This window comes from Monodelphis domestica, chromosome 3, assembly GCF_027887165.1.
Source record: "Monodelphis domestica isolate mMonDom1 chromosome 3, mMonDom1.pri, whole genome shotgun sequence".
In the NCBI taxonomy this organism is placed as follows: Eukaryota; Metazoa; Chordata; class Mammalia; order Didelphimorphia; family Didelphidae; genus Monodelphis; species Monodelphis domestica.
Window position 1 is genome coordinate 46,993,080 of NC_077229.1, and position 244,191 is coordinate 47,237,270.

General features: G+C 44.1%; 4 protein-coding genes and 1 pseudogene across 8 annotated transcripts; 3 read left to right on the forward strand and 2 right to left on the reverse strand.

Moving 5' to 3' along the window:
* Nucleotides 1-10,213: 10,213 nt before the first annotated feature.
* On the forward strand, nucleotides 10,214-35,675 carry DENR (density regulated re-initiation and release factor). Of its 2 annotated transcripts, none has more exons than XM_007489902.3 (8): nucleotides 10,214-10,359; nucleotides 13,233-13,347; nucleotides 29,204-29,223; nucleotides 29,821-29,905; nucleotides 31,364-31,447; nucleotides 32,645-32,761; nucleotides 33,805-33,944; nucleotides 34,386-35,675. In XM_007489902.3, exons 2-8 carry the CDS (start codon nucleotides 13,242-13,244, stop codon nucleotides 34,428-34,430), a joined length of 597 nt encoding a protein of 198 aa, XP_007489964.1. In that variant the 5' UTR covers nucleotides 10,214-10,359; nucleotides 13,233-13,241; the 3' UTR covers nucleotides 34,431-35,675. The 2 variants fall into 2 exon arrangements, with proteins under 2 accessions (XP_007489964.1, XP_001364709.1); XM_001364672.5 differs by having other exon boundaries at nucleotides 10,315-10,493.
* An 884-nt stretch (nucleotides 35,676-36,559) lies between these two features.
* CCDC62 (coiled-coil domain containing 62) lies at nucleotides 36,560-99,647 on the forward strand. 3 transcript variants are annotated; one of them, XR_465966.3, is made up of 13 exons: nucleotides 36,560-36,862; nucleotides 43,409-43,604; nucleotides 46,940-47,106; nucleotides 50,106-50,207; nucleotides 52,954-53,125; nucleotides 53,981-54,082; nucleotides 70,366-70,454; nucleotides 71,708-71,808; nucleotides 73,914-74,648; nucleotides 78,577-78,727; nucleotides 82,091-82,207; nucleotides 97,804-97,892; nucleotides 98,791-99,647. XR_465966.3 is itself a non-coding variant. In XM_007489899.3 (13 exons), exons 1-12 carry the CDS (start codon nucleotides 36,836-36,838, stop codon nucleotides 97,863-97,865), a joined length of 2,025 nt encoding a protein of 674 aa, XP_007489961.1. In that variant the 5' UTR covers nucleotides 36,560-36,835; the 3' UTR covers nucleotides 97,866-97,892; nucleotides 98,791-99,647. The 3 variants fall into 3 exon arrangements, 2 of the variants coding, with proteins under 2 accessions (XP_007489961.1, XP_007489962.1); XM_007489899.3 differs by having other exon boundaries at nucleotides 97,800-97,892; XM_007489900.3 differs by lacking the exon at nucleotides 82,091-82,207 and having other exon boundaries at nucleotides 97,800-97,892.
* Nucleotides 87,224-88,979, reverse strand: LOC100619050 (ras-related protein Rap-1A-like; annotated as a pseudogene).
* A 3,873-nt stretch (nucleotides 99,648-103,520) lies between the features above and the next one.
* Nucleotides 103,521-171,429, forward strand: HIP1R (huntingtin interacting protein 1 related). 2 transcript variants are annotated; one of them, XM_056821836.1, is made up of 32 exons: nucleotides 103,521-103,739; nucleotides 131,849-131,912; nucleotides 133,513-133,655; nucleotides 133,914-133,970; nucleotides 138,891-138,971; nucleotides 142,598-142,674; nucleotides 143,837-143,898; nucleotides 146,267-146,407; nucleotides 148,786-148,843; nucleotides 149,444-149,519; nucleotides 149,991-150,131; nucleotides 150,437-150,498; nucleotides 152,595-152,667; nucleotides 153,399-153,582; nucleotides 154,190-154,278; nucleotides 154,814-154,930; nucleotides 155,307-155,408; nucleotides 157,841-158,035; nucleotides 159,010-159,157; nucleotides 159,997-160,083; nucleotides 161,409-161,516; nucleotides 162,702-162,838; nucleotides 163,314-163,424; nucleotides 164,746-164,804; nucleotides 164,956-164,986; nucleotides 165,073-165,135; nucleotides 165,554-165,654; nucleotides 166,892-166,997; nucleotides 168,423-168,546; nucleotides 168,831-168,892; nucleotides 169,242-169,451; nucleotides 170,778-171,429. In XM_056821836.1, the coding sequence occupies exons 1-32, from the start codon at nucleotides 103,647-103,649 to the stop codon at nucleotides 170,823-170,825; spliced, it is 3,210 nt and encodes a 1,069-aa protein (XP_056677814.1). In that variant the 5' UTR covers nucleotides 103,521-103,646; the 3' UTR covers nucleotides 170,826-171,429. The 2 variants fall into 2 exon arrangements, with proteins under 2 accessions (XP_056677814.1, XP_056677815.1); XM_056821837.1 differs by lacking the exons at nucleotides 103,521-103,739; nucleotides 131,849-131,912; nucleotides 133,513-133,655; nucleotides 133,914-133,970 and adding an exon at nucleotides 137,439-137,604.
* Nucleotides 171,430-176,311: 4,882 nt separating this feature from the next.
* Nucleotides 176,312-198,478, reverse strand: VPS37B (VPS37B subunit of ESCRT-I). The gene is made up of 4 exons (XM_001374391.4): nucleotides 198,194-198,478; nucleotides 181,695-181,866; nucleotides 180,889-180,971; nucleotides 176,312-178,829 (listed from the first exon to the last, which is right to left on the reverse strand). Exons 1-4 carry the CDS (start codon nucleotides 198,338-198,340, stop codon nucleotides 178,326-178,328), a joined length of 906 nt encoding a protein of 301 aa, XP_001374428.1. The 5' UTR covers nucleotides 198,341-198,478; the 3' UTR covers nucleotides 176,312-178,325.
* Between the last annotated feature and the right edge of the window lie 45,713 nt (nucleotides 198,479-244,191).

A 244,191-nucleotide genomic window follows, 5' to 3' on the forward strand; every position in this document is an offset into this window, starting at 1 on the left:
ATTCTATAAATTGTTCTGGTTCTGCTCAATTTACTCTGTATCAGTTCACACAAGTCTTCCCAGATTTCTCTGAAACTATTACTTTCTTTTCTTCTCTCTCTCTCTCTCTCTCTCTCTCTCTCTCTCTCTCTCTCTCTCTCTCTCTCTCCTCCTCCTCCTCCTCCTCCTCACTCACTCACTTTTCTCTCCTATCTTAGAATTAATACCAAGTATTGATTCCAAGGCAGAAGAGCAGTAAGGACTAGTGTAAGATTTTAAATGGTTGAAGGCCTTAAACTGTAACAGTTAAAAGAGTGATGTTGTAAACTGTAGTGAGTTAAAATGGTGGAAGATATAAATTGTGATAGATATAAGAGAGGGTGAGTAAATTTGACCACAGAAAATATGTTTCACTACAGTGTCTTGGGTTTTAAATCAAATATAAGGTGGTCACCAGGGAAATATTCCCAATTATTCAAATACCCAAGTCAACTGGGTTTTATAGAGATTTTAATTAATACAAATGTAGAATTAAAGAAAAGAGAGAAAGAGAGAAAAAGGAAATAAGTATGAAGGGCCTTAAGCCAACATGGCCTAGACCTGAGTCTTAAGAGAGAGAGATCAGTCAGTCAGTCAGTCTTTTAACACTCACCACAAGGTCTGCCTAAGCAAGGATTCTAGTGACACCAGGCCAGCATCATCTCAGCTGTTTTCACCAGCTCCCTCCTCCATCTGAATGTTTCAGAATCAGTCCTTCCTCAATCTGAATGTTTCAGAATGAGTCCTCCTCAATCTGAATGTTTCAGAATGAACCCTCCTCAGTCTGAATGTTTCAGAATCACCTCTCTCTTCTCTGAGCTCTTATTTTTAAGGGCAAAATCTCCTATGTCACCTCCCCTAAGTTCTTCCATCTACCAATCACTGTAGATGTTTTCCAAAAGAGAGCCCATTTTGAATTCACAGCTGAGTAGATTAATCTCTTTAGTAAGTCAGAAAAAAATGCTGCTGTGTCGACTAATTTCATTAAGAGAAAACCTCTGAGTAAGTTTTCACCTTTTGGTCTAAGTAGTTTACAAGTTGCCCCACCTTTATAAGCACCTAGCATCCCATTGTATCAATTCCAAAAACAGGCATGGCTCAAAAAACTCCTTTCCTTTATAAGTATGGTTTTCAAGTACTTTCATTGTTTAGCAAGGAGTTTTCTGCCCTAAAGCAATCTTAAGTATGGGTGGAATCCAGGTCCTCCCATAGCAAGGAGTTTTCTCCCCTAAAGCAGTCTTAAGTAGGGGTGGAGTAGGGATATTCCCATAGCAAGGAGTTTTCACATTCAAGTAGAGTTCTCACTATCTGGTAGGGAATTATTTCAAGTAGGGAATTGGAGGATTCCTCAATGTGGAGTAAAATTTTTAACATTCATAAGTCTGTGAAATTTTAAGGTTTACACTAGGCAAATTGGGGGTAAGTGACCTCCCCCTGGGTGACATAGCTAGGAAGTGTCTGAAACCTGTCTTGAACTCAGCACCTCCCATCTGTAGGCCTGGCTCTACCCACTGAGAAATCTAGCTGCTCTGAAACCATCTCTTTCATAATTTTTTACTGCGCAATAATGAGCCAAGTATTAATATGTTCATATGCCATAATTTGATTGGCTATTCCCCATTTGGAGATTTTCCTCAGTTTCTAGTTTTTGCTAGTGTAAAAAGAGCTATTAGAAATATTTTGGTAATTGGAGCCTGGAGACTTTCCCCTTTTCTTTGTGAGATATAATATACCACTAGGTTAAAGGGCATATACATAGTACCTGGCCTTCTATCAGTGGGGCAGAGAACTCACTGTCCACAAACAATCCTAAAAGACATAAGAATATCAATCAGGATTACATTTTAATGGAACCCAGTGTGCTGTTGGGGAGAAGAGGATACCCCCTCTTCAGTTTCAAATACAAAATCAGAGGATGTCAGTAATGTCTGAAGGAAATACCTCTTTTTATGTTGGCTCTAGTTCTACCAAAGATGGTATAACCAACATGTCTACAGATTTAGACCTTGTGGATAAGTCAATATTGACTTGCTGGTAAAAATAGATGCACTCAGTTCTTTCATCTTGCTTCTTGTCTCATTCTACCTTAAGAATGGTGTATGTTCACCAAGAGTGTCCTCAGACTGGGAAAGAACAGTGTTTGAAAGTGATCTACATTTATTTTTCAGAAATAGGTAAAATCAATTTTTGATAGTTGTTTTCTGGCATTTTAGGATTTAGATTTTCTCCCTTTCTTCCTCCCCCTCTCCAAGGGAGGAAATAGTCTGATACAGGTTATACCTGTGCTTTCATGCAATATGTACTGACAGAAGGTATATATCACAATACAACTAAAAATTCGTGAAGGAAACAGGGTGGAAAATGGCATGGTATGATCTACACTCAGACTCCAACAGTTTCTTCTCTGGCTCCAGATAGCATTTTTCATCAGGGGTCCCGTAAGGATATCTTGAGAACTTTGCTGATAGTTTAATCCTTCACAGTTGATCATCATATATTTCTGTTACTGTAGATGTTGTTTTCCTGGTTCTGCTCCCTTCACTTTCCATCAGTTCATATAAACCTTTCCAGGATTTTCTGAACTCATTCTGTTTATCATGGAAAGAACATTTTTTAAAGGTGCCAAGAAATGGTCACATCTCTCCCAAAGTGCCAGTATTGAGTCTCTATATCCTCAATATATATAGTGAGTATCTATATCTAGTATTGAGTATCTAGATACAAAATGGTGGCTACTGCCGGAGATGAACCTACTACATTAGTTGTAATGATGGGCATCAGTCAGGGGGTTCATGGGATGAGGCTTCCAGCATCAGCCAATCTGGATCAATTGTCTCCCTGTTCTGTAATTCAGATAATGTAATTCAGAATTAAATTCAGAATTAATATGTCCCTCATCCAGAAGAACTTGCCATTTATTTAAAAGACTTCAATGAAGATCTATGAAGTCCCATCTAGGAGTAACTTCCCCACAGCTGTCAGCTCAAAACTCAATTAGATGAAAAGCAAATAATGGTTCAACTGGGGTCTCTTGGCCCTAAAAAGAGTAGAGAGGAACTTGAAACACGTGCTGGGACTGCAACCAATCTGCAAGCCCAACCTAGGTAAAGCATATTCTCTCCCTCAGTGGCTATGTTTTTATGGGGTTGGGATCCTTTACTCAATTCAAAGATTCACAATTCATTCCCATAACTAGTTTAGACTGTATCCCATTGAATAGGGCCAGGAATTTGGTTCTAGAGACAAGCTCTGTCCTTGGTATGAGGTATCCACCGAAGTCCTCCATTTAACAGGGGTATTACTTGATGGCAGGATGTTCATTTAAACAGACAGATTAAACCCTTCAAAGCACCAGGGAAAAACAAAACAATGCATGTGAGATTCAAATAGATTTAACAGTTCCAGTACTGGGACAGGACTTGAGACCTGAATTAGAAGCAGCTAGGTGGCTCAGTGAATAAAGAACTGGGCCTGGAAATTGGGGGACACTGGGTTCTAGCCTCATATAGTTCTTAGCTTTGTGACTCTGGGAAAGTCATTTAACCTCCATTGCCTAGCTCCAACCACTCTTCTGCCTTGGAACCTATTCTAAAATGGAAGGTAAGGTTGTTTGTTTTTTTTAAGACCCAATTTAGTAATCTTGCAGGGATAAGTGGGCATTCCAGGAGGATTAAAACCTTTGGTGTGAAGGTTTGCTGAGCCCTTTTCAAGGCTGCTGACCCACTGTAAAAATATAAATTTAGATTTTTATATTAAATATGAAAGTTCTAAAGTCATATTGTAGTTGACAATTTAAAGATATTATAACTTAAGTCAAAATGACTTTTAGTAATTTTATTTACAAAGAGATGGAAAGAGTGAAAATGGAAAAAGGTAGCTAAAGAGATGGGTTTTAACAAACCTACTAGCTCTTCTCTGGTGAAGTGAGGCTCAGCCCCACAGGGGCTTCCCCATGTCCAGTGGTGTCTTCAGTTAAAGTTCCATCAAAGCTTCCTCCAAAGCCAAAGCAGGAATCTCCAGAACCAGTCTCTCCAGAAACCAGGAAAGGAAGACCAGTTTCTCATTCACTCAAGATGAACTCCAAAGGAGAAGACCAAAGGCCAAGTCCCAAGGAGAAGTCCTCCAACATCAAAGTCCAAAGGAGAAGATCCAGGAGCAGTCCTCCAAGAAGCAGTTCAAGAACTAAGGTCCAAGGTCAAAGCTCCAAGCTGAAGATCCAAGCTGAAGGTACCCTGGACAGGAAGTTCAGGACTTTTTATAGTCCTTTTCCCACATCACTCCCTGTCCCTTCCTCCACTTTACAGGAACCAATTACAGTCTTTCAATTTGCCTAGAACTGTCCAAGGGGCAGGGCAGTGGCCTCTGGAGTTGTCTACCACTTTAGGAAGTGACTTGGGAACTCTTTTACTTAGTGTTAAGTAGGGGTGTTTAAGTTGTTGATTGATTAATTTAAAAATTGCTGATTGATAGACAAAGAAAGCTTTATTCACTCTTCATACCACCTTTGGTCTCTACTTGGTACTCTACTCTCACTTGTGGTTCCAAGTTATTGTATCACAATGGCCACATCCCAGTAAACTATCTCAGCACATGGACTATACCAGGTTGAAAGTAATTGATGGACTTCAAACCCACCCATAAATTAGGTGGGGGGTCAATCCAAAGCATGTGAAGACTTCCCTTGGTGGAATGGCAGATGAGGACAATTTATTCCAAAGACCAAGAAGGCCATTGGAGCAGGTGCTATCAAGTGCTTAGAACTTGGTCAGATATCAAAGATGCCAAGGTAACCCAGTGAATCTCAGGTCATCGACAGTCTGGACTTTTGTCTTGCCACTGAACTTTGATGACTTGTGTTCAATTAAGCTTCACTTAAATCCAATTCATCCTCTAGTCAAGACATCACCCCTTGGAGAAGCTAGGTGGCTCAATAGATAGATAGCCAGTGCTAGAGATGGAAGGTCCTAGGTTCAAATCTTTATTCAGACACTTCCTAGATGTGTGACCCCTTGGGCAAGTTACTTAACCCCAATTACTCAGCTCTTATCACTCTTCTACCTTGGAACCAATACTTGGTATTGATTCTAAGAAAGAAGGTAAGGATTTAAAAGAGAGAGAGAGAGAGAGAGAGAGAGAGAGAGAGAGAGAGAGAGAGAGAGAGAGAGAGAACAAGCGAGAGCTCACCCTGTAATATCATTCATTAACCCTCTTAAAAACAAGGGACAAAAAATAACAAGAAGTAATATCGGACAATAAGAACTTTACTACCCTTATCCTAGATTTACTATATGCCCTGTGGAAACAGGACTACTTTTCAAATAGCCAGAGATGGCAAAATTCAGACATGCCAGGCAATTTGTCAACAGCTGGTCCAAGGAATTGCTAGGGCCAGGTAGACTGGTAGTGTTCTTAGTGGGGGCCTTGGTAGGATGGCATCCAGCTAACCACAATGTGATAGTTAAATGAAAGAACAGTCTAAGACATGCTAGTCAGAAAAAAGAAGTTGATGGTATTGGACTCATGGAGTAGGGACAGACATCTAGGGTGAGAAACCCCTAGCAAGGCAGTATGAAGAATGAGTCCACAAGAAGGATACATTGAGGAGCAACTGTATTTCTTTATTAGCTTAATTTATGTACAATGTTCTATGATGTTTTCTTTGTGAATTATTTTGATTGAAATGCACATGTGTTTTTTACTCTTTTGAGTTTATATTGTACTTTTACTGTTTTCAGGAAGTTGATTGTTTATCAAGATCAAATTCTCTCTAATCCTGTTGAATGAAACATTAGTAGGATAAAGGAGCTGGGGACATGGTTCCAAATTTCTGGACCAATTCATAGATCCACAAGAGTGCATTAATGTGCCTGTTTTCCCACAGTCCCTCCAGCATATGACATTTTCCTTTTTTGTTAACTTTGCCAGTCTCTTGGGTGTGAAGTAGTTCCTCAGAGTTGTTTTCACTGGCATTATTCTAATTACTAGGAGCATTTTTATATGTCTTTTAATAGTTTGGATTTTTTCCTCTGAAACCTGCTTAAAGGAACAGACATTCTAATGAGGGAAGACAACATAAAAAGGGGAGTAGGAGAAAAGGTAGTGAAGAGGTAGAAGGAGAGAGAGTTTTAGGGGCAACTAAGTGGCTTAGTAAATAACTTGACAGACCTAGAGACAGGTGGTACTGAATTCCAATTTGACCTCAACTACTTCGTAGCTGCGTGATCCTGGGCAAATCACTCAATTTCAGTTGCGTATCCCTTACTGCTCTTCTATCTTGGAATGGATACCAAGAAGGTAAGGGTTATTATTATTTTTAAATGATGGTTCTAGTCCTCTTGCTCACTCAGTTCTGATTTTATGTCTGGTCTTTGTTCATGTGTAGATGGTTGGCCAGACCAAGGTCAAAGTACTTTTTCCCCCTGTCATTTCCAAAGCTTTATTAATTATTATTATTATTATCATCATTATTATTTTTAAACCCTTACTTTCCATCTTGGAATCAATACTGTGTATTGTGCATCCATGGGCTTCCTGCCCCAGAGGGAGGGCAGGCGATCTTCCTCACTGGATGCTTCAGGTAAAGGTCAGATGCCCACCCAGGCTCTGAAGTTGCTGCCAAAAGCATTACCCTCAGACTCATTGGGCTGTGCAGGGGTCTGAGAATTTCATCTGTCTACCACTGCCTTTCCTAGTTTCTGCAGGAGGAAGAGATGGTATCCACCACAATGGAGCATAAACCTCTGCTTTGTTGCCATCCCTGAATATAGCATTTAATTAAGGCAGGGGATTGAAAGGGATTAAAACCATCATTTTCTAAAACAATTCAGTAATGCTGTTCAATAAAGCCTTGGAGGGGGCAGCTGGGTAGTTCAGTGGATTAAGAGCCAGGCCTAGAGATGGGAGGTCCTGGGTTCAAATCTGACCTCACCTACTTCCCAGCTATGTGACCCTGGGCAAGTCACTTGACCCCCATTGCTTAGCACTTACCATTCTTCTGTCTTGGAGCCAATGCACAGTATTGATTCCAAAATGGAAGGTAAGGGTTTTAAAAACCAAACAAACAAGATAACATATGTAACTTTTTTTTGCAAATCTTAAAGTAATAAGTGCTAGTTATATTTTCCTATACATCTTCTCCAGTTAAAGATTGTGAGTTCTGAATTCTAGGTTTTTCCCTGTTGGTGGGGGAGAGTGTCAGGAGAAGGAAACAAGCATTTATATAGCACATGCTAAGCACTTTACAATATTATCTTATTTAATCCTCATAACAATGCAGTCTGACATGATTGCTTAGCTCTGAAGCTTTCACAAAGTTGGCCCTTAATATATTCTGTTGAATTGTATTGTAGAATCTTGAGGCCCAACTCTAGGTGAACTCCAGTTTATCAGAAGGACTGGGGGGCAGTTGGGTGGCTCAGTGGATTGAGAATCAGGCCTAGAGATAGGGGTCCTAGGTTCAAATCTGGCCTCAGACACTTCCCAGCTGTGTGACCCTGGGCAAGTCACTTAACTCCCATTGCCTAGCCCTTACCACTCTTCTGCCTTGGAGCCAATACACAGTATTAATTCCAAGATGGAAAGTAAGGGTTTAAAAAAAAAAAAAGGACTACTACCTCTCTTGAGCCATGTGACATTCTAAGTGCAGTCCAAGACTGTGTAACCTTTTGCTAATGGTCCACTGGAATCTCCAGATCATTTTCACAGTAAGCACCATTTATCTTTGCCTCCCCATTATAACTTGTGAATTTGATCTTTCTTTATTGAAATGTAGAACTTTCAATATACCACTATTAGATTTCATCTTATTAGATTCAGCCCAACATTCTGACTATAAACATCTTTTTGTTCCATATTCTCATCTGACATCTGGCTATCCTTACAGCCTAGTGTCATCTACAGATTTGATAAGGTTTTATCAAATTTACCATTTTGTTGTTCTTCAAGTCATTGATTAAAAACAATACATGAGGGATTTGTGAGAAAGACGCTATCCACATCCAGAGAAAGAACTGTGGGAGTGGAAACACAGAAGAAAAACAACTGCTTGATCACATGGGTCGATGGGGATATGATTGGGAATGTAGACTCTAAACGATCACCCTCGTGCAAATATTAATAAGGAAATGGGTCTTGATAGATGGCACATGTTAAGGCCAATAGAATTGTACATCAGATATGGGAGGGGGTTGGAAAGAGGGGAAAGAATTACAAGAATCTTGTAACCATGGGAAAATATTCTAAATTATTTAATTAAATAAAATTAAAAAAAAATACATGAAAGAGCCCAAGGTCCAGGAAAAATGCTTGGAGCATTTTACTGGGTGATATTCCATGCAAGCAGCATTTATTAAGCAACAACTATGTAGGGTAGTCTGTGGCTCAGTGGGTAGAGTATCAGCCCCAAGTCAGATAGACCTGGAGTTAAAAACCAGCCTCAGACACTTACCGTGTGATCCTGGGTGAGTCACTATACCCTGTTTGCCTCAGTTTTCTCATCTGTAAAATAAGTTGGAAAAGGCAAACTACTATCTTTGCCAAGAAAACCCCAGATGGGGTCATGAAAATTGGACATGACTAGAATGAGTGAACAGTGTGCCAGCACTGTGGTAGGTGTGGGGACTACAAAGACAAAAGGTACATAGTCCCTGACTTCATGAGGCTTCCATTATAGGAATGGGGTCCTGTTGGGACTTAATGACTATATTTTGGATCTGGGCATTTGTTCATTTCTGAAGCCATTTAACTTTTCTGTCATCTAACCCAACCCTCTCCATTTTGTTCACAAGGATAGCACATGAGACTTTACCAAATGCTTCGTTAAAATAATAGTCATACTGCAGTACCAGTCTAGGAATCTTATCAAAAAAGGAAAACACTATTAACTTCAAATAAATTATTCTTGATGAAGTCATCCTAGCTATTTGTGGTCATGGTTTTCTCCATATTTATTTACCATCCCTCTAATAATACATTCTAGACTATTTTCAGGGATAACAATAACAGCTAACATTTATGCAGAGATTCAAAGTTTGCCAAGATCTTTTCATGTATTATTTCATGTGGTTCTCACAACAAATCTGGGAGGTGAGTGCTATTGCTGTCCCCATTTTACAGATGAGAAAAATAAAGCTAAGAGACATTAGGAGATCTACCCAGGGTCACACAGTTCTTATCTGAGGTTAGGTTTGAACTTGGGTCTTCTTGGTTCCAAGTCCAGCATTCTATATACTATACCACCTAGTTACCAGCTGAGGGAGTCAATATTGTCTTTGTATCCCCCAACACAGGAACTGACACTGTATAGGGCTTTAACAAGTGCTTGTCTAATTGAATAGACCCCCCAAATCTGCATTTTTCTCCCTGTATTTTCTATTGATCAAAGTCAGGCACAAGTCATTCAGCACTTCATTATGTTGGGGCTACGAGGTGGGTCAAGAATCCCGACCAGAGACAGCAGTCCTGGATTCGATTTTATCCTCAGACACTTTCTAGCTGTGTGACCCTGGGCAAGTCACTTACTTCCAGTTGCCTAGCCCTTATGGCTCTTCTGCCTTGGAACTGATACTTAGTATCATTTCTAAGACAGATGGTAAAGGTTTTTTTTAAAAAAAAGTTTGTTTCAGGCATTATCCCAAGTACTGAGAATATGACAAAAGGCAAAAGACAGCCCTTGCCCTTAGGAGTTTACAGTCTGTTGGGGGAGAGAAGGTGCAGATAAGGATAATGTACAAACAAGTTATGGGCAGGATAAATGAGGAAATGAGAGAGGGAAAACAATAGCATTAAGGGGAATCTGGAAAGGCTTCTTGTGGAAGTGAGACTTTAGCTGTGAGTTGAATCACAGATTTATAGCTCCAAAAGCCCTTATAACTTCCAGTACAACCTTTCTCCCATCCATTTTATAGACAAGGAAGTTGAGGACCAGGAAAATCAAGAGCCTTGACCAAGATCTGAATAGGTAGTGCGTGACAGAAGCAGAATTTGAACTCAAGTCCCTTGATTCTAGAACCCTTCAGGGCTCGTCTACTGTGCTACTCGGCTTTCCAGTGCTGCTGATTCTGCGAGGACCATACAGACTCAGGCGTAGATGACTCGGCTGGACTCCGAGGTTCTATCCCTACCTCCCTCCCGCGCCCATAATCTAAAAGTTCCTCTCCTGGCTTGGAGCGAACTCCACTCTCGCCCGGCCTACAGCTGTCGTAACCGAGGATCTCCACCAGCCCCGCCCACGCTCCCGCCCCTTCCTTCACAGCGCGTGCGCACGAAGCTCTTCCCTGCTTCCGCCTTCTCGCGACAAGCCCCGGGCCGCCGGCGGCCTCGCGGGACGCACCGGCTTCTCGCGTGAGCGGGGCTGTGGGGCTGCGGGTCGGGACCACGGGGTGGACGGGACTGCGGGGCCTGGGTCGGGGCCGGGAGCGGAAGCTGCATGTGTCGCTCCAGTAGCCAGAGGCAGCGGGGGCTGTGCGAGCGCTTGGGTAACGGGGGCCCCGCGGGGCCACTGGGGCCGGGGAGAGGGCGCGGGCGGACCCCGAGAGGCCGCAGGGCTGGAGCCTGCACCCCGCTGCACGCGCGCGTACACGCACGCACTCACCCCCCCCCCCCCATCTGCTCCTGCCGCGGCTTCCGCCCTGTCCCCCTCCCCCAGCCTTTTTGCACCCCTGCCTCTGGTCCCCACCTACTCCCTTCCCTTCACACCCCCTGAGGCTCCAACACCCCACCCTCCCGCCCTCATCCTGCGATTCCTCCCATCCCCTGACTTCCCCACTAAACCCTCATCCTTCCCTTCCAGACCCTCACACCCCCTGACTTTCCATTCCCCTCCCCACCAGACCCTCATCTCTCCCTTTTCATTCCTCACATCTGGAGGAATTTTCATCCCCCCCTCCTAAATACTAACTTTTCCCTATTTCTCTTCCACACCCCCTGAGTCTCCATTCCCTTCTTAGACCCTAATCGTTTTCTTCTCTTTCATTCTACCCTCAAGTTTACATTCCTCCGCCATTCCCTTCCTAAACATTCACCATTTCCTTTCCATTCCTCACACCTTCTGATTCGCCATTCCCTTCATGGACCCTCACTCTTCCCTTTCCATACCCTTTATGTACCCTCTTACTTGCCTTCTCTCACTTCCTGATCCCCACTTCGTAGCCCCTCACCTTTCCCGCCTTCACAACCTCTGATGCTCCAGCCTGGACAACTGTTACCCTGAGTTCTCAATTGATTGCATCTCCTGACTTGCCATTCTCCTTATAGACTTTGATCCTTTTAATCTTCCAATTCTTATATAAATGTCTATCATTTTTTGTACTCTGCCTTAATTTCCCCTCAGGCTTCAACCCTTCTCTTCCCTTTCCTTAAGCTCTTGAATCCTCCTTTCTTTTGAACCTTCAGCTTTCTGCCCTTTACCTTCTTATACCCTCAGCTTCTCAGCTTCCTGGGCCTTCTCTTTCCTCATTTGTAAAATGAAGGAGTTGGTTGGATTTGAAGGCCTGTTCTTCACACCCTCTATTTACTTTATTCTCTTCTCATTTGCTATATTCTCTGATTTTCCATTCCCCTTTCTTCATAAATTTTGATCTCCCCTTCAGCTCTTGTTCATCTCTCTTCCTTCTTCAAACCTCCTGGTCTTCTTCGCCCTTTTATTCTCATTTTCAAGCCTGAAGGATGCCCTTTATACACAGCCTTCATATACTTTACTATGTAATTAATCCCCACTGATTGAATAGTTCTTTGTCCCTTTTTCATCCTTCTCATTCTTTTATTCCTTATTCTTATTACCTTTCTTTTCCCTGCATTTCTGCTCCTTCTCTCCTCCCTACACTCCCATCACCTTTGCCCCTAAGATTTCATAAATTAATTTATGCTTCTTCCTGGCTTTCCCCTTCATCCCCTCACACCAGTTCATCTTTTAACTTTAGCCTCTTATTGAATAAATTATTCAACCTCTTTAGGGTTTGGTTTCTTTTAGCTCTCAGGTGTGATAGACTTTCATGATTTCTTATACTCTTTGAGTCTTCTGTACCCCACCTACTTCTTTCCATTGCCTCCTTTTTGAGACCCTCTGTAGCTGCTCATCTTTCTCATACTCCTGGTATCAGTAAAATAGATTAGATTGGGAGTTTTTAACTAGAGTCCATGAAATGTTTATTTAGTATTTTAATTTTTTTAAATGTTTTAATATTTTAAAATATTTTGATAACTGCATTTCAACATAATTTGTTTCTTTTGTTATTCTTTGTATGTTATGCTTTTAAAAAACATAATTCTGAAAAGGGCCCCATAGGTTTCACCATACTGCCATGACCCAAGTAAGATGAATAACCCATGGAATTAAATGGCCTCTAAATTATATTCCAATTTTATTTCTAAAATCTTCTGATCTTTTCTCTCCTTTCCCTACCCCCATATAATTTCTTTCTCCCCTACTTAAAAAGCCATTAGACCATCATAGCATCCTAGATTTAGAGTTGGAAAAGATTGTCATCTGGTCTAAATCAGCATTTTACAGAGGAGGAAATTAAAGCTCAGTTGTTAAATGACTTGTCCACGGTCACATAGACCTTATAGTAACAGACTTGGGTTTGGGATCCATTCCTTTTGACTTCACTTCCTGCCTTTGCCTAGTATCCTCTGCTGTCTCGCTCCTCCTGCCTTGCTGGTCGAGTTTGTCCTTTCTATAAGAAATCTTTTTATGATCATATTCTTATCAATTCTTTCACAGACTCCCTAAACTTGAGAGGTGAAAAGGACTCAACAGACCACATAGTCCAATCTCTTCCTTTTACAAATGAGAAAACTGAAGCCTAGAAAAGGGGAGCAAGTGCTTTTTCCATATTGTCTTGCTACAGATCACATCTTTCTGTTCACCTATGAATTTTTCAACATTGCCTTTCCCTTACTTTCCTGAATTTTCTCCCTTGTCCAGCTGATGTTTTCCTTCTCTATCCCATCATCCTTTTTGTAGTGTAGTAGTTTATATGATTATAGATTCTTAAGATTGAGTGCTGGAAGTCCAGTCTTCTCATTTTACAGATGATAAAACAGGCCCAGAGTGGTTAAGTGACTAGCCCAACTTTATTACCTCCTTTGTGGCTCATTATTTCAGTTTATTGCTAGATGACCCCTTTTGAAATAGGTAGAAATATAAGAGGAAAGTGAGTTACTACTTTTTCATGTTTGGTGTTTTAAGGGAATTGATTCTTTTCCCCTTATAGGTTTGTGAGATGGCTACAGACCTTCCTGAGTCCACTGCCCCTGACTGCAAAGGAGATCTGAAGAGCAACACCAAGTCGGACACAGATTACCCACTTCGAGTTCTTTACTGTGGAGGCAAGTGTGTTATATCATTGTTACACCGGATTATTAATAACAGTTTGTTTTTTTCATTTTCATGTATCCTGAATTCCTCCAAAATTTTTTATTTTTTATTAAAATCCTCCACTAAATTTCTACATGGACCTCTTAGTTTGATGAAGAGGTGACCCTGGGTTCTTATATACTATTCTGGTAGAACGAGGCAATGGGGGTTAAGTGACATGCCCAAGATCACACAACTAGGAAGTGTCTGAGACCAGGTTTTAGGATCTCCTGTTTCTAGGTTTGGCTCTCTAACCACTGACCCACCTCGATGTCCCTACACCATCTTCTGAAGCATAAAAATAACTGGCATTTGTATAGTACTTTAAAGTCCAGAAAATACTTTACCGACTGAACTTGACAATAGCCTTTTAGAGGAGATACTTAAAATATTAGCCCCATTTTACAGATAAGGAAAGGGTTCAGGAAGGTTATTATTGCTCATGGTCACACAATTATTGAGGCATATCAAGCTTGTGATCTGTGCCCATGGAAGGAGTCCCTATACTCCCAAATCTTAGATCCCTGAAATGTATAACATTAACTTAAAATTGTTAATGGATGGAATTTTGTTTATGTGAATACAGATCTATGTATTTGTGTTTTTATTACTTCTAATGTGGAGATATTTGTGAATGAAAAATGCTTTTGAAGTGCTATGTTAGTATAAGTTAGAATTACTATTACTCTTTCTAGAACAGATAGGTAGCAAAATGGATAGAGTGCCAAGTCTGAATTCAGGAAAACTTATCTTCCTGAGTTCAAATTTGGCCTCAGACAATAACTCTGTGACCCTGGGCAAGTTATTTATCCCTTTCTACCTTAGTTTTCTCATTTGTAAAATGAGCTGAAGAAAGACATGGCAAGCCACTCTAGGATCTTTGCCAATAAAACCCCAAATGGGGCTGCAAAGAGATGGAACATAACTGAAAACTACTGAAAAACAACACCACTCTTTCTAAGGTGGACCCACATTGTGCCCTTCACTTTCTAGACCCTCACCCTTCCATTGTCCATTTCTCATACCCCTTACACTCCTCCATTTCCTTTGTAGACTTCACTACTTCCCTCCTCTTTCACCCCACCAGTCTTCCCTAGATCCTCATCTTTCTCCTTCATACCCAAATGTTTGAAGGGATTTAGGACACATGAAAATGAAAAAACCAAGGAGTTTGTCTCAAAGGGGAAGCAATGTGGGACAGGGGAAAGATCTCTAGTCAGAGTTCTAAGGTTCCCTCCTGGGTTGAACCAGCCCCAGAGAGTTGGCACTGGATGGCTCTCAAGGTTTCTTTCAGCTCCAAATATGAAAGTCTTTGTAGGGAAAGTGGTACATTATGAACAGAGGAGAGGAGAACCTGGAGGCAAGGGAATATTAGCGTAATCTAGCTTTGTGATTATGACAACTTGGATTAGAGTTTTGGCAATAGAAATGGAGGAGGCAAACCTGAGAAGCTTCAAAGATCAGACTAGATGTACTTCCAGTTTAGATATAAAAGATGAAAGAAAAAGAAATTTAAAAAGGATGCCAAGGTTTATAGGCTGGGAAAAAAATGAAACTATCGTTAAAAGAAATAAAGCATTTGGAAAGTGTAGCTTTGTTGCAGGGTAAGGCGATGAATTTGACTTTTGAGTATTTTGAGTTTCAGATATTATCTAAGGAGAGAAATCCATTGGATATTTTTAGATTTTGGTGTGGAGGAGTAGATTTGGGAGTCCTTACTAGTCTGAAGAACAGATGGGATATAGATTATGATTAGAGGAACAGAAGAAAGACTGAGCCCTAGGTGACTCCAGCATTCAGAAGGTGTTATCTTAAGTGGATTTGACTGCCTACAAGACCTCAGGAAGGGATCTCAGAAGTCATCTCCTTCTGTTCAGTACCTAAAGTATGAATTTCCTCTGTAGTATCTGATAAATGATCATATCCAGCCGTGGAGACCTGTTGTGTGAGCCACTCGATACATAGCAAGACTATTGCATTTTTATTAAACTCTAATTGTTAGCAGCTGCTAGGCAGCTAGGTGGCGCAGTGCACAGAGCACATGGCCTAGATTCAGAAAGCCCTGAACTCAAACTTGCTCTCAGACACTAGTTATGGTGCTAGGAAAGTCACTTCATCCTGTTTCCCTCAGTTTACTCATCTGTAAAATGAACTGGAGAAGGAAATGGCAAACGATTCCTTTATCTTTGGCAAGAAAATCCAAATGGGGTTGCAAAGAAACCAACATGGCTGAAACAGTTGAACAAAAACAAAATTATTAGTACATTTTTACTCATATTGAGCCAAAAGATCTTTGATTTCTACTCATCCATTGGTCCTAGTTCTGTCTACTCAGTCATAGTGAAACAAATCTAATCCCTCTTCTGTACATTCCAAACACCTAAAACAGGAAAAGAAAAGGAAAATTTGTAAAAACAATGTGGCAAGATTTTTCTTTAGATCTTTACCTGACCAAGAAATTTCCATTGGAGGACAGTGAAGTCCTACTTTTAGTTCATACCTAAATTAACAAGATGCATTGTGATCGAATGGGAACCAGAAAGACCAGGGTTCAAAGCCTGCCTCCCATATACAAGTTGTGCAACTCTGGGCAAAGACATTTGCCCTCTTAAATGAGATGTTTGTAATGTGCTTTTTATTAGCACGGTGCCTGACACATAGAATGCATTTAATAAATGCTTGTTCCCTCCCTCTTGCTCTTTTAAATTCAATTTAGAAGCAACTTTCTAAGACTAGACATTTTTAGAGAAGATGCTGATCTGTATTGATTGGTAAAGGGGAGTTTTCTCATATAGGAGTTCACTATGACAGTGAAATCATTGGTTTAGGCCTTATCTTTATCAATTTAAAAAAAAAGTAAAAGTTTATCTTCTACATTAGTATCAATTTTGAGACAGAAGAATGGCAAGGGCTAGACAGTGGAGGTGGAGTGACTTGCTCAGTCACACAGCTAGGAAGTGTCTGAGGCCAGATTTGAACCCAGGTTCTAGACTCCAGGCCTGATGCTCTATCCATTGTGTTATCTAGCTGCTGCTGTGTTGCCTCTCCTATATAAAACACTCAGAAGAAGCTTACAGAGTAAAAATATATAGTAGTGAAGAGAGGGCAGCAACCTAATGAGGGGTCTTAATATGCTTTGAATATTGTTAGGGTTAATGCTACTACTATTTGACATTTAACTGGCTTTTTGTATCTTGAAGTTCTTTAGTAGAATTTCTTTACTGATATCAAAAGATGTTCAGCTTAGTGTGAGCATAAAATTACAAAAGCAGTCATTTTAGTGAGAAGTTAGAAAGCTCAGAGGTTGTCAGCATTTTGAAATATTGTTTTGGGGGGCAGCTGGTTAGCTCAGTGGATGGAGAGCCAGGCCTAGAGACCAGGGTCCTAGGTTCATATCTGGCCTCAGACACTTCCCAGCTGTGTGACTCTGGGCAAGTCACTTAACCCCCATTGCCTAGCCCTTACCACTCTTCTGCCTTGGAACCAATACACAGTGTTTCTTCCAAGACAGAAGGTAAGGGTTTAAAAAAAAAAGAAAAGAAATATTGTTTTGCCTTTCTGGTGTTTAAAATTGGTAATTGAAAGTGTAGTGACCAGAGATAAAATGTTAATGTGATAGTTTTGAAACATATGAGGATCTTTGGGGGTCACTGTGTGTACTAGATATTTTTCAGAATCTCAGAACTTTAGGGGTAAATGGACCCCAGTGGTCCCCATATCCAAAAGGATTTCTACATGCTTAATAAGTGGTTATCAAAGCTCTCCTTTAAGACTTCCAAAGAAGGGGAACTCAGTACCTCCCAAAGTAGCCTATTTTACTTTTAGTCAGTGCTAATTGTTGGAAAGTTCTTCACACATCTCACCTAAATTTACTCCTTTGCTTCCACTCATTGCCCCTGTTTTTGCCTTCTCGGACCAGAATGTTAAGGTAAGAGTGGGGAGTTGAGCCAGAGATTTTAATGGTTTATTAATAGAAAAGATAAGATGAGAGAGAGAAGATAGATCACTCTTAAGACAGGACTAATAAATATTCTCCATTTAGCTGGCTTTTGGCCTGTACTCTTCCGTAATAGTGCCAGCAGTCCTTGATCAGTTCAAACTGCTCTGGCCTCAGTTTATCTAACTTTCTTTCTGCCCACTTGCTCTTATACTTAATGCCTTGAGAGCCAGCTTTTGCCCTTCCTACTTCCCTTACGCTACCCAGGGGATAGTGGCCCTGCCTTGTTGTCCCTGCCTCATTGTCCCCTACCTTAATGGCTGGCTTTCCCACTGGTTCCAGGGAGGTACCAGAGCACCAGAGTTTAGATTCTATCCTCGTGATTAAAGTCCCCTTAATTTCCTTCTCACGCACAAATAAATCTGATCTTTCTTCTCTGTGACAGTTCTTCAAATACTCAACAAGAGTTTCATCCCATTTAGTTTTCTCTTCAGGCTAATCACCCCTGATTCTTTCAGTTGGTTCTAATATGATATATTCCCAAGGCCCTGCACAATCCTCCTTGCCTTCTCTGTTGTATCAATAGCTTTAAAAATAATCCATATGTGAGGTGTGGTTTCATGAGGAGTATAGAGGTATTATCTTGTGTTTATTCCTGGAAGTTACATCTTTATGTCTTTCTTAATTCGACCCAAAATTTTAGCTGCCATAGTACATTAGTTACTCGTTGAGCTTGTTAGGCCACTAAGACCCTTAGATGTTTTTCAGACAAACTGCCATTTAAACAGTAGTTGTGTGAAGTTGATTTTTTTCCAGCCCATATAGAAAATTGTATTCTTATAACCATTAAATTTCATCAAATACAGCCTGTTAAGCTATTTTAAAATCCTGACTTATCCAATGTGTTGGCACTACCATTTTGATGTTGTCTGAGGATTTGATGACTATTTATACCTCTATTCAAGTCATCTATTAATTGTCGAGCACTCTATTGGAGACTTCCTCTATAGTTGACATTGGTTCCTTAAAATAATTTCCTTTTCTTTTAAATTTATTTAAATCTACTTTTTTTCAATTAATGAAAAATACACCTTTCCCTACCCCATGGGAAAGAAAAACAAAACACTTGTAATGGTTACACATAGTCAAGCAAAACAAATTCCCACATTGCCATGTGCCAAAAATGTGTCACCTATCTGCCAGGAAAAGCGGCTATATGAGTCCTCTGGAATCACAGTCAGTCATTTCCTTGAAGGTTGTGTTTCCAGTGTTGTTAACATTCTATGAATTGTTCTGGTTCTACTTGCTTTGCATCAGTTCTTACAAATCTTCCTCTTCTAGATGTTTACCAACTGTTTCATTAGTGAACCATTTAAAAAATTTTGTTGGAATTGAAGTCCAATTCACCAGGCTGAAATGTACAAACAGTTCTCTTCCCCTTTTGGAAATAAGGACACATTACCCTCTTAATTACTTTGGTCTTTTGTGTTCTATTAAGGGTGATATTTAGGGTTGAGACTGAATATATTTTTTTATTTGGTCGCCAGGGATTTAAATTCTAAATCCCAATTAAATACTCAAGTCAGAATGGAATTTTATGGTGGTTTATTCACAATAGAAGGAAGAAATTAAGAATGAGAGAGAAAGGGAAGAAAATCTGCTCCGGCCTGGTCTGAGCCAGGGGGAGTTCAGAGGCCTCAGCCAAAGGGTCTTCCCAGAGACTGTTGCTAATCATCAACCCAAATCTTTTTGACTTGGCTTGATTCTCTTCACTATACTATCTTTACTAAAGATGGAGATGGACATGGAGAGGATTATATGGCAATATCTCTTCTGTTGGATCTGTATGAACTTAGGAGATAACTAAGAGAGAATGTGGAGAGAAAATAGGAGAAGGCCTAGGACAGAACTTTGGGGACTTTTAAGTGACTTGGTGAGAGAGAAGTATGATGATCTAGCAAAGGAGTTTGAATGGAAGCAGTCTAGGAGGAGAACCAAGAAGAGCCATGGCATGGAAATCAAGGACAGAGAGAGGATTTAGGAGGAGGCAGTTGACAATGTCAGAAATTGCAGGGAAGTCGAGAAGAATGAAACCTGGGAAAAGACCTTGAAATTTGGCCCTTAAAGATTGGTAGTGATCTTGAAGAAAGCATTTTCAGTAGAGTGGTTGGAAATCAAACTGCAAAGGGTTGAGAAGTGAGGAGATGGAGAAAGGACAACTCCCTCTGGCGTTTTGACTGAAAGAGAGAAGAAGTCAAAAGACACTGGTTTGAGGGGGTGACAAGGCAAAGATTATGGTGTGTTTTGTTTTGTTTTTTAAAGGATTTAGGAAGAAGTGGTCACATTGTAGGATTGCATAGATAAGGAGAGAGTTGAGTATGAGAAAAAACAGCCATAATCAGGGCAAACTACTGGAAGAGATGGGGTCAAGATGCCAAGTTGACCTTGGCAGTGGAAAGCATTAGAGGACAAGAGAATTGTGAGGTTTTCCTTAATGGACTTCCCTGACCAGCAGGGTCCCACAAGGGAAGGGGCTCACCTTTGTGATGGGACCAGAGGAGAGGTAGGAACCGAGAACCACGGACAAGTCAGTGGTTGGATAGGGCAGGCAATCCCTTTGATAGGAGAGTATGAGTACAAAGGAGGTGGATGAGGAGATTAAGATAGGAAATGCAGGCCGACATGGTTACAGCCTCGGGGAAGGAGAAGGTCAAGAGGAGAGAGACATAGTCATTGAGGAGCCCAGTGGAGCTCCATGGAAGGGAGAAAGGCCAAGAGGCAAGAGGAAGTTAATGGGATTGCCTCTGAATTTAATCCTGTCCTGCTTGGGCGGTACTCCCAAGGACGTAGTACCCACATCACAAAATATAGACAATTAAGATTGGGTGGCAAGGTAGAGGGAACACCTTTGGGCGTGTAGATTGCAAACCAGGCTTTCTCGGGGAATTGAGTCCAAGCATGTTAATGAGTTTGTCTTAGCCAAGGGCCGCATGGCCAGTTCAAGGTTACATTCACAAACCTCATTGGTATAACCTTATGCTTGGAGACACAGTAATCATACAGTCATTTATATTTCATAGATGTGAATATGCTTGGGATGCTACAGAGAATGATGCAGGGGAAGTGATTGAGCTATGGCATAAGTGAGAAGAGCTAGTGAGTGATGTCCTTGATTTTCTCAGTGAAGATAGGGGTGTGGGGAGAACTATAGATGGCTAGATGGGAATAGTTGTTGTTCAGAACACAATGGAGGGTCAACCAGATAAGAATAAAAGGATAGTTTTGAAGCCATGAAGGCCAGGTTGAAATTAAACAACGTAAATTTGGAGTGGACTCTTGGGTTACTGTCAGTGATTTCTAGCAGAGTTCAATATAGTGTTAGCAGAAACTGAGAAGGTAGATGGTGGGGATAAGCCAGCTTTGTGTTGGCAAGGCTTGAATTATAATAGGATAAGTAAATCATGCAAAGGTATATGATCAAGATTACAAAGGGAAGAAAGGAAAGCCAGAGCAGACCTTATAGATTGGGAGACCTGGGAGCTTTGAAGTGACAGAGGCATAGCAGGTGTAAAATAGATTTAGGAGTAATGAGCCAGAGGAAGAAATGTAAAGAGAGAAGACTGGTCAAAGAAAGGGCTACAATAGTTAAGGATTCAATGCTATCTTTGTGTCTCAGGTGGAATGAAGATGCAGATAATGATATCTGAGGGTATAAAAAATGGGGAAGTTGTAGTGTTGAGGGAGATGTGAAAGCATGCGATCAGGTCTCCACATATGAGGACAGGGATAGAGAGGAGGGATAGAGTGAGCCAAGTGTACTCATTTCCTTGAGAAACCTGGAGAGATGGCCCACAGGCTTGTAGTTGGCTATAACAGATCTGAAGAGTGTTTTAGACAGCTGGAATAAACCTCAAAGTAGGAGAAATTGTGTGGTGATGGTGACAGAGAAGGGGGACTCTTGAGAAACATTCTCTATGTTTCTGACAGTAGCAGGCTATCTATTGGACCTTAGACAAGTCACTCAACTGAGTCACAGGCTCCTCACCTCTGAAATGTGGGGAAGTTGGACAAGATGGCTCCTGAGGTCCCCTCCAACTTTAGATCTGGGATCCTCTTTATTCTCTCTCTTGCTCAACTCCTCCCAGAAGAGAGAAATACAATGTGAACTTGGTTAGGGCTAGTTTGTGGGACTTGTGACCTTTCAAATTAAGCCAATTGGCAAAATTATGCTGTCTTGTTTTTAGTTAAGAGGAAAATGAGCAAAAAATTTTTTGTCCTTTTTCTGAATCCATTTTTTCACCTATTTTGTCTTCTTACTGCTTTATACTTCTTAGGCTCATGCTCCTTTCTGGCAAGTTGAAGTCTCTCATCTCACTTAGATTTACTTTACCTTTTCAATTCAAATAAAAATTCCAAGAGTTATGTACCAAAATAATTTGTACCAAGGTATGAATAAGGCTTAATTTCACATAGGGCATTCACATATTGAAAGAGGAATTTGTTTGTCATGAGGAATCCTTTGACAATGAACTTTTAAGGTGTTCCTCCCATCTCCCACAAGCACAAGAAATCAAGATAGTATCGGCCTACCATTTTTTCTTTGCTAAGTGTTCCTACATTCTACAGGACCCAGTAAAATAAAGTTTCATTCATTGCTTAGTGGGAGAACTTGATTTATGATAGTACTTTTCTAAAGAGAGAGATGGAGCACACATATCCTGGAGTTGTCCTTGGGGCATTCGGATGGTTCTTTGGGATCTTGACAAGTTTTGAGATCATTAGGAATATCATTTATTAGTGGACTGACTAGGAAAGGCAAAACAGGAGGATGGAAATCCATATTTAGGATAGTGTTTGTATTGTGGTAAAGGAGGACATAGAGTTCAGAAGGTGGGGGAGGAAAGAGAGACAGAAAGAGGGAAGGAAAGAGTGAGAATGGGTGTGGTGGCCAAAGATTTCTTCTGGGTGGAATGGAAAGGAATTTTATGAATTTTTTATTCAAAGAGATTAAGTGTCCTGCCATTCTAAACTACATTGCTGATTGCATCTCTCATAAATGCAAAACGTACATATATAGTTTAATTATTTAATTAATTATTGGCAAAATCTCATTGAAAGTACTAATCTGCTTTTTTCACCCTTGGGATTATTTGACTCTGTTGGTTGCATATGTTTTTCTTTTTCTTTTTTTTCACCCCCTTGGGATGATTTGAGAAGGAGCCTGAGTTGCTGCCCTCACCTATCCTACTGAGGGAGAACCCTAACCTCAGCCTACTTATTAGAGAATGAAAAAGGCTTGACCTATATTCTTTGCAGGATATAGAGCTGAGGTTATGTTTGAGAGAAAAGAGCCTATAACCTTCCAGCCAGGCTGGATATCTGAGTTCTGCCCTTTGCTATTTCTTTGTTGAAGAATCCCTTGCTGGGGGCAGCTGGGTGACTCAGTGGATTGAGAGCCAGGCCCAGAAATGGGAAGTCCTGGATTCAAATTTGGCCTCAGACATTCCTAGCTATGTAATCCTGGGCAAGTCACTTAACCCCTGTTGCCTAATCCTTACCGCTCTTCTGCTTTAGGATTAATACACAGTATTGATTCTAAGATGGAAGGTGAGAGTTAAAAAAGAATCCTCTGTGAGTGAGCTCAGTGTAGATCTCAGAAGTGTTAGGAGTGAAGCATTGATCAGTGGGTATAATGTAGGACTAACAGAATAACTTCTACTTTAGCCTTATAAAGTAGAAATTTTCTAAGATTTTTAGAATAAATATATTAGAATAAGCATTTTAATTTATTTCCTAATACCATAGTTTTAAGGATAGCTCAGCATGTTATATTAAGCAATTTAACACTAACTGGTTACTGATCCTGCTAAACTATGCATGTGGAAGTTAAAACTCCTGCACTTTAGGACTTGTAGGCCAGAAAATTGAAGAATAATAACAGGATCCAGATGTTGGATAACTCAGTGTTATAAGAATAATGACTTGACATTTCCTGAACACCATAAGGAGAAAGACTTGAGCTGAAGAAAGACAAATGTGAAGACCATTAAGAAACTTTTAATTATAAAGAAGGTCAGAGATTGAATCTGAGATGAAAATCTGGGAATGCTTGGGGAAATGGAGAGAGAGAAAGTTTTAGGATAGAGAAGTATCTAAGAAGGGTATCATCATCATCATAACTGTGTGTGTGTGTGTGCGCACAATACAAATCATTATAATAGCTCGCATTTATGCGGTGGTCCAGTGAAGAAAGAGCCAGGCTTAGAGGTAGGTATTCTTGTGTTCAAATCTGACCTCAGACACTTCCCAACTATGTGACCCTGGGCAAGTCACTTAATTCCCATTGCCTAGCCCTTATTGCTTTTTGCCTTGGAACTGATTCTTTAGTATTAATTCTAAGATAGAAGTTTAGGGTTATTTTAATAAATTTAGATAAAGTGAGAGGTAAGAAAATAGTGGAATTTAGCTACCAAAGTATTTATAGAGTCAAAGAGGTATTTACATTTAACATTTAAAAGCAGTTTTCCATAGAAGTTTTCTAAAGTAGCTTTACAAGAAAAAGATTAGGACTAATACAAGTTGTAGTAAATATGGATAAGAGAAAGACTATTGATACATGATGATTGTATTTCTGCTCAAAATGCAGGCTTATTTCTCTCATATAAGAGAAGGTAATCAATAAACATTTATGAAGGGACTGCTGTGTCAGACCCTGTACTAAGTGCTTAAGATATAAAAAGAGGCAAATGATAATCCTTGCTCTCAAGGAATTTTATAATCTAATTGGGAAGAGAACATGCCAAAGGGTATATGCAAAGCAAGTTATAGACAGGATAAATATAAAATAATTAAAGGGGGGAAATCACCAAAATTAAGAGGGGTTTTGCGCAGGCCAGTAGTTAGAACAGAGGAGAAGGGAGCATTTCAGGGAGCCTAAGAAAATGCCTGGAGTGTCAGGTCATGTTTGAGTGTTGAAAAGAGCATTTTATTTTTGCTCCTAAAGACATCAGGGAGCTGTTGGAGTTTGTTGAATAGGAGAGTGATATGGTTGGACCTGTTCTTTAGGAAAATCACTTTAGAGACTAAAGGGATGATGAATTGGAGTGGGAAGAGACTTGAGGCTGGTAGACCCACCAGCAGAGTCTTGGCAGTAGTCTAGGTGTGAGATAATGGGGACCTGCACCAGTGTGGCAGTGTCAGGAGGGAAGGGACATATTTGAGAGATATCACAAAGGTGAAATTGATCAGCTTTGGTGGCAACAGCTTGGATATGGCAGTGGGGTTGAGAGCAAGGAATCCAGGGTGACTCCTGGGTTATGAGCCTGAGGGATTAGAGGATAGTGTTACCTTTACAGTAATAGGGAAGGCACGAGGAGGATTTGGGTTTAGGACAAAAGATAATGAACTCTGTTTTGGACATGCTGAGTTAAAAATGTCTACTGGACATCCAGCTTAAGGTGCCTGACAGGCATTTCATAAGGGAGGTATAGTAGGATTGTCTAGCAACGGTAAGAACTAAATGGAGATTATGTAATATAAATTCATAGTCTGTAAGAGGGAAATGGGGTTAATTTTAAAAGGGTTGGACTTGATTATTTAAGAGTGTAGTTGCCAGGAATTTAATTAATTCCAAAGAGATTTTATTTACAATTTGTTTACAAAATGTAGAAAGAGTGAAATAAGAAATCAGAGAGAAGATAAGGTAAAATATCTAGCCTAAACACTAAGTAATTTACTCCCAGCCCCTGGGCAGGGGAGAGTTAGTTCTTAACCAGAGGAGCCTTTGCCCTTGTAGCCAAGGCCCTGGGTAAATAGGGAATCTCTCTTAAGAGGATAGGTTCTCCTGGGGTTAGTCTCTTCTGAATATCCAGCAGTTAAGAGTCTGCTTTTCACTCACCATGTGTCAGTCTAAAGGAACAGGTTCTCGGGTCCAGTCAGCAGATCCTTCTGCCCCTCTTCAGCCTCAACTTGAAAGCATGAAGAATTGAACTCCTTTCAGGAAATTGTCACTCCCTTTTAACGACATTTTCTCTTGCCTCACTTCCTGTGCCTTCCCCTAATTCTCTGTCTACCAATTCACAGTTGACACTCTGCTCTAGGACTGCCCAGAAGGCAAATCAGTCAATTCTGATATGTCACCCACTATCGCACAAGTGGGTCACAGACCCCCCACTCAAGTGTAAATGGGGTCATTAGATCTAAAAATGGGCAGATCTCCATATTCCACTTTAAGTAAAAATAGTCTAAAATAAAATTTAAAAAAATAGTCTAAAAAAATATTCTAAAAATAGTCAGGGGTTACAATTTAATCATCACAATCAGAGGAGAATTAATTAATTTCATTGTTATACGCAAGGGAGAGTTAAATTTAATCTTCACAAGTCACAAATATGATTTTCTCTACCTTAGTTTAGCAACATGTGTGTAGGACTAAAGGTCAATGAATGGTGGCAGTAACCCAAGGCTGAGGTGCTTATTAGCTGAGTATAATTGATGATATGATATGGGGGTTAGGGGAGTAGGGATTCAAGAGAGGAAAACAATGTAGGGTTGAATTGGTTCATCAAGATGGAAATAAGAGAAGAGAGTAACTAGTGCAGGAAAGGTGACCTTGGAGAGAATTGAGGAGCCAAGGTATTGGAGGTCACAGTGTAGGTGAAGAATAAGATTATATGAGAGAAGACAGAAACAGAAGTGGGTTTTAGTCAGAAGGAAAATTTCAAAATTCTAGAATATGGAGGAAAGGGAAGAAAAATGTCCTGAAGTAGCTATGGTGAATCATAACATAAATCAAGAAATTGGAAAATAGAAGATTGTCACACAGGAAAAGGTAAGAAAAAACATATTTTGAGCAAAAGAGAAGTATGAAGACTTTCCAAGTCTTTCTCTTGACCTCCAATTCTGCATTGCCCTCTGTTTGTTGGACATTTTAAATTGGATACCCTGTTGAGGTCTTCCATTCTACCTGTTCAAAATAGAATTCACCATCTTTCCAAATCCATCCCCCTTTCTTAACTTTCCAATTTCTGTTGGGACCACCATACCTTCCACTCTCCCCTGTTTTGATGTTATCTTTAACTCTCCTTTATCCCCTTCCATCCAATCAGAATGAATGAACGAAGAAAAAGGATTTTTTTAAGCACTCTGCCAAGCAACATGCTCTATGTTGAGGATAAAAGTCTCTGTCTTGAGTCTAATAGGGGAAGGCAACACATAAAGGAGTCATAGCTAGGGAGGATTATTTTAGTTTGGAAGATTAAAGCAATGGTGAGTACACCCATAGAAGAGAAGATTCTTTTCTTTACCCAAGAATCCTTTTCCCTTTGATCACGTTAGCATTGTTATATTATTGTTTAAGTTGAATTTTCCCCACTCTCGCTCTCTTCTCTCACGACCAGCTTGAGTTAGCTCCCTTTTTACTTTAGCTTTTGTTTTTAGTTATTTTAATAAATATTATTAAATGTAATATTTGGAGTTCTTTTATATTAATTGCAATTCTTAAAGAAGATGGGCAGGAAGTAAAGTAAAATATGGCCAGCGCTTCCTAGATATAGTGGACCTTGGAAGATTTTAAACCATCACCACAGCAGAAGCTCCAATTCTGGCAGAGCAAAGCCAAAAGGGTGTATCTGAAAGATGCATGATGGTCTGCTTGCAGAAAGATGGCCTCTTGTTGTCTGACCTTTGCTAGATGATTTGCATGTTCTCTTACCTGCAAGCCTCTCTCTCATTCATAGAGGGCTAAGTAATTGCTTCTTCCTTAGAGTATCCACCTCTGTCTTCTGAAAGAGCCTCTCATTTATTTTTAAGCTGTAATTGTGGCATTCTCCTTTTCCTTCTTCCGCTTTGGATAACACTCTTCTACTCTCCTGCATTCTGACAACAGTCGTCTCCCGTTTTTTCATTTTAGATATCCCCTCCCCACCTTCATCCCTTTTCCCCCATCAAAGCTGTGCTCCTCCTTTCCATTCTTTAGGAATGAATGTCCATTCTCCTTAGCAGCCTTGAGTGTGCAGTGTCAGTCTTTGAGTCTCTTCACCTTTTGCTCTATGAAAGAGATTAGACTACACCAGTAACCCAGATGACAGTTTTTCTGCTGTGGCAGAATCACAAACATCACTCATTTGTGCAAGCCACTGCAGTCTCCTCTTTCCATAATAGTTGAAATTTTCAATGTTTTTTTAAAACTACTTATATATATTCTCCAGTGCACTCTAAGCACCTAGTTCAAACTAGCCAATTTTTATTGCTTAATAACTTGATAGCATTACTCCTTTTCTATAACTGGTAGCCATACCCATCAACCCCTACCTTTCACTGTTTTCACATGCCCAATCATTCTCGTCTTTCAGTTTGTTTTACCTTCTAATAATTGTCTCACCCACCTTTTCTTAGCTTGCCTTGTCTTACCAACAACCTTTCCATTTTCCTTCTTGAGTCTGCCTCCTCGGGATCTGTTCTCTAATTCTTCTTGGTGTTCCTTAATCCCTTTCTAGCCTTGATCTTTTTCTTTTTTCGATCCTGAAGTAGAATCTGGGCTAGTGTGTGAGCCTAGAGATTGTCCTTCACATTTTCCTCACTTCCCTGTCACCTTCAATTCAGCCTCTGACCTTCACTTGTCAAACCTCTCTCCCCCTCTGGGTTACCTGCATAATTTCCTTTTTACTTCATTCAGGTTCTTTTCTTCCACAGAATCTGGAAATCAAATGTCCAAAGAAGAAAGGAAATGAGAGATGTTGCTAGCTCATTTGCAGTGTTTGAATGCTTACTATGTAGAACAGGGATTAGACTTTCTCTAAATATCCCTGAGAGCAGAATGGGAATACTTGATGGAACTTTCTGAGAGGCAAATTTAGTTTTGGTTATAAGGAAAATGCTTTAAATAATCTCCTGCAGAGTGGCCTGGGCTTGTTGAGAGATAGTAGGCTCTTCTTCACTAGAAGTCTTTAGGCAAAGACTACATATTATTTGTTAGATGCATCAAAGAGTGAATCTGCAGTATAAGCCTCGTAGGTGGCTCTGAGTTCCTTTCTTACCTGAAGTTCTATCTAAATTGAATTTGACTCCTATCTTTTGAAAACATGGTTGAATTGCCACATTCTCACGGTACGTGAAGCTCAGGACATTACCTGGGGAGATGGACATTACCATGGAATGGACTGGAACTAATAACCAGACCAAGAATAGAGAACCTTTGTATTATTATAGGCTTGCTTCTGCCTCCCACCTGTGTCCTTGTTGGTAACCAATGGACAAGTCACTTGATTTGAGGGGGCCTCAGTTTCACCATCTGCAAAATAAGGGATTTGATTTTATTTGCTTTCTTCATTTTATTTCAGCTCTGCAATTCTCTGATCCTAGCTACTGAATGATAATGTGAAGGATAAAAGAAAACTTATGTATATTAGAAAGTAATAAGAGTTATATTTAAGGTTGTTCTATACATTGTGACAAAGCAAGGGCTGGTTTTCAGTACAGGAAGTCTTTATTTCTGATTCATCCTAGCCATGTAATCATGGGTGGGTGTTGAAGGCCATTTGATAGGAGAGTCTGACAGAGAAGGTGCTGATCTTCACGATGGAGTCTCCCTACACCATTAAAATCACACATGCAGTACCTATGACCCTTTGTGAACAAGATATGGAGTAAATTATTGAGCAACATGAAATAACTGACAGTATTTTAATGGAGAAGCCGTATTTGGTCTATCAGTGGAACCTGACTTTTAATTGCTCATTAGACTAGACTTGAGAGAGGAGTTCTGGACACTGGGTTTCCACACTAATAGAAGATGATTTGAAAAAATATTCTATAACATTCTTAGGGGGTTGGGGGAGTGAGGAATGAAACAAACACAAAATTAATCCCAAATCTTTTTGTTCTTTCCCTAGTCTGTTCATTACCGACAGAGGTAAGTCTTCTTCATACTCTGGGATCTTCTACTAATGTATTTTGGAGCTCTCATTTCCTGAATCATCTTACAAAATTGTTAATTGGCTTGTTTTTCATTTTCTACCATTGATTGGTCACTAACATTAAACCTCTGGAGTGATTTTATGGTCTCGTGGATGTATGAAAATTTCTTTTCCCTTCATTTCTGAGTCATCCTCATTAATTTGTTCCATTTGGCTGTTCAGTTGACATTTTTGTATGAAACTTGGCAATAGCCAACTGAGAAAGACAGTAAATTGATTTTAATGCAACTCAGATTGTTGAGAAGCAGACAAATGAGAAGACATTGAAAATCAAGTAAATATCTTATTTTCATTGTATTTCCTTGTCCTGCCACCTCCTCCTTTATTCCTAGTTCTGTTCACAAAATAACTGATAGGGCATGATTATCTTAGATTTCTGATTTCCTTTAGTTCTTTTCACATTGGAATTTAGATTTCAAGTGGGGGAGGTTACTGTTTCCTCACTGGATATAATTGTGGCATGTAAATTAAAAGAGTTTAATAATGTACAGAGTTGTCTCGTGTAATAGTGAAATTTGGTCTTTTTCTTTTAGTACTGTGAATATATGCCTGATGTTGCTAAATGTAGACAGTGGTTAGAGAAGAATTTTCCAAATGAGTTTGCAAAACTCACTGTAGGTAAGAACATTTTTCTTTTCCTGTCATCAAAGCAAGCATGCGTGTGTGTGTGTGTGTGTGTGTTCTCCTATGTAAGTAAAACCCAGTAACTTTTTTTAAAAACCCTTACCTTTTGTCTTAGAATTCATACAACTTGATTCTAAAACAGTAAGGGCTAAGCAGTTATCGGGTTAAGTGATGTGCCTAGAGTTATACAGCTGGGAAGGAAGTGTTTAAGGCCAGATTTGAACCTTGGCCCTCCTGACTTCAGACCTGGTACTCTATGAACTGTAGCACCTAGCTGCCCTAAAACCTAATAACTTTTAATATCATAAAGTTTATGTTTAGTGGGATAATACCCAGCTAAAATCTAAACATACAATAAATAAAAGATTTTGTTAAAGTCAATAATATGGGCTGAGTATAATTTTTTTTAATTCTGTAAGGGGTAAATATTTTATAAGACTTTTTTAGTCAGTGTAATTCATGTTCATTTAAGAACCATTCATTACTTATTATCTCTGATCTTTTTGAAATAGGATATATCAGTCTTGTATAAGAAGAGAAGTTCATGCTTTGACAGGTTAAATGATTTAGGCAGAAATCTAAAAATCAAATTCCTGATGATTTCCATCCAAGGTTGGGAATAGCATGGATTGGTAGGTGGCTAGGGAAGAAGACTGGTTTATGGGTCCAAAGGAGCTGGTGTAAAAAATCACTTTGTATATATATGATTGGGCACCAGCTCTGGAACACAGTTGTTATAGAGTTTCCTACTTGACTCCTTTGGACCATCCTGCCAATGCCTGTGGAGCTCTTGGCTCTCTAGGTATTTGGGGGGGCTGGAGTTGCTGCCTGACCTGGGTACTTCTGAGTTTGAGTTTCTACTATGGCTTACCTTGACCTCTAGGCTCTAGATTCCCAAGTATTATGTGGGGTTTGGGGCATTAATTACCTGTTAAGCAGAGAAGTAGAACTAGAATTTAATCTTTATTACCCCAAAGTTGGTCTGTTCTGTTCAAACCTCTCAGGGAAAGTGCTATTACATTTGATCATGGCCTTGTAAGGGAGCAGTTCTCTGTCTTTACAAGAAGATAAGCATTTTCCTTCAAGTATCGCCTGTGTACAGAGCCTATAGTCTTTTTCCCTCCTTTCAGACTGTTTTTGGTGAGCTTATTCATCAAAACTGGTTCAACACACACTTACTAAATGCCTGTTCTCTAAGACTTTGCTGGTTTTATTCTTCTCCTGTGAGTTCTGTATCTATAACTTGAAGGGCTTTCAGAATTAGACCAGTTAGGAGCTTAATCATTTGGGTTGTTTATACTAGATTTTCTCCTTAATGTAGACATAAAATAAAAACCACTTTATACATGAGGTTATTTTTGCTTTTCTAGAGGTGTAAAAAGGGTTGTAGAGATTTTGTGTAAATGTGAAAGAAAGATACTAATGCTTTCATGGTTGCTTTTTTGGATACAGAAAATTCACCTAAACAAGAACCTGGGATTGGGGAAGGCCAAGGAACAGCAGGAGAAGAGGAAGAGAAGAAAAAGCAAAAGAGAGGCAAGGCCTGAGTAGACTCTCATTTGGGTTCATTCTATATCTGATGTCCATTCATTGGTGGAAATTAGGAGGGAGGAAAATAAGATCTCCAGTTTGCAGATCCTTCAGTGAAAGTGCTCCTTGAGTAAATCATTTCTGTTGCCAACTATTACTGTAATTCCTCATGCATGAGATTATCCAAGGATATTATGACACTACAGTTCCTAGGAAGGCATTGAATCTAGCATAATTTGGGTGTTTTTTCAATGAGCCAAATTGGACCTCAGGAAACAAGCTTCTTTTGTCCTCCCTTTGTTCGTGTCAGATGAGCAGTCAGCCTGTTTATAAACTGAAAAATTCAAGCTGCCTCAGTATTCAGATACCCATATAAATTAGAGTCAGGTCAGTGCTGCTTTTGTTTTTATTGAAATGCATTTTAATTAGAATGTGTCTGAACAAGACTGGACTTGGTCTTTTCAGCCTCTAAGTATGTAGCCAAGAGCTCTTATCTGTTGATGCTTTTGGAGAATATATGTTTCTGAAATAAGTAATCAACCGAGTATGAAAATTATTTTAATGTAGAGTCCCGTTTGTATTTAATAAAAGCTGTTTTCAATTACTTGTTTCACATAAAGCAAAGTAGTCAAGAAAGTAGGTCAAAACCCTTCTGTTAAAAAAAAAAATAGGACTGGGACTTGAGAAATGCTAATATATAGCCATTTCCCATGTCACCAAGCATAAATGCTACTTAATGGTCATCAAGAGTTAATTCTTGTGAATGGTTATTTTAGGTTTCATAGTCATTAGTCATAAAGAGACTAGAAAGGCACCTTAAAGATAATTTAGTCCATTCCCCTCATCCCCCTTCATTTAATGGCTTAAGAGGTTGCTATTCAAAGAAGGTAATTTCCTCTTAAAATACAGGAAAAATAAATGAAACCAAATAAACATTTGAAATCTGCTTAGTGTTTGTTTTATATTAAGGAGGGAAGTATGGCAAAATCTGTCCCATAAGTGATTTTTTCATAATTGCTTTAAAAATGAGAGTATTTATAATGAATATGCATGTGTACATGATCCTGTATTAGGGAAAAGAAATAGACAAATCTCACTCTTTTCAATAATTTTCTTGAAATAGCAAATTTAAAGGTTTGAATTGATACTTTAATTGTTTTTGCCAAGTAACAAGTAACATGGTGCTCTCTTATTAAAATAAAGGTGGAAGGGGTCAAATCAAACAGAAAAAGAAGACAGTACCGCAAAAGGTTACGATAGCCAAAATTCCTAGAGCAAAGAAGAAGTACGTCACAAGAGTGTGTGGCCTTGCAACTTTTGGTAAGTTCAAGTTTAAATACATGTCAGAGAACCCAGGTTTGAATGGCATTGTTATCTGTTTTGTCAGCTAGTAAGAAACCTTCACAAACCTGGTTGTTTTTTTTCCTGAGAAATTAAAAAAAAAATCAGAGTGATTTTGGAATTCTGGCTTTTAAATCAGAACTTTTTTGAGAAATTGATATCTCTTTGCATTGGAGGCCATTAGGAATCTTTTCCCTTCCTTTAGGTTCCTGTTAAGGGGAAGTCTTAGCTCAGTATGAGGAGGGCTGGCTAGGATTCCCTTTGAAGCCTACCAATGCTGCTCCTCTGTCCTCTACAGGGTTGGTGGCAAAGGGTTGCAAAGTGGCTCATCCCCTCTGTGAGTGGCATGGAGGGTGAGGGAAGGCGGGTAGCAGCAGAATGACCTGCCTTCACAACTCCTTCAGTCCCTGGAGGCCTTGAACAAGTAGTGAGACTGGGGTGAAAAATTTCACCAAGGTCTCTGTGTGACAACACGGATTGCAAAACAGTGGACTGGACCTCATTATAAATATTAAGGTCTGTTTCTCTGCTGGTGAATGTTTCCTCTTTTTTTCCTTTAAAAACAAAAAAAAAGACCAAGTAAATGATATTTATTCTGGTTTGGAGTGTGTATATAATCAATGTGTCCCTGATTTCCCCTACTATATATATTCTGTATTATGCACACGTAGAGAGAGAGAGAGAGAGAGAGAGAGAGAGAGAGAGAGAGAGAGAGAGAGAGAGAGAGAGAGAGAGAGAGAGAGAGTGTGTGTGTGATGTTGTTTTTCAAATAATGGAGTTTCATGTGACCTTAAAAATAGATCAAATCATAAAAACTGGTCACAATTGTGGTTCAGTGATCTTTTTTTTTTAAAGGATAACAGAATGCATTAAGTAATAAATACATAGTAAATTGATATATAAAAAATAAATTGATTATTTTTTAAAATTTCAAGTCAGACTAATGTCAAAATTGAAAAGATTTGTGACACCCAATTACATTCTACTCTCTTCACTCCCTCCCTCTCTTTTTTTTTTGACAGAGATTGACCTTAAAGAAGCACAAAGGTTTTTTGCTCAGAAATTCTCCTGTGGTGCCTCAGTTACAGGGGAGGATGAAATCATCATTCAGGGAGACTTTACAGATGACATTATTGATGTAATTCAAGAAAAGTGGCCAGAGGTGAGTATATGAAGTCCTGTACTCTGAAAGAGAAGCAATGTGACAAGAACATTGAATAGACATTTAGGAAATCTGAATTTTTTTCCACTGACTGGCCTTAAGGGAAATATTCCCCCTCCTGTGCCCTGTTTCCCAACAACTGCCAGCCTGCCCTCCCCCAGCCTCAGATTCTTTGATTCTAAAGTAAGAATGTTTTTCTCAATGATTGCTTCAGCTCCCAGCTGTGAAAGGACTTCGTTTTACTGGTTTGTGTGATGCTGGCTTGGATAATTTCTCCCTACTTCATACCCATTCCTAATTCAATTTTCTCACCTGTAAAATTAAAATACCAGACTAGATGACCCTTAAAGACTCCTTCCAGCTCTGAATTTTTTATCTTATCACTATAAACCAAATCCCTTCGCTTACTTGAAAACTCATGAAATAATCTGTGTTTTGCAGGTGGATGATGACAGCATTGAGGATCTTGGAGAAGTAAAGAAGTGATTTTAAAAATTTGTCTGTATTTAATGACCTGAAGTTATAGTTGATGTAGCCAAAGGGAGGGAGGCCTTTAAAAATATATATATTTATCCTACAGTAAAACTGTAGACTACCCTTATCCTTGGCATTTCACTGTTCTGTACAAGGCTGCTTGTGTTTTTTTCTTTTGTTTTATTTTTTAAATTGCCAAAGTCCAATAAACTGGGGAAATCCATCATGCTTATGCATGAAATAGAGATTTAGTTAAATAAAAAATTTTGGTCATATGGTACTGACTTTTATTTTATTTTCCCAGCACACTCTAGACTTTTTGTGGGGAGCATTTTAACTCATTTATTGCTATTTCAACTCACTACACAATTTTTTTAAAGGAATTTGGATTTCTTACTACCAAAGCCAGGCTCTTTGCTTCTCCCTTAAGTCTCCAGTGTGTTAGCCTTCTCTTGGGTGGAAGAAGGCTTGTAAATTTGTTGTGGACTTAATTTTTTGGTTACCAACAAAAATCCATTTCATACATTCATTAAAATGCTGATTTTAAGAATAGGGCCACTGTGAGAGGTTGAAAATTCTTCCCACTGTCTACAAATAAAGCAAGAATGAGATTGTCACAAAATTAATAACTGTTTATACTTATATCAAAACTATATCTGTCTAGGAAAGAGCAACTTGCAAATGTTTTTTCCCCCCCAGCAGGAAACTATTAGTGGTAAAATCAGACAAATTTATACTGTTTTTATAAAGGTCCTAAGCCAGGCATTGCACATTGGAAAAAAGAAAATGTCATATTTTAGGTTGCTATTAGAAAATCTAGTACCCAGGAAAAAAACGCTGATTGTATTTCTGTTCCATGCAAATTGAAATCCTAAATGTATTGGCCTTTTTATAAATTAAGGTCTCGGAAGCAATGTATAGTAAGGATGTAAATTAAGAAAGTAGACTTCTATCAAGTACGACTTTTACTAAACAGGTATCAGTTAACAGCTGTCTTAAGAAAACATTCATGAGACCCATTCAGCTTGTGTGGCGTTATGTATTCTATTGGTGCTGAAAGGTGGCTTTGTGTGGCTGTGTCAACTTGTGAACTTCCTGTAAAGCTACTCACTGTTCAGGGTCCATGGCAAATGCATTTTCAGTTCATATTTGGCCAGCAATGGATGTCACTGCAGGAAAATGTAGGATTAAAGTGATCCTTGCCTATAATATTTGTGTACTTTTGAGTTTGTGACATTAAAATGGAAGTTTGATTAACCTTTCATAGCTTTAATTGTGACTAAATCCAATGAATTGCTTGAAATGAGTAACAAATTTTGTTTATAAGTTAGCCCCATAATATTTTTTCCATAATTAACCTGGGAAGATGAAGCAGCCTAATGAAAGCAGCTGTTTTTCTTCTGTATGAACTGGTAGCTTCAAATACAGATTGTATAAAGTATTTGTATCTCTCCATAGTTATAGTCAGATAGCTGGGTGGTGCAGTACATAGAGCACCAAGCCTGAAGTCAGGAAGACCTGGGTTCTGGGTTCTAATCCATTCTCAGACACGAGCTATGGGACTGGGGGGTGGGGGGTAAGGCACTGAATTTTGTCTCCGTTTCCTTACCTGTAAAATGAGATGGAGAAGGAAATGGCAAACCAGTATCTGTGCCCAGAAAACCCCAGTGCACCACCAAGAACATGGTATGACTAAACAAAAGTTAGAATTGCAGAAAGACTTTGTTGTTCCTTTAGTAAAGTCGCTTAAATCGGTGATTTAGAGATTCTTGCTTTCCAAACGACGGCAGCTTAGCCACTGCCTCCATAACCCTTTCCTGGGAGCGCTCTCCATTGAGCTAGGGCTTCCATTTAACGACACTTGAAGTTGGACACGGCTCGCCCGCGCCCCTCCCAGTTTGACCCCCGAGAAGATGCTCTGGTTTTAGGGGCCCCTCGGCCATGCCCAGCCCAGATGAAGCACGACTTCCGGGACTGTGGGCCCAGGCAGATGTGGCCGTCAGAAGTCCAAGCAAGGCGGAGGCTGCCGGGGGCTCTTAAGCATCTCGGCCCACCCCAACTCAGGGTCTGGACTCCCCTGGGCCACGAGCTTCCCCGCTGCCCAGGGTCCGGGATCTCGCGGGCCGGGAGTTCTCGCGAGAGCCTGGTTCGCCCTCCGGGCCGCGTTTGAGTCAAGAAGGCGGTTTGGGAGCACAGCTTTGGGCAGGTAAAGGGCGGGGGCGCTCCGCGGGCCGGGCCGGGCCGGGCTCGCCCTCTCCCGGCTTTCCGGGGAGCGGGGACGCGGCCGCTTGAGGCCAGTCCCCGCGACCTGGCCGGCCGGTCTGGGGAAGACAAGCCCATATGGCGTTTCCAAGGTGAAGCTCCCCGTCTGCGACTTTCTCCCGAGGGGGACAGGAAACACCGAGCCGCGGCCACCTATGAACTCGATACCATTTCCCCGCAAGGTACGTGAGCCCCGCCCCACCTCGGCTCTGGCGGCCTAGTCACGCCTTGTTCCCAGCCGAGGCCCCGCCCCTGGTGTCTGGGCTGGGCCACTCCCCGTCATTCCCTGCATCCTCTCCATCCTGAATCTATTCTTTTTTCTTGCCTTCCCAACCCCTCTAACCTTGGGGCCTCCCCTCTGAGTCCACCAACAATTTGTCCTCCCCGCATCTTGTCTGTAAACAGCTGTTTGCTTGGAGCCCCCCCAACCCCATTTGACTGTAAACTCCTTAAGGACAGGACTTGCTTAGCTTAGAAGTGCCAATTGACTGACTGGCCTTCCCTTTCCATTTTTCCATCTCCCTTTGTGTCTTCTTCTCTTTCTCTCTTATTAGAATGTAAACTAATTGCCAGGAATTCTTTACATTCATTGTATTGGTATATGCAGAACTTTACTTAGCTTATTGTCAGGTGCAGAGGAGGCCCTTAACAAATGCTTATTGATTGATATATTGATTTCTTCCTTTCTTTCTTTTTTTCTTTCTTTCTATCGCCTCCCTAGCCTCTTCCTTTCTTCACAATTCCCTTCCTTCTTTATTCTTCACTCTCTTCTTTTTTTGTTCTCTTCCCATCCTGTCCTCTTTTGTCAGTTAATCAGCTAACATTTATTAACTGCCTTCTGTGTGCCAGACACTGTATTTAGTTAGATGCTGTCTTCCTCCTCTCCACATTAATCAATGCATTTTTTTAAAACCCTTACTTTTTTCCCCCTTAAATGTAAAATCCTTGCCTTCTGTCTTTGAATCAATATTGATTCGAAGGCAGAAGAGTGGTAAGGGCTAGACAATGGAGGTTAAGTGACTTACCTAGGATCACACAGCTGGAAAGTATCTGAGGTCAAATTTGAACCTAGGTCTTTCCAACTCTAGGCCTGGCTCTCAATCCACTGTAACACGCTCTCTCTCTCTCTCTTTCTCTTTGTTTTTATATACATCATTTCCAGATACCTATTGTTATCCTTCCCTTACCACCATGTGGGTCTTGCCTTTTAATAAAGAAAAATATTTAAGAAAAATCAATCAACATTTCCAGTGCTTTCTGATAGTACCAGTAACATTCTGGATCCATAGTTCCCAATCGTTCTAACAAAATAACTGGTACATTTCCTTATCTTTTTCCTGGGGTCAAGATTGGATTACAGTTAAAAAGCTTTAGGCTTAGTTTGTGAGGGAAAGTGGAGCCTGCCCTTCATTAGGACGGGGAACTCATTGCATGGAAACTCCTTCCATCAAACAAGATGTCTCTACCTCATGGTCTTAGAGAGTTGTTTGTGATCACTAAGAGGTTAAGTAACTTGCTTACTAATGTCCAAAAAAACTGAATTTATAGGTTCATACCCTTTTCTTTCTCCCTCTTCCCTACTGGCTCCCATCATTGGGTATTTTTCCCAATTTCCATTTACTTTAAAACAGATCATATAGAGGAGAAAGTGTGATATAGAAAGATGCTGGGTTCAAATCTTTCTTTTGATTCTTATTGAATATCTGTAAAATAAGAGAGTTGGACTAGATGGCTTGGGATTTCTTCCAATTCTCAGTCTCAGATCCTATTTCTTCCTAAATGTCTTCTGCCCTCCTTTCTCCATCTTTTTCCTCTCTAAATTCTCGTCTTCTCTCTGCCTGCTTTCTTTCTCTGTATCATTAACCAGGCAAATGTGATCTATGTGAAAAGGAAAAACACAGAAACATTGAGAGCTGGTCTGCATTGGGGCTAGTTGTGGCTTCCCTCTCACTGGGGAGGTTTTCAAGCAAAGGTTGGATGATCACACGTTGGTGAGATTGTAGAGCAAGATGTATTCTTGTTCAGGTTTAGGTTGAACCAGGTAGAGGGGGCAACTAGGTGGCACAATGGATAGAGTACTGGGTTTGGAATCAGGAAGACTCATCTTCATGGGTTCATTATTCTGACCTCGGACACTTAACTATTTAACTTCACCCTGTTTGCCTCAGTTTCTTCATCTTTAAAATGCTGGAGAAGAAAATGGTCAACCATTCCAGTATCTCCCAAGGAAATTCCAAATGGGGTCACTGAGAATCAGACATGACTGGAAAATAAAGCTCAAAACTCCCAAACTCAAGAGATCCTCTGGCTACAACCTTCTCCAATAACATGGATCACAGGGATGTGCCACTGTGTATCTCTCCCTCCCGCCCTCTCTTCTTCCTTCTCTTCTTAGCATCAATATACTATCTATTGGTTTCAACTCAGAGGAGCAGTAAAGGCTAGCCAGTTGGGATTAAATAACTTGCCCAGAGTCACACGGTAGGAAGAGCCTGAGATGATTTGAACCTAGGACTTCCCATGTCCAGCCTTGGCTCTCTAATCACTAAGCAATTTAAGGAAGGAAAGACCATCTGATAACTGTGGGCATTAGGATAGGCTTCCCTGAGGAGATTTGGATTCTGTGCTGGTTAGAGGGTGAAGTTCTGGCTCGAGTAGGTGCTTACGCAGAAGTGTGCTGGAGAAAAAATATGAACACTGTGCTCTGCATTTAGGATCAGAAATGTCACATTTTTATTTACGTTACTTTTTTTAACCCTTACCTTCTGTCTTAGTATCACTTAGATGTTAGGCAGTCAGGGGTAAGTGACTTGCCCAGGGCCAGATAGCTAGAAAGTGTCTGAACCCACTCCAGGCCTGATGCTCTATCCATGGTGCCACCTAGCTGCCCCCATTTGAACATAACACAAAACAAAGAAACAAACAAAAACCCCACCTTTACTTTCTGTCTTAGAATCAGTACTGTGTATTGATTCCAAGGCAGAAGAGTGGTAAGGGCTAGGCAGGGGGGTTAAGGGACTTGCCCAGGCAGCTAGGAGGTGTCTGAGGCCAGGTTTGAACCCAGTCTCTGGGCCTGGTTCTCAATCCACGGAGCCACCTAGAAGCTTCCATTTATATATTTTAAAAACATTTGGAAGGCCTTTCAGGAGGGTGGGTGTGCCTGGTGGATCTCTTGAGCCCTGGAGCTCTGAGCTAAATATAAGCTAAGCCAATTGTGTGTCTGCCCTAAATTCAGAGTTTGCACTGTGAGAGAGTGGGGGACCAGGATGCCCAAGTTGGTGCAGACTGGCCAGCTAGAATCTGAGCAGGTCAAAGGCTGTGCAAACAGAGTAGGTTCGACCCTATGAGTAGCTCCTTCATGTCCAGCCTAGTTGAAATGGAGAAACCCTGGCTTTAAGAAAATAATCATTTTACAAACCAACCAACTCTTGATATGTTCAGGGCAGTATTCTATGGCCTGGAAACACAATGGTGAAAACCCCCGGCATGGCCTCTGCCTCCTAGGAGCTTACACTCTAATGGAAGGCATGTGCCATGTACATGAATATCTGTGATGCAAGGTAGAAGAAGAAATACAGACAAAGTGCTTAAAGCACATGTGAGGTGGCAGAGGCCAGCCGTAGAAATCAGGGCACCTGACCTGAGCCTTGAACAGAGGGCAGAGAGGACTAAGTGTGGCCTGTGGGCATGCATGGAGCCTAGAAAGGGAAGGCTGAACTAAGGAACAACAAAGTGGGGCAAGTTTGGCTGAGTGTGAAGAAGAGTACTGAGAACTAAGACTGGGAAGAGGCCAGAGTTGTATGGTGGAGGGTCGTCAGAGCTGGAGAGTTTGCTCTAGGCCACTGGCTCTTCTCTTGGTCTTTGCATCCTTTTGCCCTGTTAAAATTATTAAAGACCTTCAGAGTTTTGGTTTATGTGGGTTGTAGCTATCAGTATATTAAGATGGATAAAATGTCCAAATATTTACTATTCCTTTAATATAGCAACAAACCAGGGGCAGCTTGGTAGCTCAGTAGATTGAGAGCCACATGGGAGGTCCTGGGTTCAAATCTGGCCTCAGACACATCCCAGCTATGTGACCCTGGGCAAGTCACTTGACCTCCATTGCCTAGCCCTTACCACTCTTCTACCTTGGAGCCAATACACAGTCTTGATTCCAAGAAGGAAGGTAAGGTTTAATAAATAAATAAATAAAATATCAATAAGCCCATGATACATTAACCCCAGATAACTTTTTAATGAAAAATAACTCAATTTTCCAAAAGAAAAAATGAGTGAGAAAAGCAGCATTGTCTGATATATTTTTGCAAAGTTTTTTAATGATCAGCTTAATGGAAGACGGCTAGATTCCCCTGTCGCTTCTGTGTGCAGTTTTGTTGTGATATGTTGTTTGGGCTGAAGTGTGTGAAGAAATCTGGTCTTAAAAGTTGAGTTGGAAAAGAGAAGAGTATTTTAACAGGCTAACGAGATCTGCGTATGATGATGATGACTTTCGTTTTGACCTCATACCCCCCAAGGGTCCCTGGGCCCTATTTGAAGGACAGTTGCTCTAGGCAGTAGGGTATCAGAGATCCCTTTGAGAATTGCTGCTCTAGGCAAAAGGGTCTTGGGGCCCCCCATGAGTCTGCAGACCCCACTTTAAAGACCACTGCTCCAGGCAGCAAGGAGCAACCAGAGGTTGTGGAGCAGTCAGATACATGCCTGGGGAGAGAGAATGGAAGCCAGGCAGACCAGATTACGCCTGGCAAGGCGTATGATGAGGCAGTGGAGAGTGGACCCTAGAGTGACGAGGACAGATGAGAGAAAGGGCAGAAGTACAACTGAGTAGGGCTTCCCAGCCAGTTGGATGTTGGGCCAAGGGAAAGAGGGAGGAATCGGGAGCCCAGGTGGCTGGGAAGATGGTGGTGGAACCAACAGAAATAGAAAAACTGGGAAGCATGAAAGAAAGAGCGAGGGAAGAAAGATGAGTTGGTTTTGTTGAATTTCATCAGTAGCCAACTGAGATGTCCCGCAGACAGTCAGACATTGAGGTCTGGAGCTCAGGCGGAAGTTTGATGGGGCTGGATTTTAGGGGAGGCTCCGTAAAGACAGTCACGGAAGCAGTGGGAGTGAGTGAATGAATGAGTAAAGAGGCACTTATTAAATGGTCCCAGAAGGCACTTTGCTGAGGTCTAGGGATATAAAAACAAGTATACCAGCCAGCCTCTGCCCTTAAGGAACTTTAATATTCTAACAGAGGAAGACTCACCTTAATGGAGCAAGAGTGAAAAGAAGGGAGGCTATAAGCACTGGGCATTGGCCTATTGGGGAAGTCTATAGCAGGTAGGGAGTTAGCTAAATATTGGGGTGAAAATTCACCAATCAGAGCCTAAGACCTCAGAGGTGGAAGTCCAGGGCTTAGAAGGAAAGGCCAGTACAGACAATTGGTTTAGTACCCTAGAGTGAGCAAGAAGAAAGGTGAGGGGCAGCAAGGTGGCATAGTGGATAGAGAACCATACCTGGAGATGGTATAGGTCCTGGATTCAAATGTGGCTTCAAACACTTCCCAGCTGTGTGACCCTGGGCAAGTCACTTAACTCAATTTGCTCAGCCCTTGCCCTTATATCTTAGCGTTGTTACTAAGATAGAAAGTAAGTGTTAAAAAGAAGAAGAAGAAGAAGAAGAAAGGTGAGTTCAGAGCCTTTTGAAGGGGGCTAAATGAGGCCAAATTGGCATTTCTGTAACATTTCAAAGTTTGTAAAGTGCTGAAAATCTTGATTGAACCTCACTAGCAGCCAAGTGGGATCAGTGCTCTTCCCTTTCTGCTTTTGCTCTCTATGCCCTCGCCCCCCATCAGAGCATAAAGTCCTTACAGAAAGAGATTGCCCATTCTCTGAACTTTACCCTCAGTCCCTGGAGGGGGCTTCATAAAGGCTTACTGACCAAAGGCACAGGGATCCATAACTCAGGTTCACAAATGAAGGCTCATCAGAAGTCAGAGAGCCAATAAGCAACATTTGAATCCAGGTTTTCTGGTCTCCAAATCCAGTCCTTTATCCCCTCGATCTTACTGCCTCCCAAGATGATGTCTTCTTCTGTTACAGACTTAAAACTTGTGGGCCTTCCCACTGAGCAAATGGGATCCTCTATTCTTCAATGTAACTTTAAGCCTCGTGTGAATTGGCTCAAAGAGGGATGGAATCTGTGTTTATAGCATGTTATCTCTATGTTAAACTAATGGCCTTTCAGAAAACAACAGAATTTGTAGTGGATAGGGTCAGAACATCTGAATGAAATCCCACCTCCAAACACTTATGGCTATGTGACCCTGAACAAGTGATTATATATATGACCTCTGTCTGCCTCAGTTTTCTCATCTATAAAATGGGAACAAGAAGAGCCCCTACCTCTCTGCGATGTTGTAAGGATCAAACGAGATATTGTTTGTAAAGTGCTTTGCCAATTGGTGTTGTAATGGGTAGTATAGGAGAATGTCAGGAAATGCCAAAAGAGCAGATCATACCCTACCACTTGTCTTTGGGGTCATAGCTGAATATATTTGCTATGCAATTTCTTTGTGCTCTTTGGTAAACCGTGAAGATAATTATGCTCAGTGAATTCACTCAACTCTGAATTAAATAATTCATTGCAACCAGATCAGTCCCTTATTTTGAGAAAGGTTAGCTTAGGATCTTTTTAAATTAGTTTTTTTAATTGTGGGATATTGAAACAATGTTTTCTTTGCTCAGAACATCATTTATTCAGACATTGAGGCTCACACCATTGAAAAACAACGGAAAGAATTGCAACTGTTAATTGGGGAACTAAGAGATCGGGACCGAGAGCTTAGTGAGATGGTTCTGGCGCATCAGAGACAGCTTATAGCATGGGAAGACGATCGGCAGAAGGTGCTGACTTTGGAAGAACGATGCTGCAAATTAGAGAGTAAGTAGTATTCAGAGCACACCGACCCCTTGTATTGGGGCTCTCCATCCACGCGCACAGGCCTGGGTGCACCGTCAGCTCAGCTTCATTCAGAAGTGTTGGCTAACTGCCCATGTTTGTGAGTGGCCCAGCACCTGGTACCAGTTCCATAGAAGGGCTTATTTCCTTATGAAATGGAGAAATGCGAGGCTTAGAAAAGACCCCACAGTGTTCCCTCATTGGAGCGAAGAGGCTCCTGAGGGGTGTAGCACCACTGAATGAGTAGGATGTGCATCGGAGAAGTGTGATAAAGAGCTCTGTGGGGTCCAAGGAGGAAATTAGGGCGGGCTCCTTAGAGAAGGTAACACTCACATTGGGCATGAATGAAGAAGCATCATGGCCTGGTGGTTAGAGGACTGACTACTGAGTCAAGAAGGAGCCTCCCCCCAGCACATCCTCTGTGTGACCCTGGGTCAGTCCCTGAACAGCTCAGTGCCCCAGCTGAGCTCCACTCTTCAGACACTAATTGCAGACCAGGTGCTAACCGGCATCCTCTCCTGGGAGGTCCTTCCTTCTAAAGAATAAGTAGAATTCTGCGAGTGGGAAGAAGAAGGGAGGGAGGACCAACAAGCTGGGATGGCATGGAAAGCAAAGCCTGGCACTGTCAGAGTGGAACTCACCTGGAGTGTGGAAGCCACATGTGGGCAGCAGCAGAGGAGGGGAGGTGGGGGAAGAAAGGCCCAGCTAACAAGAAGGACTGCGAGGCTCAGGGGGCATCAAAAAGGGCATAAGGCTCAGGCAACAAGCATTTGTTAAATATCTCTTATGTGCCAAGTCCAAGGGCAGCCAGATAGCACAGTGGAAAGAGAAATGGGCTTGGAGTCAGGGAGACTCTTTTCCTGAGTTCAAATCTAGCCTCAGATACTTACTAACTGTGTGACCTTGGGCAAGTCATGTAACCCCTATTTGCCCGAGTTTCCTCATTTGTAAAACAAGCTGAAGAAGGAAATGACAAACTGCTCCAGCATCTTTGCCAAGAAAACCTCAAATGAGATCATGAAGAGTCAGATGTGACAACAACAACAAAAAAAACCTTGCCAAGCCCTGTGCTAATCATTGGACGATCAATAATGTGGGAAGACTGGGCTGCTCAGCTTTATTTTTTGCTTTAGTTTTCTCTTCTAAGAAGAGTCATCTTTGGACTAATTAAGATACAACAAAAATGACTATGTAAGAGTTGATAGCAGAGAGATGGCAAGTGAACGCCTGGGTAGTCTTGGTGAGCTCAAGTCACTTGCCCCAGATGAGCTCTGTCCCCAATGTTTTGATTAAAATTCTCTGAAATCTGTATATTAATTTGTGATTATTTATTAGTAAAAGTGGGAGTAAGGGGGGGTAATAGTCACAAATTCACCTGGCTGTGCCTGACTAATCTGAGTTATCATTACAAGGGAGGGTTGGAATTATGTACAGAAAGTAATATAAGTGCTATGAATATTAGCTATAATATTAGCAAATATTTTCCTATCATGGGAAGAGTCAATTGGAATTGAAAATGTTATTTTAAAAAATTAGGAAAGAGCTGAACTGATGTGTAATGATTTTTTTTTTAAGAATAAAGGGATAATCACAACAGTAACAGAAAAGGAAGTGGTTATCACAGATAACCAGCATGGCTTTATAGAAAACAAGTCATGCCAGACTAGTTTCATTTCCTTTTTTGACAAGTTTCCAGACAAGGTAGATAAAGGAAGTACCATAACTTACCTAAACTTTTAGGAGAGCATTTACATCTTATTAAATTATGAATAGATGTAAACTAAACGGTTGGACAATTTAATGGATTCAAGACTAGTTGGATGGCTGGACCCAGTGAATAGTCCTTAATGCTTCAGTGTCTACTTGGAGGGAACTCGTGAAGTGATCCTGGGATCTGGGCTTGGCCTTATGCTAATTTACATTTTTGTCAATTACGGTAGTAACGCCAACAGTGACATACTTATTCCAGTTTGCAGATGACACAAAGCTGGAAGGGGTAGCCAATAGTGGATGGCATAATCAGGATTCAAAAAGATCCTAAAAGGTCAGGACATTGCTGAATGGAAGACGGCAGAAGTAAATCATTGTAAATATCAAGGCTTACATTTGGGTTTAAAAAAATCAACTCCACAAGAGTATGCTAAGGAAGGCTTAACTGGAAAGCATTTCGGCTGAAAACAGGTTGAGTCTTTAGCAGACCACAGTACAAACTCAGGATGAGCCAGCGATGTCATATGGTAGGCAGGAATGCTAATAAAGGCTTAATGTCCAGAACTAAATTGAGATCTCATGTAATAAAAAATTTCCCCCAAATTAAGAACTTTTCACACATACAAAAAAGAACTATTCATCAGTGGCTCTAAGAGACTTAGCAGAGTGCCTGGAGCCTAGTGGTTGCTTAATAAATGTTAATTTGATTGGCCCACCGGGCTACTTGAGATGTAATCGGGTTCACCCTAATAAAGACATCTTCAAGTCAATGCTTATTGGATATAATGAGAGTGGAGATGTCAGACTTGTGGCCCACAACACTCCTGTTGCCATCTGAACCATGTTAAAACACAATTGGGAAATGTTTAACAAAATAAATAAAAATACAGTACAACATGGATAATGTCAATTTGTGGTTTTCTAACTCAGTCTACACCTGCATGCTCACTCATAGATCCTACAAGGATCTGTTTCTGTTTGATTTGGATACTCCAAAGAGAGGAGTTCTTGTTATGGTTCCAGCTAGAGTAGATAAACTCAGAAGTCTTTTCCAACTGAGATTTTGGTATTCTGATTACAAATTTGTGCTTTACTCCATCAGTCATAGGGAGCTATTGAATGTTTCTGAGCAGAGATTCTGCATGGGATAGTGAAGGAAACATTGACTTTAGAGTTAGAAGGCCTTAAATCAAAATCTGGCTCTGATTCTTGCTTCTCTTTTTGATTTTACACATAATTTTACCTTTGAACTTCAGGTCAATGTTCCAGCCTGCCTGTGTTCATTTGACACCATATTTGTTGCTATGGCCATAAGAGAATGTGATTTAGGGAGTCACAGTTTATGATTGTGCCTTGTGTTCTTATCCCAACCTAATCAACTTTATTTATATCCAAACTAGAGGTTCTTTATTACAAATTACACCAGAAGTGTAATGTTTCTGTTTTCACAACGCTATGTCGGTGTTGATTTAGGTGTTTATTCAGTGATTAACCTACATAAATGTCTAAGTGCTCTGCATGGTGCCCAGGTACCTCAAAGAGGGGCGACATATTCCTTGTTACTCCTCAGACTTGCCCATAAAAAGTTTTTTTCTCATTTCCCTCAGCTGAACTGCATAAAAGGAGTGAAATAGTTAGAACCCTCACCAAGAGGATCAAAACCCTAGAATCTCAACAAAACGACCACCAGGAGGCTCTTCAGACAGCCCAGCTACAGCTCCAAGAAATGGTTCAAAAGGCCACCCATGCTTCTGTTGTCTGTGAGGACCTCGAGGTAAGCAGGGGGTCTCTGGCCACAGGGCCGGGCTAGCTTCTCTGGCCATGGAAAGTAAGGCCACAAGCTTCTGTTCTGTGGATGAATCCAAACTATGGAGGCTTTCCACAGTGAAGGCAGGGAGGTGGGCCAGTAGGAAGACTGTGACCTCACCCTTAGTTGAGCTTTAGTTTAGTTCTGATGCATTAGAATGACAAGACTCAAGAAAGCCCAAGATGCTTCAAACCCAGACAGCCCTTTGAGGTTTGTGGAAAGAATGTTAATGAACTACTTTGAGACAGGGGGAAGGAAGGAACAAATATTTATTAAGTGCCTATTTTGTGCTGACCACTGCTGAATGCTTTACAAATATTATCTGAGCTGAATGCAGGTTGGTCGGCAGAAATTGATGAGAGTTAAAGAGAACTTTCTTTTTTTTTTAATTGTCTTCTCTATTTTTTCCACAAACAAATACTAATTTTCTCTTCCAGCCCACTCCTTCTCCAAGGGATCCTTCTTACTATAGAGGTTTAGGAAAGGAGGAAGGGAATTCAAAGTCAGGCTTAAAGCCTTTTGAGGTCTAATTAGATGACTAAGTTTTCTGTGTTCAAAAAGAGCTTAGCCCAGAGACCCCAAAACTTCAGCTCTTTAAAAAAGCAAGGCCCTTCCATAGCCAGTAATTGGATTCCCTAAAGACCTTGCCTTTTTTAGCTGCTTTCTCTTCAGAATTAGAGATTTAACAATTCCCAGGGCTAACTTGCTTCTAGGGGCCAAGCTCTTGTTGCTCTATTTATTACTTTTCAGTAGTATGTTGTAGAAAGTGAGTCTTAAAATTATTCAGGAATTCTATGATAGGTTCTAAAGAGAAAAACAAGGACCTATAACCATATAATCAAATGATATATCTGCTTTCTAGCCTCAGCTCTAGTATTATCTCCTTTGTGAAGTCTTCCCTGATCCCCAACCTGTGTGTGCTTACTCCCACCTCAGTTTTCATTATATTTTTATTAATTGTGTATAGGTTTGATCCTCTTAGGAGAACACAAGCTTCTTGAGGGCAGGGCTTGTTTTGGTTTTGGCTGTGTGTTTGTGTCCTCTAGCCCAGGGCCTTGCATGTAGTATTTATTAGTCATTGTTTATTGAGTGGAGAGCATCATCTAGAAGCAGCACTAGAATTAGAAATTAATCTTTTGTCCTTATCAAGCCAACAAATATTTATTAAGCACTTACCATGGGTGAGGCAGCATGGGAGGTGGGTCCTGTGATCCCAAAGCGAAGGCAAACCCAGGTGTGTGAAATGTTAAATACTGTGAAGGTCAGTCTAGGTTTTTATGGGGCCTGTGCGCACACATTTGCATATTTTGTGTTTGTGTACACATATACCATATCATACTGTTATTTTGTCTTTTCTTCCCTTTTCATTGCCTATTCTGAGCAATGTCATAAATGGCTAATGCTTTAGGAACTTTTCTAGGTCTAGAATCACAGATAGTTTATCCTATAAGTGATAGAGCTTGATGGAAAACTGGCTTGCTATTTTTTAGAAAACTTTTAAAAAGGTGATTTCTTGACTATCCATCCTTAAGTTCCCCTGCTGCAGTAGCCTCAATCAAGCTAGTGTCCTTCTGGGGTGTTGAGGCAGGATAGAATTTGGAGCTGGGAAAAGCAGAATGGCCTGTGACATTGTTTTAATTATAAAGAGCTGTAACAGAAGATGATTGCTAAGTTCTTCTGATCAGCTGAATGCCACATCAAGTTCAGTGTTGGTGCTAATTAAATTTCTTATCTGGGTGTAGAGTGTAACAACCTTAGTAAACTCATTTTAATTAAAATCTTCAGAAAACAAACAAAAAAGATGATTGCTTATGTATGCACCCCCCCCTTTGTCTCTCTAACAAAAAATGACTGCTCTAACAATTGAAATTCTATTTTAAGTTAATTTATTAATTAAGCATTCAAGATATTCCCAAAATGGCCAGCTGACTCCCTCCATAATCTTAATGAATGATCAAGAGAGTGAGAGCATGGCAAAGGAACAGGGCCAAAGAGAGAAGGAACCTCTCCCACAGGCCAATAGATACTCCTTGTAACCTCATCACCCAGGCCCTCTCCTGGATATCCCAAGATATCTCTGATTGTGAAATAGCCACTGAGGAGGTGGACTTAGAGACTGTAACTCTTCCCTCATTACTTCATCACAGAAGAGGGGGGTTTTAAGAAAGCCAATCAGCTCTTTCCTCTCTGCCCATGGGACTAGGTCAGTGATGGCAAACCTATGGCACAGGTACCAAAGATGGCACTCAGAGCACTCCCAACAGGCAAACAGCTGCCCTTCCTCCCTCCACCCCTACCTCCAGAATTTGAAAAGCAGAGGGTAGAGCTGCTCCCTTCCCCCTTTCCACCAGGTCTGATGACATTTTTTCACCTCCCTCACCCTTCTGCCCAGCAGCCCAAAGGCACTACACAAGGGGTTAGGTGGGTGGCTCACAGATAGCAGAGCTAGAGGGGAGCAGAGTGCTCAGGCTCCCCCTCTCTACAGTCCCGGAGGACATTCCTTTTACTCATCCCTCTGCCTAACAGCCCAATGGGAGCACTTCCTCCCTCCACTGTGTGGGAGGGTTGGGCACTGCACTAGGCCTGGGGGTGGGGCGGTGCCACTATAGTCCAATATGGCTACTAGAGTTTGTTGACTTTTCTTCCGCTATAGAGTTCTTGTTTACAGATAAATAAAGATCAGGTCTCTACCCTGCTTCTAACAGAAGCCAGCCCAGGGAGATATCTTGAGGCCAGCCTGGAAGTAAATTACTTTAGCCATCAAAACCCAGGGTTTAAGAAAGACTTCATATAAAAATTATTACCATTCCCTATTACTTTTCCACACTGCTTATTTAACTTACTTTAACACTAAGTCAATAAAAACAAAGAAATCACCCACAAAATAAATGGGGTGAATCCAGATTCCTGGACTCCAGACAGAATGCAACAAAAATCTTTTCTGTTCTTGCATTATTCTCTTGTAGGGAAAAAACAAATGTCTCAACAACTCAGTAATGGAACTTTCTGCGCAGGTAGGACAGTTACAAGCTCGAGAACAGGCACTCACCACAATGATAAAGCTTAAGGTAACATTCTGGCTTCATATTCTGGTTTACTTGTTCCTTTCCTAGATAGCTTTCTTAGGCCATATGAGAGCCTTGGAAAAAAAAAACCAATGAAGTAATTGATGTATTTATTTAACTGCTTATTTTAAGGCTATCTTTCCCTACCAGGCTGCTGCAGGACTTCATCAGGCCCTCAGGCTGGTTTTGCTGCCCTGACCACTTACTGAACCCTGGAAAATCATGGGGGTGAGGGGCAGGGTGCTACTGTGGCTGTGGGGTTTCTAATTGAGCAAGTTTATTGATAAAGAGTAGCTGAACAGCTCTGATATGTAAGTCAGAAGGCAATTAGGATTTCCAGGAAAGTGGTAAACTCCCCCTTTCTTAGCATCATCCTAGTAGAGCAGTTTTATTTTGATCATTGTATCAGTGTGGCACAGTGCCTTGGACAAAGTAGTAGACACTCAGTATATTGCTTATTGGGTAAATGAATGGATCTCATCTCCATCTTTTTCTTGGTCTCTCTTTTCTCCTGACAGTAGCCTCCCTTTCCTTTGCTTTCCCCACAATACCTTTCCTTTTTTCTATTCTTTCCATCTCTCAGTTATTCAACCACATTTTATCATGGTCTTAATATGAACATATAGTTCAGCTGTTGAATAAAGTTTTGTGCTCCCTGTCTTCAATTTAGGGAGCAAATGAGTTGAATGCTTTCTAATTCTCCAAGAGGGATGGGTGAGAACTTTGCTTTTTTTACATATCCAACATCAATTGGTTTTATTTATCCTTTTTCTGTAAACCCTAGAGAGGAAAAAAAAAATCTAGTCCCTTACCAGACTTTAAGGAATAAATTATTCCCTTGAGAACTTGTTTTCTGAAAAATAACTCAGCTGTCCAAATAGAATAATTTTAAGATTAATCAGTAGAAACAGAACATCTTTTATTGTTGAACAAGTTTGAGTAGAGTACTAGACTTGGTGTCAAGAAGAACTTGATATAAGGCAACTTGATAGTTCAATGGATAGAGAGCCAGCCCTGGAGACAAGAGGTCTTGAGTTCAAATTTGACCTCAGACGTTCCCCAACTGTGTAACCCTGGGCAAATCACTTAACCCCAACTGCCTAGCCCTTACTGCTATTCTGCCTTCAAATACACAGTATTGATTCTAAGACAGAAGGTGAGGGTTAAAAAAAAAAAAGCTCAATTCATATCCTGTGTCTGACCCTTCTTAATGGTATAACCATGGGCAAGACATGAATACCTGGTGTATATAGCTCTTTGGGAGCTTGGATCCTTGGAAGACTTGGATAAAAGGTCTAGAGAGACCTTGGCAGACTTTAAAGGGTTATATGAATATCTCATTAGTATGAAATGAGAGAGCAGATTAGTGTACATCAAATGAATTCTTGCCTTTAGTTCTTAATTCTGAAATTCAAATGAAAACACTGAAAAAGAGAAAATCTAAATGCCAATGATCCATTTCAGTTTGGGGGAGCCTTTTTTATTCTCTCAGCCATAGAAACTCCAGCCCTATTCATGGCCTCTAACAAAATCAGTTTCCCCTGGGGCTCACCTGTTCTAATAAAAATAGGCAGCATTTCTGTTACCCTTTAAGGTCTGCAAAATGCTTGACATAGAGTAACATAGTAGATAAATAAACATAGGCTATCACTTGACTTGTGTGAATTTCATGTAAATGTTTCTGATGATGTAACATATATTCATATACATATCAGTGATGGTGAACCTAAGGCATGTGTGCCCTCTCTGTGGGCACACCTGCAGTCACCTGCCAGAGTTCATTCCTAGAAAGCTAGAACTCCAGCCAGAGCTGTTCCCCTACCCTTCTCCATGTGCCTGAGGACATTCCTCCCTTCACCCACCCCTCTGCCCAGCAGCCCAATAGGAACGCTTCCTCCCTTTCCTGCCTGGAGTAAGAAGGGGAGGGCTGGCACTCCCTAAAAGGTTCCCCATAACTGATCTATAGACACATATTTCTTTTATACTTATTGCTAGAGTATCCAAACTCTCTGAAAAAAATATCCTTAGTGATAAGTTTGTCTGTGAAAGGGTACTTAGCGTCTTAAGTACTTTAGAAATATGAGTATATTTCTGGGATAGCTAGTTCACTCAGTGGTTAGAGAACCAGGCCTGGAGATGGGAAGTCCTGGGCTCAAATTTGGCCCCACAGCTCTGGGAAGTGGGGAGGGAGACAGTATGGATCATATGACTTTGGAAAACTTATATGGAAATTTATTATTAAAATAAAACCCTCATTGCCTAACCCTAACTGCTCTTCTGCCTTGGAACCCAATATAGATTCTAAGATAGAAGATAAGGTTAAAAAAAAAGTGTACTCATTTTGACTGCTGCTATAAATACAAATAAATTTCATAGTTTTTCCAAAATTTAAAAAATGGTGACATTTAGGAAAGAATTCTACCTAAGTGCTTTAATTAAAGAAAGACTTCAATTAATGGTATTAGCCTCTTTCTGTACTTCTTGAGCAGTAGTATGATATAGTGAGGCATATGCCCCACTGGGAGTCCAAATCCAGCCTCAGATACTTATTAGCTCAATGACTGTGGAAAAATCATTTGACATTTTCATTTCCTTTTCTTCAGGTGGAAAATTGGGGGAGTGGACTCTGTAACCTGGAACATCTCTTTTACCTCTAAATTGCTGATCATGTTTTCTAGGGTATTTTTTTTTCTGAGTATGGTTAATATAAATGTCAGTAAATTGAAGTTCTCATATTTCTAATCTTCAGGACAAAGACATTGTTGAGGCAATCAATCATATTACAGACTGTTCAAGTAAATTTAAATTGCTAGAACATGCCTTACATGATGCCAAGATGGTGGAATCCTGCATTTTCAAGGAAAAGCAAGATTATAAGCAGAAAATGAAAATGCTGAAGTTTGAAGTAAATAAGCTAAAAGGTAAGGAATAGAAATGCATTTTAATATGATGCCATACTTTTGTGCTAGGGCACACTGTGTATTGAAAAAAAAAAACTCTTCCTTATGTGGTGTTTAGATTGAGAATTTCTTGGTTTTTTAAAATAACATTTAAAAAACAAAACAATATTTTATTTTCCCTTCATTACATGTAAAAATAATTTTTAACATTCATTTTTTAAAAATTGAGTTCTAAATTTTCTCCCTGAGATGGTAAGTAATCTGGTATAGATTTTACATACACATAGATTGAGAAATTCTTAAAAAACCCTCTGGCATATGTAGGCTAAGGGAAGTTTTCTTGGCAATTGTCTACCTTAATATATACTTAGTTATCATGCTTCAATAATTACAGATATTTTGTTGATTTTCTGGCCCTGTCACTGTCCCTAATTTGTAGCCCAGAATACTCCTGTTATTCATACAAAATGATGTAATACAATTCTGAGGGGCTTATGAGAAAGAACGCTATCCAGATCCAGAGAAAGAACTGTGGGAGTAGAAATGCAAAAGAAAAAAATATGATCAATGATGTCATAGTCTGTGCACTGGGGACAGATGGCTAGCTGGTCCAGGATCCCAGGTTCAGACCTTTTCTAGCCAGAAGCAGCATGGAGCATAGCAGGGGCTGGCTCCAGTTGAAATTTCCCATCAGATCATTGTCATAATTGCTACATTAAGGTAAGAAGCTGCAATTATGAGAAGGCCTAGTAGGTCATCACTCATTTCTCTCCTCTAATGATACCAAAAGATAGGAAAAGACTTTAAATAATGGCACTCTTGGTACTAGTACTTCCATATAATTCAGAGAGTAGATTTTTCCTATTTCTATTAAAGATGACCTGAATGAAAAGACAAATGAAAATAACGAGCAGCGAGAAGAGATTATTCGCCTCAAACAAGAGAAAAGTTATCTTCATGATGAGTTGCTCTTTACTGGTAAGTGGGGACAGCTCGTTCAACATTTATTTTTACTTGGTACATTTGATGTCAATAGGCATCTGAATACAGTGAACTCTTGTCATGGTTTTCCCTAGAGTTAGTTGTATTTCCATAGGATGTCAGGGGAACTACCTCTCCCCAAAACACAATTTCTAAAGCACTATAAGTCTTTTATGTAAGTCAAATATGGATTATCATCAATAGTAATGAAAATTTCTACAAAGGCATACTCTGGTGCATTATTGTGGTATGGAGGTAATCCTCAATTCCTTGTACTAAGTGAGCACAAATTTTGGGAAGGTCTACCAAGCAGGAGAGACTTCCAGAATAGGTCCAGTGATATACTCTGTGTGTGTCTTTTGTCTGAGGAAGGATTATCCCTTCTGGTTTCTGAAAAAGTATGTGTCAGAAGAGGCTAGAGACTTGAGCTGAATGAGAAAGAGGAGGAAATTGTGAAGGTGATAATGGCTTTGGACTTGAGAAGACAGCCAGAGATTAGATTTGGGGAGAAGACATGTGGGAGAACCTGAGGAAAAAAAATGGAAGGAGAGCATGCTACACTGTGGGAAGAAACAGCTAAAACGGGATCAGGCTCTTCTGATCAACTCCTTCCGAAATGGGGGAAAGATTGAGAGGAGACCCTGATGAGGAGGATTAGGACCAAAAGAGAGGAAGCCAGTGAGATATCAAGAAGGCAAGGTAAGTAAGGAAAGATAAGTCAAGCAAATTGGTAAGACAAAATAGGAGGTAAGTAAGAGAAGGGAAAGAAGTTTGGTGTTGTCCATTCAGATGTTGAGGAGTAAAAGGAAGTTGGGTGTGATATTTAGGGTATTCGGGGTCACAAATGGATGTTGCAGATCTATACTCACCCAAAAGAGGTCGAAAGACAAGATCTGAGCATCCCACAGCCATTAAGAAGGGAGAACAAGAAGTTTGCAGCAATTTGGAGGGTTTGGATTTCTACTGTATTTAAGTACAGAATGAAGGCAAAGGTGAGAAGCTTGAGAAATGCCTCCCTGCTCCAGGTTATCAGGGATGATGAATGAAGGGTTCCTAAAAATCCTAGAGCCCAGGAGCAGCAGAGGAGAGACCAAGCCTGTGCCAGAAGGATAGAGAACAGAAAGGTATCACAAGGACCAACAAATGAGCCAACTGGATCCTTTCCTTAGAGAGGAGGAAGCTGCATGCTTTGGGGAATGAGCAGCTGCTTTTCCTCCAAGGTGTAATGGTAGAGTAGCACTGGGTGAGAGGCCATCTGGGAAAGGTGAGAATGGCAGAATAGTGGTGCTTCTTGCTGAGGAATGGTTCTCTCTGATAACAGCAAATGGGAAAAGAGCTTCCATGTACATGAGACAAAGCTGAGAATATACCAAGCTTGTCCAGACAGATGACTGCTACCCATTTTGGTGATATACATGGGCATAAATGATACTACTAGAAGTAATTGAGAAAGCATTTTGCCAAAGATGATGAAATATTGGACAAGAAACTGAAGACCCCCGGGGTCTTACATCACTACTTCTCATCCAAGGCAAAGGATGCAAAAGAGAAGAGCAGATCTGGGAAATGAACAGCCAAATTGAGAAGTTGGTGCCTGAAATTGGAACTTGAATTTCTGGATCAAGGCTTCAAATATAAGGAATTTCTGGCCAAAGATGTAATATACCGAACAGATTTTGGTAAGAATGTGTTTTCCTGATGTCTCGCAAATCCAATCTCCCCTATAAAAAGGAGCAACAGTGGAGAGGAAACTTCCTATGTATATATTCCAAAGTAGACACCATTGAGAGTAACTACAGTGTGAAAAGGATAATATCTAAGACACCCAAAAGTTCATAGGAGATCAAAATCAAGGAAGGAACCAATAGTGAAACTTGAATCTCCAAATGACTATACACAAATGTACAAAGTGAGGCCAGTAGTCAAGATGTACTAGAGGATTTAATTTAAGGAGATAACTTTGCAGTGGGATCATACCAAATGACCTCATGGTTTACACGATTTGAAAGAAACAGTAGGGAAAAGAGTTTGGCAATTAGTGAGGAACATGAAGATCTACTCATATGAGGAAATCCAAGAAGCAGAGAGGGCAAGCATAAGGTGGAGTGCATTTGGCTGATAGTAGTAGAAGGAGAAAAAGAAATGGTTTTGTCGTTGGTGTCGTCTTGTAGGCAACCTGGGCAGAAAAAGGAAGTAACTGAGGCAGTTTGGGAAACAGGCAGCATGTAATGGTGGAGTTTGCACTCTTTCAAAAGCATTTCTTGCTTTATCTTAAAATAATTTTATTGTTCGATGGGTAGAGAAACCAACAAAGAAGAGGTTTATTCTCGAGCTTATTTTTTGCCACTTCTAGGGTCAAAATTGTGGAAACCTCAGGAAAAAGTGGTAATTTATGAGTTTATAATTATGAAGGAAAGGAAAGCTGAGCTTACTTTGTTGTGTAGCTTTGTGAAAACAGATGTTAGAGAGTTCAGAGGGAAGATAAGTAAGTTTCCTTAACCCCAAATTCTACATGGGGACCAACCTAGGAGGCCCGGAAGCTTTCAAGAATGAAATTCTGAAGGCACAAAGGGAAACAGTTTTGATGAGGAAGAAAACTATTAGCTGGCTGTAGACAATGGTACAGAGCCTCAGGGAGCTCACTACCTAACCGGTACTGAACTTAGTAACAGGATGAAAAGAGAAGTGTGCTGTGGTTCTGTAGATAAGAGGATGTTGGGCATTCCAATATGAGCTCGGAAGCCAGCTGAGGCCAACAAAGAGAGAACTCCCAGAGATCTGTTGGGGGGAGAGGAGGTTCAGAGAAAGAAAGCGCAGGACTGTTGGGGAGGCTGGTGCAGTGTGAAGAGATGGCTGAGAGAAGGCTGAGTCGCACAATTCTGATTTTGCTTCTGTTTTCTCTACCAAGGAGAGTGACCTTTGGATGGCCTAGGACAGAACAAAAATGGCTAATAGGGAGGTGATGCTCAAGAAAAGTAAGGAGATAAGAGAGGACCTAGCTCCCCTTGAGGAATTCAAGTCTCCCGGCCCAGACGAACTGCAGCCTTGAGTAATGAGAGAATACGCAGATGCCATTGCTGAGCCACTGCCAGTGATATTGAAGGATCATGGAGAACAGGACCCAGGAGAACCCCACAGGGCTGGAGAAGGGCCAAGGTTAGCCTAATGTCCAGAGGAAATGGGTGGTGACCAGTGAACTTGTTTTCAATTCCTGGGAAAATTCTGGAATCTGTTACTATCATTTTGTAAACCCTTCCCTTCCATTTAGAATTGATACTAAATATCCATTCCAAGGCAGATGAACAGTAAAGGCTAGGCAATAGGGTTAAGTGACTTGGCTGGGATCACACAGCTAGGGGAGTATCTGAGGTCAGATTTGAACCCAGGACCTCCCTTCTCTAGGTCTGGTGTTCTTGGAATGTATAATTAAAGTCAAGGCTAATGACCATTTAGAAAATGCAGCAGTGATCATCTGAAGCTACACTGGCTTTGTGAAGACCAGGTTGTAAACAGCTAACCTCATTTTCCTTTTGATACCTACTGTAGAGAAGAATTTATGGAGATGTTAGCAAAGCGTTTAATCAAGTATCTCATTTTATTATTGTGGAAAATATTAGGAGATTTGGTCCAGATTATATAATGGGGCTCTCTGATATCTGCTGGTTTGGAATGGTTGGGCTCAAAGAGAAGTCATTAATGGTTATCTGTCATTTTGGAAGGAAGTCACCAGTGGAGTCCTCCTGGGAATTTCTGCTTAATCAACAAGGAAGAATTTTATTCTTGAGCTTATTTTTGCCATTAGTTATGAAGTGGTTTCTGGGGCTAAATTGTGGGATTGTAATCCTGTATAGTTTCTGGGATCCTATAGAGTTTTTTTTTTAACAATACTTGGACTAAAGCGCAACTGGCATGCTTATCAAGTTTGCACATGACACAAACCTGGGAGGAAGAGCTCCCTCACTCAGTGGTAGAGTCAGGGGCCTAAAATTCTTGAAAGGCTATAACACTGTGCCAGTTGTAATAAGGAGAAATTTAATAGCAATCAATGTGAAGTCTTGCACTTGGATCCAAAAAAATCCCTGCCATAATTCCAAGGGGTGGGGCAGCAGAGTTTGGTTTGTCTGTATGGGGGTTCTAATGTCTGTATGGGGGTTCTAATGAACTCACAAGATCAGTCCAAGTCAGTAGGGCAGTATGGTGGACAAGAAAGCCAATGCAGCCTCAAGGCTACAGAAAGAGAGAATATACTGGAGAGTGTCCATAGAAGAGCAACCCAAATGGGGAAGGGCCTTGAGGTCAGAGGAGGACTGATTGAAGGAAGAGAGAATGTTTAACCTGGAGAAGAGAGGACCCTGGGGGGAAGAAGGAATGGAGAGGTAAAAGCTATTTTTTAGAGCATTGGAATAACCCTCATGTGGAAGAAAGATGAGGTTTGTCATTCTGGCCCCAAAGGGCAGAAATAACAAGGCACATCTTGGCTGGATGTCCAGAAAAGCTTCTTAACAAAGAGACCCCCTCCAACCCCCACAAGTGGAAGGGCCTGCCTCAGCCATCTCCCCCTCATTGCAAGTCTCCAAGCAGAGGCTGGCTGTCCACTTGTCAGATGTCTTGTTGCTACTGAGGTCCCTTCCAGTTGTGAAGTTCCTCAATTCTGGGACCAGCCAAACTTATTACCAGAGTATAACCTACCAAGTGATTCATTTTGGTGAGGGGACCCCAGAAGTCCATGGTGGAGGGAGGGAGTGCCATCCATGCTGGTGTACCCAGTGGAGGGAGGACCCACATGGTTGAAATCTCAAAACTTTTGAGTAAATATTGAAAGATGTATAATTAAGCAATAGTGGAATCTCCCCCATGCCACCAGCTTAGCAAATATTAAAACAATTTCGAAGTTCAAATGATTTTTAAGTAATTGAAGAATATTCCTTCCCCTGCTTGTCTTTTTAGCATTATTACAAATATTAAGGACCCCATAGTACAAACCTTTTTACTTGAGCTAAAGGTTAGAACACAGTTCACTAGAGTAACAATAATGTGCTCATCCTATTCCCCTCTTTTATCTGTTTTCTTTTTGGTCATGATGATTAAAAATGGATTCTTTAATGGGCCTGAGAGCTGCTGTCTGGGGCCTCTTTCTCACTCTCACAAAATTCTTGCTCACATCCTTCCTTCCATAAGGCCAACTTTGGTTCTCAACGCTGTCTCTTGGGGATTGTCCTCTTGGATCCCAGCGTAGCTCTACAAATGGCCTTTCCTCTCCTTCTCCCCACTGCCTCCTCCTTTCCTGACTGAGTGCAGGCCTTTACATCACTCCTCACTGATAAGGAGCTGTGGGACCGCCAGAGCTGCCACACATACACCTTGGGTCTCTCCTCTGTCTCTGGGGCCACCTACAATTTCAATTTGGATTCTTCCCAAGAATGGAGCGGTCCATAGCTTGGAGCCATTGAAGCCCTTAGAGAGAATCTCAGTGTGAAAACCATGGATGTGGGTGGCCTATAGCAGCTAGCGATGGCTGAAAGCCCTGACATTTTCTGACTTTATGGGATGAGGTTAAGGTTGGAAAATATATCGTTTTCTGCCACCAGGGGCCACTCTTATTACTGGATGGAAATGGCTTGAAAGTAAGAGACAAGGAAACTGAGCAGTTGACATCATGTGACATGCTGGAGCCAATGGCTAGTGAAAAGTAGAGGGTACCCTTGCAGGCCAGGAGAGGGCTGGGCTCCTGCCCTTGGATCTGCCTGCCTGGTTAGTTTCAGCCAGCAGCAGCCTTTGGGCTTGTGGCTGTCCCTTGATTCCCATCAGTGCTGGAACTGCTGGGGCCATTCACAGGCATTTTTCAGTTGTGCCCAGCTCCTTGTCACCCTGTTTGGGATTTTCTTTTCCCTCTTTTCTTTTTTTTACCCTTTATTCTCTGTCTTAGTAACAAGTCTAACACAGAAGGACAAAGGTCAGGCCAGTGGGGTTAAACGACTTGCCCAGGGTCACACAGCTGGGAAGTGTCTGAGGCCTGAATCCAGACCTTTATCCTTTATCCTTTATCCACTGAGCCACTTCACTGCCCTATTTGGGGTTTCCTTGACAAAGACATTGGAATGGTTGTTCATTTCTTTCTCCAGCTCATTTGACAAATGAGGAAACTGAGGCAGGTAGGGTTAAATGACTTCTCTGGGTTCTATATTGATCTTAATTCAGTTGAACCCTCTTAAAACAGCTTATTTTGTTCACTGTAGACATTTTCATTTCACTTTACTTTGTGCTATAGACATTTGCATTAGAATTCAAATGACCTTTTTTTAAAAAAGCTGATTGGATTGAATGCAAGATGCAAACAGGATGAAGTCTCTGCCAAGGAAGGATGACACACAAATAGCTCTAACCCAAATGATAATGTGCCAGTATAGGAGATGTTCAGAAAGGGATAGGTGAGGGGGCAGCTGGGTAGCTCAGTGGATTGAGAACCAGGCCTAGAGATGGGAGGTCCTAGGTTCAAATCTGGCCTCAGACACTTCCCAGCTGTGTGACCCTGGGCAAGTCACTTAACCCCCCCTTGCCTAGCCCTTTCCACTCTTCTTCCTTGGAACCAATACACAGTATTGATTCCAAGATGGAAGGTAAGGGTTTTAAAAAAAAGAAAGAAAGAAAGAAGCAAAGGAAGAAAGAAAGAGATAGGTGAAAGACTCAGAGTGGCTAAAGCTGTTGCTGAGGAATCAGGGAGAACTTCTTGGAGAAGGCGGCCTGGAAGAAAGGGAAGGTTTCAACAGGGGAGGAGGGGAACACAGGTATGGGAGACAGCACACTGAAGGAATAAAGCCCAGAAAAGGGGTCAGGTTTGGTGGGAATGTAGAATGCAAGAGGTGATTACTGCATGATAAAGCTAGAAAGGTGAGAGGCAAAGGGATGGCATAGTGGATAGCGCACCAGGCCTGGAGTCAGGAAGACCTGAGTTCAAATCCAGCCTTAGACACTTAATAGCTGTGTGACACTGAGCACGTCACTTAACCCTGTTTGCCTCTGTTTTTTCATCTGTAAAATACACTGAAGAAAGAAATAGCAACCCACTCCAGTATCTGCCAAGAAAACTCGAAGTGGGGTTATGAACCAAAGTAACTCAAACAGCAAAATTAGAGGGCTTTAAATAGCTTTAGATACAGAACAACTTTTCTTTCTTCTGAATCTCTGTTGTACTTCCTGGGGAGCCACCAAGGATTTTCAAGCAGAGAGAGTAAAATGATGACTGACTTCAGATGCCTCTTAACTATGGTATCTCTGGGAAAGTCATTTGACCACTGTCTTCCTCAGTTTCTTAATCTGTAAAATAGGGATAATAATAGCACTCACTTTCTTGGGCTGTTATTTAAAAAAAAAATTTTTTTTAATCCCTTACCTTCAGTCTTTAGTCAATACTATGTATTGGCTCCAAGGCAGAAGAGTGGTAAGGGCTAGGCAATGGGAGTTAAGTGACTTGCCCAGGGTCACACAGCTGGAAAGTGTCTGAGGTCAGATTTGAATCCAGGGCCTCCCATCTCTGGGCCTGGCTCTCAATCCACTGAGCTTCCCAGCTACCCCCTCTTGGGTTGTTATGAAGATCCAATGTGATAATGTGATGAGCACAGTATCTGGCACATAAAAAGTACTTAATAAATGCTTGTTCTAGTGGCAGCAAGGTAGCACAGGGGAGAAGTCAGATCTGGAATTGGGAGGTATTGGGTTCAAATCTGAACTAAGACAATATCTAGCTGTGTGACCCTGGGCAAGTCATTTCTCCCTGTTTGCTGAGCCCTTGCCCTTAGAATTTGTAAGTTGTTATGAGGACAGAAGGTAAGGTTTTTTTTTTGTTTTTTTTTTAATGCTTGTTCTCTTTCCCCAAATTGGTGTGGTTGCCCAGAGTATTCACCACCAATTTAGTTTTAAAAACTCTTTGCAGAAGACACAAACAAGAAAAATTAACAGAAAATGAATACAACAGTGACTTAGTATTGTCAGAGTAGCATCCAGAGGGCAAAAACTCAGAATAAGCTGAGATCTCCAAGGAAGACTTGGGACCACCCAAGGTGTTTATTAAAGCTATATTGAGAGGAAAAGGGAGTCAGAACATGGATAGGACTGCTATTCAAGGAGACTAGAATGATAATAACTGACAAAGGAGAGAAGGAAGAGCTGACCAATTTGCATTTTACTTCTATTTTCTCTGCCAAAGAATGACCAATGGATTGGCACAGACAGGGCAAAATGACAAATAGGGAGCTATTGTCCAAGAAAAGAAAAGTGATGAGGTAGCACCTATTTGCTTGTGATAAATTTAAGTCACTTGGTCTAGATGAACTACATTCTTGGGCTTGAAAAAATTCATGGATAGGGAACAGGTTAGGTGACTCAGTGGATAGAAATCCAGGCTTGGAGACAGGATGTCCTGGGTTCAAATATGACTTCAGACATTTCCTGACTGTGTGAACCTGGCAAGTTACTTAACCCCAATTGCCTAACCCTTACCACTTTTCTGTCTTAGAACTAATGCTTAGTATCTATTCTAAGACCAAAGGTAAAGGTTGTTTTTTTTTTTAATAAATAATTCCTTGAGAAGGTTGCTGAACTACTGACAGTTTATTTCAAGTATTGTAGAAAATAGGAAAGACATTACAGGGCTACCAAAGGATATGGGCCCTGATTTTCAAAAGAGGGAAAATAATAGAATATGCCAGTGTGCTTGGTTGTGATTCCTGAGATGATTCTATAACATAGCATTAAAGGTATGTTAGTGAACATTTAGAAAAGGAAGTGATAAGCACAAAGGACATCATGAAGAGCAGGTCATGCCAGACTAACCTCATTTCTTTTTTAGGACAGGGTTACTAGACTGGTAGATCAGGGAAGTTCTGCATGCAATAGGTTACCCAGATTTTTACTAAGCATTTGATTAAATAGCTCATGCCCTTTTTTGTGGAAAAAGTGGAGAGAGAGAAACATGGGCTAAACAATAATGCAGTTATATAGATTTGGAACTGGTTGGATGATTTCTTAGAAAGAATCATATTAATGGTTGGGTGTCAGGTTGGAACTAAGTCTCCAAGGAAGTGACCTAGGGATCTGTGCTTAGCCCTGGGTAGTTGAACATTTTTTTAAACCCTTACCTTCCTTCTTGGAGTCAATACTGTGTATTGGTTCCAAGGCAGAAGAGTGGTAAGGGCTAGGCAATGGGGGTGAAGTGGCTTGCCTGGGGTCACACAGCCAGGAAGTATCTGAGGCCAGATTTGAACCCAGGACCTCTTCTCTCTCGGCCTAGCATTCTGTCCACTGAACCACTTAGTTGCCCCCTTGAACATTTTTATTAATGACTTAGATAAAGGCATAGAGGGTATGTTCATTAAACTTGCTATTGTCAAAAAGTTAGGAATAGCTAACACTGTGTGACAAAAGGACAGGATCCAAACAGATCTTAATAGGCTAAAAGATCAGACTCAAACTAACAGGCTGAAATTTAGTTCATATAAATATAAAGTCTAACATTTTGTTTTAAAAATCATCTTTATAAGCACGGGATGGGAGAAGACTAGATAGTCAACATTTTGAATGAAAGTGATCTGGGGATGTTAGTAGATGGTAAGCTCAGTAGTAATCCACAATGTTGAGGCTGCTATCTGGCACAGTAGATAGAGCACTAGGCCTGGAATCAGGAAGACCTAGTTTCAAATCTGGCCTCAGACACTCCCTAGCTGTGTGCCCTGGGTAAGTCACTCAACCTTTGTTTGGCTCAGTTTCCTCAGCTATAAAATGGGGATAATTTTAGCAGCCACCTTCTCAGGGTTGTTGTGAAGATTAAATGAGATAATACTTGTTTTGTTTTTTAAATCTTGACCTTCTGCCTTAGACAATAGAGACAATGGTTTAGCAATCCAGGTTAAGTGGCTTGTCCAGAGTCACCCAGCTAAGAAGTGTCTGGAGCCAGATTTGGACACAGGTCCTCTGAACTCCAGGCCTAGTGCTCCCTAACTTCTCCATGAGATAATAATTATAAAGCATTTAACCCAATGCATGCCGCATAGTAAGCCCTATAGAAACATTAGCCATAATTTATCATTGTCATGGGGCAGCAAAGCAAGCTGATGTGACCTTGGGATTCTCCTGAAGATAAGTGTCACATTCAAGTCAGACTATCAGCTCCTGGTGCTCCAGGTCCAGAAAGAGTTGGATCAGATGGAGAGGGCCCAGAGAAGGGCAGTATTGAGTCTACCCCACACGAGGATCAGTTGAAAAAGATTTTACCTGGAGAAGAGAAAGCTCAGGCATCTGTCTTCAATTATTTGAAGCTTTCCCAAAAGAGAAAGGATAAGGCTTGTTCCCCTTGGTCCCAAAGGGCAGAATTAGTAGCAATAGATGAACGTTTTTTAAAAATGGGCAGAAGTTATCAAGAGGTAGAGCAAAGCTCGATGTTAGAAGAGAAGAAACACCGAATGTCTCAAAGAGGCATGGACTGCATGGAGAGGGGAGAACTTTAAGCAGTGGCTGTGTTACTGATTGGACCAGCTATGGGTTAGACTTGATGGCCTCTTCAATTGTTCCCAATCTAAGATGCATTGAAATCCAATCTAAGCAGGACAGTTAGGGGGCTTACTGGATAGAGATGCAAGGTCCCGAGTTCAAATCTGGCCATAGACACTTCCCATCTATATGACTCTGGGCAAGTCACTTAACTCCAGGTGCCTAGCCCATACCACTCTTCTGTCTTAGAACTGATACTCAGTATTAATTCTAATACAGAGGGTAAGCATTTTTAAAAAAATCTTATTCAAGGCATAATGTGATAAATACAGTAGTAAACACATGGTAGATATAGAGATTCATTCTATCTTGGCAGTATCAGAGAAGACCAGGAAGGAATTAACATCAAGTTGGTTCTTGAAAGGTAGATACCAAGTCAGGAGGAAATTCTCAAGAAAATACTGCAGCTTAGCTGAAGCAAAGAAAAGGAAGAAAATTGGAAAGATGAATTGGGTGTCTCATTGTGGAGAGTCTTCCATTCGGGATGAGTTTAGGTTTTTTTGTAGACAGTGGGGAGTTTTCTAGGCAGAAGAGTATTCTTGTCAGAACAGTACTTTGGTAGTGGGGTGTGAGATGAATCAGAAGGGGACAGAGTCTACAGGCACGAAGACCTATTAGGAGGCCATAGAAAGTGGATGACAACAAGGGTCTAAACTAGGCCAGTGGGAGTGAAAGTGGAAATGATTCATGTGACTCCCAAGAGAATGAAAGGAACTTTCAAACAGGAGAAAAAACATTGATTCTGGAACCATTTTATTTATTACCTGTGTTAAGTCAGACAAGTCACATCACATCTTTGGTTCTCAGCTTCTTCATCTTTAAAAGGAGATCAGACTGATTGGTCTCTGAGGTCCCTCCGTGCTCTAGAGTTATGGTTCTATGAGATGAATTTGATCGTCTCCTTTACGACTGGGAACATATTTTTGCTGCTCGACTGGCCATGTAGATACAGGGTTTGTTGTTTTTGTAGAAGATAACAATACCTTTGTGACATTCCAAATAAATAATCCCCTAACCTTTTTGGGATTCTTTGTGACTCTTTCCAGATAAAAAGTGTTCATGCTTCATAAATGAGAAAGGTGATGTGTAGGGACTTAGAGGAAGACCACAGATATCGTTACCTTAGAGTCTTTCAGAAAGCCACATCATCAAAAATATTAACCTTGTGTTTTGAATCTATTTTTAAAAACACTTCAATCTAAGGATGATTTAGATGTCTGTAACATGCCTGGATTGCCTTGGGCACAATTTCAGTTTTCACTTGAATCATCTCATTCAAGTCCCCATGTCTGGGAGGTGGTTTTGCTCTCTCAGATATTTGATTTCTGGCAGGCCTTTAACCTCATCTGTTCCCCCCACAGATAGAAGTCACACTCCATCCATGGCCTCTCATACGCTTGCCCCCTAGGGCCCACCAATGTGCCAGAGGCCTTCCTTCCCCTCTCTTGGCCTTGTGAGTATAGCAGGGAAGCCCGCCCCATCCTCTGCTGTCTGACTTCCCTCCTTTGGGTCACAGGGTGAGCCCATATTTTTGTTCTTATTATCCCGCTCTTTGGTGACATTTTTGACTGGTGATTAGGTGTTGCACACTGCTCATATTTCCCATATACCTCTCCAGTGTCCTTTTGGATGAGACTCCTTTTTGTCTTTGGAGATAGACATTTCCATAACTTGCTGCTATATATCAACCCCAGGGGAATGATAATATTAAAAAGCCAGTCTTTCATGGGAAATTTGGGGTCATCAAAGGAGCTGTTGAAGGTATTCAGGTCATTCTGTTTCTTCTGTTCCACTCTGAACTGAACTTGCTTTCTCTCTGTATTGTCTGTCCCAGATATACTGAGGAGAAAGCTCTAGAAAGGTGAAGGGAAAGGGGCAAGCATTTGTTAAGCAGGCACTGTGTCAGCTGCTTTAGAGGCAGTCAATTCTCACTATAACCACGGGAAGTAGATGCTGTTATTGTCTCCATTTTATAGATGAGGACACCAAGGCAGAAAGGTAAAGTGATTTGCCGAGGGTCACACAGCTAGGAAGTATCTGAGCCTGGATTTGGACTCGGGTCCTCCTGACTCCAAGCCCAGAGTTCTGTCTTTTGCACTATCTACTGCTTCTAGAGTACAGTTTCTTCACCCAGAAGCCATAACCTTTTGATAACTGTATTCTTATCTACTTGGTTTCTTTGCAAACCTGTGTGTTTTATTTAATGCATTTAAAAGCATTATTTTGAGGAACGCATAAGCTTCACTCAACTGTGAAAGTGGTCCATGACACAAAAATAGTCCCCCCCCCCCCATTCTGTATGGGTGTCCATACAAATGCATGTTGAAATTTAGACAGTAGATATTTTTCATCTGCTTGAACTTTCTTTTGTGGATGGACAGGCCAAAGTCCTTTGAGTGATTATAGATCTCCAAAACAATGTGACTTCTTAGGGCCCAAAGTTATCCACACATAACAGTATCTGGAGGACAGTCCATGTCCTTTATTCCGAGAAGCTGGGTCTCCTCCATCTCAGCAGCAGATCCCTTTGGCAAGCATGCATCTTCTTGTCTTGGACCTTGCCTGATGGTTATGATCAGGGTCCTGAAACAGCTCTGCCTTCCATGATCTTCCTGAATGGAGGAGAGCCGTCTCGTAAATGAGCTTATAAGGCACTTTTCTCTGGACTCAAATACTTTTTCAGCATCCGCAGACAATAAGCAAGGAGGATCTTCTATTCTCTATATCTTTTAGTTAATTGTGAAATGCTAAAGATGTAATGCATTCCTGAATGTCCCTTGTTCTCTGCTAATGATCTCATCTCTTCCTGTAAGAAGGAGCTCAGGTGCCATATTCTGCCCGAGGCTTTTCCTGATCTCCCAACTGCTGCCTTCCTTCCCTAACTATCTTGTATGTGTGTATGAACTGTATATATTTCTGCATGTGTGTGTGTGTGTATTTATGCTGTATATATTTCTCTATGTATATGTTCCTTGAACTAGGGTATAAACTTATCATGTTGGGATTATTTCATTCTTTGTACTCATCCCCAACTCCTGGCACAGTGCCTGGCGCATTGTAACTGCCCAAGAAATATTTGCTGGGGAAGCCAGGAGTCTCAGTGGATAGAGCGCCAGGCCTAGAGATAGGAAGTCCTGGGTTCAAATCTGGACTCAGAAACTTCATAGCTATGTGACCCTGGGCAAGTCACTTAATCCCAGTTGCCTCCACCTATTGCTCTTCTGCTTTGGAACCAACACACAGTATTGATTCTAAGACAGAAGGTATGAGTTAAAAAAAAAAACTTGCTGGGACAGCTAGCTGGTGAGCCAAGTCTAGCAACATGAGGTCCTGGGTTCAAATGTGGCCTCAAACACTTACTAACTGTGTGACCCTGAACAAGTCTCTTAACCCCTTTTGCCTAGCCCTTACCACTCTTTTGCCTTGCAATCGATAGCATTGATTGTAAATCTGAAGTAAAGGTTTATGAAAGAAAGATTTGCTGATTGTTGATTGACTCAACGTACCTTTGATCTCTGTATATGATTCTCATTACAGCATCAGGAGAGTTGGGTTTGTAGGTGAGGGTTATTGATGTCCTTTTGTTCAACTTCTGGTTTGTTTTGTGTTAACAAGGTCTGATCTTTTCCCCATTCCTTTGTCCCTCCAGGCCTTTCCAGTTGTGTGACCTCCAGTCCAGATCTCAGAGCTCATCGACATACCCTTGTTCCAATCTAGCTATCTTTCCTTTTATTGTTGTTCTCCTCAGAGACTGTAATGTTAGGGTCCAAGTGTGGCGACGCTACTATGTTTAACGAAGAAAACAGTTTGTGAAAAGATTTTTTGGCAAATCTTTTCCATTTTTGTTTTGTTTTTAGCGCTTCACTTTCATCTCCTGGTTTTCATTTCTAACAAGAATGTCAAGACTTATTTGATTTAGCAACTCCACGTTTGTCAGTGGAGAAGGTCTCACCGTTAGGGTGTCAATGATCAAGCTGATTTTATGGATTGTCTAAAATCTGTGTGATTCTTAGCTTCCTCTGCCCCTTTTTCTGATACTTTCCCATGGTCACTGCATAAGCAGAAGGGACTTCCCAGCCCACAGGGCCATGTTTTATTTTTCTTGGTTTCATGGGTTGCATGGCCAAAAGTCATTCATCAAGAGGTGGCTAGTATCCTAGGAACAAGCCTCTCTGTGAGTAGTGAGTCAAGCTGGTCCTCAGAAAACAGACCTGGTCGGATGCCGGGGTCAGGCCAGAATCCTTTCCAGCCTAGTAGCTCACAGTTTGCTGGCCCGGCCTTCCAGAGCTCAAGGGTCACTTCCATATCAGCAGAAGGCATCAAAGTAGTATCATATGGATGGGGAAACTTATTTAACATTTTAAAAATTGGGCAATTTTTTGAAGTAGATTATTTATTAGAAAGGGATTGTTTTGGGGGGCAGCTGGGTAGCTCAGTGGATTGAGAGCCAGGCCTAGAGACAGGAGGTCCTAGGTTCAAATCTGGCCTCAGCCACTTCCTAGCTGTGTGACCCTGGGCAAGTCACTTAACTCCCATGGCCTAGCCCTTACTACTCTTCTGCCTTGGAGCCAATACATAGTGTTGACTAAAGACTGAAGGTAAGGGTTTAAAAAAAAAAAGGGATTGATTTGTCAGAATATGTTATTAAGAACTTTAAAGCCAAACATGTCAGTAATCCATTAATTTAACAATGTTGACAAATGAATAATTAGCAATTCAAGAAAAGCCACTATACTACCCAAATATGTGTTGAATTGGCATTCCCATATTTTAGGATTGTTCTCTCCTTAAGATAATTCTCGGGGGGGGGGGGGGGGGACACAGCTGGGTAGCTCGGTGAATTGAGAGCCAGCCTAGAAATGGGAGGTCCTCGGTTCAAATGTGGCCTCAGACACTTCCCAACTGTGTGACCTTGGCCAAGTCACTTAACCCCCATTGCCTAGCCCTTACCATTCTTGTGCCTTGGAACCAATGCACAGTATTGATTCCAAAATGGAAGGTAAGGGTTAAAAAAAAAAAGATAATATTGAGTTCTTGGGATGGTTTGTTAGACTCCTACTGAAAAGATTCTCATTTGCAAAATTCTGAAACATGTTGCTAATCTCTGTGACTCCCCATGGCCTGGTTTTAGAAAAGGGGCAGTTATTTACAATTTAACCCAGTGTTTGGTATAAAGGATTTACTATGAAGGAATAAAGAAGATGAAAACTGTAGCAGAATGTAACATCATGATGTGGGTCAAAAAGTTCAGGTCTTAATGACCTGCATCCATGGTGAAAGAGAAGTGTCATCCAGATATCCTGGTCTGCAGTATTCTCTTGGGCTTTTAGCAAAGACACAACAGAGGGGAAGCTGGGTGGTTTAGTGGAGTGAGAGCCAGGCCTTGAGATGGAAGGTTCTAGGTTCAAATCTGGCCTCAGACACTTCCCAGCTGTGTGACCCTGGGCAGGTTACTTAATCTCTTCTGCCTTGGAACCAATACACAGTATTTATTCCAAGACAAAAGGTAAGGGTTAAAAAAGAAAGACACAACAGACTTTTGTGTAATCCCAGCAGGACAAATAGCTCTTGTTATTTTTAAGCCATTCAAGAATAAAAAGGAACATCCCATTTGTGAAGATAGGCTGATTTTCAGAAATGAGGAGCCTTGATTGGATTTGAAAATTGAACTTCTGAACATGAGAAGATTTTGTTTTTATGGCTAGAAAAATATTTTAATACTATTTGTTTTGAAACAGTTGAGAGAGAAAAGAGGAAAGAACAATTACTAGATATCGCAAAATCAAAGCAAGAACGAACTGATACTGAACTGCATAATCTGAGACAGGTATGGATCTAATTATGATTTGTGCTTTAGTTTTGCCAAAGTCATTAGGTATATATGTCTGTATTCTCCTCAGCCATTTTTACTGGGCTGTAATATGGTCAGAGTGGAAGTTATGTGTTCCCTCCAGCCAGCCAGATCACACATAAATTCTTCATGCTGTGTAGACCTGCACGCATGCATATTCATAGATATTCCTCCACTTGCCCTTAAATATGCTCCCATCCAGACTCTGGGGCCATTATGTTCTACCCTTTTCCCACAGAGCAGCTATTTGGGGCTCAGAGCTGTGGCAGTCAGCTGTCTACATCTTCCAGGACCTGGTCATCCCAGTACCCCGCAAATGTTAATAACAATCCGTGGTGATCAATCTCGAACTCGGGACCCTCAATCTCTCAGCTCTGCATTCCACAGTCAGCATCACCTTCCTTTTCTTGCTCTTAGAACTTACTCCCCGTGTACCTACTGCAGAATGGGCTCGTAGGATCCACATTTCATGCCCTTATTCTCACTCTTTTTAAATGGTTAACCGTAAGAGTGTGCCCACACATGTCCTTCCACTTTCCCCTTCACCTGCTCCTTTCAGACCATGCCATTTGTGTTTACTCTTTCAAAAACACTTCTCTGCCTCTCCCTCATATGGCACCTGTCAAGTTGGACAGACATTCTCTAGCATTCCAGGCAGTTAATTAAGTGATGATAACAAATAACAACTATGTGAATGTTCCATCCTTCCTGCACAGCTCTCTGCCTTCTCTCAGGAGCCCAACCTTCAAGGAACCTTCTTGTCCTGTCTGATTCTTGTCCACATTCTTCCTCAAGGATCTGCCTGACCCTTCCTCCCCTCCCCCAGAACATCTCGGAGGCGCTGCGCACCCTTTCACCACAGGCCTACTCTACCTTCTTTTCTGGTCCTGCATGCCTGTTTCTTATGCACAGACCCTTAGTGGAACGTGCTGCAGCCTGCTCACTCCCACCCTCTCTTTGTGTAGGGGTGTGCGTGTGCATAAATAGATATTTTTGGAGACAAAGTCCAAGAGATCAGGAAAAATAAGCTTGGACGTGCTTTTCTTCTGATAGCACACTCTACGGATCAGACTCTCCTTGCCATGTCATGCGGAGAAGTCTTCATGGGACCTTGGAGAAGCAAGGGCTCCTGGCTTTAACTCCTTAGGAAATTGTGTTAGACCTTTCCAGTGATGCCATTGAATTCTTTAGATTAAAAACTCTGTTCATCTCTCTATGTCTGTGCATAGGTATATGTCAAGCAGCAAAGTGATCTGCAATTTCTTCATTTCACTGCAGAAAATTGTAGGGATGACTCAAGGATGGATGAATCACGGATTCATGAGACCAGGTACAGAACAGGTGCCTTCTGAGGCAAAGGAGGGGCTGCCAAGGGGCTTGCAGCCAGAATGGGACCAGGGTCATTCTCGTGGGCTTCCTCCTTCTTTGGTATTTTGAGAACGAGGCGTCTCTTACCACCAGCAGCCGATTAGTTCAGTTAGTGGATGGAAGAGTGGGATCACTATGTCCCATTTGGACAGCCCTCCTCCACTCTCTCTTGCCGTCCTCACAACAGCCCTAGGAGTTAGGCTTCTGCCTGCCAAGCCAATGATGATTACCCCTTTTTACTGAAGAGGAAATGGATGCTTCAGTGCCTTGCCCAGTGCCCCTAACGAATGATGGAGCTGGACCAAGGCCCCAGGTATACTGACCATACCAGGGAATTTTATACCAGACACCTGTTAAGTTGTTATCCTGCAACCAATAGCTTATTATTCCCATATAACACACATTGTGGATCTGTTCAGAGTTTAGGGCTCTGTGCTTTGAGGCAAATGTGACACAGGAAAGATCGAAGGCAGACGGAGGTGGAGAGGCCAAGTGGCTGGGAGGGAATGCCTGTAGAGCATTTTCCTGGGGCCATAGACTCTGACAGATGATTTGGAACAAGTGCCTTTTTTAAACAGTAGGACTTCTTATTTTGGTACAATGACGTAAGGCCTCATTAGCATTTCTTTATTTGCAAGAACTTGTACTGTTCCCTGATAGCCAGAATTCTGCTTTGAGACTGCAGCTGAATTTGGTAGTGATAGCATTGTGCATTCCCGTGAAAGGAGCAAGTGCCATGCCTGACCCCCATGGAAATACCTGGGAGCAGATCTGAAGTACACGTCCAGCTTAAGAGACCTCAGTATAGACTCCACACTAATTTTCTTTGTCTGAAATATAGGGATAATATCCATTCATTGGCTGATTATTTGTTAAGCACCTACTATGTGCCAGGCCCTATGCTAATTGCGATTGCACAGGGTTGGTAATGGATGGAAAAGGCTTCGAAAGCTTTAAAAAACCCTCCCATATGTCAGGGGTTGTTATTGATCATAACAATAATAATAATATAAGTAAAATGTATTTAAATTTGGATTTCCATGGCAGCTGTTTTGCAAGGAAGCCCCGTCAAGTGGAGGGAGATGTTCCCAGCCCCACACTCTTCTTCACAGGGCAACACCACCCTCAGGGGTAGTATTGCTCGCCGCTGGCTGCAAAGAGGATGAATGCAGTGGCTGCCTCTTGTCCTTGTGCCCCATGGCTGCTCTGCATCCAAGACCATAGATCCTGTGCTATTTCCTTCACACCCTATGAACAGGAAGGTGAAGCAGCCCTGTTTCTGATGTTTCTGATCCCCAAGCTTCTACCCTGGGAGAACTCATGGGGCAGCATTAGGCTGGTGATGAGTTTTACTGCAAATTGGAAAACTCCCTGCCCTAGTCTGGGATCAGAGCATCTAGATATGAACCCTGGCACTGCTCCTCCCCAGCTGGGGGACCCTGAGCAAGACCTTCGTCTTCTCTTAACTTCTGTTTGCTCCTCCCTAAGATGTGAGTAATGATCCTTACATCACCTACCTAAAAGAACTGTGGTCAAGAGCCAGTGAACTGGTGCCCAGGGAGCATTTGGGAACCTACAAGTTGCTCCCTTTTTGGGAGATGCCACCATTTGGGAGCTAGTTACGTTTGTCAATATATGTCAAATGTAGTCCTTGCCCAAGAGGAACTCCTGGTGGCCCTGGGAAGATCAGCCATGCCCACACAAAACAGATAGCTGGTTGTATGCACAAAGCAATCGTTAATGAGCTCCTAGATCTTCTAGTATGGGCAGTCAGAGAATAAAGAGGAAGGGAGTCATTGTGTTATCCAAGTAAACACAGTGGAAGTTGGGTGAGGCAAAGTGCAGCCTACACTGGGACTTAAGGGGGAGAAGGTGTCCCGGGAGCCTCTGGGGCTTGAACAGGGCCTTGAAAGATGCCCATCTTGTCAGCATGGGTTGGCCATGTGCCCGTCAGACCAAATTACCTGAAAGATTGGTCTGTATCAATGAGGTCTATATGAAATGAGTAGAATGTGTAATAGTGTCAAACATAGATCACAAGCTTCCTTCTTTGTAATGTCATTATAGCAGAGAAATGAGTGTAACAGATCTTGAAAGTAACAACCCCAAAGTCATCATTAAGAGAGAGGGAAATCCGAAGATGTATGTGAGGGATCACGAGTTTGAGACCTCCCAAGTTCAACATTATAGGCCAGAAAAGAGCGGTTACGATTCATGCAAAGAAGACAGGAGAGTTCATTATCCTTTGTATGGGGAAGAAAATTGCACTGGCGCTCCAGCCATTTTTCCAAAAGATTCACTAGAAAGGCAAAGGCCCCTGCTCACGAAGGAGAAAGTACAGTTTACTTCCACAAACCCAGCTGAGTCTAAAAGGAGAAATACAATATGCAGAAGCGGTATGAAAGCCAAGAGCAGCGAGAGTGAGATTCTGAGCCGAGAGCACCACCACCACTTTATGCCCGACCACAAGCATTGCGATTTGAACATCTACGTGACCCCAGGCTTGTCGAGAGCAAAGCAGGTGGACAGAGTGGAAATGGAGTGTCACGAGCAGGTGACAGAAATGACAGAAACCTCCTGTTCTCAATTCAATGAGGGCTCTTTGAGTGATTCAGACATTTGTGACTCGAAATGCTGCCACCCCAGTAACTTCGTCATTGAAACCTCGGCTCGAGGCTCTGTCTCTGACTTAGAGTGGATGAGGATTTTCAAGCCTTCTAAAGTAGAGAGAACTGTTCGACCTAAGACCGTTTGCACATGTGCAAGGAGTGTCTGTGGAATAAAGTATCACACCTTCAAAAGGTGAGTTCTATGTCCCTTGGGGAGATGCCCAACATAAACACCATTCCCCATTTGGTTATATTATTCATGCCTATGGCATAGAGAAAGCAGAATTTTAAAACTAATAACAACAACAACAAAAGACTTTTGACATAGTCTTCATTCAGAAAATATTTATTTAGTGCCTTCTGTGTGCATGCTCTGTTTAGCTCTAGGGATGCAGAGAGAAAACAATACAATTTCTGCTTTTAAGTGAGTCAGTCAATTGGCAAAGTCACTTAATCACTATCTGTATTATACAAGGCAAGGTGAAGAACAGTCCCTGCCCTCAAGTAGTTTACCTTCTAATGGAGGAGAAAGCATACAGATGACCATGTCCATACAAGATATAGACAGTATGAATGAAAGCAAGGCCCCTGAAAGGCCAGATCTAGCCCCTCACTTTACAGATCTGGATACTGAGGCACAGAAGCCACTGTCCATGGTGACATAGCTAGTGTCTGAGGTGGGATTTGAATCCAGATCCTCCTCACCTCCAGGAAGGTCTGACCTTCCTTCTGCTATAACATAGCTGCCTCCATGAGGTTGATGAGAATGGACGTTGAAGGAAGGAAATAGATTAAGAGGGCCAATGAGAATAGCTTAAAATATTTAGAATAGAATAGTTAGATTCTTTTTTAAACTCTCAAATGGGGCAAACTTGGTAAATTAAAAATAAATGTCCAGATTTAGATCTTGGAGTCCCATTCAAGATTTGAATGGGGGCAACTGGGTAACTCAGTGGATAAAGATTCAGACCTGGAGTCAGAAGGTCTTGGCTTCAAATCGAGCTTCAGATACTTCCTAGTTATATGATTCTGGGCAAGTCACAATCCCATTTGCCTAGTAGCCTTTACCACTCTTCTGCCTTGGAAATAATACTTAGTATTGATCTTAAGATGTGAGGTAAGGGTTTTTTTAACAATGTGTATGGCAGCAGAGTATTTAGTACTTGAAGGAAAGAGGACCTGGGTTTGAATTCCAGTTCTGCCACTTGATGGGATCTGAGGAAATTGCATTTTATTGGTGTGGTGGGGAGGACGGGAATGTGAAATGTACACAACTAAACAATAGTGGATAGAAAGTGACGGGTGGGGGAGAGTGAAATCCAAATAAAATGTCAGAAGAAGATTGGAAGAGGGAAAAATCATCTGGGAGATAAGTGCCGAAGAAGGTTCCATGGAGGAGGAGGCACACAGCTTAGCAGTGAAGGTAAATAAAAATTCTGAAAGGTAGAGCTAGATCAGTGATTGAAACATAATGTGTATCAAGGAGAGGGCAATCATGGGAAAGATGAAACCCAAGCTTATAAGGAGAGACAGTGGAGGAGGTACAAAGGCACGAGTGTGCTTAGAGGGGCAAATTTCCAAGTTGAGATTGGAAGTTGGGAACAGTGTAGTGTGATTGTGAAACTGAATGGTTGACTACACTGTGAATGGCTGAGTTGGAGGACATGGCCATTGAGGAGATTGAACAAAGGAAAGGACAAAGGATGGACTTTAATATTGCTGTCACACAAGATGAGGATAGGGAAGGGGTTTGCAGAAAGGCTGACTGGAAACCACATCTTGAACTTATGGAGGAAGGAGGAAGAGTGACCTGGAGGGAAATGGCAGCCCTACAGGTCTAGAAGCAGATGCAGTGAACTTCATAGAAGAGGGTCTGCCAGTGAGGAGCAAAGGGAAACACCGGAGAGGAGGACAAGGAAGGGTCTTTAGGAGAAAGTCAGATTTCAGTTACCTTAATGAAGCAATCCTGAAGTGCTTTAGAACAGTGTAGAGTGAGTCAGGAGGACATGGGTTCAAATTTGGCCTCAGATACTTTCTAGCCTTGTGACCTGTAAGGAAAATTTTTAGTTTTTTGACTTAAAATCAAAATAAGTGGTCGCCATGGGAAATTCCCAAATATGAAAAATACCCAAGTCAGCTGGGGATTTATGGAGATTTTAATTAATATAAATGAAGGAATTAAGGGAAGGGGGGAGAGAGAGAGAGAGAGAGAGAGAGAGAGAGAGAGAGAGAGAGAGAGAGAGAGAGAGAGAGAGAGAGAGAGAGAGAGAGAGAGAGAGAGAGAGAGAGAGAATATTAATTTAAATTGCTGTGGCTCAGGCTGAGCCAAGCAGTAGTTAAAGGCCTAGGCCAAAATGGCCTCCCTGAGCCTAAGGGAGAGGGAGTCAATCTTATCACTTACCACAAGACCGTCTCCAAGCAAGCTCTAGTCCTCCACTGAATCTCCTGAACTGAGTTCAGAATCTAACTCAATTCAACTCCGAACTGAATTCTGCACTCCTGACTTTTTACCCCTTCCTTTTAAAGAAATTTTCTCTTATGTCACCTCCCCTAAATTTTCACATCTACCAATCACAGTAGATGCTTTTTTCCAGGACTGCCCATTCTTAGTTCTCACCTTCTTTGGTTCTCATCTTCTCTGGTTAGATTATATCTTCTGAGTACTTCACACCTCTTTGTTAAGCTTGCCTTTTGTAAGTTACTTGACCTTTTTAGGTACTAATTTAACTTTTACAAGTACTTAACACTTGTTTGTATTAGATCTAAAAATAGACCTATCTTAAGGTTCTAGCTTTACTATAAGGTATGAGTTAGGGACTTTCATTGTTCAATCGGGAGTTTACAACTTTATCTTCCCCTTGTTAGACCAAGTATCTCCATTGTTACAATAAGGGAATAGCTAAACCAAATCTTCTAAGGTACAGTCTGAGTAGTTTTTAAGATTCACAGACCCTAGGAAAATCACTTTAACCCCATTGCCCAACTTTTGCTACTCTTCTTAGAAGTGAAACAAACAAAAAACACCATGCAGAAAACCAGGGGCTCCACTGCCTCCAAGTTTAATTCAACTTCCTACTTATTCCATGAGTGTTTCCTAGGGTGACTTGTTTTGTTTTGTTCTTTTGTTCTTGTTTTTCATTCTAAATGTTTTCTGGATACTTTTGCTTTTATTTATATTACTACCACTTCCCAGTGATTTTACTCACATCCTCTTCTCAATCTTCCTTTGGTAGTTAAGCCAAACAAGACATAACATTTTATCTGTATCTGAAAATGTATGCCTCGTTCTGCACCTGTTGTCATCATTCCCTTGGTTCTGGATACTTTGTTCAGCATTAATTCAGGTTAGAATTCTCAAGTTTTTCCTAGTTCTTCAGATTCATCATTTCTTACAGCCTCTTCCTGGGACTATCACAAATGGGTTTACAGTGTTTGCTCATTGGTGCCCTCATGGCCACTGCTTGTGTATTTGTGCAAATCACTGGGCCTTCTTGAGCCTCATCTGATTCCATGTGTCCCTGATTGTCAGCAGCAGCAGGCACTTTCCCATCAGGCAGAATGTCTCTTCGATCCCTACAGGAGATTAGAGGGCCTGTAGCTTTCCCCCCTCCCTTGGTGAAAGGATTGGGGAAATGAATCCAAAACACCAAGTGGGCATTTAAAAAAAACTTTTTAAAGCTTTGATTCTATTCTTCCCTCCCCAGACAAAACTAAAACTCCCAGCAACCCCTTCCTACCCCCTCCCCCAGCACTTCATTGCACACAGTAGGCTTCATAAAATGTTTGTGGAATTTTATGATCATATTAACTCATTTATTTCTCCTGATTTGCTCTCTTGGATGACCCTGCCTGGAATACTTAATCATGTTTTGACATTTGAAAGTCTCCTAATGGTATAAAGAGGGTGTAAATATATTTTGGGAAGGCATCTGGGTTATTTGTGAAAAGATTTCTATAATACTGATCAGTCACACTAGGTTTTCATCTGAGCTCCTTTGAAATTGGCTTGTTTATTTTTCAGCCAACCCTGGTACCCTCTCCCGGGCAGGTATTCTCACTGTAAGTCTGGTGATGATGGCAACAAGAATGTTAACATGAGGTTTTCTTTATGTTATTGACAGCCCACCAATTGCCTTCTGGCATTCGCACCGCATGGGCTCCTCCAAGTGCCCACCAAAGACCGATGAGAGGCTTGCAGATTTCTCTTCAGATAAAAGACATTCAATTGGATTTTTGTCAAGCAGCAGAGGCCCAGATGCTATCCACCACCAAGTTAGTATGTGGCTGGGGATTACATGAGGACTTAGACATGATCAGGAATTCCAGGGGGTTCTCTCAACCTTTCTGCAATGTGATGGTTTGCATTTTTAGGCTACTGAGATTAGTTTTATTTTAGGAATTTAAGACTCTTTGAAAATGGTATTTATTTTTAAACCTTTACTTTCTATCTTAGAATTAATAGTATGTATTGGTTCCAAGGCAGAAGAGCCATAAGGGCTAGGCAGTGGGGGTTAAATGATTTGCCCAGGGTCACCCAGCTAGGAAGTTTCTGAGGGAAGATTTGAACCCAGGACCTTCTTCTCTGTTCCTGACTCTTAATCCACTGAGGCACCCAGCTGCCCCCAAAAATGGTCTTTAAAAGTTAAAAAACATAACAGTGTAAACAGTTTTTCCAGATCAAATTCCCCAGAGAAAGTTCCCAGCGAACCTGTGTGTTCTCAATTGTGAGCATGCTAGTTCCAGTGGATTTTGCCTCAATCTCTAAAATTGATGGTGATGGACATTCTTTATGACTTTTTATAAAAACAAATGTCATGGGCATTCCTTATTATGCTTCTTTTTTTAGTCCTCTTATCAAGGAGAATGAAATTCATACCTGAGAGCAAACATTCCATCTCCTTACATTAGTCCCCAGCAATGTGCATTGTCTTCCATGGCTTGCACATCGATGACAAGACGGAGGACTTTGCTTTGTAGAAAAGCACAATCCAAGAACCCTGGAATTGGAGTTGCAAGACCTGGAGTCAGATGTCATTTTTGCTGCTTATTACTTGTGCGACATTGGGCACGGCACGTCCCCTTTTGGGCCTTACTGCCCTCATTTATGGTCATCGAGAGGGCACAGTAGCTGGAATGCTGGGCCTGGAGTCAGGAAGTCTCATCTTCCTGAGTTCAAATCTGATCTTCAACAGTTTCTAGCTGTGTGCCTCTGGGCAAGTCGCTTTACCCTGTTTACTTCAATTTCTTCATCTGTCAAATGAGCTGGAGAAGGAAATGGCAAACCATTCCAGTATCTTTGCCAAGAAAACCCCAAAATGGGGTCAGGAAGAGTCAGACATGACTGAAATGACTCACCAACAAACTCTCATTTATAAAATAAATAAAACTTTTTTTATAATTATGAACTAATCAAGCCCACTCAGAAGCCTAAACATTCTAATCTAGAAGGAACAAAAAGAAGACTGGACATAGGAACTGCAAATGGCAGAGATTGGGCCTGTGATTTTATTGGTAAAAGAACGCCTTCCACTAATGTCGATTGATACCTTTTCTGAAACTGATGCTCCTGGGAAATTGCCTCGAACATTTGAGAAAAGGAAGTGACTTGCTCAAGGTCATGCAGCCAAGCCATGCCCTGGCTTGAAGGCTAGTTCTCTCTCCATTAGGCCATGATGAAACTGTGACCTTCTGTTAGATACAATTTGATTTTTTAAAATCTAGATTTAACAAGAGAGCAACAGAGTTGCCTTCTTTGAGTCCTATTCTGACGGTCTACATTTTCTTGTTTATATTTTCTCTTGTATCAGAGCTCTTTCCTTTTCTCTTCTCGCACCTCTCATTTACCATCAACTCAACTTCCCCTTACCCCTAAACATCACCCTTCTTTGTAACAAATAAGAGGCTGGGGTTTCCCAGGGCTCTTCCAGCTCTAATCCCTATCACCCTGGGATATGTTTTAAGCAATAGTATATACTTTTAACGTGAAATTTAAATTAAGAACAGCAAATATAAAATTCCATTTGACAAATATGACATACTTCCCAGGGGCTAGTGAGGAAAGCACTTTACAGAGTGTAAGGGGCGTAGAGTGAGTGCTGATTACTGTGGACTACGAATAATACATGTAACAAATACTTTCCCCCACGAGCCCTTACATTCAGTATTTTAATGAGTTCAGAGAGGCAGGGAAGAATGGGGGAAAGAGATAAAAAGGAAGAGGCACACGTGCACACACATACACACACACACACACACACAACCTTCTGTGGCTTTTTCTTAGGTCCGGCCTTCCAGAATGTTTCTACGGAAGGTTTTTAACATGGCAGCTCTAGGAATTAATGAGGACGTTACCTCTCAGGATCCAACACAAAGACCAGGCATGTTTTACTAGAAAGGGCCAGTTAGTAGTAGTCAGAAGACGCCTTGTAAGCTTGCCACCTTATATGGGCACACTTTGTGTTGCCCCAAAACAATGACAATAGTAACCTCAAAGATGGATGATCACAGATTCCCATGATAGATATAATAATAATAATGAAAAGGTTTGAAATATTTGGAGAATGACCAAAATGTGACACAGAGAGGTGATATGAGCATGTGCTATTGGGAAAATGAGGACAAAAGATTTGCTTGACATTGGGTTGCCACAACCCTTGTAAACAAACAAATTACCTGCAAAGTGCAATAAAACAAAGTATACCTGTATCTCTTTCATGGATTAGGATAGAATTAAGATAGATTGACCTCATGGATGGTCAGTTGCCACATCTAAAGAGCATTTTCTCATTGGAATGATGTGGACACCATCTCCTCCCTGGAAAACAAAATGAATAAATAGCCCTGAAGAATAGCTGAACCTGGAGAGTATGGGTAGGCCATCTCAGCTATGAACCTCCCTGGGGAAAGATGGGATTCCAGTTCTCCTTTCAGTTCTCAAAGCCCTTCCTCCTTGGATTCTTCCTCCTTTTTCTCTGACCGCTGCCATGCTGGCACCTGATCCTATATGATATCACATGTATATTGATGGTCTCTGCATGTAAGAAATGAGGAAGTACTTTAAAGAAAGACTATATGTTCTAAGGAAACTTCAGAAGAGTTGAGGTGGCTTCATTTCATGGTGAAAATTCAGCCCGGGAAGGAGTGAGTTAAAGCAGACAAGCTGTCAGCTCCAGGAGAGGGGAGGGAGAGAACATGAATCGTAACCATGGAAAAATATTTTAAAATAAATAAATAAAAAATAAAAAAAAACAACAAAGTGGACAAGCTGGCATGCACAATCACATGCTTTAGAGTAGCAACACCATTTCCAGTGTTTCCTACTACTGGCACCAAAGGAAAGTAGCAGGTTAAAGTATCCTAGCATACTAATTAGGGACTGAAGAATTGACAGAAAATGCTGAGGAATTTCATGCATAGATGTTACTAATTAATTGGCACCAGTAGTGCCTTTGGTGATAGAAAACTAGTTTAGTTGGACAGGCCTTAAAGAGATCCAAGGGACTTGCTTATAACCTTTGTCGGTGTGGTGAGTAGGTCAAAGAATTGTTCATTGGTAACTACCATTTTTACCCCCAAATCACATTTTCACATGTTTTTCTTATTTCATTGGCTTGTTAAAATTATTATGTCTTCCAGGATGACTGTTCTCCTACAAGTAAGCTTCAGCGCTTGCTGGCAGAATCTCGAGAGATGGTTACTAATCTGGAACTCAACACTCTGCTCCCTGTTAGCACTAGTAATACCAACAATAGTGTATGTTCATTTTCTCTCATCTACGTTTATACCCTGTGAATGTTGTACCTCATATATGGGTAGAGAATCTCTGGGGAGCTATAAAAGGTTTCTCTGATAAGCCCATACAGATCAAGGAGTGATGTATTGGCCAAAAAGGCAAAATGGGCAAGATGGCCCTGCCTTCATATTGAATGGGATACATGGGGGGAAAGGCTTAGTAAATTAGAACTTCTTTCCCAAAATGACCCTTTAATGAAATCTCCTGAGGCAGCACATTCTAGTTTTTTAGCACCTTCACCTTTTGAGGAAGTTGCTTCTTAGATTGCCCCTGTCCATCTCCTCACACCTTCCTCCACTGCTCCTGGTTCTGCCTTCTGGGACCAAGCAGAATTAATAATGCCTTTTCCATATGACTGTCCATCAGATACCAGAAGAACAGCATCCTGGATCCCGGGGTTGCTGCTCTCCCATTCCTTCATAAATGGTGACATCTCCATCCTTTACTATCCTGCTCACTCCTCAGTTTATCGTATTCTCATCCAATACTGGGTAGAGGTGATCAAGGACCAGTGCCATCCCTTTCCAACATGCCTCTTTTGGCTGATGCATCATGCCTTTGATTCCTGCTGAGATGGAAAACCATTAACCTTATCTCTGCCCTCTGATTCTTTTTTATGCTGTTGTTTTCTACATGGCTCCTGCCATGATGTCCCCATGATGTTTATTTCTTTTTTTATTTTTTTAATAATATTTTTCCATGGTTACATGATTCATGTTGTCTCCCTCCCTTTTTCCCTCCCCACCTCCTGGAGCTGACAAGCAATTCCACTGGGTTATACAAGTTTTATTACTTAAAACCTAATTCCATATTATTCATATTTCTAATAATCGTTTAAAACCAAAACCCCCAATCATATACCCGTATAACCAAGTCATAAATCACATGTTTTTCTTCTGCCTTTTTACTCCCACAGTTCTTTCTTTATATGTGGATAGCATTCTTTCTCATAAGTCCCTTGGGATTGTCCTGTGTCATTGTGTTGCTATTAGTAGCAGAGTCTATTACATTCAGTTATCCCACAGTGTTTCAATTACTGGGTACAATGTTCTGGTTTTGCCCATTTCACTCTGCATCAGTTCATGGAAGTCTTTCCAGTTCTTTTAGAAATCAAGCAGTTCATCATTCCTTATAACATAATAGTATTAACAATATACCACAATTTGTTCAGCCATTCCCCAATTGAGGGACAACTCTTTGTTGTCCAATTTTTTGCCTCCACAAAAAGCGTCGCTATAAATATTTTTGTACAAACATTTTTCATTATCTCTTTTGAGTACAAATCCAGTAGTGGTATTGCTGGATCAAAGGGCATACGATCTTTTAAAACCCTTTGGGCATAATTTAAAATTGCCTTCCATAATGATTGGTTCAGTTCACAACTCCACCAGCAATGCAATAGTGTCCCAATTTTCCCACATCTCCAACATTTATTATTTTCCTTTACTGTTACATTCTAGGCTATGTGGTGATACCTCAGAGTTGTTTTGATTTGCATTTTTCTAATCAGGAGGGATTTAGAACACTTTTTCATGTACTTATTGATAGTTTTTATTTTATTTTTCATCTGAAAACTGCCTATTCATATCCCTTGACCATTTGTCAATTGGGATATGGCTTGATTTTTTGTAAATTTGACTTAGTTCCTTATATATTTGGGAAATTAGATCTTTCCCAGTTTGTTGATTCCCTTCTAATTTTGGTTGCATTGGCTTTGGTTGCATTGTACAAAACCTTTTTAATTTAATATAATCAAAATTATTCATTTTACATTTTATAATATTCTCGATCTCTTGCTTGGTTTTAAATTCCTTCCTTTCCTATAGATCTGACAAATATACTATTCTATGTTCACCTAATTTATGATTTCATTCTTTATATTTAAATCATTTATCCATTTTGAATTTATCTTGGTATTGGGTGTGAGATGTTGATCTAAACCTAATTTTTCCCATACTGTTTTCCAATTTTCCCAGCAGTTTTTGTCAAATAGTGGGTTTTTGTCCCCAAAGCTGGGATCTTTGAGTTTTATCGTACACTATCTTGCTGAGGTCATTTACCCCAAGTCTATTCTATTGATCCACCCTTCTGTCTCTTAGACGGTACTATACTGTTTTGATGACCACTGCTTTATAGTACAGTTTAAGATCTGGTACTACTAGGCCACTTTCCTTCACATTTTTTTTTCATTCGTTCCCTTGATATTCTTGATCTTTTGTTCTTCCAGATGAACTTTTGTTATAATTTTTTCTAATTCTTTAAAAAAGCTTTTTGGTTGTTTGATATAGGTATGGCACTGAATAAGTAAACTAATTTAGATAGGATTGTCATTCTTATTATATTAGCTCATCCTAACCATGAGCAGTTATTTTTTTCCAATTATTTAGATCTAGTTTTAATTGTGTGAAAAGTGTTTTGTAATTGTGTTCATATATTTCCTGTATTTGTCTTGGCAGATAAATTCCCAAATATTTTATATTGTCTAGAGTGATTTTATTTTATTATTATTTTTTTTAAACCCTTACCTTCCGTCTTGGAGTCAATACTGTATATTGGCTCCAAGGCAGAAGAGTGGTAAGGACTAGGCAATGGGGGTCAAGTGACTTGCCCAGACTAGAGTGATTTTAAATGGAGTTTTTCTAACTCTTGCTGCTGAGTTGTTAGAAATATATTGAAATGCTTATGATTTATGTAGGCTTATTTTGCTAAAGTTGTTAATTATTTCCTCTAGCTTTTTAGTTGATTTTCTAGGATTTTCTAAGTGTATACCATTATATCATCTGCAAAGAATGATAATTTAGTTTCCTCTTTGCCTACTTTAATCCCTTCAATTTCTTTTTCTTCTCTAATTGCTACCTCTAGCATTTCTAGTACAATATTAAATAATAGAGGTGATAATGGGCCTCCTTGCTTCACTCCTGATCTTACTGGGAAGGCTTCTAACTTATCCCCATTGCAGATGATACTTGCTGATGGTTTTAAATAAATACTGTTTATTATTTTGAGGAAAGGCCCTTCTATTCCTATACTTTCTGGTGTTTCCAGTAAGAATGGTTGTTGTATTTTGTCAAAGGTTTTTTCTGCATCTTTTGAGATGTGATTTCTATTAGTTGGGTTATTGATATGATCAATTATGTGAATGATTTTCCTGATATGAAACCAGCCTTGCATTTCTAGTATAAATCCCACCTGGTCATAGTTAATAATTTTTGTGATAAAATGTTGTAGTCTCTTTGCTAGTATTTTATTTAAGATTTTTGCATCTATGTTCATTAAGGAGATTGGGCTACAATCTGTTTTTACTCTTCCCAACTTGAGAATCAGTACTGTATTTGTTTCATAAAAAGATTTTGGCAAGACTCCTTCTTTGCTTATTTTGTCAAATAGTTTTAAAGTGTTTGGATTAGTTCACTTGTGAATCCATCAGGCCCTGGAGATTTTTCCTTAGGGAATTCCTTGATGGCTTATTGAATTTCTTTTTCTGAGATGGGATTATTTAAGTATTCTATTTCGTCTTTTATTTATTTAAGTAATTTATATTTTTGTAGATATTCACCCATTTCACCTAGATTGTCATATTTATTGCCATATAATTGGGCAAAATAGCTCTTAATAATTGCCTTATTTTGGGGGGCAGCTGGGTAGCTCAGTGGATTGAGAACCAGGCCTAGAGATGGGAGGTCCTAGGTTCAAATCTGGCCTCAGCCACTTCCTAGCTGTGGGACCCTGGGCAAGTCACTTGACCCCCATTGCCTAGCCCTTACCACTCTTCTGCCTTGGAGCCAATACACAGTATTGACTCCAAGACAGAAGGAAAGTAAGGGTTTTTTAAAAAATAAAAAAATAATAATTGCCTTGTTTTTGTCTTCATTAGAGGTGAGAGCACCCTTTTCATTTTTGATACTTTGAATTTGATTCTTTTCTTTCTTTTTTGACTACATTAATTAGTACTTTATTTGTTTTTTTCAAAGTACCAGATGCTAGTCTTATTTATTAGTTCAATAGTTCTTTTCAAATTTCTCCTTTGATTTTTAGGATTTCCAATTTAGTTTTTATCTGGGAATTTTTAATTTGTTCTCTTTCTAGTTTTTTAAGTTGTATGTCCAATTCATTGATCCTCCTCCCTCTCTTATTTTGTTGATTTAAGCACTCAGGGGATATACATTTTCCCCTGTGTGCTGCTTTGGCTGGATCCCATAGATTTTGACATGTTGTCTTCTCATCGTCATTCTCTTCAATGAAATCAGTAATCATTTCTATGATTGGTTCTTTGACCCACTAGTTTTGAAAAATTAGATTATTTAGTTTCCAATTTTTAAATTTGCTTCTCCATGAACTTTTTTTATTCATAAAATTTTTAATTTAATCTGTGACAGTAAAACACATGAAGCAATATTAGAGTTGGTTTAGTATATCATATATTTTATCTTTGAAAGTCATAGAAATCAGTTATCCCAGTTTTTTCCTATAAAAGAACCATTTTCCCAAAGCATTATGCACAATTTTAATTAGAATATAATGGCAGAATGATATTCCATAACTTTTAAATATAAAATGAAGTCAGTAACTCAAAAAAGTTATTTGCTGCAGTGAGTTTGTGGGGGGAATTTCATATTCTATATCTATATCATTATGGATATAAAGTATAATGGTTCAACTTTTTAGTGCTTGATGGAGAGGAATTATGATAAAAAGGTGAATATGAAATCGTTATTAGAGTAGCAATACCTAACATTTGAAATGCATCCATGCTCTTTTGTATAATCATATTAGAGTCAAGAATATTTATTTTTAATTTTCACATCTGCAAAAGAGAAATACTATTGTCTTATTTTTCCAAGAGATATACACAGATAAATTTTTTCTCCAGGGAATTTGTGCAAACCATTATAAGATCTAGATTTTTCACAAAAAAACAGAAGAAGCCTCTTCAGTTATGTTGTTAATTAATGTATTTTTTGGGGTCTGGAATGCTGTCACTTTCCAATTAGGCAACAGTTCTTCATTCCTGTAATCTGGCTCAGCTGCTCCATGGTGGCATCTAAAAGCAGCAGGCCTGATTTCTTTTTAGGTTTCTTCTTTTCCACTGGTGTTTTTCTATTATTTGTCTGACCAGGTCATAAAATATCTCATTAACATTGATCTTTGACTTTGCAGAAGACTTTAAAAAGGCAGTTACATCTCTGTCTTGCTAAATTCTGACCCTGTTCTTTTCCAACTACTCATTCATCTTCCAGGTCACATTTATTACCAGCCAAAATCATTGGAACATCTTCAGTATCTTTAACCCATAAAATCTGCTCCCTCGAGTCTCATAAGTCATTAAACGTGAACTGAGCTGTGATAGAATATACTAGTACTGTGACAAGGAAATCACTTTTAAAAGAATGATATATATTAATTTAAGGTCGCCGAGGAATTCAGCTATGTAATTCCTTAATGAAAACTCAAGTCAGCCGTCAACCTTTTATGGAGTTTTAATTACAAACAGGAGGAAGAAAGGAATTAGAGATAGAGAGATAGAGGGAGAGAGAAAGGGGAGAGAAGGGAATAGGGCTTAAATACCCCTTCTGTTTAGGCTGGGCCAAACGGCCCAAACCCTTAGATAGCTGGGGCAATGAAAGGAGATCAGTCCCTATTACTCACGTGACCAAAAAATAGAGAAACAGTCTCAGAGGCCCCCACCTTCAGCTTCCTTCAGAGCAAGCTTCTCAGAGCACACACCAACCACTCCAACAAACTCCTCAACCCCCCTCCCTCAGTCTTCAGATCCCTCTCTCTTTAAGGAAACCATCCAAGTTGCCTCCCCTCAGTTCTCACATCTACCAATCACTGTCCATCAATTTCCCTGTGCCAATGGAGGCTCTAGCTTAACCCAGGACCGCCCAGAGGTCTCTGGCTTTGCACATGTCTGTTGAAGGTCATATTTTCAAATAATTAAATCTTTGATCCTTTGCTACAGCCCTTCCTAAATCCTGTTAACCTGAGTAGGGTAGAGATTGGAATAATTAAATTTTGATCTAGGCTGCAGCCCTTACTCAATCCTGTTAGGACTGAATAGGGTGGAGATTGATTCCAAGTATCTCCATTGTATCAATTCTAAAATCAATCATGACTCAAAGAAATTCCTGTTCTATGCTTAAGCATAGGTCAAAGTCCTTTCCATTCATTGTTCAGCAAAAGGTTTCTGTCCTAAAGTAATCTTAAGAAGGGAGAAGGAACCTCCCATGCCAATGGGGTTCACATTCCAATAGTCAAGACCCACTATCAATAGGAAATTTTTCAAGTATGAAATTTCCCAATGGTGAAATTTCCAACATTTATAAGTCTAAGAAATTTTGAGGTTTACAGTACAAACCCTTGGCCATTCTTCATATACAGATCTCTCATTGCTGTAAATTGCAGTCCCTGCTATATTGAGGTTTTCAAGCATTCACTGTTGGCAATCAACTTCAATTTGCTTTCTGTAGAAGTCTTCTATTGTAGGATCATAATTTTCAACAAAGATTCCTTGGACAAACTGTACAATCAAAACAGACTTCCCCATGCCTTCTGAACCAAGAACCATCAGCTTGTACTCAAATATGATGCAATCTGTTCAAATGCTATATAATCCCCAGATCCAGAGCCTCCTTCTTAGCCTCCTTCTCCTCCGCCACAGGTCCTGCTCTAACTCTGTGTGGCAGCAGCAACAGCAGTAGTGGTGGTGGCGGCAGCCTTGGGAGCCTCCATGAACTATTATTGATTATTATTTTTATTACATTATGATCTGAAAAATTGCTTTTATTATTTCTGCTTTCCTACATTTGTTTGCAATGTTTTTATGTCCTAGTACATGGTCGATCTTTGTATATGCATGTGCTGCTGAAAAGAAGGTATATTCCTTTTTATCCCTATTCAGTTTTCTCCAGATGTCTATTAACTCTAATTTTTCTAACATTTCATTCACTTCCCTTACTTCTTTCTTATTTATTTTTTTGTTTTGATTTATCTAGTTTTGATAGAGGAAGGTCGAGATTCCCCACTAGTATGGTTTTATTATCTATTTCCTCCTTAAGCTCCTAGTTTCTCCTTTAAAAATCTGCATGTTATACTGTTCGGTACATATATGTTAAGTGGTGATATTTCTTCATTGTTTATACTGCATCTAATAAAGATGTTCCTTATCTCTTTTAGTTAAATTATATCTCAGTTGCAGTCCAATAGATTCTGCTCCAGCCTCCTACCTTTACCCTACCTGACTCAAGTATGTTTCTTGTAAAGAATATATGATAGGATTCTAGTTTTTAATCCAATGGGCTGACTGCTTCTATTTTATGAGTGAGTTCATCCCATTCATATTCAGTTATGATTACCATCTGTGTATTCCCCTCCATTTTGACTTCCTCCTTTAATCCTGACTTTTCTCCTTTCACTCTTTCCCTCCCCTCCATTGTTTTGCTTTTTTCCCTTCCCCCTCCTTTATGTTATCCCCCTTTCCACAACCTCCCTTCTTATTCCCTTCTTACTAGAGAGCCTTTAGATCACCCCCCAATCTCTCCCTCCCTTGTATTACTCCCCTCCCCGCCACCCCATTTCTTATTACCCTTCTACTCTATAGGGTAAGAGATAATTCCATACCCCAACTGATCTGATTGTTCTTCCCTCTCTTAGACAGTTCCAGTGAAAGTAAGTTAAATATTACTTGTTGCCAACTTCTTCCTTTCATTGTATTGATCTTCTCTGTCCCCCCACTATGCTTCTTTATGTGATATATTTTACCCCCATTTTTACCTCTTTTCCCATTTCTCTTAGGATTATCCTCTTTTTCATCCCTAGCTTTTTATATTTTTTCAATATATATCACCTTAAACAGCTTACCACCACACCTTCTTCTGGCTACAATGATAATGATAGCAATTTTTAAGAGTTACAAATAGCATCTTTCCAAATAGGAATATAAGCTATTTGACCTTATTGAAGCCCTTACATTTTTTCTCTTATTTAACTTTTTATACTACTTCTCTTGAATTTTGTATTTGAGCATCACATTTTCTGTTTTAATCTGATCTTTTCTTCAGGAATACTTGGAAATCTTCTATTTTATTAAATGACCATCCTTTCTCCTGAAAGAATACAGTCAGTTTTTCTGGGTAGTTGATTCTTGGTTGTAGACCCAGTTCCCTTGCTTTCTTGAATATCTTGAATATTCCATGCCTTCTGGTCCTTGAATGTGGAGGCTACCAGATCCTGTGTAATTCTGACTGGGGCTCCATGATATCTAAATTGTTTCTTTCTAGCAGCTTGTAGGAATTTTCTCCTTGGCCTGGGAGTTCTTGAACATGGCTATAACACTCCTGGGAGTTGTCATTTGGAGATTTAATACAGAAGGTGATCTGTGGATTAAATCTCTATTTTACCCTCTTGTTCAAGAATATCAGGGCAGTTTTCTTGGATTATTTCCTGTAGTATGGTGTTTAGGCTTTTTTTGGGGGGGGGGGTTGTGACTTTCAGGTAGTCCATAATTCTTAAATTGTCTCTCCTAGATCTATTTTCCAGGCCAGTTGGAACTTGGCTCCTGACCATTTTCAGTCATTGCCTCTAGTTGACCATGTCTTGTTAAATTTGACTGAGATGCCTCTTGCGCCTTCTTTCAAGGCATTGATAAAACAAAACAAAACAAAGCAACCTATACACAGCACAGATCTCTGGGGCATTCTACCAGAGACCTCCCTCCAACTTTCACTAAACCCATTTATGGTTTTCTTTAGAGCCATTTATTCATTCAGATCTGAATGTACATAACTACCCCATCATCTAGCTCATATCTCTTCAGCTTGACCAAAAAAGATAGCATGAGAAGCTTTGCCAGGGGCTTTGCTCCAGTTGGATAGACGGTCTAGAGCACTTCCCTCTTCTATTAGTTGAGTTACTTTTTCCTGAAAGGAAATGAGGTTAGTCAGGCATAACTCCAGATTGATAACACCATGCTGGCTCTTAGTGATCACTACTTTCCTTCTAAAGGCTCACATAGGATTCTGTTCATTCTAGAATTTTCCTATGAATAGGGATTAAACTCCCCAGCCTATAATTTGGAGATTACACTCTCTTTCCTTTTTGGGATATCAGAGTTGGGTCTTTGTTTTGTTGTTGTCATTGTTGTTCACAATCTTATGGTAGACCCCCACTCCAAGTAAGTTTTTGAGTCAGCTGTTCACCAGTCACTTTAACTATGAAATAATATAATAATAACATAACCTATTTCATATGGACCTGAGGTCTTGAACTCATTGAGGGCAGCTAGGTGCTCTATACCAGCTCCTCATTTCTCATGGCTTCCTTTTCAGTCTTCTTTGTTCTCTCTTTGCCAACTAGAAAATCATTGTCCTTGGCAGAGAAGACTGAAGCAAAAGAGTCGAGTAGTTCTGCCTTCTCCCTCTGATCCATTACTCTTAGTCCACTTCTCCCTAGTAATCCTATCCCTTCTTACTCTTCTTCTTGCCTCTAACATAGCTAAAACCAAGACTTAAATGGATTTGTGATCTCATTGGTTTAAAAGTTCCACCAGTGCTGATATCCTGACCTGCCCACCCCGAGAGGCTCTTGTTCATATTCTCCCCAAAGTTCACTGTAGGAGTCTCCTCAGTGTGCTGAAACAGAACAAAACAAATACACTCTTTTTTTGTTATTGACTTTTTATGTACAGATTTGCATCACTTCTTCCAGACACATTGAATGTGTGAGAAAATAGACATTTTTTTGAAGCCTCCATCACATCATATTAGCTCGGTGGTGTACCCATCAGAAGGGTGCATCCTGTCCTGCTTCCACTACTGGCAACTTAGGTGGTCTTAGACAAGTCACCTAACCTTTAAAAAAAAAAAAACCTTACTTCTGGTCAAGTTTTGATTCCAAGGCAAAAGAGCAGTAAGGGCTAGGCATTTGGGGTTAGATGATTTGCCCACAGCTAGGAAGTGTCTGAATCCAGATTTGAACCCAGACCACCCATCTAGGTCTGACTCTCCATCCACTGAGACACCTAGTTTCCCTGACTGAATTTCTTTTTAGTCTCATTTTCCTCATATGTAAAATGAGGGGTTGGGTTAGATAATCCCTTTTAGTTTAAAAGTTATAGTCTAAATCTTTGGGTTTGAGGTTTTGGGGTGTTTTTTTAGCCAACCTCAAACAGCTTAATATTTCCAGCTTTATGATGAAGATAATTTTTTTCCCTTTTTCATGTCCTTTTCTCAGTACTTGGATTCACTGGCTCTCTTGGCCTGGGAATGATTATAGTTTGTTAACATGTTCTTGGACAAGTGGGAATAGTAGCACTGAAAAGAGGGTAGGAGCATGGTGTGGCTCTGGCTTTAGACTCAGAAAACTTGAGTTCAACCCCAGAATGTTTGGCTGTGTACTGCTGGCTAATCTTTTCTTTTTTTAAACCCTTACCTTCTGCCGTATCAACTCTATGACAGAAGAGAGGCAAGGGCTAGGCAATTGGGGTAAGGGACTTGCCCAGAGTCACACAACTAGAAAGTGTCTGAGGCTAGATTTGAGCCCAGGTCTAACTGACCTCAGGCCTGTCTCTCTAGGTGTCCCACCCCTGGGTAATCTTGAGCAAGTCACTTAACCTCTCTTGTCCTCAGTTGCCCCATCTGTAAAATAAGAGAATTGTGCTCCATGATCTATGAGATTGTTTGTAGCTGAAAAGACCATGATCTCAGAACCAAGTCTGGCAGTCAAGTGACAGGCAATTCTGTCATGATCCATGGGCTTAATTAAGCCTTGTGCCTCCCCCCCACCCCCCAAAGACCTAAAGCACTTGGGATCTGGGTGAGGCAGCTGGATCAGATGACCTCTAAGACCCCTTTCGCCCCTAAGTCTGTGTTCCTCAGTCAGACCATTTTTATGTGTCCCACAGCCCTTAAATGCAGTGCCAGTCATGCGATGGGAATGCCACGAAGAGTGTTGACTTGAACCATCTTCTGTCTTGCTTCCACTATAATGGTTGTGTGTTTTTATTTAATTGGTGACCAGGGTCTTTATTTGAGGTCCCTAAGAATAGTATGGGGTAAGCCTGGCACCGGGCCTTTTGATGACTTCCAGAGCTTAGCTATAACATGGAGGCAAGAGAGCTGGGCACTCCAGCTGGCAACAGCAGCAAGGAGGGCATGAGAACCACCCCCTACAACAAACAACTTAAAACTCAAGGGATATTATTCCTCAGAGTGAATTGTGATGAATGAATTCTTTACCTCCTCAATATTAACCAAGAGTATTAGAAGTGGCTGGGTAGCTCAGTAGATAGAATACTGGGCCTGGAGTCAGGACACATGAGTTCAAATGTGGTTTCAGACACTTACTAGCTGTGTGACCCTGGGCAAGTTATTCCCTGTCTGCCTCAGTCTCCTCTACTGTAAAATGGGGATAATAATAATAATAACACCTACTTCCTTATTTATAAGGTGCTTGGGATAATTCATAGCACTTAATAAATGCTTATTTTCTTTCTTTCTTCCTACTATTAGGTGAGATAGTCTGAATGAAAAAGAAAACATTTTAATGTGTTTTTTACTATGTTGTTATTTAGTGGTAGAATCACAGAATCTGACCCATAGAATTGAAAAGGAGCCCTGAGGACTTCCTGTCCAACTCCCACCCCAAAGGAATCCTTTTAATAACACTTAAACAGCCATCCAGTTGCTGCTCAGAGACCTTCAAGGAGGGTGGCCCCTGCCTCTGATGACAGCTCATCCCATTTATGGATGACTAATTGTTAGGACCTTTTTCTTTCCTCAAGACCTAAATTTATTTCTTTGCAGTTTCTACCCACTGCTCTGGTTTCTGCTCTCTGGGGCTGAGCAGGCTAATCAGCTTTCATCCTCCTCCTTGAGGCTTTTTTAGGCTAGACATTTTCCAGGTCCTTCAAATAATCTTTGTGGGGCATGATCTCCCAGCTCTTCACCATCCTGGTTTTCCTTTCTATGGATGCTGTCCAGTTTATCAGTGTTGTTTCTAAACTGTGGTACCCAGAACAAGCCCAGTACTTGAGGTGTAGAATGACTAGGGTAGAGTACTGAGGGAAGAGCGCCTCCTTATTTCTGGAAGTGATGTCTCTCAGTGAAGCCCAAGATGGTGCTAGTTTTTATGGCAGCCACTGTCTGACCAGGCCTCCCTATCCTGTACCTGTAAAGGTCACTTTTTAAACCAATGTGTAAGACTCATGTTTATCCCAATTTAGTTTCATTTTATTAGATTGGGCACAATGCTGTAACCTATCAAGATCTTTGTCTACCCCACCCCTGCCATTTGCCATGTTAGTTGTCCTTCCCAACATTGTGCTATCTGCAGATTTGATGAACCTGCCAGCTAGGCCTATAGCCAAATTATCAATAACAAAGGTAAACAGCCCAGAGTCAAGCTTAGACAACCTGGGAGTCTCCATCAGAGAGCTCCCAGAGGTGGGTCTTGAACCATTCATTGCTACTTTCTCCATCCAATGTGGAATTCATCTAATTGTATCATCATCTAATCCACTCTTCTGCCTCCTTTTCACAAGAATCTGATGAGTTTCTCTGCCTGTTGCCTGTTGGTTAGCTGAAGTATAGGTGAGTTATATCAAAGGCTTTAATTTTTCAGATCTACTAATCCAATTTAGTAATCCAGTCAAAGAAGGAAATCAGATTACTCTGATGGCAGGACCTATTTTTCATTAGTTCATTTATGTATTTTATTTAGCCCCTCCTTCCCTTTCACAAACCATAGAAGGCATCATCTAGCAAAATGTAGAGATTATGTCTCTATTTCTCAGTTCATTCTCTGGAGATGAACATTCACAAGTTATTCTTCAAATATTGAATCTTTAACTGTCTACTCATTTAACTCTTCATTATCTCATGTGGTTTTCTCCAAGTTAAAAAAAAAATTAGCCTCATTGTTTCTTATGGCACAGTAGTGTTTCCTCACAATCGTATACCACAGTTTGTTTAGCCATTCCCCGACTGATGGACATCTCCTTGATTTCTAGTTCTTTGCCACCCCAAAGAGAACTGCAGTAAGTATTTTGGAATGCATAGTTCTTTTGCTTTTTCTCTGATCCCCTTGGGAAACAGACCCAGCAATAGTATTGCTGGATCTGAGGATATCTATATTTTTATACTTTTCTGTATATAATTCCAAATTTTTCTCCAAAATGCTTGGATCATTTTACAGTTCTACCAACACTGTATTAGTGTCCTTACTTTTCCACATCCCCTCCAACATTTACCATTTAACCTCTTTGTCATTTTAGCCAATCTGATGGTTGTGAGATGATATCTCAGACATATTTTCATTTGCATTTCTCTAATCAATAGTGACTTAGGGCATTTTTTCATGTGACTGTATATAGCTTTGATCTTTTTCATCCAAAAATTGTCTGTTCATATCTTTTATCCTTCCATCAATTTGGAGATAGCTCTTATTTTTATAAACTTGCCTAAGTTCTCTATATATTTTAGATATGAGATATTATTTGAGAGACTACAAAAAGTTTTCTCAATTTTCTGCTTTCCTTCTAATCTTGGCAATATTTGTTTTATTTGTACAAAAACTTTTCAATTTAATATGCTCAGAATTATCCATTTCACATCTCACAATGCTCTCCATCTCTTGTTTACCCACAAATTCTCCTTCCATCCATAAATCTGATAAGTAATATGTTCTCTGTTCTTCTAATTTGCTTATAATATTTTATTTTGTGTTTAGATCATATATCCATTTTGATATTAGTGAATAGTATAAGACAGTGATGGTGAACCTTTTAGAGACCATGTGTTGTGCCCTGCCCCTTCCCTCTCCCCACCTCTCCCCCCCAGAGACAATGGATCCTGAATGGAGGAAGGTCTACTTTTCAGGATGTTGTTGACCACCTTAGGCACCTATCTTCAGGAAAAGCCAGGCAGGAGAAATTCTTGGGCCAGCAAGTCCTGCCACCATTCAACTAGGGGGGAAGGAGAAGCAACTTAAACAGGGTTCTAGAATAAGAAGAGTTTCCCTTTCTAGTAACAAACTCTGCTGGGTTGGTGTGGGTGCCCATAGAGAGGTCTCTGCATGTCATCTTTGGCACATGTGCCATAGGTTTGCCATCACCGGTATAAGATATTGGTCTATACATAGTTTCTCCCAAACTACTTTCTATTTGTGCCAGCAATTTTTACCAAATACTGATTTCTTGACAAAACCTATTCTTTATGAAGTCAAGTAATCATTATAATCATTGCTTTGGATTCCAGATATTTATTCCTGCACTCTTTAGTGATCTGTTCTAGAACTGCCCTAAGAATCAAAGTCTGGCTTACTCCTCTTTTCTTGTTTTTAAAATCTGGAGATTTTCTGTTCTCCAGTTCTTTGGTATCTGCCAAGTGTTTTCCCCATCTTCTGGTATCACTGACAGTGGCTTAGCCATCACATTAGCCAGAGTGATTGATTATTGGTACCTAAGGATACACAAAGTTGTCTGTTATTATAGCTTTACTTATCTTGGGAATCAACCCTCCATTCACCATTTTTGTTCTCCTTAGCAGCAAAAAAACCAGAAGCCAAATGAGATTTGAACAATTCTACTTTTCTCTGTTGTCATCCCATTTTCTTCTAAGCTGCTGCTTGACCATCTGGTTCCTTCTTTGACCCTCTTCTTTCCTCTTTGTAGCTGTGAAGGCTTTTATTGTGAATCTGAGTTTCCTGCAACAGCACCAGTTCAACCTGAGGTTTAGGACTCCTGCCATTCATTGTTTTATAGCTCTGTGCCATCTGGGTCCTTCTGCTTCTATTTTCTATATGTCTCTTCTTCAAGTGAGTTTGGTGAATTCCCTTTGTGTCCACTCCAGTGTCTTTAGACAATTCTCATTCCTCTTCCTCTTTTTGGAATTATTTCCCTCTGGATTCTTAGGAGTTTCCCATCCCTCCCAGGCTGATTTCCTCCAAAGAACCTTAGTTCATTCTCTTCATTCCTGTGCTCCTTCAGAACACTACTGGGTCTGATTCTAGCAGGTGCAATCTAGCTTGTGTATCAGACTATATGCAGCTTTCCTCTTCTCCCTTCCTGTAGACTCTAGTCACTTCTATACATTTCCATCATTCAGACCCTAGCAGCCAGGCCCATCTTTGTTAGTAAGAATCTGATCCATGGTAGAATTTCCTCTTGTCAGTCCCTTTGGGAAGGCCACCAGCCTTTCTTTTTAGTAGCATGTGTGCTCCTTGAGGACAGAGGCAATCTTCCTCTGATGCCCAGCACCAGATCTGGCACACAGTAGGAGCTGAATAAGAAATAGCTGTTGTGGGAACAGCTTGGCGGTTCAGAGCACCAGGCCTGGAATTGGGAAGAGGTGGATTCAAATCTGGCCCCAGACATTTCCTAGCTGTCTGACCCTGGGCAAGTCACTTAACCCTGATGCCTAGCCTTTGCCACTCTTCTGTCTTAGAGCTGATACTACGACCGAAAGTAAGAGTTTGAAAAAGAAATCCTTGTTGATTGATTGCTATGATTGCTTTCCTGTGTCTGTGCCGATCACTGACTGGAGATTTATTTTGTAGACAGAATTCTCAGATGTAACAGCCCACAAAGTGCCACTGCCAGTGATTGAGGAAAACAACTGTTGAGTCCAGCAGTTTCCAGAGCGATCAAAGGTAAGTCACCTTTGCTTATCGTGGAACACTCACGAGCAGCTCGAGAACACTGATAATGGAAGGTCAAGGCAAGACGTTTGCTCATGCCCTTTCTCTTTCGTGTCACCTTTGCCTGCCCACAAGCCCCTTCCTCATTGCAGGGCCTCAGAGTGGCCAGGACTTGGATGGACAGAAACTGCAGATTTTCAAATACCAAACCCTCTGCCCCGAACTTCAGATAAGGAAGGCACCCTAGGGACTCCTTGGACACAGAACCCAGAGAGTTGCAGTCATTCGCCCAAGGGCGTACAGCAAGTTAGTGGCATGGCCAGGGCGAACACCAGGTCCCCAAGCCCTAACAGGGCACCGCTTCTACCATCTAACATGATGGAATAGCAGCCTCCGTCCAAATCAGACCCTCCTACTCATCACTTCTTTAGAACTCATTTTTAGAAAGATCTCGTCCACATTTAGTCATAGAATGAATGAAATGTATTTTTTAAACCTTTACTTTGTATCTTGGAATTGATACCAAGTATCCGTTCTGAGGCAGAAAGGCAGTAGGAGCTAAGCAGTTGGGGTTAAGTGACTTGGGCAAGGTCACACAGCTGAACCCAGGACCGCCCAACTCCAAGCCTGGCTCTCTATCCCCGGAGCCACTCAGCTGTCCCAGAAGATAAAGATTTAAGAAAAAGAAAAGGAGAGAGCAGTCCATTTCCTTGAGGTGGCCGGCAGAAGAGTTGCCCCGAAGCCCGCTCTTGTGCCACCAAGGGCACTGGGGAGGTCTTTGGCACTGCCTTTGGTCTCTGGAAGAATCTGGAGGCAGAGCTACATTCTGGAGATGGTGGGAAATTAGAGATCACTGTTCTCTCCTTCCTGGTCGCGTTAATTATGTGTCTTCCCTCCCCCTCTCCGCCAGAAGCAGATTGCTTGTCTATGTGGAAGGAAGGAAGCAGACGTCCTTGCATAATACTTACTTTGAAAAAAGAGGATTAGAATTCTTCATGAGCCACAAACAGTTAATACCCAAAGGCACCAGAAGCTCAAAGACCGATTCTTAACACCAGTCTTTTGGATGTAGTCAAGTGAGTCGTTTCCAAATGTCAGAAATACGTATTTACATACCTAGATGCTAGGCCTTATTGGCATATATTTGTGAAACCGAACTTGGTATTTTGCTAAGAAAAACCTGACTCGAGTGTGTAGAGATGCCCTCCTGCTAAATGTGAGAGGAGCCTTGGGAAAGCACAGCCGTCCGAGTGAGAGCCCCACCAGTTGGCGAAGAATTGCCCCAGATTCTCCATTCTTCTGGTGAATGGTCTGAACTCTGTTTGAATTCCCGTACATGCATTTTCATTTTTACTGGTCTGTGTCCAGGGTCAGCTCATAAATGCCTAAGACACGGCATTCTCTTATTATTTTGTTGTTCCGGCTCTGGACTTTGCTATGTAAATAGACATGGAATAATGTGCGAAGTGTTTTTAACTGGAAAGTACTTCCTGAGTGACTGAAAATTGACGTCTTTCAGCCCAAAGAAAACCCGAGCTGAGCAATTCCCCTCCTCGAGTCTGGGGCCCCTCGTACACCAAAGCTCGCTAGGAGATCAAGTGTTATGTGTGCTATTTTTTTTACCTCTAAGGAATGAGAACAGTTCTGTGTTTAACTTGTAAAGTCATTTTATTTTTTAAAAATATGCCATGTGTGTCTGTCTCTTCTGAGAGAAGCAACAGCTGCATTCAATGAAAATATTTTTAACAATAAAGAGAATGAACTTTCTGTAGTCTCTTCTTTGTCACTGTACAGGAGTGGAATGGGGGCGACTGGTGGAGAGACAGAGACAAGGGAGGCGAGAATAAAGTGGGGTCCCTTTCCTGCCCCTCCCCAACTCCTTCTCCAAACCAGAAGCAGCCTGTCACTTCCATTTCATTGTTAGGAAAAGGCCTGGCTGGGCAGCTTCGCTTAGGAATGTGGGGATTTATTTTTTAATGCTGTTACGGACATAAAAGAGCCAGCGTTCTATTGTGCTGACCTAAGTGTACCTTTGTTAAAAAGGTTTCCCTGTTATTTCAGTCGATTTTCACGAGTCTAGAGGACCCACCCCATTTGGCCCATCTAATTAGGGTACTGAGAACAGAAATGGGGTTCGCTTTGGCTATGCTCTTTACAGATGCACCCTTTATAATTCTGCCTTATTTGGACAGAGTAGAGCTGAAAAGATAGAGTTTGATTCTGAATTAATGTCTGCCAAGTTAGGAAACCTAACATGTCCTCGGGGAGGCTGGATTCCAGCAGGCACTCTCCTCCCCGGCTTGCCTAATGAGGAGTGAACACCGCTGATTCGTGGGGTTTTCAGCTTCCAGGGAATCAGGTTTTAATGGGACTGTCCTTATGGGGTTGGGAGACTGGAGGCAGCAGTCCTTTTCTAGATCATACGATGACAAATTCTAGACTCCAGTTCAAATCAGAGAAGCCCAAGTTTGTTCATTAATCTAGGCTAGAGCGTGGAGCATCTCTGCCCAGAGGCCTTTTTTGCAAACATTTACCATGGATGATAATCCAGCTTGAGATGACGAAATAGCCCAAGCAAAAAGTTTCGATGATGCCTTTGAATGCGAAAGATGACTGCAATTCCTTTATCCATCTCTCTAGGAATAACCTAGGAGCAGCCTCCTTCCACGTGATCATATCTTCCCTTCATTGGGGGGCGGGGGGCAGTTCCTGTTAAAAGGTTACTATCCTGGGGGGCAGCTGGATTTAGGAGGACCCTCGATTCAAATCTGACCTCAGAGGCTTCCTTAACTAGATGACCCTGGGCAAGTCACTTAACCCAATTGCCTAGTCTTTATGGTTAAATTGATACTTAGATTCTAAGAGAGTAAGGGTTTGGGGGCAGGAGTTATCCTCACATTCTTTTAAAAATGGCCCCAAAGCTGCATTTTAAAGCCATATTTTAACATCTATTTCCCTTATTGACATCCTTCAGCAGTGAGAGAGAGATACCAGTGTGGTCAGTTACTTGTCAGCCAGGAACCATCTCAGCTGCTGAATGAGATGCTTCTATAAGAGTAATTTTAGAGTGTATGGAAAGACCTTTTTTAAGAAAGCCAGAAATAAAAAGGGAAATCGACACCTTATTATTCAGAAGAGCTAAAAATAGGGGGTTTTGCCTCTAGAGTTGGAGCCTTTCTGCCCAGGGCTGGAAGGGTCTGGGGGAAGACCAAGAACATGTGAGATAGATCCTGAGCTCTTCCCAGAACACTTGCCTGGGAACTTCCATTCCCACCATTAGGGGCAGTTTTGCAATCTTCGGCTGTGCAGCCTCTTCATGTGGAACGGAGAGCCTAGTAAGAAACTGGGCACCCCAAGACAGCGGCGGAAGAGGGAAGGCTCCCTGGGCAAGTCACTTAAAGCCCGGTCGCCTGGCCCCTGCCACTTTTCTGTCTTAGAACTGATCCCAAGGCAGAAGGCGAGAGAAAAGAGGGAAGGTCCAAAGCCAAAGGAGGCTGTCCTCCCGGGATGCTCGGAGCAGTCTTGAAGAAGCTCCCGCTTTTCAGTTCTTGGCTCGGTGTACTCGCAGGACGTCTGTCCCATTCCAGCGAATACAGCGGCTGGACCAGTGATTTTATTTCATTTCATTTCAACAAATGGCCATTTATAAGACACATCGTGCTGGGAGATTACGAAGATTAAAAAAACCTTAACGGGCCCCTTTCTATTCATATAGACAGTCTATAGATAGAGGCCATCTCGTCATTTGCAGATGGGGAAACCGAGGCCCAAATAGGTTAAGGGAATAGGTGGAAGGGCCAGGATTCTGCTAGCTGTAGTTCTTGCCTGGCCCAGGGAAGAAGGAAATGATAGTATCGTGCAACAAGCATGTATTAAGCAGCCACTGTGTACAGGGCATTGTGTCTGGCGGTGGGGGGGAGGGAAGGAGACAAAATTTAAATATGACCAGGCCCTGCCCTCGAGATGGTCCCTAACGTGGTGACGGAAGGCCACTAGAGAGTTATGAGATCAATTGTGACGGTGGGGCAGGAGGGGCACCGGGAGGAAGCCACGTGGAGCTGGGCTCTCCAGGGTGGGTAGGAACTCAACAGGGACAAGGGAGGAGGGAGTTCCCTCCAGGAAAGGACAACGTTCATCCCTGGCGGAGCTGCCCCGAAATATAACGGGCAGCCTTCAGAAGGGCAGGCGCCCCAGCCCTGGAGGACTTCAAGCATGGCTGAGTGACCACTAGTCAGGAATGGGTTTGCTGGACTAGGATGAGAGATTATTGGGATTGGAGGGGGAGAATGTGAAAGTGGGAGGGCCTACGAGTCACTGAACCCAGATACCAGCTCCAGAAGGGACTGACCTTGAATGTGTTGGGAACTCCCAGGTGAGGAAATTCTCTTCTCCCATGCAACTTCTTTTTTTTTTTTAGACTCTTACTTTCTATCTTAGAATCAATGCTAAATATTGGTTCCAAGGCAGAAGAGCACTAAGGGCTAGGCCATGGGAGTTAAGTGACTTGCCCAGGGTCACACAGCTAGGAAGTGTCTGGGGTCAGATTTGAATCCAGGACCTCCATCTCTGTCCACTGAGCCCCCTAGCTGCCCCTCCCCATACAACTTCTAACCCAAGAGAGCCTCTTTTCAGCAGATTTGCCCCAAATCACAACTGTGTGGGGACTGGACCTAGAATTCGTTGGGAAGTCCCAGGTGAGGAAATTCCCTTCTACCCATGCAGCTTCTAGCCTGAGAGACTTGCCAAAGACCCCAAAGGTTAAAGGGGGGACTTGAACCTCAGTCATCCTAGCTTCAGAAACAGAACTCTAGCTCTTCCCCTATGTTTCCTCTGGTCTAAAGTCAACTTGATGGAAATAGAACATATAACTGCCGCGGGGGGTGGTGCAGGGGACAGAGCGCTGGGCATGGAGTCAGAAAGATTCATCTTCTCCATTCAAGTCTGGCCTCAGACACTTCCCAGCTGTGTGACCCTGGGCAAGTCACTTGACTGCCGTTGCCTCAGTTTCCTCATCGGTCCCATGAGCTGGAGAAGGAGATGCCCAACCAGTCCAGGACCTTTGCCAAGGAAAGCCCACATGGGGCCCAGAAGACTCCCGAGGCTTGGGGGGGAGAGGCCTCGGAAGGCGGAAGAACGCTCCACCAGGAGCCGGGCGAGGCCGTATGAGGCTCGTGCTGGGCTGGAAGGAGGAGCGGGGGAAGCAGAGGGGCCCGAAGAATGGAGGAGAGCCTTTTCTAAAAGTCCGAGGGATAGGCGAGCTCCGACCGGGCAAACAGACGAGGAGCCAATGGAAGTGGCAGATGCCGGAGAGCTGAGCCGAGGGAGGGAGCGAGCAGGTGCAGGAAGGAGTTACGGTCGGGACTGAAGTTCTTTGACCTTTGGAGAAGGAGGCGAGGAGCCGGGGCACTCCTGTTAGCCGGCCTCCATCTCCGGGAAGCAGGGATGGGCAGGAAGACGCCAGGGGCCGGGGAAGGCCTTGGAGGTTGTCGGGGGCGGGGCGGGACAGGATGGAAGGTACGGGCGGAGGGAGAGGCGGGAGTGGGAGGAGCTTCGCGTCACCAGGTGTGGGGCGGGCCAGCCTTTCCTCGCGGAGCCGGGGAAGGAGGGGCGTGATGCTGGTGGGGGAGGAGAGACGGGGGCGGAGCCTGGGGAGGCGTGGCCGGCGCGGGGGCCGTGCTCCGGGCCGTGCTGGTGACGCGCTGCTTCAGTCGCGCTGGGCTCCAGGGCCGGGGCGGACGGGCCGTTCCGGGCGGCGACGGCGGCAGGATGAACACGATCAAGAACGTGCCGGCGCGGGTCCTGAGCCGCAGGCCGGGCCACAGCTTGGAAGCGGAGCGGGAGCAGTTCGACAAAACACAGGCAAGGACAAGGGCCAGGCCGGGAGGGAGTGCTCGGAGCGCAGCCCTGCGCGCGCTCTGGCCGCGGCCGCGCATCCGGAGCGCAGTGCGCAGCGCCGGTCGGCGGGGCCGGGCCGGGCCAGGGCGGCGAGGGGAACGTGGACCGAGCCTGGGACCCCGGCGCGCTCCTACTCCTTAGGACGCATCCCTGGGGCTGGAGGCTCTCGCCGCGCCCTCTGCGTGGTGCCCGACGCGCCTGGGCTCCCCTTCCTGACTGCCCCCGATGTCTCTGTGCGCCCAGGGATCGCGGGCTTCAGAGCCGCAAGGGATCTTGGAGGGCAGCCAGGCCGGCGCTCTCCTTTTACAAAGTAGGAAACTGAGGCCCACAAAGGGGAGGGCATTTGTCCGAGGGGCTCCCAGCCTGGCACTCTGCCCGCCCCCTGTCTCCCTCACCACGCGGGGGGATCGTGCCCATGTGACTGGATGTCATTTCTGATTTCCCACGGATGTGTGCCCGACTGGACGCGTCGGGGCCGCCGGGCCCCCTGGGTTCGAGGCTGTGACTCCCCGGCTGCTTTCCTTCCCTAACATGGACAGCGGTGTGGGTAGCGGGTCCGAGCTCGGAGGTGGTTCTCCTCATGGTTGTGGCCGAGGCCATGTGGAAATGGGCAGACCTGCCCGGACAGCCGTGGAGCCGAGCTTATGAATGCTGCTCAGTGTGGGTTTCCCTTCGTAAATGTGTACCCACCCAGAGGCACGTCTGTATCTTTGTGGTACTTGGAGTGCCTGTGTGGAGACGTTCCCCTGGCCAGGCAGCTCCCTGTCCTTGTCGTTCTATATGGGGATCTCAGTAGGCGTGTTCCTATGTAAATAGTCAGCCCTGTGCAGGCGGCTGGTTGTGTCTGGGTGCCCCTTTCTGGTCAGGGGCCTGTGTGTGAGACCCAGGCTGATCTGGAGGAGGAAGAAGGGGCCTGGTAGAGTTGGGATGTCACCCTGTGGTCCCTGATAGGTCTCTGAGCCCTTACTCCTCTTCCTCTCCTAGCCCAAAGCTTATCCAGAAAAAAGAACTGTCCAAAGAAGGCTTCTTGGCTTAAGTAAACACGGAAGCCCATTTGGGGCTCTGCCATCTGATGTCAGAAGACTGAGCTCCTGGCACCCCGGGGTGGGGAAGGGGGAGGGCCTGGCCCAGGTGCTCCATCCACAGGGCTTCTGCCCTTCTGGACCACAGATTCCTCTGGCCTCTAGTAGCTGATATTTGCATAGTGCTTTCAAATTTGCAAAAGGGATTTGCTGTAGTGATTTCACTTAAGCCCCTCAAATAGTGTGCCTTTCTCCCCCAGATGGGCCAGGAAGGGCAGGAGGGGCTGTCCAGAACATCCAGGATGCTTTCCTGGCTCACCGTCCCTTGGCTACCCCCTGCCTTAGAGGATCCCAGACCTAGATCTAAATGAGATCAGATCTGGGCCAATCCCCTCATTCTACATTTTTCAGACCCAGAGAGGCTAGATTTAGATTTGTTAAGGGTTGGAAGAGACCTCTGTTGCATCTAATTCAGACCTTTCTTTAAAAAAAAAAACAACCTTACCTTTTGTCTTATTCTCAGTATTAAGTATCTGTTCCAAGGCAGAAGAGCAGTAAAGACTAGGCAATTGGGGTCAAGTGACCTGTCCAGGGCCACACAGCCAGGAAATATCAGAGGTCAGATTTGAACCTAGGACTTCCCATCTCTAGGCCTGGCTCTGCCCACTTACTTGCCCCATACCCCTTGTTTTGTAGAGGAGGAGGCCCAGGTCTCCAAACTAAGAATTATTGCCTCTGGCACCAAATATAAAATCCCAATGTGTTCCCTTCCTGTCTTTCCACCTTACCCCCCCCCCCATGTGTCCTATGATCCCAGGACAAAAGCTTCCTTGTGGTTTGTGGCACATGAGGTCCAGCAGGGTTCTGGGATTTAGGATTAAAGATAGAGAACCAGAAGAGGCTTCAGCTGCCATCTATTCCAAGCCCTTATTTGGCAGGTGAGAAGACTGAGGCCCTGAAAAGTTCAGAGACTTGCCCACAGGCACCCAGTCAGGAAGCCTCAGAGGTAGGAAGGAATCCTGTGACAGTTGTATTGTAGAAGGAGGATCAGAATTGTTCCTTTTGGCCCCAAAAGGAAGGACTGGGAGCAACGAATGGGTGGAAGTGACAGATTTTAGATGTGATGTCAGGAAAAACCGAACAATAAGAACTGGCCCAGAGTAGGATATGTTACCTTTAGGAGGCGGAATGGTTTCTCTTTCCCTGGAGGCCTTCCAGCAAGGCTGGCCAGCCTCTAACCAGGGATATAATGGAGGGGATTCTTGGTCAGGTCTGGGCTGCCAGACTCAAAAGGTCTCACTGAGCCCTTTTTAACTCTTAAAAAAATTTTAAATTACTTTAGAATATTTTTCCATGGTTCCTTGATTCATATTCTTTCCCTCCCCTCCTTTTTAACTCTTTTAACTACCCTTGGGGAGGCAGGTGGGACAGGGATGATGACACCCATTCTACAGCTGAGAAAGAAGAAGGCTTGCTTGTAATAAGTGTGAGGGACGTTTGGAACCCAGGTCTGCCCGCCTTCAAACCCACTGGCTCTATGCACTACCCCACACTCCCTCTCATCCCTTCTCCAATGTAGAATTGGGGGTTTGGCTATGGAAAGAGAAGACGGGAGCCTTTTTCCAAGGTTGGATCACAAGGAATTTCAGAGACTTTTCTCCCCATCTCCCCCTCCCACCCCCAAGTCTCTGATTCTCATGGAAGGACCCCATTTCCTTAGCGGAAACACCTCGTTTCCTTCTCTCAGGCCTGGAGTTTGCCAGAGAGGCCTATGAGCTCGTCAGTGCCAAGGTGAAAAGTTTCATGTATGTGGTCAGACTTGTTTGCCTGAGCTCTGGCCCAAATACAAACATGTGCACACCCCGTCATTAAATACCTATTCCCTCTCACAACACTTCCGGCCCCGTGCGGCTTCCCCGGAGCCTTCCAGGCGAGGAGAGTTCTGCTTATTTCAACAGTTCGGGGATGGAGGGGCTGCCCTGACCCTTTCCTGAGAATCTACCCCCAATAATAGGATCCATCCATCTCCAGGCATTTATTGAGCACCTGCTGTCGGCCAGGCCCTGTCCCCAGCCCCGTGGGTCCTGAGTCACTGGGTTAACGAGCTTTTGGAGGGGCCCAAAGTGTCCCAGGCAGCGTCCTCAATTAGATGGGAGCCCCCCGAGAGCAGGGATTGTCGGCCTTCACTGTCTATACCCCTAGAACTTGACTAAAAACGTCCTGAGTGCCTTCTCATTCATTCTCTGTGCTGGGCCCTTCACAGGGACCAGGACTGGCATTTCATGGTTTTAGGGAATTCTGAGATGCGGAAATTCCCTCTCCTAATGCCCTAGAGGCAGCTAGGTGGCTCAGGGGAGAGACAGAGGGCCTGATCTGAAGTCAGGTGAGGTCTGAGTTCCAATCCGACCCTAGACACTTCCCACTGGAGAAGGAAAGGGCAAACCCTTCCAGTATCCTTGCCAAGAAAACCCCATGGATGGCAGTGGTCCGTGGGATCACGAAGAGTTGGGCATGACCGAACCCTAAACAACAATGCAGGTTATCACCCGGAAGCACTCAGCCAGGATGGGTTCGGAGGGTGGCGTCCAGCCCTGGTCTTCCCGGCTTTCTCTGTCTGCCGTGCCAGGGTCAGGGCTGGTCACTGAGGATGCAGAGACAAAGAGGAAACCATCCCTGTCCTCAAGGAGATCCCATTCTATCAGGCAGACAATGTGTCTCTTTGTAGGGGGAGGCAAAATAAGATGATGAGGTACAAGAATGACTGAGGCAGAGTGAGAAGGGACCTCAGCTGTAGCGAGGCTCTGGCTCCCTCATTTTACAGAGGGGGAAACTGAGGCCCCAGGAAAGGATGAGGCCTGTTCAAGTGACTACCAAAGCCAGAATTAGAATCCACCCCAAAGTGCCTTGCCTCCTTTTTGTTCAGCGCACTCATTGGTCTCTGTATGTCCCTCTTGGCCTTGAATGCCCACTCCTCGAATTTTGGGTGCCCTCAGCTTCTCGGAGGCGCAGCGCCTGGTGGAGGCTTTCCTGACCTCCAAAAAACGACTTTATTTCTACTTCGCACTACTTTGTGGCCTTGAGCAGAAGGGCCTTCATCCCGTCACCGTGACGTCGACCCTGGCCATCGCTGAGGTCCCCCCATCCTGTGAGCCCGGCTGTACATTCCATTTATTTCCCTGAGGCTGGAAAGAGACCTCAGAAGCCATCTAGGCCAACGTACTCCTTTTACAGATGAGGAAACTGAGGCCAGAGATGGTCAAGTGAAGTCCCACAGATTCAAACCCGGGTCCAGAAGGGAGCGGGAAGGGAACAAGCACTTATTAAGTACCTACTGTATGAAAGGGGCCATGCTAAGTGCTTTACCAATATTATCTTGTGTCCCCCCCCCCCCCACTTCCATTTGTGCAGCTGCCTTGTCCTGTCCCCCAGAGCAGAACGTAAGTTTTCTGGTTTTGTCTAGTACAGTGCCTGGCACACAGCATGCACTTAATACATTTTCTGGAGCTGAATTTGTGTTTGTCTGACCAAGTCACCCCTTAAAGCTACTGTCCCTTTGAGCGGGGAAGAGTTCAAATCCAGCCTCAGACTAGCTGTGTGACCTTGGGCAAGTCACGTCATCCTGTTGGCCTCAGTTTCCTCATCTGTAAAATGGGCTGGCAAAGGAAATGGCAAACCACTCCAGTATCTTTACCAAGAAGCCCCCCAATAGGGTCCCAAAGACGTGCCTGGAAGGACCGATCACCTCTTCATTCTCAACTGAAATGTTCCTCCGTCAAAGGCACCTGCGGACAGCGGCGTCCCAGGCTTGCAGGATGCAGGGAGCCAGGCCTCCGACTTCTTTGGCTGTTGTAGAAGCAAGTCCTTACAAGCAGCGCGCACCCCCGTTTTCCCTTTGAAAGGAGAAAAATGCAGTGGGGTCCGCCCCCTCCCTCCGTGCGGAACCTTGGGACGCCACCGCCCCCCCCCCCCCAGGAGCTGGGAGAATCACCCGCCCAGAAATGGCCTCGCAAATTATTCATTCATTAACCTTCTGAGTCCTGCATGTTCCGGGCCCTGACTGCCAGTTCATAAAAACTGAATGTGGCTTTTTCATTCCAGCCCTTTAAAGGTACCAGAGGAAGTTCCAGGGCCTGAGACGCAGGAGGCACCCAGAGGAATGTTTCTTGTTGGGGCAGCGGGGTGGCTCGGTGGATGGAGCCAGGTCTGGAGACAGGAACTCCTGGGTTCCCATCTGGCCTCAGTCACTTCCGAGCAGGGTGACCCTGGGCCAGTCACTTACCTGGCCCGAACTGTTTTCCTTCCTCGGAGCTGAGCCTCAGAATCAGTTCTAAGACAGATTAGGGTTTGGAGGAGAAAAAAAGGCATGTTTATAAGAAATTAGACAACGATGTCCTATAGAACGTTCATTTCTGAGGGGAGCAGCGGTGCTCGTTGGGCAGAGCTTCGGACGGTCCTTGGTTCAAATCCTACCTTTGAATTTTTCGAGATTGAATCTATGTTAGGCTGGAACCTCAGCGGCCATTCAGGCACTGATCCCTGTATGGATCAGCCCCGAACCTTTAGCCTGCTCCATTTTTCTCACCGGGGGTGCTTCATCCATTGGTTCTCTGCTCCTCCTTTTCACCGTATTGGTGCGGGACTTCGGCTGACATCGGATTGGTTTTAGCCCCACTGGAGATGGTACAGTGGACAGAGCACTGGGCCTGGAGTCAGGAAGGCTCTTCTTCCTGAGTTCAGATCTGGCCTCCAGGACTTCCTGGCGGGGGGACCCGGAGGGAGTCACTTCCCCCCTGGTTGCCTCAGTCTCCACATCTGTAAAATGAGCCGGAGAAGGTAATGATGACCTGCTCCAGGATCTCTGCCAAGAAAACTTCAAATGGGTCAGAAAAAGTTGGGCATGACTGAAACATGGCTGAACAGAGCTCCCAAACTCTAGGGCTTCTCTGTGGACAGCATCCTCAGGACCTGCTGCTGTGTGGCCGGGCTTATTCTATTTTTTTAAACCCTCATCTTCCCCCTTAGAATGGATACTGTGTATTAATTCCAAGGCGGAAGAGCAGTAAGGGATATAGGCAATGGGGGTCAAGTGACTTGCCCAGGGTCACACAGCTGGAACGTGTCTGAGGCCAGATTTGAACCCAGGACCTCCCATCTCCAGGCCTGGCTCTCCATCCACTGAGCCACCCAGTTGCCCTCGGCCATATTCTTTAAACAATTTTTTTAATTGATAGCACCTTTATTTCCAAATAAATACTTTCCCCTTCCCCTCTCCAGGGAACCATGCCTGGTTATATATCTATAGAATTTTATTTATATATTTATTTATTTATTTCTTGGATCATATATTTATTTATATAATATATTTATATATCATATAATATGTTTATTATATCATATATCTATGCCATTATATTATATATTTATAGTATATGTTTACGTATCGTATAATATATCATTTTATTATATTCATTTCTATCATATATTTCTATATTATGTTATATATTTATTTATTATATATTTACATATTGTTTCTATGATATTAGATATTATTTATATATAATTATATTAATATATAATGAAGCAAAGGGAGAAAAAAAGCAGTTCAGCAAACCCGCCTTCACTGTTCTATACCCATAGACCCCTCCCCCCCTCAGTAAAGAATCTATAAGTCAATCAGCAAACATTGATTAAGTGCTGGCCCTACTGTGCTGAGGGCTTTGAATACAAGGACAGTAACAGGCGGTCAGGAGGCACCCACTCCCACAGTATGTACAGAGTGGAGAAACACCTCCCACTGCTTTAAGTCGGATTGACACCACAGACAAATCATTTCTCCCCTGGGCCTCAGTTTCCCCATTAGTAAAACAGGAGAGGATCCGACTGGCTTTGCATTCACAGGCTAGGTTTGTGTCATCAGTGTTTGATCCCGCTCTGGAGAGCAGATGTTATTGAGGGTGCAGGTCCAAGGTGAATCTGGCAGTGGATTCTGGACCCAGGTGTTCTCTGGGCCCTGGGTGCGAGGCTGCTAAGGGGCATGGTGGAGGGAATGACTTCTGGGTCCCAGCCAGTGTTGTTGCGAGGCTCCTCTCTGCCAACCTTCAAACCCTTGAGAAGGGTCAGCCCTGTGTAGTGCTGGCATTAATATAACCATCCAACCTGGGTCCTCTGTCATCAGCGCAAGGGATTGTCCCCATTTTACAAATGAACAAACTGAGGTTTTGAAAGGGTAAATGACTCGTCCAGGGTCACACAAATAGGGCTTAGAACCTATTTAGAGCTCCGCTCCAGGTCTAGCATTCTTTCCATCCGTCTGCCTTGGATAAAGGGGTTCAATTTCTGGGTTGAAGAGATGGAATTTAAGCCAAGTCACCTTGATCTTATTCCAGCAATGTCTTAAGCCATAGAAGCTTCCCTCAAATGGAGCTGGGCTGGGGAGAAGGAGGAAGGAGCCAGTGAAATACGATCGCCCTAGACGGCCAGTCTGGTGACAAGGAGCCGGGGCGGTGGGTTTGGGGTTTTTTCCCCCGGCTGGGCCTCTAGGGACTTTGGGAACGGAGGGATGAGACAGTTGCCTGCATATCACTTTTCTCCCCGGGCTAAAGAAGTTTCCACGCCGTCTGTCCCTCCCGTGGAGCGCCAGCGAGAACCCCTCCTTACGCCCCGCTTCCCCAGTGGTGTCCTGGCCCAGAACGGAGGCCGCTTCCATTTTCAGCTTTCCAAGATGGATGGGTGAGGGGCTGTGGGAGCGAGGCTTCGTGAGTGGTTAATGTTTAATGGCCTTGCTCCCAGGAATATCAGATGAACTCCCAGATTGAATTGCTGGGAGGAAGCCTGGAGGACTGAGTGTCTGTCCCTGTGTGTACATATATTAATCAATAGAACATCTGCCTGTCCATCCATCTACCCATCCACCTCTCTGTTTGTTGACCTGTTTATCCATGTATCTACCCATCCACCTCTCTGTTGGCCTCTGTCTGTGGATCCATCCATTGATCCATCTATCTGTCCACCCATCCATCCATCCATCCGTCCGTCCGTCCGTCCATTCATCCATTCATCCATCCATCCGTACGTCCGTCCATCCATCCATTCATCCATCCATCTGTACATCCGTCCATCCATCCGTCCGTCCGTCCGTCCATTCATCCATTCATCCATCCATCCGTCCATCCATCCGTCCATCCATCCGTCCATCCGTCCATCCATCCATCTAGACCGAAAGCCACATATCTTTGCATCTGCCCATCCTTCTGTACACACACACACACACATTCTGGTTTTTCCTTCTTTCTAGAAGATACTTCTGTGGCCTCCCCTTTCCTTCTGCGTCCTCTTTTCAGTGTTTCCAGGTGAGTGTTTCGAGTGCCTGGTAAACCCTGAGTGCTATTTCAAGGGTTATTATTATTAGACGCTCAGCTGCTAGCTGGCCTCCCTTTCTCTCTTCTTTTGGGCTGGCGGAGGTGGGAGCGCCGTGGTGTAGGGTTTCTAGCCAGGGCAGCCTTTTTGATGTACCCATCTCAGATGCTGATAAGCTGCAGAAATAGGAAGCTTTGGGGTCAGTCCTCAGCTGTGGGGGAGGGAGTGCTGGGAGTCACCTCTCTGTCTCTGTCTCTCTCCCCCTCTCTGTCTCTGTCTCTGTCTCTCTCTGTTTCTCTCTCTTTCTCCTCTCTCTCCTTCTCCCTCACTCTGGGTCTCCCTCTCTCTCCTCTCTCTCCCTCTCCCTCTCTCCTTCTTTCTCTCCCTCTCCTCTCTCTGTCTCCCTCTCTGTCTCTGTCTGTCTCTCTCCTCTCTGCCTCCTTCCCTCCCTTTCTCTCTCTCTCCCTGGTTCTCTGGTTCTCTCTCTCTCCCTCTCTCTCCCTCTCCTTCTCCCTCTCCCTCTCCCTCTCCCTCTCCCTCTCCCTCCCCCTCTCCCTCCCCTTCCCCCTCTCCCTCTCCCTCTCCCTCCCTCCCTCTCTCTCTCTCTCTCTCTCTCTCTCTCTCTCTCTCTCCCCCCCCCTCTCTCTCTCTCCCTCCCTCTCTCTCTCTCTCTCTCTCTCTCTCTCCCCCCCTCTCTCTCTGGGTTGCTGGGGCTTGTGAAGGTTGCAGGCTGGGGGTGGGACAGGGAGCTGAACCACGTGTCTGTTGATCTGGGGTGGGTTTATCTCTGTGTATATAATACTCAGGTGAGTTCCCAGAAAACCTGCTCTGCTCTGCCCTTCCAGTCCCCTTGGTGTGATCATGCAGTTTCAGAGTAGAAGTGAGAGTGCCCCACTAGGTGCCTGCAGCCGGGCCCTGGCATGTGCCTATCACCAGGGAGCTCAGTCCAAGATCAGGGAGGTGATGCCAGCTTCTCCCCTCCCTCTGCCATGGCTCTGGGAGGGATAATTTAGAGACTCAGCTCTGATGCAAGGCCTTTGCTTATTCCAGCCTCAGTTTCCCCATGGGATTTAATTCAATTTACAAGTGTATGTTCATCATTTGCTCCATGTTAGGTCCTCTGCTAGGTGCAAGGGAGAGAAAGATGAAAGTCTCTTCAAGGAGCATGAATCCAAAGGGGGAGAGAGAGCATGCCTCTCTGGGTCTCAGTTTCCTCATCTGTGAAATGAGGGACTGACTCCATGTACATAAGGATAAGTGATTTCCAAAGGTGGGATCAGGAAAACTTATGTGGCACCTGAATGGTGCTTTGAAGGGAGCTAAAGGAGTTTGAAGGATGCTAAAACATGGAGGTAAGATAGGAGGGCATTCCTGGCAGAGGGCACAGCTCATGCAAAGGCACAATGGTGGGAGATAGATATGACATGGACAAGCATATTCTGACAAAGACCACCTCTCAGAGTCAGAATTCAAGGGATGGCTGATAGAATACAGTCATTAGGAAATGCTCTGTGGCTTTTGCATCAGATCTAACCAAACTAGGCTGATGGGGATGGGACGTATGTGTGAATGATCTTACTGGCACAGCTGTTTATGAACAATCAGATTCTTCAGAGAATCCTTCCTTCAAGAAGGAGTTTTAGCAATTTCCTTTGGTTATAGAAGGGTATAGATGGCCAACAAGCATTTATTAAGCTCTTACTGTATGCTAGGAACACCGTAAGAGCACTTGGGGTCACGGATTCCTTGGCTTGGGGCTGAGCTCTCTTTCTTGCTAGCCAAGCAGAAGGGATCCCAGATAAGAGAGGGACGGGGCCTTGGCTGTCATCTGGCCCGGTCCCTCATTTCACAGATGAGGAAACTGAGGCCCAGAGAGCCCAGGGGAAAAGAAATGGATTTGCAGGCCCCTGGCATGAATTCAAATCTCATGCCTGCCACTTTCTATCTACCTTGGGGCAGATTTGGGCCAATTTCTTAACCTCCTTCAGCTAGTTTTCTTATCTGTGAAATGGAGGAACACAAAAGATAGAAAGGCCTCTCGAGCCCCCTCCCCCTGCTAATCACCCACATTTGCACAGGGGTGACATGGCAGAGCCATGATTGGGACCCCCCCTGCCCCTTCAGGTCATCTCCCTGCATTGTCTGGGAACCAGGAAGGAGCCTGTGTCAATGGCACCCTACTCCGACCAACCCTTGGAGGAGCAACTTTTGTAGCTCTCTCTTTTCCTCTTCTTCCCTCTCTCTGCCTTTCTCATTCTTTGTTTTCCTTCTTTCTCTCTTCCTTTTCCTTCTCTTTTGTAGCTCTCTCTTTTCTTCTTCTTCCCTCTCTCTGCCTTTCTCATTCTTTGTTTTCCTTCTTTCTCTCTTCCTTTTCCTTCTCTTTTGTAGCTCTCTCTTTTCTTCTTCTTCCCTCTCTCTGCCTTTCTCATTCTTTGTTTTCCTTCTTTCTCTCTTCCTTTTCCTTCTCTTTTGTAGCTCTCTCTTTTCTTCTTCTTCCCTCTCTCTGCCTTTCTCATTCTTTCTCTTCCTTTTCCTTCTCTTTTGTAGTTCTCTCTTTTCCTCTTCTTCCCTCTCTCTGCCTTTCTCATTCTTTGTTTTCCTTTTTTCTCTCTTCCTTTTCCTTCTCTTTTGTAGTTCTCTCTTTTCCTCTTCTTCCCTCTCTCTGCCTTTCTCATTCTTTGTTTTCCTTCTTTCTCTCTTCCTTTTCCTTCTCTTTTGTAGCTCTCTCTTTTCTTCTTCTTCCCTCTCTCTTTCTCATTCTTTCTTTTTCTCCCATTCTTTCTCTTTTCCTTTTCCTTCTCTTTTGTCTCTCTCTTCCCCCCACAAGCCTCAATTTTCTCATCTGCAAAATGGGGATACTCTCTGCTTTTCCTCCTTCCTCAGAAGGTTGTTGTGAAAAGGAACTGAGATTACGTGAATCACTTTGTAACCACAAAGCATTCATTATACATCTAAAAGATTCTGATTTTTGTTCTCTCTTTCCCCTGGAATAGTGGGGACAGGCCCTGGTGGTTCATGGGTCTGCCTTGCCCTGCCAGTGACACTTTCACTCTGATGGTTGCTGGAGCAGAAATCTGGTCAAAGATTAACTAACATTTATGGGTGCTCTAGCTGAAGGGCTTAGGAAACAATGGGAGAGAGGAAGGAAGGCAGCCAGCCAGACCCGAAGAGGAGCAGGGTGCCCCACGTGAACCACCACTATTTGCCAATCTCCCCCCCACCCCCTTCCCCTCTCATATTTACTTTTTTTTTTTTAATTGAGCAAAGCTCTCTGATATAATGACCTCCACAGAGTGTATTATGGGCAGCTGCTAGAATGTTGGACGTCAGTTGGGAAGATCTGAGTTCAAATCCTACCTCAGAAAACACTATGTCTTTGGGGGAAGTCACAACTTTTATTTGCCTCAGTTTCCTCATTGGTAAAATGGGAATAATAACAGCGCCCACTTCTTAGGACTGTTGTGAGAATCAAATGGATAATAATTATAAATCACTTAGCACAATGTCCAGCATATAAGAACCTCTCTATTTTGTTGTTAAGTTGTTTTTCAGTTATTTCCAATTCTATGTGGCCCCTTTGGGGGCTTTCTTGGCAAAGATACTGGAGTGGTTTGCCATTTCCTTCTCCAGCTCATTTGACAGATGAGGAAACTGAGGCAAACAGGGTGAAGTGACTTGCCCAGAGTCACATAGCTAGTTTTCCATTTCCTTCTCCAGCTCATTTGACAGATGAAGAAACCGAGATAAACAGGGTAAAGTGACTTGCCCAGGGTCACACAGCCAGGAGGTATCTGGGGGCAGATTTAAACTAAGGAAGCTGAGCCTTTCTGCCTTCAGGCTTGGTTCTCCATCAATCTCTCCATAAATGTTAGCGATTGTTATTATTACCAAGGAAAGGGAGCCTCTAAGCATCTGTTAGGCGCCCACCCCACAGTTCTTAATCTAGCTGGTGAAATCCTGTCTTGTTGCTGCCTTTCATGGTTGAAGGAAATGCTACCTTTCAGTCTGACTCCAGTAAAACTAAAGCTGGTGGTGTTTCCCCATTCAGATGTGCAGCCCCCTGAAATCTCTTCATGGATCCCAGGTTCAGAATGCCTCCTGAGGGTCTGAGGGCTGCAAAAAGGAGCATCCCCTGCCCTCAGGGAACTTCGGTTCTCCTTGAGAACTAGAGAGAGATCATAGACAATATTGAATATGTTAAAAGGTAAATCGAGGCAGGAGAGAGAACTCCTATTTTGGAGTCAGGACCTGGGTTCAAGTACTGGTTCTTTCTGCCTTGGGGAAACAGAACTTCGCCAGGCCTCAGTTTACTCTTCTGTGAAATGGGGAGAGTGGCCTTGATGATCACTGGAGTCTCTCCCAGATATGATCTCAGCACCATGGGCAGTCCTTAGCCAAGATGCCCCGGGCTGTGTTCAGACATCTTGGCAAACCAGGGCAGACTTCACGGGTAGAGAGAGAAGGGCAAGATTCACCTCCACCCCGATGCCAACTCCCATGTGTCAGAGGAAGGCTTTCCATGCAGGGCTGCTCTCTCAGCACCGGGACCCACCCAGACAGCCAGCTGGGTGCCTGTCCCTCTCCCGGAGGGTGGAACCCCCAACTGGGGCCTACCCCATGGCTGGGAGCAGCGCTTTTCTTCTATATAGCCAGGTGGGAAAGTCCCCTTGGTAGGTGTGGGGGGAAGACAGGATGTGACTTCCTTGGCAGAGATGCCATCTGGCCCTTCCAGAATCGTGCCAGGTCTGGCAATGCCACCTTCCCTGACGCTGCCTTGAGGCCTCCGCCTCAGGCCCCCGGTTTTGTCTGAAACTGGCTAAGCTGCCGGAGAGAGAATCAAGCCTGATCTTGCCCAATTATAGGACAGAGAAGCCCAACATACCCTCCCTGGAATCTGGACAGAGAGCCGCTCTGGCAATGGACTGGAGGAAGGGTTAGCTTGGCCCCAGGGGCCGGAACAGAGTTGAGCCTTACAGGGAAGCAGAGGTTGGCTTGGTGTTAAAAAAAACTTTCTAAAACACTATCCACAAGCAGAGGACAAACTGTGGGAGTAAAAACACCGAGGAAAGGCAACTGCTTGACTGCAGGGGTGGAGGGGATATGACTGAGGAGAGACTCTAAACGAACACTCTAATGCAAATTCCAACAACAGGGAAATGGGTTCGAATCAAGAACACATGTGAAACCCAGTGGAATCCTGCGTCGGCTATGGGGGGGGGGGGGAGGAGGAAAAGAAAATGATCTGTCTCCAATGAATAATGTTTGGAAATGATCAAATAAAATATTGTTTTTAAAAAAAAGACTTTCTAACAATGAGAACTGTCCAAAAGTGGCCTAGCCTGGGGTAGTGAGGTAGCACGAAGGATCAAGCCCCAGGATTGGAGTCCGGAGAACCTGGTTCTAATCTGGCCTCTCACACTTCCTGGCACCATTTACCCAGCCCTGGCCCTTGGCTTAGAAATGACATTAAGACAGAAGGAAAGGGTTTAAAAAACAAAAGGTGGTAGGGGGCAGCTGGGTAGCTCAGTGGATGGAGAGCCAGGCCTAGAGATGGGAAGTCCTGGGTTCAAATTTGATCTGACACTTCCTAGCTGTGTGACCCTGGCCAAGTCACTTGACCCCCACTGCCTAGCCCTTACCGCTCTTCAGCCTTGGAGCCAATACACAGTATTGATCCAGAGTGGAAAGTAAGGGTTTAAAAATAAAAAAAAAAAGAAGCTTCCAATCTAATTGAGCAGCTCCCTTCATGGAAAGAGAGTGAATTTTTTTTGTCTTATTCTTTTAAATCCTTATTTTTCTGGCTGAGCAACAACTCAAAGGCAGCAGTTAAGTGACTTGTCCAGGGTCACGCAGCTTGGAAGTATCTGAAACCAAGGAATTGAATTCTTCTTGAAGTCTTAGAAGTTCCCTAGATCCCCAGAATCCTTATAGGAAGGATAGAATAATAATCATCATAATAACTAGCATTTCTATACCGCTTTAGGTTTACAGAGCACTTCACAAAAATTATCTCATTTGATCCCTACAACAACCCTTCGAGGGAGGCTATTCCCATTTCATTTTATTATTTATAAATATATATTATTATTTTTACTATAATATATTATATATACTAATATAAATATATTATTATTATTTATAAATATAAATTATTATTCCCATTTCACAGATGAAGCAGACTGAGGGTTCAGTGATTTACCCAAGGTCACATAGCTAAAGTGTCTAAGACTGGATTTGCACTCGGGTCTTCTAACTCCAGGCCCAGCACTATCTCTGTTGGGATCCTCCCTGTCTTAGATGTGCTAGAGGAAGGGATTATACAGGGAAATGGAGTCTACTCGGGATTTTATTTTATTGTTGGCTATTTAAAATAAAATCCTAGCACTCCCAGGCGTGTGCTTCTCTGGAGATGATTCAAGCAGCGGGTTCCAAGCTAGACAGGCCTGGGTGGTGATGCCACCTGGATTCAGGAATGAGGCTGAGCAACCTGTCACCCTGTTTGTCTGTGTGATTCATCTCATTCCACTGGAATCATTCCAGGCTGGCTGACCTGTGGGAAGAATGGCCTCCTTGTCTGGTATCCCAAAGAACCCTGGAGGCAGCCCAAGTAAACCATGTGACTCTGGGCAAATCATTTCCCCTCTGTGTACCTCAGTTTCCTCATCAGCAAAATGGGTTTGTTGAGGATACTGACTACATGTCTACCACCTGCCAGCCCAGGATGGTCATAAACCTCTATGTATCATGGGAGATGGGAGTCGGGATAAGAAGGAGAAGGTTTAAGTAGGACAAAGAGGGGGTGGTTAGGTGACAAAATAGAGAGTCAGACCTGTAGTCAGGAGTTCCAGTCTGGCCTCAGATTACCGAGTCCTTGCCCTTTTGTCTTAGAGTTGTTACTAAGACAGAAAGGAAGGGTGAGAGAGATGGAGAAAGGAAGGAAGGAAAGAAAATAAAAAGGAGGAAGGTATCCTGTTATGGGGGAAAAAACCTAGGCTCTAAAGTCAAAGGACTTGGGTTCATCTATCCATCCATCCATCCATCCATCCCTCTACACAACTATCCATCTATCTATCTATCTATCCCTCTGTCTATCCATCCATCATCTATCTATCCATCCATCCATCCCTCTACACAACTATCCATCTATCTATCTATCCCTCTGTCTATCATCCATCATCTATCTATCCATCTGTCTATCTATCTGTCTATCCATCCATCTATCCATCATCCATCCATCCATCCATCCATCTATCCATCCATCCATCCATCCATCCATCCATCCATCCCTCTACACAACTATCCATCTATCTATCTATCCCTCTGTCTATCATCCATCATCTATCTATCCATCTGTCTATCTATCTGTCTATCCATCCATCTATCCATCATCCATCCATCCATCCATCCATCTATCCATCCATCCATCCATCCATCCCTCTACACAACTATCCATCTATCTATCCCTCTGTCTATCATCCATCATCTATCTATCCATCTGTCCATCTATCTGTCTATCCATCCATCTATCCATCATCCATCCATCCATCCATCTATCCATCCATCCATCCATCCATCCATCCCTCTACACAACTATCCATCTATCTATCCCTCTGTCTATCCATCTGTCTGTCTGTCTATCCATCCATCATCTATCTATCCATCCATCCATCCATCCATCCATCCATCCATCCATCCATCCCCTCCTCTAATAAGCCCTCAGGCCTTCTTTTTTCACTCTGTGTCCACATCCTTGACTTCCTATACTCAGTAACTGAAGCTGGGATTCAGAAACAACACAAAACGGAAACCACGGGTAAACCACTGAATCTCCTCTGTGAGGAGGGGCTAACACCACCCCCGGCACTCCCCGTGTGGCTAGGTAAACTTTAAATAAAGGGTCTGTATAGCCGTCACTGGTTATGATAGACGGGTAATGCTTAAGGTCAGGAGGCAATTTGGGATCATCATAGGTCATCGAGTCCAGCCTTTTCATTTTGCACAGAAGAAATGAGACCCAGAAAAGGCTGATTTACATCCCCCAGCTATTAAGTGTCTGAATCAGGATTCAAACCCAGGTCTCACTGACTCTACTCTGGCCCAGGATGACCATCCACTGTACCGTACTCTCTCAGGGTGCGATTAATAAGAGACTGGCCTGGAGAGCAGGAGATTCAGGAAAGAGACATCTGCCTGGTTACTTCCACTTCAGGCTGGAGTGTCTCCTTCTCCAGCTTATCTGACAGATGGAGAAACTAAGGCAGAGTTAAGTGACTAGCCCAGGGTCACACAGAGTAGAACAGAGACTGGATTGAAATTCAGGTCCTTGGATTTCAAATCTGGTGTCCTTCCCACTGCTGGGAAAGGGTGTGGTGGCATCTCCTGTGACTTGTGACAAAGATGGCAAAATTGCCACTGCCATCCTGGTCCCATCCTGCAGAACCTGCACCGCATCTCCCACCTCTTCCTTCAGTGGCAATTGCCTGGGACTGACTGTGCCCTGAGTCAGGGCTGGATCATTTGCTCTACATCCCTGGCATCTCCCCCTAGCCTAGGACCTGTTTGTCTGTCATCAGACTTGCCAGACCGGGGGAGTCTGTGCAAAGGGCAGAGAATCAGTCTGGACAGATGTAGAGGGGTTCCACAGGATGCAGATTACTACTCAGCATCAGCAGGTACTGGCAGCCCGTCAAGACCCTCCCTGATTTCCTCGTCAACTCCAAGAAGGCAGGAGGGACTTGGTTCAGCCCGGCATGGAGGGCACCGAATGCTGCAGTGACAGTAGAGTTCCTGCTCTCCTGGAACTCACACTCACTTATATAAATATGAAATATATGCAGAGTAATGAGGGGAAGCAGAGGGGAAAACATCTAACCAAGTGGCTTGGAGAGGGCTTCTTGTAGGAGGTCCCACAAAGTGAGTTGAAAGAAAAATTGAGGAGTCAGTTTCCAGGCCTGGAGAGGGGAGGTCCTAGGTTCCAATATGACCTCAGACACTTCCCAGCTGTGTGACCCTGGGCAAGTCACTTGACCCCCATTGCCTAGCCCTTAGTGCTCTTCTGCCTTGGAACCGATACACAGTATTGATTCTAAGATGGAAGGGAAGGGTTAAAAAAATTGGAATTGAGCTAAAAATCCTGAGAGTCTAGGGTGAGGTAGGAATGCCTCCTGGGCATGAGGGTAGCTTATACAGGTGAGGAAACTGAGGCCCAGGGAGATTTGGTGCCATGCCCACAGGCACACAGAGAAATATTGTCCTCAGGACAGACTGACAAAAGTTACCTCTCAGAATTAGGATGAGAGGCAGCTTATAGGAATAGAACACTGAATCTGGATGCAGTTCTAATTCCAATAAAAAAAATATATAACATTCTAATAATACTTATAGCCAGCATTAAAATGTTATCTGATTTTATCCTTATAATAGCCCTAGGAGATAGGTGCTATTATTATTCCCATTTTGTAATTGGGGAAACCGAAACAAACCAATTGTGACCTGCCTGGGGTCCCACAGATCATGGCTGAGGCAGGATTTGAACTCAGGGCTTCCTGGTGCCAGATTCAGCCATCCCTAGCTGGCCGATCCCACTCTGCTGCTGGGTGACTATGAGAAAGTTAAATCTTCTCTGAGCCTCAGTTTTTATCTCTATGAAATGGAAAGATTTTGGACTGAAAAATAGCAACTTAAACGTTGCAAAAGAAATTTTTTCATTCACACTTCATGCCGTTTCTTCATCATCCGCCCCATTTTACAGTTGAGGGTCCCTAGCGATCAGCAGCCCTTGAACCCCGGGATTTCCTGCCTCTTTAAGGGCTCTACATTATGCCGCCTCTAGCTTGCTTTGTCTATATTCGTCTCCTCCAGTAGCTCCTCGAGGATGGGGACTGCTTTTTGCCTCCGTTGTAATCTCAGCGTAGAGCACAGGGCTGGCACCTAGTAGGTGATTAATAAATATTTACCAGTTGGTTCAGTTGAAGGCTGAAGGAACCACTTTGAGGATGGCCACATCTGACCCGCTTTAGTCCTGGGTTCAAGGCACGTCCCAGGTGCGATTCCCGCCGGACGCGAGGTTGGCCGCCTGACCCAAGGCATGACGACAGCTTCCCTGAAAGGCGTTTCTGGTTCGCCCCAGCTGGTCGTCCTTCCGGGAACCGGTTCTGTGGGCCCCTCGCAGCCTCCTTGGAGCCAATCCGGGCCGGGCAGGGGGAGGATGGGGCTGTCCGGGTTTCCAGCTCCATCCCAGGGCCCGGGCACCCGGGGGGGGGGGGGGGGGCGGGGGGGCGGGGGAGGGGGTAAAGGATAAAAAACAAAGATGGGCTTGTCCCGAGAATCACCGGCAGTCTCGGGGATCCAATGAGATGTGTTTAATTTTTAATTTAATTATTTAATGAATGGTTAATTCAATTTGATGAATAATTAATTAAATAATCATTTGGGCGTGCGGACGTTATCCTGGAGGCAGTGGCTGGATTCTGGACTCAGACTTCACGGTGCAATTGTTCCCTTTGGGCCGAGTATGTTCCGCAGCCCGGGTCGGCTTCCTGTGCTGTATTGTGTGGCGCCGGGGCCCTGGGGAGCCCGCGTTCCTGTTGTGGCTGCAGGAGGATGTTTGTCGGCCTCGGGGGGCTTCCTCGCCCCCTCACGGTGACGAAGTGGATAGAGGACGAGGACGGCCTTTGGAGACCCGAGTGTGAATCTTGCCCCAGACTTCGCCCCGCTGCCCAAATCGCCTGATTTCTCCCCGCTTCCATCTCCTCCGCTGTCAAGTGAGGGGTTTGGACCGGACGGCCTCTCCGTCCCCGCTCCCATGTCTCAGTCTTCTCATCTGTAAAACGGGGAGGTGGTGACTCCAGGACACCCCCCAGACCCCAGGCTCCATGGGGGGAGGGGGGCGTGGGCCAGCTGGCCACACCTCCGACCGACCGGCCGTCAGCGAGTGTCCAGCGGGGGGACGTGTGGCCAGAGCCTTGGAAACCCTACTGGCCGCCGCTGGAAGGGGCCGGGAAGTCTGAGGGTTAGAGCCAAGCCAGAGTGGAGCCGAGGCTGAGCTCTGAATGCTGCAGGGTGAGGAAGGAGGCTGGCTCCCTTTGGGCTTCCTGGCTCCCTGCCTCAGTTTCCCTACTGCAGAATGGGAGATTCCTTCCTCCTAGGCCCCAGGTGGGCCTGTGCTTATGTTAATGAATGGATGGGGAGACGTGTATGACTATACACGCATGCGTGTGCGCCACAGGGAGTCCGCTGCAGTGGATGGATTGCTAGGCCGGCCTGGCTGGCATTGATTGTCTGGTATGCAGCCGGCGCTTCCTAAGTGCTGCTGACGAGATGCACCTGCAGACGGGGGGATGGGGGCCCTGAGGCCAGCCCTCCTGCAGATGACAACAGGAAGGCCCGGGAGAGAGGGAGGGGCTTGTCCAGGGCCGCAGCCCTGCCTTCTCCCGGGACCAGGTTGGGCCAGCCGCGGCCCGTGAGCCACAACAAGCCCCTACTGTGCCGGCACTGTGGCCCCTTGTGTGCGGCTTCCCGTGCCCGGGGAGGCCGGAGCCCGGGTTCCCTCGCAGCCGCCCTCCCGGCCCGAGACATCTGCCTGGCCGGCACACAACGGGGCTGTGTTTGCCAAGGGACCGCCGAGCGGGGCAGGCGTCCAGGCCGGCCACACACACACACACAGGCACGGCCTCCCCGAGGCTCCGGCCTCCGCCAGCTCCTGCCTTCTGCTGGCCTGAAAGCGGGCGATGCCAGACTAGAGAAGGAAGGGAGGCGGGGACGCCCCCCCCCCCCCGAAGAGATCAGGAAATCCTGCTCTCGGGGGACCTGGGATGGGGGGAGAGGCCGGGCGCTTCTCATTGGCTGAGATGATGCCCGAGAAACCAGGCGGCCATGGCGGGGCATTGGCTGGGATGCCCTGCGGGTGCAGCGGCTTCTTCCTCTGCTGGTCCGGGACCCTCCTGTGGCCGATGCTCCATGATGAGGCCAGCCTCCGGAGCTCCAGGCAGACAGGAGGCCAGACCAGAGGGTCAGAGGAGGTCAAGTGGACAGGAGGCCAGACCAGAGGGTCAGAGGGGTTAGAGTGGACGGGAGGCCAGACCTGGAGGTCAGAGGAGGCCGAGCGGACAGGAGGCCAGGCCGGAGGGTCAGAGGAGGCCGAGCGGACAGGAGGCCAGACTGGAGGGTCAGAGGAGGTCAAGTGGACAGGAGGCCAGACCTGGAGGTCAGAGGAGGCTGAGCGGACAGGAGGCCAGACCGGAGGGTCAGAGGAGGTCAAGTGGACAGGAGGCCAGACCTGGAGGTCAGAGGAGGCCGAGCGGACAGGAGGCCAGGCCGGAGGGTCAGAGGAGGCCAAGCGGACAGGAGGCCAGACTGGAGGGTCAGAGGAGGTCAAGTGGACAGGAGGCCAGACCTGGAGGTCAGAGGAGGCTGAGCGGACAGGAGGCCAGACCGGAGGGTCAGAGGAGGTCAAGTGGACAGGAGGCCAGACCTGGAGGTCAGAGGGGTTAGAGTGGACAGGAGGCCAGACCGGAGGGTCAGAGGAGGCTAGAAAGACCGTCTCCTCCAGACCCGTCATTGCAAGCCCGGGGATGCAATGGGCTCCAAGGTCACACAGGGAGGGAGCCATGCAGCTAGGTGTTCAGAGGTTATCGAGCATGCCAAACCCTCTATTTGGTCCTGAAATTTAAGAACTCTTTCCATCTGTTCTGGAAGTGACTCGTCCAGAGTCTTACAGCCAGGAAGGGCCTGAGATCAAAAAGGGTTAAGTGACTTGCCCAAGGTCACACAGTTAGGAAGTGTCTCCGGCTTGATTTGAACTTGGGAAGAGGAATCTTCCCTACCCTAGGCCCAGCCCTCTATCCACTGCACCACCTGAGGGCCTTGAGACCGACTAATTAATCATAATAATAATAGCTAGCCTTTATATAACACTAAGAGCTGATGCTTTATAATTATTATCGCATCTGATCCTCACAGCAACCCTGCCAGGCAGATACTGTTATTGTCATATTGTAGATGAGGAAACTGAGGCAGACAAAGGTAGGGTCACACAGCTTCTATCTGAATCCAGATTTGAACCCAGATCTTCCAGACTCCAAGCCCCATACTCTTATTCTACGCTTGATGCCTTGTGAACCCAAGTGCTTGTAAGGGAGCCAAGGGGGCCACCCCTTCTAGGGAAGTTCCATGCATTCACGTTTCCCAATACAAGTAGTTGCGCTGGGCTAGTGTGATGAGCGGGATAAGGGCTCCTTTGGAGGAGGACCATGTTCCAAAGGCCCCAGGGTCCGCTTGGGGCAAGGATGCTTGAGGCCTCTGAGAAGTCTCCGAAGCAGCCCAGATTGTCCGGGTCTCATCTGAAGTCAGCCCTCCAGTTCAATGAGGGCCCCCATTTCAGTATTAGGGACTGAAAAGGCCTCCCGTTTTGAGGGGCTGCTGAGGCTCGTGGATGCCCAGTGGTGCCCTGGAGGGAGAAGAGAGCGAGGCTCCCAGTAATTTATACAGTTGAGTTACAGCCTCAGACCTTGGAATCTAAATGAATCGGGCACAATGGGTGCCTGTGTGAAAGGAGGTCAGAGGGACCCGGAGCTGGTGCTGGGAGGGCCCGAGCAGAGAGGGCTGTGCCGTGGTCAGCAGGGTGGCGTGGGAAGAGCCCGCATGCGGGGTCGGAGGGCCTGCTAATCCTGGCTCTGTCGCTGGCCATTTGCGTGACCTTTCGGCCCCATTTTCCCTCTCTGGAAAAGAAGGGGATTTGCCAGGATGACCTCTGAGCTTCCTTCTTTAACTCCAAATTTAGTTCTTCTCTCCATCCTCCACCTCTTACCGTCTTCCGTGGTTCTGTGTCTTCCGTGTAAGTCTCTGTGTTGGTTCTGAAAGAGGGGAGAGCCTTGGATGCTGCCCAGGATAAGCTCCCTTTGCATACATCATCTCATTTGTTTTTGTTTTGGTCTGTTTTTCCTTAAAAACATTCATCCTAGAGGCAGTACTGTGTATTGGCTCCAAGGCAGAAGAGTGGGAAGGGCGAGGCCATGGGGGGAAGTGACTTGGCCAAGGTCACCCAGCTGGGAAGTGTCTGAACCCAGGACCTCCCGTCTCCAGGCCTGATTCTCCATCCACTGAACCACTCAGCTGCCCCCATCTCAATTGATTTTCACAGCAACCTTCTGAGCTGGGTGTATCAGTATCCCCATTTTACACGGGAGGAAACTAAGGTTTCCATAGAAGCTTAAGTGATTTGCTTGCCCTTCATCAACCAGCCAGTAAATGCCAGAGGTGGGATTTGAACCCAGATCTTTGCTGATTCCAACTTCAGAAGTGATCTGCTGCTGCTACCTGTAGGGAGGCATGAACAACCACGTGAGAAGCCTGGGAAAATAGACCGAGACCATGTTGGGACAAGACTTTAAGATCCACACAGGAGAGTTTGTATTGGATCCCCAAGCAGGGGAGTGACTCACAGGCAGAACTTTTAGGGAAACCAGAGTTTGGCAGCTGTGTGCATGGAGGGTGGGCATAAGGAGGCCAATCGGGAGGCTTTTGAAATGGACCAGGTGATGAGGGCCTGCCCGGGGGTCCCTGGCATCAGAGAGATGTCGAGGCAGTGCCATGGGTGAGATTTGGCAGCTCCAGGGGGGACGTGTGGCTTCATCCCACAACATGGGCCTTGCTGAGAAGGCCTCCGAGCCCATCATCCATCGTCCCTCGGGCTGCCTCACAGGCCCCATTAGATCAAGTCTAGGAAATCAGGCCACACTCTTCTAGAGATGAATAGAATGAGCGGATGTCTTTCTTTTTTACTAACCAGGATCTGACTTGTGGTTGGCCCTGGGTGCGAATCTCTCCATGTCTGCCAGACCCTTCAACCACACCGCCCCCCTTAGACTCTCCCCACTTGCTAGGGGATGAGGCCGGGGCAGGCCCACGGCTCGGAGTCCTCTTGCTTTCCTCTACCTGCGTTGGCTGGGTGCATGTAACCGGCTGACCTTTGGGCTGTGATAGAAATAGAAACCAAAACTAGTCTCCTCGGTGCATCCCTCCCTCTTGCCCCCTCATCGCTGCAGCCAGAGCCCCATCATTCCGATCCCGCTGTGATAAGTGAAGGCTGACCTGTCCCTGCAATCCTTGTTTCCTGTTCATGGCAGCCATGGGCTGTGCGGCTGGCTGGAGCCTGGACCCAGAGCGCATCCCGCCTGCCTGACAGCCCCTCAGTCTTGGTCTGCTCTCATAGACCTTTCTGAGCTATACAAACTCCATGGGGCACAGGGAGAGGGGCAAGTCACTTACATGGGCCCTCTTGGGGCTCCATTTTTTCAGCTGTAAACTGGGAGGATTAGACTAGATAGTCCCCAAAGTCACTATCTGCAATTCTAAGATATTTCATCAACCTGAACTTCAGTTTGTTTCTTTCTCCTTTTCCTTCCTTCCTTCCTTCCTTCCTTCCTTCCTTCCTTCCTTCCTTCCTTCCTTCCTTCCTTCCTTCCTTCCTTCCTTCCTTCCTTCCTTCCTTTCCTCCTTTCCTCCTTTCCTCCCTTCTTCCTCCCTTCTTCCTCCCTTCTTCCTCCCTCCTTCCTCCCTCCTCCCTCCCTGCCTTCCTGCCTTCCTGCCTTCCTACCTTCCTGCCTTTCCTCCTTTCCTTCCTTCCTTCCTTCCTTCCTTCCTTCCTTCCTTCCTTTCTTCCTTCTTTCTTTCCTTTCTACCTTCTTCCCTTTCTTCCTTCTTTCCTTTCTTCCTTCTTTCCTTCCCTTCCTCCTTCCTTCCTTCCTTTCTTCCTTCTTTCTTTCCTTTCTACCTTCTTCCCTTTCTTCCTTCTTTCCTTTCTTCCTTCTTTCCTTCCCTTCCTCCTTCCTTCCCTCCTTCCCTCCTTCCTTCCTTCCTTCCTTCCTTTCCTCCTTTCCTCCTTTCCTCCTTTCCTCCCTTCTTCCTCCCTTCTTCCTCCCTCCTTCCTCCCTCCTCCCTCCCTGCCTTCCTGCCTTCCTGCCTTCCTACCTTCCTGCCTTTCCTCCTTTCCTTCCTTCCTTCCTTCCTTCCTTCCTTCCTTCCTTCCTTCCTTCCTTCCTTCCTTTCTTCCTTCTTTCTTTCCTTTCTACCTTCTTCCCTTTCTTCCTTCTTTCCTTTCTTCCTTCTTTCCTTCCCTTCCTCCTTCCTTCCCTCCTTCCCTCCTTCCTTCCTTCCTTCCTTCCTTCCTTCCTTCCTTCCTTCCTTCCTTCCTTCCTTCCTTCCTTCCTTCCTTCCTTCCTTCCTTCCTTCCTCCCTTCCTCTCTTCCTTTCACTCCCTCTCTCTTCTTCCTTTTTCCTTCTCCCTCCTCTCCCTCTCTCTCTGCCTCTGTCTCCCTCTTTCCCTCCCTCTTCCTCCTTTCTTCCATCTGTCTCTCCTCCCTTCCTCCCTCCATTCTTCCTGCTCTATCCTGCAAAGAGGCAGTGTGGCCCTCTGACCTATTTATTTAGACAGAATTGAACTACTTTTTTCACACTTGACTTCTCTAAGGGAAAAGAAAGTTTAAAAAATCTCTTTCCTTAGTTCCAAGCAGGTAAAGGAAATCTAATCCGTGCGGTTAGGGAAGGCGTCTCTTAGTGTTTAAAATTAAACGGTTTCATGGGATGACGTCCAAGCTCATCTCCTCAGGTTCTCCGATGATTAGACCCTTAGCGGGAGAAGGGAACTGAGAGATATTCAAGTGTCACCCTCTCATTTTACAGAGGAGGGAGCTCAGGCCTAGGAAGGTGAGTTACACCAATGGTCATCCAGGGTCTGAGGTGGGATTTGAACCCAGATCTTCTTGACTCCAAATCTGGTACTCTGTCTGCAACACTTGCGCTGACTTAAGTCAATAAATATTTACTCATGAAGAAGCATTTTCTCTGAAAGACTTTTCCTCCTCGTCTCCTCCCTCTGACCTCCTTAGCTTTCTTCAAATCTCCACAAAAATCCTACCTTCTGTCAGCTAGATGGCTGCCCAGAGAGAACCAGACCTAGGGATGAGAGGTCCTGGGATGATACTTCCTACCTGGGTGACCCTGGGCAAGTCACTTAACCTCAATTACCTAATCGTTGATTCTGAGATGGGAGGTAAAGATTTTTCTTCACAACCTGCCTTCTGCAGGGGGCCTTGTGGCCCTCTTAATACCCTCTGTTAATTCTTTCCTATTTATCCTCTAAAGAGCCTATTTGTTGTGCACATTTCCTTGTTGCCTCACCCATTAGACTCTGCCCTCCTTGAGGGCAGGGCCCAGCTTCAGCCTCCTTTTGTATCTCCAGGGCTTAGTCCAGACACTTAATAAGTGTTTATTGACTGATTGACTTGGTTAAAATATTGGGATGGAGCATCCCTCTACATACCAATCAGTGACTCAGCTTTTCCTTTAGCTCTTTGACAGTGTTTAGTTCAGGAAGGGAAGCATGGATGTACCTACTATGTGCTAGGGGTAAATGGAGACTTAAATTTGGGAATTAAATTAGGAAACTAAGTTGGGAGGGACTTGGGTTCAAATCTGGATTGACACTTCCTAGCTGTGTGACCCTGGCCAAGTCACTTAACCCCTGTTGCCTAGCCCTTACCGCTCTTCTGCCTTGGAACCAGTACACAGTATGGATTCTAAGATGAAAGGTAAGGGTTTAAAAAAAAATTTTTTTTAATCTTTTCTTCTTTTTAGGCCTCAGATTCTTTATCTGCCAAATGAAAGGTTTGGATGAATTCACTTCTAAATTCCCTTCCAACTCAAAATCCCATGATCCTCTTGGTTAAAAAAGGCTTTTCCGTACCTTAAAACTTATCTAGGAGAGAAGTTGTGAGAGAGTGCAGGCCTTAGAGTCAGAAAGACCTGAGTTCAAGTTTTACCTATAAGATATTCTAGCTGTGTGAACTTAGCCGTGTCACCTCTCATCTGTGAAGGACTCCCTGAAACTAAGGCATAGATGGGACTCCTGGTATGAGAATTCTTCCCTGATATCAATGGCCAAGTTGTCATGACATAGGCAAGTTGTTCATCTATATCAGTTAAGAGTTTCCATACCAGAAGGCCCCCATAATAATCATGGTTCAAGAAAAGGAAAAAAAGGAAGGAAGGTAGGAAGGAAGGAAGGAAGGAAGGAAGGAAGGAAGGAAGGAAGGAAGGAAGGAAGGAAGGAAGGAAGGAAGGAAGGAAGGAAGGAAGGAAGGAAGGAATCAATCTTGACTGGCTTCCAGCTTGCCTTCTCTTTAGTGATTGTGCCATGTAAGATTCCCCTTCTTGCATGAGGCCCTGAGAGCAGCTGAAGTTGCCTTCTGCTTCTTCTTCCTCCTCTTCCTCTTCCTCCTCCTCCTCCTTTTTTTAATGAAAATTCTTACCTTCCCTCTTAGAATCAATACTGTGTTTTGACTCTAAGGCAGAAGAGTGGTAAGGGCTAGGCAATGGGGGTTAAATGACTTGCCCAGGGTCCCACAGCTAGGAAGTGTCTGAGGTCAGATTTGAACTCAGGACCTCCCATCTCTGGGTCTGGCTCTCAATCCACTGAACCACCCAGCTGACCCCTAGAGATTTCTTAAACTCCTTAATGGGGACTGAATTTGTGGTTTTCTCTTGTTGGGGGGAGGCATGTGGGGCTGTGAATGACTTAGTTTCCTGGGAGGTCCATAGAGATGGGGGTGATAAAGAGGAAGGAGTACCAGCTGTGAGCCCTTAGAGGCTGGGTAGAGAGGTGGTTTGGCCTCTGGGGTGGAGACCAGTTATCACTGGGGTGTGACACTGAGCCATCTGTTTCAGTAGAAACAACAACAAAGCTGACTTCCTGTCTTCCTGGAGGTGAGGTGGAGAAGAGGATCCTTTTGTGATGTGCTTAGCCCTTGTTTGGGGAGAGTAGGATGTGGGGATATCAGAACCTTATGCCATTCCTTAGTCATCTGTAGGGCCTGCCTTGTTCAGTATCTCCTGGACTTTATCTGCTTTCTGGAGGTTCTGGGGTGTGTCTGTGTCTCTGTTTGTCCTTGTGTCAATGGAAGACCATGGGCAGAAGGACCAAGAGCAGAGAATTACATTTGACCTTATTTAGGTGAGAGACTACTTGGATGTTGTTCAGTCACTTTTTCAGTCATGTCTGACTCTTTGTGATCCCATTTGGGGTTTTCTTGGCAAAGATATTGGAGTGGTTTGCTATATCTTTCTCCAACTCACTTGACAGATGAGGAAACTGAGGCAAACAGTGTGAAATGAATGACTTGCCCAGGGTTACACAGGTAGTCTGAGGTCAGATTTGAACTCAGGAAGAGAGTCTTCCTGACTCCAGGCCCGATGTTCTGTGCATTATGGTGCCATATCACTGTAGAGAGACTACATCAGGTCCCATTTATCCAGAATATTGCCATTTCCCTCCTAGTTCCGTCCATACTCTGAAGTCTAGCTGGGCGAAGAAATTTAATTTTTTTTTTCAACTTTGGGGATGATTCCTTTTGTGGGCAAACTAGGCAGCCTAGTAATGTGAATGAGGTCTGGGTTTGAATTCCATCTCAGACATCTCAGATCCTGGGCAAATCACTTAATCTCTCTAAGCCTCAGTTCTTTGTTTTTCATTTATAGAATGGTTCTCAAAATAGAGTCTCCCTCTCAGGGCTATTCTAAGGAAAATAAGATAAGAAAATATAGTATTTTGTAAACCTTATTAAAATGTCAGTTATGTGATGGTAGGAAGAATGTCCATCTTGGACAGGGCTCTGACCTCTGCTCTTCTCTCTTTCATAGGCGATCAGCATAAGCAAAGCCATCAACACCCAGGAAGCTCCAGTGAAGGAAAAGCATGCTCGCCGTATCCTTCTCAAAAGTGTCTGCTCTGGATTCCTTTGGGGAAGGGGGTTTGGAGTGGGGGGAAAGGGAGAGAATGTCACCAGGATTCCTCCTTCCATGGCTCAGGAGTAAGATATTGTTCTAGGGTTGAAGTCAAGGGATGAATGAAAACTCACCCCAAAGGACATCCATTCTGTCAGGAATCTGATGAGGTTTTTAATTTATTGAGGCTTGGGGCCAGATCAGGCATTGGTTTACCTGCTTTCCATTAAACCCAGCCATCAATGGATTCTAGGCTTGGATCCAGCAGAAACCCAAGAAGTCATTTTGTCCACCCATGTCATTTAAAAAAAAAAATATTTGAACTCAAGTCCAGGCCTGGTTCTCTACTGGGCAAGCCACCTAGCTGCCCCTCATCCCTGTCATTTTACAGAAGGGAAAAGGGATTCAGCCTCAGAATGTTAAACTTTCCTGAAGTCACACAGCTAATAACCATTACAGGGAGCATTTGAACCCAGGTCCTCTGACCTAGCCTCTTTTTTCCTGTGCCAAGTTCTTTCCCTATCTCCTTTGGACTTTTCTTTCTGACTCAGCTCTGGGTATGCGAGGCGAGTTGTAGACTCATCTTTCCACTAAACTTACTTCCACCCTTGGCTTGGGGAGTTTATTGGAGTCCAGGTTTTTTTTTTAAACCCATGCCTTCTTACAAACCAGCTACTAGTGGCAACGTTGAGTCTTTTTTTTAAACCCTTACTTTATATCTTAAAGTCGATACTAAGTACCTATAAGTGCCTTGGGCTGAGTAACTGGGGTTAGATAATTTGTCCAGGGTCACACAGTTAGGGGGTGTTGGAGGCCAGATTTGAACCCAGGACCTTCCCATCTTTAGGCCTGACACTAACCATTGTGATGCCCAGCTGCCCCTGGATTCCATGATTTAGAGCTCTAAAAGACCTCTAATTCACTAACACCCATAATGCCCTCTTGTTGAAAGAAAAATGTGCTACAGTGGGGAAATGTTTGCCTATTGGACCTGGGTTCCAGGCCCACTTCTAGCACTTACTAGCTGTGTGACCTTGGGCAAGTCACTTAATCAACAAATCCTTATAAAATGCTTTTATGTTCCAGACATTATGCCAGGAACTGGGGACACAAATGTAAAAAACAAAACCATTCTCACCCTCAAGGAACTTCCAACAGGGGAGATAACAAATGCCTAAATATATAAGTATATAAAAAATAATATACAGAAAATAAATACAAAGAGAAGGAAATAAGCATTTATTATGCACCTACTCTGTGCCAGACACTCGGCTAAGTGTCTCATTTGATTCTTACAACCATCCTGGGAGAATAATGTTATTTTTCAGATGAGAAATTGAGGAAAACAGAGGTTGAGCTGCTGCCCTCTCTGGCTGTTGGTTTCTTCTTTATAACAAGAGATTTTCTAGATTTTAGTCCCTTTCCCCCACTGGACAAATAGGACTGGGCTTCCAGGCTTTGCTGGAAATTCCCAGAAACCCTATTGTTTAACCCCATAAAATTAAAAAAAAAGAAGGTTAATTAAGTCCCTGCTGGGTGCACCCCCTTCCGGTTCCTCCTGGACCTTGACCGCTGTGAAGGCATCATTCTGGGCACCCACCACGAGAAGGGGGCCTTCACCTTTTGGTCCTATGCAATCGGCCTGCCCCTTCCCAGCAGCTCCATCCTCAGCTGGAAGTTCTGCCACGTTCTGCACAAAGTCCTTCGAGACGGACACCCCAACGTGAGTAGAGTGCCAGCTGGCTTCTTCCTGCCCCGTCGGGCCTCGGGGTTATAGAGGGCCTTCCTCGCCCTCCCCCAGGACCCTTCTCCGGTCTCTGGCCCGGGAAAGCGTGCCCTGCTGGCCTCTCGGACAGGGATGGCCATTGTCAGCGGCAGCCCTGGACGCCGGGCTTGGGAAGGAGCCCAGAGGGGGCCCTTGGCTCTTCGCTGCCGGGATTCATGGTCTCCCATCCCTCCTCCCTCCTCCCCTCTGTTCTAGGTTCTCCATGACTGCCAAAGGTACCGGAGCAACATTCGGGAGATCGGAGATCTGTGGGTAAGTGTTGAGAACCAGGCTTGCTCCTTCCTCGCCCCCTTCCTTTCGGCTCTCCACAGGCTTTTGAGGTGGCCACTCATTGCCTCGGGGTGACTTTCTGTTCCCAGAGAGGCCGCGTGGGGTTATGGATGGAGCCCTGGATTTGGGGTCAGGAAGACTTGAGGCCTACCCCTTCCTGGCTGTGGGTAACCCTGGGCAAGAATCATCTCTCTGTCCCTCAGTTTTCCTCATCTGTGAAATGGGAATAATAAAAACCTGACCGACCTGATGTTCAGATAAAATGGAGCCTTGGGCAAACCATGAGACACTGTGGAGGGCCGATTAGGAGAGAGGGAGTGAGGAAACCCGAGTTCAAATTCTCTCCAGCCCATGACTCTGAGAAGGCCAAAGAGCCTGTATGAAGTTTCATCTGCCAAATAACGGGAAAGTAATTGGCTTTGAAGTGCCCTCAAATCCCCAAAATTTGGGGGTTCTTTTCCCCCCCTTAATCCAAACCAAATTCCTCCATATAGGGTCATAGTTTTAGATTTTTTTTTTTCAATATTGTGTATTGGCTCCAAGGCAGAAGAGTGGTAAAGGCTAGGCAATGGGGGTTAAGTGACTTGCCCAGGGTCACACAGCTGGGAAGTGTCTGAGGCCGGATTTGAACCTAGGACCTCCCGTCTCTAGGCCTGGTTCTCAATCCACTGAGCCACCCAGCTGCTTCCTATAGTTTTAGATTTTTAAACAGGCCTGAGAGACCACCGTGGTTCAATCATTTCAGTTGTGTCTGCCTCTTTGTGACCCCATTTGGGGGTTTCTTGGCCGACATCCCGGAGTGGAATTCTGTCTTCTTCTGCAGCTCATTTTACAGATGAGAAACGGAGGCCAGCAGGGTGAAGTGACTTGCCCAGGGTCACGCAGCTAGGAAGTGTCGGAGGCCAGATTTGAACCCAGGAACAGGAGTTTTCCAGACTCCAGGCCTAGTGCTCTATCCACTGTGCCAGCTAGAGGTCATAAGAGGACAAAAGTGAAATAGTCCCAGCTCTCCAGGAGCTCAGATTCTGTCAGGGAGACCCTTAACTCTCAGAGCCCTCACTCCCCGGGGCCATCTTTTTAAGACTCAAAGTTTGGGGGAGCTGGGTGGCACAGAAGATAGAGGGCCAGGCCCAAAGACAGGAAAGGCCTGGGTTCCTAACGATGTGACCCAAGCCCTGCTGCCTTGGAATTGCTAATTAGTATCCATTTTCAGATATAAAGTAAGGGTTAAAAAAAAAAAGATTCAACGTTGCAGGTTTGTAATAATAATAATATTAATATTAGCAATATTTATGTCTATAAATAGTATCTCATTTGAGCCTCATGAAAACCCTGGGAAGTGAGTACTCTTATTTTACAAATGAGGAAACTGAGGCAGACAGGTTAAATGACTTGCCCAGGGTCACTCAGCTCATAAATGTCTGCAACTGGATTCTGACCCAGCGCTTTATCCACTGTGCCAAAACCTCCAACAAGGCAGTTGATTCAAACATCAACCGAGTCTGTCAGTCAGTAGGTACAATGGGGGGGGGGGGGCTATTTTCTGCTGAAATCAACTACTATCTTTTTTTGGGGGGCCCCTTTTGGTCTTTCATTCCTTGATGGGGAGGAACCAGCCCCCAGATCCAAAGCAGATTCCCACAAAGTCCCTTCTTAGCCCAGGGAAGAACACTCCTCCTGCATTGATGAAGCGGTCTTTTTCTTAACCCAGCTGGCATGGTGCAAAGAGCCCTGGCCTGTAGTCTGAGGACCTGAGTGCGAATCACCCCCTCTGATGCTTACAGTCTCTTTGGCCTTACTTTTAGTCCCCATTTTCTCCTCCAAAATGGGAGGGCTGGAAAAGACAGCCTCCTTCTAGATCTGGGTTCCTGTACGTGTGGTGGCTCCGCCTGGGATGGGATTATGGAACAGCTGAATAGTGAATTGTGGTTCCAGCTGGGAGGGTCCCCCCTGGGGCTGGTGGAATGTAATAACCTAGGCATGGGTGTGCCTTTCTTGAATGCCCTTTAGAGTTTGTAAGAGAACAAACAAGCCCTGCTGAGGGCCCCAGGGTTGGGGGGGGGGGGAGCCTCCCAGGAATCTTGGGGTTTGGGATGTGAACCCCTTGGCTTGGAGCACCCACGGGACCCGGGGTGTCAGGAATCAGCCCAGATATGTCTGCCCACCAGCATTCTTAATAAGGCGTCCCACTCGGAGCTGGCCCGTCTCCCAGAGACCGGCACTCCTCCCACGTGTTTCTGGGCCGAGTGATGACGGGCAGCTAAAGGAGAGGCGGCCCTCCTTGGGAGAGAGCAAACAGCCTTACAGGGGCCTTCTGTTCCCAAGAGGAGGGAAGCGTGTCGTCCAGGCCTGGGGCAGGCTCCGGGAGCACAGAGTGGCAGAGCACGGGTGGAGGGCAGGAAGGGCCTTAGAACAGGGAATGCCAGCTGGGAGAGAACCTAGAACAGCTGGGAGGGGGCTTAGAACATGGCTTGATGTCAGAGCCGGGGGGAAGCGCTTGCCACTCATAAGTGGTAAACCCTTGAAGATTAATGAGCATGCCTAGGAGCATTGATATTGCCTGTATTTGAAATGCAAGTGAACACACTTTAAAATTCCCTCTAAAGTGCCCCATTATAGTCCTATAGGTTCCTTGTTTTTATAGGAAGTTTTTTCCCCACAACCCCTTTAGAGAGGATGCATTGTTTCGTATATTATTGCAAACCTCTTGGATGTCTGGATGGATAGAAAACAGCTGGATTCGCCCTTCTGCTTCCACATTCTCTCTGGTGTCATATGTTTGTGATTTGGGTCGAAGTTAACGTAGAAAATTGGGCCTCGCACAGATGAGGAGTTGGAAAAGGAAGGGGTGATTCCTTGTATTATGGCAAAAGGAGTTTTGGCCTCGAGGTCCCATGGAAAGGGGCCTGGGGACTCCCAGGGTATCACAGACTGCACTTCGAAAATGGCTTGATCTAGTCCAATCCCCTTGTTTTACAGATGAGTCAACTGAGGCAGGGAACGAGGAAAGAGTTCCTTCCCTCTTTAACACCCCGCCTCAGTATCCATCCGTGCTCTGTTTGAACACTTTCAGTGAGGGTGGCCCCCCCCAGACCTCTGGAGGTAACAGCCCGGGCTACCTTGGACAGCTCAGATTGTGAGGGAACTTGTGTGTTCTTCAGAGCGAGCCCTCCATCCCTGGTCAGCTCTGAGTCACAAGCCGTTGGCCCATCTGGCAGATACCAGAGGAACAGAGGAATAACTGCCAGTCGTTTGACTGCATTCATTTCCCCATCTCTGACTCAGTAGCTGAATTTGTAAATTGGCCTTTTAAGGCATGATGTCATCTTCTGTCTCCTGAAGTTCTTGTCCAGATCCAGTCCCAGGCTAACTCGTTCTGGTCCCTGGGACTTCTTTTCTTGTTTTTGTTTTAATGTACTTGTTTGTCTAGGTGGCGTGACTTTGTAGAGTCAGCCTTAAAACCAGGCCCTTCTGGATTTGAGTCCTGCCTCTAACACATGATAATTATGTGATCCTGGCCAAGTCTCAGCACTTCGGTGGCTGTCTCCCAGGCCTGGAATGTTCTCCCTCCTCTCTGCTTCCTGGCTTCCTTCAAGGCCCAGCTCAAACCCCTTCTGTAAGAAGCCTCTCCAAGGTCTCCTTAATGCTAGTGCTGCCTTCCCTCCGACATGGCCTCCAGTTTACCCTGGGCTTAGCTTCTCTGGGCATAGTCACTTGCATGTCGAGTCCCCCTCTGGGCTGTGAACTCCGTAGAGCTGGAGTTTTGGTTTTTTGTATGGAGCTTTAGTAGTTGTTGTTGGTTTTTTTGCCTCTCTTTATATTCTCAATGTTAGCACAGGGCCTGGCACATAGTAGACTTGTGGACTGAATGGCTTCAGATAGCTCTGAGCCTGAGCTACAAGCAAAGTTCTGACTGGTAGAAGGAGATTCCTTATTGGGGGTTCCCTAAACCAGTGAAATCATAGGCCCAGTCTATTTCTCTTTTCTTCTTCCTTTCCTCCCTCTCTTCCTTACTTTCCATCTTCCTTCCTTCCTCCCTCTTCTTCTCACCCTCTGTCCCTCCCTCCTTCCCTCTTATTCCTCCCTCCTTTCCCTTCTCCTTCCCTTCCTTCCCTTCTTCTCTTCCTTCTTTCCTTCCTTGTTTCCCTTCCTTCCTTCTTCCCTCTTTCCTTCCTCTTTCCTTCCCTCCTTCCTTCCTTCTCTCCTTCCTCTTTCTTTCCCTCCTTCCTTCCTTCTTCCCTCCTTCCTTCATTCTTTCCTTCCTTTCCTTCTTTCCTTCCTTCTTCCCTCCCTCCCTCTTTCCTTTCCCCCTCCTCTCCCTTCCTTACTTCCCTCCCTCTCCCTCCTTCCATGTATACTCTCCCCCTTCCTCTTTCTATCTGCATATATGTGTATATATACATTAAATATACATATATATTATATGTGTTGTGTTTGCATGTATTTATGTGTTAAATGTGTATATATTATTTTTACATCATTGCCCAAATGACTCCCTACACTCTCTCTCTCTCTCTCTCTCTCTCTGCCCAGAGAGCCCTCCCTTGTAACCTTGTAAGCAGGAAGTCTAGCTAGATAAGACAAAGGAAGTCAACCATTGGCCAGGCAAATCTGAAAATGGATGCCTCATTCCATCCCCTTCTTCCACCACCTTTCTGGGAAGAGGAGAGGGACTCAATTCACTCTTATCCCCAGAAGTTGCTGTTAGCACCTGCAGAGACTGGGCTCTGTTGGGGCTGTTTTCTTGTACCTTCATGGGATCATTGAATGAATTACTTCTCCCAGCTTCAGTTAATCCATGTCCTCCCAGGTTCCTCTGACCTCCTCGTATCTGCTAGAAGTTCTCCCAGCCCTGTATTGTTCTGCCATTTGTCCAGCTCTGTGTGCCTTTTCTCTTGGCAGGGCCACCTACATGACCGCTATGGACACCTTGTGACTATTTATACCAAACTTCTGCTGACTAAGATCTCCTTCCATCTCAAGGTAATTGGGCTTTATAGAATCCTGGAGCCCAGAGGGAGAGGGCCTGGCAGGGTCTTCTTGGTCTACGTTTAGGAGCTCCAAGATAAGAGAAGGGGGCAGAGGTCCTGGCAGTGCCTCCTTTGTCTAATTTCAGGGGCCCCCAGATAAGAGCAGGGGGCAGAGGTCTTGATGGGGTCTCCTCCCCCTCCCTCTAATTTCAGGGGCTCCCAGATAAGAGCAGAGGGCAGAGGTCTTGATGGGGTCTCCTCCCTCTAATTTCAGGGGCTCACAGATAAGAGCAGAGGGCAGAGGTCTTGATGGGGTCTCCTCCCTCTAATTTCAGGGGCTCACAGATAAGAGCAGAGGGCAGAGGTCTTGATGGGGTCTCCCTCACTGTAATTTTAGAGACTCTTAGATAAGAATATGGGGGGGAGCAGAGTCTCCCTTGGCCTAATTTCAGGGGTTGGGGGTGGTTCAAGGGATAGCCTTCCAACAGGCTTCATCTTCAGCCCCTTTGTGCTCCGCACACCCACACCCTCAGTTAGATGTCAACAAAGGGATGTGAATGTAGACAGATGTTTTGGCGTGCTCTCCCAATCAAGGCGACATGCTGGTACTGGTTGGGGAAAAGTAATTGAACCCATTCCCCAGCATTCAGACAGGTTCAGGGGCTGGGAAGGAAACAAGCCTTTATTAGGGCCTACTGTGTGCTGGGTACCATGCTGGGAGCTTATGATCTTGGTTGATATATATATATATATACATATGTATTATATCATACTATATATAAAATAAATAATATAAATTATACTATATGATAATATATAATAAATTATATAAAATCCCCATGTTAGAATTGAAGAAACTGAGTCTGAGAGAACTGAAATGTCTTGCCCAGAATCAGTTAATGTGTCTGTGGTCACATTCAAACCCAGATCTTCCTGACTCCACTTGGAGTAGAGATAGTGCTGGACGTAAGAATCAGGAAAGCCTAGGATCGAATCCCTCCCCATACTGTGTATCCTTGGCAAATTACTTGTCTCAGTTTCCCCGTCTGTGAGGCCCCTTCCAGCTCTACATCCACAGTACTGTCATCTTGTTCTATTTGATTCTAAGTTGTCTGAGAAGAATTCTCTTATTTTTTCCCCCTTTGTTTTCTCTAGTTTTCTCTAGCCTCACAAGGAGCTTTGTATAATAGCCAGGTTTGGGGGGTTGTTTTTTGTTGTTGTTGTTTTTTTGCTTCTCAAGCCTTTAAATTATTTTCTATTGGTAAATTTGTTTCAACACGTCCTGAAAGTCCCCATTATACTTCTAATCAGTGCCCCCCTCCCCATTAGCATGCCTGATAAGTGGAATAAAACAACCTTAGGCTGATAAGTACATGAAGCCAAAGTTGTAACCAGGGTGAGACAGCCGGGGCTTTTCCCATGGTGCTGAAATGTATAGGGCATGAATAGCACTTGCCCAGAAATGACTGAGTTTAGCAGCCAGTTAACAAGAATGATTAGTCATGCCCCTCCCCTCCCTTCTCAGCCTTACCAGAGGAGGTCCTCCCAGCCACCATCCTGGCTGGCCCCCCAATAGCCACATGCTAGGGTCCCAGGATCTATGTCTGTCCCTCTCCTAAGCCCCTACCCCAGTGGAATTTGTCTTCTAATGTAGTAGTGCCAATCGCATGTCAGGCACTGTGCTAAAGGCTTTAAAAGGCGAAAGATTTATACGATCTGAAGAGAAACCAGAGTATGCTAAAGGCTTTAAAAATTAGCATTTCATCTCCTGCGCACAACAGTCCTAGGAAGAAGGTACTAGCATGATCATCTCCATTTTATTTTTTATTATTTTTTAAACAATTTTTTTGTTTTTTTCATTTTATTTAGTCAATTTAGAACATTATTCCTTATTTACAAGAATCATATTCCTTTCCTCCCTCCCCTCTCCCCATTCCTTCCCGTAGCTGACGCACAATTCCACTGGGTACCACATGTGTCCTTCATCAGAACTTATTTCCATGTTGTTGATGGATGTTCATTTAGAGTCTACATCCCCAGTCATATCCCCATCCACCCGTGTGATCAAGCAGTTGTTTTTCTTCTGTGTTTCCGCTCCCACAGTTCTTCCTCTGGATGTGGATAGTATCTTTCTCATAAGTCCCTCAGAATTGTCCTGGGTCATTGCATTGTTGCTAGTAGAGAAGTCCATTACATTCTATTGTGCCACAGTGTATCAGTCTCTGTGTACAATGTTCTCCTGGTTCTGCTCCTTTCACTCTGCATCACTTCCTGGAGGTCTTTCCAGTTCACATGGAATCCCTCCAGGTCATTATTGCTTTCAGCACAATAGTATTCCATCACCAACATATACCATAATTTGTTCAGCCATTCCCCAATTAAGGGGCATCCCCTCATTTTCCAATTTTTTGCCAACACAGAGCGCAGCTATGAATATTTTTATATGTCTTTCCCCTTATTATCTCGTTGGGGTATAAACCCATCAGTGATATGGCTGGAGGTACAGCTAGATTTGAACTCAGGTTTACCTGATGCCAGGCCCAGGGCTCTATCTGCTGAGCCACCTAACTGCCCCAAATACAGAATAAATAAGATATCTACAAAGTAATGAAACATGAGGTCTTTGGAAGGGGGAGCACTTGCAGGGAAAGCTTCATGTTGAAGGTGGTGCAGAAGAGATGGAAGGATGTTGTTTTGTTTGGCAGGATGGGGGGAGATGTTAATGACTGGGGAAATCAGAACCTCCCATCGAAGGTAGTATTTGAGCGGAGCTTTGGAAGGGAGTCTAAGAAGTGAAGGTGAAGAGGGAGAGCCGTACACATGTGGGGCCCATCCTGTGCAAATTCGGGAAGGTGGGAGATGGATGGGCTGATCCAGGCAAGAGATGTTCAAGAATTATGAAGGAGGGGGCAGTCCCTACTGGGCTCATCCTGCCTCAGGAAATGTTTGTTGGATTGAATTTATTGTAGTTATTTTAAGAGCCTGCACTTGGCCCAGGAAGAAATTCCAGGTGTGATTTAGAATCTGGATGTCCTTCCTGGCGTCTCATCTGACCCTCCTGGTTAGCGTGCACTTCCTTCCCAACCTCGATTGGCTGTGGGAGCCAATAAGCCAATACAGTGGTTTCTCCTGCTGGAGCTGCCCAAGAGGCAGATGAGATTTGGGATGAAGCCAGGTCTCCTTCCCAATGATGTAGGCTGGAAGAGTGGCTGGGAGGTTTCTGAGTCACAGCCTGATCTCTCTCTCTCTCTCTCTCTCTCTCTCTCCCCCCCCCCTCTCCCCCCCTCTCTCTCTCCCTCTTCTCCCTTTCCTTTCCTTCTATTTCTCTTCTTTCCTCCTCCTTTCTCCCTCTCTCCCTCTCTTTTCCTTCCTCTCTTCTCTTTCTTTTTCTTTCTCTCCCTCCCTACTTCCTTTCTCCTTCCCTCTCTCTCCCTCCTACTATTACTCTCCTTCCCTCCCTCTCTCTCTCTCCTCTCCTCTTACTCTCCTTCCTTCCCTCTCTCCTTTCCTCCTTTCCTTTCTCCCTCTCTCTCCCTTCCTCCCTTTCCTTTTCCTTTCTTTCCTTCCCTCCCACCTCCTCTCTCTCCCTCTCCCTCCCCTGTCTTTTTCTCTCTCCCTCCCCCTTCCTTTCTCTGACAGCATCCACAATTCCCCCCAGGCCTGGAGGTGACCGATGAGGTGCTAGAAAAGGCAGCTGGAACAGATGTCAACAACATGTGAGTGTGCTAAGGGTTCTGGGATTTGGCCACCAAGGGGGAGGTTGAAGGCCTGGGGTAGGGCAGGGATGGGGGAACTTCTATGGGAGCACAGCTTCTGAGACAGAAGGAAGTGATGGATGATGAGCTCATCAGTCATCCAGACGTATTTATGGGCCCACTCATTCATCTTCCCAAATGGACGGCTTCCCCCAGGTTCTCCCCTGGTTGTTGTCACAGGGAACTTCAGAGCTTCCCTCTAAGCCATTCCTATAGACCTCTTCAGTCTCTCTTGACACACGTGGCTAATGGTGCCAAGAGAATTGAACCCACTACTGTGGTCAGTTCTTTGGCTTCAGACTAGATTGCACTAAGCCCCAAAAAGGAGAATGATGCTAGACTTGGAGTCAGGAGGAGCTCTTTTATTATTCTGCCTGGCCTGCTTCCTAACTGTGTGACTGTGGGCAAGTCACACCCTTGCTCTGCCTCAGTTTTCTTATCTGTAAAGTGGGGATAAACCATCACACCTACCTTCAAGGTTGGTATGAGGACCAAATGAGATCCTATTTATAAACCCTTTGGAACCATAAAACGATGGTGATGATGATGACTGGGGCTCTTCTTTGGGGCTAAAACTGGCCATTTTTCAGGAAGCATGGCAGGTTTCTACCATAAGTGTGTTTCCTAAGTGTGATGCAGCCTAGCTTGGTACAAAGAGCCCCATATTTGGAATCATGGGTTCTGACTAATGACCTCAGCTCAGCCACGTGGTCCCCATATAATTTTTGGACAAATCAATTAACCTTCAGGGGGCAGCTGGGTAGCTTAGTGGATTGAGAGCCAGGCCTAGAGATGGGAGGTCCTGGGTTCAAATCTGGCCTCAGACACTTCCCAGCTGTGTGACCCTGGGCAAGTCACTTGACCCCCATTGCCTAGCCCTTACCACTCTTCTGCCTTGGAGCCAATACACAGTATTGACTCCAAGACGGAAAGTAAGGGTTTTTAAAAAAAATTTTTTTTTTTAAATTAACCTTCAGTTTCCTCCTCTGCAAAATGACAGAATTGGGCCAGATGACCCCAAGGTCCCTTCCCGTCCTCCATCTTGCACCCCCAGCCCCCCATAGACTATGCCACCCAGCCTGTCCTCCCCCCAGCCCGTTCTCGTCTCTCTCTTGGCCTTTAGCTTCCAGCTCACCGTGGAGATGTTTGATTATATGGACTGTGAGCTGAAACTCTCAGAATCAGGTGAGTTGTCATCATCTCCCCCACCCCACCCCCCAGGAGAGGAAGGCGATCTGGGCTTTGGGTGGAATTTCCCAGACTGCCAGAGTTGGACTTGAGTAGGAGCAGGAGAGAAGGAAAGAGGGCAGGTTGCCAGCCCTGTGAGCTTCGTCCTGCAGCCAGGGAGGATCTGAGGCCCAGGGAAAGGAGGGCAGATTCCCACCGAGGTGCCTCCCTGGGCAACATTTCTCCAAGTGGCAACCACTGTGCTGCTCTGCTCTCCCTCCCAGACTCAGACAGAGACATGCAGGTTACTCCTCCAGGCCTCCAGCCAAGCAGACAAGCTGTGGAACTTCCGTGCTGGTGACTTGGAGAAAGGAAGGCCAGGGGTGAATGCCTCCATTTTCCTCATCTGTAGAATGGGGATAATAATAGCCCCTACCACAGAGGGTGGCAAGATAAAGTAGCTAAATCCTGCCTCATACACTTCCTTAGCTGTGTGACTCTGCCTTTGTTTCCTCATCTATAAAATGGGGATAATAATAGCATCTACCTCTTAGGGTTATTCTGAGAACCAAACGAGAGAACCTTTGTAAAGGGCTTTGTAAATCTTAAAACGCTATCCCAATGAGAGAATGCATATATATATATATATATATTTTAATATCTTATTCAGCTCCTCCAACAACTATATTTGTACCTGTTTCTTCCATCCCATAAAGACAGAGAGACAGAGATGGAGAGAACGACAGAGCTAGAGAGGGCAAGGGGCCTGGGGGCTGGCTCATTCCCTTCCTCTGTCCCTAGCGGGAGGCACCCTTCCTGACCAGGCTCAGACTTTCCCGGGCCGAGAGGTAGCTGCAGCCCTGGCAGGAAGCCCCCATAGTTTCACCGGCCTGCCCGGAAAGAGTAATTGTGTTTTGTTGTTTGTTTATTTTTGGTGGCCTCCTCAAAGCCGTTTTGGATGATTCCGTTTTGTTTTAAAAAGGAGGGCAGGGGGGGAGAAAAAGAAAATGATCTTTGTCTCCAATGAATAATGTTTGGAAATGACCAAATAAAATATTGTTAAAAAAAAAAAGGAGGGAAGGGGCCGAGGTGGGCCGGGGGATGGAGAGCGCAGTTTGTGGGAGCTGTCTGGTTGGCTGACCCCTAGGCCTTGGAGCAGAATCCCCAGAGGTCTTGTTCCACCTGTCCCTGGCTGGGAATTCTACTCTGTAATATACCCGATAAGCCATCTTCCGTCCGGCCTCTGCTTGATGACCTCCCATGAAGGGAGCCCACAACGTCCCAAGTCAGCCACTAGGAATACGCAGACTGTGGGCAACTTGGTCCTCATCGACCCCAGATCTCCAGCACTTGGCGCAGAGCCTGGCACGTAGTAATCAATATTTATTGACCACTTGCGGCCCTCCCGACCTTTGCTCCCAGCTCTGTCCTCTCCAGCCTGGCAAAGTTAGGCTCATCCTCCTCTGGGTTCCCGAGGGTGGCCCAAGCGGCCTGGTAGACACGGGCAGAATCACAGGTCAACCCTCTGAGGCTGCCTGGTTCAGCCGATCCCCGGCCGATGGTCTGTGGAAAGAATGCTCGATCTGGAGTCGCTATTCTGGTTCTCGAATGTCTCTGAGGAAGGCTGACCCGGGGACCGAAGCGTCCGTCTGCCCCTCTTTAACATCTTGCAGACAGCCTGGAAGCCAGGACCCCCAAACCCTGAGGCACACACTGGGCTTGGAGTTAGAAAGACCTGGCTTCATGGATTACCTGTGTGGCTTTGAATGAGACACTAAACTTCCTGAGCCTCAGTTTCCTCCTCTGTAAAATGAGAGATTTGATGAGATCCCCACCAGCTTGAGACCCCACATCCTGTGACAGATGAGTCACTTCATTTCCCTGAGCCTCAGTTTCCTCCTCTGTAAAATGAGGACTTTGATGAGATCCCCACCAGCTTGAGATCCCACATCCTGTGACAGATGAGTCACTTCATTTCCCTGAGCCTCAGTTTCCTCCTCTGTAAAATGAGAGATTTGATGAGATCCCACATCCTGTGACAGATGAGTCACTTCATTTCCCTGAGCCTCAGTTTCCTCCTCTGTAAAATGAGAGATTTGATGAGATCCCCACCAGCTTGAGATCCCACATCCTGTGACAGATGAGTCACTTCATTTCCCTGAGCCTCAGTTTCCTCCTCTGTAAAATGAGAGATTTGATGAGATCCCCACCAGCTTGAGATCCCACATCCTGTGACAGATGAGTCACTTGGTTTCCCTGAGCTTCAGTTTCCTCCTGTAAAATTCGGGCATTAGACTCTAGGAGGTCCCTACCAGCTCTAGGGACAGAATCTGGGGAGCCCTCCAACCAGTCCCTGCCTCCTCTTACTAAGGCTTTCTCCCGTCAGTGTTCCGACAGCTCAACACCGCCATTGCCGTGTCTCAGATGGCATCGGGCCAGTGCCGCCTGGCCCCGCTCATCCAAGTGATCCAGGACTGCAGCCACCTCTACCATTACACGGTCAAGCTCATGTTCAAACTGCACTCCTGTGAGTCCTTCCCTTCTGTCTGTCCCTCAGCCTTCCTGCCTCCTCTCTGCCCCTCCATGAAAGCAGCGGCTCTCGGGACATGGTTCAAGGCCCAATGAGAGCCTTTCCGTTCAGCCAGATCCCAGGGAGCTCCTGCTGGCCTCACTTGTGGATTTTCCACTTTGTAGATGATCTGGGGGGCAACTAGCTGACTCAGTGGATGGAGAGCCATGCCTGGGAAAGGGAGATCCTGGGTTCAAATATATATGGCCCTAGATATTTCTAGCTGTGTGACCTTGGACAAGTCACTAACTCCCATTGCCCTGCCCTTACTGCTCTTCTGCCTTGGAATTAATACTTAGTATCCATGCTAAGATGGAAGGTAGGGGTTTAAAAAAAAAAAGATGATTTGGGGCCACCTTATTATTTTAACCCTTTGAGGGCCTGAGGTTTCTCTTCCTGCTCCTCACAAACTAACCACAAAGCCATCAGCGGGAACTCACAAATTGCAGACTCATTTTAAAGGCTTGGTTTTAATATTATTAACAACTTTATTAATATTCATGAATGAATGACTCAACCATAATAATAAAGCCAAGCATTTATTCTTTCTTAATTAATTAATATGGTTTTCTAAATTTGCATAATGCCTTCCAAAGACAACTAGGAATCAGCTACCATTTTTATTCCTCCTGCATCCCCACCATCTCCCGTCATCCCCAACGAGTAATAAGTATTTCCTGGAGGAACGAGTGAATAATTGAAAAACTGGCTGACAGGTTGACATCTGTCCAACAGACATTCATTCCCTGAACGCCTCCTGGGTGGGAGGCCGCAAAACAGAATTCTGGGCTCCGAATCAGGGCAGATCCAGCTTTGAATCCTGCCTCTGAACAGAGTTGCTGTGTGGTCCAAGGCAGGTCACTTCCCTTTGCTGGAACCTGTGCTTTTATCTGTAAAAGGGGCACCAGGTACCTGGACTCCCTGCCTCCAAGGAGATGGCCTCTCGAAGCACTTTGCAAGCTTTAAAGCCCTGCAGTTGTTATTATTGTTGTTGCTGTTGTTATTGATGACCCGCCTGCCTGGCCAACAGGTTGAGGGATTTTTTTTTCCAGGTGACGACCAAGTTATTGCTCTTTTCCAGGTCCGCATGTGGTCACTGAGTGTAGAGACAAACTTGGATAAAGGCCCTGGGCCTCCGAGAGGCCCAATCCTAAAGGGATTGTCATTATTCCCTATTATTGTTATTATATAAAATATTATTCTACAGAGATGGAGAGGGGCAGGGTGGGGAGGGAGATGTGGGGGGCCAGGTGGATTCCTGTTGGGGTCTCCCATCCTCTCTGCCCTCATGGGCTCCCTAGAAAGTGACATGAAGCCTTTGGAATCTAAAGCAAATTTGACAAGTAGTGAGTGGTAAGTCAGCAAAGCTTCACAGCTGGATGGATGGACTGTTTCAGACAGGAAGACCTGGGTTCAAATCCCACTGCTGATGGGATCAGTCAACATCTCAGCCTCAGAGTCTAGATCTAGAAAATGGGGATAATGAATACTCTATCATATGTAGCATGACTTAATAATAGAGAGCCAGCCTTGGAGTCAGAAGACCTGGGTTCAGGTCCTGGCACATATTCCTCTCCCCTCTCCAGAGGACCAATTCCTATAACAGAAGGAGTGAAAAGCAGTTTAGCACATACTAGGGCAGCCAGGCCCTAGATGCTAGTAGATGCTGAGCCTAAAGTCAGGAAGACTCTTCTTCATGAGTTCAAAACCAGCCTCAGACACTTACTAGCTGTGTGATCCTGGACAAGTCACTACTCTTTTTACCGAAATTTCCTCATTTGTAAAATGAGCCAGAGAAGGAAATGGCAAATCAGCTATGTGTCCCTGGGTAAATAACTTCACCTTGTTGGCCTCAGTTTCCTCATCTATAAAATGATATGGAGAAGGAAATGGCAGACTAGCTGTGTGACTCTGGGCAAGTTGCTTTACCCTGTTTGCCTCAGTTTCCTCATTTGTAAAATGAGCTGGAAAAGGAAATGGCAAACACTCCTGTGTCTTTATCAAGAAAACCCCAAATGGGGTCAGGAAGAGTCAAAACAACAACAAATGGCACTTATTGACTCTGTGATCCCTTCTCAGCCTCAGCTTAATTATCTGTAAAATGGATATTGTATTACCTGGAATTCCTTAAAGTCAGCATTCCTGATTTTTAGGAAATTCCTGTGTCTGGCATCTCTACTTACTGGGCACATGACCGCAGGCTAGTCTGTTTCTTTATCTATTAGAGCATCACTTTCCTGATCTATAAAATGGGGGAGGTAATCTAAAGAAGATAACATTCGTGAAACCTTGCTGTGTTTTGTGAATGACTATAAAGCATTCTTCTTGCCCCCCAGGTCTGCCTGCTGACACACTACAGGGTCACAGGGATCGTTTCCATGAGCAGTTTCACAGGTAACAGGAGGCAGGCCCAGAGACAACAGCAGTGGCCTATGGCACCTTCCTGAGAAAAGTGGCCTGAATTGCCCTCTTTGGAGCCTGACCCGACTCCTTGTCACAGGGGTTCTGGGAAGGGGGAGACACTGGGATGAGAGAGGTCAGCCCTTGTACAAAAGACCTGCTTGGTGTTCCTCGCACTTAGCCGTCCTTGCCTTTGGAACACCCTCCTCCCTCCTCACTATCATCTCATAGAACCACCAGCTTCCGTCGAGACTTAGTTTATAAGCCATCTCCCACAGGAAGCCTTTCCCAATCCCCCCATTCCATCCTCAAATGATCAATTGGGATCTGCCCCCCAAATAATTTGTAAATGGATTTTTAAATTTAAATGTTTTTATTTTAATTTTTAAAACTTAATTTTTAATTTAGAATTTTAATTTTAATTTTCAAATTAAAATTTTCTAAATTCTAAATTTAAAATGGACATTTTCTAAATTTTAAATTAAAAATTTCTAAATTTAAATTTAAAATTTCTAAATTTTAGTTCATAGAATCCAGGCTAAGAAGCCACGCCCTGGCCTGACCTGACACTCTCTAACCTCTCCCTGTCCACAGCCTCAGAAACTTCTTCCGAAGGGCCTCCGACATGCTTTACTTCAAACGCCTCATCCAGATTCCTCGGCTGCCAGAGGTATCGTTGTCCCTCTCCTTGAGTGTGTGAATAGACCCCTAGCAAAGGCTGAAAAGGGTGCGAGCCTCGCTCGCGGATTTGATTGTGGTGCCCCGAGATCCCCAAGCAGGCAGTTGGGATGGATCTTGGGTTCTCGGCTCCCGGCCGGGATGGGTCAGTTCAGGAGGTTCTCAGCAGGGTTAGGGGAGCAGAGAGCGACAAGTGACCGCGAGGAGGCTGTACGAAGGTCTGTCGAAGATTGTGGGATTGCTTAGCCTGGAGAAGAGAAGACTTTGGGGACACATGAGCCGTCTTCACATATCCAGTGGATATTGCTCACAAGAGGGGTCGACCTTGTTCTGATGGGCCTTAGAAGACAGAGCCAAGAGAAGTGATTTTTCTCTGATGGAGAGGATTGTTCAGATGGGACTTGGTCCCTTCCAAGTCTGAGGCTCTCCTTCTGAGCATCGGGTCTTCTTTGTCCTCCCGCAGGGTCCTCCCAATTTCCTGCGGGCCTCAGCTCTGGCCGAGCACATCAAACCAGTGGTTGTGATCCCTGATGAAGCCCCTGAGGATGAGGAGCCAGAAAATCTCATTGAGATCAGTTCTGGCCCCCCGGCTGGAGAACCCCCGGTAAGAGCCTGGGGGCCATCAGCTTCCCTCACTGCTTGAGCTCTTCTGCTTGGAAGGCCATGGCAAAAAGGGCCCAGCTCTGGCAAGGGGAGAGGAGAAGGCTGGAATAACCCCACGAGGGATTAATTAATCCTTTAGGGTCCCATCTAAGGCCCTGCTGGTTCAGTTGAATGAATGAGGCTGTGAGTGAGTGAATGAATGAATGAGTGGGTTCTGCTACTATCCCTTGGGCTTCTCCTGGCACAGAGAGGGTGATGCGAAGTCAAATAAAAGTCATCCTGGTGGTTTGATTTGACTCTTCCTAGGTGGTGGCTGACCTCTTCGAGCAGACATTTGGACCACCCAATGGCACAGTGAAGGATGATAGGTGAGGGGCCCAGAATCTCGGGGGAGAGGAGGGGACACTCCACTGGCAGAGCTACAATTAGGTCTCTTCCTTCAGTCTGGAAGGATGAAGGCTGAGTGGGGAGGCAACTGTGTTTCCAGGGTTTATTGGATAGGGAATTGGACTTAAAATCAGGAAGACGAGTTCAAAGCCTTTCTCAAGCACTTGTAGCTCTGTGACTGTGGGCAAATCACTTAAGTGTATTTGCCTCAGTTTCTTCATCTGCAAAATGAGGCAGTTGGACTCGGTTAACTATGAGAGGTTCCTTCCAGTGCTCTGAAGGGCAGGGGGTGGGGAGATAGATCCCAGATACCCCTTAGGATCTGAAAAAGGGCATTGTAAGACAAAAACCCAGTGCCCATTGAAATGGGCTTCAACCAGAACATCTGGGGAGAGAGATTTGGGTTACTTTCATGTCTTACCTAAGCATAATGTTTGTTAACCAAAGACCTTGCTTTTGTCAGAAAACTTTCTGTGGAGTGTGAGCCCATTTTCTCGCCCTGGTACATAGGGAACAAGGATGATAGCTGAATATTTGCTGACCAAGAATCTTACGGGGTCCCCATTCTGGACATTATTTCTCATACGTTTGCATACAGAGCCTATAACTAGTGGTTCTGGTACCAGGGCAGTCACTACACCGTGGGAAATCCTTCGAGTTAACCATTTGCCCAAGAAACCGGCATTTGTTAAGAGCCCGCCATGAGGGGCAGCTGGGTAGCTCTATAGATGGTGTCAGACCCGGAGATGGGAAATTGTGGGTTCAAATATGGCCTCAGACACTTAATAGCTGTGTGATGCTGGGCAAGAGAATAGAAGCTAGATAGCAAGTGTCATTGGGAGAGGGAGTTTCCTCCTTGAGAATCCCTAACACCAGTAAAGTCACAGGAATGGTAAGAGGGAGGAGAGAGGGTGAGAGAAGAAAAAGAGGGGAGGGAAGGAGAGAGATAGAGAGATGGAAAGAGAGAGAGGGGAGAAGAGAGAAGAGATGAAGAAAAAGGGAGAGAAGATGAGAGGAGAGAGAGGGAGAAAAGATGAGAGAGAGAATGAGAGAAGATGAGAGAGGGAGAAAAGATGAGAGAAGAGAGGGAGAGAAGATGAGAGAGAGTGAGAAAAGATGAGAGAAGAGAGAGAGGGAGAAAAGATGACAGAAGAGAGTGAGAAAAGATGAGAGACAGAGGGAGAGAAGATGAGAGAAGAGAGAGGGAGAGAAGATGAGAGAGAGGGAGAAAAGATGAGAGGAGAGAGGGAGGGAAGATGAGAGAAGAGAGAGAAGGAGAAAAGATGAGAGAAGAGAGAGGGAGAGAAGATGAGAGAAGAGAGAGAAGGAGAAAAGATGAGAGAAGAGAGAGGGAGAGAAGATGAGAGAAGAGAGAGAAGGAGAAAAGATGAGAGAAGAGAGAGAGGGAGAGAAGATGAGAGGAGAGAGAGAGAGGGAGAAAAGATGAGAGGAGAGAGAGAGAGGGAGAAAAGATGACAGAAGAGAGAGGGAGAAAAGATGAGAGAAGAGAGAGGGAGAGAAGATGAGAGACAAGAGATGGAGAAAAGGAAGATGAGAGAGAAAAAAGGAACAGAGAGGGAAGGAGAGAGACAGAGAAGAGATGGAGGAGAAAGAGAGGGACAGAGAGAGGGAGAGAAGATGAAAGAGAGGCAGAGGTAGGAGAAACAACATTTCACAACTGATGGGCTCTGAGGGGTGAGAACAAGACTGAGGGTGAGCCTGTGAGCCTGAGGGATGGTGATGCCCCTGACAAAGAGGAGAGTTGGGGGACAGAGATCACACTTTCCCTCTCATACAGATTGAGGGGACAATGCCTCCAGTATACTCAGTTTGAAATATCCACTGAGGAGGGGACTGAAGCTCAGGGGAGAGGCGGGGGCTAGATCTATAAAGTCATCCTTGTAGAGATGATGGTTAAACCTGTGGGAGCTGACAAGGTCAGAGAGAGAAGACAGACAGGAAACGTGGGGGGGGGGGAAGCAAAGAGCTCAGGGTCAAGCCCACAGCTGGGATGGGGTCTGAATGCCGCCTACCTTGGGCACCTCCCCAATGTAGCCTGATCATGGTGTGCCCACAGGGACCTCCAGATTGAAAACCTTAAGAGGGAGGTCGAGATGCTCCGAGCTGAACTTGACAAGATCAAGCTGGAGGTGAGTTTTTCCCCATAGGGAGTTATTTGTAATACCGCAATAATCATGGAGCAGCTAGATAGTGCAATGAATTAGTGTGGGGCCTGGAGTTCAGAAGACCTGACTTCAAATCTGGCCTCAAGACACTCACTAGCTATGTGACCCTGGACAAGTCACGTAACGATGTTTGCCTTAGGTTCCTCATCTGTCAAATGAGCTAGAAAAGGAAATGGCTAAGCCACTCCAGCATCTTTGCCAAGAAATCCCCCAAAATGAGGTCATGAAGAGTTGAACAGGGGAATGGGATCGGGGGTTGGAGAGCCAGGACTAGAGACGGGAAGTCCTGGGTTCAAATCTAGCCTCAGACTTCTCAGCTGTGTGACCCTGGGCAAGTCACTTGACCCCCATTGCCTAGCCCTTACCACTCTTCTGCCTTGGAGCCAATACACAGTAATGATTCTAAGACGGAAGGTGAGGGTATTTTAAAAAAATAGCTGACCCAGGCCTAATGGATACTGCATAACAATCTATAATTAAAATCATAATTGGACTCAGGATTAGAGTTTTAATTTCATTGGGGACCTCCCAGGCGAGGAAACTCCCTCTACCAGCGCAGGCTAGCACCCACTCTATAGCTTCAGAAAGAGATGCCCAGGGCACCGCCCCGGGGTCACTGGGTGGCTGCTGGGTCCTTGGGCCATAGGGAGGAGGGGCCTGAGGGACCTCTGACTCTCCTTCCCTGCCGCAACCAGGCCCAGAGGTACATCACGCAGCTGAAGGGCCAGGTGAACGGGCTGGAGGCTGAACTGGAGGAGCAGCGGAAGCAGAAGCAGAAGGCTTTGGTGGATAATGAGCAACTGAGGGACGAGCTGGAGCAACTGAGGAAGGCCCGGCTGGAGCAGGAGAAGGCCCAGGGCCTCTACCAGGAGGCCGAGAGTAGGTCCTGGCCCTGGGCTGCACCGAGGTCCCCTTGACAGCCCCGTGACCCTGCCTCACTCTAGGCAGGGCTCCCTCTGCCAGGGCAGTGTCAGCACTCAGCCCCACAGTAATCCAGGCGTGACGAGGGCCTGCCCCAGAGGGGATCGGGGAGGCAGAAGGAAGGGAGCCAGGAGCCCATAGGAGGGGGGTGTCTATAGGGGGCCCCTGGGCAGGGAAAGAAGGAAACAAGGGCAGAAGGGAAGGGAGTGTGAATGGAGCTTTAGACTCGGGAGTCAGGAAGGCCTGAATTCAAAGCTCATCTGTGGGCCTCAGTCTCCTGGCGTGTAGAGTGGGCCTGGTGACAATAGCACCCGGGTCCCAGGAGCCCACGAGGTAACGGAGTTCTGTGAAGGGCTTTGCAAGCCTTAAAGTGCCCCATCAAGGCGTGTGAGGGGGCACGTTTCCTCGTCCCAGCCGGAGATGAGTCATTACAGCCACTGGGCCTCCGGCTCCATCTTAGTGGGTTTCTGTTAATATCACTGTGGTCATTTTCACAGGGCGGGGAGGCGAGGAGGCGGGGCTCACATCCTGCCCTTCCTAAGCCATCCTCGCCCCCTTTTTCTAGAGAAGGCCAGTGCCACCGAGGCCCGCTACAACAAGCTGAAGGAGAAACACAGTGAGCTTATCAACACCCACGCTGAGCTCCTCAGAAAGGTACAGGCCTCTCCCTCCCCCCGGGGGCACCCCTAGAACCAAGAGCAGCAGGCAGGCCCTTGGGCCTCCATTGGTCACTGGATGGGTGGCTTCAAACTATAAATAAAATTTAAAAAAAAATTTTTAATTAAAAATAAATAAAAAATAAAATTGGGCATTGGGTCAGTAAAGAGCCTACTGTGTGCCAAGCACCATGGATACAGAGAAAGACAAAAGGGGAGAGCTAGATGGTGCCAGCGTGCTGGGCCTGGAAGCAAGGAGACTCATCTTCCTGAGTTCAAACCTGACCTCAACACTTCTTAGCTGAGTGACTCTGGGCAAGTCACTTACCCTTCTTGGACTGATACAATAAAAAATCGGAGTTTGCCCTCAAAGAGCTTCCCTTCTAGAAGAGGAGGCAGCGTGCAGAATCTGGGTCTATCACACAGTCAGTCAGCAGGCTTTTATGAAACACCCTCCCTTTGGAGCTGACCCAAGTCTGGGAAGTGGGAGGCTTTCTAGATGATGATGACAGTGGCGATCTGTCTGACCTCAGAACGCAGATACGGCCAAGCAGCTGACCGTGACCCAGCAGAGCCAGGAGGAGGTGGCCCGGGTCAAGGAACAGCTGGCCTTCCAGATGGAGCAGGTCAAGCGTGAGTCGGAGATGAAGGTAAGTGTCTTGCTCCCACTCCCTCCCTGGGGACCCCAGTTCCGGGGGGGGGGCGGGGGAGGGGGCTGGCTAATCCTTCCCTCGAGCCCAAGACCAAGAGGAGAGAAGCGACTAAGTCACTGCTCCTGGAGAGCCCCCTATAAGGAGCTGCTTCCCTTTCCCATGCCTCCCCAGCCCCCCAGCACCCCAGACACCCAACACACAACCCCTGCCTCTAGAGAGCCCCCCAATAAGGAGATGCCCCTGAGCACTGTCCCCTGCCCTGATTGTGATTAGACCACACTGAATAAAGACCCCAAACGGTGGCGCCAGCCCCTGCTCTCCCCCCATTCCTGAGGCCCCTGGCTCCCCTGGGTAACACATTGTCCCATCCCAGCTCGAGGACCAGAGTTACCAGCTGGAGAAGCTAAAGAGAGAGCTGGAGGCCAAAGCAGGGGAGTTGGTCCGGGTTCAGGAGACACTGAGCCACAAGGAGCAGGTAGGAGAACCCGACAGGGACGCTGTTGTTCCTCATTTCACACCTCAAGAGGAGTTGAGTGATTTTCCTAGAGAAGAGGCTGGATTTGAACTCGGGTCTTCCTGAGTCGGGGCTCAGCACTCCTCTGTTGGTTTATCAAGTCTCTAGGGAGGAAATAAGGTGGGTAGAGAAGCACCACTGGCAGGAGGGACACTGGCGAGTGTCTCAGATTTGAGGAAACTCTTTCATCGGGAACTAGGGAAGGTTACACAGGGCGGTGGTGCTTAGGGTCCAGGCTCTGTGCCTTAGTTTCCTCATTGGTTAAATGAAGTTGTTGAACTAGACCTTCAAGGCTGCTTTCAGCTCTAAATCTAGGATCCTGTGATAGTCACTGCCCCTCTGTGCCTCTGTTTCCCCATTGTAAAAAGAGGGATTGGGTTTGATGGCCACCAGTTCTCCCATCCACGTCCATGAGAGCACAAAGGTTTGCCCTACCCCAAGGACTTGGCATCCTTTTTGGCTCTGGCCAGGACATCCTGGAGACTAAGATTAAGACTAAGATGCTGGAAAGCTTCCCTCTTCCCCTGGAGATCTTGCTTTCATTGGGTGTGTATGGAGCGCCCTCTGCTGGAGGGCTCTGTGCTAGGCAGCTAGAAGACACAAGACTGGCCTAGCTTGGGGGAGAAGGTGCTGGAAGTGGAGACAGAAAGGCCCAGGTTCAAATCCCACCCTGGAAACTGTCTAGCTGAGTCCCCTGAAGCTCTTTCAACCACCCCTTCCTTCACTGGGAAAATGATGACCAGAAAACCTGTAGGGCCTGCTCTGGATTCAAGTCCTGCCCTGGATCCCTCCTAGCTGTGTGACTGTGAGCAAGACACTTAACCTCTTAGCCTCTCTCAGTTTCCTTACTTATAAAATAGGGATGAAGTTATGTTTAAAAACATAGACTAATTGATTGTAATGTGTAATATTAGCCTATCACAGTATAACAATACTAAACATAACAGTATAGAATAAAGACTATGATATTATGTATAAAAACATAGAGTGGTTTATTGTAACATTACATAGCCTATCCTATTATAACAACATAATATTATGCTGTTATATAACAATACAGAATCAAGACGTATCTCTAGATGGGTATAAGAGGGATGATGGGAATATCTGTAGTACTCAGCTCAGAGAGGCAGCCCCAGAGTTAGGAACACCCGAGTTCGAGTCCTGCTTCTAAAGAACACCGATTAGATGAGCTGAATCTGTCGTTGTCCTGGGTGACTCATCAAGCCTTTGGAATGGCAGAAAAGGGAGCAGCCCACATTAGTAGAAAGTTTCCTCAGCAGGGAGTTCTCTACCTTCGTGACATCTTGGCCAGTGAAGGCCAAGGAGGCTCTAATGAAATGATGGATGGATAGATGGATGGAAGAAAAGCCCTGGCTAATGGCCTGCTGCATACCAAGCACAGGGGGTACAGAAAGGAAAGGAGAGCAGCCTCTGGTTGTGAGGAACCTAGAAAGCACAGGAGAAATGTTGGTTATTCTCCTCATAGACCCTGCTCATAAGGAGGCTTGCTTCTGATAAGGGAAAGAGTGACTAGACTAGATAGACATTTATGTAAGGTGTATGTACATATATTCCCAGGGCAGCGAGGTGCCACCATAATGCACAGAGCACCAAACCTAGAGGCACAAAGACTCCACTTCCTGAGTTCAAATCTGCCCTCAGACACTTCCTAGCTGGGTGACCTTGGGCAAGTCACTTCACCCTGTTTGCCTCAGTTTCCTCATCTGTCAGATGAGCTGGAGAAGGAAACAGCAATCCACTCTGGGATCCCAAAGAATTGGACATGACTGAAATGACCAAACAACAATAAATATTTTTATATTCTTATTTATAATGAGTGTTTCTGCCACTATAGGGATTATTTATGGGTATGTGTGTGTATGTGTGTATATATATATGTATATATGTAAAATCAGAAAGAAGATAGGGTCACACATTTTCTGTTTTTATGTATGTACATATACATGTATAAAATATAAAAATAAAATTATCTTTATATAAAATATAATTTCCACATATACACTTACATATGCGTTCATGCATACAGAATCCCTCCAGTGACCTGGGATACGTTATCTGTAAAAGATCTGGAGGTTTGGGGGCCCAGAGGCTCACAATGAGCCAGGGAAGTTGATGTAGTCTTGGGCTGGCCTGGATTCAAGAGGGCCTGCAGCCTCTAAACTCCCAGTTTGTACAAATAAGATACATATGAGATTAGTTGGGAATAATCCTACAAGGAAGACACTAAGATTAAGGAGGATTAGGAAAGGCATTTCTCTCTCTCTCCCTCCTCCCCCTTTCTCTTCCTCCCTATCTCCTTTCTTTCTTCTCAATGGGTCAGGCCCATTGAGGAGGGCCTCACTCTGTCTTCTGGGGGGGGGGGGTTACAGAGCGGTTCCGAGTTGAGCTCCAAGCTTGATGCCATGCACTTGGAGAAGGAGTCTCTGAGCAGCACCATGAGGCAGAGGGAATCCGAACTGCAGTCGGCTCAGAGTCTGGTGGAGGAGAAGGAGGCAGCTCTGATCCGGGAGCAAGAGCGGAGCAGCCGGGAGATTGGCGAGCTGCAGGGGAAGCTAGCAGAGAAGGTAACCTGTGCTCCCTACTCCCTGGTAGGACTTTCCTCCCAAGAGGCTGGGAAGGAGTCAACAACTTCTCTCCTTCAGGAGACCTGCGTCTAGGGCTCTTGGGCCTTAGCTTCCTCATCTATAAAATAAATCCTGGATCTAGATGGTTTTTTAAATCCCTTCCAGGTCTAGGGCTAGGATCCCATTCTGAGTCACTTCATTTCCCTGTACCTCAGTTTCCTATTCTGTAAAATGAGGTAATTAGACTAGACATCCTTCCTGTACTCCTGGTACCCTCCTTCCCTGAGACAAAACACTGGGTGGGCATTGGAGAGAGCACCAGACTTAGAGTCAAGTTCAAATCTCAAGTGACGCTTGCTTTGCTGTGTGACTGTACAAATTCCTTAACTTCTCTGAGCCTCTCTTTCCCCCCCGCTATAAAATGAGGCTGTTCAATAATACATATAATGCCCAGTAGAATTGCTTGTCAGCTCTAGGAGGGGGATGAATCATGTAACCATGGAAAAATACCCTAAAAATAAATAAATAAATGCATTTAAAAATAATAATAAAAATAAAATGAGGCTATTGACCTAGATCAGAGGTGTTGAATACAAGGAGCCAGAACCAGATTAAAACAGTATTGGAGGATATTTAACAAATTAAATAAAAAGAGGCAGCTAGGTGTCTCAGAAGCCAGGAGGTCCTGGGTTCAATTCTGGTCTCAGACACTTCCCGGTGAGGTGACCCTGGGAATAGGTAGTTTGATGGAGCGGCCCTTGTTTCTCTTTGACTTTGACACCACCAGACTAAGCCATCTGTACACCCTGGAGTCTTGGCCTCGGTGTAAGTCAACCCCTCCTCCTCAGTTTGCCCATCTGCCAAATGGGGATAATACTACCCTGTCCCGCAGCCTACCTTGGAGGATTCTCACAAAGCACATTGTGAACTTGGAGCCCTTCATGGATGGGGATGGTTTGTGTGTTCCTTCCCAGGATGCCCAGCACCAGGGGCTACAGCAGAGACTCCTGGATGAGCAGCTGTCTGTGCTCCAGGCTGCCGTGACAGAGGCAGAGAACACCGTGAAGGACGCTGTGAGCAAGCTGGACGACCCCCTGCACCTGCGCTGTACCAGCTCTCCAGGTGAGGGCGGGAGGGAGGAATAGAGGAAGCAGGGCAGCGGCTCCGGCACTTGGCATTTCTGCAGATGCCCGGCCGCCCTTGTACCAAAGGCCGGAGGGCAACAAGTGCTCAACCAAGCCAGTCAACACCTCAGCTACTGTCAGAGGACGTATGTATGCTCCCCTCTCTGCCCACCATCCCCCACCTTTTTTTTAACCCTCACCTTCCATCTTAGAATCAATTCTGTATATTGGTCCAAGTCAGAAGAGTAGTAAGCTAGGCAATGGGGGTGAAGTGACTTGCCCAGGGTCACACAGCCAGGAAGTGTCTGAGGCCAGATTTGAACCCAGGCTTCCCCGTCCACTGAGTGTGCTTTCCGTTGATCTTGGGGGCACACTATCGTGCCAGGTCCCGGTTAGGGCCAATGTGTGACACAATCGTGTGAGTTCCGCTCATTCTCGATTAGGCTTTGGCCGGCATGCTGGCCACAGTCCAGTTGGGCTGGACACAGTCGCCTCTTTTACATGGTTCTACCTGTGCGGAGCTCCTTGGAGCCCACGTGGCCACTTTGTGGGCTTCCTCATTTGCACTCTCTGCGGTTCCGCCCAGAGAAGCTCGCCCAGGCTTTCCTGCTCATCCCCGCAGCCGCTGTTCCTCGGGCCTCGGGGGCTCCCCTTGGCCTGGGCTTGTTCGGGGGGCCCCGGGTGATGGGCACCCGCTCTCTTTCCCCATCTTGCCAGCACAGAGCGTTCTGCCCCCACGCTGAGCAGGGCTGGAGAGGAAACTGGCTTGCTCGGCTCTCGGGCTTTGTGGAGCCTGGCCAGGCCGGGCCGTCTCATGGTCTCTGGGTGTATTTTCAGATTACCTGGTGAGCCGGGCCCAGGCTGCCCTGGATGCCTTGAGTGCCCTGGAGAAGGGCCACAGGAAGTACGGGGCCTCCATGACCGGTGAGTGGGGAGAAGGCACGGGGACGCCCACCCCGGGGCGAGACCGATGAGTCAGCAAACATTGATTAAGCTCCCACTGGGTGTGCAGACCTGTGCTGAGTCCTGGGCAAGAGTCCTGTTCTTGAGGAGCTTCCAGACCAGCATACGGGCTGAGGGGTGCCAGGAGGCCTGAGCAGGGCCAAGCGGGCAAAGGTGCCCCCCATGCCTGGCGCCTTGGGGTTTGCCCTGGAGAGACACAAGCAGAAGCAAAGCAGTCCCTGCCTCGCAGGGTACATTCCAGTGGCAAAGAGACCCTGTGCCTGTGCTGGGACAGCCAAAGACAGAGCAACGCCCGGCCATCTCGGGTGGGAGCGAGCATTTCTAGAGTTCTGCTCTCAGCCAAGCCCCGTGCTGAGCACTTTACCAGTATCGTCTCAAAAATACAGATCTGGAGGGACCAGGCACTGTCCTAGGCACCGGGGGTACAAAGAGGAAAATGAAACAGTTCCTGCCCTCGGAGGGCTTACATTCTCCTGGACCCACACTCTGACCACCAAAGGGCCCTTCAGATCTCTGTTCTCTCCTTAACCCCAGAGGCCTAAAATTACAGGTTCCCTCGGGGTGAGGGACAGGGACGCCCCAAATATCTCCATGCCTCCAACTCCTTCCAGGGACGTCCAGGCCAGCTAGCTGGGCCAGAGGGAAAAAGCAAACATTCTACTTTGGGAACTTTATCTTACCCTTCATTTCTCTGTCTGCCTCTCTCTCCCTCCCTCTCTCTTCCCTCTCTCTGCCTCTCTCTCCCTCCCTCTCTCTTCCCTCTCTCTTCCCTCTCTCTCTCTCTCTCTCTCTCTCTCTCTCTCTCTCTCTCTCTCTCTCTCTCCCCCTCTCTCTCTTTCTCCTTCTCTCTCTCTCTGTCTCCTTCCCTCCGTGTTTCTTTTTCTCTCTCCCTCCCTCTCATCTTTCATTATTTTTTCTCCCTCCCTTCCTCCTTCCCTCTTTCTCTTTCTCTCTCTCTCCCTCTCTCTTCCCTCTCTCTGCCTCTCTCTCTCCCTCCCTCTCTCTTTCTCCTTCCCTCTCTCTCTGTCTCCTTCCCTCCCTGTTTCTTTTTCTCTCTCCCTCCTCTTTCATTATTTTTTCTTACATTATTTTTTCTCCCTCCCTTCCTCCCTCCCTCTTTATCTCTCTCTCTCTCTCTCTGTCTCCCTCTTTCTCTCTCTTCCCTCTCCCTCCCTTTCTGTCTCCCTCCCTCTTTCTCTCTCTTCCCTCTCCCTCCCTTTCTCTCTCCCTCCCTCCCTCTCTCACCATTTTTCTCTCTGCCTCTTCATCTCTCTCCATTTCCACAGACTCCTCTGCCTTAGTGGCAGCATTGGCTCAGTTTTCTCACCTGGCGGCGGACACCATCGTCAATGGGAGCGCCACCTCGCATCTGGCTCCCACGGATCACGCAGACCGTAAGTGGCAGCCTTTCTCCCTGTCCTCGTCCTAGCCTGGGCCCTGGAGCAGTGTGCAAAGACACAACGTAGCAGAGAGGAGTGCTGGGCTCAGACCGGGACGGCCCAGCTCCCAGGCCCTCCTCGGTCCCCGCAGGCTTCTTGCATTGTAGGACTGTGTGTGAGTTGAGGTTTGTGGCCCTTGCATCAGAGCCGTCCCCTTCTGCTGCTCTCCCAGCCTCGGCTCCAGGAGCCCCAGCGGTCTAGGCTGGGGCCAGTGGCCGCTGCCTGTGGCTGGGCCCTTCCTCTCCCTTTCAGAAAAGCCGCCCAGATGCCAGAGACCCCCCCAAGGGGTGTAGCCCGTCCTAAGAGAGTCACCAGCTATTCCAGCCCGTACATTAAAGGAAGCCCTGTTGTGTCCTACTCAGTACGTGATTATCTGGCCTCTACCTGGAGACCTCCAACGAGATAGCTGTACAGAGCTCTGGGTCTGAAGTCAGGAAGATGAGAGTTCAAATACTGCCTCAGTTTCCTCACCTGTAAAGTGGAGATTAAAGAGCACCTCCCTTCTAGGGCGGTTATAAGGATAAAATGAGACAATAGGGGCAGCTGGGTGGCTCAGTGGATGGAGAGCCAGGCCCAGTGATGGGAGGTCCTGGGTTTAAATCTGGCCTCAGACACTTCCCAGCTGGGTGACCCTGGGCAAGTCACTTGACCCCCATTGTCTAGCCCTTACCTCTCTTCTGCCTTGATTCCAAGATGGAAGGCAGGGGTTTATTTAAAAACAAACAAACAAACAAACCTGCTGGTTATTTCAAGTCCCAGGTCTAGCATTTGTTAGTGTGGCCCTCCCTGAGCCTCAGTTTCCCCATCTGTAAAATGAGCATGATAATAAAATACAGTCCAGGGAAGGGGTCTGGCCTTGTGCATTGTTCCGGCCAATCATCCATTCAGTCGGAGGCAGACTGTGCGGCCCAGGCCAGTCCCTGGCGAGGGCCCCGCACGGCCCAGGTGGTTCACGAAGTCTCTGAGTGAGGACGGGCCCCTTCGGCATCCCCTTCCCCACAACAGATTCCCAGCACCAGTGGGCCCGTCGGTCTGGGCCAAAAGGCCTTTGGCGTGGATCACTTCCCAGAGCAGACAGCCGGGGGGGTCCCCGTGGTTGCTCTCGTCGGTGTCCGTATCGCTGCTCGCTCTTTCCCGTAGGCCTGACTGACACGTGCAGGGACTGCGGGGCCCGGAGCCTGGAGTACCTGGGGCTGCTCAAGGACAGGCAGTCCCTGGACCAGGCTGACCCGAGCCTGATGAGGGGCCCCCTCCAGGGCATCCTCCAGCTGGGACAGGTGAGGGAGCAGCACCAGCAGAGGAGCCCCAGTTGGGTCGCTCTCTGAGGCGGGGAAGAGCTTGGAAGTGAGTCAGAAGAACTGGGTGACGTGGTTCGGGGGCAGCTAGACAGAGCCCAGCATGGAGGTGGGAGGTCCTGGGTTCAAATTTGGGCTCAGACACATCCCAGCTTGGGATCCAGGCTGTCGTTTAACCCCCCAGTTGGCCAGCCCTCGCCCTCTTCTGTCTTAGAATTGATACTTCTCACTGATATGATTTTTTAAATTTTTTATTATAATCAATTTTGTAATTTTTTCTAACTCTTGCTTGGTCTTAAAATCTTTCCTTTCCCAAAGACCCGACAAGTATACTAGTCTGTTCCCCTAATTTACTGGTTCCCTGATATGACTTTTTAAAAAAAGGAAATCATAATTCTCCCACAATATGAGCCCTTCACAGGACGGGCACCTACCTAGTCAACCCTTCCCCCAACAGGAACTGAAGCCCAAAAGCCTGGACGTGCGACAGGAAGAGCTCGGTGACCTGGTGGACAAAGAGATGGCCGCCACGTCAGCCGCCATTGAAAACGCCGTTCAACGGATTGAGGTGAGAGTCGGCTCTGTCCACTCACCCCTGACCCACTTCTGTCAGCCAGGAGACCCAGTGGGGTTGACCACAGCCAGCCAGCCTGGTCTCTCCTTTCCCTTTTAGGTTCTGCTCAAAATGGGCAGATTCTCCCCCTGGACCCCCATTTTCCAGAGAAGTTCTGGGGGTCAGGAATCATTAAATGGGATGGCCTCCTTCCTCTGGGCTGCTTGGGCCCTTCCCTAGGGCAGGTGGGGCAGGACAGAGTGAAGCTAGGCGTACCCCCTGGCTTTGCTCAGAAGCATTTGGGGCAGGTGCTGCCAGGCCTGTAGTCAGGAGAACCTGGGTTCAAATCTGGTCTTAGACACTTCCTACCTGGGGAGGGAGACAACAGGAATCGTGTAACGATGGGAAAAATTTAAATTTACAATAATTTACAATACATTTAAATAAAATAATTTTTAAAAATCTAAAATAAAAGGTATGGGTTAAAAAAAAAAAAGAAGCAGCATTTGAGGCTTGGGGGACCAAAGGAAGAGGGAAAGCCCCTGATACTCCATTCAGGGCTGACATTTACTACTTCTTGTGACCCTGAATAAGTCTTTATTGCTCTGAGCCCCCAGTCAGTTATTTTCCTTCTAACAAACATTGGTGTCTTACCTTATCATTAGAAAGAAGAGATTTGAAAAAATAAAATAAAAAAATAAACCAGTGTAATTGCGCATCAGCTACAGGAAGAGGTGGGGGGAGGAGGGGAGGGAGGGAAAGAATATGATTCTTGTAACCAAGGAATAATGTTCTAAATTGACTAAATTTAAAAATAAAAAAAAGAAAGAGATTGGGCGAGGCAGACCGTAAGGTCCTTCTGACTCTCAGTTTGGGACCTTCTGTCCAGCCTTAGTGCCCTGCTCTTCCCACAACCCTCACTCATTTGAAGCAGTTTGGTAGAATGTAAATGCTTTTAGAATCCAGAGGCCTGAATTCAAATCCTGGCTTTGGTATTGTGTGACTTCTATTAGAGGCAAGTAGTTATTGGGCCCTCGAGCCAAGAAGACCTGAGTTTAAATCCAGCCTCAGACCCTAGCTGTGTATGCCTCTGGGCAAGTGACTTTACCACAGCCTGCCTCAGTTTCCTCATCTGCAAAATGGGAATAACAATAGCACCCACCTCCTAGGGTTGTGGCGATGGTCAGATGAGACAGTATTTGTAAAGCCCTTTGCAAAACTTGAAGTGCTATTACTTAGCTTCCCTTAGCTATGCCTCAGTGTCCCCATCTGTCAAAAAGCCAAGGTTGCCCTGGATGAGCTCTGAGGCCTTCATCCTCTCCTCATTGGTCCCCAGGATATGATGAACCAGGCCCGGCACGAGAGCTCAGGCGTCAAGCTAGAAGTGAATGAGAGGTAAGGGGTTGCCCCCTTTTGTCTCTGGGTGGCTGCTCTGGTCACTCCTTCCCTTGGGACTCAGTCCTGCAGGCGGGGAGGATTGGGGGGGCCCTTGGGACGGTGCTTCTCGGCCAGTCACGTTCTTACCCAGCCTCCCTCTTGCGTCTAGGATTCTCAACTCCTGCACGGATCTGATGAAGGTAACCAAGGGCTGCCTTTGGGGGCGGGGAGGCTCCGCAGGGAGGGGTCCCGCTCCAGCATCCAGCACGGTTCTTGACTTTGCCAGGCAATCCGGCTGCTGGTGACGACGTCCACCAGCCTGCAGAAGGAGATCGTGGAGAGTGGACGGGTGAGTCCGCAGAGAGCCCCCGCCGGGGAAGGGGCGCACAGGGAGGGCGGCCTCCCGACCCTGCAGTGCAAAGGCTCTGATGGGCAGCCCTGATGGCTCTGCCAAGAGGAAGAGGAGCATTTAGAGAAAAGGACTTGGACTCTTGGTTGTTGATTTTTAAGTTAAAAAGAGAAAATAGAGGCATAAAATGTGAGAGGAGCCTGCCTGCCCTCCGGGAGCTCCCATGAACCATTCATCCCATCTGCAAAGGGCCCTCTGTGTGCCGGGGCTGCCTAACAGGGGAGGAGAGCAGAGGGATGAGACGTGGGGGCGATGGCTGCTGCCCCAGACACCTAGGAGGCTCTCGCCCTGGGGGGGGGGAGGAAGGGGGAGGTGGGGCCCCCCGGCCCTGAGTGTGTCCTGTCTGGCTCTTCACCAGGGGGCAGCCACCCAGCAGGAATTCTACGCCAAGAACTCGCGCTGGACCGAAGGCCTCATCTCGGCATCCAAGGCTGTGGGCTGGGGAGCCACCCAGCTGGTGTAGGTCCAGGCCGGGAGAGGGAGGGAGGAGAGGTCGTGGGGAGGCCTCTGGCAGCCTGGGTGGGAAAAGCAACTTCTTCATCCCCTCTCTGGCCCTCTCCCTGGCACCTTCGGCCCAGGCGATGAGGAGGAGGAGGCTTGGAGCGGCCAGCTGGGCTCATGGATGGAGAGGAGAACTGGAAGAAGGCGATCTGATCCAGCCCTGTCCTTTTTTTTCCCTTGATAAGCTGAGGCTCAGAGAAGTTGATTAACTTGCCCACAGACACACAGTGATCAAGTGTAAAGGGGAGGTTTGAACCTCAGCCTCCTGACTCCAGATCGGGTACTTTTCTCCTGGTACCATGAAGCCCATTTTACAGAAGAGAAAACTGAGGCCCAGGGAAGGGCAGAATAGGGATAAACTGGAGCCAGAATGGCAAAGGGCCTTGGATCCGTGGGCCTGTGGGGAGTGACAGCTTGATGTCGGGGAAAATTTTCTCATCAGGGAGATCTGCGCAGGGAGGTAGTGAGCTCCCCATCACTAAAGGTCCTTGGAAGGCATGGAATGGGGCTGGCTGGATTTTCCTGACCTTGGCTAGAGGCCTCCCTGCCCCGGGACCCCAGGGCCGCTCCTGGCGCTGCTCGTGCCGGGTGACCCTTGCCAGGGTTCTAGAGAGACGGGGCATTAGTTACAGGTGTCGGGGGCTCTCTGGGCTCAAGTCTGGTCCTGCCCGGCCGTCAGAGGGAAGAGAGTCTGGCCAGGGAGGAGCAGGCGCTTGCTCAGACAACTCTGCGCATGTTGGTGAGGAGGGAATCAGGAGAGCATTGAACCTGGAAGGCAGGAAACTTGGGGGTTGGAGGCCAGCAGGAAAGGGAATTAGCCTTGTCCTGCCGGGCCCTGATGGACGGGGCTTGGATCCTCGCTGGTACCGGGCCAGGCAGGACGACCCCACGTCCTCGCCGTGTGAGCCTGGGCAAGTCGCTGGAGCAGCCAGGCCTCAGCTCCTCATCTTTAAAATATAGAACTTGGAGTCTGCGGTCCTTTCCAGCTCCAAATCTGATTCTAGTAACGACGGCAACAGGTTTAGGTTTGACAGCACGAGGAACTTTCTTATCGATGAGAGCTGACCCAAAAAGCACCCCAAGGAGGTAGTGAGCTCCCCATCACTCGAGGACTTTGGGCAGAGGCCAAACGCTGACGGAGGGTCTTCTGGGTCAGCTCTGACAATCTTCTGTGTGATTCTCTGCCCCTCCACAGGGAGTCTGCGGACAAAGTGGTCCTGCACACGGGGAAGTACGAGGAACTCATCGTCTGCTCCCACGAGATCGCGGCCAGCACCGCCCAGCTAGTGGCCGCCTCCAAGGTGAGGCCCTGAGAGAGCCCAGCCCCAGGGCAGCCGGGGAAGAGCTGGGCAGAGGCCCATCTGGAGGCTTTGCAGAGAGGATGACTTCAGCCCTTTCCCAGTCACTGGAGCAGAAGATTAAAGCTGGAAGGGACCCAAAGGCTAGAAAGCTCGTCTGCAGGGAGGAAACAGGCCCCAAGGCTGAGGGGAGAGAGAGAGAAGGAGACAGACAGACTGCAGAGACAGACGGAGAGAGAGAAAAAAAAGGGGGGAGAGAGAGACAGAGGAGAGAGAAAAATAGAGGGGAGAGAAAAAATGAAGTGGGGAGAGGAGAAAAGAATAAAGGGGGACAGAAGAGAAAAATAGAGGGAGACAGAGACAGGAGAGAGAAATAAAGAGGAGAAAAAGACAGAAAGGGAGAGAAATGAGAGGAGAAAGCTGGGGTCAGACAGCAAAAATGAAGTGGGGAGAGGAGAAAAGAATAAAGGGGGACAGAAGAGAAAAATAGAGGGAGACAGACAGGAGAGAGAAATAAAGAGGAGAAAAAGACAGAAAGGGAGAGAAATGAGAGGAGAAAGATGGGGTCAGACAGCAAAAATGAAGTGGGGAGAGGAGAGAAGAATAAAGGGGGACAGAAGAGAAAAATAGAGGGAGACAGACAGGAGAGAGAAATAAAGAGGAGAAAAAGACAGAAAGGGAGAGAAATGAGAGGAGAAAGATGGGGTCAGACAGCAAAAATAAAATGGGGAGAGGAGAGAAGAATAAAGGGGGACAGAAGAGAAAAATAGAGGGAGACAGAGACAGGAGAGAGAAATAAAGAGGAGAAAAAGACAGAAAGGGAGAGAAATGAGAGGAGAAAGATGGGGTCAGACAGCAAAAATAAAATGGGGAGAGGAGAGAAGAATAAAGGGGGACAGAAGAGAAAAATAGAGGGAGACAGAGACAGGAGAGAGAAATAAAGAGGAGAAAAAGACAGAAAGGGAGAGAAATGAGAGGAGAAAGATGGGGTCAGACAGCAAAAATGAAGTGGGGAGAGGAGAGAAGAATAAAGGGGGACAGAAGAGAAAAATAGAGGGAGACAGACAGGAGAGAGAAATAAAGACAGAAAGGGAGAGAAATGAGAGGAGAAAGATGGGGTCAGACAGCAAAAATAAAAGTGGGGAGAGGAGAGAAGAATAGAGGGGAGAGACAGAAAAATGAGAGGAAATCTACCTACTTGGTTATTTTATTAATATTTTACACATTATTATTATTATTAGTCCTGCTACTGCTTCTGGAGCCTTTAGAAAGGCGCTTCCATCCCTGCAGTTCTTGGCATTCTTCAGGCCCCTTCTCAGAATCTTAGAGGAAACCCAGGCTGGGAAGAGTAAGAAGAGCGGGGTCGTGAGTTCGAGGGGAGGCCCCTGATCTCGGGGCCTCCCGGCTCATGGGTCCCCGTTCTGGCAGGTAAAAGCCGACAAAAACAGCAGGAACTTGAGCAGACTTCAGGAGTGCTCCAGGGCCGTGAACGAGATGGCCGCCAACGTGGTGGCCTCTACCAAGTCCGGCCAGGAGCAGATTGAAGACAAAGGTAAGAGGCAGCCTCTGGGGCAGCTGTGGATGGCTCCATGGATGGAGGGGGGAGGTCCTGGGTTCCAATTTGGACCCTTCCTAGCTGGGTGACCCCGGACGAGTCCCTTCACCCCCATGGCCTAACCTTGCCGCTCTTAGACTGATCCTAAGACAGACATCAGGGTTTTTTAGAGAGAGGGAGGACGTGAGAGGGTGGGGCAGCTGGAAGCAGCAGGAGAGGCCCCTGAGGGGGCCTAACAGAAGGGGGGCTCCCCAGCTAACCCCCCTGTCCCTGACCCCCAGACACCATGGATTTCTCGGGCATGTCGCTGATCAAGCTGAAGAAGGAAGAGATGGAAACTCAGGTAGGACGCTGGGGTCCCCCTGGGGCCCGAGGTGATTCCAAGCCTCTTTGGGGGTGTCCGAGGCCCAGGGATGGGATGGGGTCTCATCGAGGCACCCCACCGTTATGAATCCCCGCTTTGTGCCCATTCCCCTGCTGGGGATCATGAGGATCTGGGGAAGGATAGGACAGGGCCCGAGACCTCGGACAAGTGAGCTGAACCAAACAGGGCCGGAAGGGCTGCTCAAGAGCCAGGTGTCGGGGCTAAAGGGGGGGGGGGGGGCTGTGGGCCGGAGCAGGGGGCACCCCTCGAGCTTGGCCTTGAACCTCGGGGCGACCCTGAGGGGCTGACGCAGCTGGGGCCCCTCCAGGTGAAGGTGTTGGAACTGGAGAAGACCCTGGAGAACGAGCGGAGGCGCCTGGGGGAGCTGCGGAAGCGGCACTACGCCCTGGCCGGCGTGATCGACGATGGGGCCGAGGACGAGCCGCTGGGCCGCCCCGTGGCCAGTCCGCGAAAGGGGATCCTGAAGAAGCCTCCGCTGGCCCAGAAGCCCAGCGTGGGGCCCAAGCCCGACTGCCAGGTACCTCTGAAGGCCTGGCTCTCCGGATAGCCCCGCCGGCTGCCCCGCCAGAGTTGTGGTGGAGGGGCACGATGTGGGGCGCGGCTCCGCAGAGAGCCGAGTGCAGATCCCGCTCCTGACGCCCCCTAGCTGGGCTGCTCAGGACGTCGCTCCCCGCCTCGCTGCAACCGTTTCCTCGCCTGTAAAAGCGGAGACAAAAAGACGGCGGCCTTTTAGCCTCTCCCTCACGGGGCTGCCGGCCAGGCTCCGGTGAGAGAGTTACGGGCAGAGCTCTGGGAACGTCAGCCCCGCCCGGGCTCGGCCTGGGACCCCAAGGCGCGCCGGGCTTGGAGGGGCGCCGGATGTGCTCGAACCCGGCTCTGCCGCTTCACGCACACTCAGCCCATCCCTCGCTCCGTGCCTCAGCTGCCTGGCACGGAGCGCCGCGGGCGGGACTCCCTCGGCGGTCCCTGTAGAACTCGAGGTCCAGGGGCCGAGGCTGCCGGCCTCTCCCCAGCCCGTCCCGATGTGAGGAAGAGCCTCTCTTGGAGACAGAACTGACCCGTCTGGCCTCTGCTCTGCCTCCCTCCCCCCTGCTTGTCTGTCTGTCTGTCTGTCGTCCCACCTTCCTCCCTCTCTCTTCTCTGTCTCTTCTGATTCAAGCAAGCACTTGGTAGGCGTCGATGCTAGCGAAGATGCTCTGCCGCCGGGGAGGACGTAGCGCGCCCCCGCTGGCCCTCGCTTGGCGGCGCGCGCGGCGCTCTCCCGGCCGTCCCCAGGTTACTGCCTGTCTGGGTGCTTCGGCCGCCCGCGCTGAGAATAAACAGTGCGGATCAGGCGGCGCACAGCCTTGGTGCCGGGGCAGAGCCCGGGGGGCGGGGGTGACGCTCGAGCTCTGGGCGGGGCGCCATCTTGGGAGCGGCGACGGGGGTCTGTGCGAGCTCCCAGGTGCCCGTCTGCTCGCGGGGGTTTGTGGGGCGCCAACTGTCGGAGAGTCTCTCTGGATTCACAGCTGCTCCTGCCTTAAAGGATGGCAGCCGCTCTTTTCCCCGGACGGACTCCGCAGCCCTCCTCCCGGGATCGCCGGCGCTGTCCCAGACCAGCAGGCCTGTGGGGGGAGCTGGAGCGGGAAGAAAAGCGCCGGGACGGTGCCCGTCTGAGGAGCCCCTGCAGGCGGGGAGGGGAGGGGCGGGCCGGCGGCGGGACGTCTGGGAAGCAGGAAAGGCCGCAGGCTGAGCCCCTGGAGAGGGCTCTGTGGAAGCCCTGAGGCAGGAGCAGGGAGGGAGGGAGCTGGCACCAGGCGGCCCCTGGATCCATCCCCGCTGAGTATCCCTCTTGTCATTTCAGCTCGAGAAGGAAGATGGCATCTCCCAGGCCCAGCTTATGAACTCCTAGGAGGGCCCAGCTCGGGCTTGGAAGAGGAAGGAGGCGGGGAGCCTCCCTGGCCCCGGGGCAAATGGGAAGGCTCCCTCCGGCTCCCCTTTACCCAGAGGGCCATGGAGGCACCCCTGAGCTTCCGGGGCCCTGCAGGGCTTGGGGCGGCAAGGACAGGGACTCCTGAGCCAGGGGCTGTCTGTGTTTCACACATCCCGGCTGGACCTTCCCCGGTGGCTAAGCCTGAAAGGCCGCAGGGCCCTGGGGTCAAGCAGGGCTGGGGAGCAAATTGAGGCAGCCTTCCGGGACTCTGAAGCCAAGGAGTGGCTCGAGCTGTGGCCGGACCGTTCTCCACCCTAGATGTGATTTTATTTATCTGCAATAAGGAAAGCTTCGGAACCCAGCAAGGCTCCCGTCGCCCAGAGCTGGGACCCTTTGGGGACACACAAGATGTTTTTAAAATTCCGCCTTTTCTCTACCGTTTTCTATTCAGTGTGTTGGGTTCAGGGGCTGCATTACTGGCAGGGGACACTTGGGGAGGGCCTGGCCCTCTCCTGGGACTCAATCTGTGATTATGACTTGTTGGAGGGGAAAAACTCATTAAACAGAATCTCTGAGGAGCTCACTGGCTGTTGGGGTGCGTGAGATACTTGCCCCCTCCGACTGAGTTTTTATTTGGAGCAATAAATAAAACGGAGTCCTTTCTCCTAGAGGGTCTGCCATTCTGCTGGGAAGAGCCCCACCATCCAGCAAGCATTCATAAAATATTGGGGGAGGAGAGCCAGGCCTAGAGATGGGAGGTCCTGGGTTCAAATGTGGCCTCAGACACTCCCTAGCTGTGTGACCCTGGGCAAGTCACTTAACCCTCACTGCCTAGCCCTTAGCACTCTTCTGCCTTGGAGCCAATACCCAGTCTTGAGTCTAAAATGGAAGGTGAGGGATTAAATTTTTTTTTTAAATACCTACTAGCTGCTGGGGATACAAAGACAAGAGAACCATCCCTGCCCCTCATGGCCTTGGCATTCCACCTGCTAGAAGAGCTGAGTCGTAAGTACTAAGAAGGGCAAAAACCCATTTTCTGCCCTCAAGGAGCTCATGTTTTATTGGTAGAGAGACGTGCAAATAACAGCACATAGATACACAGTGTGAGCAGAAGGTCATCTCACAGGGAGATGGGGGAGATTTGAACCCATGTCCTTTGACTCCAGTTTCCTCTCCTGGACCATGGTTACATGCTGCTTGAGCGCTGGATTATTTCTCAGGTGTTTCGTCTCCCCGCCCCTTGCCTTCCTGAACCATAAAAATGAGTGGTTTGGGACAGATGGTCAAGTATCTCCAGCTCTAGATAATATACATGGAACAATATTCTAGAATTAATTCAAAAAACAAAAGGCACCGGATGAGTAGAGGGACCCACGGACAGACCATGGCCCCGAGGAGCCTGGACTGACTTGGCTCCTCTAGGAAGACACCTTTTTGTTATGACTTCCCTGGTAGATGGGACGCATTAAATTTGTCCTCCGTTCCATGCCCCCTTGCCGCTCCCTTGCTTCTTTGATGTGCCCCAGGTCCCTTCAGTGGCATTTAAGGAAGGAGGAGAAAAAGTGGATTGAAATAGCAAGAAGGGTTCTGGTTAGACATTAGCCAGGACGTGGGTATTTCTCTAGGAAGGAAGGCGCTGACCCTGCCTTGGCGGCCTCGGTTGCCCTGGGCCTATGAAGTGGGCTCACGCCGTCTCTGCCCCGTCCCGTTTCCTGTCTTTCCTTCCTTTGATGGGGATTGTCCTCCGCACCAGGAGGCCCAGGGCCTGCCTGCCAGCACCTTGCCAGAGAGCCCTTTTCAGAGTGGGGGAAGGAGGGAACTTGGCAGTGAGCCCTTCCAACTCACCAGGGAAAAGAGACAGAGAAGCAGCTGGCCTGGCTGCCCTTCAGGCAGACCGGGGAGAGCCAGGAAGTTGTGTCTCAGCCTCATTAGAAATGGGGCTTAGCAAGGGCAGGGCCTCAGTTGTTTGCTCAAGCAAGGAAGCAATGCCGGCCCAACTCAACTCGGTCTGGCTGGAAAGGGGCCTAGGAGAGCAAGCCCTCCCTGTGCAGATTTAGGACCAGAGAAAGGCGTGGCTTACCCCAGTCACACAGCCAGACCAACACAAGAACCCGGGTTTTCTGGCTTGCTTGGGGGTCATCAAACTTGTTAGAATGGAGCAGATTGGCTTCATGGTTCCTTCCTGCTCTTAATTCTGCAGCTCTAGGCTAGAGCTTTTCCATTTGGAAGGCTTTTTGTCCGTACTGTATACACACACTCCTTTCTGGACTGCTGCCTGGTGCAATGAGACCAGGTAACGCCATTGGAAGCCCTTAAGCAACACAAAGGTTGTTATGTTATAAAGCCCTTCAGGTTCTCAAGCTCAGCCCCTTCCATTTTACAGCCAGAGTTAGGAAGGTCCCAGGCAGTGAGCTGAAACAACTAATTTGACACTTGGGATCATTGTAGGCTCAAGGGGGGTATTATAGGTTCCGTAATCTGGTTTGGGAAGGGCACACCAGCCCAGGGCAGCCAGAGCCAGGCCTTGAGCTAATAAACAGACACTGGATAATCACGGGACAGTTTGGTTTAATGACTAAGGGAAAGGTGAAAAGGGGTCTGGGATAGCTAAACTAAAGAACAAAAAAGCTGATAACCTCAGATAGATGGTGCTATCGGCTGCCTCTACCTTTAATATACTTCTCTAACCCAAATCCCCCCCTTGGGTGGTTGGAAGGTAAGCAGGAACAGGGCTCAAAGGGAAGGTCTCACTGACAGATGGCTTAGATGTGCTTAGTCCAGAAGACTAGGCAGAAACTCAACCTCCTGCCTGCTCAGCTGTCTCTTAGAAGTAACACCCCTGTCACTTCTCCAGAATTCTGGAACCTTCCTGCTTCTGCCTTTGCAGGATCTCCTGCTCCTTCCTTTTCTTAGAACAGAACAAACCAGGAAACAAACACTTGTGCCTATGATTGGTGGTACACTGGGTGGATGCTGAATCAGAAAGATTCATCTCGGGTTCAAATCCAGCTTTGGACACCTACTGTGTGACCCTGGACACATCTGCTAACCCTGTTTGCTTGTTTTCTCCTGTGTAAAAAATGGTGCCAGAACAGAGAGAATGGCAAACCTCTCCAGTATCTTTGCCAAGAAGATGGTCCCTAACAAAATCAGACACAAGGGAACCTGATGGTGGGGGACTTAAAAACGACCTTGCCAATCCCCTCTGAAAACAAGACCAGAAAAAAAAATCCAAATCCTTCCTGGATGATAGTGGCAAATGAGTCAGCCCAACCCACTAGGTCTGTTTTGTTTGTCCATTAAAACTTGCCACGGGTCAAGACTGGGTTTACCCACTTCTGACACATACCTGGGCAGGTCACTTTCTACCTCAGACAAGTTGTGGGACACCGCTGGTGTGGATCAGTGAGGGGGGAGGGGGGATTTTTGTACTAGGAATTTCCCATGTGGATAAAAATCACATCTGGATCACAAACACTGGGCCTTACCCCTCCCCCCCTTTCTGTGATTTAACCTATTCATTTTCCTCCAAGGGGCCCTGGAGGCATTTAGCCAGAGGCTTTACCCTGTAGGGATCACCACAGTCGGGGGAGTTGTAGATGATAACACTATTTCCAATTCTGAGATGGGGGGTGGGGGCTGCCTAACTGGGAAGGGATAGCAGGTGCTTTCTCCAGGATCTCTACACCCAGCTGCCTCCGGTTCATGAAGATCATTTAGTGAATCCAGAGATGAACTAGTGCTGCCACTGGGGCTTCTGGTCATGATTGTCCAGAATGGTATTCCCTTTGCAGCCCTAGGGCCAGGGGTACTGCTCTCATTTCTTCTTGGCTTTGCCTTTTGCATTGATTTGGCCTTCTTAGCTTACATTTGCATGGCCAGTCTTTCCTCTCTCCACATCTAGTGTCAATTTGCCCCAGGCTACTGAGAATAAGGCTGAGGCAGCTTCTTGGGGAAGCAAAAAGGAACATCAAATAGACCATCCTGGCCTCTCTTCACAGGGGGGGGAGTCAATGAACACTAACAGATGGTACATGTTCTGGGCGTTCACAATTCTCCCATTTAGCCTTTACCAATCTCATAAAAAATGTTTTTAAACCCTTAAAACCTCTGTCTTAGAATGCCGTGTATTGATTCAAGACAGCCCAGGTCCTCTAGGCCACCATAGTACCCAACTGCCCCTTGAAGCCTCTCATTTCACCTACATGAGAAGACCTATGTATTTCTAAGAAAAGCTTTGAAAAATCCTAAGGGATGATTTCCCAGGAAAGGAAGTCCTTTGACTTAGGCTCTCAGTAAAGAAAAAACTTGGCAGTGTAAAGCACCCTGGACTATGGATGTTATGGGTTCTGTCATTTATTAGCAGTGTGACCGGTGTATTTCCATTTTCCCCTCTGCTCCACCCATCTCACAGGGTTACTATTTTGAATAACAAAACAACAGGTGTGAAAATACTCTGAAATAAAGAGAACAGCATGCACACATATACTAAAACAATGGAGGCTTTGGTGGCTAGGGGAAGGTGCGGTGCCATCTCCAGAAATGATCTACTTTAAAATAAATGCTATCAAAACATTTTAAAGAATAACACTGAGTGGAAAGTAGATACTTTCCCATTTTACTATAGATTCACACAATTGAAACCTAAGAAAATACCTCTCCTAGATGTGAGACCATCACTGAACCCCCTTTGCCCAGCCCTTGCCCTTAGAAATGTTCCTGAAAGGGTTAAAAAAAAAAGGAAACAAAGTCTCTTAAATGACTCTCAAAGTCCTCACTCACTATGCTTACACTAGAAAGAAGTTCAGTGGAAAGAATCCTAGATGATTAATAACTTTTACAGTCCCAAGTATTGCTCACTAGCTCTCTGGCCTTGAGCCTACCGTGTGCCTCAGTTTCATTTCCTATTAGTAAAATGCAGACTGTACTTCCTACTGTCTACACCTTAACAGCTGCCAGAAAATCCAATGAAGGAAATAAATGACTTAAAAAAGAAAGGGCAAGACCAAAGCAGGGGAGTCTTCCTAACCATTCTGGCACTGCCTTCCCTGTGTGGGGTTGGGCAGCTGACTGAAAACCAGGGAGGCCTAGATAAAAGAAGTCACAAGTGCATGTGGGAGGGGTTTTCTTGTGCAACCTTTTGAGCCGGGAGAGAGCATTAAATACCAGCCAAATCTCCCAGCCAACAAGACCACAAGTGGCTTGACTCATCTGTACTCCCTTGCATCAGCAGACCCCCAAAGTAAAGTCAATGTCAATGCCACTGAAGTTCTATTATTGGGAAAATGCAGCCCAACAAAGGTCCTGTTGGTGACCCAGCGTCCAGCCTGACCGGAGATGACTGGACTTTAGCATCTGAGAAGAGAGAGCATATGGAAGCTGGCTTTTTCCCGAACTTTGATCACTAGAATCCTGGAAAAGAACCTATCATGGGCGTTTCCCCCAGCAAATCAATGAGAGGACAGTTATTAATAATCATCTCTTTTATTAAAGTTTCCTACAGACCTACACTCACAGTTCCAAATATGGCCCCTGGACTAAGCCAGCCTCCTAGTGCCATTTTCACAATCTCAGAAACAAAACACAAACACTTTTGGCTCCTGACTCGACCACGGTGGGAGTCAGATTTGCTTGAAGAGTGGAGCGCAGCTGACGAGGTATAACAAAAACAACGGCTTTGATCTAACGCGGCAAGTTCACTTGCCTGATGTGGCACCTATCATCTTGTTAGTTTTCTTCTCTTTAAAAGTGGTCGCCTATCCCGTGGAGTTCACGTCCAGAATCACAACTGTTTACAAGTTGGCACGAGCTGCCATCAGTCAGACATAAAGGAACCAGGCTTCAGTTCTCTCTTTACTCCAACATCCACACAGCTCCTGAGCCTTCTTTGGAGTTGGCTCCCACCATGTAGTGAATACGCTGATGACACGTGCGGCACTGGGGCCCTGCCTCAGGCTCGGACACCACCAGAGGCTTGCAGCATCCCTGGCCCAAGACTTAACCCAGTGTTGGAGAGTTCAGTATCAGAGGGCAGAAGTGTCAGTGAGGCTAGGAAGAACCTCTCCCTCGCTGATCCATGCCCATCGTTGGCAGTTCTTCCTGCAAACCTATTTGAAATGTTTTCCCATAATCCCTCCTACCTACCCCACAAACCCTGTGTTCCCTGCAGCACCGTTTTCACAACCGATTTCCATCTGCACACTGCATGTAGAGCGGAGAATAACAATAGATTTCAGGCTCAGTGGGAAAAGATTTCTCTTCTGCTTTTGGCGGACGGATGAACCAGCACTATTATGAGGAAAGTCCTTCCCTGAAAGGAGAGTCAGTGACTCTAAAGGGTACAGAGAGCAATTCCTGCCCTGAGGCCAGGCTAGGGCCAATCATCCATCCGTCCGTCCGTCCGTCCGTCCATCCATCCATCCATCGCAGTCTATTCCAGAGCCCTTTGAGTCAAAATTGAAGCTATGGCCATTAGGCGATTGGGAAGGCAACAGAGAGTCACACGTCCAATCACCGACAGTAATCCTAAGGCACGTCGTGCACACATGTGCAACAATGCATTGCTCGTAGGAGAGGAATCTGCATTTGATCTGCACGATGAGAAGTATCCTGCGTTTTTGAGAGTTTCCCTGAATGGTGCTTTGAGCATCAAACTTGTTTTTGTAGAAAACAGGAAAATTTCACGAGTTGTAAAAATATTTTCAGAGTATTTCTTAGTGGAAATGATTGGGAGTCGGGGATGAGAAGCGCAGGGATCAGACGGGAATGTCAGAGCCAGAACCCTTAATACAAAAAACCCGGATCCCACTTCTCTCTCCAGGCCTCACCACAGCATTTGGGCAAGGGCAAACTTTGCTTTGTGGCTTCTAAGCATCTTCAAAGCAGCAAAGGTTGGGGGGTGGGAGGTGGAGGGTGCCAGTAAGGATGTTCCCCCCAAAGCAGATCCCATGTAGAAAGTAAATACACCAAAGTCAATACCTGCTGTGCCTGTCTGGGATTTTAAAAGCAACAGACCCTCAATGCTCTCTGCCCCACAGTAGTTACTGGCCTGATGCATGTGGAATTGGCTTTTGAAAAGAGCTAGAAGGAAGCATGCTGAAATCAACGGCGACGGAGCACAAGCCTAGATGTGGTGAGGATGGCGGCAGGTAGGGACGCTTTTCTTCTAAGCTGAATTTCTCAGCTGTCAGCACTAGAACAGGAAGAGATCTCGGGGAGAGCCGCGAACAAACCCCCAGTATGGCGGCTCCATTCTCCAGGCCAGCTTATACAACCTGCCAGCTTGACAAAAATCAAGAACTACCTACCAAAGAACTGATTCTAAAAACACGGCGTGCTCCTGCCCAACAAGAAGTGTTCTTTCTCCGTGTGCACGAAGCCCAGGGGGCACGTACTCCACAGACGCAGAAGAGTTCATGGGGAAGGAGGAGGGACGCCAACGCCAAGCACTGAGCCTGGGATGGAGGGGCAGCTGCAGACTCAGTGAAGGATGAAGCCAGGATGTGGGGGCAGCCTGGGAGGAGGTCTCTGAGGGAGGGCCGGGGGGTACGGTGATGCAAACTGCGGAGGGTATCCCGGCTGGGGGCTGTGATTAACAGACGGAAGGCCCACTCTGGGAGGAAGAGGAGGGCACTGCAGTGCTGGATAAGGAAGAGCCTGTCCTGATCCCATGGCCACGGTAAACGGAGTGGCAAAGCGTCCGGCGGGGACTGGCGGCGGCGGTGGAGGGATACGCCGCGGCACAACCGAAGGGGGCACGCTGGGATCTGCAGCCGGGTAGGGCACCATCGGAGCTGGTGTCGGATCTGGCACCCTGGGCTGCACCTGGACTGGGGCCTTCAGAAGTCTCTGGCCCTTTAGCACCATTTCCTGAAGCTTCTCAATCTTTACCCGACGTAAATGGGCTAGTTTTCGTTTACTCTGATATTCATCGATGAACGAATCTAGGGGGACGTCTCCATCGAGGAACTTCTCCGCCATATTCTGAAATGAGCAAATACCGGGTCAGAGGGGCTAGAATCAAAACGGACGCTACAATACAGTACCGGAGATCCTTGGGAGCTGCCTGGCTCCCACATGAACAAAGGAGGCAGAAGAGAAGAAGTCACTCCCTTTACACGTCCAGGCAGTTGGGTTACTCTGGTTTGGGTCCCTTTTACTTTTTTTTAAACCCTTACTTTCTGCCTTAGAATGAATAGCGAGTATTGGTTCCAAGGCAGAAGAAAATAAAGGCTAGTTAAGTGACTTGCCCAGAGTCCCACAAGAAGTGTCTGAGGCCACATCTGAACCTAGGAGCTCTCATCTCCAGGCCTGGCCCTCTATCCATGGAGCCACTTAGCTGCCAGCCCCATTTACTTTTGTGATTCCTTCCTGAAGGATGACTAGGTATAGAAATGTGTTTATTTACACCTTAGTCCCTAAAAGACCATTTCATGGGGCTCTAACACCGTAATACACGTCCAAAGAGAAAGCCTGCCAGGCTCCAGCCTCTTCAGAATTCAGATGAAGGTTCAGCTTGTGATGGGATGACATACCTCAAGTCTCATTGAAGCGTGGGTAAATGACTGCTTCATCCCACAATCCAACACATTTTACTAGCAAACTGACCAAGAGAGAAAGAGCTCTAATAGTTCCCTTAAAGGTCTTTTCTTGTCTGTTCTCTCACACTGATTATGGCAGCTGGCTAAAGAAAAAGCAGGAGAGTCAGCTGTGCCATGCGCCCGGCCACACTCTGCTCTCCTGACCATCTGCAGATGTCATGGCCGAGTTTCGGCCCCCTAAGTACCCCCCCACCCCCACCCCCGGTATTACAGCTGCTGTGCAGCTCCCCTGGAATGCTATCTCTGATGCCCTTCTCATACAAAGTCCATGTAATGGACAGAACTACAGGTTTAAACTGTATTGTTCTCTGGAGATTTCCCACCAGGAACTGGGCCCAGTGCTGTAGCCTGAAGGTAAGAAAAACCAGGATGTTCATTTCTACATGCGCTACGTTTCGAAAGCCCAACCAGCAGTCTCTCCAAGCCGAGGGTTCTTTTCTGTCTAGATGGGATGGCTTAGACAAAAAATGAGGTGGAAGATGAACTCAGTGCTCAGACCTTTGTGCTTAACACAAATTTAACAATTTAACAGCTTTGATCAAAATTGTTCTGCTTTGCACAGGGTCCGTGTTTATTATATAGCTTCAGTGAGTACATGCTTTTCTGGCACACAATCACTTTTCAACATATATGATATTCTACAGATAATTGGATGTGTCACACATGAACAAATTGCTTAATCAACATTCTGTGATCACTTACGATGTTGCTACAACAGAAAAATTCGTGGAGATAAATGACATGGCTAGGGTGATCGGGAGGTTAGTTCCCCCTGACCCGTGGGATGACCAGCTAACTAAGGGAATCATTGTTGCTTTTGATCAGCTCTCACAATCAATCACAATGACTTAGGAGATGGGTAACAAACCATTTCATAGCTAGGTACGGGTTTGAGGGCAACTTAAAAGCAGACCAGAATTGAGAATTTTCCTCCATTTCCAAGTTACGTTTTTCTTGTGTTGCATCAAAGCACCTTAGCAATGTTGCCTGGTTATCGTAAACATAACGAACCATCGAAGTGTGTCAGTAGCTTGTGCTTCAGAGGAGTGATGGATGTGCCTGCATGTTTGGCTAGTAGTGGCTGTATGGAAATAATGTCACTCTGTTAAGAGAGAAAAGGGAAGGGTAATGGGGTAATGATCTTTGGGTTTTAATTGTGTGAATAATTCGGGGGGGGGGGGGATTAAAGTGGGACATATGTGTGTTAACCCCACAGGTATTTGCTCTTCTATTATTTCTCCTGTACTGGGGAGAGAACAGTGATCACAACAATTCCATTAGTAAGGGTGCCTCATCCCCAAACTGTGACTGTCAGACATCGAGGGTATGACAGCTCTCCACAACTAAGCACCTCCTTACTGTGTGCAAGTGAAAGGCCCCGTGTCAGGCGCTGGGGATGGGCAAAGACAAGAGTCCCCGGCTTGGAGACAAGTGTGCCTTACCTCTGTATCTTCTTCGATCTTGGCCCCCTCTGTTTGAAGAAGGGCTAGCAAAGTCTCCAGAGAAGCGTTGCTGGATTGCTGATCTGTACCAAGCAAGAGAAAGGAAGTGAGGCACTCAGACATTGCTCAGGAGTCCCTGGGAAAGCCCTCTCCTTTTGGAAGGTGCACACCTGCAAACACACCACCCTTTACACTTCTTTTGTGCGCGCTGTTACTAATGAGTTACTTTCATTGGGAAACCAGTAAGGGCCTCACAAACAGCCCACATGCTACCCATGGTAACAGCAGAGCCAAACAGGTCATGGAATTAACAGGATTTCAAAGCAAACTGTGTAAATCAAATTCAAATGTTTTTTTGAATACCATTAAAGCACACAGTATTTATACCAAATATTTAAGTGGCTTTTTTAATGCACATAAAATGTGATTTAATAGTACAAACAAAATGTCCCACCTCGGTTTGGGGGAAAGGAAAGGTGAATAGTGATATTAATTTTTTTTCCTTATTTAAGGAAATAGTTACTATTTTACAATAATACTTTGAAGTGTTATATTCCATTTTATGAGGAGCAATATGGCAGCAAGTCAATTCTATCCCTCTGATTTTATTTCCAAAAGGCTGACATGCTTCTGTAGTGTAGAGAAGATTATGGTCTTAGGATAATGAAATAAAACCCATTCGTATTAGAGAAAAAAATCTAAAAATAAACTACTTCTCACTGCTCCTGAAAGACTAATCATTCCAGCATCTAAAATATGCCCTTCCTTCCCTTTTCTTTGTAAAAACACCATCGCAGGAAAGTTACCTAATTGGGTTTTCTTGATTTGATAGGCTTCAAAGAGAACCTGTAGTTCCTGATATTTTTGGGTCAAACTGGCTTTCAAAGTGTCCAATTGTGGTTGGTACAAAAGATTTCCTTCTGCCAGGCTTCGGTTGTTGGCAAGAGTCATCTCTTTGTTAAGCTGAACATTCTGTGTCTGCAAAGAACACGCACAGAGGAAAACCAAAGGCATTATTACATACAGTTCATCCATGAGTCCCAAAAGACCTCTGTCAAAAAGCCTCTCATCCAAACACCCCCTTCCATCTGTTTGCAAGCATTGTCTCTGGCACTGCCTACAAGGGAGGCAAAGCTCAGTTCATACAGAGTCCCACTCGCTGCTTTATATCTATAGTCTTGGGGATCACTTCTAATAGTACCCCGAAAATCTTTAAAACAAAAAAGGACAACTGGGAGTGGGGTTAGGTAGAGAAAGAACTAGCTTCCCTCCGGCAACATCTTCCCATAGTATATAGTCAGACCCATTAATTTAAATTTAAATATTTACCATGCCTTGAATTCCTGAATAATGCCACCGCTCAGAGCGGCTCTATGGATTTAAGACTAGATTTTAAAAAGAGATTTAAAAATGGATTCATTATTAAGTCTGAAGGGACATTCTCTACTCTTCAGAAAGAGGGCCACCCCAAACCCAGTTCTTTAAAACTGTTATAATTGAATAAAAGTTGACAAAGTTGGAAAGGATCATTATTCTTCCTGAGGATTATTACTCTGCCCTTTCTACAGTGTCACATGTTTCCTTCCAATAAATAGAAATTATTCAGTAGGATTTTGTCAAATCCACTTTCTTAAATTTTAATACAAGCAGCTGGGAAATAGGAAATAAATAAGTCAACAAACACTTATCCTGTATCTACTATGTGCCTGGCATTGCATGAAGGGCTAGAATAAAGAAACTGCCAACCTTCCAATAAAAGTTTAGCCAAGGGGGCAGCTGGGTGGCTCAGTGGATTGAAAGCCAGGCCCAGGGATGGGAGGTCCTGGGTTCAAATCTGGCCTCAGACACTTCCTAGCTGTGGGACCCTGGACAAGTCACTTGACCCCCATTGCCTAGCCTTTACCACTCTTCTGCCTTGGAACCAATACACAGTAGTGATTCCAAGATAAAGAAAGTTTAGCCAAGTCAAAACTTACTACCCACTCAAAGATGTTGAGGAAGGTAGCAAAGTGAAAATTACTTTTAAAACATTAACCATAATCTAGTTCCAGTTCTCCTTTTCTCTTTTTTAGATACCACAATCTGCCCAAGGTGACCTCTCTCTAGCATTTTAATTTCATCTGGACAAAATTCCTTCCCAGAATCCTATCCATAGCCTCTTGTCCAACCCAACCTAGGCCACCTGGAAACCTGATCTATTTTAACTGCGTTCTTCCTCTCAATGAATTTAGTACACATTCCAACCAATAGTGCTTAACTGTCCAAATTCATTTAAAGACCACACATCATGCAATGTATATTCAAACGAATATACTACTCCAAAGGAACAAAGACAAAAGAGGGAAAAAAGCTCTTCTCACTAGTTAGCTCATATATTAAGACACCATCAAATGGCAAAGGAAGGAGCTCAAATTTCCAAATACATAATGCTATTACATCATGCAAATGAGCTAAGCTCCAGTCAGAGCTACAAAGAAATTAGGCCCAGCATAAAATCAATCAAGGGGTAAGTTAAAATTTAAATGGAAAATATGACTTGTCGCCGTGGTGCTATCAAAGGAAAGTGGTGAACATTCCAAATTGCTGGTAGCCACAGGAATAATCTACTTCCCCCATTGTGTTTCAGACCATTCTGAACAGGGACAAGTGGCAGACAGGAAGAAAACAAGGGGATAAAGTAATCGTTATTACACATCACTTTATTTTCAGGACACCTTCCCTCCACAAGTACAACTGAATCCTAAAGCTGGGGGCTGGGGGTGGGGGTGGGGGGTGGATGACTGTAAAGAAACCTAACTCATGGGATTATTCCCCTTCCACACAGTCTGGTTCAGACTTTCCCAAAGGAAAAAAAAAAACCACCTCCTAACTAAAAGCTAAACTTTTTATGGAAAGTTAGTCATAGTAAATTCTCTTTGATTACGCACTAGCCGCTCAGAAGACTAGCTCACCAATGGAAAGTAATTTCAATAATTCAAGGAACAAAAAAAAACAACAATCTAGCATCAATTGAAAAGTCCAACAGTAACTAAAATCTTACTCTACCAGACCTTTCTAGTACTCACAACTGTTTATTTCACTCAGTATCCTAGATAGAACTTCCCTTAGCCAAAGGTTTCGAGGAGCAATTGTGGTTATCAGAGCTTCGAGGAAGGAAAAAGGCCTTTTAAAATAATTTTGAGGAGTTAGCCATTCAACCTAATTAATTCTCTAACTGAATTATCTTACCACCATACTCTGTTTCATCTCTAATCTGGAAAGTACACGGGGACACAATCAAAAACTCACTAGTGGGGAAGTAAACTATCTCCCAAAGATACCATAAAAAATTTTCAACCTTCAAATGAGCCAGCATTAAAATGGGGTTAAAGGTCAATGGTGAGAAAGCACATGTACCTAACAGTGAATTTCTGGCTTTTTACAGCCTTGGTGTATCATAGACTCATAAAGTCAAGGAAACACCACCGCACACCTAGCAGATTGGCCAGTATGACAGTAAGGGAAAATAATAAATGTTAGAGGGGTTGCAGGACACTAATGCATTGCTGATGGAGTTTTGAATTGATCCAACTATTCTGGAGGGCAGCTTGGAATTATGCCCAAAGGGTGCTAAAAGACTGCCTGCCCTTTGATCCAGCCATAGCACTGCTGGGTTTGTACCCTAAGGTGGTAACTGGAAGAACCTCCAGGAACTGATGCAGAGTGAAATGAGCAGAACTAGAACATTGTTCACAGAGACTGAAATACTGTGGAACAATTCGATGTAATGGTCTTTGCTACTACAAGACATTCCTAAGAGACTTATGAGAAAGATCACCATCCACATCAAGAGAAAGAACTGTGGGAGCAGAAACCCAGAAGAAAAACAAATGACATCATTTGTTTCTATCGATATATGATGGGGTGTTTGGTTTCAAAAGATTGCTCTATTGCAAAAATGAATAACAAGGAAATAGATAAGTGATAACTTTTGTATAACCCGGTAGAAGTGCTTATTGTTTCTGGGAGGGGGAGGGAAAGAAAATGAACTATGTAAACATGGAAAAATATTTTTTTTATTAAAAACAAAAAACAAATAAAGTCAAGGAAACCCATACCCAGAAAAGGGTAAGAACAATCATGAAAAGATATCTACCAAGACTAAAAAAAGTCAGTAAGAGGTGAAAGCAATTCACAATCAGCCCTTACCAATTCTACCTTTAGGGATCCACTCAGAATTTTCAATCTTATCTAGAAATATACTGGAAAGACTGGTAGAAGCATCCTACATTTCAGACATGAAAAACATCATTACCTCAAGGCACTAGGAATCTCTAGTTACAGAATACTGCCTGGGGCGGGGGCAGGTCCTCTGTGATCTCCAATGAGACAATGCAATGAAATGATCTGCACATTTTAAAATACTATGTCAATTTCTATAATAATTAATAATAATAGACTGTGGGAGGCAGCTACAGGCGGCTCAGTGGACGGAGAGCCAGGCCTAAAGATGGAAAATCCTGGGCAGACATCAGAGGCAGGAGGTCCTGGGTCCAAATCTGGCCTCAGACACTTCCTAGCTATGTGACCCTGGACGACGCATTGCCTAGCCCTTACCACTCTTTCTACCTTGGACCCAAAACACAGTATTGATTCGAAGATGGAAGATAAGGGTTTAAGAGAGAATAAAATAGTAGACTGTGAGGCCTATGAGTCCTTCAGACCTGATGAACAGCTGTCCCAGTACTTACAGAAGACACATGCATTATTCTGGGCCACAAAGTAGTGGAGAAAAGAAGGCGCGGAGAGGAGAAGCTTCTCTTAATCATCATAGGGCAGCTCTGGGCGATACCCTTGGGAAGAATGTCTGGAAACGATGCCGGTCGGTCAGGGCTGGGCCCTGATTTCGGCTCTGGCGGGCACTGCAGACCCGAGCGATCCGCCACCTGGCACTCCCCTCTACAATTACACGCGCCCGTACAAACACTGGGCTAGAAAATCTGTCATCGTTTCCATGCTTCCAAGCCCGCGGAGGCCCGTCTCTCCCTCCCTCGTTATCTGGCCGTACAAATGTTACTGTTCCATCCACCCCCTGCCTGACCAGACAGGCAGTCATGGCTTGCTGCGGCCCAAGCCGGGAGGCCTCCAGGGAACCAGGCTAATCCTCAGAAAGCAGTCAGTGGCTACAGCACCCACTCAAGCTCTTCGAGGACCTTCGGGCTCTCGTACGCCAAAGGCAAAGCCTAACAAGCCAAAAGAGGAGGATTTGTCGCCAGAGGAATGAAGTGAGGTCGGCAAAGCCGCCTTCATTTGAGGCTGAAAGCCTGGAGGTGGCCTTGAGGAGCAGGCCTTAGGCAGGGTCAGCGCTTCGAGTGCCTCTGAGCTGCGGCACTCCCAGCACTCAGACACAGAACTAAGCTTGGAAAACATCCGCTCTCAGAAGGGACTGAATCAACGAATCGACAGAAGGGCTGCTTGGCTTAAACCAGGCCTTTAAAGCGCCTTCATCTGAGCTGTCTACCCAGTAGATGAAAGAGGGACCAACCACGGCCGTGCCAAGCCAACTTCCGCTGGCGGAGGTCTCAGTTTTCTCATCTATGCCCGTAGGCAGCTGTGAGAAATAATAACGCTTGAACTGCTTTAGGTCAGACACCCTGAATTTTTTCATGGCAGTAAAGTACTTTTAAAGCACAAGATTCAAGTCTCAGCCAATGAGGCTTATCTCGCTAGCTGATACTAACTGTTAGTTCCCCCAACACTGAGTACAAGAGGCACTTATTACATGTTTGCCAAATGAGGATTCAATATGATCCTATACTGAAGTCTACTATTGACAAAAACAGCCCTGATGCCCAAAGAGGAACTATTTTGTAACACAGGCTTTGCTCTGAAATGGAGGCAAAACAAACTAAAGTTGATTACGATCAGGATTGCAAGGAAGCGGGGCAAAGCTACCGATATACTACTACTACTATATTGCAGCATAACACCACACTGTACTGGCCTTCCTTCCAAATAAAAGCCCTGGGCCTTTAGTAAAAAAATCCTCAGCTATAATTGCACAGATTGATCAACATAAGCAATAACATGATCTGAAGACATGACCTGTCATTATCTTTTTTGCTGAAAATGCTGAAAAATGACTAAATTTCCATTTAGTGTCCTTTTCTTTCTAAGCATAAGCTTTCAAAGGCCGGGTTTTAAATCATGCCAATCATTAACTACGGCTTGTCTTACTGACAAATAAGACGAAGTCAATAGTTTTTCTAAACATGGATGTGAACAAAAACCTGCACTTCAAACAACTCCTATGTTAGTCATTAGAGCATGAATGTAAGAGGTCTGAAAGATGAGGTATAAAGATAAAACTTATCCAGTAATAAAAGCAATATAGTGTAGGCTCAAAGAAAACTCCCTCAGAATAATAACTAATGAATGGGCTGCCGCCTCAGGGTATACAGTGAGTTCACCTTCACTCCAGGTTTGGGAAATAAAAACTGGATGACCACTTGTCAGGTATAATGGGGGGAGGATTCCTCCTCCAGTCTGTCTGGGTGGGATTAAATTGCCTGAGATCCTTGCCAACTGGGATTCTGAGATTGTGTAAGCACCGGGCCAACACAGGCTCTAATGACTTCAATTCCAATTCCTATACAAGTCTTACTGGAAAAAAATTAACAGCAATTCCTGGCTGGAGTGTTTGACATGTTTAGATCAATAACAGTATTTGAAGCCCTGCCTGGTAAAAGCGTCCCCAAATACTGCAAGTCCGTGGGCTGTGTGAAACCATCTCCAAGGAAACAGCCTACTTGTAAAAGGAAATGTACCAGCTGCTTATCAAGAGTTCAGGCTGGACAAGCTCCTCAACAATCAGAAAAATACATTACTGAGCCAGTAAACAGATTAACCAAAGCTAAAACCTAATGCATCTTGGTAGAAGGCAGTCCAACTCTCTTGGCTTAGATGAAACTTGTAGAGCTCAGAGAAATCAACAGTGTGGGATTTAAACTAACACAATCTTTTCCATGTGGAACTAATTTACATGTGAAAAATCAGCATACCATTCATTATCATCCTGCAAGACTGGCCACATAAACCTAGGGTTATGCTCCAAGAACAAATGGCCTGCTCTTCAAAAGAGTGGGAAAAACAAGAAGAAATGGAACCAGGACACTCAATTTGAAGGTTCCGAGATGGGACTGTAATCATTCGCACTTTCATAAGATGAACATCCAAGATGATACCTGTTAACTATTTGGTCAAAGTTAAAAACGACGGAGGCCTGTTCCATCCTCTTTCTACTGAACCACTTCCAGGTGGAGGACCCCCAGACCAGTCACAATTAGTTTCTATGTTTTGAGAATTTTAATTTTACTTTTTATTCTGAATTTATCAAACTGAAAGAAAATGAATATTTCAGAAAAGAAAGCAGAACAAAGATTATATATGAAACCATATAGCTTGCTTTTTTAAAAGCACACTATTTTAGAGTGTCATATTATTAAACACATTACTTTCAAAACTGTCCTATTTTTTGTTTCCTTCTGAACTTCCTTAAAAAAATTTTTTTATTTCATCAATGACCTTTTTTTTATCCTTTTCTTTTGACAGCTCTATCACTAGCCTTCTATTATCTCCTCCACCCCATGAAAAACACAATCTTTGTCATAAAAAATCAAGCAAAACAAACCTACCCATCTACCATGTCCAAAAATCTATGTCTTGCTTTTTGGACCTTGATTTTTTTCAACCCCTGTGTAAGAAGGAAAGCATTAAGCTTCCTCATCAGCCCTTCATGGTTGGGGCTGGTCATGGCACTGATCAAAGTTCATAAAAGTTTGGTGTAGAAATATATTAAAATCAGGAACTTTGAGCTAGAAGATGGGGATTAAGAGGGAGACATTAGTCAAAAAATGTCACAATTCATTCAATGCTATTTGTCCCTTAAAGAGATGATAACCAATCTCTACTCGGGTGACCTTGTTTCCTTATCTCTTAAATTAGAGGATCAGACTGGATGATCCCAAATCCCTTCAAATTCAAAATTTACATCTTTAGGATCCCCACTAGACTATAAAACTCCTTGAGGGCAGGGATCATGTAACTGATCTTTGGAAACCTCTTAGTGCTAATACAAGGACAGTCTTCCTTGTTTTAAGCACTAAGTGTTTGAAATATGTACATATATACACATAAAATATACTGAACTGAATTAAGTTTAAAGAAAATTACTAAAAACTGACCTTTTGACAATTACGAATAAGCAAATACATCAAGTTGATTCTAGATTTCTAGATTTAATTTTACTGAGAATTTGGAGCTTTCAGCAGTTTTGCTTTATGTTCTAAAAAAATCTCATGCTAAAGAAAACTTTTAACAAGGGACTAAGGAATTCAAGAGAGATTCATATTTACAAGACTAATGTTAACGGTGGTGCAGTAAGGAAGTGTCATTTAGTCTACAGGTCTATTTTATTTGAACACCAGAGTTCATGGAGTAGAAAAAGAACAGTCCTAGAGGAATGAGGCATCTTAGCTGAATCCAACTTTGTTTTATACAAATAACCCAGCACCACTATTGAGAAGCAAAGAGGTTAAGTGGCAAAATTTTTTAAAGTATTTTGGACAGAAATCTTTTCTAAAATCATTTGGTCAGCTAAGTAACTCAGTGGATAGAGCACCAGGCCTGGAGTCAGGAGGACCTGTATTGAAATCTGACCTCAGCCACTTCCTAGCTGTGTGACCCTGGGCAAGTCACTTGACCCCCATTGCCTAGCCCTTACCACTCTTCTGCCTTGGAGCCAATACACAGTATTGACTCCAAGACGGAAGGTAAGGGTTTAAAAAAAAAAAAAGATAAACAATACGGGTTTAAAAAAAAAAGAAAGAAAACAAAAGATGTACCATTCCCTTTTCTTCTTAAAGTAAATTCTATTAAACATAATTAAATAAAACTCTTTGTTCATGTTCTTTGACTTCTTTCTCTCCCATGAACCTACCACATCTAATCAATTGCCTCGTCCTATGTGTGTCAATTCTATCACCACCCTAGTTTTGGCCTTCATTACCTCCCCTGAACTACTGCACTATCTGCCTAGCTGGTGTCATCCTCTCTTCTGCTCTTCCTTCACAGACACTTCCCTGCTCAAAACCCCTCGGCCGTATCCCATGACGTAAACGACACGTTGATCAGTGAATCAACATTGATTAACTAGGCCCATAGCCGTTGGGGTGCTAAGCACTAGAAGAACAAGAAGAAAAAGAAAAAGCAGCCCTTGAGGAGCTCACGTCATAGCATGCGCCGCAGATGGGAGGGGGCACCAGTAGCTGGCATGACCAAGGCCGGCCTCCACACCAGGTGGCACGTAGTACTTGAGCTGGAGGCAGAGGAGTCAGGGAAAAGGCACTGAGCTGGGAGAAGGAACGTCTGGTGGGGGAGAAGTAGCAGGTAGGCCTCTATGGAAGGGTTATAGGTTAGGAAGAAATGAAGGCACAAGCCTGGAAAGACAGGAAAGAGTGGCTTGTGAGGAGCGTTCAACGCCGAAGAGCCTCGAAGCTGGAGACAAAGGGAGCCGCAGGAGTTACGGAATTGCCAGGGCTGGGGAGAAAGATCAAGGACCTGATCAGACCTGTGTTTCAGGATAAAGCAGAGTGGGGGGAGAGGTGTGAAGTAGATAATCTAATTAGCAGGCGACTGGAAGCCCAGACAAAAGATGATGAATGTCTGAACCAGAATGACGGCTGCTTACATGAAGAGGAGACATACATGTTCAAGAGATGCTGTGGAGAAAATTATCGCCTTAGCGATAATTGGATACAGGGAGTGAGTGAGAAATCAAGGAGGAGATGGAGGGTTCGACCCTAGATGACTGGAGGAATGATAGTCCCCTGGACCGTTACAAGAAAATTCAGAAGCCAAGCGGGTTAGGGGAAAAGAATGACTTGTTTTGGCCATGCTGAGTTAAAGATGTCTACGGGACAATCCAGTTCAAAAATGTCCAACAGGCGGACACTTGGCAATGTGGGACCAGAGCTGAGAGGAGAGATGAGGGTAGATGCATATTGGACATAGACAGAACTCCGGGGAGCTGAAAAGCTCTACATCAAGACCTACAAGGAAACTTGAGTGAACACTCGGAGAAGATGACATGGATGAAGAGCCAGCAAATGAGCCTGAGGAGTGATTACATGGGAAGGAGCAAAACAGCGGGAATGAAAACTAGGAAGGTCAAAGGTACAAGGAGATGGTCAACAGGGTCAAGTTTTACAGAAAGGGCGTGAGGGCTATAGACTGAGAAACAGTCCTGGGACAGCAATTAAGAGATCACTGGTAAATGTGGTGAGAAAAGTTTCAGATGAACGATGAGGGTGGAGGAAAGGAAAGGAAGAGGAGGCTCCCAAGGCATTTCCCTGACAAAGGGAAGAGAGCTATAGAAAGGGAGCTGGCCTGGTAGAATCTGGTGAGGATTTTTAAGAATGGTAGCGACATGGGCATCTTTTGAAGTGGCAGGGAAGGTTCCAGTAACTGAAGATTAAGAAAAGAATGGGAACAATCTAGTGAAAAGAGAAGGGGGCATGGGATTGAAGGGTCATCCACGTGGAGGCACTGGCTTTTGGCTTTGTCAAGATGGCCACCAGATGGCAAAAAATTGGAAAACGAGGGGATGTCCCTCTATTGGGGAATGGCTGAACAAACTGTGGTATATGATGGAATACTTTTGTGCTATAAGGGATGATGAACCAGATGATTTCAGAAAGACTTTGTAGAGTGAAATAAGCAGAACCGGGAGAGCAGTATATACAATAACTGAAACAGCGCAGAACAAATGTAATAAGACTTTGCTACTAATAACAATATGATGATCCAAGACAATTCTAAGGGACCTATAAAAAAGAATGCTTATCCACATCTAGAGAAAAAACTGTTGGGGTAGAAATGCAGGAAAAAAAACATTACTTATCACTTGTTTATATAGGTATATGATTTGTAGTTTGGGTTTTATAAGATTATTCTCTAACAAAAATGGAAACTGGTTTTGAGTGATAATATATGTATAATCTAGTGGAACTGCTTGTCAACTCTGGAGGCAAGAAGGGAATGAGACAACATGAATCATGTAACCTTGGAAAACTTAATGTGTAAATTTGTTACTGGAATAAAATATAGATAATTTTTTTAAAAAGAGCACCAATTATGGGCCACCAGAGACAGAAGGGAAACAGTTGGTCATAATGCCAACAGGTTCTTAAGATGAGAAAAGAGGAAACTCTCAGTAAATGGCCTCAATTTTTTTCAAATAAAATGACCTCCCTAACCTGGCATTGAAGACATTCACAATATATTTCCAATCATTTTTCATTCTACTTCCTTCCACCCATTTTATATTCTGCCAAGGACTCTGCCCTCTCCTACCCGGTTGCATATGAGTAGGCTAGGAAGGTACTTCCTCCACCAAACCTCACAGTTGAGTTCCTTCTCTCTTTCTTGAAGGAACAACTTAGGAGCTCTTTCTGAAGATTTCCATCCCCCTCTCTAAAAGGGGGATCTCTTCTGCCTCAAATGTCTTAGAACTTTTGTACAAAGGAGCAATTTAGCCAGTCTATCTTATATCAGAACTTTATTTGTATACATGTCTTGTTCCCTGGCAAGTTCAACATATGCAAGAACTGTGTTCAACAAACAACACATTTCAACACTGACTAAGCACTAAGTCTCAGGGAAAGGGGATGAAAAGCTGGCTTTTATTCTAGTTCCTATGCAGTTTTTTACAATATTCCTGTTTCTGTAAAGTGCCTTGGACATAGCAGGTACTTAAAAATGCTTACTGAATTGAAGGCTGTCCAGATAAGTGATCTCTGGCTCAGTGATGAATTATTCTAAGTCATAGTTAAAAAAAAAAAAGAGAGAGACATAAAAAACCAAAAGAGCTAGGCCTGCAGTCCTGGGTACAGGACTGGCCTCAGACACTTCCTAGCTATGTGACCCTGGACAAGTCACCTAACTTCAATTGCCCAAGCCTAACTGCTTTCCTGCCTTGTAACTAATACTTAGAATTGGCTTGTTTTATTTTAATTTTTTTGAAAAATTTTAATTGATCGTTTTGGATTTCTTTTTACCGTGGCAATTTAAGGAAACTGATTAGCCATGATACAAACATGCTTTATTCTTCTATAAGAAAAAGTCCTTAAATCCTTTCTTAAAGTACATACTATAAAACAACCCACCGAAGGGCTTCTTGACTAACAAGAGCTTATTGTATAATCATTAAAAATTACCTGTACTCTAAATATACACCAATGGACAAGATGGTAAAAACAAAAGACCAACAAGTATTACACTAAAGAAAATTAACTATAAAAAGCTCCTAAGAACATAGTATATTAAAATTTACCCATGCACTACGGTGATTAGGCAAGTGACCACTAAAATTATCCATGGATAATGAAAAGTATTCCTGAAAAGTAAGTATTGTACATAGCCCAAATCCCTAAAACAAGGTTCTGCTACAAAGGCCATAACAAAATTATGTTGCTATAAAATACCTTGAAACAAGACTCCGATCAATTGGATTAGGGCATAATTGCTGTATACACACTTCGGTAACCAACAAGGTTGGCACCATTCAGTCTAACTTTAAAGTGTTCTCCCGAATACTGGATACAGTTAAGAAGTTAATAATAACACAGTTAAGAAGTGCTAAACTAAGAACAGTCTTAAAGGATATTAACTTGTCTATAAAATAAAGTCTTCTTTTTGGGGGCCAGCCAGGATAAAAAGCATTTTAAGTTTTATTCAAAGTGAAGCAGTAAGAGTGGCTAGGTGGCTCAGTAGATAGAACCAGCCTTTGTCTGGCCTCAGAAATTCCTAGCCGTGTGACCCTGGGCAAGTCACTTAACCTCAATTGCCTGATCATTACTGTTCTGCCTTAGAATCTATAATTAGTATTAATTTTATGATAGAAGGACTTGAAATTTTTTTAAGTGAAGTATAAAAGACATCAAGCTTAGATGTATGACTGGATAAAGGAGGCCAATGACATTAACAGAGGACAAATTAACAGATGACTAACCAAAGGACTGTGCTGGCTGCTCCCACAAAATATGAAAAGCCCTAGGAAAGTGTCCCTAGTGTCTCAAGTAGAGGCAGATACAAGATTTGTGTAAAATCATGAATAACTATGGCATGGAAAGAGAAAGCAGGGATGATTTGTGATATAGCATCAGTGGAGGAATGAAATACAAAAAAAAAATTATTATAGGATTGTAAAATTATCAAAGAAATAAAATTAAGCTCAAACTTTTCTTATATTCCCAGGTAGATTAGATACACACCACCTTCATACACTCCAGCATCATCCCAAAGGTGATGCCCAGTCCAACCCCATGGGTATAAGCTTTGGTTGACTTCACATCCCTGGGACTTGGCCTTTTGCTTTATCTGGTCTTTCTCTAAACCACTCCTGGGCTTTCCCACACCCCATCCCAGCCTTTCCTGCTCCCCTTTTTACATTTATCTTTCTCCAATAGAATATAAGCTGCTTGAGGGCAGGGACTATCATGCCAGTCAGGACTAGCACAATACCAGCATATAGTAAGAACTTAATAAATGCTTTACCTGTCTATCTATAAGGGTGTCCCAACAATCTCTGGTGCAATTTTAAGCTCTTTAAAAACTGTACCAAGACCTTTGGATCAACCTGGATAAGCCCAAATAAATACTTCTTTTAATAAGCTCAAATGTATAAAGAAACTTAATTTCAAAATGTTCTCTGGGACATTAAGTCAATTCTTTATTTAGGATTAAAAATATGAAACCTCAGGATGAAGAGATTTAAACACAAAAGGTTACAGATTCTTAACTATTTTAACAAGGTAGAGGCGATGATTAATTGCTAATACTACTTCTACATTCCACCCCAGACTAAAGTCTGTATTCAAGCTAATTCTTACAAAAACCAAGCCATGTCAGTAAGTGTTGGTGTGGGATTTAAATTAAGGTAGTGCACATTCAATGAGGCACTATGATTCATGCCTGCAGTTCTCCAAGCACTAGTCACAAATCACTCCAGAGCATGCCTCCAGGAAATAGACCCCTAGTTCTAGGGTGGAGCTTTTCTCATTTTCCACAAAGCAAGTCCTCCAAATCCTGAACATGTTTTGGGGTGCATTTTCAGAGTTCACCTAGCAATTGGAACGAAGATTAAGGATTGGATCCATAGCGATATCCTTAGTAACTCACAAGAGTTACCTCTCAAAATGTAAAATCTTTTTACTTAAGTGTCCCAAGAGGCCAAATTTAGCGAAAGAAATCCCTTTTGTGAGAAGGCTCCTTTTAAGGGAGTACAGTGTAAGTCCAACGGGGTTAAGGCAACCAGCTAGAGAAAGGCACATTCCTCTGCAATGTAAAAATAACCTTAAATAAAAATAAGTATTTTAGATATGAACCATTAACTTAGCTAAACCTCAAATCCCTAAATCACCAAACATTTGAGAATCCCAGTCACATGCCAGAAAAAAAAAAGGAAAGGTAAGAAGATAGGACATAGGGCCAGAGGAAACAATGATCTATAAAGGCAGTTAGACACTTTTTAATGGTCGGTCCTCTATTACAACTCATTCACAATAATAAAAACCAGGCTACTAAAGTTTTAATACCTAGTTGTCTTGAAATCCAATAAGGAAGACCTTCAAAAAGCTAGCCACATTTTCCATATACCACAAAATATCCCCTCAGGCCTAGGGAACCTTACACTACAATTTAAAACACTTCTCAGCCAATTAAAAAAAAAAAGCTTTTGGTTCCACTTTAGAGGGTCCTTTCTGTCTCTTATTCCCAATTGCAAAACTCCAGAATCAATTTAACCTAACTACCTTGGTCACATGAACACAAAAAGGTAAAAGAGCTCAAGAATAAAAAACTGTCCTTAAATTTCAGGCAAAAGAATCCTTTTGTCTGGCCAGGATGATACACTCTTTCATTAACTATAACATTCATTATCCTAAAAGACTAAGACAGCAATAAATTTCATGAACCCTTTAGGACACCCCTTTAGGAGCAAAATTATCAGGGTCAAAAATTCAGCTGTTCAGACACATGCCACATATGACTTGGGAAGAAGCGTGTACTGAATGATATGCCACGTATGACAACATAATTAGGTGAGTTGACTAAGGTATTCTGGCATCAACCTAAAGTTTCCTTGTTTTGGAAGTGCTACACCCTAAAAAGTAAACCATCCCTGAGTAATTTAACAAGAACTCTGTGGCCTAACCAACAGGAATAAGGTCCAGTTTTGAACACGTAAAGACATCCTTGTCTGAGGGTCGACCTTAAGTCAAAAAAAGTAGCAACACTATTAGGTTAATGAAGTTAAAACTGAATCTGCCTTCCCTTCTCCCTCCCCCTTCCTGCTCCAAGTTAAGGTCAGGGGTTCTAGCCTTGAAGCTGTTTTTAAGAGCCTCATGGAGTCAGTCGGAGGAACTGAACTTTTTTTTTAAGAGTCTTTCTTCCCCAACTGAAAGGCTATTTTTGTTGCCACTCCAGAGACACAGTTACCCCGTTCTCACTGAAATAGTACCGATTAGGTCTGGAAAAACGACTTGTAGGCATGTGTTTCAAAGGCAGAAATAATAACTAGGATTTTATTACTAAACTTACAAAGGCACCTCCAGCTGACAACCAATCATAGATCTCCCGACAACTGAAAGGAAAAAAAAGGAAGCAAGGCTTTTCTTCCTCTGCAGAGCCAAAACTCACATTCGGTGAGCAAGGACGGAATTGGTGGATTTATTATTTTTCAAAATGGAAAGTGCCAAACGGAGCCCATAAATGGGGTAAATTTCATCTCAGAGCAGTCCTCTGTGCCAAGTTCCGAAGCCCTTGAATACAAGGAGTGTATTAATGGAAGGATTGATACCATCGCACTACAGTGGCCTCTCTGTAGTTCAGGACAATGATCTGTTGAGGGTTTCAGTGTTTCTGAATGTGTAACCTAGACACAAGCCCCCTTTTGAAGGAGACTGGCTCAAAGCTGTAGGATGGCTCCGATAGAAACCCTACAAGGGCTTCTGGGCGAGAGGTATTGTGGTGTAGGCGTGGGAAGGCTTAGACTTCCGAAGACAAAGGAGGGGGTGGCGGATGAGCCTGGGAGGGCTGGGTTTAAGTTGGAGTCCACCTGTCCAAAGACGGCCCAGGAAGAGAACTCCAGATGACCAAGCCCGGGAGTATGACCGCCTGATAGACACTAAACCACACCACAAGGTACTGGGTTCGAGAAGGGGGGAAGGGGTTCTGCTTGCCTTCTGAGGCTGGGCAGGAGCTGGGCACTAAGAGAAAATAGAGGGGATGAACCCCTCATCTTTCTCCTATTCCTCCCCTTTATCTTTGTTACCATATTACTTGCCCACTCTGAAAGAAAAAAAAAAAGGAAAAATCTAGACGACTGGGCCAACAGTTTCACCCACATCTCCCTCTCGAAATGGGCATCTGAGGTTGCTATGCTGTAGTCTCTTTCTGGTCCGCTCAAAACACTCTCGGAGCCACCCCCAACATTTCAGACCCTCGAGTCCCATAGATATTTTTTCCCTTCTCTCCATTCCAAAAAAAAACTCCAACATCTGGAATATTTCATCTCACACACCCCCTGCCGGACTCCTTCTAGGTCCCCCTTAACCTTCTTACCCTCACAATGTTTCCCTCAGCTGGCAAACTCGCCCTTTCAGATTTTTCTTCTTCTAAATCTTTCCCCCACCCCCTCGGCCAACCCTCAGTTTCTGGTCTCTTTCCGCGTCCCCTCCCCCATAACCCTTCCTTTCGGTTCTCCCAAGCCTTTTACCCAGGCCTCCGGAATCCTAAACCGCGCCCCCAACCCCCATCTCTCCCCCTTTCATTACCCCCCATCCTCCTCCTTTAATATCCCCTCAAACCTCCTCAGGTCCTTCAAGCCCCTCAAATCCCTGAAGAACCTCCACTCCCCTCAATTCTTATTTAATGTGTCTCTCAGACTCCTTCAACGTTCCTCCCTGCCCCCCCCAAATTCCGAGAACCATCAACCCCCTCCCTTAATCCCCTCCCTTCTAGTCCTCCCAAATCTCCACTGCCCTTCAAGCCCCGCCAAATCCCCTGAAGGCCCTCCGCCCCCCTCAGTTTCCCCTTAATGCTCCCCTCAGACTCCCCCAATCTCCTTTCAGATCCCCCAAGTTCCTCTCGGGTAGCTGAGACCCGCCTTAAGCCCCCTCGGGCCGCCCCCCGAAACCCAGACACTCCCTCTAGTCGAGGCCCCGCGCGCCGCCCCCTCGAGCTCCCCCGCCAGCGTCTCTTGGCTCACCTCCTCCATCTCCTGCACCATGCCGTTCAGCTGCTCCTCATCCTCCAGCAGCTCGTTCAGCTGCACTAGCGACAGCCCCGCGAAGCGGCCCGCGACCCCCGCCGCCCCCGGCCCGGGGCCCGAAGCCGCCGCCATCGCCGCCGCCATCGCCTGTCCCCTGCCCCCACCCGGGCCCCGCCGATGGCCCTCCCGCTGCCGCTGCTAAAGCAGAAGCCGCCGAAGCCGAAGCCTCCGGACCGCAGCCGCCTGTCGAAGCCACCGCCGTCTTCACTACCACTACCGCCGCCGCTCCTGCCGCTCACCTCCCGCCCAGGCGGAAGCGTGTGCCCGCCCCCTCCTGATGCCCCGCCCACCCAGCGGGCGTGACACCGCCTCCCGAGCGATGTCATCGCGCTGGGTGGGGGAGGGGTTCCTCTCTCGCCCCCCTCCAGAAGCGCCGGGGGCCTCAGGAATGGCTGAAGTGACGTCAGAGGAAGAGCGCAATTGGCTCTCTCGGTCCCCTGCCACAGGCATGGGAACCTGGAATGGGAACCTTGGGTTCTGGTGACGTCAGAGGGCGAACGGGATTGCTACCCACGGGACCATCGGCCCGGGAGCCCTCGGTCTGGAGTGACATTAAAGAGGGAGCAAGATTCCTCCCCCACCTACCACCCCCAAACTAGAACCATTAGACAAGGACCCCGTGGTCTGGAGCGGTCTCTCCGCCACTCCACCATCGGGCATTGGAAGGGGAGTTGGCATGGGAGCCCGCGGCCCCACAGATGTCCAGGCTCCGATATTTAGGGCTGGAAAGGAACTTAGAGGTCGTGCCTCTTATACCATGAAACTGCTGGGGATATTGAAATTGGGCACCAGTGGGCTGTAGTGACCACATAGAGTGCCATATCTCCCAGGGCGTGAGACTGGGCTGAAAATTGATTACAGTAACATCTGAGGTAAAATTAGAATGAGGTCCAGTGGATTACAAGAGACAAGGAGAAACAGATTTCTGTCCTCCTTTTCTCCCTTCCTCCCCTGTAACCTTCCCAACCTCTAGCAAAAAATGCTGGAGTGGCATTAGGAAGACCAGACTGAGGAGAGGAGAATTCATAAAATAACAGCATCAGAGAACTAGAAGGGCCATAGAGGTAATCGATCCCATTTTAGAGAGGATGTATAGGTCAATGCCTTTCCCAAGGTCTTACAAGGGAAAGAAGTTGGATTTGAACTCAAGTTCTCTGACTAAATCCATCTTTTTCTTCTCTACCACACTGACTGCCTTCTCCCTTCCCTCTGGCCCAAAGAGAAACAATGTGGGTTAGTCCATGAGCTCCTAAAGGTCAGGAACTGTCTTTTTTTTAATTTTATAATTTTTTTTTATTTTTTTATTTTTTTTATTTTTTTTTATTTTAAACCCTCACCTTCCATCTTAAAATCAATACTGTGTATTAGTTCTAAGACAGAAGAATGGTAAGGGCTAGGCAATGGGTGTCAAGTGACTCACACAGCTAGGAAGTATCTGAGCTCAAATTTGAACCTTGGACCGCCCATCTCTGAGCCTGGCTCTCAATCCACTGAGCTACCCAGCTGCCCCCTAATTTTATAATTTTAATAAATTTCTGCATAAGTTTTCCAAAGTGATCCATAATAATAATTTTCCATCCCTTCTTCCCTCCCCTTTCCTAGTGCTAAGGAACAATTCAATCTGAGTTATACATGTATTATCACGCAAAACATTTCTATATTATTCATTTTTTTAAGCAAATAATCTTATAAAACCAGGAACTGTCTTTTGCCTTCCCAGTTCTTTTTATCCTTAGCACTTGGCACAGGTTCTGGCACATAGTAGATGCTTAATAAATGCTGACTGATTGAAGGTGGGAATTCTGAAAGTAAGCTCTTGAGGGTAGGTACCTTCATTTTTTTGCCTAATGGCACAATGATTTGAACTGAATTGGATTAGATCAGATCAAATAGAATAAAAATGAAGAGAATTGTTGTGCCATGGGGTATAGGGAAAAACAGAATTTTCTAGGAAAGCTATCTCAACTGGTGTTTTCCACACCAGGGATCATTTTGTTCCCCAAGGTTGCCATGACAATGGGAACTTTTTGCATGATCTTTGCAGTCCAGGAAGGGTCCCTGCCCATCAAAAGAAGAAAGAATTATTGATTTAAGGCTGGAAGGGATATCACAGGTCTGCAAATCCAATGCTTTTTTAGATTGGAGAGCTAAAACCCAGAGGCAAAAGTGACAGCCAAAAGCAGAAATCTCAAACCATAGATTTTTGGTGGAAATTCTGGCTAGGATTAGTTGGATTTTTAGATTAAGTTCCTGCTCTGCCATAGGCACTGAAAAGTCTTTAGTGTCTTTACTCTAATACTACTCCCAATTTAACCTGCCTATATCTTGTTTGCATGTTATACCCCCCATTAGACTGTGAACTCCCAGAGGGAGGGGACCCTATTTTAGCTTTTCTTGTCTCAAGTGGTAATGCTAAATCCTAGGGTTACATAGACAAAAAATAGAAACAGGACCTGCCCTCCAAGGAGCTTACTTATGTAAAGATAATTTAGGGTTGTGACCTAATCTAAGTTTTATTTTTGGTCACCAGGGGATATCCCAAATAAAATACCCAAGTCAGTTTGGAAATCCATAATGGTTTATTCAATACAGAGGGAAGAAATCAAGGAGAAGAGAGAGGGAAAGGGTATAGGATTTCTCCTGCTTGGCCTGTGCCAGGGGGAGCTCAAAATCCTCTGCCACGAGGTTTCTGGAGATTAGAAGCTTCTAAGTTATAGTGTTTGGAAGGTTAAGGAGGAAAAATCAGCCTAAACTCCAAGAGAGCGCAGAAAAGATGCCTCGCCTGAACTTGGTTACTAAGCTTCCTCCAGTATGGTATCAAGGGAAACTCACCACTAAACGGGACAATAGCTGCAGCCACACCAAGATGCCAAGACACTCAGCAATCTGCTGCCAGCCACCTCTCTGCCACAAAAGAGGCTGGAGAGAGGAAGTGATGTGAAATATATAGACGGTTTTATATCACTTTCCTGTGTCTCACCTGTACCAATGGTAGCTTAAGCTTGACTTAGGACAGCCCAAGGATCTGTCAGCAGTTTCTGACTTATCATTTGCTAGCACATGTCTATCATAGGCCATCCTCCTAGATACTTAATCCTTAAGTATGGGTGTAGACATTCCTGATTTTTTTAGACTAAGTGGGGTGGAGTAACCTAAGGTTCACACTTACATTCTAATGGAGGAGGATACCACAAATCAAGGAATGGTCTCCAGGATGGGAACTTTGACAAGAAGGTACTACCTACTCCAGGAAGCCTTCTAGGACTCTTTCCCCCATTCCTTGATGTTGCTTTTCTTTCTCTTGCTTGCATTTGGAGTTTTCTCAAATATTCCTAGAGTACTTTGCTTGGACATCTTTCCTTTGCTCCCATTATCCTATCAACCTGGAAAAACATAGAACCACCAAAGCAGTTACAAAGAACAAGTCTTTAATCAAGACAAGGGAGGCAGAATTCTTATGGCCACCATAAAAAGCTATGCACACACACAACACCAATACTACACCAAGCTAGGCTCTAAGATTCTGGGAACAATGTCGCTGGGAAAATGCATCACAAATGGGAATCTCCATAATGGGAATTTCCTCATGGGAGTTTCCATCAAACTAAAGAACTTGGGGTCTTATATACATTTTAGGGAATATAAGCAAGAAAGGACAACTAACCTGTTATATAGGGACTTGGTGAGGCTAGGGTATCTGGGAGAGACACAAATACAATAAGAGAAACCAAGAAATCAAAAAGGCTACTTAAGACTTGATTATTTCTATTATTCCTATTCAGGATGCTTAATGGGTGCTTGATAGTTTATTGTTCAGTCTTGAATAAGGGTCTGTTTGAAAGTTCCTGGAAGGAAAGTTCCCAAGGGATAAAGGTAAATTCAGCATTTCATAAAATAAGATTGTCAGCACCTTACCCTCCAGGAGAATGAAGACCAGGATCCTTTCTTTGCCTTTTTTATCTTGGATTCCAGTTTCTGTTTCATTTTATTTGTGTCTGATTGTTCATGACTCCATTTGGAGTTTTCTTGGCAGAGATACTGGTTTGCCATTTCCCTCTCCACCTCATTTTACAAATGAGGAAACTGAGGCACACAGAGTGAACTTGCCCTGAGTCACACAGCTAATAACCGAAGTCAGATTTGAATTCATGAAGGTGAGTCTTCCTGATTCCAATCCCAGGACTTATTCTCTGTCAACTGGAAAAAATACAGAGCTACCAAAGGGTTAAGGGTTGGCAGTGGGAAATGGTGCTTTGAAATCCTTTTTCCAAAATAGTGCTTTTAGATCTTATGCTTTTTACTAATTATATTTGTCAACTTGGAAAAACACAGAACTATTAAAGTCGTTATAAAACCAAAGTTTTAATCAGGAAAAGAGACAAGTCCCTAATATTCAGATGCTGCACAGAGCCCAGCACTAAATATCACACAGAGTCCAAACTCTGGGGCCCTGGGGACAGTATCTCTGAGAGAATCATTGCCAAAGATGATTCTCCAAAGAATAATAGAACATGGGGACTTATGTATCTTTTGGGGAATATAGTACACCAAAACATATACTGACTTGGTTACAAGCACGCTTGGGAAAGAGGCTGGAGCTAGAGGCTGGGGTATCAGGGAGTTGCCTAACTTACAATGGATACAAAAAGGATGGTTCCTGCCAGGTGTTGGTCTTCTTAGGAATGGATCTCTGAGTCAATGGGGGAAACTTCCAAGACAAAAAGGGTGATTGAAGATTTGAGTATTTCTATTACTCTTATTCAGAGCACTTAATCTATGTTTGGTGATCCCTTGTTTAGTCTAAGAATGGGTCAGTTTGGGACTTCCCCTAAAGAACTCCCAAGGGACAAAGGCAAACTTGAGGCTCCCAAAAATTAAACTGACAGATTAAAATCTCTGCTTCCCCAGCTCAAGAGCTTGTCTTATTTTTTATTTTTTTATTTTTGTTTTTTAAAAACCCTTACCTTCCATCTTGGAGTCAATACTGTCTATTGGCTCCAAGGCAGAAGAGTGGTAAGAGCTAGGCAATAGGGGTCAAGTGACTTGCCCAGGGTCACACAGCTGGGAAGTGTCTGAGGCCAGATTTGAACCTAGGACCTCCCATCTCTAGGCCTGGCTCTTAATCCACTGAGCCACCCAGTTGCCTCTGAGAGCTTGTCTTATTAAGAGAAGGGGGGGAGGGGGAGCCATCACTACATCACTAACTTATAGATCATTACAACTTTATTACTTTTTGATACGTTTGAAGGATGAGACATTGAAACAATCTTGACTGTCTGCCAGACAGGACAGGGAAGAAATATTTCCCAGGTGCACTGGGGGTGGATCTTTGCACTCCTTTCTTGCCCCCTTCCTTTGGAATGCAATACAGAAAATCCCAAGCCCAGGAATTGGGGCATTTCCATTGTTCTGGATGTTTTCCATCACTCTGAGGCTTTCCCATTGCCCTGGACACATTGTATGTATCGTCCTTGAACAATACTTTCCTGTCTTAAGATGAAGGAGTCTGAGTAGCAATTCTTTGACCATTTATTTTCCCATAACAAAAGTCATTCTCCTGCAACAAAAGTATTAATAATGAGTTCTTAATCAAGACAGACAGACAGATTAGAGTCTGGGAAGCCCCAGAGAGACAGCACTGGAGTTCCACTGAACTACAGAAAAGGGGGTGCTTAAATAGATTTTTGGAAAGGGGAGATCAACAGCCATGTTGAGTTCACAGAAGCTTGGGAAAGACACCATAGCCAGAGGTGAGGGAAATTGGAAAAGTACTTTATCCTCTTTAACTAAGACCTGGGAGAAAAGACAAGACCAATTCGTAGTTAATTTAGTGTTCTTTATTTTAATATTGAGAAAGAGACTATCTAGAGATTCTCTAAACACCGTGTCATTGCCCCGTGTCACCTAGCTGCTATGTATTCCTAGATAGATGCCTCATTAGTATTTATTGAATGAATGAACTCCCATGGCTTTGCTCTAAGATAGGGTAATAACTGCAAAAGAGATATTGAAACAAAGTGAGAGGGAATAGGGCAAAAAAGCCCTGGAAGTGACCTCAGGAAAAACCTGGGTTTGAATTTCAGCTCTGAGACTTAACCAGTCTTGTGATTTGAGGCAAATCATTAACTTCGCTGAACCTCAGTTTCTTCATCTGTAAAATGATTGCACTACTTCCTCCTAGGTAGAGAAAGTACCTCTGAAACCTTGGAGAGCTCTAGTTGGGTGAATTGTTTTCAAATGACCTGAAAAGTTTTAAGGAGAATTTATTACCAGCTGAGGACAATGGGTTGGGGTCCAAGTTGTGCTATGAGATCATCTGTTAGGTTGCTGCTGCTTGAAATAAATCTACCATAATGCAGAAATTATAGAAGTAAAAACCTAGGAGTTTTATGCTTAAGCACAGGTTCAGGATTCATAAAAATAATCCTAAATCCTGATTGGGGTTTATAACAAGCTTTCATAGAGAAAATTAAGTCAGAAAAACATATTATTTTATCTATTGCAATCTCTCATACATTCATTTAGGCTACAACAGGTAAAAAGATAGATCCATGATCCTATGCTTCCTTCGATGTCATCAAGGTTGGGCAAACTTGTTAAATAGAATCATAACCTCGTAAATCCCGTAAGAAAACAAACATAGTTAAACAGTCTATATAAGTAAACTAATTCAAGTTAAAGATTAAACTACATTGAGGGGGAGGTAACTAGATGGCTCAGTGAATTGAGAGACAGGTCTAGAGATGGGGGAAGGTCCTAGGTTCAAATCTGACCTCAGACACTTCCTAGCTGTGTGACCTTAGGCAAGTCACTTAACCCCCATTGCCTAGTCCTTAACACTCCTCTGCCTTAGAAGCAATACTTAGCATTGATTCTAAGACAGAAGATAAGGGATCCAAAAAAAAAAAACCACCCCAACTACATAGTGTAAGAATTTAAATTTAGGTTTTATGCTATGAGAATTCTAAAGTAATATTGTGGTCATCAATTTTAAAATGTTATAGCTTAAGTCAAAATGATGTTTAGTAGCTTTATTTACAAAGAGGTAGAAAGAGTGAAAGTAGAAAATTGTAAGAAGGTAGAGAATTATCCAACCTACCACCCTAAGTGCTGCTTCAGTGACTGGCTCAGCCCTAGCTGGGCTTCTCTAAATCCAATCTCCATGTGGATTTCCCAGTAATCCTCAACCAGAGGTCCTGGTGGTGTCTTCAGCCAGATTTCCACCAACACAGCCTCCTCCAAGCAAAGGCAGGGATCTTAGCCACTCACTTCAAACTCCAGGAAGGGAATGAGTCTCTGGAGCCAGTCTCTCCAGAAGCCAGGAAATTAATGCATGTAAACCATGCTAGTCTCTTCTTTTTATACTTCTTTGTCACTTCCTGTCATTCCCCCTTCTTCACAGAAACCAATGCTAGTTTTTCAATTTGCCTAGCACTGCCCAATTGGGGGAGTAGCTGGGGTGGGGTTGAGGGGGGGGAAGTAGCCTTTGGAGGTGTGAACTTACTCTAGTGACTCTGTGAACTCTTACTTAGTGTTAAGTAGGAGTATTTTAAGTTCTTGATTTGATTAGCTAAAAATAGGCAAGGGGAGAGTTATCCTAGCTTCACAATCCCCCTGTGATTCTTTGGGAGACTAGCCTCCCCAATGAATCATTTAACATAACTAGTTTATACCTTTAAAGATCTTCTAGATAAAGGTGAATACAATATTGCACTTTCTAAGAGGAAACTACAATAGTTAGAGATAAGAGGGAAATAGAAAAGAGAAAGCAAAATCAGTGTTTGCTAGGTGCATTGACAAAAAGCCAATTGGGGGCAATCTCCTTTGGCATAAGAGTTTACATTCAGAATAAATGATATGTTCAACCCCCTTCAGTTCAATAAACTACATTCCAAACATCATTCTGGATCTTCTGATGCACTGTAGGTTCCTTTATGGCACTTTCTCCAAACAGTTCACTTTCTTGATACGAGGAGTTAGTGAGATAATTTTCTTGAAATTTCTCTCAAAAAAATTTAAATCTTGAGTTTTACAAAAATTATACTGAGAGGGTTCACAATGGACTAATTGAGAGGGTGAGATTTACATGCCCACAGAGTCAACATAACTAACTAAATCGCTTTGAGGACTTCAGGTACTCCTTTGGCTTCTTAACCAAAGACTGTCAAAAAGTCTTCCCTTCTATCATTCCATAAGTCCAGTTTTAGTCAAGTGGAATTAATATAAACAGGAAACAATAAATCAAATGTCTATGAGAAATAGCACAATAAAATGTAACCAAAAAGAAAGAAAAGTTTGCCTTAGATGCTTGATTGAGTTCTAGAGAATTAGGGTAGCCCAGATCTTTGAGATCATCCAACCCAAACTCTCCCATAGTGGAGATACCAGAGGCCCATCGATTGTGATTTTCCGAAGGTCACCAGCATAAAATGAAAGGGTAGAGTCATGGAAGAGGCCATAGGACAGCTGGTTTTGGAAGAAGAAGAAGACTTTAATAGATGGAAAAGGAGAGAGTCTGCCCTTATACAAAGTTTACATATCTTTCTTTCTTCTCTAGTTGTATAGAGGCATGTCTCCATAGCTAAACTATAAACTCATTGAGGTCAGGGACCAGGAGCATCATGGCCCAGTACCTACTAGGTGCTCAGTGAAAAATACTCATTGATTGACAGGTCACAAGTGGAGATACTTCCTCTCACTCACCTTCAGAGGCAGGGTGGTATAATGGATAGAACACTAGATTTGGCATCAGGAAAGCATGAGTTCTTGCCTCAGATACTTGAAAACCTATAAATTTCAGTTTTCACATATATAAGATAGGGAAAACAATAGCATCTACTTCTCAGAATTGTATGTAGACCAAATATATGCAAAGAATTATTAAACTATTTATTATTAAAACATTGAGTTTGGGTTTCTTCTCCACTAGTCGGAATGGAGAAGGCTAAGCAAATCACATTCTTCATTTTTACCTCACTAATAATCAATAGTACATCATTAGTCTTTTAAACCCTTACCTTCCATCTTAGAATCAATACTTAGTATTGGTTCCAAGGCAGAAAAGTGAAAAGTGCTAGGCAATTGCGGTTAAGTGACTTACCCAGGGTCACACAGCTAGGAAGTGTTTAAGGCCAGACTTCAATAGTACATTTTTGTTAGATAGTGTTAGAGCAGTAACCAGATCCTACCTGTACCTACCCTGGGTTTTAGGTCTCATATGAACAGATTTTTAAAAAAATAATTAATTTTTATTTTTATTTTTATTCTGAACTTAACAAACATGAATTAGAATAGAGATTCACCCAGACATAGCAGAATAGAAAAAGAAGATTGTATAAGAAAATACAGATCCTCAATGACATATGTAAAACATAGTGGAATTGTGCATTGGCTACTTGAGGGGGGTGGAAGGAGGGGAGGGAAAGAACATGAATTATGTAACCATGGAAAATTTTTCTTAATTAATCAATTAAATAAAATCTAAAAAAAAAAATATGGATCCTTATTTCATACTGAAGCTCAATATGTAGCTTTCAAAGCTGTCCTCTTTGTCTGTGCTTCCTTCTTGGCTTTCCCTCCATTAAGAAAAAAGATGCTTCTGCTCTCTTCCTCATTCCTATTCCTACTTCCTTAAAGAAAAAAAGCAGAAAAAAACCCAAAGGCCTTCTAATGAATATACATAGTTAAGCACAAGGAATTCCCACATTAGCCAGGAGCAGTGTGTTTTCATAGCTCCAAGCAGGCATGGACATTTCCCTTGTAAATTAGATGCCTGGGATTAATGTAGAAACCAGACCTCAGGGAAATAGAGAAGGTTATTCCAGAATGTTGGGGGCCATTTGTCCAACTAAAACCAGAACCAGAGTCACATCTCAGTGTAAGCTTGGAGCAGTGTACCAGAAGAGTGAGGGTACTCATTCAGCTCCAGCCTAAAGACTCCCCCCGCCAAGGGAGTCCATTCCTCTTTGGGATAACTCATTGTTGGGAAGTTCTTCTTGATCTCCACCATAAAGATGCCTCTCGCCCATCCATATTGCCCTTAATCCTCCTCTCTGAAGCCAAGAAAAAAACCAGATCTCTGTGGGGTCTGAATGCAGATGGAAGCATACTTTTTTAAACTGTATTTTGTGTGTGTGTATGTGTTTTCTTTTGCAATACGGCTACCATGGAAATGGGTTTTGCATGGCTGCTCATGTATATAACCTATATCAAATTGCTTGTCTTCTCAAGGAGGAGCAGGAAGGAGAGAGAATGTAGAACTTCGAATTAAAAAAAATGAATATTAAAAATTGTTGTTACATGTGATTAGAAAACAATTGTTTTCTCTTGTTGACTTGGAAAAAACACAGAACTATTAAATAGTCAGAGAAATCTCTCTTTAATCAAGGAAAGGGGTTCAGTGTGACAGTAGGCCTCTACACAGAGTTGCGCGCCACATGCCAACGCAGAGTCCGAGGAGTGAACTCTGGATGCTCTGGACACTGACGCCTGGGAAAGCCAACCTTGCTAGATTGGACAATTCCAAAGAACAAAAGAATTTGGGGAACCTCTATACTATTTGGTGGAAATCCAGGAGGAGGGAAAGATGATTGACATCACTATAGCTACAAAGAAAATGGCAGTGTCCAAACTATAGTGACAGAATACAATCAAGGTGGGAAAAGAATCATAGCTAGAGGCGAGGGTCTAAGGGAAGGGGCTACTTACAATGGATACTAAAAGGGTGTGGGTCTTCTTTGGAAAGGGTCCTTAATACACAATAGGGTCCATTTATTCAGTCTGAAATTGGTATCCTGAGATTCCCTTCAGGGTGGATTCTCACAGGAACAGGGAACAATCTTTGGGGTCTCCAACTTACAAGCTAGTCCTAAAACTTGGGGTTCATCAGATCTTACTAGGTTACAAGTTTGAGGATTCTAGAATCCATGTTGACACTCTTGAAAATAAAACATCAACAATTCTCCAAGTTGAATCTCTGCTCTTCTATGTGAGGAAAATGGAAATTCTTGAAAAACCTGAAGGGACCGAGCATATCTCTCTTAAATCTTCTCTAGGTAAGTTCCTTCAACCAACTCTTGGTCAAGAGACAATTGTGCAACCCCTTCCCAGCCCAGCTGCCCTCCTCTGGATGTTTCCCACCTTATCAGTGTCCTTCCTAAAATGGGACATCCACAACTGAATTCACAACTCCTAATACAAGCTGACAGAACACATGGGAGAACTTTCACCTCCCCAGCCTTAGATACCATCTGTCTCTGAAACCAGCCAGAGAGAGCATTAGCTTTTTCTGTTACCTTTTCACCTGGTTGACTTGGAAGGAACTTGTAACCACTGAAACTATCAGGTCTTTTTCAGATGAACTGGTGTCTGGTGCCTCCGCCATCTTGGACTTGTGCCTTTGGTTTTGTTCTTTGTTTTTGTTTTGTTTTAATAACCTGTCAATGTGAAAATGAAGAATGCTAAGGGAGCAACCAAAGGTCTTTAATTAGGGCAAGAGAACTGCAGTTTGGGGGTCACCAAACAACACTGGAGAGTGACAGAATGTCCACTTTCAGGTGGAAGGAGCTGGTTTAAATACAACGAGGAAGAGTGATCAGAATGGGCAGTAAGGTGAAGGAATGACTAACATTTGATGAGATAAGAGACACTAGATATGACTAAATGTCAGCTGGGAGGAGTGATTGACAGAGTGTTAAGTTTCTGGAGAAATCACAAAATCTGTTCCAACTATGAGGACTGTGGGATGAAGGTAGCTTTTGATAACTGCATTAGAACTGTGTTGGTACTGAGTAAGAGCTTAATTCAAGTTCATGATCTTGGATAAGACCCTAAGATCTAGTCTATCAAGCCAGATCTTTTAAAATTCTGATTTGTTGGGGGCAGCTGGGTAGCTCAGTGGATTGAGAGCCAAGCCTAGAGACGGGAGGTCCTAGGTTCAAATCTGGCCTCAGACACTTCCCAGCTGTGTGACCCTGGGCAAGTCACTTGACCCCCATGGCCTAGCCCTTACCACTCTTCTGCCTTGGAGCCAACACACAGTATTGACTCCAAGACGGAAGGTGAGGGTTTAAAAAAAAAATTCTGATTTGTTGAATCATGTAACCATGGAAAAATATTCTAAATTAATTAATTAAATAAAAATTTCAATTAAAAAATTAAAATAAAAAATAAAATTCTGATTAGTTCATACAGTATGTGGATAGCCATGGCCAGCCTATCTGCCCTCTCCCATGAGTCTCTCCTAGTTTTGTGTCGTTTATGAATTTGACCAATAATCCATTTATTCATTTATCCCAGTCATTAGTTGATCATCTTGAGCAGCATAGGAACAAACTGGAGTATCCCACTTACAGGACTCTGTTCTAATTGGCTTTGGATGATGAAAGACTTTGTTTAGCCATTCAACCAATTCTAAATCCATCCAGTTGTATTATATTGTCTAGCCATCTTGTTTATGAGTAAAACATAGATCTAAAGAACTTGTAACAAAAAATCCTATCTGCCTCCCAAGAAAGAACTTTTGGAGAGAGAGGCAAGGTAGACCAGAACATACTCTTTCACATTAGTTTATTTGTGTTTTTATTTGGCGGTTTTGGTTTTATATGAGTATTCTCTTACAACAATGAACAATGGGGAAATGTGTTTTGCATGATAATACATATATAATTCAGATCAAATTGCTTACCATCTCCTGGAGGGGGCAGGGGAGGGAGAGAGAGAGAGAATTCAGACGTTATAACTTTAGAAAATGTATGTGGAAAATTGTTATTACATGTAATTGGGAAAATAAAACATCTTTTAAAAAAATAGTACAGCACGGAGAGATTGAGTCAAATGCTTTGCCGAAGTCTAGTTAAGCTATATCTATGGCATGCTTTCATTTTTTCTGGTCTGCTAACCCTGTCATTAAGGGAACTGAGGTTAGTCTGGCATGACTTTCTTGATGGTGCGATACTGACGCTACTTTCTTTTCTAGATGTCCACTGGATATTTTGTTAATACTAGTAACTTTTCACTTGAGGCTCCAAGAAGTATGCTCAGTAGTCCCTGTTTTAGGAGATGGGCTAAACCAGGTTGAGGGTAACTGACAGGTCTCAAACCTAGCAGTGACCATATGAAGACTTCTCATAATGGATTAGGCAGATGAGAACAGTTTGTTCCAATAATCACTGAAGCAGGTACTGTGGAGTAGTGCCTAGAACTTGGTCAGATATCAAAGATACCAGGTCATCCACAGAATCCCAGGCCATCATCAGTCATCCTTACTTTTGTCTTGCTACTGGACTTGAATTATCCATTGTCTGGAGGACAATGAGGCTGATGACTTTGTACAAACCTGCCTCCTTTAATTTCAATTCCCACACAAGTTAAGACATCACCCGTGATGTCATAAGTCCTCTTCAAAATGAAAGATGAACAATGTGTTAATAATATTGTATCCAAGCTTTCCAAACAAGCCTGGGGCATTTGGCTTGCAGCTAGGTATATGAAAAGAGATATGATTCCAGATTGGCTAAGAGAATGTAAGCAAGATTTTGCATGCCTGCTTAAAGGACCAAAGGAATGAGACTTGTGGGAGAGAAACATGTGTGGTTCCAGAGACTCTTCAGTAGAAACACATGTGGAAAGAGAAGCTACAGAAAGTGGGGGAACCTGACTCCTCAACATGTTCTTGATTTTTGGTCATCCTCCTTGCTAGAATGGATCTTCTCTAGTGAGATCAGACCCTCTCTACTCTTGTGAAATCCAAAATGAACCCCGTTTTGTTTGGTTCTTTCAATTTTGTGATTGTCTTCCATTTTGTGAGCTAAGCTTTGCTGTAAATCACATGGGGGAAATGAGATGTTGATGTGATTCTAAGAGACTAGGGAATGGATTCCATATACTTCATGGTCAGTTCTTGTAATAACCACAGAATGTACCTGGTTATCCTTATAATAATCACAAAATTTGTAAAACTCTGGTTACTTAAAAAGAGGGCATGTTTGTGTTACTAAAGATTGTGTAAGTTGATTGGTTCCTCATTATTGACTGCAAATGGTGACCTTATATCTACTGAGGAGATCTTGGACCCAAATGATCAAATTGCTAACCTTGCTAATGAATTGATTTGCTTGGATTTAATTGCCTCAGTCCTTATCATTTTCCCTTGTGACAGTCTGAGATGTATTAAATATACAGTCAGAGTATTAAATATATATTAAATTATAATTATTACTATAATACTTATATATTAAATTATATTTATTTCTTAGTAAAAGTTGGAAAGAGAGAGAGAAAGAAAAATTACCAGGTTGTCCTAACAAACAAACAAACAAAAAAATTTCTATGCTTCCCCAAATCTAGTTCCTAGTCAAGGTTCAAGGGGAATGTTAAGCACTCCAGAGAAGGAAGGAATTCATATTCAGGAAGATTTCTGTACCCAAAAGAGCATTTTACTGCTCTACCCCTCTCTTATAGGGCCAATGATGTGACTCTTACTGGGGTTCTCTAAATGGACAATCTAGGTCCTGAGCCCTGACTTCCAGATAAGCCATCCACCACTTGGGGACTTCCATCAACCCCTTTAGGAAGTCAGGACTCCATTCACATGATTTACTGGCATCCTGACTTAATGTGTTAGATAACATTTATATTAATTTTATACAATAACCACCTACAGGGACACTCCCATCTTACATATTCACACATATCTCACAATATATTCTATAATCTGACTCAGGATCACCATCAAAAGACAGTCTATATATGGTTCCCAGACATCACTCTTTTTTCTTTTAAAAGCTCTAGGGAATAACTAAGTGGCTGGGTGGATAGAGCCTGGAGTTGGGAGGACTTGAGTTCAAATGTGGCCTCAGAAACATTCTAGCTGTGTGACCCTAGGCAAATCACTAACCCCAATTGCCTAGCCTAGAATTGATACTAAGATAGAAAGCAAGGGTTTTAATAAGATAAAAAAAAACTCTCTCTCTCTGTCTGTCTGTCTGTCTCTGTCTCTCTCAAATAAAAAGAGCACTTCTCCCATTCTCCACAATCTTTCAGAGATCAGAAGGAGTGATTCAGCAGTCATATATGCCTGTCCTTTCAGTTCCCTGGAATAGAGTTTGTCTGATTTTAGTGACTTGAACCCACAGGGGAAGAAGAATAAATAGGTGGTCCTTTGCTATCTCCCTACTCACCATCTCAGGTCCAAATGCTCCATTAGCCATTTTTGTTCTGTCCTTGCCAGTTCAAAGATCACTGTCCTTTACAAAAGAAATGGGAGCAAAGGAATAGTTGAGCATCTTTGGGTCTTTGGGGCTTATCATCTCAGAGAGTTCTATGAGGCACTGAAAAATTAAATGACTTAATAGGGACAGATTTTTACCCAATTTCTGGACATGTTCTTTCCAGGGACACGGAATGAAGTAGCCTCTCTCTAAGGAAAAATGTATAGGAAACCATTTGTCAGTATTTTCACCCACTCTTTATTCCAGACAAATTTGCCTACTAAATATTCTTCATATGTAGCACCCCATCTCCCATCTTGGTTCTGTGAAGAGTGAATCAACCTTTCTTTGTCTATCAATCAGCAAATTCTAAATTAATGAATCAGAAACTTAAGCATCCCTACATAACACTAAGTAAGAGAGTTCATGAGTCACTCGATAGAGTGAGTGACAACTCCAGAAGCCATTGCCAACCCTCTTGGGCAGTGCTAGGCAAATGGAAAGACTGTGATTGGTTCCCATAAAGTGGAGGAAGGAATGGTGGAAATAAGACTATAAAAAGTCCTGAACTTCCTGTCTAAGGGTCTTTGGCTTTGCTTTTGGATCTTGGCTTCTTCTCCTTGGGACTGCTTCTTTGGAGGATGGCTTTGAAAACTCTGGGTTGGCAAGATGGACTAAAGGAGGGGACTCTTTCCCTGGATCCTGCATTGGCTTGCTGAGTGAGGCCTTCCTTTCCTGGCTTCTGGAGAGATTGGTTCTGGAGAGGCCTTCCTTTCCTGGAGGAGGCTGCGTTGGTGGAACTCTTGCTGAAGACACCACCGGGTCCTCTGGCTGAAGGTTACTGAGCCCTGCTGGAGCTGAGCCAAACACCAGAACAACATTTAGGGTGATGGGCTAGACATTTCACTACCCTCTTCTTACATTTCCCCACTTTCACTCTTTCCACCTCTTTATAAATAAACCCTACTAAAAGTCATTTTTGACTTAAGCTATAATATTTTTAAATCTGAGACCACAATATTACTTTAGAACTTTCACATTAGCATAAAACCCTACATTTTTATATTCTTACAGTTCCTTTGTTCAGGCTGTGCCTCATGCCTAGAAGGTACCCCTTCCTTACCGTACCTCAATGTCTTCCTGACTTTGAGGTCAGCTTTCTTTCTGCTTTGCCCCGTTGCCTCTCCCAGAAGTCCTAAAAATCTCAGTGAAGAAGATGGATGTAGTGGAAAGCAAAAACAAAAAGGGTAAGGCCACACCAGGATCTTGAGTGGTTTCTCATTCTAGTTGCCTTCAAGACCTCAGAAAGAAAGACGTCACCAAATAATTATAGCTTTTAATAGTTTCAAAAAAACGTTCATCTGCAAAGTCTCAGGCTCTGAGTAGACAGTCAACTCTGTGAAAACTCTCATTTTTCTCAGAGAAAGTGTGATCTTGAGAGCTGAAGAAATCTGTGAAAGAACAAGTAGGCAAATTCAGTTCTTGGCTCACCTGTGGGCTCCAGCTGTGAAACTCCTGGGGCATGGGGCACAGCGGAGAAGGAACATGACTCAGTTTTGATCTGGCTGTTCCCCAAACCGGTTTTCTGCTACCGACCTGTTTAAACTACCCACCACTTCCTTTGTCAAATCAACCAAGCCCCAGAAAGATCTTATTTTTGGTTTCCCCCGAAGACTCTTCATTACCTCTCAGACTCTTGAGAATTGTTGTGGGGAAAGAGGAGGAATTCATGGGTGGCATGCTGGAGTGGTGGGTAGATTATCACAGTAATCATCTCGTCCTTTTCTTCCCTCTTTGGTGGGTCTGTTGGGTTTTCCTCTGTGAGGGTTCTTCCCTCAGTCTGTAATATTTGTGGTTTAATTAAGATTAGACTTTGCCAAGCTCAGAGCGAAGTGTGGGCCAGCCTTCCCCTTCAAAGAAGGCATTGTACTAGCCCGCCTAATAAGTCTCTAGTTCTACAATGTTGGGAATTGTTCCGAAAATCTCATTTTTATTTTTTAATAAGGCCCTCAAAGGGTTACGCCTCAAGCCTTATAACTTCAGAAGGCACTTTGGAATGAAGTAGCCGCTCTCGAGGGAAAAATGTATAGGAAACTATTTGTCAGTATTTGCACCCACTCTTCATTCCAGGCAAATTAGCCTACTAAATGTTCTCCATATGTAGCATTCCATCTCCCATCTCTGTATCTTTGTTTGGGCTGTGCCTCATGCCTAGAAGGTATGCCTTCCTTACCGTACACTGATCCAGGAGTCATAGTAGATTCCTAGATCTTATTTAAATACACTGAGTCATAGAGTTTCAGATTTTAGAATCAGGAAGGTCCGAGTTTGACTCTTGCTTCCACAATTAAATGATTCAAAGCAAGATATTTGTTTGTGCCTCAGTTGCCTCATCTGCAAAATGAGGAGATTAATGAACTTCTTTTTTTTTTTTTACTCTTTTTTTTTTTTAAATATATTTTATTTGGTCATTTCCAAGCATTATTCGTTAAAGACATAGATCATTTTCTTTTCCTCCCCCCCCCCAACCCCCCATAGCCGACGCGTAAGTCCACTGGGCATTAGATGTTTTCTTGATTTGAACCCATTGCTTTGTTGATAGTATTTGCATTAGAGTGTTCATTTAGAGTCTATCCTCTGTCATGTCCCCTCAATCTTTGTATTCAGGCAGTTGCTTTTCCTCGGTGTTTCCACTCCCATAGTTTATCCTTTGCTTATGAATGGTGTTTTTTTTTCTCCTGGATCCCTGCAAGTTGTTCAGGGACATTACACCACCACTAATGGAGAAGTCCATTACGTTCGATGATACCACAGTGTGTTTGTCTCTGTGTACAATGTTCTCCTGGTTCTGCTCCTCTCGCTCTGCATCACTTCCTGGAGGTTGTTCCAGTCTCCATGGAACTTCTCCACTTTATTATTCCTTTTAGCGCAATAGTACTCCATCACCAACATATACCACAGTTTGTTCAGCCATTCCCCAATTGATGGGCATCCCCTCATTTTCCAGTTTTGGGCCACCACAAAGAGCGCAGCTATGAATATTTTTGTACAAGTCTTTGTGTCCATTATCTCTTTGGGGTACAGACCCAGCAGTGCTATGGCTGGGTCAAAGGGTAGATATTCTTTTGTCGCCCTTTGGGCATAGTTCCAAATTGCCCTCCAGAATGGTTGGATCAGTTCACAGCTCCACCAGCAATGAATTAATGTCCCTACTTTGCCACATCCCCTCCAGCATTCATTACTTTCCTTTGCTGTTATGTTAGCCAATCTGCTAGGTGTGAGGTGATACCTCAGAGTTGTTTTGATTTGCATCTCTCTGATTATAAGAGATGTAGAACACTTCTTCATGTGCTTGTTAATAGTTTTGATTTCTTTATCTGAGAACTGCCTATCCATTTCCCTTGCCCATTTATCAATTGGAGAATGGCTTGATTTTTTGTACAATTGATTTAGCTCATTATAAATATGAGTAATTAAACCTTTGTCAGAGGTTTCTATGAAGATTTTTTCCCAATTTGTTGTTTCCCTTCTGATTTTAGTTATATTGGTTTTGTTTGTACAAAAGCTTTTTAGTTTGATGTAGTCAAGATTATTTATTTTACATTTTGTGATTCTTTCTATATCTTGCTTGGTTTTAAAGCCTTTCCCCTCCCAAAGGTCTGACATGTATACTATTCTGTGTTTACCCAATTTACTTATGGTTTCCTTCTTTATGTTTAAGTCACTCACCCATTTTGAATTTATCTTGGTGTAGGGTGTGAGGTGTTGATCTATTCCTAGTCTCTCCCACACTGTCTTCCAATTTTCCCAGCAGTTTTTATGAAATAGTGGATTTTTGTCCCAAAAGCTGGGATCTTTGGGTTTATTGTATACTGTCTTGCTGAGGTCGCTTTCCCCCAGTCTATTCCACTGATCTTCCTTTCTATTTCTTAGCCAGTACCAAATTGTTTTGATGACTGCTGCTTTGTAATATAGTTTTAGGTCAGGGACTGCAAGGCCCCCATCATATGTGTTTTTTTTCATTATTTCCCTGGATATCCTTGATCTTTTGTTCTTCCAAATGAACTTTGTTATGGTTTTTTCTAAATCAGTGAAGAAGTATTTTGGTAGTTCAATGGGTATGGCACTAAATAGATAAATAAGTTTGGGTAGGATGGTCATTTTTATTATATTGGCTCGTCCTATCCATGAGCAGTTAATGTTTTTCCATTTGTTCAAGTCTAGTTTTAGTTGTGTGGCGAGTGTTTTGTAGTTGTGTTCATATAGTTCCTGTGTTTGTCTTGGGAGGTAGATTCCTAGGTATTTTATTTTGTCTAAGGTGATTTTGAATGGGATTTCTCTTTCTAGTTCTTGCTGCTGAGCTGTGTTGGAGATATATAGAAAAGCTGATGATTTATGTGGGTTTATTTTGTATCCTGCAACTTTGCTAAAGTTGTTGATTATTTCAATTAGCTTTTTGGTTGAATCTCTAGGATTCTTTAAGTAGACCATCATGTCATCCGCAAAGAGTGATAACTTGGTCTCCTCCTTGCCTATTTTGATGCCTTCAATTCCTTTATCTTCTCTAATTGCTACTGCTAGTGTTTCTAGTACAATGTCAAATAGTAGAGGTGATAATGGGCATCCTTGTTTCACTCCTGATCTTATTGGGAATGCATCTAGTTTATCCCCATTGCAGATGATATTAGCTGTTGGTTTTAGATATATACTGTTTATTATTTTTAGGAATGACCCTTCTATTCCTATGCTTTCTAGTGTTTTTAATAGGAATGGGTGTTGTATTTTATTAAAGGCTTTTTCTGCATCTATTGAAATGATTAATGAACTTCTAAGGTCCTTTCTGACTCAAATCTCCATTCAAGTAAAGGATTCCCATCACTTCTCAGCCTTTTGGTGTCAAGTAGAGGATTCAGAGCTCTCCCTAAAGCCCAGTTCCAGTATCACCTCTTACCAGGACCATTTCAGGTCCCCCTCGCCATTCATTCCTTCTATTGCTTCTGAGTGTATTGAATGATCTCATGTGTATTTTGAATTGGCATGAAGAAATGTAACACTAAGAAGGAATCGGGAAAGAGATTTTATACTATCCCCTCACATCAAATCTAGATCAGATTGTTTGTGGCACCTGGACAGATCGGGATGGCTCTGGAGACCCGGAGAGGTCCAGAAGCCTGCCTCTTGGAAATGTTGTTGTGCTCTATGGAAATGGACTTAAACTCTGAACTAATCCCCTTCATCTCCCTTTGACTGCCTGATGTGGTCCACAGGGAGAGAGGATTATTCTCTCCTGCGTTGGGGGAATAAGTGGATAGATTTGGGATTTTCCCTGTTGAAGGCTGGCCACCCTCTCGCAATCCCATCTCCAAGGTCCCCCTGGCTTGATTTCCAGGGCCCAGGAGGCTCCCCCTCTGGCCCCTGGAGCTAAGGCCCAGTAGCACAGAACAGAAACACCCTCACACCCATTTCTCAGAGTGGGGCTCAAAAGAAGGCAGGCACGGTTTGCCCTCTCACTGGTTTGGTTCATGGTGTCCTTGATGTGGGTGAACTGATATCAGTGTTCTGGATGCAGCAGATAAGAACAACCAGGAAAAGATGATGGAAGAAAAGATATGGAGATCCTCGATCTTGCTCTCCTCAGTTTTAAAGAAGGCAGCTGGCCAATCAAAGGAAGTTACCCTCCCCCATGTGGTAGCAGAGGGCTTCTTGTGGGCCAAACTAGACACACTCCAAAGGGCTCTCAAGGGTACTTCTATGGTTAGGAGAACTGGGGTGCCAAGACTAGCCTTGGATACAGAGATAGCAAGGCAGAGTGGTTAGAGAGCTGACCTCAGACCCAGGGAAGACTTGGATTCAAGTCTTGCCTCATTTAATAACTGCCTATGTGACCCTGAGTAAGTTTCTTAACTTCTCAGAGTTCTAGGAAACATTTTTTTATTTGAAATATTTTATTTAATTAATTTATTTAGAATATTTTTCCATTGTTACATTATTCATGTTCTTTCCTCCCCCCCAACCTCACACCTGGTAGCTAATAAGCAATTCCACTAGGTTTTACATGTGTCATTGATCAAGACCTATTTCCATATTATTATTATTCACACTAGAGTGATCTTTTAGAGTCTACATCCCTAGTCATATCCCCATTAACTCATGTGATCAAGCAGTTGTTTTTCTTCTGTGTTTCCGCTCCCACAGTTCTTTCTCTGAATACATATGGTGTTCTTTCTCATAAGTCCTTCAGAATTTTCTTCAGGCAACTCTTTAAGACAATGGGTTGGGGAGCAGCAGTAGGGGGCACAGTGGATAGAGTTAGCCCTGGAGTGCAGAGGATCTGGGTTCAAATCTTACTTCAGACATGACCCTGGGCAAGTCACTTAACCCCCATTGCCTAGCCCTTACTGCTCTTCTGCCTTGGAACCAACACACAGTATTGATTCCAAGATGAAAGGTAAGGGTTTAAAAAAAAAAGAATTGTTGCTAGGACAGAAAGTAAAGATTTAACAAAAAAAAGGAAGACAATAGCTGCCAGTGAAGGTCTGCTTTGGTGGAAGGAGTTTTAGCACTGGCCAACCCTCTCCCTATACTTTGTATTTTCTTATCTGTGGTTCAATAAATTATAAGCTTCTTGAGGGCAGAGAATTTCCCCTCTTTTTTTGTCAAGGTATCCATAATGCCTTGCATAGCGCCTGATACATTTTTTAACTCCCAAACTATGATTTCACTGATCTGAGGGACTGCAGTTAAGGAAAGTCCCCAATCAAGGTGGATTGGCCAACTCTTCTGCAACTTCTACAGTCAGAGACCTGCCTATACCCCTCCACTGCTCTCCACCCTTTGGTTATCTTTAGTTTCTATCTGGTTTGTACTTATCTGCTTTAGTATTGTTTCTCCAGGGCCTCACATCCTTGGATAATCTCCCATCTTTAGTCTGTCTCTACATGGTTGCTTCTTGCTTTCCCCCCATTAGACTGGGAGCTACTTGAGAGCAGCAGCTGTCTTTTGTCTTTCTTCATAACCTCAGTGCTAAACACAGTCCTTGAGATGTGTTATTGTTCAGTCGTGACCCACTTTTCATGACAACTGTAGAGATAATTTAAGGGTTGTGATTTAAAATCTAAATTAATTGATCGCCAGGGAAAAATCCCAAATAAAATACCCAAGTCGGTCTGGAAATTTATGGTAATTTTATTTAATATAGAGGGAAGGATTTTAAGGAGAAAGAGGGAAGAGGGTATAGGATTTCTCCCACCTGGCTTGTGCCAGGGGGAGTTCAAGATCTCCGCTGCTAGGTCTCGGCTTCTAAGAGGATAAAGTTTGGAAAGTAATGAAGGAAAAACTCAGCCAAAAACTCAACAGAACCGGACAATAGTTGTAGCCACGCCAAGATGCTGAAAGACCCAGCACGCTGCCATCAGCCAACTCTCTACCACCAAAAGTACCAGAGAGAGGAAGTGACGCGAAATATATAGACCTTTTACTCTTGTGTCTCCTCCTCTAGATTTTCACATCTAATAATCATATCAGAGGCTTTCTCCAGGACTGCCCATTCTTTAGTTCTCATCTTCTTTGATTAGATTATATCTTTTGGGTTACTTAACTCTTCTTTGTTAAATTCACCTTTTGTTAGTTACTTAACCTTTTTGTGATTAATTTACCCTTTATGGTTACTTAACACCTTTTTGTATTAAGATCTTAAAAAAAGACTTAGCTTAAAGTTCTAGCTTCACCATAAAGTAAGAACTAAGTACCTTCATTGTTCAAGTAGGAGATTACAATTTCATCTTCTCCATAAAGTAAAATCTAAGTAGGGTGGAGTAATCTAAATTTCACACTCCATTGGGGATTTTCTTGGCAGATATATTGGAGTAGTTTGCCATTTCCTTCTCAAGCTCATTTTATGAATGAGAAAACCAAAGCAAATGGGGTTAATTGACTAGCCCAGGGTCACATAGCTAGTTTGCCATTTCCTTCTCCAGCTCATTAGACAGATGACAAAAACTGAGGCAAATGGGGTTTGGTGACTTGCCCAGGGTCACACAGCTAGTAACTTTGTGAGAACAGATTTAAACTGGGGAAGTTGAGTCTTCTAGACTAAAGACCCAAGACTCTATCCCCTGTGCTGCCTAGATGCCCTAGTAGTAGGTGCCTAATAAATACATGTTAGGGGCAACTAAGTGGCTCAGTGGACAGAGCACCAGACCTGGAGATGGGGATTCCTGGGTTCCAATCTAGCCTCAGACATTTCCTAGCTGTGTGACCCTGAGCAAGTACCTAACCTCAATTGCCTAGCCCTTACCTCTCTTCTGCCTTTAAGCCAATACTTAGTATCAATTCTAAGACAGAAGGTAAGGGTTTTTAAAAAATGCTTGTTTCATGTAATACCCAGTGGAATTGCGCATTGAATATTGACTGCATATGACAGTCTATGTAACATCCATGTGAAACCTCTCCTGAATTGACTAGTAAGCTTGAGGAGATGCTGCCTCCAACCTATGGAGTTTGGACAAGGCATGGATTTTCTCAATCAATAAATATCAGTCAGTCAACCAGCATATGTTAAATGTATGCATTAGACCTTGCATGGGTGGGAAGGACACAAGGACAAAGGAAGAAATGATCCTTACTCTCAGGACTTCCATTATTATTATTTTGAACCTTCTGTCTTAATATTAGCTATCAGACAGAAGAACAACAAAGGTTAGGTCATCAGGGTTAAGTGACTTGCCCAGAGTCACACAGCTAAGAAGTGTCTGAGGTTAGATTTGAACCCAAGTCTTTTCAAAAGTTGGTCAAATGTTCCATCTACTGTGTTACCTAGCTGCTCCTAGAGCTTACATTCTAATGGAAGAGACAATCAGGACATGCATAAATATATACAACGTAAGTATAAAATACAAAAATATACACAGTTGTAAAGTGTTTGTTTGAGAGGAAGAGTATTAGTGATTGGGGGTGTCAGGAGAGGTTTCACACGGATGTTACATAGACTGTCATATGCAGGCTTTGCAAAATTTTTATTATTTTCTTTAAAGGCTAGGCATTCCCACTGTGGAAAATTAATAATGAATTGCCATAATTTTTATAGGAAATCTTTCTTTTGAAGGTCAGCCAGATCCCAAGCTAAAGTAATTTACTCCCAGGCCCCAAGGTATCTCCCTGGTCTGGCTTTTGTTAGAAGCTGGGTGGAGACCTGCTCCTTATTTATCTGTAAACAAGAATTCTCTGGGGTAAGAAAAGTCAGCCAGCTCCAGGCACCATGTTGGACTAAGGTGAATGGGGAGGAGGAAAGGGTGTGTCAGAGTCTTCATTCTGCCTTCTAAGAAGTAATGAGGGAGGAGTTGAGGTTAATTTACATATTTTTCTATTCATTTATTCATTAATTTATTTATTTGCTTGTTTGTTTATGTCTATCCATTCATTCATTCATTTATTTGTCTATTTATTCATTCATTTGTTGATTCACTCATTCATTTATTTGTCTTTTTATTTATCTGTCTATCTATTCACTCCTTCCTTCATTTATCTATTTACTTATTTCCTGATCTATATATTTATTCATTTGTTTGTTTATTTGTCCATTTATTTATTTATTTATTTGTCAGATGTTATTTACCAATGGGGCAATGTCTTGGGATGTCCAAGGGAGGGACTGGGTGATGAAATATATAAGACTTGCTCCCAAGGAACTCTCTTGTAGCAGTGACACCAGTTCAGATTGTGGAGGGAGTCAACTGGCCAGTTTAGATTGTCTTGAACAGTCAATTAAGAAATTAATTTAAAATTAAGAAACACTGCCTTTGGGGAACCCCCATCTCTTCATCACTCTAGTTGATGGGAGCATCCCTGTCCAACACAACATGTCCAAGCAGCCATCCAGTTTTGCTCAGACCTCATGTGAAGGAGAGCCCCTTGAACCTCCACTTTGTCACTTAATCCCAGTGTGGTCTTGGAGAAGTCCCTCAGCTTCTCAAGGCTTCCAGTTAACAGCTGAAAACCAAGAGAGCTGGGCCTGGAAGGCTAAGAGATGAGATGCTATGGCCTCCTCCAGTGGTCCATTCCATTTCTGGGCAGCTCCCCTTGTTAGAAGTGTTTCCTTGCATGGTTCTTAAATGTGGCTTTGCCTGCAGGATTCCCCTATTCTGATGCCTCCTTATGGCACAGAGGACACCTGGGTTCTCAAAGATAATACCAATGGAGTATAAGCTCTGGCAGGTTCTACCCAGTTAGAAAATCTTATAAATATGAGGTGGTAACTCAAAAAAAAAAAAAAAAAAAAAAGAAAATCTTTTGAGTATAGTCTCAGGAGTAGACAGCATACACCGCCGCCTTCTTTAGTTATTTCTTTTTTTTTTAATATTATAAAGATATTTTATTTTATCAATTCCATGTAATAATAAATTTCCACATAAGTTTTCCAAAGCTATATGATCCAAATTCTGTCCCTTCCTCACTTCCTTCCCCATTGCCAGAGCTGGCCAGCAATTCGATCTGGGTTATCCATGTATTATCAGACTGCATACTTTCCATCTGAGGACCAGCCTGGTTAAATTCAGAGATTTTTCATTGGATCAATCAACCATCATTTAAGGGCCATGTGCCAAACACTGCATTAGCTATGGGGAATACAAAGGTAAAATAAAAGGAAATAGTCCCTTGCCTCAAGGAGCTTATATAACATATTAGGTATTTAACTTCCCTCAGCCTCAGTTTCCTCAGCTGTAAAATGGGCATAATAATAGGACCTACCTACCTGGGTTGTAGTGAGGCTCAAATGAGATGATATTTGTAAATTGTTTAACACTGTGTGGCACATAGACACACTGAATAAATTCTTGTTTCCTTCCTTCCTTCCTTCCTTCCTTCCTTCCTTCCTTCCTTCCTTCCTTCCTTCCTTCCTTCCTTCCTTCCTTCCTTCCTTCCTTCCTTCCTTCCTTCCTTCCTTCCTTCCTTCCTTCCTTCCTTCCTTCCTTCCTTATTTGCTATCTTCCTCACTAGAGTAAGTGGCACAGTGCATAGAACACAGGGCATGGAGTCAGGAAGATGAGTCTTCCTGAGTTCAAATCTTGCCTTAGACATTTACTAGCTGGGTGACCCTGAGCAAGTCACTTCACCCTGCTGAACTCAGTTTCTTCAAATGGTAAACCACTCCAGTATCTCCACCAAGAAAACCCCAAATGTGGTCATGAAGAGCCAAGTGCAACTGAACCACATAAGACTATGAACTGCTTGAGGGTAGGAACTATATATTTTTTAATTGAAATTTGTTTTGTTTTTTCAATTACACATAGAAATAATTGTTGACAATTGTTTTCCTGACATTTGATGATTCGATTTTCTCTCCTCCCCCTCATCTTCACCCCCCCCTCCGCCCCCCCCAAGTCTGATGCGGATTATATCAGTGCTTTCATGTAATACTTATATCCATATTAGAACTCTGTTTTGCCTTTTCTTATTCCCCCCTGTTCTGAGCCCAGTGCCTAGCATAGAGTAGACATTTAACAAGGATGCTTGTTGGCTGACTGACGTGCTAAGGTACCCTACACCACACCAGAAGAAATCCCAGGTGGCAAAAATATTGTTCTATTATTCACTGGCAACAGTAACAGCAAATAAAAGAGTAAGTAGAGAGGAGCTATAGCCTGGGGTCCATTAACAGAGAGAACATAGAAGCGGGAGGAAGAAGGATTGAAAAGCTTGTGATTACCCCAGATGGTGCTTTTCTCTGCCTTGAAGAGCTTCCTATAAACTTCACAATCAAAAGTGAAATGATCCTAAGAGGGAAAACAAAGATGGGAGGGGATGAGAAGGGAAGGAATTGATGAAATAGCTTTCTTTCTGGAGAGTCAGGGTTGGGTCCCTCCCCTCTCCAAAGTTTTATTTCTGCCCTTTGTGTTCCACACAATAGACATTTCCCCTTAAACCCCCTCCCCCAATCTTCCCTGCTCACAAAGGAAAACAGTTACAGAACTGCAAAGCCATCCGATGCAGTCTCCTCCTTCTGACAGCCAACACCACAGGCAACATTCTGCATGGGCATCTGTTCTCCAGACCTCACATTAGTCATTACATTTCATCCAATGAGATCATATGTGTAAAGTGATCGGCACAGCGCCTGCCACATAGTAGGTACCCATTCCCTTTGCCCCTGCCCTCAATCGGAAATCAGCCATCTTTTAAGGGCTTCTGTCTTTACCTCTAGAATTCGCCTAATTCTGCTTCCTTCTCCCAGCATTAATTCATTAGAATCTCTCCATGGTTTTCTGAATTTCTTAGTGTTATTTCTTAGCGTGCAAAAAGATTCCACACGCCCCATTTTATCCAGCTAGTCCCCTCCTGATAGGCACCACAAAGGAATAATGGGAAATAGTATTTATAGAGGACTTTAGGGTTTTCAAAGCACTTTACAGGTATTGTCTCATTGGATCCTTAAACACATTTCACAATGCTGGGACGTAGGTGCCTTTATTAGCCATATTTTGTGTCTGAGGGAGGTTATGTCACTTGTATGAGAGCACACAGCTGGTATATGTCTGAGGAAAGATTCACACTCAGATCTTCTGGATTCCCAAGTCCATCACTTTATCTATTCTATCACCTAACTGCCACCAAAAAACGTCTGTGGTGAGTATTTTGGTGGAAGTGGTTCCTTTGTTTCTGTCTTTGATCTTTGGGCCGATGTCCAGGGCAAGAGATCTATGGCTATGAACGTTTTAGTGATTTTTCTCATGTAATTGCTTCGAACGTTTTCCCTTTATTTTTAAAAATCTAATCATGAACAAATATGTCTTTGTAATCTTTAGGATGCTCCATAGATGTCAGTTGCTAATATCAGCTACATTTCATATATTTTCCTACTTGAAGCTTCTTTTATTCTAGTTGTATTGATTTTGTCTGTTCAAATGCTTTTAAATTTTATGTTATTGCAATCAGTTTTGTTGTTGTTAAGAGAGGAGAGGAAAGGAGAGGAGGGATGAGAGAGGGAGGAAGGGAGAGGGGGAGAGAGAGGGAAGAAGAGGGAAGGAAGGAAGGAGAGGGAGAGGGAAGGGGAGAAAGAAGGGAGGGAGGGTGGAAGGGAAAGAGAGGAGGAGAAAGAGAGGGAAGAAGGGAGAGAGAGGGAGGAAGAGGGAGAGAGGGAAGAAGAGGGAGGGAGGGAGGGAGAGAGGGAGAGAAAGGAAGGGGGAAGGGAGGGAGGGAGTCACAGACAGAAACAGAGGGATTCAGAGACAGAGGCAGAAAGACAGAGTCAGAGAGAGATAGAATCAGAGAGAGAGAGAGAGAGAAAGAGTGACTGAGATGGAAGGGAGAGAGGGAGGGAGATAAACCCACTCAAATGCAATTGCCTCTGGAGAGGGACTTTCCCAGCTCTTGTTTATTGTATCAGTTTCTAAGGAAGGAAAGCCTATGGGTTTACTCATACCCCACTTCCGACAGACTCCATCAGTCACGGTCAGATTGGATAGTTATTATTCCCAAGTCCAGGATCAGACTTTTCTGGACCAAGATGGCTTGTTAAACCAGATGATCAACAATTGTACGATTGTATCGTTTCCCCTTTTTTTTGACCAGGGAGTAGGTCCAATGCCTACCCATGGGGAAGAACACAGAAACCCTGAACGGTCTATTCCCTCGGCAGGCCGTGGAATCGATGAGGACCTTGTCCAGAGCAGCCCGTCCACAGCCCCGAACTGTGGCTCAGCCTTCCAATCCTTCAGTCTCTTCTGGCAAGTCTCAGGAGAGATGATTTTCAGCTAATTTTCATGAAGATGAAGCCACCATCACGTGACTTGTAGGCATGTGGGCTGTTTGCTTTCTAGGGAGAAACTGAAACCCTTTCTTCTTGTTTCAGCGCCGCCACGTCTTTTCTCACGCTATTCAGATCCGCGTCGGCGGGCTGGACGGACGTCCAGAGGGTGGCTGAGACTTGTTTCCCTCGCTCTTAGAGAGCTAGAATTTCTAGTACAAGCCTCAGCCAGCCGGCTCCCCAGGGATTAGCAGATAAAGTTCATTATCTTTTAGAAAACGTGTTTACTGGGGAAAGGATGGGGATTTCCGCCTAGCCCAACCTCCAGGAACGTCAGGCCACGTTTCACCTGGGAATCAATCATTAATTTGCGAGGAGCAAAGTCCTTTGATCTCTTCAGGTCCAAAGATTTTTTCGCCGGCCTCAGTCTTCTCAAACTTTGATATGGAAATATGTTTTGCGTTAGTGATCCAATTGCCTGCCTTCTCTATGAGGCAGGGGACCGAGAATAGGGGATTTGGAACTCAGAGCAGTAGAAACCAAAGGTTCCAAATTGTATCACATGTAACTTATTTTTTCTATATTAATTTAATTTTATTTATTTTTAATTTATTTAATTTATTAATTTAATTTAATTTAATTTCTATATTAATTTTATTTTATTGATTAATTAAGAATTTTTCCCCCATGGTTAGAAGAATCATGTTCTTTCCTTCCCCTCCTCCCTCCCCCCTCCTGTAGCCAATGAGCAGTTTCACTGGGTTTTACCTGTGCCATTATCCAGACCTATTTCCATATTATTGATATTTGCACTAGTGATCAATTAGAGTCTACATCCCCAATCCTATCCCCATCGACTCATATCACATGTAATTTTAAAAGTGTTAAAATGGGGGCAGCTGGGTAGCTCAGTGGATTGAGAGTCAGGCCTAGAGATGGAAGGTCCTGAGTTCAAATTTGACCTCAGACACTTCCCAGCTGTGTGACCCTGGGCAAGTCACTTAACTCCCATTGCCTATCCCTTACCACTCTTCTGCCTTGTATGCCAAGGAAGTTTATCCCCTCCTGCTCCTGAGTAACTTTATCTGTCTATCAAACATTCCTGACATACCACAGTTGTGCCAGGTTTTGCATTGGCAAGTTCTGTATGTCAATAAAGATCAAGGTTTGGGGCTTCTAAGGGGAGAACTGAGAAGAGAACAGAGCAGGCAGGTGAGGGGAGGAAGGAGAGAAGAGACATGCAGGCTAGGCACCACACAGTCAGGTTACTTAGAGGAATAGTTGTCTACCCTTTCCAATAAACTTTACAAAATATATATCTGGGTAGAAATATTATTTTTAATTCTTACACTTGGGACCAATACACAGTATTAATTCTAAGGTGGAAGGCAAGGATTAAAATAAAATAAGATAAAATGCTTTATCTGGCAATGTCCTCTCCCCTCTGGTGTGTGTGTGTGTGTATGTGTGTGTGTGTGTGTCTGTCTATCTGTCTGTGTCTGTGTCTGTGTAATATTACTCTCTCCTGCTTTACCTACTACCTGTTTGGCCACCTTTCCTCTTTTGTTTTTGCTGACTTTTTCTGGTTAATCATCCATATCAGAACCAGCAAAGTGATGCAGTTGATAGAGCACTTAAGCTGCATGACTGTGGACAAGTCATTTAACCTCCTTCAACCAAAGTTCCCTCAACTATAAAATGGGGATAATAACCTACCTTTCAGGGTTATTATAAGATAATATTTTTAAAGCACTTACACAGGGCCTGGCACATAGCTGGTCCTTATTAAATATTTATTGACTACAAGATATAAATATTTTTCTAGTTCTACATATATCTATGTATGCATCCACACATATACATATGTACATAAAAATATGTGTGTATGTATACTCCAGAGTTTTGCCTTTTGGACTTTATGCACCTGATATCTTAGTGGCATGTTACATTCAAGGTGTCCCAAATGAAATATATCATTTCCCCCCAAACCCTCCCCTCTTCCAAACTTGACAATCTAAGGTACTGTTATCCTTGCAGCCTCCTAAGCTCATAACTTTAGATTTTTTCAAGCAGGGATTATCTCATTCTTTGTATTTGCTTCTCCAGTACCTCAGACAGCAGCTGGCACATAGTAGGCACTTCATGTTTGAGTATTGGTTGATTCATGGGTCCATCACTGGACAAAGCAGATGATGCCACCTAGGAAATGTTAGATTTTTTTATTGATTAGACTTGAATTATTTAATTGGTGGTCACTAGGGATTTAATCACTAAATCCCAAAATGAATTACTAAAGTAAAATGGAATTTATATAATTTATTTTACAATAGAGAGAAGATATTAAAGAAGAGAGAAAATGGGGGGGGGGGAGGGAGAGAGAGAGAGAGTGCTATGGCTTCCTCAGAGCCAGGTAGAAATTCTAAGCCCCAGCCAGGGGAAAGGAGTCTCAAGACAATGGGCCTTTCTCGGAGGTTCACATCTTCAGAAAGGCAAGGCAACTGTCAGCTTTTCACTCACCATGATGACTATCTAAAAAGAAAGCAGTCTCAGGTCTCCTGCATGAGATCCTCCAGGGATCCAGTTCCACAGCCATGTTTCTTCACTCCAAGTCTGTGTGTTTGTCTTCCTATCTCTCCTCAAGTATCTTTCTTTGCTCCAACTTCAAGTGTCTCCTTCCAGTCCAACTCCAAGTGACTGAAGATCTATCAATTGATCTATATATTCATGTGTGTCTCTGTTTTCCTCTATTTAAAGACCTTTTTCTCTTTTGTCACCTCCCCTAAATTTTTATGTCTACCAATCACAGCTGAGGCTCCTCTCCAGGACTGCCCACTCAATGTATGAAATGGGTATTCACACCTTTTGTAGTTAGTTAACACTTTTTTTGGCTAGTTAACCCCTTTTTGTAGTTAAAATGGATAGATCTTCTTTAAATACTGAATTAACACTTTAGGGATTAAAATCTAAAAATGGACAGAGGATTATAATTTAATCTTCACAATAAAGGAAGAGCTAAGTATCTTCATTGTTACAATCAGGAGATAGCTAAATCCAATCTTTACAGAAATATCTTACGAAGGATAGAAGACGCATCTCTGGAAGACTTTGGATAACACCATAAATCAGTTTGGAAGTTTCCAGTCCAACATCAAAATAGGGGAGTTTCTTGTGTCTGAAGTTCCTTGAGAAAGTCACCTTTGTGCCTGTACCAAGGAGAAGAGGGACTGAATGCAGAGAGGTTGTGGTACTGCCCCAGTTTTTGGTCAGGTCACTAGAGAGACTAGACCAATAAGAGAGCTCATGGAGACTTGAGAGATGCACTACAGGCAAAACTAGATACCAAGGACAAGGAGGGCTGGACCCCAACCAGGGACTCTCAGTTAAGATTTATAAGGATAATAGTGGTAGTTTTTATTTAGATAGTATAAATTTGGATTAGTTATATCAGGGAGGAGTAGTGTAGCCTGTGAAATACAGAAGAAGCAGTTCCTTGTGGAACTTGGGAGTTTATTTGGTTGGATTTAGAATCCCTTAGAATTAGAAATCCTCTATCTTTATATATTTCAATAAATACTTTATGTTTATAATAAGTCTCTTTAATGTCCTTATGCTTGGCCCTGGAGGGAAGTTTACATTTGAGCTTTACTTCATCACTGAAGATACTTTTGATTACCTTTATAGTTGTGAACAATTTTGAACCTATGCTAAACAGTTTTTCTATCTATTTTGTTTAGCTCGCCATTATCATTTTTAAAAAATTTTTACAGTTTGGCAAGCTAAACAGGACAAAGAAGCTAACTGTCTGATTTTAAGGGTCCAACTATCAATTTGGGCAATTGGAACCATTATCTCAGCAGGGGATCTGTGAAAGAAGTTAGAGCTGAGTTTCACTGTGAGCTGTGGTAACAGTAAGCTGAACTCTAGGTGGCTACAAACTCCATCTCCCAGTCAACTTGATGCAAAGACTCTGTCCTCTCAAAAAACCAGGCGAATTAGCTATATAAAATCACCATGGGATTTTCTCTATTAAATATGACTTCTATCATTTTCACTATTGTACCAGAATTTATACAAAATGTACTTGCCTATGACTTTCTAATGCCAGTACTCTCATTGACACTTCTACAACTAATCTCTTATGTCCCTGTGCTACTATTGTTTATCATGTGCTTTTACGTGATGATCAAATCTTTGGCAGTTGTGTTTAAACATTTAAATGCAAGCATCAAGCAAGCTATTGCAAAGAATGATCTAATGTTAAAAGTGAACTATATAGAGACTAAACTAGAATGCAAACTCAATATGAGACATTACTCAAGGCTAAAGGGACAGTGGCAGAAACTACAGAACATGACACAACTAAAATAGGGGGTGCAACTAAATCAGATAATTCAACTAATTAGAAATGGAAACTGAAGCATTAGAAAGCAAACCAGCTCATATGTTCCCTCTAAGGGAAGTACCCATAGTGTCCCCAGAGCATGGTATAGTGAATCTCATGTGCCACAAAAAGTTTACACAGATTGATATAGACAGTTTTAAGAAAAATACTCCATCATATGAACAAGAACCCATGGCTGTTGTGAAGCAGTTTAAGCGCTTAGTTAAGTTTTATAATCCTTCTTATTTGGACTTTGACATCCTAATGGATGAATTATTAACAAAAAGAGAGAAACAGTAGATTATACAGGACACTAATAATAACCCCCTAATTGCCGATTAGCCAACTCGGGATCCTGGTTGGGAATATAACTGTTTTGCAGGATACAGAGACTTAACTACAGCCAGGGAGGCAATAATTGAAACTATGAGGCAAAATTCCAGACACCTAGGAACCTGATCTAAATTTGAGCACCTAAAGCAGGAAGTGGGAGAGACTCCGTTGGATACTTTAACAGATGAAAACATAAATCATATTCGCAGGCAGTTTGTGAAAAAAGCATGCCCTGTGGTCCGAAATTATTTTCGGAGTAACTGTCCAAATTGGTTTGACATGGGTCTTGATGAAATTCAGAGGATTGCTATGTTTTCCAAGATAAGAAAGATAAGCAATCAGAAGAGAAAAATGATATAATTGATAACTTAACCAAAGAAATTAGAGAGCTTAAACAAAAACTGAAATCCAATGAAGTGCAGGAAAAAACTGTAGCTACCCTAAGATCTTATAGACAACCCAGAAATAATTACAACCCCAGACAATATAGACAAACCCCAAGATGTTTTCTTTGTAACAGACCTGGTCATCTCATGAGAGCATGCAGATTTAGGGGACAATTCTTTGGACAAAGCTTCAGGGGAAACCGAGGCAATAGATTTAATCACTTTAATGGATTTAGGCAAAATGGATATAGAAATTATGTGTTTAATAATAGATTTAATAATACATTCCAGTATGGGAGAACAAACTACCCAAATTATTTTGATACTGGATGCTACCATAATTCACAACAAGACGCAGACCTGAATACATGCAAGAATATATCAAAGTAGATGCTTGTCCAAATTATTTCCAAGTAGCTGGTGCGAATCCCAAAAAACTCAATATGCAAAAAGGTGCAACTTTGTTAAGAAGGTGTGCCAAGGCCTGTGCAGTTAAAAATATAGTATATAGAGAAAATGGACTAGGAAGTATGGGCAATGGAATACAAAACTAATGAAAATGACAAAGAGATTTTTAAAATGTGGGAAATTAGTGCAGGAGAAATCAATGAAGAATTAGAAAATGAGGAGCAGAAACAAGTGTTGAGTTTTCCTGATCCTAGTGTGTAAGCTCCTGTGATACCTATCAATTCTCCAGAAAATAGCACAGAACCCCATGTAACCCTAAAAATAGGAACATTATGTTTGTCGCTTACACATAGGTTCTGCCAAGTCTGTGTTGCAGAAATCCCCTGAGGAGTGCAAAGTAGTGGGTTCAATAGAAGTTGTGGGTGTGTCAGGAAGACCTCAAAAAGTCAAAAATCTAGAACCAAGAATGGTTTCATTTGGACCTCTAAGTGTAGAACCCTCTTTTCTTTTAATGCCAAATTCCCCAATGAATCTAGTGGGTAGGGATTGTCTTTGTAAATTAAGAGCAATGATAGTATGTACCCCAACCAGAGGTAGTTCTTTAAAACTCCCAGAAGAATCCCTAAACCTTTTCCCTGTATTATTCCTAGATACAGAGGAATCAGAGGGGGAATGGGGATAACATCTATCAGATACCAGATGATATTCCAAAAGGCTTATGAGATACAGATTCTATAGATGTAGGTTTATTAAAATCAGCAACCCCTGTTAAAGTGCTGACTAAAGGAGGTTCACTACCATGCATTCCACAATACTCACTTAGCAAAGAGGCCATTGATGGGATTACCCTGATAATAAATTTGTTATTGCAACAAGGCATTATAATACCATGCATCTCTGAATATAACACCCCAATTTTACCAGTTAAAAAACCCAAGCTAGATGCTGAAGGACAAATAGTCTATAGATTCTTTCAAGATTTAAGAGCTGTTAATGGGTCATCACAAGCATTTATTGATACTGTTAAAAGAACTTGGTTAGCTCTGGGAATTAGCACCGTGGCAAATAAGATCTGCTCAGCTTGCTTTGTGTGTGCACAATTTAACCAAAGCATATTTAAACAAAAAGCTTTTGGTAGTCATACACTAGCTCACACACTATTTGAGCATTTGCAAATAGATTATATCAATATAACCAAATTAGGACAATTTAAATTTTGTCTAGTAATAGTAGACCAACTAACTAGATGGCCAGAAGCTTTTCCATCTAGTAAAAACACATCAAGCTTTGTAGCCAAAATCTTGTTGAAAGAGATCATTCCAAGATATGGTATACCACTAAGAGTAGATTCTGACAAAGGGAGTCATTTTACATATTCAGCTCTAAAACAAGTTTATAAGAATTGGGGTATTGTGCCAAAATTTCAGTGATGAAGTGAAGCTCAAATGTGAATTTAACCCTTCAGGGCCAGGTGCAAGGACACTAGCTAGCTACATCTAAAGGGAAGGAACTTTAGAAGGACTAGATGATGGGACCAAAGGCCTTCTATTCATTAGGATAGAGCAGTTTTACTTCTTGCCACATGTATACTTCACCACCTCTATACCCTGAGTATGAACTGACTTTTCTAAAGAATGGATATGGACTTATGGGAGACTTTTGGGCAGATGTTCCTAGACCAATTGTTCTTATTAAAGCCCATTAGTAAACTTCTTTCTTTCTTTGTTTCTTCTCTTCCTCCTTTCTTCCTTTTATTTCTTTTCTTTCCTTCCTTCCTCTCTCTCTCTCTCTCTCTCTCTCTCTCTCTCTCTCTCTCTCTCTCTCTCTCTCTCTTTCTCTCTTTCTCTCTTTCTCTCTTTCTCTCTTTCTCTCTTTCTTTCTTTCTTTCTTTCTTTCTTTCTTTCTTTCTTTCTTTCTTTCTTTCTTTCTTTCTTTCTTTCTTTCTTTCTTTCTTTCTTTCTTTCTTTCTTTCTTTCTTTCTTTCTTTCTTTCTTTCTTTCTTTCTTTCTTTCTTTCTTTCTTTCTTTCTTTCTTTCTTTCTTTCTTTCTTTCTTTCTTTCTTTCTTTCTTTCTTTCTCCTTACCTTCAGTCTTATACTCAAGACTGTGTATTGGTTCCAAGTCAGAAGAGCAGTAAGGGCTAGGCAAAGGAGGTCAAGTGACTTGCCAGGGTCACACAGCTAGGAAATGTCTGAGGCCACATTTGAACCCAGGACTTTCCATCTCTAGGTCTGGCTCTCAATCCAATGACTTATTCATTTTAGCCATTCAGGCAAATATTGCCTGTGGTATCATCTACTTTCAGCCAATGATTCAAAGTTCCTGTCATCCTTTCGGATTAATTAAGGATTTTCCCACACTGACTTTACATCTGATTGCTTGATTCAATTGAGATATGTATGGACTTCTTTGATTAATTGGAGTGAGTGTCTACCTCCACACTGTTATTGGCAAATTTAAGTAATTGTCAGAATGTCTTCTTAAAATTCCATGGTTAAGCAGACTACTGCCATTTCACTTATAAATAGCATAATTGCTGGTTGGGAGAAGATCTCCAAGGACCAGCTAGCTCTCTGTAGAGTTCTCAAAACCTGTGATTCAAGTTATTATTCCTTTAGGCATTGATTGATATGATCTCAGGGCTCAGAACTCAGAGCTATTTTTAAAAATGCATATTGTAGATTTAAAGCTGAAAAGAGAGATCTTAAAGGTCATTTAATCCAATCTCTTCATTTTACATATGAGGAAACTGAGGCACAAAAAATCAAGAAACTCTTACAAAATTACATAGATAATAGAGATAGGATTTTAACTCAGATCCTAACTCTAAATTCTCTGCACTCTCCATTATTCTCTTTCTGCAATCCCTTCCTTCCTCCCTTCCTCCCTTCCTCCCTCCCTCCCTCCCTCCCTCTCTCCCCTCCCCCCTCCCTCCCTCCCTTCCTTCCTTCCTTCCTTCCTTCCTTCCTTCCTTCCTTCCTTCCTTCCTTCCTTCCTTCCTCCCTTCCTCCCTTCCTCCCTCCCTCCCTCCCTCCCTCTCCCCCTCCCCCCTCCCTCCCTTTCTTTCTTCCTTCCTTCCTCTCTCTCTCTCTTTCTTTCTTTCTCTCTTTCTCTCTCCCTCCCTCCTCTCTCTCTCTCCCCCTCCCTCCCTCCCTCCTTTCCTTTCCTTCCTTCCTTCCTTCCTTCCTTCCTTCCTTCCTTCCTTCCTTCCTTCCTTCCTTCCTTCCTTCCTCCCTTCCTCCCTTCCTCCCTCCCTCCCTCCCTCCCTCTCCCCCTCCCCCCTCCCTCCCTTTCTTTCTTCCTTCCTTCCTCTCTCTCTCTCTTTCTTTCTTTCTCTCTTTCTCTCTCCCTCCCTCCTCTCTCTCTCTCCCCCTCCCTCCCTCCCTCCTTTCCTTTCCTTCCTTCCTTCCTTCCTTCCTTCCTTCCTTCTTTCCTTCCTTCCTTCCTTCCTTCCTTCCTTCCTTTTTTCCTTCCTTCCTTCTTTCCTTCCTTCCTCTTCACTGAAGATCTGGTTCAGGCAGAGCTAAATGTGTTGAAACAGAGAGGATACATTTAGAACATTCTAATTACCATATGGTTTTGCATAACCACTCTCCAAAGAGAAAAAACCTGTGAAAACACATTTATTCTTAACCAACATTTTCTCTCCCTGGCACCCAGACAATTCTTTTTCCCACTTCTGTCTCTAAGCTGTCTCTCAGTCTTCTCTCTTATTTCCATCTTGTTCTGCCTTCCTGTTTGGAAACTCTACAGAAAGATCCCCCAAAGCCAAGTGGTCCACCTGCTTCCATCCCAAGGAGGTCAAACACACCCACTGACAACTGTCTTCAAATATCATTCTTCAGTACATTATTTTAGCCTCAATAATACTCAGTGTTCTCTGGGATTGAATTAGATTCAACAGATATCTAGTAAGTGCCTACCATCTGGAAGTCTCTGGGCCAGGTGTTTATTAAACAGTTCCTGCCCTCAAGCAGCTTATATTCTTTTGGAGAACATACATGAATCACAAGGGCAGCTGGATAGCTCAGTGAATTGAGAGCCAAGCCTAGAGAAGGGAGGTCCTAGGTTCAAATGTGACTTTAGACACAAGGAGATGGTAGGTGATGGTAAACATTTCTACAGTGAATTGGTATAATTGACACAGTATCATTTGGAAACTTTAGGGGATGTTGGGGTCAGTGGATTGGTGGGGTGAGAGGACATAGTTTGATTCTTTTTAAAAATTCATTATCATTATCTTTATCAAGTCATTTTATGATTCAATTATACTTGAATACCATGGACAGGTCCCTTAAGTCCCCTGGGTCTTAATCTTTTTCTTTGTCAAATGAAGGGTTGGATTAGATGACTTCAGAAATCACTTTTGACTCTAAATTCTATGAACTCTTCATCCTTGGTTTGGGTTTAGAGTCAGAAGTCCTAGGTTCAAATCTTGACTGTACTATTCAATATGATTCCAAGATATGTTGTTTCTACTCTTTCCAACATCTCTCATATATGTTGGGAAGCCATTATCACTTTTTCTCTTGGACTATTGAAATAGCCTCCTGAGTGGTCAACCTGCCCCAAATCTTCCCTCCTTCCAGTCTAATCTTCCCTCAACTACTAATGTGACTTTCTTTTTTAAACCCTTACCTTCTGCTTTAGTATCAGTTCTAAGACAGAAGAGAAACAAAGGGCTAAACAATTGGGGTTAAGTGACTTACCCAGGGTCCCACAGCTAGGAAGTATCTGAGGCTAGATTTGAATTCAGGTTCTCCTAACTCCAGGTCACGGTGCCATCTCTCTGTCCCTAACATGCTGGCCCACCCCACCCTACCACATTCAGTAAATTCCAGTGGCTCCTATTTCCTTCAGGATCAAATATAAAAAGCTTTGATCCTTTAACAATACTCCATCCCCCAAATCCATGACATTTCATTAGTTGTCTGTCCTTCCCACCTTACCTGGAATACCATCCCTCCTTGTCTCTGCCTCCTGGATTTTTTTTTCTTCAGATTCTACTTCCTGCAGTACCCCAGTGCAGGCTTTTTCCAGTGCCCCAAACCTGAGCATTAGTGCCTTCCCTTGGGCACTTCCATCAACACTGTCTAGATCTTGTCTCAACATAGTTATTTTTATTTGCTGTCTCCCCTATTGGATTATGAACTCTTTAAGGGCAGAGACTATTTTAGCTTTCCTTTGAATCCCTAATACCTAATTAGCACAGTGTCTGGTGCTTAAAAATTGGGACACTAATACATTGTTGGTGGAGTTGTGAATTGATCCAGACATTATAAAAGAATGCATATCCTTTGATTCAGTAATACCACTACTGGGTCTATATCCCAAAGAGATAATAAAGAGGGGGAAATGACCTACTTGTACAAAATTATTTATAGCTGCTCTTTTTGTAGTGGCAAAGATTTGGAAATTTAGGAAATATCCATCAGTTGGGGAATGGCTGAACAAATTGTGGTTCATGTTGGTGATGGAATACTATTGTGCTATAAGAAACAATAAGTAGGATGATTTCGAAAAAGCTGGAAATGTCTGCAGGAACTGATGCAGAGTGCAATAAGCAGAACTGGGGGATCATTGTACATAGTACCAGCAATATTGGATGATGTTTATCTGTGAAAACTTGGCTACTCTCAGCAGTGCAATGATCTGGGACAATCCTGAAAGGCTTATGATGGGGAATGCTCTCCCCCTCCAGAGAGAGAACTGATGGAGTCCTCTTTCACATCAGTGTATTCGTGGTTTTATTTTGGGATTTTGGTTATGTATTAATGTGCTCTTATAACAATGACCAGTATGGAAATGCGTTTTTCATGATAATTAAAAAAAATAGTAGGTGTTTACTAAGTGCCCATTGATTGCTTGAATGATCCTACTTAAGTAGTTGTTTGACCTTAGCCAAGTCACTTAACCTTCACACTTTTGTTTCTACATCTCTAAAATGGACACAATAATACTAGCACTACCTATTTTGGCTATAACAGCTTTCAAAGACCCTCAATAAATTACGAAAGGGTTCCAAACTCTGAGGGAAACACCCACATCAATGAATTTGAAAAAATTTGAACTAGGGTTGCTTGGTAGCAAAGTGAATAGAGCACCTGGCCTGGAGTTGAAAGGATCTGGGTTCGAATCCAGCCTTAAATACTTCCTAGCTTTGTGACCCTGGACAAATCACTTAACTCCAATTGCCTAGCCCTTGCCTCTCCTCTGTCTTAAAACTGATACTGTCAGATGATAAGGGTTAAAAAAAATCCTTGAAACCTTGACATGCCTGCTTCATTAGATCATTATGGGAAAAATTCCACAGAAAGGAGAGCTGCTGCTTACTGTCTCAGGGAGCGGGGAGGGAGAATATTTGGAACTCAAAAATTTTTTTAAATGTTAAAAATTGTTTTTGCATGTAATTGGGGGAAAATAAATATTAAAACATTAAAAAAAGTGAATTGGTATCAAATTAAGAAAAAAGAAGTTGCGATGTTCAGCTGTGAAAAAGCAATGATCTAAGACAATTCCAAAGAAGTCACGATGAAAAAAATGCTGCCACCTCCAGAGAGAGAGCAGAGGAACCTTGAGTGCAAATTGAAGTGTAATTCTCTCGCTTTGTTTTTTTGGGAAATAGAGCTAATACGGAAATCCATTTTACATGATTTCACATATATATAATTGGTATCATTGCTTTGCCTTCTCAGGGGTTGGGGGAGGTGTAGGAGGGAGAAGAGAATTTGGAATTCAAAATTTAAAAATAAAAATGTTATGCTGTACACGATTGCCCATGTAAAATCTACATGAGCCTGCTTGCCATCTGGGGAGGTGGAGAGAGGGACGGGGAGAATTCCAGATTCAAAATTCTTTTTTAAGATATTGGAAACTGTTTTTACATGTGATTGGGGGGGGGGATTCTATTAAATTTAATTTTAAAAATATTCAAAATAAATAACAATAAAAAGAGAGTTACAAAGCTTCTTGCAAGAGTGAAATAAGTATAAAGACAAATATTTGTGGAAGATGAACATTTTGATGGATGCAATGCTCAGCCATGATTCCAGAGGGCCCACGATAAAGCGTGCTACTCACCACCTGCCAGAGAGGTGCAGAATGAAATCTACAGTTTTGGAGAAGGCCAACGTGGGAATCTGTTTCGTTTAAGCATGCATATTGGTTGCAAGGGTTTTGTTTTTCTTTTTTTCCTTCAAATTTTTGGAGGGACCAAAGGGAGAGAAAATAAATGCTTATTAATGGAAAAAATTAAAACTAAAGATCAAAGCAAAAAGAGAAATATGACGACAATTAGCTTTCTGATTGGCCTCCCTACATCCATTCTTTCTCTTTCCTCTTCAATTTATCCTCCACCTAGCTACAAAATTGCTTTTCTTTCTTTTCCAAAAACCCTTACCTTCTGTCTTAGAATTGCTACTAAGTATGGGTTCCAAGGCAGAAGAGTGGTAAGGGTTAGGCAATTGAGGTTAAGTGACTTGCCCAGGGTCACACAGCTAGGAAGTGTCTGATCTCAGATTTGAACCCAAGACTTCTCTTTGGACTTGGCGTCCTATCCACTAAGCTCCAAAAATTGGCTTTCTTAAAGCACACAAGGTTGACCATGCCTCTCTCCTCTCAAGAATTTTCAGTGACTCCCCTTTGTATATTAAACAAACCATGAACTCCTTGGATTGGTCTTTAAAGCTCTTCATAATCTGGCTCCAATCTTCCTTTCTAGACTTATTCCACATTATTCCCCTTCAGGGATTCTACTTTCCAGTCAAACTGGCCAATTTATTATTTTCCCAAGATGGAAGGATTCCATCTCCTCTCTCCATACCTTGGTTATAGGTTCTCCCCTATGTGGCGAAAACCTCTCCCCTTGGAATGCCCAAGCTCCCAAGGCTCCGCTCCTAGGAGAAGTCTTTACTGACCCCTCATCCTGGCTTGTCTCTTCTAGGTGTCTCGGTGGCCATATGGCCTCCTCAATAAAATGGAAGCCTCCAAAGAGCTGAGGCTTGTTTGGGCTCATCTTTACCTCCTTAGTCTGAGCCCAGAGCCTGTCCCACCGCTGGGGCTTCACAAATGCTCATCAGAATGGACTCGACTCATTTTAGTCTGCTTTAGAAAGCTCCTTATTTGTGGTTGCTATTTGGCCATTTTTCAGTTCTATTTAACTCTTCATGACTTCCATTTGGGGTTTTCTTGGCAAAAATTCTGGAGTGGTTTGCCATTTCTTTGTCCAGCTCATTTTACAGAAGAGGGAACTGAGGCAAAAATAGAGTTAAGGGACTGGCCCGCTACTAAGTGTTTTAGTTCAGATTTGAACTCAGGCCTTCCTGATTCCAGGTCTAGCCCTCTATCCACCCCACCACCTAGATGTCCAGTAAGCTTTTGGAGGATAATGAAAATCTCCTTTCTGTCTTGGTTTCCCTAGTCCTGTGTTGATGAACCTATGGCACATGTGCCGGAGGAGGCTACTCCCTTCCCCCTGGACACACATGCCTGAGGACATTTCTCACATCACTCACCCCTCTGCCCAGTAGCCCAATGAGAACATTTTCTCCCTTCCCTATCTGGGGTAAGGGAGGAGAGCTCACATGTAGCATGAGGATTATAGTTTGGGCACTTGGTCTCTAAAAGGTTCACTATCACTGGCCTAGTCCCTGGCACAAAATTATTCTTAAAATCAATTCTAAGACAGAAAGAAGAGTGGTAAGAGCTAGGCAATGCAGGGGTTGTGACTTGCCCAGGGTCACAGAGTATCTGAGGCTAGATTTAAACCAGGACTTCCAGTCTTCAGGCCAGACTCTCTTTTTAAATATAATATTTTATTTTCTTCTCAATTACACGCTAAAACAATTTTTAAACATTTGTTGTTATTTTTTTATTTTGCATTCCAAATTCTTTCCTTCCTTGAAATAGTAAACAATTTTGATATAGATTTTACATGTGCTATCATGCTAAACATTTGTCTGTATTTAGACTCTTCTTTAAAACTTTCAAGGAGGAGGGAGACTCAGCATCTCTGCTTTCAAACAAACCTAACTGCTCCTTCTCAATGCTTCAGGTTCTGCCCTCTGGGGCCTAAAAGGCCAAGTGGAATCTCTCCCACATGACAGCTCTTCAGTTATTTGATCGCAACTCTCATTTCTCCCTGGAATCTTCTTTTCTCTCCAGGTGAAACTTTTTCTAGTCCCTTCACTCAAATCCTTGAATACTCTGCTCTTTGATCCTTTCAAAGGAGGTGTCTGAGGCCAGCTTTGAACCCAGATTGCCCAATTGCAGACCTGGCTCTCAATCCACCTAGCTACCCCTCTTTCATCTCTCAAATCTGACTCTTCAGTCAGTGGACCTGGGATCCAACCTTACCTCTGACACTTACTACTTGGAATCCTAGGAACAAATGGATTAAACTCCCTAAGCCTCATTTTTCTCACTAGGAAAAAAAAAAGGTATTGGACTAGGTGATCTCTGGGATTCCTCTCAGCCTTGGTCTCTGACATTATGATATAATTCAAGACTTCACCATCCTGGTTGTCCTCCTTTGTGAGACACACCAATTAATCAATATCCTTATTAAACTATGGTGCCCCAAGTGGAACACAATACTCCAGATGAAGTCTGATGAAAGCACGGCACAGGAGGGCTGTCTCCTCATTATTCCTGAGAACTCTGCCTCTCTTAATGCAATCCCATATCAATTAGCTTTTTGGACTGCTAAATGACTCATCTTGAGTTTGTGGTCCATAAATACCCCCAAATCCTTTTCAAACAAATTCTTGTCTAAGTAGGACTCTTCCATTTGGTACTTCTGAAGTTGATTTTTTTTTTTGCATTTTTCCTTTGAATTTTATCCGATCAGATTTAGCCCAGTGTTCTAGACCCATGTTGGCAAACCTATGGCACCTGTGCAGGAGGGAGCTACTCCCCTCCCCCTCTCCACAAATGACCGAGGACTTCACTTCACCCACCCCTCTGCCCAGCAACCCAGTGAGAGTGCTTCTTCCCTCCCTTGTCTGGGTTAAGGGGACAGCTCACATGAGGTGTGAGGGTGCAGTTTGGGCATTCAATCTCTAAAAGGTTCGCCATCACTGCTCTTCTATTAAGTTTCTTTCTCTGATATTGACTTGGCCATCCCAATTATGAGTTACTCCTCCAAGCTTTGCTGATTTGATGTTTGATAAATGTTTGTAGAATTGAATTTGGAGGGTATATCACACTGTATTAATAGATGGGGTTCTGGAGGGACAGACCTGGATCCTTTGTGTGCTGGAATTTTCCTGCCTCTTATGCTCTAAATGGGTGAGTCCTTGGGACAAAAGGATCTTATTCTAATGCAGGGAATGAGTGAGATCATCTAACTATTGCAGATGACAAGCTTCCACCCCCTATGGAAAGTTTGGCGGAATTTTTCAGGGCCTCCTCTGAATGTGGCTTACCAGTGGTCCAGCAACATTCCTCCAAGTAGATATTAAACACAGATAAGAAGGAGAGTGGGGGAAGGGGGAGAGAAAAGAAAGTTTCTGGAGAAATGGGGAGGGTTATTCTTTATCAGCAATTAGGCTCCAAAGAGGGTTGAGTCCCACTGTGTGCAGAGACCTTTAGGAGACACTGAGAGGTACAGGGAGGAGATGGAGGAAAGAGGAGACCGTGTCAGCCCTTTGGGAATTCAATCCAGCTAGGAAAACGGGATCTACAAAATCAACAAGTACCAACAAAGGCAACATGCATTTATTAAGTGTTTATATAATATATAATATCAATAAAATATAAATAATAAAAATAAAATAACTTTGTAAACCTTAAAATGCTATCTAAATGTTAGTGATAATGTGGATGTGTGAGGCACAGTGCTCAATACTGAGTGGTCCTAGGGGCAGCTGGGTGGATCGGTGGATAGAAATCGAGACCTGGAGAAATCTGACCTCAGACACTCCCAGTGGGACCCTGGGCAAGTCAATTAACCCTTACTGCCCTTCTGCCTTGGAACCAAAACACAGTATTGATTCTAAGATGGAAGGCGAAGGTTTAAAAAAAAGAAAGAAGGAAAGTCTATTAAAAATGATAGGTGGGGGTAGCTGGGTGACTCAATGGATTGAGAGTCAGGTAGAGATAGGAGGTCCTGGGTTCAAATCTGGCCTCAGCCACTTCCTAGCTGTGTGACCCTGGGCAAGTCACTTAACCCCCATTGCCTAGCCCTTACCACTCTTCTGCCTTAGAACCAATACACAGTATTGATTCTAAGATGGAAAATAAGGTTTAAAAAAAAATACTGAATGGTTCTGTGCTAAGAGCTTTGTGGGAATTCAGAGGTGAGTAAGACATGGCACCTGCCCTCCTGGGGTTTACAATCTGATTTTCAGCTTCAGCTCACTAAATCCAACTCAGTTTGCAGGGACCTTTGGGCGACGCCAAGAGGTACAGAGAGGAGACAGTATGTAGGCTCAATGAACCAGGAAGCATTTTGTCAAATGCTTTTCCGTGCCAGGCACT

Bases quoted from the DNA above. Each gene is read 5' to 3' on its own strand.
- DENR (XM_007489902.3), top strand. From the start codon at position 13,242: ATGGCTACAGACCTTCCTGAGTCCACTGCCCCTGACTGCAAAGGAGAT. The intron at 31,448-32,644 runs GCAAGGCCTGAG...ATTAAAATAAAG, and splicing joins GAAGAAAAAGCAAAAGAGAG to GTGGAAGGGGTCAAATCAAA. The intron at 33,945-34,385 runs GTGAGTATATGA...TGTGTTTTGCAG, and splicing joins TTCAAGAAAAGTGGCCAGAG to GTGGATGATGACAGCATTGA.
- CCDC62 (XM_007489899.3), top strand. From the start codon at position 36,836: ATGAACTCGATACCATTTCCCCGCAAG. The intron at 50,208-52,953 runs GTAACATTCTGG...TCTAATCTTCAG, and splicing joins CCACAATGATAAAGCTTAAG to GACAAAGACATTGTTGAGGC. The intron at 53,126-53,980 runs GTAAGGAATAGA...TTTCTATTAAAG, and splicing joins TGAAGTAAATAAGCTAAAAG to ATGACCTGAATGAAAAGACA.
- VPS37B (XM_001374391.4), bottom strand. From the start codon at position 198,340: ATGGCGGCGGCGATGGCGGCGGCTTCGGGCCCCGGGCCGGGGGCGGCG. The intron at 181,867-198,193 runs GTGAGCCAAGAG...TGTTCTTTGCAG, and splicing joins TGGTGCAGGAGATGGAGGAG to ACACAGAATGTTCAGCTTAA. The intron at 180,972-181,694 runs GTAACTTTCCTG...TGCTTGGTACAG, and splicing joins AATCAAGAAAACCCAATTAG to ATCAGCAATCCAGCAACGCT.
- HIP1R (XM_056821836.1), top strand. From the start codon at position 103,647: ATGAACACGATCAAGAACGTGCCGGCGCGGGTCCTGAGCCGCAGGCCG. The intron at 150,499-152,594 runs GTGAGGGGCCCA...GTGTGCCCACAG, and splicing joins GGCACAGTGAAGGATGATAG to GGACCTCCAGATTGAAAACC. The intron at 158,036-159,009 runs GTAACCTGTGCT...GTTCCTTCCCAG, and splicing joins AGGGGAAGCTAGCAGAGAAG to GATGCCCAGCACCAGGGGCT.